We start from the raw sequence: 288,358 nt of genomic DNA on the forward strand, positions 1-288,358 counted from the left end.
TAATATGTTGCTTAGAAAAAGTGTGGAAACGCGTTTGATGTGTATCTTTGTACCACATATAGTAAACCAAAATGAGACCATAATTTTTACCTATTTTTTAAAAAAGCAAGTAAGTGCATATATATATGGTTAATGGTACAATATATATAGGCTATATATATATATATATATATATATATATATATATATATATATATATATATGTATATATAATATTATAAATATTTATAACAGAACGTTTGTGAATAGCTGCTGTAATTCTACTTAATTCACCTTTATATGTCAGTGTTTTCCAATCCATCGTTAGGTGTAATATTAGCCTAAAACACTGCTCGGTTGATCACTATTTACAATGAGTTTGGAGAAACAGTGAATGGGGTCAACAGGAGGGAGGAGAGAGAATGGAAACAATGAAAGGGAGGAGATGAATGGAAAACTGAACTTGCTGCATGCTGTAATCCGACTAAGCAGGCGTTTCTAATGGCCCTCTCAGTGTAAGACATTTACCGCCTCGAAATCCCCCTCACAATATATCATTCTAAATAAATCCCTCTGCACCACTCCCCAACACACACACACACTGTGCTGTGCCAGTGCTTGATAAATGGCGGTGTGTAAACTGAGGTGATGTTAATTGAATCCGCAAGAGTTATTCATGCTGAGAGAAGCATTTTCAGCGGTTTGACTGGAATTTTCACGGTCAAATACATTTCTGTACAATTAAGCCAGTTCATTAGTATTAACAGCACAGCCATCTGCTTCTCCCAACAGAGGAAACTCCTCTATATGAATTAGCTATAAGGGGAAAATATGTCATGATAATGAGATCTAAATATAGGTTCAGTCTAATTAGATACTAGTGATAATTTCTTGCACATTTTTGGCCTTTTGGACAATGCAACTTTACATTGGGCAATAACTGGTGATCCAGCACAGTACCAAAATTGTTTATGGTACAAAATTATAATTTGTAATTTGTTATTATATATATATATACATCAAATAGTATATATTAATATTATACAATATTATATATAATAATATTACTAATTTTAATGTTGTCACAGTTGACCTTTTCTACTTAGGCTAGCTATAGTTTCTAAGCAATTTTATGCCATAATACTGTTTGAAGATGCTTTTGATAACAACAACAAACATAGGGTGCTTTTTATCATTCATTTTAAAAGTTAATAAGCTTATTTATTAACTCTGCATGACTATAATTGCACTTTCTTTTTTTGTGTGTTTTTGTGCGGATCGATTTTTGGATTGAAAACCATTGGGTGTGACGAATGGCGCGGAATGAAATCCGCTCAATACAACACCAGATATCTTCTGCTTTGGGTGTGTATCTGTAAAACATACTATAAAGAAGTGTGGTGGTCTTCACTATTTAAGATTACTTTCAATAAGACATCAAATATAAACACAATTACAGAGTTTTAGAAAGACTTATGCTGTGTATTCAGCTGAAAGAAAGAGGGAAATAACAGGTGAGATGTGTCTTGACGGAAGGTGCTGTCAAAAGCTGAATGTCCATTCCTTACACCGACCACACCCAACTCTACAGCAAGAGAACAATGAACAAAAGCATGGGATGGTCTTCAAAAAATCAAACAAAGATTTTTATCTTCATTCAAATTTTTTCATCTGGTCCATATTAAAATAATTGTGATGTGTCAAAGAGATCTCTCTCTCTCTCTCTCTCTCTCTCTCTCTCTCTCTCTCTCTCTCTCTCTCTCTCTCTCTCTCTCGGGCTGGTCCAGAAGATGTCCCTCCCCCATCCCATGACTGATGTCTTCGCCACCTTTCATGACCCGAGTAATGGATGGGGTGATTACAAAAGCATGTACCCTGCCCCCCAAAAGAAAAGCGATGAGAAATATCCTGCTTTCCTCTAGAGTCGCTCAGTGTACGCACATCATGAGTTGTTGGCCTGCATTGGTGCAACTGTAAAATATGAGTTTAATAAAATAGACATTGGAGCACTGGGGCTCCGTTCTGTCACACATCATATCTTGATTCATTGATAAGTCAGTGATGTGAAATTGTGGGAGCCAGTTGCTCATCCCGCAGGGGCAACCTTGCGTTTCGTGTAGTGTTGATAGAGAACGCCACAAAATATAATTTTAGAGCAAAATTGTGCCTGCTCTTAAACTTGTTTGTAGCTTGTTTCCTGGTTTCCATTGAATTATGAAAACATTATTTCGGAACTTTCAAATGTTTTCAACATTTCTGAAATGCTGAAAAGAGTGAATAACATAATGAGAATGTATAAAAAAACACACACTTCCGTTCTAAGAATTTTCAAATATCCAAGGGGGAAAAAACCCATTCGGTTTCACTTTATTTTGATCTATAAGTAATGTTGCACCTACATGTTGCATAGTTACTCATAGTCAGTAGAATGTCTTTTGGAGGACCATCACAATAAAGAGTTATCAGATATTAAGCAGACAGTGAGTGTACTAATAGTCTAATGAGAGTTAGTTGACATGTAGTTGCAAAGTTACTTATAGTCAACAGAATGTTCAAAAGGGACCATCAAAATTACCAAACATACTTAAAACGTTAAAAAATGGATGTTTAGAATGTTCATAGAAGTTTCATTCACATAATGGAAATGGAAAACGTACTTAGAATAAAATATTGTTGTTGTTTTGTTTGATTTACCATAATGCATCAAGAGATGTATGCAGGCTAGGCTTGCTGCTCGATAATTTAACTCATTCAGAATGAACTAATTTGTTTCCGAAACTCACGGCTTTGAGGAAAGCTTATAAATTAACAAAAACTGTGTTCCGTGTATGATTCATAGATGAAAGTATACAGAAGCCACAACTTGAAAATGATTTCATAATCAAGAAGCACTAGTCATTACACCCCATGTAAACACACACTTTGGCAAGTCAACATGTCTCAGAGAGATTATAATTTCCTTGGTAGGTACAAAATGCATCAAATCACATTGTGAAATGAAACACACTTGATTATAAATTCAAGTCCGTGAACCTCCTTCATAAATGTAGCACTGGATGTCGTGCAGCGACCATCAATCTCCTACTCTGCTGCTGAAGGTCATGAAATTTTAAACACCAAAAGTTGGTGATGTCCATCTGGATATGAGCAATAAAGCAGCCGCGCGGTGCCAAAGCCACTGTACCAGGAGCCCAGTGACGGATGAAGGCAAGAACGCTTTCAGTGGCGTCAAAATGAGAAAGCATTCATCCGTTTCATGACTAATGCCTGTGAATTTTCCCGCAGATCTTTCAGACACATGTATAACATCTTCTTTGGGGTACAGTTTGGTTTGGGTTAGAGGATAAATGGTGGGATTTTCCTGTAGTGACTTGAAAAAGAGCTAACAGTTGGATCCATTATAGCCTACAGTATCTCATATCAAGCTAAGAGTCAGCATACCCTGTGCATCATTACAGTTGGTGCTTTTATAAGCCTATGCATAATTATGTACACTAATATCATAGTCATGGACAGAAATATCTTCTCAGGCTCTATCTATTCTGTTCTCTACCTTTCTCTATCTCCCTCCCACACACACACACAAACAAAAAAAACATAAGCCTGCACATTTTCTTTCTCTTTCTCAGTCTGTGCCGTAACCACACACACTCAAACAAATGGGACAGCTTGAGTTATGGCCTCTATATCTTGAAATGGCCATTCAGTTCTGGACAAACACCTGATGGCAGCTTTAGATGGGTCTATTTATTTTCCCATTACAGGAAAGCCAGACAATATGCCTTTTGTACTAGGGATTTTTATATCCCATACATGTACTTGCATGAGAACCTTACTGACTGTCTGGGTGTGTGTGTCTCATGACAGCTTGTTAACTTTGTCCTGTGCATTTAAATTGTGTTTGTTTTGCGTCGCTGTGTTAGAGGAGTCTTTAAAAGAGTATAATGAAAACACACACTCTCTGTTAAGTCTATAAAATGAAACATCTGTAGTAAGTGAATACTGCATTCTGCAACTGCTTTCCTGGATTTACAATTCATAGTCTAAATATAAAAAAGCGAGGAGTCTAGAGGAGCTCCAAAAACGAATAGGATAATAGCACCACCTAGTGGTTAAATCAGCTTTAATGCTATTGGCAATCATTGAAATTGAATACCAGTTTACTATTAATACTCTCAGAAAAAAAGGAAAAAAAATGGCACAAAAGCTGTCACCGGGATGGAAAAGCTGTCACCATTTTCAAACGTTTCTACATTTAGTAGTGTACAATTTAAATAATATTATGTACACTTTAGTACATTTAAGGTACCAATATGCACCCTTTAGGGGCAAATAAGGTACATAGGTGTACCTTTTGAAGGCACCGCCCCAGTAACAGCTTTTCTTACCTTTTTTTCTGAGAGTGCACACTTAAAAAAATAAATAAAAAAAACATCACATTGCATGCGAATGGCATCCAGTTATCATTTTGAAAATCAAACTGAACTTTTCAGGACTGTAAAATAAAGTGCTGTTTTTCTTGTAGTGTAGTCTTTTGTGCTTTTTGGCTAACATAGGTCTTTATTCCATGCATTGAAAAAAATTGCATATTCCAGAAATAACTTATGATTTGTGTGCTTAAATGCTTGTGCTTTATCAACCTGCATGTAGCCCAAGACTGGTTGCCCACTGAAGCTAAGCAGGGTTGAGCCTGGATGGGAGACCTCCTGGGAAAACTAGGTTGCTGCTGGAAGAGGTGTTAGTGGGACCAGCAGGGGGCGCTCATCCTGTGTTCTGTGTGGGTTCTAACGCCCCAGTATAGTGATGGGGACACTATACTGTCAAAGAGCACCGTCTTTCGGATGAGACGTTAAACCGAGTTCATGACTCTCTGTGGTCATACAAAATCCCATAAATTTGCCCATTGGCCTCTGTCCATCATCATGGCCTCCAAATCATCCCGTATACAGTATATATAGGCTACTGACTGGCTTCATCACTCCGTCTCCTCTATAAATGATCCTCGAACATGTTGAATGTGAGAATCTAGACTCTGCATTTTTCACAGCTGTGAGATGTAACTTTAGCTTGTCCTTTGTGTGCTTTACATAATAGACAGAAGCTGCACAAATCACAATGAATGTCCCCCGCTGCATGAATCAGGTATTCAGACAATATTACAAAATACATTGTTTTATCAGGTCAGAATAAACTAATGGATGAGGAAGGCATGGAACGTTACAATTCATTCTTTCTTGGAATGCTGGATTCATTGATAAAATGTTGCTTTAAAATGCTTTCAGTATATCAAGAGAAGTCAGTAAGGAACAGATGACTTTTTAGTAATTAGCAAGCAGCCAATTTTGTGTAATAATAGAAATGTATTCTTTAAATAGAATATGTTATTACACACAACTATCGCAGAGGATCTTGATTAAGGCCTTTGGCACTTGGGTGTGTGGCCCAGTAACCTCTAATTCACAAGGAAGGTTTAGTCTGCTTTGACTATGAATTACCCTGCCATTGCTCTATAGTGCCACCCCTCCCTCCCACACACACACACACACACACACACACACACACACACACACACACACAGTAACTGAGTCAACACTTTAGTCTGGCTGTATATTTATATGTCTGTGGGATGTTCGCAACCCCACCCTGCATTTGAGAAATTCCACCACTTCCAAGATCAGTCCCAAGTGCACAGAGCCTAATGCCAAGCGCCCTGCTTCTCTCAGCATGAACTGAACAGTGCAGGAGTTTTCAAGCCCCAAATATGATCATCCTTGTGAGGGACCCCCAAGCTAAAATTTAAAGGGCATCTATTTTACATATATATATAAACACGTGAAAAAGGTAATAGCAATATGTCTTCCATATTAGGCTATTTGGAAAATATTTAGTTTCTATTAAGCTTAACTTTATTACATTGTTTTTCTACTCATTAATGTAGCCTATTGTTAGATTTATTATTTAATTACTTAATCAATTTTTTTTATTATTTATTTATTTTTAGACTGTTTACTGTTTTTCTTTCAGATTTTACACGGACCCCCTTGCACCCCCTCAGGGTCCCCGGACCCCAGTTTGAAAAATACTGACATAGTACATACTACATTTGATGTTATGATTCAATTCGATCAATGTTCATTTCAGTAGGCTATTTGATAATAATGTAACCATTATATAACATAAAAATTAAGGAAAAAAATCTTGGCTAACTTTCATTTTCTAGTTATAATTACCACCAATCCAAAAAAGAACAATGGCACTTTTAGAAATAAAGAAAGTATTTTATTATTTCATTAGTCTCATTTATTTATTTTTTTAGGGCAACTTTAGGAAGTTGCTTTTTAAGGCAACTTCTGTTATAATTTTTATATTTATATATATTTATAAAAATTATATTTATAGAGTTTGTTCCTAAAAATAAATAAAAAGCACAAGCACACGCACGCCGCAGTGGGCGGGGTCACGTAATGACATCACATGACAGGCTTATCAAATTACTGTAGTTCATTCTCTTACTTCCGTGTTCTTTCACTACTACCTTCAACCAACCGGCCGACGCAAGAGAACGAGAATGTCTCATCAAACCGGCATCCAAGGTAAAATCCTTTACGTTCCTTTATCGTCGATTCAAATAAGTCGGACGGAGTTTATTACATCGCTGTAATGCACGTTTCTTTATTTGGCGATTGTCTGTAAACAGAATAACCTGTTGTGGACGTTGCTGAGACTGATTTGCCTTATAGTTTTATTGGGAGCTAGCAGTAAACAAACCAGAGACAGACAGTGAATCTGTGTCAAGTGTACTCTGCCTTTTGCTGTTCTAATATGGGCATGCAAATAAACTCCGATTGGTCTTTCACTATCAGTGTGTAGTCGGACTGGAGTTGAGGATTGTGCAGTCATAAGGAAGACAGCAGGTTTCAAAGGTCCAGCTGTAATAACCGTGTCACCTCTATCCAAAGCTGTTGCCAGGCATTATGCAATGGACATCTGTTTAAGTTATATTGATTGAGCTTTTACTGCAGTGGCGTTGTGTTACCATGACAACACATTACTATGAATCAATGCATTTATGCTAATGGTTTAATTAAAGATCACTTTGCATGATAATATTGTGATTTCTGCAAAGAATTTCAAAGAACGTACTCCAGGAATGGACAACAGTCTCCTAAAACTGCCCCTAACAATGCCTCTTTAGATTTCTCGCTTTAGTTCATCAGCCAAATTTCAATTCCGTTATCCAGAGATGGTCAGCTTTGTTTCGGATCAGAATAAATGGATTCATTGTGTCCTGTTCTTTCTCACCCTGTGCTTTCTCTTCTCAGCTACCGGGGAAGTGAAAGAAATCTTTGCAAAGGCACGGAATGGAGAATATCGGCTCATCAAAGTAGTGATTGAAAATGGTGAGATAACAGTTTTACTTAATTTGACACATCAGATCAGATGTGCAAACATTTATTGAAACCTTTTTTTTTTTTTATTAACCCTTTTCACTTGCATTTTCAATTGGACATGACAGAAACATTAAAAAAAGCTTTAAATTTAGAACCTTACGATGTTTTAATTTTTTACAAAGTTTTCTGAAAAATAAAATTACATCATTATTCTTTTATTTTCAGCAAACATTCTTTTACATTCACAAATCAAGACTAAAGGCCCATTCACACCAAGAACAATCACTATAAAGATAACTAGATTAGCGTGCTGAAGTTTTGTCGTCTCCTGCTTTAAATGCTCAAGCTCTTTAAAGTCGAGTGGATTCTGATTGGCTGTCGATGTTTTTATCATTCATCAACTGAAAAAAAAAAAATGTTGTGAAAATGATTTTTATAATTTTTTATGATACCGGTATATCTTCATTGTTGATTATCGGCCTTGGTGTGAACAGGCCTTTACTCAATAAAAAACATAATTTATTTATGAGAACACAAAACAAGAAACTTTGAAAAAGGTTTTCAAATTCCTTTACCTGCCCAAATCATGTTCACTTTGTTTTATTGTTGTTTTTTTGTTCTTTACCTCACATTCTCTGAGCTGTTGAATAATGCTCTGTACTTTTTGTTTTGCATTTGACTGAACTAAATAGAAGATTTAAATAGGAAAAAAAGGATGTATGTCCATGACCAAAGAATCATATCACACTTTCCTTTCCTCCATTGTCTTCCTGTAGAGAAGTTAGTTCTTGGCGGAAGTAAACGGGCTGCCAAGAAATGGGACCAGGAATGGGACAGCTATGTTCTTCCACTCCTGGAGGACGACATGCCCTCGTACCTTCTCTACAGGTTGGATTCCACCAACAACCAGGGTTACGAGTGGATCTTTCTGGCCTGGTCTCCGGATCACTCTCCAGTGAGTTTGTTCGCATGATGTCGTCGTCTTTCAGCTCATATGAGGCCAAAGGAAAGCATGAGATGACATCACTCAGTGCTTTTTAATCCATCCACTCCATATATAGTATCTCTGGTTTAAAGCTCTTTAAAGAAATATCCCAGTTAAGCCTGTCCATATTAAAACAGCCTATTTTATAGTACTATGTGGATATGATCATCAAGGATATTGTACCATTGTTATAACAAAAGAGTATGTGTAAAGTGAATGTGGATATCTATGGAGATCCACTAGTACTGTGATCGTTTACACAGTGAAAATATCAGTTATGCTCATATAATGGAGTCTTTGCATTGAAGCAAAATATCACAGTACACACACACACACACACACACATGCATATATATGTATATATATATATATGTATATATAAATATATATATGTATGTATATGTATGTATGTATATGTATATATGTATATATATATATATATATATATATATGTATATGTGTGTGTATATATATATATATGTGTATATACATACACATACACATTTGGTTTTATGGAAAGCATGGGCCATAGGGTGACCTGCTACAAATTTGCCATTCTAATTTTTTCCCTCAATGTTAAACAGAGAGAGACTGAAACGGTCAGAGTCTCAATCGCACCCAAATAAGTCTTTCATGCTGATCGTGAGCAAGATAAAATTGCTCAAACTGCTCTTCTATTACAAAACAACTTTAAGGTTGACCTGGAAACAGAACTAATATTAATATTATTAATTTGTTATTATTATAATTGTATTTAGCATTCTTATTACATGTTGTCATTTATTATTATGATTTACTTATTTATTTTCTTCATGTATTGCTTTTTTATATTGTTGTTATATATGTTTCCTTGGTTTTAAAAGTTCTTGGTTACAGATGCATGTTGGCCTGTTAAAATACATTTATCTGATCCGAAAAAAAAATCAGAAACCTATTTTGAAAACAATGTTTTCTTTCAGGTCCGACAAAAGATGTTGTATGCTGCTACGAGGGCCACGCTGAAAAAAGAGTTTGGTGGTGGCCACATTAAAGAGGAGATTTTTGGCACAGTGAAGGTATGACATATATCAGCTGCCATTTTATTCAAATTCTCTCATGAACGAATCTCAGCCGTTGGTTTCACGACTAACGCGTCTCTTTCTGGCCAGGATGATATCTCTCTAAACGGCTACAGGAAGTACCTCACCTCGCAGGCGGCGCCTCTGCCTCTGACTGCAGCAGAGGAGGAACTGAGGCAAATCAAACTCAGTGAGGTAATGCTGACATCAGTGTAAACACAGCGTGGGTGTACACCTTAGTCAGGCCCTGCTGAGGTTTTATTAAAATAATGTGAAAACCACATCAGTCCAACCGTCTGCCTCAGGCATTTTGTATCCAGTAACTTCATGACCTGAGGTAAAACACTGTTTCGTTACATTTTGCACAAAATCGTCTCTGTTAACTGAGGCTGCTCTTTTAGAAGCCATTAGACCAGAATGGTTCAGTGCACTACACTGCATTGTGAACTAAAGAGTTTTTTTTTTTTTTTTTTTTTTTTTTGTCAGATTGGTAGTTTGTTTGCTTAGCAATATGCATGTTGTAGATCTGATATATTTGTATATATATGTTGTAATGCAGTTTGTTGTTTGATCTATTTACAACATCATGTCAAAGCCTAGTGTATTAACATGATTTGTGGAAAAGAGTCTGCTAAAAACATAAATGTAATATCTGACCTCAAACATACGCTGACTAAAAATAGAGAAGCTCAGTCCCATGCACTCTCTCTCATTTAAACCAGCTTCTGGAACCAATTGCTAAGGATGCTGCTGGCAGCGCATACAAACTCCCATAAACCATAAAAGGATATGCTCTGACTCTTAAACGCCTCATTGGCTGTTGCAAAATGACAGGCAGATTAATGAACCAATCAAAAGGCTCCTTGAACTCCCTTTGAGCAGCAGCTGCGGGAGGAAGATAATACTACACTAATCTACATGTATAAGAGGAGAGGAAAGCAGCTTTGTGATGTTTTATTTTTATTAATTTGTTGAAAGAGAGATTTTATTGAGTAGATGGGTGGATGAAACGCTGGTCCCAATCCTAGATGAAAGGAGGCAGAGAAGCAAAGCAGGAGGTTAATTCAGTGGGGGAAACACAGAATGTGGCGTGCAGTGTTGACATGTCCATTTTTATTGTGTATATAATATAAATATATTTATTATTATTATTTATTTTTTGTGACCTTCAAAAGTTTGGGATCATGACGTTTTTATTTTTACTGTTTTTGAAAGAATTCTCTTATGCACACCACACCAAGGGTGCATTTATTTGATCAGAGAGTAAAAACGACAATATTACCATTTAAAATAAATGTTTTCTATTTGAATATATTTTAAAATGTTATTTTTATTCTTTTGATGGCAAAGCTGAATTTTAAGCAACCATTACTCCAGTCTTCAGTGTCACATGATCCTTCAGAAATCATTCTAATAATTTCAAGTTTATTTATTTGTCATATATACAAATGTCAAAGACAATTTGTACAGTGAAATGCATTTGGTTGAGGCTCAGGCATTCAACAGTAGTGCATATACCATTCAGTACAATTTTGAGAAAGAAAAAAGTAAGTAGTTATTTATAGTAAAGTATATAAATATGCCAAACAACTTGTATGTTTACTTAGTATATTAAATAATAAAGTGTGTAGTATGTGCAGTGTTTTAAAGTGCAAAAAGCTCTTTGTAAAGGAAAGGTTTGTGTGTTAAAGGTATGCACTGCAAGAACCTGTAGTAGACAGTAGAAGAATAAACTACACCATGAATTGTAGAGCTGGTTCCTAACTAATCATTTAACAATCATTGTGACTGTTTTGGTTATTACAGGCCAGTGCATACACATTGTTAAGGCTATATGTGTGTTTTCAGTTACAGACAGACGTCCATGTTGACACAAAGCAGCAGACTCTTCAGGGAGTGGCGTTCCCTATGCAGAGAGAAGCTATTCAGGCTCTGGAGCAGTTCAGGGAGAAAAGGATTAACTACGTTCAACTGGTACTTCAGGCCTTTTTTCTCTCCACCACTCCCAGCAGCTCTGTACAATAGCATCTTATCTCTCTTTTGAACCCTTTGTTCTATATATTGCACTTAAAGAAATAACACCTGTGCATAATGGCCTGAACTTGTTGACCGACTGGTTGGGCTGACTCTTAGTCACACAACCCCCAACATGTGACAGAATTGAAATACATGTTGTTGAGTAACTATTCAATGATATTTATTGATCATGTCCATCCCATTAACAGGAAATAGATTTTCCTAAAGAATCCATCAAGTTGTCCAGCACGGCTCCTACGGATCTGAAAGATCTGCCTAAAAGGATCCCAAATGATGCGGCTAGATATCATTTTTTCCTCTACAAACACTCTCATGAAGGAGACTACCTCGAATCCACAGGTAATCAATTGTTTATAGATGAAACAATTATGTATAAATACTTTATATAGAATGTGTATATATATATATATATAACATTTTTCTTTGTCTCTTATGCTTAGTGAGGCTTCATTTATTTGATCAAAAATACAGTAAAAACTGTAATATTGTTATAATTTAAAATGTTTTCTGTTTTAGTATGTTTTGAAATGTAATTTATTCCTGAGAAGGTAAAGCTCTTCTGAATTTTGTCATAAAGGATTGTCTCAAGGCTTAGCTTTGTTTCCTACAAATATAATTTTCTTAACAAAATTCCTTATATAATTGTTTAATTTTTCTGTTAAAATCCTTGATGCAAAATACATTTCTGTCAAAATTAACACTGCATGAGATATCGAGATTTGTTTTTAGAGAATGTATCACTGATATGGATGCATTTTGTCTTTCTGCACTTTTTCCCCCTTATTGTCAAGTGTGAACAAGTTAAAAACAAGTGTTTTTATGCTTTTTTTCTTGTGTTTGTGTTTCCAGTGTTCATGTACTCTATGCCTGGTTATAAATGCAGCATCAAAGAGAGAATGCTGTATTCAAGCTGCAAAAACCCTCTCATAGACACAGTGGAGAAAAACTTGGGCATTGAAATTGCAAAAAAGGTATTATATGCTCGCCTAACCATTTTTACTGCAGTATTAAGTATATTACAGCATAAATTCCTGGAAGCATGAATATGCTTTCAGAATCAGACTATTTACAATAATGTTAATGTTATAGTTTCTAATTCTTCATCCTTTCAGCTGGAAATTGAAAACGGTGATGAACTAACCAGTGATTTCCTGTACGAAGAGGTCCATCCCAAGCAGCATGCGCACAAGCAAGCTTTTGCCAAACCCAAGGGGCCAACCGGGAAGAGGGGGGTCCGTCGAATCACGCGGCCGCCGGGGGACGGTGGCGATGACGATTAAACCTCTTCCTATTCCGAGATTGACAGTGGTACATTCCGCTTAGTCTAATGAATCCCCGTCCTGAAGTAAATTTCCATTTTTCCATTGACTCATCTAGACCACAGCCCTATAGACTGATCTATGCACAAAGTAAAACACTAAGCCTGTGAAATTACATTTTGTAGCTTGCAATATGATACGCTATGTCGAAGAACACAGATTGAGGTACACGAGAATGTATTTTACGAAGCTTCACTTGCATTCAAGGATGCCGTCTGTGATGTTCCTGGTAATAGTTGTAACACTATTATGCTGTTTACTTGCATATTAGCCAAGATTATGATGTAGAGTGCAATACTGTTGAAATAGATACTCCATTTAGTGCTTGTTTTCCAGAAATAGATATTGATTTTTGAGGAAAACCCTTTTTGAAGAAAATTTTTAAGAAAAAAACGTTGAGATGGTTTCCCATAAACGGATATCTAATCTAGTCCAGGTATATATTGCACGCCAATGGTAGCTTTCCAGTAGAAATACAGTTTTAGCTGAGGAGTAGCGTTAATATTTGTCCAGGAAATTGGCTTTGGAGATTAGGCAAGATTTATGTTTGGAAAACAAGCCCAGAAAATTAAACAGTCCACAGCCGTGAATCTTGCTCCAAGTGGTTGTCTGGTCAGGAAGGTCAGAAGTTCAGATCTGTTGAATGAGGCCATAAGCATTATTTATTAACTTTCTGATTGATTAGGTTGAAAAATTTCTTAAAGAGCGACCAAATAAATCACTTGACAAGCTCATCAGTATTCTGACAGCCACTGAACCTTGTAGCGAGAAGGTAGGGATGATTTCAATGAAGGATTTGCCAAGAATAATGTGCTGAAAATGTTCCAATACCTTTTTAAATATGTATTAATTCTTAAAAATTGGTCTTGTGCTTTTTTTTTTTTTTAACGTAGGATTGTTTAATTATAGAGATATGATTATAGTAGAATCAGTCATAACACAAATCTGAAAAAGCTATTAGCTATTTTTCTTCTAGTGAAGACTAAACCTGCAGAGATACTATTTTTCTAAGCCTGTACAGCTGTTTGTCCAGATGGTGTCGTTGTCTAACATCTTGAACTGAGTGTCCATGGTTTCAGGGGTTTATGGCCATCCTGTCTGTCTGAACGAATGTTTACGTGTCAACTAATGGTCAACTTCCATTTCATGCCATTTGCAACCACACTAATGTATACAGTGCATGGAGTTCAGTTCGCTTGAGATGCTGTTGAAACCACTCATAAGGGAAGGGACTGTAAGTTCCATAACCTCTGGGACGATCCATTGGCTGATTAACAACAGGCAAACCACTATTAACATTTTTCCTGTGTAAGGGTATTATGAAGTTTGGAACCGAATCATTGTAGAGTCTTAAATGTCTTTTTCTATGCATTGTATAAGAAAGAAGAGAGATAAAAATAAAAAAAGATTTGAAGATATACATTTGGAGTCATCTATCTATCTATCTATCTATCTAGATATCGCATGAATAGTGCATGTTTATTTTGTTTCAATTTAATTTTAGTTTAGTTTAATACATGCTATTTAATGTCTGGTTATTATGATGATTTAATGTGACATCCTTCACAAATTTTGTAATCAGTACATTAGATAGCAAAAGGATAGAAAGTGTTTAATAAAAGAAATATATATATACCTGTATATGCCAGTAAAATATATTATATATATATATATATATATATATATATATATATATATATATATATATATATATATATATATATATATTCCTCATTTAAAGGGATAGTTCACCCAGAAAATGACAACTCTGTCATCATTTACTCACTTTCCAAGAATTTCTTTCTTCTATTGAACACAAAAGAAGATAGTTTTAATAATATGGGTAACCAAACAGTTGATGGGCCCTAGACTTCTGTAGAATGTCTTTTCTATGCATGAAGATATACATTTGGAGTTATCTATCTATCTATCTATCTATCTATCTATCTATCTATCTATCTATCTATCTATCTATCTATCTATCTATCTATCTATCTATCTATCTATCTATATTTCATGATATCGCATGAATAGTGCATGTTTATTTTGTTTCAATTTAATTTTAATTTAATACATGCAATGGAAGACAATTGGGGCCAGAAACTGTTAGGTTACTGACATTCTTCAAATATCTTCTTTTGTGTTCCGCAGAAGAAAGAAATGTATACAGGTTTGGAAGGTAAGTGATCTATCCCTTTAAGATGCTTGCAATTTTGCTTCTGTGGCTTTAAGAGCGGTACCACGTGCTGCGGAAGTAATCAACTGTTACAACAATAGCACGCGGTGAGTGAACGCACTATTTTTGCATGTATTTTTTATTCTTTAATGACGTAACAGTTTTTAACGCACGAGCCTTTGTAACAGTGATACGACCTTTTCTTATGTAATAATTGTAATGTTAACACGATTAAATCCTCTTTTCATTTCATTATATCTTTACATATGTTTACAAGTTAATACATATCTAACATGATAATAAAATGATTTGGTGAATTAATCGCTAAGTGTGCTTTTGTTTAGGACTCAAGAATGGAGAGGGACACACTCTCCTGTTTTATATCAGACCATGAAGGTTTCTATGGGACTATAAAAAACTCACCCCAAGACTTTGTGGTTATTGAGGTGAACACACATGGACAACTTGTTAACAGTCCTAATGTTCAGGAAGAACACACAAAACAACCTCAACAAAGTCAAGCTAATAAAAGGGGTGATACATTAAAACCATCTAAACCAGATGACACTGACATTTTAAATCAGGATTGCTTTGATCTGAATCTAATCCTGGGTCCAGCTATGAACGAAGAGTTGGAACATTTCACTAACAAAATGAGAGCAAATCCAAATGAAATTTGTGACCAAGAAAAGGTGGAACTGTCTTTGGGTACTTATCCTGATAAGCACCTGAGAGCTGTTGTTCACAGAGCAGTAAGATACAACTTCCCCTTCCTTCAGACTTTAACCAACCAATCAGAGATTCGGGTCAGAGAGGACCCAGACTTCAAGGAGCTCGCCAGTTTAGCCTCTGAAGGAGAAGCTGAGGAGTTCTTCAGGTTCATCGATGCCAAAGTACCCGGCTCTGTGTTCACCTTCCTGCCCGATGATAGCAAGGAGCACCGAACTTCAGTTCATCATTTTGTTAGCAGACGGTTTGGAAAGCTTGTGGAAACCAAGAGCTTCACCGACCAGCAGAAGACTTCCATTACAGTGAGACTAAGGGAGAGAAGTAAACAACCCAAGAAGAGAACAATAGCAGACTGTCAAGAGGAGGAGGTGACATTATACACAGGTGAGTGGAGAAGACACATTACTTGTCATCATTTATAACTGATCCTCTGTGGAAATCAGCCTTAAATGCAAGTCTTCATTTCCCCTCAGCTTTCACGCTGCGGAAGGAGAACTTGGAGACTTTGGAGGCCATCAGCTACATGGCTGCAGTACTTGGAGTGCTTCCGTCCGATTTTACCTACGCAGGAATCAAAGACAAGCGAGCCATCACCTACCAGACCATGGTGGTGAAAAAAATCTCTCCAGAGCGGTAAACAGCCCATTGGTCAATTAGTCCAGTCTTTTCCCATTGGTTTTTCAATTTTCTTGAACATAATTAAAAATTGAGTCAGTGGAAATGTCTTGACCATGTTCTGAACCCCAGAGGTTTTCAAACTGAGGTCTTGGGATACCCAGGCTAGGGTATCTGCAGAAAATTTTAAAGAATACAACATTTTTGGGCTGATATTAACTTTAGATATTAATGAAACATGTAACGGTGATTTTAATATTCACATGTAACAGTGATTTTTTATTTGTTACCATTACACTATTTTGCTTTCTAAAACAAATTAATGCAAATTAATTTTCTGAAATAAATGCAGTTTTATTCTCTCTTATTCAAACAACAAGAAAAAAAATCTTAATAAAATTAAATATTCTAAAATAAACTGCATTTTATAAGAAAAAGGTCAGAGAAAAATTAAAAGATTTGAAGATACCTTTAACTTTGTTCATTTTTTGGGGTTCTGTAATTATCACAATGACCTTGATTTTAATTGGAATATATATATATATATATATATATATATATATATATATATATATATCCCTCAGATATATTGTATATTTAGTTTTACTTCACTAACAGTATAAAAACCATTTACTTTTAAATTAATAAAACTGAAATGTTTACATTTTTATAATTTCAAAAAATTTTATCACATAGTTTATAAAATTTTTAAATATAAATATAGACATTTCCTTGTCATCTAAAAGTTTGAAAAGCCCTGTTTTACTTCACTCCATTTGTAGAGAAATATATAAAAAAAATCTATTGGCAGGTTGCTGGACAAAGTCTCAGAGTTTGAGCGGAGAGGAATGCAGATCTCTCATGTCCGTCCTGTGTCTGAACCCCTTAAGCTTGGCAGACTCCAGGGAAATCACTTTGATCTTGTCATAAGAGACCTGAAGCCTCATGGGAAACATGGACTTGCAGAGCTGCATCAGCTTGTGAAAGAGGCAGTGGAAAATGTGAAGGTAATTATGTGCATGTTCACCAGCATTTAATGAATCATTAAAATGGACAAACACAACAATTAAACTTTTTTTTTTTTTTTTTTTACAGAACAGAGGCTTTGTGAATAATTACGGTCCCCAGAGGTTTGGAAGTGGATCGTGTGTCCAAGCAGACCAAATAGGACTTGCGCTCTTGAAGGAGAAAATAGTACCACTTCATGCCATTTATTTCCATTTAATGTCTATATTTGGTGCACCGTCTTTTGTTTGAAAGCACTAAAACAGTTTGTGTTTTGAGCAGGAGGCTTCTGTTAAGCTGTTCTTCACCCCAGAGGATGGTGATGACCTCCAGAACAAGGCGAAACGTCATTTCCTTCTCACAGGTCTGTGCTGGGATTTCTCTGACTTTTCACACAGCTTTGTGAAAGTTCACCCAAAATTTTTAATTCGGTCATTATTTGCTGATCCATCGTTTCGTTCCAAACCCGTTTGACGTACTAGTCTTTCTATAGATAAATAGTAAACGTTGCTTTATAGAATTCAGTTCCTGTGCATCCAAGAACAACTAGCCGTTTCCTTACATCTCTTTCTTCAGGGAATGCCAAGGAGAGCTTGGCACTCATGCCAGCTTACAAAGCAAGAGAGCGGCTTATGCTCCGTGCGCTCCACCGCTACGGCAGCGGGCAGGAGGGTTGCATACGCGGCTGGCTCAGTTTACCCCACAGCATGAGGGTCTTCTACCTCCACTCTTACTGTAGCAGAGTGTGGAACGAAGCAGCCAAATACCGACTACAAAAACTGGGCTTAAAGACTGTCCATGGAGATCTGGTTTGGGCTAGATGTGAAACGGGACTTAAAAGCACCACAGAGGAACTGAACGCTCCACAGGTTAGGAAATATGCATGTATAATATATATACTAGTTATTTAATCATAAATGTATATTTTTTTACATAATTTGTAAAAGAGAGATATCATATTATATATATATATTATTATTATTTGTGGTCACATCAACAACATAGGTCCATGTTGTGACCTCCGAGGAGGAGAAGGATGACGTTTTCTCATTAGACCAGGTACTATGTTCAAATGTCTCTTTTTCTCTTGCTGTCTGCTAACCCTTACCCGTCAGTTTCTTATGTTTCTGCTGGTTTTCTTCAAGGTGATTCTTCCGATGCCAGGAAATAGTGTCAAGTACCCAGAAAACCTGCTGGGCCAATGGTATCAGGACAGATTGTCTCAGGATGGCTTGGGGTCATGCCGTTTTAGAGTGACTCCTCTTAAACTCAACGTCCCGGGGTGTTATCGCCCCCTGCTCGCAAAGCCCCAGAACATCACATATAGCTTGCGGACTGCGGAGGAGCCAAGTCTGTCACTAACCTTTGACCTGGATGCGTCCTGCTACGCTACTGTGTGTCTCGGAGAGATTATGAAGCATAATCTTTCATAGTTCGTTCAATAAGGGTTATTAAAAGATGTTTACAGTCTAAATAATGTGGATCTTTGGTAATGTAAAATATGAGGGGCTGTTGAGAAAGCATTTGTGCTCTCAGAGGGATTAACCACTTACAAGAAAAGAAGAGGAACATCTGGATAACAAACCATTCCATAACTATGGTGTCTGGAAGAAAAACATTTGCCTTTCATTAAAACCAACAGATAAACATCGATTCAAAGTATTCCTGTGGTCTGTATCATGTGCCTTAGGGATTTTAAAGTATGTACTGCGCCAATGCCATCGATGAGGAGGCTCTGAGTCATCTATCTGGAACTCTGGATGGATCTTGAAGTTTACATGCAAAGATTTAATAAAAATCTTATTGACAGTTCTCATAATTTTTTCGTCATGCTTTCAGTACTTGAATATTTCGGCATTTAAACAAATGAGTGACATCTGACATACTTATGTTGACATACTTCTTATGTATAATATTTTCTCGCATCAAAAACGACACGCATACTTTTTCAACTAGCAAAAGTCTCTCACATTGACAAACAACTGATCATCAGCTCCCTCTTGTGGTCAATAAGTTATAAAAGTAAATGAAACTACAAACCCGAGGTGACGAGTCGAAAGTGAGAGGACTAACATTTAAATTTCATGTTTTACAACAAATCTATGATCTTGCCAGGGTCTCGACAAACAGAGCAACATGGATCTAGTGGTTTCGTTCAATGATCCAGATCAGCTCTCAGTGACAAACTCACAATGTAAACACATAAAATGCATCCTTTTTTATCTTCTTAAAATTACTTCTATACAGATAAAACAATGAAGTTCATCATAAATGGACACAGATAAGAAAGTATGTGGCTCACTGGCTAATCATTTGTCCATCATATGTGGAGTTCTTGGTTCAAATGCCACAATGATAACATTTTCATCATGTACCACAAAGCTCTCAAGAAAAAACATCCAAAACATCCTTCAACAGATCAGATTCAGTGACTCAAGCGATAAAGCATCACCTTTTAATAATGCAGTCCTGAGTTTGAATCCTACTATTGCTGACATTAATAGTTAATTAATGCTGTAACTAAAATGAAAATCATCCAAGCTTAACCAACTCAAACATCACAAAGTCTAGCTCAGTGGCCAATCACTTACCGATTATAAGTGGGAGTTCTTGGTTCAAATTTCACAATTGTTAAAATTGTTCCCTCATATACCACAAAGCTAAAAACATATTTTTAGCTTGTCAGATTCAGTGGCTTAAGCAATAATACACTGCCTTTTAATACTGAAGTCCTGAGTTTGTATCTCACTATTTGAGTTTGAATGCTGTAGCTAGACTGAAAATCAACCAAATTGAACCAACTCAAACACCACAACGTCTGTGGCTCAGTGGCTAATGCATGGTGGTCTTTGTTGAAATCCCACAATTACTGAAGCTATTCACCACAGAAAACAAACCCTCAATAAAACACCAATCAGCTTCTCAGACTCAGTGGCTCAGGAGATAAAGCGTTGAGTCTAGAGTTCGAATCTCACTTTTGCTCATGTTAAACTGTATATCCAACAAAAGTCTCTAAACACCTTATCACATTGTGAAGGCCATGATGGTGCAGTGGTTAAACACATCACTTGCAAATAAAGTGGCAATTAAGAATGGGTTCAAACCTCTCATTTGAATGTTTTGTTCGATCATATAACACAGAGCTCTCAATAAAACCCGTCAAAAACATTTATCCTCTTGAGAGACTCAGTGGCTCAAGAAATAAATTGTTGCATTTTAATCGTAGAGACCTCTGTTCAAATCCCACTATTACCTGTGTTATTGTATATTCAATAAAGTGCACCATACAACAAATATCTATCAAAGCCACGATGGTGCAGTGGTTAAACACACATCACTTGCAAATAAAGTTGGGTTCAAAACTCGCACCTGATTACATTTTTCCATCATATAACACAAAACTGGTTGGAATAAAACCAGTCCAAACACACCATCAACATGTTGTGATCCTGGAGTCCTGAGTTCAAATCCTGCTATTGCTTATGTTAAAGACCATGTATTGCATTATTTCCAATCCAGTAGATTATTACCTACAGTAACACAACAACAACAACAACAGCGTCACAACGTTTGACTGTTTTTCTTTGTTTATGGGTTGAAATATGTGCTGTTAAGTGACATTATGAGTCTGTCAATGAGCTGTCATCTGCAGAATGTGTAGTTTTTATTAAAACAAACTGCACATGTTGTGGCTTTGACTGTTATCAATGTCAAGCGTCATGTTGTCAATCATCTGAAGCTGAGGACAGAATGAACCTGAAGCTCGATTACGCCGCCTAGTGGAGCGGGTGGAAAACTGCGCTTCAGTTTCTATCTGACGAGTCGTATTTTAGTGCCAACAGACTCAAAAATGATTCGGATTCAGATTGACTATATTCCAAAACGTCGCACATACTTTGACAAATTCATACTAAAGCAAAAGTCTCTTTTTATTTGGTTAAATGTTTGATGGCCGGTGACAAACAGCTGATCATCAGCTCCCTCTTGTGGTCAATAAGTTTATCCGCTTTAATAAATGAAACTACAAACCCGAGGTGGCGATCGAGTCGCAGGTGAGAGGGCTCACATTTACATTTAACATGTTTTACAACAAATCTATGGTTTTGTCAGGGTCTCGACCAACAGAGCAACACTGATCTAGTAGTTTCGTTAAATTATTCATATCAGCTCTCAGCTGATGTGGCAAGACAGATGTTGTGTTGAACTCAGTTGCAAACACATAAAATACGGGACAAAAGATCATACACAATTCTTTTACTTTGCTTGTATATTGTTTATTTGTTGTTTGTTCACAATTAGACAATGACTTTGTGTCGTTTTGGTTGCAGATTCGTGCAGCACTTATAGTCAATCTTGGCTGGATCTTCGTCTGTGTCTGTCACGTGATGAGGAGCACGTGAGTCTCTGGATCTCTGGACGCTCGTGAGGTTATGAATGGAGGAGTGAGACTCTGGCTTTTACAGGCGTACAAATACTGATTTTACACTGATTATACATTTATAGTAAAGCTTGATTCATTTTTTGGATAAATTATTATTATGATAAAACAGCTGACCATATAATGTGTCTAATGGCAGCTTTTTACTGTGTAATATAACAGACACATTGCCCTGTGTTTCTCTGCCCTCAGACAGACTCCAGCATCTCTACAAGTGTTTGGAGAATCATGGATGGAGAACAGGCACGTGCATGTGTTCATGTACCCCACCTTGTGGACAATAAGTGCATCTGCATTAATATATGAAAACAGCATGAAGAGGAAAGAGATTTTAAAAAGTATCTAGTCCTGCTCCTGATGAGCCACTTTCCTGAGTTTAGCTCCAACCCTGATTAAAAACAGCTTTAGCAGCTGATCAAGATCATTAGGATTATTAGAAACTTGCAGGCGGGTGTTGGACTGATTTATTTTTCACAAAACATGACACAAGTCATCTGTTACTTATGTTAACGATAAGTATGTGTTATCAGTTTTAGTTTAATGGAAACATGGTTTTAAATCCCTCGATATATGAAGTTCAGACTCTGTGGATCAGGAGACGAAATATTGTGTTTTAATAATGGAGTCCTGAGATCAAATCCAACTATTGCTGACAATAAATTGTTGTTTTAATTAATGCTGTAGGTAAACTAAAACACAACCAAACTGAATCAAATCATACATCACAAATGCCGTGGCTCAGTGGCTAATCGTTTGTCTTTCATACAGTTCTTGGTTTAAATCCCACAATTGCTAATATTTTCATCATAGAAAACAAAGCCCTCAATAAAACTCAGTCCAAAAGAGCTAAAAACTTCTGGGACTCAGTGGCTCTAGAAATAAATGGTTACACTTTAATCTTAGATTACCTATGTTAAATTGTATATCCAACAAAGTTCACCAAACAACAGATGATATTGTGAAGGCTATGATGGTGCAGTGGTTAAACACACATCACTGGCAGATAAAGTGGCATGAGTTCAAATCTCACAATTGAAGAACTTTTTCCATCATATAACACAAAGCTCTCAATAAACCCAGTCCAAACACACCATCAACTCACAGGTTTCAGTGGCTCGAGATACAAAGTGTTGTGTTGTGATCCTGGAGTCCTGAGTTCAAATCCTGCTATTGCTTATGTTAAAGACCATGTATTGCATTATATCCAATAAAGCGGCTCAAACGGCAGCTCTCAGTGTGAAAGCCATGGTGGTGTAGTGGCTAAACACACGTTACTGGAAGACAAGGTTGTGGCAGAGTCATGGGTTCAAACCCCATAACTCAGTGTGTTAGATGTGTCATTTAACTGGTTTATTGTAAAATCCCAGCTCACATAACAGGGGAATAGTCAAATATAAGTTCCTTCACATGTTCAGACAAGAGATCTGTGGCTCACAGGTAAGAGCGCTGCCTCACGGTTTCAGAGGTTGCTGGTTCAAGTCCAGCCAGATCTCTGCAATATGAATGAATGCTGTGGTGTGAGTGAGAAGGTGTGGGGGATCATGGTGTCCCCCCCTGAGCTCCCGCACAATGTCCAGCAGGGGTTATGCTTTTGACTGGAAAAAATGAAAATGGCTATAAAAAAAAATTCAGCCACCATCCCTTCCCCACCTACTTAGGTTACCATCATTTGCTTTCCAAAGGACTGGCCCTTCAAAAAGAAAATGATGGTAACCTACACATTTACACACCAACACGTCAGAAGCATTACCTGTGCCTGAGCTGATGTCCGTCATACAGTGAATGTCTGTCCAAACGTCCCAGAGCTCTGCTTCTGTTGACTGGATGTAACGGTCCAAACATTCCTTCTGTAAGGAAAGACATCAATAAAAATACACATTACTCCATTTTCTACATTTAAAAAATGAGACTGTGAAACTTAGTCTCAAGCCTAGTTATTAGCTGTAAGTGGAATACAGTACAGGCCAAAAGTTTGGAAACATTACTATTTGTAATGTTTTTGAAAGAAGTTTCTTCTGCTCATCAAGCCTGCATTTATTTGATCAAAAATACAGAAATTTTTTTTAATATTGTGATATATTATTACAATTTAAAATAATTAAATTCAGTTTATTATACTTTAAATTATCATTTATGTCTGTGATGCAAAGCTGAATTTTCAGCATCATTACTCCAGTCTATCACATGATCCTTTAGAAATCATTCTAATATTCTGATTTATTATGAGTGTTGGAAACAGTTCTGCTGCCTAATATATTTGATGAATAAAAGGTTAAAAAGAACTGCATTTATTCAAAATAAAAAAAAAAAAAATTCTAATAATATAAATCTTCTTTACTATCACTTTTTATCAATTTAACACATCCTTGCTGAATAAAAGTATTGATTTATTTCAAAAAAGAAAGAAATAAAAATCACTGACCCCAAATTACTGACCAGTAGTGTATATTGTTGTTACAAAAGATTTCTATTTTTAAAACATTTGCTTCTTTTTTTTATTTTTATTTTTACTTTTTTTTCATCAAAGTATCCTAAAAAAGTGTCACAGGTTATTAAAAAATATTAAGCAGCAGAACTGTTTCCAACTTTGATAATGAATTATCATATTAGAATGATTTCTAAAGGATCATGTGATAGACTGGAGTAATGATCCTGAAAATTCAGCTTTGCATCACAGAAATAAATGATAATTTAAAGTATAATAAATTGAAAAACAATTATTTTAAATTGTAATAATATATCACAATATTACTTTTTTTTTTCTGTATGTTTGATCAAATAATTGCAGGCTTGATGAGCAGAAGAAACTTCTTTCAAAAACATTACAAATAGTAATGTTTCCAAACTTTTGGCCTGTACTGTACATTGAAAGCCTAAATCTGTACAGTGTGAAATATATATTACAGAGTATATTATACTTCAGTAATGCTGTATCTATAATAATCTTTGGGTTCAAGTAAAATTAAGATGAGACTTTCCTTCACAATAAACAAGAGGAATCCTAAAAGGCGGGTTTCCTGCACATGGTTTTAGCCTGTCTTGGACTGTATTTTTCATTAGAAGCAAAACACTGCATCTCTACAAAACCATGAAGCAGCAGGAACATCAGAGCTTCACACACACTGACTCTATGAACAAGCATCAATCCAGTATATCATTACCTACAGTAACACAACAACAACAACAGAGACAAAAAACACGATTTCCTATCATTCCACTTTATAATATAAATATCAGATGGCGATTCATTCAAAGATTATAAATGAAACGCAACAACAATCTATTCATTTGTTCTTCTGAAGGTCTGACAGGGAGTTCAGCAACAGAGCAGAATGTAAACAAAGTCTAAATTACCAGACAGAGGAGCAGAATTCAAAATCAATACACACCTAAATAATGACCTAAATACAATAAATAAGGGCTGCTAGATGTGTCCTAATGATGTTACAAGAGAAAAACAATGTAAGTGAAGGAGACTTACAGGCTCAGTCGTGTGACATCCTTGATTCCTGCTCTTTATCACAACGTTTGACTGTTTTTCTTTGTTTATGGGTTGAAATATGTGCTGTTAAGTGACATTATGAGTCTGTCACTGAGCTGTCATCTGCAGAATGTGTAGCCTTATTAAAACAAACTGCACATGGTGTGGCTTTGACTGTTATCAATGTCAAGCGTCATGTTGTCAATCATCTGAAGCTGAGGACAGAATGAACCTGAAGCTCGATTACGCCGCCTAGTGGAGCGGGTGGAAAACTGCGCTTCAGTTTCTATCTGACGAGTCGTATTTTAGTGCCAACAGACTCAAAAATGATTCGGATTCAGATTGACTATATTCCAAGACGTCACACATACTTTTACATATTCATACTAAAGCAAAAGTCTCTTTTTATTTGGTTAAATAAATGTTTGATGGCCGGTGACAAACAGATGATCATCAGCTCCCTCTTGTGGTCAATAAGTTTATCCGCTTTAATAAATGAAACTACAAACCCGAGGTGACGAGTCGCAGGTGAGAGGGCTCACGTTTACATTTATCATGTTTTACAACAAATCTATGGTTTTGTCAGGGTCTCGACCAACAGAGCAACACTGATCTAGTAGTTTCGTTAAATTATTCATATCAGCTCTCAGCTGATGTGGTAAGACATATGTTGTGTTGAATTCAGTGGCAAACACATAAAATACGGGACAAAAGATGTTACAAAATTATTTTACCTTGCTTGTATATTGTTTATTTGTTATGTTTGTTCACAATTAGACAATGACTTTGTGTCGTTTTGGTTGCAGATTCGTGCAGCACTTATAGTCAATCTTGGCTGGATCTTCGTCTGTGTCTGTCACGTGATGAGGAGCACGTGAGTCTCTGGATCTCTGGACGCTCGTGAGGTTATGAATGGAGGAGTGAGACTCTGGCTTTTACAGGCGTACAAATACTGATTTTACACTGATTATACATTTATAGTAAAGCTTGATTCATTTTTTGGATAAATTATTATTATGATAAAACAGCTGACCATATAAATGTGTCTAATGGCAGCTTTTTACTGCGTAATATAACAGACACATTGCCCTGTGTTTCTCTGCCTTCAGACAGACTCCAGCATCTCTACAAGTGTTTGGAGAATCATGGATGGAGAACAGGCACGTGCATGTGTTCATGTACCCCACCTTGTGGACAATAAGTGCATCTGCATTAATATATGAAAACAGCATGAAGAGGAAAGAGATTTTAAAAAGTATCTAGTCCTGCTCCTGATGAGCCACTTTCCTGAGTTTAGCTCCAACCCTGATTAAAAACAGCTTTAGCAGCTGATCAAGATCATTAGGATTATTAGAAACTTGCAGGCGGGTGTTGGACTGATTTATTTTTCACAGAACCTGACACAAGTCATCTGTTACTTATGTTAACGATAAGTGTATGTGTTATCAGTTTTAGTTTAATGGAAACATGGTTTTAAATCCCTCGATATATGAAGTTCAGACTCTGTGGATCAGGAGACGAAATATTGTGTTTTAATAATGGAGTCCTGAGATCAAATCCAACTATTGCTGACAATAAATTGTTGTTTTAATTAATGCTGTAGGTAAACTAAAACACAACCAAACTGAATCAAATCATACATCACAAATGCCGTGGCTCAGTCGCTAATCGTTTGTCTTTCATACAGTTCTTGGTTTAAATCCCACAATTGCTAATATTTTCATCATAGAAAACAAAGCCCTCAATAAAACTCAGTCCAAAAGAGCTAAAAACTTCTGGGACTCAGTGGCTCTAGAAATAAATGGTTGCACTTTAATCTTAGATTACCTATGTTAAATTGTATATTCAACAAAGTTCACCAAACAACAGATGATATTGTGAAGGCTATGATGGTGCAGTGATTAAACACACGTCACTGGCAGATAACGTGGCATGAGTTCAAATCTCACAATTGAAGAACTTTTTCCATCATATAACACAAAGCTCTCAATAAACCCAGTCCAAACACACCATCAACTCACAGGTTTCAGTGGCTCAAGATACAAAGTGTTGTGTTGTGATCCTGGAGTCCTGAGTTCAAATCCTGCTATTGCTTATGTTAAAGACCATGTATTGCATTATATCCAATAAAGCGGCTCAAACGGCAGCACTCAGTGTGAAAGCCATGGTGGTGTAGTGGCTAAACACACGTTACTGGAAGACAAGGTTGTGACAGAGTCATGGGTTCAAACCTCATAGCTCAGTGTGTTAAATGTGTCATTTAACTGGTTTATTGTAAAATCCCAGCTCACATAACAGGGGAATAGTCAAATATAAGTTCCTTCACATGTTCAGACAAGAGATCTGTGGCTCACAGGTAAGAGCGCTGCCTCACGGTTTCAGAGGTTGCTGGTTTGAGTCCAGCCAGATCTCCGCGATATGAATGAATGCTGTGGTGTGAGTGAGAAGGTGTGGGGGATCATGGTGTCCCCCCCTGAGCTCCCGCACAATGTCCAGCAGGGGTTATGCTTTTGACTGGAAAAAATGAAAATGGCTATAAAAAAAATTCAGCCACCATCCCTTCCCCACCTACTTAGGTTACCATCATTTGCTTTCCAAAGGACTGGCCCTTCAAAAAGAAAATGATGGTAACCTACACATTTACACACCAACACGTCAGAAGCATTACCTGTGCCTGAGCTGATGTCCGTCATACAGTGAATGTCTGTCCAAACGTCCCAGAGCTCTGCTTCTGTTGACTGGATGTAACGGTCCAAACATTCCTTCTGTAAGGAAAGACATCAATAAAAATAGACATTACTCCATTTTCTACATTTAAAAAATGAGACTGTGAAACTTAGTCTCAAGCCTAGTTATTAGCTGTAAGTGGAATACAGTACAGGCCAAAAGTTTGGAAACATTACTATTTGTAATGTTTTTGAAAGAAGTTTCTTCTGCTCATCAAGCCTGCATTTATTTGATCAAAAATACAGAAAAAAAATGTAATATTGTGATATATTATTACAATTTAAAATAATTAAATTCAGTTTATTATACTTTAAATTATCATTTATTTCTGTGATGCAAAGCTGAATTTTCAGCATCATTACTCCAGTCTATCACATGATCCTTTAGAAATCATTCTAATATTCTGATTTATTATGAGTGTTGGAAACAGTTCTGCTGCCTAATATATTTGATGAATAAAAGGTTAAAAAGAACTGCATTTATTCAAAATAAAAAAAAATATTTTCTAATAATATAAATCTTCTTTACTATCACTTTTTATCAATTTAACACATCCTTGCTGAATAAAAGTATTGATTTATTTCAAAAAAAGAAAAAAAAAAAATTACTGACCCCAAATTACTGACCAGTAGTGTATATTGTTGTTACAAAATATTTCTATTTTTAAAACATTTGCTTCTTTTTTTTATTTTTACTTTTTACTTTTTTTTCATCAAAGTATCCTAAAAAAGTGTCACAGGTTATTAAAAAATATTAAGCAGCAGAACTGTTTCCAACTTTGATAATGAATTATCATATTAGAATGATTTCTAAAGGATCATGTGATAGACTGGAGTAATGATCCTGAAAATTCAGCTTTGCATCACAGAAATAAATGATAATTTAAAGTATAATAAATTGAAAAACAATTATTTTAAATTGTAATAATATATCACAATATTACTTTTTTTTTTCTGTATGTTTGATCAAAAAAATGCAGGCTTGATGAGCAGAAGAAACTTCTTTCAAAAACATTACAAATAGTAATGTTTCCAAACTTTTGGCCTGTACTGTACATTGAGAGCCTAAATCTGTACAGTGTGAAATATATATTACAGAGTATATTATACTTCAGTAATGCTGTATCTATAATAATCTTTGGGTTCAAGTAAAATTAAGATGAGACTTTCCTTCACAATAAACAAGAGGAATCCTAAAAGGCGGGTTTCCTGCACATGGTTTTAGCCTGTCTTGGACTGTATTTTTGATGCTTTTCATTAGAAGCAAAACACTGCATCTCTACAAAACCATGAAGCAGCAGGAACACCAGAGCTTCACACACACTGACTCTATGAACAAGCATCAATCCAGTAGATCATTACCTACAGTAACACTACAACAACAACAGAGACAAAAAACATTATTATTATTATTCCACTTTATAATATAAATATCAGATGGCGATTCATTCAAAGATTATAAATGAAACGCAACAACAATCTATTCATTTGTTCTTCTGAAGGTCTGACAGGGAGTTCAGCAACAGAGCAGAATGTAAACAAAGTCTAAATTACCAGACAGAGGAGCAGAATTCAGAATCAATACACACCTAAATAATGACCTAAATACAATAAATAAGGGCTGCTAGATGTGTGCTAATGATGTTACAAGAGAAAAACAATGTAAGTGAAGGAGACTTACAGGCTCAGTCGTGTGACATCCTTGATTCCTGCTCTTTATCACAACGTTTGACTGTTTTTCTTAGTTTATGGGTTGAAATATGTGCTGTTAAGTGACATTATGAGTCTGTCACTGAGCTGTCATCTGCAGAATGTGTAGCCTTATTAAAACAAACTGCACATGGTGTGGCTTTGACTGTTATCAATGTCAAGCGTCATGTTGTCAATCATCTGAAGCTGAGGACAGAATGAACCTGAAGCTCGATTACGCCGCCTAGTGGAGCGGGTGGGAAACTGCGCTTCAGTTTCTATCTGACGAGTCGTATTTTAGTGCCAACAGACTCAAAAATGATTCGGATTCAGATTGACTATATTCCAAAACGTCGCACATACATTTACATATTCATACTAAAGCAAAAGTCTCTTTTTATTTGGTTAAATAAATGTTTGATGGCCGGTGACAAACAGCTGATCATCAGCTCCCTCTTGTGGTCAATAAGTTTATCCGCTTTAATAAATGAAACTACAAACCCGAGGTGACGAGTCGCAGGTGAGAGGGCTCACGTTTACATTTATCATGTTTTACAACAAATCTATGGTTTTGTCAGGGTCTCGACCAACAGAGCAACACTGATCTAGTAGTTTCGTTAAATTATTCATATCAGCTCTCAGCTGATGTGGTAAGACAGATGTTGTGTTGAATTCAGTGGCAAACACATAAAATACGGGACAAAAGATGTTACACAATTATTTTACTTTGCTTGTATATTGTTTATTTGTTATGTTTGTTCACAATTAGACAATGACTTTGTGTCGTTTTGGTTGCAGATTCGTGCAGCACTTATAGTCAATCTTGGATGGATCTTCGTCTGTGTCTGTCACGTGATGAGGAGCACGTGAGTCTCTGGATCTCTGGACGCTCGTGAGGTTATGAATGGAGGAGTGAGACTCTGGCTTTTACAGGCGTACAAATACTGATTTTACACTGATTATACATTTATAGTAAAGCTTGATTCATTTTTTGGATAAATTATTATTATGATAAAACAGCTGACCACATTAATGTGTCTAATGGCAGCTTTTTAATGCTTAATATAACAGACACATTGCCCTGTGTTTCTCTGCCCTCAGACAGACTCCAGCATCTCTACAAGTGTTTGGAGAATCATGGATGGAGAACAGGCACGTGCATGTGTTCATGTACCCCACCTTGTGGACAATAAGTGCATCTGCATTAATATATGAAAACAGCATGAAGAGGAAAGAGATTTTAAAAAGTATCTAGTCCTGCTCCTGATGAGCCACTTTCCTGAGTTTAGCTCCAACCCTGATTAAAAACAGCTTTAGCAGCTGATCAAGATCATTAGGATTATTAGAAACTTGCAGGCGGGTGTTGGACTGATTTATTTTTCACAGAACCTGACACAAGTCATGTGTTACTTATGTTAACGATAAGTGTATGTGTTATCAGTTTTAGTTTAATGGAAACATGGTTTTAAATCCCTCGATATATGAAGTTCAGACTCTGTGGATCAGGAGATGAAACATTGTGTTTTAATAATGGAGTCCTGAGATCAAATCCAACTATTGCTGACAATAAATTGTTGTTTTAATTAATGCTGTAGGTAAACTAAAACACAACCAAACTGAATCAAATCATACATCACAAATGCCGTGGCTCAGTCGCTAATCGTTTGTCTTTCATACAGTTCTTGGTTTAAATCCCACAATTGCTAATATTTTCATCATAGAAAACAAAGCCCTCAATAAAACTCAGTCCAAAAGAGCTAAAAACTTCTGGGACTCAGTGGCTCTAGAAATAAATGGTTGCACTTTAATCTTAGATTACCTATGTTAAATTGTATATCCAACAAAGTTCACCAAACAACAGATGATATTGTGAAGGCTATGATGGTGCAGTGATTAAACACACGTCACTTGCACTCACTCACGTGGCATGAGTTCAAATCTCACAATTGAAGAACTTTTTCCATCATATAACACAAAGCTCTCAATAAACCCAGTCCAAACACACCATCAACTCACAGGTTTCAGTGGCTCAAGATACAAAGTGTTGTGTTGTGATCCTGGAGTCCTGAGTTCAAATCCTGCTATTGCTTATGTTAAAGACCATGTATTGCATTATATCCAATAAAGCGGCTCAAACGGCAGCACTCAGTGTGAAAGCCATGGTGGTGTAGTGGCTAAACACACGTTACTGGAAGACAAGGTTGTGGCAGAGTCATGGGTTCAAACCCCATAACTCAGTGTGTTAGATGTGTCATTTAACTGGTTTATTGTAAAATCCCAGCTCACATAACAGGGGAATAGTCAAATATAAGTTCCTTCACATGTTCAGACAAGAGATCTGTGGCTCACAGGTAAGAGCGCTGCCTCACGGTTTCAGAGGTTGCTGGTTCAAGTCCAGCCAGATCTCTGCGATATGAATGAATGCTGTGGTGTGAGTGAGAAGGTGTGGGGGATCATGGTGTCCCCCCCTGAGCTCCCGCACAATGTCCAGCAGGGGTTATGCTTTTGACTGGAAAAAATGAAAATGGCTATAAAAAAAAATTCACCCGCCATCCCTTCCCCACCTACTTAGGTTACCATCATTTGCTTTCCAAAGGACTGGCCCTTCAAAAAGAAAATGATGGTAACCTACACATTTACACACCAACACATAAGAAGCATTACCTGTGCCTGAGCTGATGTCCGTCATACAGTGAATGTCTGTCCAAACGTCCCAGAGCTCTGCTTCTGTTGACTGGATGTAACGGTCCAAACATTCCTTCTGTAAGGAAAGACATCAATAAAAATAGACATTACTCCATTTTCTACATTTAAAAAATGAGACTGTGAAACTTAGTCTCAAGCCTAGTTATTAGCTGTAAGTGGAATACAGTACAGGCCAAAAGTTTGGAAACATTACTATTTGTAATGTTTTTGAAAGAAGTTTATTCTGCTCATCAAGCCTGCATTTATTTGATCAAAAATACAGAAAAAAAATTTAATATTGTGATATATTATTACAATTTAAAATAATTAAATTCAGTTTATTATACTTTAAATTATCATTTATTTCTGTGATGCAAAGCTGAATTTTCAGCATCATTACTCCAGTCTATCACATGATCCTTTAGAAATCATTCTAATATTCTGATTTATTATGAGTGTTGGAAACAGTTCTGCTGCCTAATATATTTGATGAATAAAAGGTTAAAAAGAACTGAATTTATTCAAAATAAAAAAAAATATTTTCTAATAATATAAATCTTCTTTACTATCACTTTTTATCAATTTAACACATCCTTGCTGAATAAAAGTATTGATTTATTTCAAAAAAAGAAAGAAAAAAAATTACTGACCCCAAATTACTGACCAGTAGTGTATATTGTTGTTACAAAATATTTCTATTTTTAAAACATTTGCTTCTTTTTTTTATTTTTACTTTTTACTTTTTTTTCATCAAAGTATCCTAAAAAAGTGTCACAGGTTATGAAAAAATATTAAGCAGCAGAACTGTTTCCAACTTTGATAATGAATTATCATATTAGAATGATTTCTAAAAGATCATGTGATAGACTGGAGTAATGATCCTGAAAATTCAGCTTTGCATCACAGAAATAAATGATAATTTAAAGTATAATAAATTGAAAAACAATTATTTTAAATTGTAATAATATATCACAATATTACTTTTTTTTCTGCATGTTTGATCAAATAATTGCAGGCTTGATGAACAGAAGAAACTTTTTTCAAAAACATTACAAATAGTAATGTTTCCAAACTTTTGGCCTGTACTGTACATTGAAAGCCTAAATCTGTACAGTGTGAAATATATATTACAGAGTATATTATACTTCAGTAATGCTGTATCTATAATAATCTTTGGGTTCAAGTAAAATTAAGATGAGACTTTCCTTCACAATAAACAAGAGGAATCCTAAAAGGCGGGTTTCCTGCACATGGTTTTAGCCTGTCTTGGACTGTATTTTTGATGCTTTTCATTAGAAGCAAAACACTGCATCTCTACAAAACCATGAAGCAGCAGGAACACCAGAGCTTCACACACACTGACTCTATGAACAAGCATCAATCCAGTACCTCATTACCTACAGTAACACTACAACAACAACAGAGACAAAAAACACGATTTCCTATTATTCCACTTTATAATATAAATATCAGATGGCGATTCATTCAAAGATTATAAATGAAACGCAACAACAATCTATTCATTTGTTCTTCTGAAGGTCTGACAGGGAGTTCAGCAACAGAGCAGAATGTAAACAAAGTCTAAATTACCAGACAGAGGAGCAGAATTCAGAATCAATACACACCTAAATAATGACCTAAATACAATAAATAAGGGCTGCTAGATGTGTGCTAATGATGTTACAAGAGAAAAACAATGTAAGTGAAGGAGACTTACAGGCTCAGTCGTGTGACATCCTTGATTCCTGCTCTTTATCACAACGTTTGACTGTTTTTCTTTGTTTATGGGTTGAAATATGTGCTGTTAAGTGACATTATGAGTCTGTCACTGAGCTGTCATCTGCAGAATGTGTAGCCTTATTAAAACAAACTGCACATGGTGTGGCTTTGACTGTTATCAATGTCAAGCGTCATGTTGTCAATCATCTGAAGCTGAGGACAGAATGAACCTGAAGCTCGATTACGCCGCCTAGTGGAGCGGGTGGGAAACTGCGCTTCAGTTTCTATCTGACGAGTCGTATTTTAGTGCCAACAGACTCAAAAATGATTCGGATTCAGATTGACTATATTCCAAAACGTCGCACATACTTTTACATATTCATACTAAAGCAAAAGTCTCTTTTTATTTGGTTAAATAAATGTTTGATGGCCGGTGACAAACAGATGATCATCAGCTCCCTCTTGTGGTCAATAAGTTTATCCGCTTTAATAAATGAAACTACAAACCCGAGGTGACGAGTCGCAGGTGAGAGGGCTCACGTTTACATTTATCATGTTTTACAACAAATCTATGGTTTTGTCAGGGTCTCGACCAACAGAGCAACACTGATCTAGTAGTTTCGTTAAATTATTCATATCAGCTCTCAGCCGATGTGGCAAGACATATGTTGTGTTGAATTCAGTGGCAAACACATAAAATACGGGACAAAAGATGTTACACAATTATTTTACCTTGCTTGTATATTGTTTATTTGTTATGTTTGTTCACAATTAGACAATGACTTTGTGTCGTTTTGGTTGCAGATTCGTGCAGCACTTATAGTCAATCTTGGCTGGATCTTCGTCTGTGTCTGTCACGTGATGAGGAGCACGTGAGTCTCTGGATCTCTGGACGCTCGTGAGGTTATGAATGGAGGAGTGAGACTCTGGCTTTTACAGGCGTACAAATACTGATTTTACACTGATTATACATTTATAGTAAAGCTTGATTCATTTTTTGGATAAATTATTATTATGATAAAACAGCTGACGATATTAATGTGTCTAATGGCAGCTTTTTACTGCTTAATATAACAGACACATTGCCCTGTGTTTCTCTGCCCTCAGACAGACTCCAGCATCTCTACAAGTGTTTGGAGAATCATGGATGGAGAACAGGCACGTGCATGTGTTCATGTACCCCACCTTGTGGACAATAAGTGTATCTGCATTAATATATGAAAACAGCATGAAGAGGAAAGAGATTTTAAAAAGTATCTAATCCTGCTCCTGATGAGCCACTTTCCTGAGTTTAGCTCCAACCCTGATTAAAAACAGCTTTAGCAGCTGATCAAGATCATTAGGATTATTAGAAACTTGCAGGCGGGTGTTGGACTGATTTATTTTTCACAAAACATGACACAAGTCATGTGTTACTTATGTTAACGATAAGTGTATGTGTTATCAGTTTTAGTTTAATGGAAACATGGTTTTAAATCCCTCGATATATGAAGTTCAGACTCTGTGGATCAGGAGACGAAATATTGTGTTTTAATAATGGAGTCCTGAGATCAAATCCAACTATTGCTGACAATAAATTGTTGTTTTAATTAATGCTGTAGGTAAACTAAAACACAACCAAACTGAATCAAATCATACATCACAAATGCCGTGGCTCAGTCGCTAATCGTTTGTCTTTCATACAGTTCTTGGTTTAAATCCCACAATTGCTAATATTTTCATCATAGAAAACAAAGCCCTCAATAAAACTCAGTCCAAAAGAGCTAAAAACTTCTGGGACTCAGTGGCTCTAGAAATAAATGGTTACACTTTAATCTTAGATTACCTATGTTAAATTGTATATCCAACAAAGTTCACCAAACAACAGATGATATTGTGAAGGCTATGATGGTGCAGTGGTTAAACACACGTCACTTGCAGATAACGTGGCATGAGTTCAAATCTCACAATTGAAGAACTTTTTCCATCATATAACACAAAGCTCTCAATAAACCCAGTCCAAACACACCATCAACTCACAGGTTTCAGTGGCTCAAGATACAAAGTGTTGTGTTGTGATCCTGGAGTCCTGAGTTCAAATCCTGCTATTGCTTATGTTAAAGACCATGTATTGCATTATATCCAATAAAGCGGCTCAAACGGCAGCACTCAGTGTGAAAGCCATGGTGGTGTAGTGGCTAAACACACGTTACTGGAAGACAAGGTTGTGGCAGAGTCATGGGTTCAAACCCCATAACTCAGTGTGTTAGATGTGTCATTTAACTGGTTTATTGTAAAATCCCAGCTCACATAACAGGGGAATAGTCAAATATAAGTTCCTTCACATGTTCAGACAAGAGATCTGTGGCTCACAGGTAAGAGCGCTGCCTCACGGTTTCAGAGGTTGCTGGTTTGAGTCCAGCCAGATCTCCGCGATATGAATGAATGCTGTGGTGTGAGTGAGAAGGTGTGGGGGATCATGGTGTCCCCCCCTGAGCTCCCGCACAATGTCCAGCAGGGGTTATGCTTTTGACTGGAAAAAATGAAAATGGCTATAAAAAAAAATTCAGCCACCGTCCCTTCCCCACCTACTTAGGTTACCATCATTTGCTTTCCAAAGGACTGGCCCTTCAAAAAGAAAATGATGGTAACCTACACATTTACACACCAACACATAAGAAGCATTACCTGTGCCTGAGCTGATGTCCGTCATACAGTGAATGTCTGTCCAAACGTCCCAGAGCTCTGCTTCTGTTGACTGGATGTAACGGTCCAAACATTCCTTCTGTAAGGAAAGACATCAATAAAAATACACATTACTCCATTTTCTACATTTAAAAAATGAGACTGTGAAACTTAGTCTCAAGCCTAGTTATTAGCTGTAAGTGGAATACAGTACAGGCCAAAAGTTTGGAAACATTACTATTTGTAATGTTTTTGAAAGAAGTTTCTTCTGCTCATCAAGCCTGCATTTATTTGATCAAAAATACAGAATTTTTTTTTAATATTGTGATATATTATTACAATTTAAAATAATTAAATTCAGTTTATTATACTTTAAATTATCATTTATTTCTGTGATGCAAAGCTGAATTTTCAGCATCATTACTCCAGTCTATCACATGATCCTTTAGAAATCATTCTAATATTCTGATTTATTATGAGTGTTGGAAACAGTTCTGCTGCCTAATATTTTTGATGAATAAAAGGTTAAAAAGAACTGCATTTATTCAAAATAAAAAAAAATATTTTCTAATAATATAAATCTTCTTTACTATCACTTTTTATCAATTTAACACATCCTTGCTGAATAAAAGTATTGATTTATTTCAAAAAAAGAAAGAAAAAAAATTACTGACCCCAAATTACTGACCAGTAGTGTATATTGTTGTTACAAAATATTTCTATTTTTAAAACATTTGCTTCTTTTTTTTATTTTTACTTTTTACTTTTTTTTCATCAAAGTATCCTAAAAAAGTGTCACAGGTTATTAAAAAATATTAAGCAGCAGAACTGTTTCCAACTTTGATAATGAATTATCATATTAGAATGATTTCTAAAAGATCATGTGATAGACTGGAGTAATGATCCTGAAAATTCAGCTTTGCATCACAGAAATAAATGATAATTTAAAGTATAATAAATTGAAAAACAATTATTTCAAATTGTAATAATATATCACAATATTACTTTTTTTTCTGCATGTTTGATCAAATAATTGCAGGCTTGATGAACAGAAGAAACTTCTTTCAAAAACATTACAAATAGTAATGTTTCCAAACTTTTGGCCTGTACTGTACATTGAAAGCCTAAATCTGTACAGTGTGAAATATATATTACAGAGTATATTATACTTCAGTAATGCTGTATCTATAATAATCTTTGGGTTCAAGTAAAATTAAGATGAGACTTTCCTTCACAATAAACAAGAGGAATCCTAAAAGGCGGGTTTCCTGCACATGGTTTTAGCCTGTCTTGGACTGTATTTTTCATTAGAAGCAAAACACTGCATCTCTACAAAACCATGAAGCAGCAGGAACATCAGAGCTTCACACACACTGACTCTATGAACAAGCATCAATCCAGTAGATCATTACCTACAGTAACACTACAACAACAACAGAGACAAAAAACACGATTTCCTATTATTCCACTTTATAATATAAATATCAGATGGCGATTCATTCAAAGATTATAAATGAAACGCAACAACAATCTATTCATTTGTTCTTCTGAAGGTCTGACAGGGAGTTCAGCAACAGAGCAGAATGTAAACAAAGTCTAAATTACCAGACAGAGGAGCAGAATTCAGAATCAATACACACCTAAATAATGACCTAAATACAATAAATAAGGGCTGCTAGATGTGTGCTAATGATGTTACAAGAGAAAAACAATGTAAGTGAAGGAGACTTACAGGCTCAGTCGTGTGACATCCTTGATTCCTGCTCTTTATCACAACGTTTGACTGTTTTTCTTAGTTTATGGGTTGAAATATGTGCTGTTAAGTGACATTATGAGTCTGTCACTGAGCTGTCATCTGCAGAATGTGTAGCCTTATTAAAACAAACTGCACATGGTGTGGCTTTGACTGTTATCAATGTCAAGCGTCATGTTGTCAATCATCTGAAGCTGAGGACAGAATGAACCTGAAGCTCGATTACGCCGCCTAGTGGAGCGGGTGGAAAACTGCGCTTCAGTTTCTATCTGACGAGTCGTATTTTAGTGCCAACAAACTCAAAAATGATTCGGATTCAGATTGACTATATTCCAAGACGTCACACATACTTTTACATATTCATACTAAAGCAAAAGTCTCTTTTTATTTGGTTAAATAAATGTTTGATGGCCGGTGACAAACAGATGATCATCAGCTCCCTCTTGTGGTCAATAAGTTTATCCGCTTTAATAAATGAAACTACAAACCCGAGGTGACGAGTCGCAGGTGAGAGGGCTCACGTTTACATTTATCATGTTTTACAACAAATCTATGGTTTTGTCAGGGTCTCGACCAACAGAGCAACACTGATCTAGTAGTTTCGTTAAATTATTCATATCAGCTCTCAGCCGATGTGGTAAGACAGATGTTGTGTTGAATTCAGTGGCAAACACATAAAATACGGGACAAAAGATGTTACAAAATTATTTTACCTTGCTTGTATATTGTTTATTTGTTATGTTTGTTCACAATTAGACAATGACTTTGTGTCGTTTTGGTTGCAGATTCGTGCAGCACTTATAGTCAATCTTGGCTGGATCTTCGTCTGTGTCTGTCACGTGATGAGGAGCACGTGAGTCTCTGGATCTCTGGACGCTCGTGAGGTTATGAATGGAGGAGTGAGACTCTGGCTTTTACAGGCATACAAATACTGATTTTACACTGATTATACATTTATAGTAAAGCTTGATTCATTTTTTGGATAAATTATTATTATGATAAAACAGCTGACGATATTAATGTGTCTAATGGCAGCTTTTTACTGCGTAATATAACAGACACATTGCCCTGTGTTTCTCTGCCCTCAGACAGACTCCAGCATCTCTACAAGTGTTTGGAGAATCATGGATGGAGAACAGGCACGTGCATGTGTTCATGTACCCCACCTTGTGGACAATAAGTGTATCTGCATTAATATATGAAAACAGCATGAAGAGGAAAGAGATTTTAAAAAGTATCTAGTCCTGCTCCTGATGAGCCACTTTCCTGAGTTTAGCTCCAACCCTGATTAAAAACAGCTTTAGCAGCTGATCAAGATCATTAGGATTATTAGAAACTTGCAGGCGGGTGTTGGACTGATTTATTTTTCACAGAACCTGACACAAGTCATGTGTTACTTATGTTAACGATAAGTGTATGTGTTATCAGTTTTAGTTTAATGGAAACATGGTTTTAAATCCCTCGATATATGAAGTTCAGACTCTGTGGATCAGGAGACGAAATATTGTGTTTTAATAATGGAGTCCTGAGATCAAATCCAACTATTGCTGACAATAAATTGTTGTTTTAATTAATGCTGTAGGTAAACTAAAACACAACCAAACTGAATCAAATCATACATCACAAATGCCGTGGCTCAGTGGCTAATCGTTTGTCTTTCATACAGTTCTTGGTTTAAATCCCACAATTGCTAATATTTTCATCATAGAAAACAAAGCCCTCAATAAAACTCAGTCCAAAAGAGCTAAAAACTTCTGGGACTCAGTGGCTCTAGAAATAAATGGTTGCACTTTAATCTTAGATTACCTATGTTAAATTGTATATCCAACAAAGTTCACCAAACAACAGATGATATTGTGAAGGCTATGATGGTGCAGTGATTAAACACACGTCACTTGCAGATAACGTGGCATGAGTTCAAATCTCACAATTGAAGAACTTTTTCCATCATATAACACAAAGCTCTCAATAAACCCAGTCCAAACACACCATCAACTCACAGGTTTCAGTGGCTCAAGATACAAAGTGTTGTGTTGTGATCCTGGAGTCCTGAGTTCAAATCCTGCTATTGCTTATGTTAAAGACCATGTATTGCATTATATCCAATAAAGCGGCTCAAACGGCAGCACTCAGTGTGAAAGCCATGGTGGTGTAGTGGCTAAACACACGTTACTGGAAGACAAGGTTGTGGCAGAGTCATGGGTTCAAACCCCATAACTCAGTGTCTAAGATGTGTCATTTAACTGGTTTATTGTAAAATCGAATTGAATAGTCAAATATAAGTTCCTTCACATGTTCAGACACGAGATCTGTGGCTCACAGGTAAGAGCGCTGCCTCACGGTTTCAGAGGTTGCTGGTTCAAGTCCAGCCAGATCTCTGCAATATGAATGAATGCTGTGGTGTGAGTGAGAAGGTGTGGGGGATCATGGATCATGATTCCCCCCTGAGCTCCCGCACGATGTCCAGCAGGGGTTATGCTTTTGGCTGGAAAAAAATGAAAATGGGTATAAAAAAAAAAAACCGCCACCTACTTAGGTTACCATCATTTGCTTTCCAAAGGACTGGCCCTTCAAAAAGAAAATGATGGTAACCTACACATTTACACACCAACACGTAAGAAGCATTACCTGTGCCTGAGCTGATGTCCGTCATACAGTGAATGTCTGTCCAAACGTCCCAGAGCTCTGCTTCTGTTGACTGGATGTAACGGTCCAAACATTCCTTCTGTAAGGAAAGACATCATTACTCTATATTCTACATCTAAAAAATTAGACTGTGAAACTGGACCACAAGGACCTCACTCAACCATTTGTTTGTTTGTTTTAAGGAAAAAGCAAATGCACACATTTTGACAAATAATAATAATAATAAAAACCCTTAATATCATGATTTTCTGATTTAAATCAGAAATTAAATGTGTCTAACAACTTATAAACCTCAACAGAAGAAAAAGCACACACTTTGAAAAAATACATGTATTAAAATTTTAAATTGTCTAAAAATGTATAAATGTCTACTGGCATATTTACACTCGAAAGCACCGAGGTCTCTATAGAGAGCCTAAGTCCCTCCCCTCCGCTTCCGGCTCATGGGACCTTACTTCGGAAAAAATGCACGTCACAAGATCCGTTGCTCGTATGTGTGCAGTCTGGTACAAAACACTCAGGCATGAGGGCGTAACGTTACGATTATAACGTAAGACTATAGAAAAAATGACAGACGTTAGCTTCAGTAAAGTTAGCTTCATTCATTGAGAGAAAAGGTATGACGTCACACATGCGCCTTTTGGGTTTGTAGTCTCTGTAATAGGGCTTGGGCGTCGTGACGTCATACTTGGCGTGGCGGCCATGTTGATGGCCTCGCGAATGTAAACCAAGTGGCAACATTCTAATCTGAAAAATGAAGCCTACCCGGAAGTGCGAAAAACTGCAATACATCGAAAATCCGCTAGAGGGAGGTCCCAAAAGGGAGCAAATGTCCATAAACCCCATGTTAAAATGTCCGTTTTCACAGCATAAATTCATGTTTTTATAGGTTGGTCCCATGGACTTTTATTGTATTTTTCGATAGCTTCCGAGTGCCTGACAACTGTGAGGGGGGTGAATTTTTTTCTAACTCGTTGGTTTAGATCGTATTTAGATATAAAATGTATGACAAATAAGGGCGTGGTTAACTTTGATTGACAGCTTGATTGACAGCTTAGGCTGCGCCAAGGAGAATGACAACATAAGAAGCGCCATTTTTTAACACAGTTGAAATATAATACTACTGTTTCTGTATCATGAAATGTAGTTTTAAGAGTTTTTCAGGCGAGAATGTAGTTGTTTAAAGCTCAAATCTGTGGTTTATTTAAAGATTTATTAAAATTTTATCCAGTTGTGAGATCCAGCGATGACCGGGCGCTCGGCGCTCATGTACCCCGCCTGGTACAGCCTTTCCTCGGCTAGTCGTTCTGACGTTTGCCGCTGACTCTGGCGTCTCTGTCGTGGTTAAACATGAGATATAATTCGTCTTGTCTATATCTAATGGGCGATTTTTGGTCTCGTGAATCTATAATTTGTTTCCTGGGCAATCGTTTTGGCTGAGGGGAAGTTTCATAACTTTATAAGCTATTTAACTTTACCGCTGTATGGTTAGACTAGAGCGCTGACTTTGTATGTTTGACTGAATTGTTTGCTTTATTTGTATAGCTTCTTATACCTTTTACTTATACTTTTATAATGGCTAATATTGATAAAAACTGAAATTTAACAAAAAGAGACTGGGTTGAGTTTTGTCATTTTAAATTTTAATACAACGAAGATGATCTGTAATGTTGTTTACTGCAAAATCTGTTGTTTAGTACAAATGCACATATTGCCTGGACCATATTAAAATGTTTAATATTTTTATATTATATTTAAAACGAAAAGAGGCAGGTTTGTGTTTTATATTTTGTTTTTTTATAAATAGGCAAACGTTATGTGCAGTGATTGTGAATATAATCAATACGCGTTGCCTGAACCACATTTGTGTGGCTATAATGTTTAAGATTTCTTTAAATTAAAACGAAAAGAGTTATGGTGTTTTATAACATATTTCGTTGCCTAAAATATACACAGAGATAACCAGAGTAGCAGAGCGAGCTGAGTGACGCGCGCTGCGTCAGAAGGTGCGCGGGGTTAGGATTTCCCAAGATATTCCAAGATGGCGCCGCCCATACCCCCCATAAACGGCTTCAAAACCGTTCTTCAGAAAGTCTATGGGTGACGTCACAGACGCTTTGTCCATATTTTTTACAGTCTATGATGTAAACATACAGCAAGTCGAACGAGGAGAAGCAGAGTTGGGAGAAAGAAAAGAAAGAAAAAAGATATTAAAGTCCCGAAAAGGATGTGGAATTTACGGGGATACGTTAAATAGGGAAGCCAGGGACCAGTAACGTTATGTGGACGAAATCGGCAAAAAACTAACCCTCCCGTTTTTTTCCGGGTTTCTCGCGTATTTGAGCTCTTTTCCCCGCTGTCTTCCCGTTTTAGTATTTTCCTATAAAATATCCCGAAAAATTAAAATTTCAACATTCATCTTTCTGTTGCTATCCCTCTGCTGACAGCAAAAATTCGTACTACAAAACTGCAGCATTAACTAAGCGAGTTGTGAAGCTGTCTAACGTGACTTTGCTTACAGATTGGCGTGAAATCGTGCTCTCACAACAACCACGCTGTTATCTTAAAAAGGTCAATATCACGCTAAGGTTGCCTTCAAGTAAGCAAAACGATGCTTTGAAAGCATCTGTTTCGCTGGAAGGGCAAGGGGATAGCAACAGGACAACAGTACAGAGACTGACAGGTCCGATGGAAGGGCTAACATTAATGTTATGAGATTAAGTTATTAAAATACGGGATATTTTACAGGAAAATTTGTCCACATACTGGTCCCTGGTTTCCCTATTTAACGTATCCCGGTAAATTCCACATCCTTTTCGGGATTTTAACATCTTTTTTCTATCTTTTCTTTCTCCCAACTCTGCTTCTCCTCGTTCGACTTGCTGTATGTTTACATTCGCGAGGCCATCAAAATGGCCGCCACGCTAAGTATGACGTCACGACGCCCAAGCCCTATTACGTATTTTCACAGTCTTATACCTCAACAGTTTTACATCAAACTGCGACTTTCTTGACTTTAAAATGTATCTTTTAAATTGACAAACATCATATGTGTAATTCAGGGCACAATTCAAACGAGATCAAAATATTTGTTGTCTCGCGCCATTGACTACCATACAATATTTTTCCGAAGTAAGGTCCCATGGTGGTCAACCGGAAGGGGAGGGACTTAGGCTCTCTATATTTAACGGCTCTGGGGTGCGTTTCCCGAAAGCATCGTTGGCCAACTATGGTCGCAAGTTCATCGCAATGTCCATTGAACTCTATTGGTAACGACGGAACTTGCGACCATAGTTGGCCAACGATGCTTTCGGGAAACGCACCCCTGACTGTGTCTAGTGGTCGTCTATAAATCACAAACTTTTCTGTCACGCGATTGGCTGCTGCAGTAAGCGAACGAACACGCGCAAAACAATCGGTTGAAATAAAGATTAAAAAATTACCAATTTTGTGAGTAGTTGTGAGTATTTTGGAGTAAATAATAAAGCAATTTACTTCGGGGTACAAATAGTAATATATCAAATATATCTGTCTTCATTCTCTTTCACGTTGATAACAAAAACATTGGAAATATACAGCCTATGTTTTATTCCTCATTTATTTCACTTGAGACCACCCCAGATCATACTCACTGGGAAAGTAAGTTAGGGTTATAAATGTGCCATAAAGAAGCAGGAGAACATCAGAGAAAAGCTTCCCACAACACTAACTCTATAAACAAACTATTACCTACAGTAATAGGTACAGTAATAGTGCCTATACAGTAATAGGCACTACAACATCAGCAGATAATAAGCGCTATTGTGTATTATTTTAGGAATTGTTTCCTGAATTTCACATTTGTAAGGTAATGCAACCCTAGTGACTTTATAAGTAACAGTGACTTACAAGTCTCGCAGTGTGTCACGGTTGTTTTAGCAGATGGGCTGGAACATGTGCTGTTTAGTGACATTGTGAGTCTGTCATCAGCAAGATCTTAACTTCTATAACTTTAAAACAATCCTAATGGGCTGTTGCGACTGTTTATCAGGGGCACGTTCAAGTTCAAAACGTTGTGCAACGATTTGTCGGGGCTGAACGCAGCCCAGGTGTCATGTTGTTGTTGACAAGGATCCAAAGATGTCATGCTGAACGTGAAGCTCGCTTACGCCCCTAGATGAGCGGAAGGCAAACTGCACAGTTTCTACCAGACTAAATTAATTATCAGGTCACTGACTGAGTTCCAAAAAGTCTAAAAATAATTAAGATTTTTACCAGGTCATACTGACAGGAACATTAGCTCCTGACTGTGGTAGCCTACTCAATGCCGCAGATCTAGCTTTTTGGATGACAGTAGGCGTGCTTCTTGTTTTTGACCACTAGGTGGCAGAAAAGCTTAGAGAAATTAATCCAAATTCAGCAGACCTACATTTTTATTGAAAGCATCAATGGTTGTGAGATGGTAAAACTGCACTTGGGGTAGGGTTTAAAATCATATTGCATATAAAAAACGATAAAAATGATTAAAAAGAAATCTGCTAAAACAAAATGTTCTTTTACTGGTGATTTTGGTCAGACCAGGTTTGCATAATGCAATACCTACCAGTGCTCACAGATCTGTGGTCTGTGGGTTTTTGACTTGTAGACGGAAGTTTATAAAAACACAGGATCTCATTCATAAGTAACGTAAACAGCCTCATGGCCTCTAACCCCATTTTAAACAAGTGCTCTCTCTTTTTGAATCTTTCAGTTTAAATCTGATGTCTTTCCTCCTTTATCTTTGTTAGTCATCTCCTCAATACACCAAGAATCAAAGTAGGCCTCAGTATTAATTTTAACTATCTTTAAATAGCATCAAACCTCAAAGGACAGAATAAAAGGACTGATTAAGGGACTGGGTCATAATGTTCCTTTCCCTAAATTATTGCATTTTGGCATCCCGGCTTTTACCACATCCAGAAAATGTTTCATGTAGTTTTCACAAGAATTTAGTTGTTGACATTGAGACCCCAGTGTCCTCTTCTCTTCTCTAGCTTTATGAGATTTGCAAAGCTTGGCTGAAAATGAGCAGATGAATCTCAAAAAGAAATGTCTGGGTCATATTTCACCCTAAAATCAAAAGAACAAATAAATTATATTTTGTATTAAAAAAAAATCATTCTGTACATACTCAATGATGCCATCCATTTACACACACACACACATATATATATATATATATATATATATATATTCAATCAAAATAATAAATGCTGTTCATTTGAACCTTTTATTCATCATATAAGTGACTTTTCTTATTATATTTTTTCTTTTGATGTTGGGGTGAAATATGACCCAGATGTTTACTCTCAGTTTTCATGAGATTCACTCCTACATCCCAGTGTCCTAAATTTTCTCCGTGATGGCATGAACGTGGTACACAAATCCGTTCAGTGTCACTCCGCAGGGAAAACATATTGATCTGTGGAAACCACTAGCTAAATTATCAACAAACTGACAGGCAACGGAGATCGAGAGCAATTGTTGGAGGGAATGTTTCCAATGTTTTAACATTTCAGAGAGGGATTCGGCCAACTGAAATAAACACACAATCAATTCAGCTCACGAGCTCCCCCCTTCATTTCATTACCAGTCTCATGATGCTATTTTCATGTATCATCTACAATCGTAACATAATGTTTGGCGTATGAAAATGCCAAGGTGCTTTCCAATGGGAATTTTCACTGAATGGGTTTGAAATTAAAAGCTCTTGTAAAAACTATTGTGTGCTCTGGTATGATGAGTTATTTGGTTGCCATGGTGAGAGAAAGCTCGTTATTTTTAATGGCTCTATGCTGAGCAGCGCTGCAGAGCCTTAAGCAATGGCACTGACAAACTGCCAACCTCAGCAAACGCTCTGTGTGGGACATGTTTAAAGGGTGAAAGCGCCATACACACACACACACACATACCTGGAAATGCTGGCACACAGAGATCACCTCCAGCTGTCTGTCCTCTTGAGGAGGTGGCCTGTAATAAAACATTAACCACCTTCAGTCCACAGAGCAGATCACTTGAAATTCTGTATTTAACTAAAATTGATTGTATAAGATCTTGTCATTTAGGCAGGAGGACAGAAGGAACAGCTGGGATGGAGACTTGTAACAGAATCAGGGAATAATAAATGTCTCTCATCTCAACTCTATTACCATCAGTCCTCAGCAGGAGACACGTCCATCCATCACTGCCAATGAAAGACGGCTAGAAAGGCTTGCAGTCTTCACTTCTCCATTTTTTTACTCTCTTCCTTATCTTACTGTGATTTTGCAAAGTACGATGTGTTCCTGGATCAGCATCCCAACTAACAAAAATATGTTCTAAGAACGTTTAGCTAAAGTTAAGTTATGAAAATGTTATTTCTGAATGTTCTTTTTCTTTTCTTCTTGGTTGTGTGAATGTTAGCGAAAACATAAAGGGAATGTATCGAAGACCATGGGAACTTTATTTTTTAATCTTCTCTGAGCCATCTGGAAAAAGTAGTACGTAGTAACGTTTAAAAAACCACAACACAAAAACGTTCCATGAATGATGTGTACATAAACGTGTTTGTGCTAATGTTTTGATAACATTATTAAAGAACAGATAACTTTGAACAAACATTCTATTAACATTACTGGATGAATGTTTGTTCATAACTTTGAGAGAACCTTGCCAGAATGTTGGCCAAAGTTCTGAGAACGTTCCCAGTTAGCTGGGATTGTTGATACTGGCACAACATTCTTTTGAACCAATCAGATTATAGCTACATAAAAGCTGACAAAGTGCCATAAATGCAAAGTAAAAGCAGTCAATTTGATTTTGCACTATATTATAAGTTTTCTGGAGTCATACGATAGCTTTGTGGGAGGAACAGATCAGGCAGGGTTAGGCAATTTGTTCCAGAAATATTTTTTGTTATGCTGGTTGAAAGTCTCTTCACATCCCGATAGCAATCACTAATTAAGTGGTCTAAATGTATTTATATGTATATATATATACAGTGAGGAAAATAAGTATTTGAACACCCTGCTATTTTGCAAGTTCTCCCACTTGGAAATCATGGAGGGGTCTGAAATTGTCATCGTAGGTGCATGTCCACTGTGAGAGACATAATCTAAAAAAAAGAAAATCCAGAAATCACAATATATGATTTTTTTAACTATTTATTTGTATGATACAGCTGCAAATAAGTATTTGAACACTTATCTATCAGCTAGAATTCTGATCCTCAAAGACCTGTTAGTCTGCCTTTAAAATGTCCACCTCCACTCCATTTATCATCCTAAATTAGATGCACCTGTTTGAGGTCGTTAGCTGCATAAAGACACCTGTCCACCCCATACAATCAGTAAGAATCCAACTACTAACATGGCCAAGACCAAAGAGCTGTCCAAAGACACTAGAGACAAAATTGTACACCTCCACAAGGCTGGAAAGGGCTACGGGGAAATTGCCAAGCAGCTTGGTGAAAAAAGGTCCACTGTTGGAGCAATCATTAGAAAATGAAAGAAGCTAAACATGACTGTCAATCTCCCTCGGACTGGGGCTCCATGCAAGATCTCACCTCGTGGGGTCTCAATGATCCTAAGAAAGGTGAGAAATCAGCCCAGAACTACACAGGAGGAGCTGGACAATGACCTGAAAAGAGCTGGGACCACCGTTTCCAAGGTTACTGTTGGTAATACACTAAGACGTCATGGTTTGAAATCATGCATGGCACGGAAGGTTCCCCTGCTTAAACCAGCACATGTCAAGGCCCCTCTTAAGTTTGCCAATGGCCATTCATGGGAGAAAGTCATGTGGTCAGATGAGACCAAAATAGAACTTTTTGGTCATAATTCCACTAAACGTGTTTGGAGGAAGAAGAATGATGAGTACCACCCCAAGAACACCATCCCTACTGTGAAGCATGGGGGTGGTAGCATCATGCTTTGGGGGTGTTTTTCTGCACATGGGACAGGGCGACTGCACTGTATTAAGGAGAGGATGACCGGGGCCATGTATTGCGAGATTTTGGGGAACAACCTCCTTCCCTCAGTTAGAGCATTGAAGATGGGTCGAGGATGGGTCTTCCAACATGACAATGACCCGAAGCACACAGCCAGGATAACCAAGGAGTGGCTCTGCAAGAAGCATATCAAGGTTCTGGCGTGGCCTAGCCAGTCTCCAGACCTAAACCCAATAGAGAATCTTTGGAGGGAGCTCAAACTCCATGTTTCTCAGCGACAGCCCAGAAACCTGACTGATCTAGAGAAGATCTGTGTGGAGGAGTGGGCCAGAATCCCTCCTGCAGTGTGTGCAAACCTGGTGAAAAACTACAGGAAACATTTGACCTCTGTAATTGCAAACAAAGGCTACTGTACCAAATATTAACATTGATTTTCTCAGGTGTTCAAATACTTATTTGCAGCTGTATCGTACAAATAAATAGTTAAAAAATCATACATTGTGATTTCTGGATTTTTTTTTTAGATTATGTCTCTCACAGTGGACATGCACCTACGATGACAATTTCAGACCCCTCCATGATTTCTAAGTGGGAGAACTTGCAAAATAGCAGGGTGTCCAAATACTTATTTTCCTCACTGTATATATATATCATCTGTGGAAGGCATAGTACCATAAAATGTTTGTCCAATCATTGCATTCAGTCTAAATGCAATGGTATGATGTCCTACCTGCCTGTCAGCGTATGTAGGCTATTTTCATACCAACGCACACCCGCTCGCAATAAGTGCACATGACCGCACATTTCACATCATCAGTGCGTTTCATGCTATGCAGAGTTAGATAGTCAGTCACCGAGCACCGCAATCAAAACAGCAGCCGTCTTTTACAGTTCCTCCTGAATCAAAACAACGAGCTTATGCTGCGTTCACGCCATTACTGTAATTTGGAAGAGATGGAAACCCGTGACGTTATATTCGTGGTGGTTCGTGACTCGAATTTATGCATTTCAATGGCAACACTTTGCAAACTCTGCTGTGTGCGTTCATGTGTTTTAGAGGAGGCGTGGCTTTGGAGATGCTCTGAAGGGAGGATGGGATATCATGCTTTCAAAAACTAGTTTGCTATTGCTAGCCACTCCGAAAATTGCCTACCCTACCTTTAAGTCTTTATGCCTAGCAATGATGTAGGGAAAATAAAGCTGATTCACGCTCAGGCCTGTCAGCACTATGCTGCACTACACACCAGCCTTATACTGAAGCATAAAATCATGCTCATAACGCAGGCCTAATTCTGTGCACATATGCTGTTTCAATGAAACCAGGAACACAGGACAAACACGCCGCCTTATTGCTCATGCTCCACTTCACTGGAAAAGTGGGCAGAAAACGTACTAAACAAACTAGTCTTAGTTTGCTTTTAAATATTACAGTTCCATCTTAAATCTTAACTTTGAAAGAAGGGAGGAAAAACTGAATATGGTTACTTCATTAAGCTAGAATTCACATGAATTTTCTCAGAAAAATAGCATTCTGGATAGTTTTAACATGTTGTTACTTACTGGTTCAAATCAAAAGAGCCCACCCAATTTAGCATTTAAATCCTTCAATGTAACCCTTATGAAAAGAAAATATATTTCCCTATATTTAAGTGAACAGGATATTTTCCAGTTTCAACAGGACAAAAAAAATGTAAGTCTGATCACTTAGAAAAATAACAGCACACCTTTTGCCAATAGCTGCACGATTTAAGGAGTCATTGATGTCCATAAAGCAAATGCTAAAGGTGCAGTCACATTTCTTTCCATTTCAACAGAAATCCAGCTGACAGAGTTTTGCGTTATAGGCAGAATTATGCGCCCACGCAGTTTCCACAAAAGTTGGTTACGCAAAGTCACAGTGTTGACAAACAGAAAGCTGGATGGTTTGACAGTGACTTCTGTATGAGCTGTGGTTCATACATCACTACAATATTGACAATGGACAAGTCTGACAGCAAAATTTCACCGAAAATTCACCAATGTGACCACACCTTAGCCCAACAGTGATAGTGATGTTTGTCTTAGCAAGCATGACTAATAACATTTAAAAAGGGGGTTGAAACAAAGCAAACATAATTCATCATTGAAAAAATGCAAAGCAGACAGTTACTCGACAAATATCTTACCAGTTATTAAAATGCACTGGTTGAGTTGACTCGCTGACAGCTGCAAGATAAGAGCACAATGTTGCACTGGTTATCTCTCAAGTGTTCATATCACATTCTCGGCCACAGAGATTCAAGATTTTGGGACAAAAGAAGACAGAGAGAGCAAGTAAATGCATATCTGGGCCACACATGAAGAAAGGTTACACTACAGATGTACCGGCTGATAAGCTCTGTCCTTTCTGTGACTGGGCCCTCTTACCGCTAAAGAGACACTCATCTAGCGCTATTGTTGAGCCGCCATCAGCTTTACGCTAAAGTTTTGCTCTGTGCGGCTGCGGTCAACGTACATCCATCGTCCTTTTGTTGTGGCCTTTCTGAGCAGCTAAAGATTACTGTTACCAATATCCTTCGGGATCATCCTAAATATTTTTGTCTCTCCAGGTCAACGTCGTCCTTATGAAAATAACTCTTTCAAAAGAAATCGGGCTTTGTGTTAACTAGCGCCATGAACGCCGCACATGACGATTAAAGAGCTAAAGGTGAAGTCTCCGTTTGATGTGGGGAGACAGAGACAATGATACTCATTATCACTGGCGCTGCAAATGTCTCCACCTCTGGATTGGATCAGGTGCTAACAGGTTGACATGAGGGTAATATCTAGCTCGTCTGGGGTAATTGAAGAGCAGCCATATAGACCAGATTTATAGGCTACATTTTATGGCCAGATGATAACTTTCTCTCGTCTGCTGCGCTGTGGAACTGTTAGGCTTGGCTTTTTGCCTTAAATTAAAGGAGGTTTGGAAGAACGGGAATAAAAATACAACTCTAAAGCACTGACATCCAATCCTGATCTGTGAGGTCTTATGAGGTCAATGCCAAAAATTGTGTCCCATGATAAGAACTCATATGCCAGAACTTTCATTTTAATGCTTTTTACTGAGAACTGACAATGATAAACATTAGAAAAGCTTTGCAATCCTTTTTGGTAGAGAGACAGAGAGACAGAGAGAGAGAGAGAGAGAGAGAGAGAGAGAGAGAGACCCAACATTTTATTCCACTTGGGAATATACACTCTAAAACAATCTTGGGTTGTTTCAACCCATGACAAACCCAACCATTGGGTTTAAAAATGTAAACCAACAGTTGGGTTTGCCCATATTTGACCCAAACATGGGTTGAAACAAACCAGCATTTTTTAGAGTGTATAGACCTTATGCACCAGAGAAACAAGCGCGCAGCCATCTTTAGAATATTGTCTTTGAACTTCCGGTTTAGAGGTCGCTCTGTATCGTTGTCGAAGAGTAATTAGCTGGTGAAATAGATTTACTTATTGTGGAGTTAACGGAAGTTATCACGAGCATTGTAATGTTTAAAAAAGATGTCTGAAAACTTCCCCATGTTACAATACCCCCAATCTTCTGTTTTTCACTAATGGAACAATTGTAGACAAAGCGATCTAAGGAAATGTACAATGACAAATATTTTTCTTTAAAAAATAAAATCACTTCAGTCCTGTAATAAAAAGCAGTCTAATTTTAGTGTCTGCAGCGGTCGAACAGTGAAACGAAGCGTTCCATTTCACTTGAATGATTATCTCCATCTCTGTATCTCTTGGTTTGCAGCCATGGCAACCGTCCGAACAGACAAAAAAATTAATTACCATCTACAAGTACATTTAACTAAAGATGTCATTGAATCTCGACTTAGGCCCTCGCACAGCACGGCTCTTAGCAGAGATTGTTATCTACTGGGATGTGGATGGACCTCAAAATGCTTATTGAGCTGTTTTACTGGGGGAAATCCTTCAAACTAATGTAAACGCTGACAGACATGGACAGAGCGTTGTGGTCCTTCCACATTACTGACTATTGACATGCAGTACTGCAGTACTTTAAGCACAAATGAAATAACATCTGAAGAGATGGGGAGATGAGTGTCTACTTTAGCCAACATTTATGTTCTGGTTTTACATTCTCTATAGTTTATACACTATCAAAAATTTAACAAAATGTACCATGGTAGTATTATTCATTATCATTAGTGTGATTTCACTTCATAGCAATATACTAATTTGCATAACTGGCCAATATTAAGGATTTTTTTTTTTTATATATATATTTTGGTATCGTTCGACATTGGATATTTACATTTGTGCATGCTCATTTCCCACATTTTTTATTATTTAATGATTAATTAGAGGAATAGTTCACCCAAAAATGAAAATTCTGTCATAATTTTTTGAAATTATGTCAAAAGTTGTTCCAAACCTGTATGAATTTCTTTCTTCTGCTGAGCACAAAAGAAGATATTTTGAAGAATATGGGTAACCAAACAGTTGGCGAGCCCCGTTGACTTCTATAGTATGGAAAAATAATACTTTGGAAGTCAATGGGGTCCATAAACTGTTTGGTTATGTTGTGATGTGTAAATACATTTTTGTGTTTAGACAAAATACTATTGTTGGCTTATTGGTATCTGCAAGAATTTTAATATTGGTGCATCCCTAATCTTTTTTTTTTTTTTTTTTTTGTAAATTTACAGTCAGCTGATCATTATTGCAAAATAAAAATCTTCAGGGTCATACAAAACGATATGTTTTTTTTTGTGATATTGACTGACTGTTCATTATCTCTTACATGTATAGTGCTGTGAAATGTACTAATATTACAGAAAGGCTAAAAGTGACATACACAAGTGTTGTTTGTGTGACTGTGACTAAATACACTCTCACCTTCTGGGCTTTTGTCTTTTTGTCATGTTATCTAATGCGTCCATCTTTGACATGCAGCACAGCCCAACACACAAACAACAGTGTGACCATTATCTGCATTAAGCCAGTACAGCAGGCATTAGTTCAATACAAAGCCTTACACCCTATATCTGGCCTGGATCAATGCATTGACTCTTTATGCACTCAGAAAAGCAGAGAGGCTGAGAGCGGATCAAACGGCCCACATTCCCACGCCGTCACTTGGGGCGTCCTGCAGGAGAGCACGGGGTCCTGTCGCACGTGCATCTGCTCACACGCCCAGCCGACACAATCAGCCTGTGATCTCATGACCACGAGACGTGTTTGAAGCAGTGCCGCCGGAGCTCACAAAACGATGAGATCTCTGTGAGAAAAGGTTGGAATGGGTCCCTGAGGAGAACAGCTGAGGAAGGGGAATGCTTTGTACAAGATACTGAGATACAGTGATACACTTCAACAAGTGTATGACAGGGTTTTATCCACATAAGGGATATGTTTGTTTGATTTTAAATACACAGAAGCCATCATTTTGAGTATTTATGGGTGTTGCTGACATTTCTATAGACTGTCAAACTCTAAAAAGGACCAAAAAAGCACTGTAAAGCATTGGATACATCTTTTCTATGATTAGCATGATTTAATTTTAGAATTGAAATTTATTTTTACATTTTTGGGGGCATAAAGTAAAAAATGTTAGGGTGATGTCATAATGAAGAAAAAAAGCCTTGTTAAAACAATGAAAATTACCATATTAAGCTGTCTAGTACACTGTAAAAATGATATTTCAAAGTTCTCAAAAACTAAAAAAGTTCTAAAAAAGTATATTTTACAAGCAAATACTATTTTTTTGTAATTATTTGTGAAATTACTAGCAATATCTGAATGAAAATTGTTTCAAAGTAAATCCTACACCAATATATTTCAGTGTATTAAATAAAAATGACAACAATAATAATATTTTAAAAGCAAAACTAGTATTTTAACAAAACAGCTTCACAAATATTTTTAATGACTTTATGACAAGACAAGGTTACAGGTTGTAAAATGTGAAGCAGCTCCAACCCGATCTCACGGCAATTCATACAAATTTTATGAGGTGGCTAATTCGTATGAATTCATACGAGTTGCCAAATTCGTATGAATTTGTACGAATGACCTACCTCTGACCCCGCCCCAAAACCTACCCATCACGTGGGTTAGACAAATCGTACGAATTAGCCACAATTTAATCACTCGTACGAAATTGTAGAAATTGGTTGTGAGATAGCATTGGCTCCTCTAAAGTCTACTGCTGACAAAAAAAAAAAAAATTGAGATTTAAAACAAATAAAATAATTCAAACTGACCTTCTCTGCGATGGCAACTTTACTTCCATGAAAATCTTTTGTGCACCATAGAAGAAAGAAAGTCTTACGGGTTTGGAACGACATGAGGGTGAGTTAATGATAACAATGTTCATTTTTGGGTGAAATATTAGGTTGAAGGGCAAATACAAAATACAAAAAATGTACACGAAATTATGTATGAATGAATAAATTAATGTAATGTAATGTGAGAGAATAAAACCATATCAAGCTGTAGCGCATCACACAATTTCCTGCAAACAAACAGAGCATTGAAAACTAAGTGCTTCAATGCAACATTCTCATAAAAGCTCTCCACAAGCTAATGAGTTTGTCCCTCTTGTTTATTATCTGTGGCTGGACTGAAGTTTGAATGCATTACACTAAAGAGGCAAAACCCACAATTAAAGCCATGGCTTTCCAATCCGTTTACGAACCACAAGACACCAGGTGAAGAACAGCATATGCATCAAAGAAAGACTAGATCCAAAATAGAATTAGATCACAGTTCATCCAGCAATTGAGTCCGGAGTCCCATGTTTAATTCAGCTCAGAAAGATTAGATGTTGACTGCAGTAGATTAAACGCATGTGGGTAAATGATTTTTGATGACTGCCATTAAGAAGTACATAGGGGGTGATTAAAAAACGCTTACATGAGTTACGTAAGGTTAACTTTTATGGGGGAGAAAAAAAAACTTTTTTCAACTAAAATTGAAACAATGTGAAACCCCCAGGCCTGTCATGGTGGGCTTGTGTATTAACATCACAGCGACTCAAACTCAGCTCAAGTGCCTTAAAACTGCTAAAACAATGAGCCGGATTGTGCCTGCCACTAGCAGATTTTGTGAAATGTGCCTAAATTAACATGTGATAGTGATTTAATGCTCAACACTTTCCCTTGTAGTGTGTGTGAATGGAGTGGTGGACTTACACAAAAGCAGATTCATGGATCAGTCATTAGCACACCATTATGGTTGCTTTTATGGGGGCTGTCAGCCAAACCCCATTATGAGCTGAAGTGAAAGGAGGAATGAATGTAAGAGGATGAACTCTTTTTCTGTTAGTCCAGAAATATCTGCATGTTAACAGCATAATCTGAAATTATTTATGTCATATTGTCACAAAAATACAGTGGGGTCCAAAAGTCTGAAAGTTCACTGAAAAAAATAAAAATAAGATTGTAAAACAAAAAGTTATGAGGTGATATATATCTATATATATAAATATATATTAAATATGTATTTCCTCATTAAAAAGTTTTCCTCTAAGGCAATGATTTAATGCTTTTGAATTACATTGTAGTGCAGCTGGACTGAAGTTCGGACTGAATACTCAACTCATTGTCTTAAATTTTAGAAGAATTTAAAGTGGGTTTGGGGAGTTGTTCATGGGCAACAATAGTTTAAGAAATTGCTGTTTTATTGCATATTGCATTTGTGTGGTTACCCTCATTTAAATCTGTAGAGGCAAAAGTGTAGTGCTGGGTTGTCAAGCATTCATGGACTGTGTTGAAATCCTGAATTGAAGTCAATAGATTCTAGCTGTATAGCAAAGAGTCTGGCATCATAACATAATTTAATTTGTGATCTATCTTACGGATGTCTTTTTATGTTTTGTAGTACAAATACATTTAATTCACATGATCTCTATGTGAATGAGTTCACAAACAGAGTTGATTCAAAGCACTAAGTATCAATGTAACTAGCGATGAAAAAAATTAAGTGCTTGAATCAAAAACTGTAAAAAGCGTAACACTCGCCTTATTGTCTTTAATTGTGCAAAATGGGTTTTTGGATGGAGTTCATGAGCAACTGCAGTCTTAGAATTTGCTGTATTATTGTATGTTGCGTTTGTGTGGTTACCCTCATGTACCTTTGTAGTGCCAAAAGTGTAGTGCTGGGTTAACCAGTTTACCTGTACTGATTGAGTGTTTGTTCTCAATTTGATGATGTTAATATAAGATTCTCACTAAAAGAATCTGACGTCACAATAAACTTAAAATCATATTTATTCACAATTAGTTTTTATGGGATGTTTTACATAAACAACTGTGTAAAAACTACATAATCTCATTGTGAATTGTTATAGTATTCATTTTATACCTTTACTTTTGTAGTGCATTGTTGATTATAAAGCGAAGTCGTTGAATTGTGTAGGCATTGTTACAATGGTGGTGTTAAACTAACATTTACAGCTCTACGTTTTAGCATAGTGTGAGGAATGATGGGAGAAAGCTTTTTGGAGCTTGAAAAAGTGAGAACTAAAGAAGTGAATATACTTCGGGAATATATTGTATTGTAGTTACCATGCAGCATGCCTTTCAGCAGGCTCAGAAAAGACTAAGTTCGGACTGAATACTCACCTTATTGTCTTAAATTTTGTAAAGTTGGTTTGGGGAGTTGTTCACAGCCAACAGTAGCCTAGTCTTATAATTTGCTGTTATTGCATATTGCTTTTGTGTGGTTACCCTCATTTAAACCTGTAGTACCAAAAGTGTAGTGATGGGTTGCCAGCTGTAACTACAATGCTTTTAGCTTGAATACATTCCATACTGGTGATGTCCACAAAAGTGATCAAATCAATGCCAAATAAATCTGACATAATGCATTTACTATCATGAGCACTCATGATTGGTTTTGTATGGAATGAACTGTTATAGGGCAGAAGGACTTATACTCTGCAGGACAGTGGCTCTCCAGGACCGACGTTGCCTAGGGGAGACCGGGGACAGTTGCAACACTTTTTGCATTTCTCTCTACTCAGAGACTATTTGGACTAGACCAACTAAATTTGTATATATTAAACTTGCATCTGTCTGCTAATTACCCATACCATTTAAAAAGTATTATATATGACATATTGTTCACAGTATTTATTTGAATGGAAGAAGTCAGATGTTGCAACACAATCCAGGGACGGTTGCAACACGTTAATAATACTTTAAATTTTATTAATTAACTTAAGCTTTTTGTCTCAATGAGCATAGAATTCTGAAAATATTAACTGTTTTAGGCCTACTATAATATTATAGTATTATTTATTTCAATAATATTATTGTAGCCTATAATTTATTTATTTAGTCATATTTATCAAATAACAGTTATTGAGTTTTGTTTGTTTATGTGTAGAACATAGATTTAGTGTGCAGGTGTTACAGATGCTATTCAGTCCCTCCATATTTCAGTGTCAGACAGGAAGAATTGAGCAATTTGCAATGTAACAAACTTTTATTAAACATGCAATTTATAACTTGTTGCAACCGTCCCCAACCCTATCAGCCATGACAGAACATCATACGCCTGCTAGACACACTGACTTTGACACATGCTAACCATGTCACTTTGAAGTCAACAAAACAATAATTCAAACTAAGTAAGTTTTGATTAATTCATACAAAATGTCAGGACAGTATGACAAAAAATATATCTCATGAAAAAATTTACTTTCATACCTCCAAAACAAGTTTTGTTCAATAAATGCAGCAGCAGATGTTGAATATGTCTACTGTCTTCTTAGTGGGGGGAGGGTCTAACTGTGCATGTACAGTATGAGTGTCATCACTCTAGCTTGTTTCTGATTGGAGAAAAATGACATGTTGCAACCATCCCCATGTTGCAACTGTCCCCAGTCTCCCCTACTCCTGTTCTGGGGTAACAAAACTAGTAAAGTCACATCTCCATAATACATTATAATATATATTTTGGGGTTTATTGCAAATAGCATCTTTTTAAAACACATCGGTAAACCTTGTTCTCCCTGCAAGGTGATAATTCAAATATAAGTACTAAAAACAAAAACTAATTATATGAGAAACAGCTTTTCAAAATTCTGAATCAACTGAATTAAATTGCTTCCCTCTTTTGAAAGTGCTTAAGTATTTGTTTTTAGTACTTATATTTGAATTATCACCTTGCACCTACACACACTGGTGACAAGTATCATTAAATATGAAGTGTATGCATCGTGTTTTGTGTAGGCTATCTAATGAGAGGACTTGGCCAATCAGGCTAATTATAGACAATTGACTACTCTAGATTATTTTCACTATACAAACCTGTTCCCCATTAAAACTCATCAGTTAAAGCCATGTTAGACTGGTTCATTTTCAAGAGATCAATGCTCTCTAGCAGCGGACCATCGAAATATTGAAAAAGCATGATGTAACAGCCTTGTTTGCTATTACACATGACTGCTCCAGTTTGATACTAGCTTGAAACATGATTCAGAAAAAAATGTAAAACTTCATGTGTTATTTCGAAAGCACCCAGTGTCCGTGAAAAACTTCTGTTTTAAGCATATCGTTGTCGTGTCAACGTACCCTAAATTTTAAAACTGACACGAGATCAGTTTTGAAAAATGTATTGGACACGCTTCATGTGTTCACTTTAAGGTCTACACCCCCTAGTTGCAAACTATAAAAATGATAAAACGTTTTAAAACAGTATGGCGTAACAAAGCATCATTTGCTGAAATCACAAGTTTGATGCACACTCTCAAACACTGGGTCGAAACAAAACAATTGTAAAGTTTTTTTTAAAGCTTCATGAAACAGTGTTTTGAAAGTGCCCATGACCTAAGATTTGGATGGTGCTGCCATTGAATCAAAAGTACATAAAAATTAAAAAATTTCTTTGTGTTAGATTTAAAAAAAACATTGCAAAATAGAAGCATTTTCACAACTGGTCTCAGACATTTTGGACCCACTGCACATCCTCCACTACATGAGCCAATAAACTTTCCTTTACCATTGCAAGTACCTATATTCTCAGAAGGTCTAGCCAAACATCCCGGATGACTTCACAATTCCACTCTTTGCAACATCACTGCCACATATCAGCGAGAGGAGGAAGCACATGCCACAACAGCAAAGCAGTCTGTCCACTGCAGAGCCAAATGATAATGGCAGCATGTTTCTTATTTCAGGCCTCTCAGAACACGCGGCTACATCTGTGATCAGAGCTCCACTCACACGATTCGCTTTGGCTCCAGGCATCCATTCTGGGTCAGACGTAAATCGAGGGTCAGTTATTTAGAGATGCAATAAAGAGGATCTGTCTTTAATTAAACATACCCATCAAAGCTTTGAGGTCGAGTACCTGGGTTTTGTTCCCAGAATGTAGTCTGGCATGTTTCTGTGTATTTATTATTTCAGTTAGCTTCCCAGACACTGCACTGACCTCCAGCCACACAGTTTTCAATGTCTCAAATAGATCCAAGTATAGACTAATTAATTATAGAGTGGTTGGTCACTTGGCATTGGGAGGCGAAAGCTGCTTCCGATCCCTGTGGCGATATCTTATTTTTATCTCTTGCAGACAAAAGGAAGAAAAGATGGTGCTATTCTTTCTGTGGATCTGTAACAGTCTGAACTGAGGCTGAGGCCTGTTTCATTTAATAGAGACACAAAATGACATCTTGCCTGCAGTGTGCAAAAATGTATATGTGGGCATGACAACTCGTACTCATCTTTCTATTAACACAATATCCTTCGTGAGATTACATTAGTTGTCTGTAAACTGAATATTCTATATACAATCTCTAAAGAATATTAACTCAAAAAAGGCGACTACATGACTAACTTTTGTTGTATTTAATGAAATTCGGTAGTGGATTTCTGGTTCTGCAGCATGCTTTGCATGGGACTGGGTTGGGAGAATAAATGTTGAAATGAAGTGTTATTTTATGTTATTTCCATGAAAATTAGAAAAGGAGGAGAGTCTTTTAATTGTCTGTATGTGAGGATTTAGAGCTTTCTGTTACATTAGTTTATGGGGGTCGCCATTGTGCTTAAGAGTTGTGCTTAGATCGAGGATGGTATGAAGCCTATGAAACGTAAGTTTGTGGTATAAGTAGTATATTAGAATATTATTGTATAATACTGCAAATTAAACTTTTTTTTAAAGAATAAATTGGTTTGATAAATTCTGTTTTGAAGTAAAACATGCAGTTGATCTATGAGTCATCAAATATGAGCTGTATGTATAATATGTGTTGTTGTTTTTTATTTAAAATTAAAATGTTTTGTGTGTGTTTGGGAAGACTTGGTAAATCAGGCCAGTGAAACAATTAACTATCACTCTCTGTTTTCCCATTATACACACTTGTTTGTCATTAAAACTGAACTTAGATTGTCCTGAGATCAGTAAAAAAACAAAACAAAAAATATATGTTAATTAGACTGTTTCATTGATGCATCAGATCAAAGCCCCCTGGTGGCAAACCAATCAAATTAAAACAAGAAACAATATATCTATTATTAATAAATAAAACAATTAATCGGTAAAATATTTAATTATTTATTGAATCAAATATGCACATTCAGATTTAAAAATATGTTCTACATGTTAGTTATTTTCACACTCGGAAAACTGTGAGCTTTTTTGATAACTAATCATATTCTTTTTAGGTTTTGATGAATATTAAATAGATTTCATGACACTCTTTGAGATGTGTGATGTTATACATCAGCATTATCTATTAATATTTCCAGTATGCTTTGCATGGGAACTAATAAGAAGAAATTGTTTTTAAATTATTTTGTGTTTTTGAGAAAGATTGGAAAAGGAGGCGACTTGTTAGGGATTAATGTTCATTTATGTGAGTATTTAAAAGTAGGCTATTATTATTATTATTTTCCTGTCAGCATTTTGCTAAAGAGTTGTGCTTAGGTTGCGGATGAAGCTTGTTATACGTGTTATGTATATTCTAACATAGAAACATTATTAACAATTGAATCAAGTTAAGCTAGTTTTTATTTTTTTTACTTTTTGTTAATTGGGTCCTGTCTGCTGAGTCTTCCCTTGAAATGCATTAAGGGGTCATTCTCAAACACAACACCTATCGGAAACTATCAGCTATTCAGAAACTTTCAGCTTTGCATGCAAACGCCAGATATGATCAATGCCAATTAAAGCAGATAAGGTGATGTGTCTGTCCTAAAGGAACCGAATGGCATTAACTGGCTCCATTACATGTCTGTACAGCATAAGCCACTCACTTTAATGCATCTATTTGCATAATGTGCTTCAAATTCCCCTGTGTGGGTGTCTGTCTTATCTGCTCTAACCTTGTAAAAGGTTGTCAGCTCTTTGAACATGCTTACACCCAACAAAGGCATTCATGCATTTGAATTAATTTAACTTTAATTTAGCTGACTAGAAAGATTGATGCAAACATGTACCTACAGATACAGCATATAAAGCATACGTATGACAGGCAGATGCCCATAATGAGCTCAAGTGGAGTATACTAAGGTTGTAACATATTCCTTATAGCATATGGATTCATATCTACAGCAAATAGATAAAAACGGACAGACAGACAAAGATGTTGATTATAATTGAAGAAAAAAAGATAAAATAGACAAGACTTTACAAAAATATATTTATATAGGAAATGCTTTATTATACAGCATAATATAAATGTTGATATTTTTGTATTTTAAAAGTTAAAGTAAATTTGGTGAAAATATTATTTCATATATAAATGAATGGTTTCAATAATGAATTTCCTCATAAATATATTAAATGCATTTATTCATAACACCTATTTATTTAGAAAAAAACGATACAACATACATCAATATTTAAATGAAAAATGTCTTTATCCATTTATGTATGTTTAATATATATATATATATATATATATATATATATATATATAGATATTATATTATATACTTATACTACTTATATCATTATATAATATATATATATATATATACAGTGAGGAAAATAAGTATTTGAACACCCTGCTATTTTGCAAGTTCTCCCACTTAGAAATCATGGAGGGGTCTGAAATTGTCATCGTAGGTGCATGTCCACTGTGAGAGACATAATCTAAAAAAAAAATCCAGAAATCACAATATATGATTTTTTAACTATTTATTTGTATGATACAGCTGCAAATAAGTATTTGAACACCTGTCTGTCAGCTAGAATTCTGACCCTCAAAGACCTGTTAGTCTGCCTTTAAAATGTCCACCTCCACTCCATTTATTATCCAAAATTAGATGCACCTGTTTGAGGTTGTTAGCTGCATAAAGACACCTGTCCACCCCATACAATCAGTAAGAATCCAACTACTAACATGGCCAAGACCAAAGAGCTGTCCAAAGACACTAGAGACAAAATTGTACACCTCCACAAGGCTGGAAAGGGCTACGGGGAAATTGCCAAGCAGCTTGGTGAAAAAAGGTCCACTGTTGGAGCAATCATTAGAAAATGGAAGAAGCTAAACATGACTGTCAGTCTCCCTTGGACTGGGGCTCTATGCAAGATCTCACCTCGTGGGGTCTCAATGATCCTAAGAAAGGTGAGAAATCAGCCCAGAACTACACGGGAGGAGCTGGTCAATGACCTGAAAAGAGCTGGGACCACCGTTTCAAAGGTTACTGTTGGTAATACACTAAGACGTCATGGTTTGAAATCATGCATGGCACGGAAGGTTCCCCTGCTTAAACCAGCACATGTCAAGGCCCGTCTTAAGTTTGCCAATGACCATTTGGATGATCCAGAGGAGTCATGGGAGAAAGTCATGTTGTCAGATGAGACCAAAATAGAACTTTTTGGTCATAATTCCACTAAACGTGTTTGGAGGAAGAAGAATGATGAGTACCATCCCAAGAACACCAACCCTACTATGAAGCATGGGGGTGGTAGCATCATGCTTTGGGGGTGTTTTTCTGCACATGGGACAGGGCGACTGCACTGTATTAAGGAGAGGATGACCAGGGCCATGTATTGCGAGATTTTGGGGAACAACCTCCTTCCCTCAGTTAGAGCATTGAAGATGTGTCGAGGCTGGGTCTTCCAACATGACAATGACCCGAAGCACACAGCCAGGATAACCAAGGAGTGGCTCTGTAAGAAGCATATCAAGGTTCTGGCGTGGCGTCAGGCCTAAACCCAATAGAGAATCTTTGGAGGGAGCTCAAACTCCGTGTTTCTCAGCAACAGCCCAGAAACCTGACTGATCTAGAGAAGATCTGTGTGGAGGAGTGGGCCAAAATCCCTCCTGCAGTGTGTGCAAACCTGGTGAAAAACTACAGGAAACGTTTGACCTCTGTAATTGCAAACAAAGGCTACTGTACCAAATATTAACATTGATTTTCTCAGGTGTTCAAATACTTATTTGCAGCTGTATCATACAAATAAATAGTTAAAAAATCATACATTGTGATTTCTGGATTTTATTTTTTAGATTATGTCTCTCACAGTGGACATGCACCTACGATGACAATTTCAGACCCCTCCATGATTTCCAAGTGGGAGAACTTGCAAAATAGCAGGGTGTTCAAATACTTATTTTCCTCACTGTATATATATATATATATATACATATATATATATATATATATATATATATTATTCAAACTTCTAAAAGTTTTTCTATATGTTCCTAATTAAACATCAATTTGGAATCTGACTTAGCTTTTTGTTTGCAACAACCTACTTAAAATTGATGGCTGAAATATGACTAATAATCACATTCCTTTTCAGCCAAGATGAATATTACATAGATTTGTGACCCGATGCTCCTGGAAGGTTGCAAAGCTTCATCAGTATCTTGTAATTAATATTCATGAGGTAAAAATTGCCATAATAACTGCAGGCGATGCATTTAAACACTAGATTTCACTCAATTCAGCATATATCCAGAGTTTTTATAAATATGTGTGCTGTACTGTTTGTGGATCTGAGTGCTTAATAAGAATGACTAGCCAAAAAAAAGAAGGGGAAATTAAGCCACAAATTAAGCCACAAATGCAAGAAGTGTTCTTGATGCGTCCTATCACAGAACAGAAAAAAAATCTACATCTTTAAAGTACAAGGAGCTGAAACCTGAAAGCAGCACCATTTCACTTTGCCTTCACTTTTTATGAGCCAGCAATTAACATCAGTGAAATACAAGTCAATTAGGGGTGAAGCATGACAATCTACAGTAGCTTAAAAGACTTCTACATATATGTTTTAAGTCTAAGCACTATGTCCATTGCAAAAGAAACCCATGTGTTTTGTATTAACAATCAAAGTATATGCAAGAAAAAGCACCATTATGTTCAATTTGTTTGCCAATTTCTACAGTTTCTGAGGCAAAACCAAACATCAGAATGGAAAACCTGAGCAGGTCAGACCTCTAAGAGGCCCTGTGCTTATAGTCATCCTGTAAGTCTCGCCCTTGACCCAGCGGAGCAAGGGATTGTGGGTAGGGCACTTTTGTTAAGGATGCCCCCCTGCGGATTTGCAAATGGCTGACAGAAGGAGATTGATTGATTGCAGTGGGAAGTTAATCTGTCCCAGGACCAGTTAAGCACAGGGCTTCCCAGCACACCGGGGCGGCTCTGAATCAAGAGGACCATCTCCAGATTGCAGGGCCACATCGGTGTAATTGGAGGCTGACCTTTCTGTGTGTCCTACTCAGTAATAATCAATACCGTCCCCTGCCTATAGGAAATATGAGATGATGAATTCATTATAAATTAACTTCCTTTTGTGGATTAGTCAGACAGAAGAGGGAAACATTTTAGAGGATGAATCTTAGGGGATTTGAAAGGACACTTCCTATTAAAGAGTAAAAATCAACCGGTGTTGTCAACATGGGGCTATTATGTTTATTAAACTGAATTATTTGCAAATGTTCTTGTTCTCTAAACTTACCTTCTCAGGCTCGGATGGATGATTAACTTCCAAGGGCCTTGTTTGGAGAAAGGGGAAAGTTTTGTGGCTTTTAGACCAGATCACCAAATGCTAAAAAAACACCTTAAAACAATTCACTTTTACTAAATAAACAATTACAATCTGCCTTATCTAGAAAAACCGACCAAAATTATTGATGACTCACATTGCACTACAGATTTTCCTACATTTAAATGTCCCTGCCGCTAATACCACCTGCAACTGACTAGCAATTAGCACATTATGGCTCATCGATGTGTGTAACTAAAGCCTATTGGCTATTGTTTCACCATTCAATAGGCCCATGTCCAACCAAAACTTCCTGTTTCAGGTGGAATTATCATGGTTTGCAGTGAACTATTTGGTTCATAGCAAAAAAAAATTACCAATGAGCAACATCAGTTGTTCAGTTGTCCTTGTGGATAGTGATCCGGCGTGCTGTGCAGTTGTGTTTTGGGCGACCTGAGTTCGAATCCCTATATGGTCCTTACTCCTATATGGTCACTTCCTGTCAAATATCAATGTTAATGGCTTCAAACAGTTCATAATTGAAAAATGACTTCTAGTTCGTTTGAGTTTAATGTGAGACCAAATATTCACTATAGGGTTCAAATCTGCTCTCAAGCCACTTTATTGGTTTTCTTAGCAATTTGGACAGGAACATTGTCTTGTTGAAAAATAACATCAGATCATTCCTCTTAAATTTTCATTTGTGGGAAGCAAGCCATTCTGCAATATTCTCCTGTACTCCAAAGCATTAAATGACTTTTCACAGTGAAGTAGCTCACTATTACCAGCAGCCAAAAAGCCTCCCCACACAATGACACCTCTTCCTCCATGCTTCACTGTGGTAGAGATGCATTTATTATTATATTTCTCAGCAGATTTTAAAAGACACCGCCCTGGAGCATCACCATGCAACTCGTGTTTCATTGTGATTCATCAGTCCACACACAACTTCCAATATTTTACCAAATCTTTCTTAATGCTAGTTAATACAGCTGCTCATTGTTTGTTCATGTTAGTTCAAAGTGCACTGTTAACAAATATGACTTTTGGTTTAAAAAATGTAGGCCTATTAAATGTTGAGAATAAAATTAAGTAAAATTAATAAATGCAGTAGAAGTTTTGTTCATTGTCATGTTAAATAATGCAGTTAACAAATGGAACCTTATTGTAAAGTGTTACTGGTTTTACTGTAATGTACATTTTAAATCATTATATTTTAATAGCCTTTCTATTTAATTCAAAGGGAAAACAAGTTGTTTTTTTCTTTCCCCAGCTTAATGTCAGGGGTCTTTAGGGTTTTGATTTTGCCGTTTTGATTTTGCTGTTTACGATCAAAAGCAAGGTGGTCATTACCTTGCTTTTGATCGTAAACAGCAAAATCATCCCTATAGGAAAAACACCAGGAAAAAAAATACTCTGCTTGTCAAGTAATTTCAGGGTCTTTAATGGAATTTGAGTGACTGCTCTGTTTTATTTACGTATGTCATTTGTTTGGCATCCTTGGACTCTATTGTGATATGAGCCAGTGATTTCATGCAGTCTCTCTGTCATTCCCTCTTCACTAAAACTATTCTCCATGGATAGGCTGAAAATCCCCCCTCATGTCATCAATCATGTTGTCTGTTCAGCTGCCAGACGTGAGGGCCATGAGCACTCAGATCTTTATCTCTATTAGAGGCTCTTCTCTCTTTGCCCAAATGTTTTCTCTCCTTCACTGAGCACCATGCGCGCAGCGGCCCTGTTTACTCTGCTTTATTCGCCCTCTTCAGACAAATCTCCCTAAACGAAGCGGAACGCAAACTCAGCGGAGGTCCTGTCACCCGATGTTGGATAAGATGGATCAGTCTCCTGTCCTATCTGCTCATCTTGGGTGGATGTTCCCTGCTGTGCTGTGGGCTTCTGAAGGCCGGGGTGTATTTTCTGGAGGGGGTCGGTTCAGATATTCCATATCAGTGCTGTCAAAACACTTTGGCAGCTGCTTCCCACACTAAAGCCGAAACCTCATCGAACTCATAAATCACATGAGCCGTGACACAGGTCTGTGGGACGCTGAAGGCCAATTTTCAGTTCAGTACAAGGAGTTTCTTTTCCTTTGACATAAATCTCAGTTCATTCTTCTGTGACAGACATCTTACAGAATATCTTTACGCTGTTTTTTTCTCTCTGTGCTATAAGTCCAACTCAGCCTCCCTCAGCCGTTTATCCGGTAGGTCCAAAAATGTTCCAGCATACTGTCGTAAATTTCAAGGGGCAAAACTAATGTTTTATTCAGAAGGAAGAGCATGCGTTGCAGGTGCTCATAAATTTCTCATGATTTATCCAGATAGTGGAAAGTGTTTATTAAAGTCAGGAAATGATCTGCTTATTCATGACCAGATAGTTTTATTTCCTTCTAGCTCTAATACTGAATGTAATCTGTGCATTTTCAAGAAGTGAAGTTTATGTTTGTGGATTATAAAGCTGAGGTTGCACTATGGAAGTAATGACTGTCAAAAATTCGTGTTCACATAATCCCACAAGTCATAATGATAACTGCATATACACAGCTGCTTACCTCATTCCTTATGACTATTATTTGGGCATACTTCCATCCCAACTCCCCATTCATCATCTTTTTTTTAAGTTTAATTTCCTCCCAGCCTTAATGGTATTAATGATTAGAATATGTTTTTAAGAGCTAAAGATTGTTTATGCATTATTAAGTTGATCTTGAAATGCATCTAAAAGCATGCTGATTACTTGCTACACACAAAAGCACTCACATTTCCTCCATTCTTGAATTAACTCGGTGCATATTAAAGTAATAGCAAAAATGATATGATTGAACTGTGTCTAGGCCTCAATGATTTGTGATGATTCAGCTGGCAGCGGTGTTTGTCCCGGTTTACTTCTGCATGAACTCAGATCAGGGCAAATAGATGATTAAATTACATGATTACTAAATGGAAAGTCTAAATACTTATAAATATCATCTAAGCTGCATCTCTTCAAACCCAACTATACGTTGCTCCCATTCTACTGCACTGAGCATTCACTGCAAACAATTTTCATCCTTGTTCCTGATCTTAAATTAGTCCCAGTCACTGATTTCCCATGTCAGGATAACCTCTTGAATTTGCATTAAGCTAATGCACGCACCTCATCTGACACTCTTGGCTCCAGAGCTCTTGCCACACAGGTCTAAGCTTTTTATGTCTGTCTGTTTGGACAAGAGGTGGATGACGGCGTCTGAAGTCTGCCAGTGTGTCCCAGTTCTTCTTTAGCTCTGCTGCCCTCACGGTTCAGCTCCTCAGGTCAACAAAATATTGTAGCCTGCAGGCTGTACGACAACGTCCCAAGAAATAAAGATTGCATATCTTGTAGATGTTAAAACCGTTTGCCGGAGCCAAGCTCAGTCAGAAATAAAAGATCCAAGTTTCTCTTCCTGTCTGATATTATCTGTGGTCTATATCCTTAAACTGATGGCTCCTCTGAAGTGGCTTTTCCAGCATTAGCTTGCTGTAAAGCCTGGCCAAACGCATTTAGTCATGGTTCATAAATGAGATTTGTCAGGTGATATGTCCGCTGAAGAGGTGTTTTGTTGAAGTAGAAAAAAGCTTCCATCAACGGAGACATCTTATGTTGAAGTAACTGCATTTTGGTTGCACAAGACAAATCTCAACAGATTACGAGTCAAAAATTGCCTATAAAGATACTTTTATAAAAGTCGATCACCTGACACCTCACAATTTGCACACTGGATTTAACGCATGATTTACATGATTATACCAAAAGTCATTTACATGTATGCCTAGCCATTTACAATCTGGTCTGTAAATGTCGTTTCTTGAAAGGGTAATTGCATTTCCTGCAATCTAAGTTGGAGCCGGTCCGTATAGAACCTGTTTTCCAGTCCAGTCATGCACAAGGTTATATCTGCAAACATGAGAGGCCCAGGATATGCTTTTCCTTGACCTACACAAAGGTTAAAATCTGTTAAAATCTGAGGATCCGCAGTGATGAAGGACCACATTTGGACGCCGTCTCTCCAGACTAATTCCAGGGTTAACAGGCTGTAAATTGCATTGCCAAGACAACTATGGTGGTGGCGTCCACTCAGTTTCACATTCCATTCCAAGAATGCCAAACAGTCGAGCAGACTTGAGATGAGGATCACAAGATGACCTCAGAAACAAGGCCAGGGCCTCTGGGCTAAGTCCAAGTAGATTTTACTAGAAGAGTATCCTTAGCAAATATCCAAGCCTCAACCATTATATATATATATATATAAAAAAAAATAAAAAAAATAAACCAACCATATTAATTAGTCAAATTGGACATCTCATTCAAACAAATGAATTCATGTGACATTATAAATCGTGAAGTTTGCTCTCCAGTTCCATGATAATGTACATAAAAGCATAGCAAGCACCTACTACCCCTGAACCACAGAAAATATCAAAGTTTATTTTCCCTTCTGTCTGAAGAGTGCTCTGCATCTTAAAACAATTACAGATCCGAGACATTTCCAGAAAGATGTGTCACAGAGCAAAGGAAACAACCAAGTGGCAAGTGCTATTGACAGTGTAACCAGCCTGGAAACAATCCCAAAATACAAATCTATAAAAATAACACAAAGCAGAAACGTTCCATACTCTTGTGATCAGACAGTGCACTTCATTTCACTTGAGGTACTGCAGAGAGATGTATGCTTACTCATATTTCAAGGTGACTAATGATGGTGCATATTTCTGTGACAGAAAAAAAAATGATCTTGGAAAAAAAAAAAATTCACCGGGTAAAACAAGGTGGCGTTACTTGGAAGTTGTCCTACACTGCGTCCCAAACAGATGCAACGAGATAAGTTTCAAGCACAAGCAATTTGTTCACAGAGGATGAAAATGTTGCAGGATGTGGTAAAATCACAGCCAATCAGGACAGTGAGAGTGATTTCTCTTGGTTTGAGGGCTTTCTCACACCCACAGTGCACTTCACAGCAGAAACAATTAAAGCTAAAAACACAACCTTGTTTTGCAGTCTGATCTGTGTAAAAAAAAAAAAAAAAAAAAAACCTTAACATCCAATTTTTTTCTAAGCTTGTTTACATTTCATATTTACATATTTATGTATTTAGCAGATGCTTTTATCAAGTAACATTGCATACATCACAACATACATATACATTGTATTAGTTAATATAGTCCCTGGGAAATAAACCCATGGCCTTGACGTTGTTTAAGGTGGGATTACGTGACAAGAAACAGAAACCAAGTGACCGACAAAATGTAATGCCTTTTGCAATGTAAAACTAAGTACTAGAATGTTAGAGTGAGATTTTTAGCCAATCATAAACTGAACCGTGCTTATGTCATGAAATACTCATGAGCTTTGTACAGTTGTAGGAAAAATCACGTTTAGTTCCAGACCAGTGGTGATGGAAAACATGTTAACTGGAGTAAAGATAAGTTTTTGCTTTAGGGTATGTTTACATGACAACAACGTACTAAAAACAGAAACGTTCCTTTGTTTTTTTCGCATTACAAACAACAATTTTGTCAAAATGATCCCCGTTCACACAGATCACAAAAATGATTAAAAACAATGTATTATGCATGCCAGGCCGGTAGTTTTTGTTTTCCATGCATTGTCAGGTCACCAAAACATCGCTGTCGTGTAAATGAACGGCCAAAATGCATAAAAAGATTTCTGTTTGTAGTTGAAAGCGGTGTTGTGTAAACGGCCCTGTAGTTTCTATTTAAAACAGCCAGAGAAAATGTGGTATCCCAGCTAATATGGAAAATTCTCAGTACTTTCATAATGTTCTGGCAAGGTTCTCTCACAGTTATGAACAAATGTTCTTCCAATAAGGTTAATAGAACGTTCGTTCAAAGTTTTCTGGTCTTTAATAACGTTTAAAATGTTGCCACAAAAACATTATTTATACAGCGTTCATTTTAATTGGACGTTAATATAATGTTTTTGAAATGTTACTAATTGTTTCAGAACGTTCAGAGAATATTCAAAAGTAACGTTCCCATAATGTTTACAAAATTATACAATTGAATGTTCCCTTAACATTCACATAACCCAATTAAATGTTTTAATTTGATTCGAACTTTCAAGTGTTTACACATGACATCTTACGAATGGCTCACTTATAGTTGTCACTGCACATTAAACGGAGTAAAAAGGATTTTAACATTGAAAAATTACACACTTCACCTTTAACTCTGAGTTGGAATAAAGTTTTTGTAATGTCTCTTTGCAGCTTAACTGCATGTAACAAAGGTAAGAGGTTATCAGGCATCCTGGTCCATATTTTCTCTGAAATAATTTTAGCTGTCTGGCTGCATGACCTGCCTGAGCAAATCTCTAATGGTGACGACAAGTTTGAAAAAGATTTGGGTCCCTCTCATTTCCTGAACGATCATTCGCATCATGACCACAGAAACCAGAAACATGGAGCGTGATGAAAAAAGACAAATGCACGAGTGCCTTTCCTTGGGCCCCTTTCAAAGCCATGCCAAACTGTCCACCCCTCCCCAAAGAGCGCTGAGTTACTGCCCTGCAGTCCTCTTAAAGCGATTTTCCCCTAAATGTCGAAGAACAGCTCACAAAAGCGTAGATCTGCCAGCAATACTCCTCCCTGACACTAGTTTTATTAGAAACATCTGGAGGCATCGTTACAAGATAGAGAACCACTCAAATACATGCAAAGAGAGAGAGAAAGAGCAAAGGAGTGGATAAATTAGTTTGCAAGAGAAAGTAAGAATTTAAAGTAGCTTGAGAGAGCTACAGAACAACAGTTCTTCTTCATAATGGTGTGGTTGATCAAGGGGGAAATGGCAGCCGTTGAGATAACAACAGTCCCATCCCGAGGCTAATAAGATCTTATTAGAGTTCTTAACTGTCCTGGCCGACTCCACAGATGGATTCTATTAGGCTCATCTTTACACCATCATCATGCAGGTCCTCATCATAATAGCTGAACAAACACGAAGACTCTCATGGAGTTACTCTTAACAACTGGGAATACTTGAATAAAAAAGACATAGGGAGAAAGGATGGGTTGCATTAGGTGCTGTATGAGTGGCTAGACGAGTAATAAAGCCATATCATCCTTTCACGCTAGCACAGTGCAAATAGCTAAGGAAATGAGGGATGATGGCTAATGTCACCCCATTCCCTACTTTCATTTGTACATGTGTGTGGAGAAAAAAAGGAAAGGTTACTGCAAGTATGTTATGGGGTGGTCATACACTTGATAAGGTTTATGCAAATATAATATAAATACACACAATTAAATAACATTTTTATATTATTCATAATTTATATTTTTATTAGATTTTATGAATAAAACAGCTCGTAAACATACCTTCTCACTAGAAAAAAACCTGTCAAACATTAAAGTATTAAGCAATAATTAAAGAGATTTTTCCTTATATCACTTTTTGGCATAAAGGTTCTTTAAAACCCCACTGAATATATTATTTTTTTCCTAAGAGTGAGCACAATTAAATAATATTGTCAAACTTTCCTTTCCTTTATATTATATTATATTATATTGAATAAGACTCTTGCAGACTCTTTTGTCTTGTTATTTTATAGCTAGCATTTTATGTAGGCCTATCCTAAATACAGAAAAGTAAATAAATTAATATAATATAAACTAATAAAATAAAATAATTTTGAATCTATTATAAATTGGTTTTGTTATTTATTATTCATCAAAACCAGAAGCTGTGTGACATTATACCCCTTTGCTCACATTCGTTGTGGGCCTATAAGTAATTTTGTATGCTTGAAGTCTAATATGACTGCACCTTTAAAAAAGAGTATAGGGCAGAGAGAGAGAGAGAGAGTGGGAGATGGAAAATACATTATCATGCATTGTAACAGCATTTTCTCCAGCTAACATTGTGTGGAATGTGCACAGAGGCCTGATAAGCCCTGTATGGAGGTTTGGGCATGCTGGGAAAACGGCCGAGGGCTTTGAACAAACCTGGCTTACTGCGTCCCCGCTCTCACTCTGCCCAAAAACCCCAGAGTGAAGGGAATTTAGCTGATTGTAAAAATTACATTCACACCACTTTCTACTTTATTGCATTTGTGCATTACACAATTTTACATCTAGTAACCTTGATGTAGCAGCGGAGAATTAAATGGCCTATAAATCCAGGCGTTCCGTGCAAACTGGTGGAGACTCTTTTACAATAACATTCTCATTATGTACTGATGAATAGTTATACTGAACACATTACAGTCTGGAACGTGTGTTTTAAGTATGTGACTTATGACTCAGAGAGACACTGACGGTCACTGTGTTGGGAAGGTTAGCAAACAGCAATTTGTGAGAACATGAAGATGTAGGAAGAAACACATGGTTCTTGTTCAGAGAGAGAGAGAGAGAGAGAGAGAGAGAGAGAGAGAGAGAGAGAGAGGCAGGCATTCCATTCTGCATTTGTTTTTTGCAATGGATAATCTGACTATCATTTATTATATTTCAGCATAAGGGTGTTATAGGGGCTTCTTGTTCTGTGAAACTTTTCAAACACTTTTCAGACTACTTTCTTTGATTTTTCCACCAACAATGTTTAAAAAATGTCTGACTCCTTTGTCTTGCTAAGGCTAATTCTTAGATACAATTTTATGTATCCCAAATATGGATATTAAATAACTTTTTTGACATTTATTTACACAATTTTTTTAAATTACAACTGGTTAAAGAATTATGAAATGTTAATTTATGTTGTGCACAGGCACAGCTAATGTCTGTATGTGCATTACATTAATGTAATCTGACAAAGTCCTTTACTCTCTACCCATAGGCCTTTGCCTGTAATGAGTCATTGCAGAGATGTGCAGTCTGCTGCTATGAGAGGTGGAATCTCTGTCCAATGAGATAATAGTATGTGGGCTACAGATAGACAGATAGAGGACACGTGTGATGTCTTCAGCCAAAGTTCCCATATCTCACATGGCTGTAGGTAACCCAGAGGTCACAGATTATACTCTATCAGCAGGACCAGAAGGAATCTCTGACTTTTTTGGCACATTTTCTGCACTGATTTTTTTTGTGTGGAATAGCTGTTGAATTTAACGGAATGGATTTTAACATGGTAAAAGTGTTAGTATACACATTTATCGGTAGACAGAATCATAATCAAATTAGCCAAAATATAAAAAAAACAACCACAAAATCTGTAGAAATGTAAATAACTGAGTAAAAAAAAAAGTGTTATCCCTGCTCTCCTCTATTTATTTAGACGTCTTTTCCATTCTGTTGTATCCCTTTACCACGACCACCACTTTTGTGTGGATTTTACAAAAACACTGGTTGATAATCTGCTGTGTTAGACATTCTGTTTCCAGCCTATAAACATTTGTTGCCACAAAGAAATGGCATATGAGGACATGGCATAGATTTTGAGTGACTCTGACAGACCAAATGAACAACAGACCCCGTTTAGAAATTAAACACAAATAAACACAGTAAAATAAACAGTAAGATGTTGTGTCATTTTTGCTGATGTCTACACAGTGAGATGTATTATTAACTACATGGCTATATATAGAAAAAACATTTGGAATATAGATTTTGTTGTTGTTGTTGTAAACATAAAATAGATACAATCTGAAGATATTTTAGCATACAAAATAATCTAAAACCTAAATAACTCTCACTACCACAGATCAGGATTCTACAATCAGATCTGTCATCCTGGACTTTTGATGCATACCACCCTTGATCACAGGTCAGTGATCATTTTATAAAGAAATGAAAACCACATGTGTACAATCTTCTTCAGTCCACATCCTTGTTTATAGGTAGACCTGCCAAACTGGGTGGCCTGAAGCTCCTGATATAAGACCTGACCTGCCTTCAGCCTCGGGGCTTAACGTTTGTTATAGGCTGCACTGCCAGGGGTCACAACCTCCCATGTCACGCTCTAATTATGATTGTCACATTGATGAGCCAAAGATGGACATGTAAATAGTTTGTGAGCAAACATTTATTTTCCGTTGATAGTAGGGGATGAATGCCGTCTCATGTGTCCTAGTGAAAAGTAAGCCAATAAAAAAAAAAGCACATTTTACCATGTTTGCCATTTGACCAAACCCATTCACACCAAGAACGATATAAAGATACTATAGCGATAACTAGCATCCACACCAGCGAACGATATATTCTGTTTATTCTAAGAGCGCACTACAGTTTTGTCGTCTGCCGCTTTAAATGCTCAAGCTCTCTAAAGCAGGATGGATTCTGATTGGCTGTCAATGTTTTATCGTTCATCAGCTGGAAAAAAATTGCTCTGAAAGTGATTCCAACGATATATTTTCTCTGTACATTATCATTATAGTTATGCTGTGGACTCTGCTATTCTTTTGCATTTAGAACAATTTTTACAACTATATATTTATCGTTATAGTTATTGGATGTAACTTGGATGTATCACCTTGGTGTGAGCGGGCCTTTACTCCTAAAATCAGAAAAAAAAGCTTTTAAAAAACCTATAGCTCTCTGCGTACATGAAAAACTTACAGCAACACATACATACAAACACCCCCAGATTCATTCTTTAGTGTCATGCACACCATGTCAGGAAAAGAATTAGTCTCTTCCCCTCCTTTCATTCAAGGCCATCTATGATCCCATTGGGAGACTGTTTCATATTGGGCAGTTCAGCCTTTGGTTTTATAGTCAAAGCTCGTAAAACACGAGCAGAGGGGAACGGGGAGTGACTGTCTGCCACACTTACATCAAATATGCTGCGCTCGGCTGAAGAGGTTCAGCGCTCTGAGAAAACACTGAATGAAGTGCAATGAAGTGCAAGCCTATGTTGTTGCACGTAAATCAGAGACGGAGACGGGTCGAGGCCATTTTTATTTCTCTGTGAAAGATTTATACAGTTAAACAAAGAGAGACAAAGAACCTACAGTCTTTGTTCAGCTGAGAAAGAAAAAAATAATGATAGAATATACTTAGTGTTGCTTGATAATGCAAGCCTCACTAACTAATGCTCAAACTTGAGATTAAGCAATCAGACATAAAATGGACTATAAAATTAAAATAACATTGTGCAGACAAAAAATACCATAGCCATTTCTGGACTTGAAGGTGGGCTCTTTTGACTTGAGCCACCAACTACTCAGAATACACTAGCAACCGCATAGCAACTATCCACAATAACCCAGCATCATGGAGGCATGTTGGGCATGTTACGATTATTAGTGCACTGCATAGCAAAAAGCTGCCACTATTTAAATTTTAAACATGCATGTACCAATTTTGAACAAAGCTTTCAGGAAGTTCTGAAGTTCATAATCTCTAAATGCGAGGTCACATTTACAGTTGTTCAGTGAATTTTTTGCAGGCACAATCGAGTAATTTATATAGTAATCCACACAATCAGGAATTTTGTGTGAGTGGGAAAGATATCCCCATGCAGATTTTGCAATGGGTTCAAGACCAACAAAAAGTTGCTTGGTTTGAAATTGAGTTCATACATTGCTACACTGTTGACAACAGACTCAAAAATGTTGCTGAAAATTCATTAATGTGACCACACCTCAAGTTTGTAAATGCAAAAAGGATATAGAAAAAACCTGTCAGCTAATGTATAAAAAGGGGATCATTGCAGGTCTGTAGTTTCCTTAATTTTTTAACGGTGCAAAAAGCCCTATTCTGCATGTCTACACTTTATGCCTACTTACTTTTTGTTTTTACATGTTTGATCATTATATTGTTCTCTTCCATGAGCAGAAAGTCATGGAAAGGCATGAAGGCTATTAATCTGTGTTTGTGTAGTCTTGGCAAAGTCCCCCACACTCCCAATCATCCCTGTTCCAAGAATAAAACAGCACAAAGCAAAATGAGTTCAATTCATTTTTCACTTGTATCTGATTCAAAGAGCAGCTGTTCATAAATATGTCTGCATTCTCTAGGGCTTGGAGGAAAACGGGGCTTTTTTTTTTTTTTTTGAAGCACACTCATTGTTATGTTAGTTTTAGTTCCTCCACCAACTATAGGGGTTTGTGAGTGTTTTTACTGCTAGAAAAAAATATGTGTGTTTAATCTATGTATCATTTTCCAAAGCCCCTGCAAGACTGCTAAATGCAGAAGCGTCTTTGAAGACTATTTGGCATGAGTAGCCAAATGCATGTCTTACAAACACAAGCACCCTCGGCCCATTAATCAGTCAGATTAATCTCCGAGAAAACAAAGGAAGAGACTACTTAACCCTTTCCAACAGAGGTTGTGTCAGAAAACAGACGTTGCAAGGTTATAGGATTCATCAGATCATATATCATCAATCCATGCATTCATCCATTTCATACTAACCTTTTCTTTTCAAGGGCTTCATTCTTTCTAGGTTCCTCTTGCGCATCACTGGAGTTCCTGTCAATCATCTTAGAAACACTTGTTCCCCTTTAGGCTTGGATGGATTAGGGTTAGGGTCATCTCTGATAATCTTGCCTATAAACACAAGACGGTTAACAAAGACTCAGACCAATAAATATGTGTCCTCATCAGTATAATTATTTTACCATTAAAATGCACAATAATGGCACAATTTTAAAGTGAATCAGATTAGACAATAGCAGCTTTTATTCGTCTTGAGCCAATGAAACAAATTATCTTTATGTAAATCCTTATGTATTTGTGTTTAAAAGAGCTGCTTAATATAATTCAATCCAAAACAAAGCATTACTCTCAACCAATGAAATGTTAAAACCTTGTCAGTGAGATCAGGGGCATTCTGGGTTGAAAGGTTAATGCATGCATGCTACTCACCAATGACTAGCTGGGGCAAAATCTGTTGTCACGGTAAATAGTGCTGTCTATTTGTTGTTCAGACAGGTGCATGTGAAATCCATATCCCAAAACAACTGGGGGGCATCAGTGAAAGACAATCCTGAAAGAGAGGAATAGAGAAGAAAGTGAATGTCCACAACATGAAAACACTGAATCAAACATGCCTAAAGGTTAAGGCCCGACCTTTGTTCACAAATAACTTCTCAGTAGGAAATGTGCATGATTCATTTTAGGGTTAAAGAGAGCTCTGGGGGCTACATGAAAAATGTGATGTTGTAAAACACAGACTTACAGATCTTGACAAGAGTGGGCTGCACTGCAGGTGTCTGCCAAGGGACATACAGTAAAGTGCCCGCACACACGGAATGTAAGAGTCATAGAAAGTTCACGAGTATATATGAAATCCCCTATGCTAAATATATATGAAGTCTGAATGATATACAGGGTCAAAAAGTCTGAGACCAAATGCTGCTATTTTGCATCCAATTTAAACCTGGAAAGAATATGTAATATTAATATTAATATTAATTAATATTAATATTAATATTAATAATATTTAGACTACTGAAACACTTTGGTTGGGATATGGTCCAGAAGAAACATGATAACCATCCTAGAATGATCAAGGGCCTTTGTGTCAAAAAAAAGAAAGAAAAAAAAAACGACAGAAAGAGAAAAGTAGATTAAGGCTCTTGTGACCATATAAAAACCTCTTGTGTTAGTTTTTATTTCATGTTCAGTAACTTCAGTATTCTGTGTTGTGCTTGTGGTAAGTTATTCATTAATTGGCATGTGCACGCACAACATTCAGCCCCCCATACTGGGGGTCTGACCTAACTCCAGCTGTGAATCAATGTAGCAAGTGAGAGAGGTTCAATAATGCCCCATCATGGTGGTTTCAATGCCGTATTGATCTGTAATGCCACAGATGCTCTGCAGTGAGAGTTTGAGCCTCACGTCTTGTATGCCACGAAACTCACTGCCTTTGCAATATTCTTTTGAAATGAATGTGTAAAATCATCCAAACATGTTTAATAATGATTGAAGGAATAGGCCAAAAAAAACAAAACATTCTGTCATCATCTACTCACTATCATGTCATTCCCAACCCGTATGACTTTCTTTCTTATGAAGCTCCAAAAAGCAGAACAAGCACCATAAAACCATCATAAACATTTGTTCATAACATCTGTATGCTCCAAGAAATATGACAGCTTTGTCTAAGAAATTTTAAGTCTTGAAAATCTTGGCTGGCAGCTGTGGTCACCATTCACTTTCATTGTATGAAAATAAAAATTGGACATTTTTCCTTAAATTTCTCCTTTTGCAGAAGAAAGAAAGTCATTCCATTTTACAAGACATGAGGGTAAGTATATAAAGACAGAATTTGATTTTTTGGGTGAATTATCGCTTTAACTTTCCCAGGCTCGTCTCACCAATAAATGACACATTTTAATTGAGACAATAAAATTGCAATGTTGACCTAAAAACATAGCAAGACCCATTCCTGTATACATTAAATAACTTTATATACTGTAAATAATGGGGCTGTAAATGCCGATTTAATCCTTCAACATCATAAATTACACTTTCACATAAAACTGCACATAATAGCTGACCCCTATTAGGGCATATAACATATTTGCATTGACTATACATCACAGCAGGGGGTTAAATACAGCTCTATGCCCTATTTTAGAGCAGTACAGCCCTGGCACATGACTAATCTAGCAAATGAGGTTAATTGCAGCCATTGTTTAATGATGCTCTGGTCTCGTTATTGTATTATTTGTGAATCTAATTTGACAGGTCGATCCCAAAGCAGGAAAATAACTTTTCCAACCCCAATCCCAAACACATATACAAACAGACACACAGGGTTCTGTTGAGGACAAGTTGACACCAAATCTCTTTGTGAACCAATGGTTCGTTAGTAACAGCTGCAGTGTTTTTATACGGGCCTGAGGGCTGCATTATCCATGAACCAAAGTGTAAACAAATGACCAGGGCTTGGGAGGGGGAGCCTGGATCTTCCCTGGGGCTGTGCCAATATATGGAGCACAGAAGAACAATACTTGCAATATGCAATAATGTTTAGGCTGGTTTAGACTATTTAATTAATTTTGGTATATTCAGGGTATTCATTAAAAGCAGAGAAGGCACCAGATTAATCATTTATAGGTGTAAACTCCAAATTTAGGGTGACGAGTGCCCCTTAAAAATGTCAATAATAATTTATTCATTTGAAAATAAAAAATGTAATTGAATGCATGAATGGGAATGCATTAATTGAATAAATGTTTACTTTATGTTAAGACTTACAATATAAGTCTTTAAATTTTATATATATATATATATATATATATATATATATATATATATATATATATATATATATATATATATTAAATAATATAAATCACTTTATAAATTGACATATAAATATATTATAAATTAATATTTTAAAATGTAACAATAAAAGTATACATTAATAAATAATGTTTTAAGTGCAATAGGCTATATATTAAAAAGAAGTTTAAAAACGTATTATAAAAAAATACATCAATATATTATTGAAAATCTAGCTTGACAGCCATGGTCACCATTCACTTCCTCTGGACATTAAATTTCTCCTTTTGTGCAAAAAAGAAAATCATAAAATTTCACAAGACATGAGGGAGAGTAGACGATCAAAGAACAATTAGCTGGCAAATGTTTTTTTAAAGGTTTGCACTTAAAATTATATATTACTGTATTGTCTTTAAATACATTTTATAACTACTTTAAATATATTCGCACTTAAAAATTATTTTAAAAAGCATTTAAAGTTTTTTCATCCATTTTATCCATTTGCCAGATGCTTTTCTTTATCCAAACTAATTATTCATCAGAAGTAATTCACATTGCAACACCCTTCTAATTATTACATGAAATTAAAACTTTCATGTAATTACGACTCAACGTATTTTGCTCTTTTTTGACTTATTTAACTATACACATGGACAAAACAACCAGGGCTGTGTTTCCAAAAGCATCGTGAGCTAAGTTGATCGTAGAGACCATTGGTGGCAATTTGTCTACGATCTACTTAGGCTTACAATGCTTTTGGGAAATGCAGCCCAGGTCTCCTACATGTGAAATGTGATTAAAGTCTTAAATTCAATCATTTTAAATGGTTTAAGCTAAAGAGCTACACTAAAGGGTTAAAGATGCAGACTTGTGATACTACCGTCCCTGTGGTCACACATTTGGTTATTTGGCCATGATGTGGCCACTGAGCGGCCAAAAATGAGCCTAATAGATGATGTATGTTGGTCTGTCAGATGGAAAGGCGCCTTGTTGGCAATGTTCATCCATCATGATGCCCAGCCATCCATTTAGCCTCTGACACTACACCAACCAAACAGCCTAATCCAATTGCTCACGCTAAAGGGACAAGTTTAGGGTGATAGGGTGACTTTTCCTAAGGGGGAACGGTGGCTCTCTTTTGACTCTAAAAATATGAATGTATTTTGTTTAGAATTGTAAAAATGTAGTCCATGAATGTGAAAATGATAATGAATGGCAATGATCTTTTAAATAGAATGTGTGTCTGAAATTCATTCTTTTAATGTTTTCCTTCAGATAACTGTAAGCAGACTTGCAGGTTTGTGCTTAAACATTGTGTCTCTCAAATCAATGTGTGGGTGTGTATAATGATTTGTCCACCTTCTTAATGATGAAGTCAGACCCCATTAGTCTACCGAACGCCTCAGTCTCCTCAGCCACTGGGGTGTCGCCACTGTTTCCCTCCGGGACTGACGACCTCTGACTTTAGCAGAGTAAAGGTTGTCTCCGTGGGGAACCCTGCAGCTTTGGGGGCATGTTCCTGCAGAGAGAAGAAAGAAGCATGTAAACACACAGTTGGAGATATCCAGAAAACACTCAAATGAGACAGTGAGAGTGTTCGTACCAGTCAAGAGCCAATCCCACCCAATCCACATTCAACTCATTGATGTATGTCTGACTGAACTGTTTTGTTTTACGATTAATCTCTTATGAACTATTGCATGATTATATCTTAAACATCAATTTTACTTTCATAGCTGTGAACAAATGAACAAATTGGTGCTCAATAACCATTTCTTATTTTATTATCAATTCTGAAAACAGTTGGGCTCCCTAATATTTTTATATCTTTGTGGAAACCGTGATACTTTTTTGGGGATTTTTTTTTTCATTTATGTTCATTTAAAAAGACAAATAAGACTTGTATGCACTGTTAAGTGTTAGTATGTAAAGCTGAAACAAGATGGCTGGTGACAAACAATGTTAGCTTCACTCCCAAAAAAAAAAAAAAAATGGGAGTTTTATTGATTTCATATTTGCCACTCCCTTTTCATCATCCAACACAAGCGTTTTTAGAGCTCGGAGTGTTTTGTCGAAACCTTATTAATTTCAGTAATAAGTAACAAGTGATTAATGTTGTATTCCTTAGCTGTCAAGCTAAGTGCAGAAAAACACATACAGTGCTGTTATATATGGCAGCCATGATGAAGACTTTCACTTCAAACTGGTAGGAGCGGTCTGGAGGCCCGAGATCTGTTTATGCTTTGTTTAAAACCCTCTCTCACATTTGTTCAGCTGGGTTGCTTTTCTTGGCATTAAACCATGAGGGCCCAGTACCGCAAAATCCAAATCCCCCTCAACCAGGTCCTCTCTTGGCTCCATTGACAGTCTGCACCTTGCCAAGTAGAGATGAGGAAATATATATATATATATATATATATATATATATATATATATATACAATGTAAAAAACACATTATAGGTCTAACTTTAGCATTAGGAAATTTTATCCATGCATATTTGTTCTGCTCCAGTTCGTAACAACCTCTGATGCTGTTGAAACCCCCATAATGCATTGCAACATCAGGGGAGTCCATGAGCCCACGGCACGTTTTTTGTGGTTACTTGTGGGATTATTATTCCCTGTGGAATGTGTATCTCTTTGTTTCAAGGGCATCTACTTTGTGATTCATGGAATGAAGGGGTGTGTTGGACATGACTGTAGTCATTAAGTCTAAGTAAACAATGACTCTGTAAGTACGTTGAAAATAAGGGCTCTTCTGTTCATATGATAAGAGGATGTTGATGGAAAGGTAATGCGAAGCATGTTGACGACCGATCTTTGTGGGTCTTGGCTCTTCTGCCGTGGCTTTCTCTTTTATTCTTTGTCACTCCCTTTGTTATTTTCCTTATCGTTGTAAAATACAATATTTGTAACACACCACACTGAAGGATCATGTGACACTGTAGACTGGAGTAATGGCTGCTGAAAATACAGCTTTGTTTCACAGTAATTTTAAATATATAAAAATATTTCACAATATTATTGTTATGGCGATTGATTCAAAAACAGCTCATGATATCCAGATTATTTCCAAATGTCACACGTCAGGTTTGTTGGTGGCGCCATTTCAGATAAAGTGCCGGCATGAATTGAATGTGAAAGGCGCCAGAGGTCTCACCTATTCTCATGGCTGCTAGTCCATTTGGCGTGACCCAGACTGGCTGGGGTTTTTTCATAAGGGCATCATGACAGATGATTAGTGAGGACACATGAAGTCAGAGATTGTGGTATGAGAGAACGTGGTGTCCTGGATAGCAGAGGGTAGGTGTCAAAATGTTTATCCATACCATGGAGAGAACATATGACAAAGCTATATACCACTCTATCCTCAAAGCTCCCAAACAGCGTATTATTAACTCCACACGTCATTTTGAAAGGACTGCTGCAAATCACTTCATTTCTTCATGGAGCCTTGAATAAATCATCTAGTTCATCAATCCAAACCAGATGAGCTCTGAAGAGGCAGATGAGTCTTTAAATCAGGCCAATATGAAGTGACATTCTGCATTCTGTGTCAGGGCTGAATCAGACATTAGACATGCCCAGAGTCAAGTCTGACACTTTAAGCCTGACAGTAGCACTCAGAGCAGGTCAAGCAGATCAACACAGTACACAAAATGAGCTCACAGTGAATTCCATTGTGAGTCACTGCATGTCATTTTAATTTGGCACATTGCTCCTTAGATTTCAAATATAACTTCAGAATATATTTAGTAATCAGCATGATCTTTTTGCTTTGGTTCATTAAGAAGTAAAATTAAAACAAAATTAAACATTATATATAGGTTATTCTTTTCTCCTTTGATCATGTCTTAGAGCATCAAGTGAGTCTGGATTGCCAATAGTGCCCCTCAAGAAAGAATGAAAGAAAAAGCAAGCAAGTAAATAAATAAATTTCTCATTAAACAAAACTATCAACATCTGAACCCCTTGGGAGCTGCATTTTTTTTCCACTGTGTAATTTGGTCATTTGTTTATTGTTTGTTTGTGTGTGTGTGTGTGTGTGTGTTCAAATAACAGGAAAGGAAGAAAAATTGTCTCTAGGGCTTCGTTCCAGGTGCATCTGGTATTTTGTACAGCTTGGCATCCAGACTGAGGTTGCTAATGGATCGATATGAATTACAGAAGGAAGATTCCTAGACAACATGTAATCAAGTTCTAAAACAAGTTTCTTATGCCCATTGTAAATTCTCACTGTCCTGAATGCAAAAAAAACAAAAGCACTTTTCCATTACTTTTGTGTCAATAAAAAGCAACTTAAGAAAACGAGTCACATTGAATTTCATGACACCAATTTGCTATGGTTTTTAAAGCTAGCTTCACATTTCAGCACATAATATCTGAAAATCAGACAGGAGCTTCTTTGCATTTCTTCGCCTGAGATACATAAATACAAACGGTTTGCTGTTTTTCCTCATAGAATCCCAGTCACCGAAATCAAGATTGCTGAGAGTGAGGAGAACGATTAACATTTCCGAGGTGTATCTATAATGATTTTACAGTGTGCGCCTATCCTCCGGAATAGTTTGTGTGCAGAGCATAGTACTGAAGGAGCAGAGATTACATTCTACACACGTTCAGCTGTTTTCGCTGGCACAGGTCTGTGTTTACATAGTTGTGAGAATGGTGAGAGATGCCGTGCTCCGTTGTGGAAATCCACTGTGCTTGTGGAAACTGAAAAGCCGTCTACCTCAGCCCTGAGGTGACAAGCCACTTCCAAACTGGTTAACAAAGTTTAAAAGCCAAAGCTTTTAAACACAGATGTGCCTTTGGAATTTTCTCTGTAAAGTAACTGTCATTTCAGTGTGGTTTGATTCCACTTAATCTGTGAGATCAGACCGTTAAACATGACAAGTGCCTTGTCTGGAGAATATGATTGATATAAGCAGGAAATATGTCATAGATATTCATAGTGCTGAGTTAAGTTGAGAATCTACTTGTGTGTTTGTAAGTTGGCACTAGGAAGCCATCTGTCAGGCCAAATATGGCAATGAGAATGTATACTGGATTGGAGAAAGTGGGGAGGAGAAGGTCCTCTGTGATTAATTAGAGATCCTGATGGCAAGGACAGGTGCAGTCTGGAGAGAAAGAGAGAGAAAGACTGGTGAACAGTCCTTTGGGAACAAAACACTCTAACACACACAACATTCTATCTGAGCACTTAGAAAGGGCACCTCGCTTTAAGCACCAACACTTTTAGATACACAGACACTCGTTTATCATAATGCCATCATGTTTTGCCCTGCTATTCTCAGCTAAAGGTAAATGATCACACTGGGGAAGAATATATGTGTCTGTTACTATCTGTCTGTCACTGTCTGTCTGTCTATCTATCTATCTATCTAGCTATCTATCTAGCTATCTATCTAGCTATCTATCTTTGTGTTGTGCCAACATTCAAAATGTGTTTAGACAAGGAATATTTGGAAATTTTGGAATATATGGTTAAATTTGTCAACCCAGCACATTAAAGCATTTATTTGAAGGAAAATGTAATTATTCTGTAATCAATAATGATTGAGTGCTCATTTGTTTGTGTGTAACTCATGAGTGAGAAGAGCAGAGGTGTGCTGCTCATTATTTAGAACAGTGGCCCTTAAAACTGAATGTCACACTAATGTGTGTTTCTAAATGTCTCTGGCCTGCAGTGTTGGGGAACATGCATTACAACTTACAATTAATGTGAGTTATGTAATTAGATTACTTTTTTCAAGTAACTAGTAAAGAAACTTCTTTTAATTTTACAAAATATCTGAGTTACTTTTTCAAATAAGTAATGCAAGTTACTTTGTTTTCCTATTTATTGACTGACACCTCTACTGTCCACATGTGGAGAGAAATCGTGAATGAGGTGCAAAGGCAACGTGTGTGCTGTGTAAACATGATGGTTATTGTAGTTCTAGACTAGACGTGCCCAATCCTGTTCCTGCCGATCGACTGTCCAGCACAGTTCATCTCCAACCCTAATCAAACACACCTGCCTTTAATTTTCAAGTGATCCTGAAGACCTTAATTGGTTGCTTCAGGTGTGTTTGATTAGGGTTGGAGATGAACTGTGCAGGACAGTCGATCGGCAGGAGCAGGATTGGGCACCCCTGTTCTAGACGAACTGTGAGCATTTTTTGACTATTGTTCAAGTAAAAGATTTCCTGTATCATAAATCGATTAACTTTTTCTTAAAAACAATGAAAAACGTAATTCCTCTAAGTTTAAAAAAAGGTCACTCTACAAAAATTTGGAACAACCATAAAACAAAATTTCCTGCTTATGAGTAGCACTTCCTAAAACTTTCTGCAACTGTTTAGAATTTTCTAGAAATGTTTTTTCTAGAACAGTCCAAATCTTGGTATAAATATATATATATATATATATATATAGTGTTGAACTTTCTTCTCCAGCGTCCTATTCTTCTGCAATTGAGAATGGCAGCACAGCTGATATGTTTAGTTGAGCTACGCTATTTACTATACGGGTGTGAATTTGCATTTCCTTTTGCATTTGCACTTTTGGTGTGATGTAAAGGGCCTTTACATTTGCCAAAAACAGAACTTTGAATGGAAACATATAACGCAAAACCAACGTAATGCATTACTTGCCATAAAAAGTAACTAAGTAATGCAATATTGTAACTCTTTAAAAAGTAACATTCCCCAACACTGATGGCCTGGCTACACTTCAGCCAACAGTCACAGTGATGAGCATGCACTTAAGTTCCTACAGGTTTGTTCAGTGTCAGTTCTTGTTTGCGTGTGTGGCAGGGAGAAAATCAGAGAGATGACACAGAAAGACAGATAAGGATAAGTGCACGTCTGAACAGATGAATGAGCACAGATAAAGATCAACTTCTACAGAGAATTGTGTACTCTAGTTTGGAATGGAAGATGGAGAATAAAATGAAAAATGAAAATGGATGGAGAAATCTTGGAAAGAGGGCCAAACAGAAGACGAGAACAAAGAGAAAAGGAGAGAGGTTGTGTAAATGATTTAGAGAGAATAGGAAGTCCAAAAGTGACAGTGAAAGTTTTCATTCTGAATTTACTTGATGGATTTGGCCTGAATGTATTTAAAGCTGCAGTCTTTACAAAAAAGATTTACAAAATGTAGCCTATATAATAAGCGAGTATCATCATAAATCCATTTTCCAAACTGTGTTTTGGTCTTTTCATCACTACAGTACACCTATAATAAGTGTTTATATCCGGATTCCGGACTATTTTAGATGGGTCGTTCCACTGCGGAGTAGCCCAGTACATACGTGACTCATCATAGACATAAACAGAGAGAAGTAGCTCCGGCTACAATGTTCTTCCACAAGACTCATGCAGTTCTGTTTATTAACCGGTAGAGAGCCAAAAGTAGTGGACTGTAGCTTTAAGAAAAAAATGGCTTTTGTCTCACAGATAAGACCAGATTTTGGTTTCTCTACAATTTAAAATAACTGTTTTCTATTTGGATATATTTTAAAATGTAATTTATTCATGGCAAAGTTGAATTTTCAGCAGCCATACCTCCAGTCTTCAGAGTCACATGATCCTTCAGAAATCATTATAATATGCTGATTTGGTGCTCAAGAAACATTTATATTAATCAACAATTAATATTGTTGAAAACTGTTTTTGCTGCTTAATATTTTTGTGGAAATCCTCCACTACTATTCAAAAGTTTGGGGTACATATATTCTTTTTTTTAAAGAAATTAATATTCAGTTTGAAATTCAGAAAATTTTGTTATAACATGATAATGACAAGGATACCAGATATCGCCATCTTTAGATATCAGAGATAGTGCTTTATCCAACAAACTCACAAAATTTTAGTTTAAGAAAAGGCAAAGAGAAATGAGATCAGCTTGAATCTGGAGAAATGTGGTGGGTAAGGAGTAAAAAAAGAAAGAAAAGAATGATAGATGTGTGGTGGAAAAAAAAGAAGAGAAAAGATAAAGTGCCCAAATTCCACAGAAAGACAGACATACTGAGTGAAAAAGATTAAGAAATGATTATCATACAGTTACAATGAGGGATAGACCAAAACAGAGTGAAAGAGACAGAAACCTCTATGACTGGATCTGCTTTAGGAACATGGAGAAAGGGCTGGTCTCAGCAAGGCACCATGTAGAGTGTTTTCCGTTTTCCCTGAACAGCCATTTCTCAAAGCCTCTCCTAGAGGTGAGGACAGAGGCCGTCTGGCACATGCTCAACAGATGTCTCTTCAGAAACTGTCTTTTAACTACAGGGACAAAACTATGTGTATTCCCAGCCTGGACACTCCAAAGCTAAGAGTAATTACCCTAGAAAACCAACCAATGGATGAAAGATTAATTTCAGACATAGTTAGAAATGATAAAAAAAAATCAGATGCATGCATCATTGCTTTATGTTTTGAGAGTCTGTTTTATTTTAACTGTCATCCGAAGTTGAACTATTTGTATAACCCTGATTTACTTTGAAATTTGTGTTCATTGCTCCAGGCTTGAATTATTGGGTTCATGCACAATGGCAATCTTTCTTACAGTAGGATCTATGATTAAGCCTTGTAATGAATTCATTTTTACCGGCTGAACTATAAAACACAGGGTTTAACGTCAGGCTCAGACATGTGTGCGTGAATGTGGACTCTGCTGTGTCGTCACACATCCTTAAAGGGACAGTTCACCACAAAATTAAATTTATTATCATTTATTCACCCATACATCACCTTCTAACTCAAAAGAGCTTCTGCAGAATGTACAAACTGGAAAGAAAAGGTAGTTACAACAATGTTTCGTAATGTAAAATATATTTTCAAGACGGAAAACAAGATGTCTAGGGGTTAATTAACCAAAAAAGTGTAACATAACATATGGTGCTGCAAATGCAATTGACCTCAAACGAGCCATGACGGAAAATTCCAGAGAGACCAAAGAAACAAACAAACTCCAAACACACTAATTAAACAATTATCTTTTTAACCTATCAAAATGGTCCAAACTGGCACAATGGGGTGAGGAAATAAACGTTGTAACTAAATGAGAAAGAAAGAAAGAAAGAAAGAAAGAAAGAAAGAAAGAAAGAAAGAAAGAAAGAAAGAAAGAAAGAAAGAAAGAAAGAAAGAAAGAAAGAAAGAAAGAAAGAAAGAAAGAAAGAAAGAAAGACCATGTGAATGTCAATTAACTTTTTCTCTTCTAGATCCTCTGGTTGCGGGTGGTCACAGGTAGAGGAGGAGGATAAAGGTTCAGGGTTTCACGGCTGCAAGTTTCACACCAAAAGCAAAGCCCTCCCTTAAGAGTGTCCTGTGACCGCTGGGTCAGGAGAGGGGCAGAAACTCAAACCCAGAGAGACTGAATGGGGAGAGCTAGACTTCCTCCTGATCTTCACCTCAGCCTGGTGCAGACAGCCTATAGAGGCGCTCACAGTCTCACAGGCCGGCTTATCTCAGAAACATGAGAGAAGCCGTTTGTCAGGGGAGCGGGGTGCGATCCTCCCAAAATCTGCTTTGGATTTTGGTTACAGTCTTTGGTTCATTTTAGCTCTGAGTACTTGCAGAGGCTTCATATAATTGAAGTGTGCTTTACATGGTCTGAAGACAGTCACGGTTTTGTTTGTTTGTTTGTTTTTTCTTCTAAATTCACCAGTATAATAAAACTAAATTGTAATCGAAATTTTATATGAAGGATTTTTGAAGCACTAATGGTCAAGCATTTGAGAACAAGAAAAAATGGTTAATGAGGTCTGGGTTACTGGGACTTTGTAGTGTTTAATCTCCACATTCAAATACCAAAAAAAATTGTTGGCTGAGCTCTTCAAATGCTTAGTTGTCAGAGCATCACAAAAACAAAAGTACGAAACAAAACAAATTAACAAGGTTGCTTGTTAAAGTCTCAAAAAAGTTATCTTCATAGCATCTGCAGATTAAAAAAAAAAGTTTTAGGCTGTTAATAAGGCTGAGAGAATCTCAGTTTGGTGTTCAACATCTCAGTTTCTCTCCTACATTTCCCTCTCCGCATTTGCATTCCCCCATTCCCTCCTTCCTATCCCCTGACTCGTTGGCCTCTGCTTTGCCCTTGGCTCTCTTATACGACTGTGACATTCCACAGGACAACCTGGAGCTCTGTGACGCCCTTCACTTCCTCCCTGCCAAGATGGGAAAACAACCTTCACTCCAAGAAGCCTTTGGGCTCTGCGTCCAAAACGAGAAAATCAAGATCAACCTACACATGCTGCAGATTAGAAGCTATTCACAGAAATATGAAGAATTTACTGAGGCAAAACAAAGGTTTTAAACTCAAAGTTTAGAGGTTTTAAAATAAAACAACTGTCCGAAAAATTTTGAAAAGCGCATGATCAAATGAACAAGTAGTCAGATGAGATTAATTTGAGACAGACTTTGGGGTGGTGTGGTGTCTTCTTCCATTTTTCCCTTATTTTCACTGTTTGTCTCAGTTTTCCTCAGTAAACATCAATCCAAAAAATGAGACCCTGCCCTATACCCCCATCCTATCAAACCACACTATTTTACTACCCAAGGCCAAGCAGGAAACAATTTAGATATTTGCTTGGTCCTGTCCACAACCACCCACAATTTGTTTTACATTCCAATCAATGATCTAGCACAGTTCCGGTTAGTCTTCCAAGTATCAGTCATAGTCTCACCCTGGGTTTTGTTTGTTTAGGCGGTTTCATAAGTACTGAACTGAAATCCATTGGGTTAATATTGGTTTAAAGAGTGTCAAGAGAGATAATGATGTTAATGAGAGATCTGGCATTAACAGCGAGCTAGAGTTGATGCTATGGTTTTAGTCAACAGGATGATGAACTGTAAAGAAGTGAAGCAGAGCCAGTGACAGCAAAGAACACAAATCAGGTGTAAAACCGTACTTGTCGAACTGCCAAGTATTTCACTATCCCTCACTAATGAAAGACTGGAAACAATGTGTGACCAAGCGTTAGAGCCCCACAACTCTGAAACAAACATCTCCAAGCAGCACTTGGCCTCGGAGTTAACTGGAAATGAAAACTCAATTTGCACTCATTATATGGAAAACTCCACAGCAGTTCAGTTGTACTCAACTGGAACCAGAGAAACAGAGAAAAACACACAACTTTCAAGCCTGGTCCTGCACACTGACTTTTGCAACCCTATAGATCATCATAATGACGCTGATTGTTTAAACATGCAGTTTTCTCAAAAAATAATTTTAGAGGTAAAGTGGAAAATAGATGATATTTTTTATGATATTGTAATATGCTGATTTGGTGTTCAAGAAACATTTCTTATTAAACGATTGTGCTGCTTAATATAAACAATATAACCAAAATGTATGCTCATAAAATAATTTGTAATGGGGAAAAAATTTATTGAAGTAAAATGCCGGAAGCATTTTACACTAGTGGTCTTTCTGAACCCATTGTATGTTTTTATCTTTGTCTTAATATTTGACGGTGAAACCTTAAACAAAAAAGAAAAGAAAGCAGCAAACTGCTCTAGTTATAAAAGTTCCCTCTGCACTGTAAAAAATGATTTTATGTCAAAGTAAATAAAACAGGAAAAATCATGTATCTTTTGCTAAGAATAATTTTGTAAAAATGAAAACTTTAGTATATTAAGTAAATCCTAATTATATACTAATTTTTTACTTGTAAATATTAGACATCCAACAGACAAGTGAAATTGACTTCTGACTCTCTGGCATATTTACATGCATTAATTAAGTACTTGAAGCAAATTTTAAAAAATCAAGTAAAATTTAGTCCTTGAAGAAAGGAATCTGCGCATGCGCAGAAAGAAGAAAACACGCGATGATTGAGGGATTTCGAATCTCCACTCCAACGGCTCTCGACAGGTAAGCAACAGTAAAAAACTGCATTATATTACGGATTTATAATGATTTTTTGATTAATTCAACGATTGTCTTGTCATCACTTCATGCTATACATTTGAAAAGTTTAGTGTTCTTAAGTTTAGAGACATGCTCCAGAAAAAAGTTAAGGGAGAGGCAGAGGCAGAAAGCACCCTGTTTATTTTCTTTATTTTACAAAAGCACAATGTTTTATTTCGATTGAAAGTGGAAAAAGTAGACATTTAACAGTTTATTTTTTCATATTTCTTAAGTCTGTAATCTTTATGACCAAAAATGACGGAGTATAAGTCTAATTTGCTGCTACGCGCGGGCGCTTTTGCCGACTCAAGAGAGTTAATGACGAGTTAACTTTGTAGACGTTAGCCATATTTTTTTTCTCAGTTTTAAACTTTACGTTTTACACGATTTATCAGTAATTACGCCTAAAAACCATGAATATGTCACTTAAATCATGATCTTTTTGTTTAATATTTATTTTGTGTGCAATTTTCTTTATAGATGACAAATATTGGCCACGAATTAACAATAGGCCTAAGTGAGAAGGTTCTCGTTCCCTCATCGTGCACAATATAATTCATTTCCTCATTCATTTGCTAAATCGTGCATAGCCTACTATCTATTAAATGGTCCCTGCTTTTACTAAATCGTAACCACGTTGTAAATGACAATAATTCATACTCCCAAATTCCTAATTCGTAGCCTTGATATCTGCTGTGTGTCACATGTTAGCATTAATGTGTGTAAATTGACTATGAGAGTAAGGTCATGCAGGATGTTTTTAATGATTTGGTTTAAATGAAATGAATAATGTGAATGCAAATTAATTAACTTTTAATTTAAAAGTATTAGCTGTTTACTGATTATTGTTTTTTTCTCTCTCTCTTTTCTTAATTTCAGGATATTTCTCAAATGCATTCAGCCCTTTGTGCCTCCGTTGCTGTAAACCGGTTGAGAGGGACAAAGAGAGAGACCGAACACACTGAATTGTTATTATTGTCATTATAGGTTTCTGTATATGCTTATTTCTTAATAAATTACTCTTAACTGCACATTGTCACAGTATTATTTTGTCACATTATAAGAGTAACATTTAATTTAATTTAAAATAATTAGCAGCACTGCATAAAACAAGTAAAATGTATTTAAAATATCAAGTGGTTTTACTTAATTATATTAACTATATCAGATTTGTAAGTAAAAATTACTCAATATAATTTAACAGGCCAAGTTATATGTACTTATTCACTTTGTGAATTTTACTCGGCTTAGTTAAGTAGATTTACTTAATTTCCATCAATGTGAAATTTACTTGAAAAAAATTTGTGCAAAAACTTGCCTTATAAAAATTGAGTAAATTCTACTTATTGTTTTTCTCAGTGTGTTAAACAGACTGTCCAATTACAACAAAGATAATCTGACCTAATTGAGGAAAGTTTGCAAAGCCTTGGCTTGGTTTTTAGTCCTTGACATTAAGTCCCCTGAAATCATCTGCATCCGGACCTCAAAAGAGCAGCTGACTTCAGTATGTGCAGCAAACTTCCGTTCTGTCAATTATGTCCAGAGAAAAACGCTAATTAAAGCCTCTCTAATAGGGCATAGAAGGGACCAGATTGACTTTATGTGATGGGTAGACCAGGCGGTGAAGTATTTAAGTGTGCTTGACCTGTTTTGAAAGTAAGTCTGGATCCTGCACCAAGAGTCTAATTAAGGTTAGATTGGAAGTGAACTCAGTAGGAATGAACTGAAGCATCAAGACTCCTAAAAGGGATTAAGGAGGAACAAGAATACAATGACTTTCCTTCACAGGTCTGACAAAAATAACAAATGGCAGGAGCAGTCGAGTCCATGTATGTGTGTGTGTGTGTGTGTTTTTCAAGACCCCTAAACATATTTGGCACACAACTCATCCTGTACCAGAAACAACAGTGCAAAATTTCAAATCGGATTTTCACATGGTGGATGGTAAAATGAGAAAAATAATCCAATGTCTAGCAACCACCCAGAACACCCTAGCAAGTTCATATGCAAACACACAGTGTCAGAAAATGTCAAAATATAGATATTTCACAGCCACATGAGTGAAATTAATTACACAAAAGAGAACATCACATTAAACATTTGTTTGGAATAGAAAGTAGGACATTTCAGCTGACTCAGACTGCGTATAGAGCAATGTGTTTTGCCCAGAGTAATAAGAGACCCTCTCTGCACATCAACAGGCTCTTTGTTTTGGTCAAAGGGCAGAGTTTAAGTGTGTGGGGTACACAGAAAGCAGGGTGCATAACTAGTGCTGGTCTGACTTATGAGTTAACACCCCCTCCCACCCCCTTAATGAAACATTAATGACTACTAGCCATGCATTCTTGCCAGGGGCTGAACATGCAGGGAAGAAATGAAAAGAATCCATTGGGTTTAGTTTTACAGAGACATGAGTCATCTGAAAAGTCTATAAACCTACTGACCCTCTCACATGCAACAAAATGGATTACTGGGTCACAACCCAAACCTCAGACTATCGATTCGACAACAGCGTGAAGGAGTGATTTCCCCCAAATCATCACGCATATAACGTATAACTCATGTGCTACATGATATGTCATGGCTATTTGAGTAGATCTGTTTCTGAAATTCTAACACTCTTAATGTAATTAGATCACTTGCTACTTTTGGCAGGGTCAGATTCTTCATTAGATTGATTAAGTGTGGCACATGTGTAGTTTCACTGGCTTTGAAGCCATCTTAAACCACCTTTGAAGCAACAAGGACACAGAAATCGATGTCATGTCAGTTCAGAAAGCAACCCCTGACCTGCAGCATTTAGAAAACAACATATCTGTGATTTGATCTGTCCTGATGTTGGGTTTGACAGTGTTCTACTACTAAGGGTCAATGATGTGACACTCGTTTTGTCTTCTCTATTAGTATATTCATAAATACATTAAAAAACAATTAATTTGCATATACACGCAGCATGTTTTTAAATTATGATTTAAAAGTATTCTAATTAATCAAAAATGTCAGGGTGATATAATTGTCTTAATATCATCATGAAGAAAAAGGCCTCATTAAACCTCTAGTAATTGAGCATGAAATGTTATGTTTTGTTCTTAAAAATGAATATTTTAGCAAAACTGCTTCACAACTTATTAAACTTTTGTCTGCCAAATCAAAGTCATGTTTAAGAAGTCATTAGTTTCCCACTAAGATGCAGGGGGAAAAAAACAAAACAAAACAAAACAAGAAATGATATAATATAATATAATATAATATAATATAATATAATATAATATAATATAATATAATATAATATAATATAATATAATATAATATAATAATAGATGGTCAAGGGCAATAAGACTCAAGAAATATCAGATAATTTGACCTTTTCATAAAAAAGCAAGGTTAGTTCAGGATGTAAATGTCATGTGGCGTTACTTTATGAATGAATAATTCATGATATTTGCAACAAAAAAACTATTTACCTTCATAAAATGTATTTATTTTATATATTTAAATCCATTTACTGTATATATTTATATAGTACACTACTTAAAGGTATAGTTCACCCAAATATGAAAATTTTGTCATCATTTACTCTCATGTTGTTCCAAACCTGTATGAGTTTCTTTCTTCTGTTAAACACAAAAGAAGATACAGTATTTTAAAGAATGTCAGTAACCAGACAGTTGACAGCAGCCACTGACTTCCATAATATTCAATTTAATTTGGGGGGGAACCCTACTTTTGAAAAAAAGTGTAATTTATTGTATTTATTTATTTTACCTTTTTTCTTAATTGTTAATTACACCACATTACATTTTTAGAGTTATTAAAAAAATATAAAAAAATCTTGAAAATGAAAATAAAAGTTTTTCGAAATCAACATGAATTAAAAGAGAACATATTGGCACATGTTTTAAACTAGACTTTTCTTGGACAATCTTATATGGCACTGAGCCACACACATCTGCGTTCGTGAAGCACAAAATGGCAGTTAGGGACAAACTGACCCCTCACTCTTAGTCAGATGTGTGCTCTGCCGAGTTAATCTGCACTTCCTTTCGCTCCCAGCATGTGTATAGTCTTACCTTTTATGCCCCACTGTAAATAGGATTAGTGTTTCAGTTGTCTGTGGGATACATAAAGGCCTAAAGCGCTGTCAGGGGTCCTTGTCTATGAAGAGCAGGTGGAGAGAGGAAAAAGAGATAGGGAGAGAAAACGATCTTCAAGCTGACTCTACGTTTCCAATTATGGGAGGTGTGCACAGTATGTGTGTCAGTGTGCAGAGTTAAGATGAATAGGGGAGATAAGCCTCTGAGATTAAAATGTATGGTAGAAAGGGGTTTCTGTTGTCATTGTGTATGTGTGTTGGGGGCAGCCCTGTGAATTAGGTCAGGGGCCCAGGCCGTCTGCTGTCAAGAGCTGCGGAGCCGGTTCTGTCAAGGTGTCAGAAAAGTGATGTTTCTGTACTCTAAAGCTGTAAAGTGAACGTCTCAGCGCAAACACACACAGTAACAAGGTACTGATGGACAGGACAGACGAGACTGTTAGCTGAAGAAACTCAGCTGGGGTAGCATTAACCTGTCAACATTCCAGTTAATGCATTGAACTAATTGCACTTTGAGTCAGGAATTATTGATGTGCAATAACTATTTGATTGATATGAATCAAAGATCTGTCACTTATTTTAAATCTTCAATCAAACACGGTATAGGGTGGAGGGTAAGTGCCCTTGAGCGAGCCACTTCACTTCGGGGAGCCTCAAGAGTGCAGTAAATCTCTCTCCCTGCCTCCCTATTTTTCTCAGACATTCACAGTGCCAAAGAACTGGGGTGTTTTTTGCCCTGAAAATATGGTGCTTCAAGACTTGTCGCATCAGGTTTGATGCCAATGACATGAAGTGTTATTGGTTCACGCATGTCTTGTCATTGAAATCAGTACTGGTGCGGTGCGTGTTGACATTTGAATATACACAGGTGCACATGATATTTGAGAGCTACTGATGCTTTTTGTTTGTGGACTATTGTCATTTTTGGGGGAAATGCAACAGACAAAATGTTGCTTTCTCGATAAATAAATATGGAATAACAATACAAAACATCAAGAACTGTATCACTGCACAAATCTTAAAGTAAAGTGAACCTATAGGGAATTTTTAAAGCAAAATAAATGTTTAATTCCAGCTCTTACTCTATTTATAGTATAAAATATTCTTGTCATTTTTCTTAAAATACATAAAATTAGGTGTTGCTACTGTTAAAAACTAAAGTGTATTGTATAAATGGACTTTAGAAACAACTATTAAAATATTGTCAAAGAGATTTTTATTTATGATCATTTATGGATGTAGCCTATTTATAGTACAAATAAAGCATATTTTAGTGTCCCTAGAACATAATTAGATTATATGTGAACGGGTTAAGATTCGGATTTCGCCTATATATCGCACCAATCAAAGCGCATTCATTCGTCCGATGATGTTTAATTTATTTTGGACCCCACAGTAAGAGAGAGGAGAAGCAAGAATGTGAGTGTGTGGAAGGATTGGTTGGGCCGCGCGTCTCAGCCAATCAGCGCAGAGTATCGCTCATGTCATTTCAGCGCACTGAACACACTGGCTCTTTAACTGACTGCATACTGCATGTTTACTCATCGCAGCTGGGATTCAAACTCGCTTTCTGCGTCTCCACTATGCTGACCCGTTGGTTTGCGCTATTTGGATACTGAACAGCTCCACGTCCTCTACAAAGACCACTGTTTACTTTCTGTCATCTGGACTCGAGCAAATGACACCAGTTGTGAATATTTTCTAACAGCAACGGAATAAATCAGCACATTTCGTCCCCGTAAGTATGCTTGTGCATTCTGTATGCCCTTAAAATAGGTTGATTTGTTTTGTTTAAAATGTTACGGGGTCGTAAATATCGATTTCTAGTATTATAACGTGCAAAAACACGGAAAAATCAGAAACAATCTTTTTTCAGATGCGTATGCTAGGGAATAAATGGGAACTAATGCGTGAACTAATAGCTATACGAACTTTGTGTGCGCGTGTGGGTCAGTGAAAAATAAAAAGATAATGATGAAAATGCTAAATATTTAAGTTAGGTTCTTCAAAAATGTAATCGTTTTATTCATGATGGTTTTAAAGAAGCGTTATTTAAAAATAACAATTTGACATTTTCACACAATTACGGGGATCTAAAGTGGCCCGCTCTGTTTTATGTATTTTCCCCACACTAATACAAATAGGCTCTCTGCATGTTGGTTTTACACTGACCTGACTTTGTTTTTAAAGTATTAATATTGTCTGGCAAACCAAAGTTGCTTCACTTTTAAATAAATAAATAAATAAATAATAGGCACAAAAAAAAAAAAAAAAAATCATTTTCATTCAGAATTCAGAAATTGAAAACATTTTTGTATGCATGATATTTAAAAATATGTAGCCTATTTATTTGTATTGCCTAACAAAATAAATGTAAGGTTAGAGAGAAAATATGAGCCACTGACCCATGGTCGCTTTAAAAACGCCCGTCTGACTGAATGAACACAAATAAATCTGGATGTAACGTTAACGTTAATTGCAATTATGTGATAAGGAACTCATGGACGTGTGTAACATAACTTAAACTGTAGTAACACAGCACTTTACCTACCAACTAGTGCGTAAAGACGCTCGGTGGGTTACAGCATATGGATGTCTATAGTGTGAAGCCCTGCGTGTCTCCAGATGTGTGTGTACACACACTCAGCTGTTCCTTGTCACTCAGGTCACTACCGGCATTAAAGTGTCTCTCTTTCCTGTCAATCAGGGTGCCGTTTGTCTCCTGACCTGTAGCTCACGAATCCATGACCCAGAGACTCACCTTTTCCATAATAAAAAGAAAAGAATGCTGTTAGTTGTTAAATACTAGCCGTTGGGGACCATTTCCATATAAGGCAAAAGAGACTTTACCTTCGCGGTTCTCTGTTGAAAGATTTGTTTGAGCGCGAATTTGCCTGAATGACGCACATAGTTTTACTACACCTTTCGTAAGAGCATTATTTTGATAAAATATACTCTTAAACCCCATAATATCCGTCTGTATCTTATTTTTTTGAACGTGAGCGAGTTTGCTGTAACGTTAGGCCTACATTAGGTGTTGGTGTGGTGTCCCCTAGCGGTTGCTCTGCTTGTGCAGATTTGGCCTGAGTGACGATGTCCTAGTGTCCGTTGTTCAAAAACCGTTGCTCAGCAACAGTTACGAAGAAAAAACATTATTTACAACATTTATTGGCTAACTTATTAAAACAAAATTATCAATTTCATAAACCTAGTGCACCCCAGATATATTTTATCCTATAGGAATGTTTAACCCGAAAATAAAAACTCATTTAGGCTAATCACCCTCATGCTGCATGGTGTGTGAGTGATAGGCAGAATGACAGCATTGCATCAACGAAAATTAATGATGAAAGTACATTTTTGTCACATGTAAAAATCTCTTCTTTTTTTTTTTAAACTGTCATAACAGTTGTATAACTCACATAACAGTGAGTAAAATGCCAGAATTAGGTCTTTTTAAAGCAGTGCCTGGTATTTTAAAAGAGACTCCATCTGGGAGTGAATGACAAACCAGTTAAACTAGACCCCTGGGGCTTCTCAGGTGACTTAAATGGAAGTGGCAGATTTCCAAATGTGGCACCGAACAGGGATCTGAGTTTGTTATGTAAAGACTCGGTTAATTGATGAACCATTACGACCACATGTGAAGCTCGGATTCAGCTGACGGTACTAGAGTGTGATGTAGTGTGTCCTCATGGGTTGGTCTAAATATCTCTCAGATGTGTTTGAAGTTGTTGTCAAAACGAGTACAAGAAATCAGGATTGTATTGAGAAAAAGCCATAAACAATTTAGACAGTGAGTGGATATGTGAATTTCCATGTGGTTAAAGATAGGAAAATCCTGTAAATGTTTGTAAAATTGCATGTTTTGGAAATAAACAAAACAAAAGCAGCATTATTTAAACTTTTAAAGTTTGGGTTAGTTAAGCTAGAGCCGTGTTTGGAATTTATATGATAAATAAATTTGTCTAGTATGTGAAATAGAGGGATATTTGTGTGAGAACAAGTCTGTGTGTGTGAGTGTAGCTACTAGAACGACAGAAGGAATGATTCTAACCCCAGATCCCAGCCCACAGGATATGCTCTGAGGAGTGCTTGTATATGTATCTGTGTTGATTTACTAGCGGTGAGCAGAGGAGGTTCACAGTGCCCTGTTTATGCTGGGAGGCCCTGACGTGTGCTCACCTATGCAAATCACCCCACACCTCAAACACATTTGGCAGCTTTCTATCTCTTCTGTTGCCCGGCCTGTGAATGCTGCCAAGCATGGAGAGGGGGACAGAGACAAGCTTCTCTTTAGTTGAGCTGAAAGAGTCAAACAGTCAGGTCCTGATACAGGCCAGCTGGTATTTAAACTAGCAACTTTAGACAACAGATATTTCCTCAGATAGCAACGAGAACAACATCCCAGTGAAGCCAAATAGTCTAAAGCAATGCAAGTCAATGCTAGTAGCTGTTTGATTTAATATATATGATGCGATTTTGGTCTTTGGTGCCAGCTTAATCATATCGACAGTAAACAAAGAGAGTGGGAAATTATTAGCAAATCACGCAAGCCAAATTTAAACTTGGATCACCCATAAGCACCACAGCTCAAAAAGTAGGAGGACATGGTGCTCATTGCCAAGTCATGACTCTGACATAATTGTTTTCTATTATATATATATATATATACTACCGATCAAAAGTTTGGGGTCAGTCAAGGTTTTTCTTTTTCTTTCTTTTTTAAGAAAAAAAAAAAAAATCAACATTAAATCAATCAAAGGTGAAATAATTATTTTGTAACAATGTACAAGTCTACTCTGATTCAAGTCAATTCTTTCCATTCGTCAAAGAATCCTGAAAAAAATGCATTGTGGTTTCCACAAAAACAGCAGCACAACTGTTTTCAGCATTGATGTTTCTTGAGCAGCAAATCAGCATATTAATGATTTCTGAAGGATAAGTAATGGCTTCTCACATTTTAAAATATATTAAAACAATTATTTTAAATTGCAATAATATTTCACAATATTAGTTTTTACTGTATTTTTGATCAAATAAATGCCACCTTAAAAAAATTAAAAAACTATTTTATTTTATAAAACTACCGACCCCAAACTATTGAACAGTAGTGTTGCAAACAGCACAAACCCTATTGTAAGCTACGGAAAGTTGATCAAATGTGAGCGCATAAAAACTGAGAAAATGGAAATTACCCGCCATGACTGACAGCTTGTAGGTCAATGCACTTGTCTGGCTCACTGTGGGAGATGCTTGAGTTGTTTCTAATTATTCGGTGCCTGAAAATGAAACACAAATGTCTGGCCTTGGCTCACTCATGAAACCACATCATATTCACGGGTTCTTCATGTATCACATCCACGTGTTGGGGAACAGCGGGTCTATATTAAAACGTCAAATCGGCACAATCCAACTTGAAGGAATACACAAGGGAAGAGACAAAAATTGGGCTATGAGTATGAGGTAAGAACAAGTCAATCTTTTGCAAAGCCAATAGATAAGTGTAATTTATTTGATCATTTTTCTTCCTTCTTGTTTAGTTTTTTGTAAATGCAAGTGAGAGCAAGTTGATTTGGCACCGCAGTAATTACCCACAACAAGCCGTATCAGAGCAGGAGATTAAAGGCAGGTAATGATTTGGCTCAGTCAGACAGACGGTTGCCGGCAGTTGCCTTATAATCAGAGTGTGAGGATGAGACAAGGTAAACATGTACGGCAGACGATCAGCAGCCAGCCGCTTCTGACAGCATGGAGATAAGGGCATCTCAACTGCTGAGGAGATGATCCTGACAGCTGAAAGGCGGCATGTTGCCTGAATTACAGTTGTTTGGATTGAGAAGTAGCATAGATCAATGCTTCCGCCGGCATGATAACCGATTTGCGTTGTGATTAAATATACATTTACATCACAACTACAAGAGCAGTTCTGTGTGATATTTCAAATGCAGATTTCGTGGTGTGTGCGCAAATGGATTTCCCGCTTAATTCCTCCTCTGATTACTCTCATGTGAATGGTCACATTTCCAGGCCTTAAAAAGCCAATGCTGATTCAATCAGGACATGCCTTTTTAAGTACATGTAAACTTCTTTTTTTTTACCTTTCCTTCTCTCTCATGCACATTTGATGTCTCTTGATCTCAGAATATTCTTCCTTACTAAAATAAAATAGGTGAAATATTCTATCAGAGCCATGGCTATGTGCTCCGATACATTCAGCCATGGTGTAAACATGGGTGACATGAATTCAAATTTGACTGCAACATTTGCCATTACTGTCCATCCTATCATTTCATATTGCATAGTGTTCTGAATGCAAAAACAAATCATTAAAACCATTATCTAATAAGTGGAAGCAATTTTGAGCAATTGGAAAAATCAAGGAATTTCATTGGTCAAAAGGTGTAGAGAAACAAAGAGTGTATGAACAACTTACTTAATATGCAGCGACGCCTATAAGTATTTGAACATCAAAAACAAAAGATAAACATTTCAACGTTGAGATACTGTAATGGCTTTTTCCGCATAGCGTGGGATGGAAGACATGCTCATAAATTTTCTGTGGTTTACTAATGAATGCTTGGGGCTTTCCAGCACACTGCAACCAAACAGAGATTTTATTGTGTGCTTGTTTGGCTAGTAAAGGTATGGGGGTTTAATAGCTAGCATAAGTAACAAGTTGTAAAGAATCATCCTGTGTGCTATGAATGAACCCCGGAAACCAGACCGTTTGCTTTTCTATGAAAAGAAAAACGTCAGGACAAGATTCATTATCTAAACACATTCAGCTGTGAAATGCAACATGCAAAGGCTTGTTTTGGAGTCTCATCCTTTCTGCTTCATGGTTTTCATGCCATGAAGCTGCTGAAATTCACACTGTAACTTATGTGTGCGCATGTGTGCTGTTTACTTCTCTGAGAAACCCAGAATACCCCAAAGGGCCACTGACATCTGTTTGGAGACAGAGGGCTTTACCTTTCAATAACACTTGTTGCTCCTCAGAGAGACTTGATGAAGACCATTATGCATTGTACTCCCATGAACCATATCTTCAATGCCTAATGAGCTTAAATGTATTTCTCTCTCTCTCTCTCTGCATATTCATTTAAACAGATCTCACAACATATCATAAATAAGATGACGATATACAGACCAAAGTAGAACAAATTATGATATCAGTGTCTTTGCAGCACCAAAGATGTGGCGTATCTCTTTACAATAACTACATGCCCACAAAAAAGATTAGGCTATGGAGGAAGTAAAGCTTCAGCCCAGGTTTAAGGAACAGAATAGCATTATTTTGTCAGAGGGGCCCCTGACACAGACAGGCATTATGTGAGGATTACTATATCATCCTATGGTGTTGAATTACATATCATCACTGCCACCCCAATGCGGCACTATTCTAACAGGTATAAATAGCCTTGCAGTGAAAGTAAAGTACAGTCTTGTTGGTCAAAAAGTAGGGTTGGTGATTAGCACCAGGCTTGTCATGTTACTACCAGTTGATGGATTATGTGAAACAGACTGGATTGTATAACAGCGTATGTGTGTTTTTAGCCCAAACAATCAACCTGCCCTGGGGGTCTAGTGTCATCACGGTTGCATTCTCCCCTATTCGGTTTTCTGGCTTGCATTTCCCTGCTGAGAGAGGAGTAATTACCTTCCAAATGGGGATGATGCAAGATAACATTCACAGTTGCACAATTTATCATCAGGATGACTTAGGTCTGTGTTTGGCACTCTCAAAGTGGTGTGTAGGTGGCCTCCGCTACGTCCCCATATCGCTTTCTAACACTTGACCAAATGTGCCAAAAATAGCAGAATAGCTAACTTCAGCAGATGAACATAATGGATACTCTTGGTTCAATTTAAGATTTTAGGACCACAAATGCCATTTGAGATTTAACGTCATGATACAACTGAAGTAGTGACAGATCTTTTCCTCCGTACACTCTTAAAATAAAGGTTGTTTACTGGCATCTATGGTTCCATGAAGAACCTTTAACATTTATCGAAACTTTCCATTCCACAAAAGTCTCTTTATAGGTGGAAAAGGGTTCTTTAGACTTTCAAAATACTAAGGTCTATCTACTATCTATAAGATACTACTATCTTCTATATGGCATCACGCTGAGAAATTAGATGGAGGCGGATCGAAATGTAAGCTTGCAGTAAATTGTAAGAAAAAGGCAGGTTTTAAGCCGACAACATGATTGGAGAAGTCCTGCATATATCACCAGAGAAAAGTCTGTCAGCTCACCAACATCAAGTTATGACATTTTGATAAAAAATTTGAAGCCAACTTTAAGCCATTCTGTGTGACAAATGGCATAATGTAAACTAAAATAAAATGCTACACAGTCAAAGTATACGGCAAAAGCTATGCATTTGTTTAAAAATTATGACTTAATTCAAAGTCAGTTCACTCGGCAGCCATCTTGGAAATGCCCCTACTTCCAGTTATGCAAGTACAGCTCTTATCTATTCGAGTAAAGACCAACATTTTTAAAACTGTTTGTATTTAATAACTCATTTCAAATCTGCACAAAACTTGCAAAAATTAGCATTTTTCAGGTTTGTCAAACTAACACACATTCAAACGTAAACAGACATTGGCTCCTTTAATTGTGAGGTCGGACCATTCTATTAAAAATTTGGCTGTTATTATAACTGTAAAACAAGACCACAGCTGAGCGTTGCGATTTGTGAAAGTAATACTATTTTGTAGTATAGATGACTAGCCAAAAGATCGAGTGACTGAAGTGATCATTAAAACTCATTAACAAAAGTTGTTTACTTAGAGGCAGAGCCTGCAAATCTCCCAACATTAGCTAGATTTGCTTCGCTGTTTTTGTTACAGCCACATGAGTGTAAACTGACGTAAGACTGTGAGGTTCGTCAACCACATTAAGTCAATGATCTCTTCATCAGCACCTGGTTAAACGGCATGCCAGGATCCTGAGCCAGGAAAAACAGACTAATGAACTAGCAAAACATATCAGGCTCATTGCTTCAACATGTTGCAGTGTATCCTCGCTAATAAAAACAAATCGCACGGACTTGTACCTCTCCTTGTGATTCCTGTCTGTTGTGCTTCCTCTGTGTGTCGACCTGGGAGTAAATTCTCTTTAATAATCGCAGTCAGCAGCATTAGGAGCAGATGTTCTGTGTTCGTTTGGTATGAGGCAAATGATTGTAATTAGGAGATGTAGAGGTAAGGGGCCGTTGCGCTCAGTGGAAACCCGGTCGAGTTTGAGGAGGGTTGTAGTTGGGCTGGGTGGTCTTCAGCTCTCTACATGAGGCCCTCAAGACATTTTTTAGACCACCTCTAATTATACATGATTTTGTGGTTTCAGGACTTTAAAAATGTCTTCTCATTACTAGTAATGAATGCACATATGTACAACATATTATACATTTACAAATTAAAAATTGCTGGCTGTCAGACACAAGCCCTGGTGGCCATTGCACGCACGCCTTCTATGCAGTCGATTTGATTTGGTCTTATATTTCTTTCACACTTGCACATGTCATTTCTCAATCGCATTCCCATCAAAATCTCCCTGTGTGAACCTTACACTGTAAAAAAATATTTGATCAATAATTTATGACCTTTTTACATTGCTTTAACTCGTTAAAATAAGTTAATGAGTTATTCAAGATTCAACAGATTTTTAAGTCAGTTTAATATAATTTAAGTTGAAATGACAAACAACCAAGTTGATTGTACTTAAAAATGTATGGCAGCAACTTTTTTTTAACAGTCCAGACTGATATCTCAATCCATATGGTGTCATGAGGCAAAAAATCTTTATAATCTTAAAAATAAGCTAAATTATCTTTATGCAAAAAATATTATATAACTTCAAAGCAAACTGTTTTTTTTTATTAAATGAGACCTGGGTATTATTGTAGCAAACAATAAAACAAAATTGATGGTTTTGTGCATGCCTTTTATGTCATTGTTGAACTTATGTGTATATCTTCTGCAGGTAAGCCCACCTGTGTCTGGAGAGGTTAGCGTGACCTCTCCTTTTTTAAAGTGGAATGTATCAGTTAACAATATCAAATTAGGCAGGCAGGATAGGGCGCAGAGGCCAGTAATAAAACAAGGTCCATTATGAACTAAATGCATGCACACACGCAGCTGGATCCCTGTAGATGAGAAGACACGCTCTGCATATATCATCATTACTATAATCTTCTCCACATTATACTGTATACTTTTATAATGCAGTCACACCTAAATGCAATTACAGTATTTTAAAGTCTTAATTACAGTATTTTACAGTCAACAAAGGTTCAGGTCAGGATTTCCAAACTGAATGGACATGTTCATTCATCCACAAGAGGACACAATCTATCTTTTTAGCCCAGAGGACTCGTTCTTTTCAGTCTAGTGCAATACATATAATTTATGTGGCAATCATCTTGAATAATGTTGTTTTTACTGTACTACGGCATGAGAACTATCAATACTGGCTTATGTAACAATACGCTATAAATCCCCATGGGATTAGCATAGGAAGGCAATGTTTTTTTTTATTCTGAGACCTTTATGTACTTGTTAATTGTTTGAAATGGTGGCTGATTTCTAAAGGTTTTAAATGAGCTTGTGTGAAGTCCTTTAAAAAAAAAAAAGCTCTTTATCACACAATGTGTCTCTACACATTATAGCGTGTCTGTAATGCCGGCTAATCTGACCTTCTTTTCACTTAAAATCTATTCAGGAACACGACTGACGCCTTTTTATTAGGCTTCACAACCTCGTGAAGGTGTCTTGCAAATATTTATTGCCGTGCTATAAAGTTTTGGCACACATAAGTTTGCCGTTTTCTTTTATGGCCCTATATCTCACACCAGCTTGTGTCTTTTTACTCTTCCGTGACTCTGAATATTAACAGAGCAGTGAGAAAAGCACTTGCTAAAGCATTGCTGATGGATGCGAGTCTTTGACTGGCAGCAATGGTGAGACTTTAATCACTTTAAGCAGACTTCAATGTCTGTAAAGCAGTTTAAAGGTGTGAATCAAGTCAATTCAAATTCAGACTTCAGGAGTCAGTTCAGTGTGCTAAATGTGAATGGGCTGATAATGGGTGTGAATTAGGACTTTGTGATTGGAGGGAAAGTAAATGCTTGTTGATCTGCACTGTGTAGAAAATGGCGAGGACAGCCATTGGAGATATCAATGAACGTTTGAAATGGAGATGCTTAGGATTAAGTTTTGTGACTATGTTTTACGGATTATCTGAGATAATTTTTTGCTGATTCTTTTGTAAATGATTTTAACCTGCCTTACTGCCAGGTTTTTGCAATGTTTTAGACCACCTAAATAGCACATAAGTTTGTCAAGGAAGTGAATGTATACCTATCTAGTTTCAACGTGCACAGAGACGGAGCGCAGAAATGACCTGAATGTGGTTTTAAATACCTATGCCATAGTTGAACTGATACGAGATACCATTGGAAGGCATAAAAACTTTCCACATTTTCATACTAAAAATCTTTTTATTAATTCAAATCTTTTTTAAATAATATTGGAATTATGGAAAATCTTGGTAAAAAAAATTGGTAACACTTTACTTAAAGCCTTTATATACTGCTTTATAAAACGATTTTTAATGCATTAATTATGCCTTATAATGCACTGTATGGCCTCATGAATAATTGTAACAACAGTTATAATATATTATTATTCTTATCTAATCATTGAACACACCTTTAGAACGTGTAATGAACTGAAACAGATGACAAAAACAATTTCAGAAACAGCAAATATTATAATGCATTTTAACTTTGGTTTATGTAACTTAACTTTATGAAAAGATACAATGCATATTAACATACATTATGAATACCTTTATAATGCATTATACATAAGGGCTTTAAGTAAAGTGCTACCAAAAGGGTATACAAGCTAAAATAATAATCCCTAAATCATTGTTGAAAAAACGAATAATATAAAAATGTATATTTTTGGCTGAAGTCGAACTTTCTTATTTGTTGCTCACATCTTTTCTCCTTTACTTTCTTTCAGCAATTTAGCGCACAAACCATGCGTAACCAGGCCACTTGCATAATGAATATTAATGACAGTATGTGATGTTCACCCTAAATGTTTAAAAACAGATGTTAGTAAGTGTTCATCCCATTGCTAAATTAACCATTTGGCAGAGGCATCTGCTTGATCTTAAAATCATCATTTTACACAACTGACTACATTTCTGTTCGTCATAATGCAAGTACATGGCAAAAATGCTCAGACAGGGAAAATATGTCAGAGCGAGTCTGAGTCAATTCTCAGCTTTGCCCTGAAAGAGCATTCGATGCGTCATCGCTTCCTCCTTCGTAATCTTCAGTGTTACTAAAATTACAATGACTGATCTAAAGTGGCATTCGAGAGACTGACTGCAGTTGTCAGGTGTAAACTGTCCTACATCAGAGACACTCTGATGTGTTGTCCTGACAGTGTGAATTAAAACAAAGACGCCGTGAGACACTCTGATTCGGTCGTTATCAAATCAATAGTGCAATCACCATCCTACAGAGGCAGCGATAAAAATAAATAAATAAGAAAAAACAGGTTATCAAAAATGAATGATCAAAGCCTGAATGCAGAGAAAAGAGATTATTGTTTAATCCAAAAACCCTAGCTTGGCATTCAACACTTTATTTTTACACAAACATGACCTTATGTGCTTACAAATGTTGGTTTTTGCAGTAATTGGAGCAGCTGCGTGTGAGCAATTGTGCCATGTTCCATTAGTTTGATGCCTTGTCATTAACATGGGAAGGAAAGAGCGAATCTAAAGACTTGGAGAGATGAGCAGAGGGAGCAGGGTGTGTGCGGGGGTCATGGGTCACTGAAAAAAAGTGTCATTAGTTAGGTAGCACTGACATGTGAATGCAGCAGGGCAGCATCCATTCTTAAACACTTGTCAATTGGTGTGGCAATGAGGTGAAATATGCGTTATCGCTTATAATGGCTTGCCAGGGGATGGTCGGGCCATTTTACAATAGGAAGAGGAGGATGTGAACATCGTGTTTCGCAAGTAGCTTCCCTTTCCTTTAAGATAGCACAGAGGTAACTGTGCAGGGTTTTGGGGTAATAGACAGCAACTTAAGCTTTCTAAGGAAGCAGGAAGGGTTGTGCTCTCCCATCCTTCACATACACTACAAACACATTGAAGAACCTGCTCCAGGAAATGATGGGAACATTGTCTGCTAATTGCGGTTTCTTTCTGTCTACATCTGGACAAACAGTTGCAGTAATGTGTCATTTCTTTAGATAAACAAGGTTATTACCCAGTTCTTCACCCGGTTTTATATTTCGCTTTTGCTAAGAATCGCCATGGCATTTTCTGCCATTTCAGTGGTGTTCCTGATAAACATCTTAAGCAGGGAAAAGGGTTTCTAACAAAGGTTATCTTGATAGGTAAGTGGTTCTTCATAGTTTTTGCCAAAAACCAAAGAGGAATCCATCTTGGTTTGTTTGTTCTCTCATTGCTATCTTATCTTGCTGTCTAAAACGACCTCTCACATTTGGAAGATGCTCAAGTTCTTCACGGTGACTTGAAATTTAACTGGGATGATTTGGCAATTGTTCAGCAATTTCACACAGGCTTAATGTGGCATTTCAACTGGATCTTGATGAAGTAGCTATGACCAAACAAAGATGCATGTGAAGATGGTCCAGCTTTTGTGTTTTGCAAGCAAAAACAGCACATTTATCACAAGATGCTTAGCCACAGTGGCATCTTGGAGCTTATGCTGCAATCCTTAAAATGGTTAGATGTTAGCATTATGAGAATAAATACAACCCTAAAACTTATTGATTATACTTGTTAACCATTATTCTTAAAGCTTCTTGAGAGAAGACGACTTCTCAGTGGTTTTTCCTTTGTGAGATTCCAGATTTGGAAAGGAATCAACACAATAAGGTCATTGTATTCAACTGAAGTGTGGAGGTGAGAGATGGCCATTGGGGCCATAGTCACTGTCAACACACTGAGCTCAGTCTGAAGGAATGAAGAGGAGGGGGATATTGAGCTTATGGAAATGCCTTGGAACTTGTGAGAAGTGACTCACAAGTAGGGTTGGGAACCAACCCGCATTACCGTTTATGTCTAATATGAGAACAAATGATTCTGAATTGATTCTTTTTAGTGAATTAACTAAATACAGAGCAACCAGTGCAGTCTGATTCCCTAAAGAATAACCCTGAGTCAGTTCTTTTTAGTGAATCAAACACAAATAACTGCAAAAACTAAATGTAAAAACGTAGTTACATTTAGATTATTGGTTTTGTCAGTATTAATAAAATTATTATGAATTTATTAAAAAAAAATACTAAAAGAACAGTTAAGGAGCCAGAATTGGTCACACTAAAATTGAAATTATTTGATCATTTACTCATCCTCATGTCATTCCAAACCTTTATGACTTACTTTCTTCTGCAGAACACAAAAAAATTAGAATTTGAAAAATGTTGTTGTAAGTAAATGGGGTCTAATGTTGTGTTGGACCCAGTGACTTTCATTGTAAGTAGGCCTACAAAAATATTCTTCAAAATATCTTCTTTTGTGTTCTACAGAAGAAAGATAGCCATTCAGGTTTGGAACGATGTGAGGATGAACGCCTCAATTCTGGACACAAATGCATAAATTATTGTAACAAATGCTTACTTGAAATGCAGGTAATGTTATATGATTCATTATACCATTCCAATTTCTGATTCTGTGAGGTTAACATATTTCCTGAGCACACTCCATTCTTCCTTGACATGCCAAATGTAGCTAAAATAACAGGAACTCTTGGCCATTGGTGGAAAACAACAAGCACTTGATGCAACATTCAATGCCAAATGAACTCCTCCAGGATGTACTTGACTTTGAATGCTTAGGGACTAAACAAATGGCTCTGTGGATTGAAGAGAGTTTGTTGTGGGATGTGGACAGCTCTCTTACAGCAGGAATGTGGATGAAGGTTGTTTGGGGTGGGGGTGGATTTCAGTTTGAAGTATAGGGGGAGGGCTTAAATGTGAAGGGGGCTGTCCCGGGGCTGGCTCTGACTACAAGGAGACATGCTACTTGGCACACACATCGATACATTCATTTCAGCGTTTTGAGAAACACAGGACACAACTGAATTCTCACCGACTATCTAAGCTACAAATTTTCAGGGGAATTTAGATGGAATTTACCTGGTAGACATGCTTGTTGGACTGTTCCTCTGCAACTTGCACTAACTGGAGGCTTTTCCTGAGTGCTGCAGGATGCATTACACACAGGTAAGATGCTTCTCGAAATGCAATCAAGTCTAAACTAGTCTCATACTGTAAATATGAAACTCTAGACTTTGCAGTACATACAGTCACACAATAAGACTGATTGGGTGAGAAGTATTTGATGACAGACAGAAAGCAGCAGTTAAAATAACATGTTATGATCATATGCAGTTTTGGCATAAAAAATGGTAAAAAAATGGGATGTGAAAGAGGATGACAAGTGCACTTGGAATATATCAGGCCCCATTTACATCTGATGTTAAGATTAATTTTGGTGGACAGCTCTGAGATTCAATAATTCATAGGTAGCTAGTCGGAACTGTAAAATTCAGGGAAATTTGGGATGATTTTTTTACATTATCAAAATGCAGTTACCCTTTTTAATACTGCAGATTAATTTCCATTTTCTTTGAACTTTGCTGAATTTATGGGAAAGGAAAGTCTAACAGTCAATGGCATTGTACAGTCATTGTACACTGTACATCATTGCCATTGACTGTTTGACTCTGAAGAAGACGCATGGGCGTCGAAACGTTAGTCGTTTTGCACCAATAAAAATCACTTAAAACGTGTGTGCTCCGGTCCTGCTCCTTGGTCCTAGCTAGACCTTGGGTCTCCTCTTTTGGTTACATGCAGGTATAATTGAGCTACAGTGGTTTTTAGCTTGGTGGCCAAGAATACATGAAGCAATAAATATAAAACAATATTTGAAAGATTAAATGCATGTTGCACATCATCAATTTTATATCCCAGACCTGACAACAGAGGCACTGTGAAGCCCAGGCTTGTTGAATCTTAGCCTCAGGTGGAATGGTTGTAATCCAAACCTCAGTTAATCCTGACACCAGTCTTTGTTTATTTTATAAGTGTTTCATATTTGACACGGTAAAACCCGGTCAGCGCTCACTCCCCTGTCTGAGGTGCCCGTCAGATCAGTGGCGTACATCTGGAGTGTGTTTATATTTCTCTACCGTTGTGACTTTTTAAAAATGACCTCTCTTCAAATGTACTTTCCTCCTATGCATGTTTCTTTGAAAACAGGGCAGGGTAGAAAGTTCTGTTTTTGTTTTTGCCACAAAGACACACATTGTGTCGGTGCCAGAGAGTGACAAGGTGTAACGTGAGTGCTTGTGTATGTTGGCCCTGGAAGCCACAGCAGGCATTTCCTACACTGCAAGAATTTTTTTAAGAAAGCTGGCAGAGAAAGTTCCAAGGGTTTGATGTAGGCTATATAAATTTAATCACACACAAACACAAATATATAATCATAAAATCCTAGTCTACTCTTTTACTCATTGCTTAGTTTGAAGGAGCCATATATAGTGCTGCATGGCCGTATCTGATCGTTCATTCCCATTCAGGTGTGGTAATTGTGGTGAAAGGTTACTGGACACTATTGTGAGAAGTTAATTTGCATTTGACTGGGGTCATAGAAGGTGAGCTGGATTGTGATTGAGGCAATCCAAATTACATTTCCCATTGAGAGAACAGGGAAAAGTGTTATCTGTAAGATACCCCTATCGATGCATCTTCGTATTGCAAATCTATTATCTTTGCTTCGTATCGTATAAATATGCAGAATAACAGGTAACTTACAACATGCACAAGATCAGAAACCATCTAAACTTATAAAACTTACTGGACAATGAAGACCTAAGATAAAACATTCATAATCTATCACATAATGGGCTAAGGGTACATAGGACTTTCCCGGTGACTCGGGGCAAACTGAGAGGGGGATCATCAAACTCCAACCTCAACCCAAACAAGGGCGTTCACACACTATACGGACTCATTTGCAATTCAAAACATTTGAAGTAGGAGTGTTCTTTTCAACACCTAGGGACCAAAGGCATTTTATCTGACAGAAAATACTCTGAAGTGCTTAAGCATCAAGATAAAGAAGGCCTGGAGAAAGAGCCACGAGTGTTTAATCCTGCTTCATGTACACATTGACATCTTATCTGCAAGCTTAAGTCTTGGCCTGAAAGGCAATACTCTGACATTTCAAAGCACAACATCCCCATCGTTTTAAATATCTGGCAACTCTGAAGGCCCAGATAGATAAAGGAAACCCCACAATGGGTAGCAGCACTGGAAGTCGCTCACCATCTTGATTTTAAGATGTTCTGAGAACATTCTTCCACAAAGGATAATGCATATTTCATAAAACAGATTCAGCTGTAAACTTTGGGTATAACCCAATTTAATCTTTAAAAACTAATACCTATTTTTATTATCTGAACAGTGCCCCCATCTGATGAGTCTTGAAACTACATCAGGGATCTGGCCCATTACTCGGGCACCGGACATGAACTCAAGGGGAGCCAAAGTGGCACTTGGGTTTCAGAGGAGTTCAACCTCTGATGACGACTCTGGATGCGCTTTGGAGGAGTACACATGGGTTCCTCCTGGACTACGACCAGAGCAGGTAAACCTTGAGCCTCATATCTCCTTATTTGTGTAGATTTCTCATCAAAGTTGAGGGCAGGCAGCCATAACAAGTAAAAAGCATATCACATTGTTTATAATTCTAATTATCTGCAGACATCCAGTCAGGAAGAAACGGTCTCTCCCTTTCTGACTCTACAGAAAGGGTCTTTAAATCAGATTCTCAGCCAATTTAGGCTTTTGATATAAAACCAGCCAGTCAAGCTATTGAAGTTTGATGGCTGCCTTCACACTTGGGTATGAGATTTTCAAGAGGATCTGAGCTTGTACGTGAGGTTTAGGCAGTGCATTCATCCTCAGTGTTTCATCTATCCTGAGACAAAGCAACACATGACCTTGCAGGGAGCCAACAGCTCTTAATGAATCTATTCTTTGACATGTGCAAAGTCTGGCAAGCTTTCTAAGTGGAAACTGGACACTCTCAACCTTGATATTGTGCACACATGCAACCTACAGTATATCTGACTGACAGCGTGTTGATGGGCAGCACAAAGCCAGCTGAAAGTAGCCGAAATTTTTTAAAGGGCAGAGAACTGACGTGAGTACTAGGAAAATTAGGGAGAGAAAATATTTACATGTTGAAAAGTCAAGCATTTTCCTTAGAAAAGAAATGGCATGTTGAGGAACAAGAATATGTGGTAATTGGTTTGAATCTTCCCTGCGGTGCACAAACTGTTGCAGGCATTTAATTTCCCCAAAGAAAGGAGTCTCTTAATGACAAAGTGAAGTCATTAATGGCCAAATGCTTAAACAAACTACTGAGATGATCTGGCATTAAAAGTAATAGCCTTGTTTTCAAAATTACATTTTAGTCATTGTTATTCCAAGTTAACTACTGAATTAGATCAAGTTACCATACAGAACTTTATTGTAAAGTCTTTCCATTTTAAACATATTTCCACTCTCAAAGGTATGCTCCTCAGTGTGTTGGTTCAAGCACCAGTCCCAACAAAACAGCCATTTAGATAACCTACTTTCTTGCCCTGCTGTATGCAGTAAGCAAACAGAACTGAGCCTGTACCGAGGGGCTAGCTGGCACTTTCCTGACACAAGGCAATACACAAATACACACAGAACCAACGAGGGTGGAGGTAGGACTAGAGTGAAAGAAGGTCTGCAGTGAAGTTGAATGTGTTTTTCTAACACCCACCTTCTCCTCGTTTTTCAAAACGTAAAGTGGGAGGCCTGACATCCTCATGAAAGCTCTTCCCCCAGTTCTGTGAAAGGCACTGCAATGAGCTTAAAAAAAAAAAAAGTAACTTGAAGGCAAAAACATTCCTGAGAATTTAGGGCAATTTGTATGACAGCTCTCCATATCAAATCCCACTCATATCCCATATAGACCCAACCCCACAGTTACAGAAATAACAATCTGCCTTCATCTAGATAGTAACACTTAAACACAAGGAACATTCCAGCAGACGTACTGCCCCATAAATATTCTTCAGGGTCGCCACTGACAGACACCACTGTTTAAACGCTTTATCCCAGTCAATGATATACCCACTTCCCCCTTGTTGGGGGAGACAATCGGGAGAAGCCTGTATGACAGGTTGAATGATGTAGCACCAATTGAGGCTGGTGTCTCATTTCAGCTTTCAGCTGTTGAAAGCAAACCCTAATCCTCTCACTCTCTGTGTGCCTTCTTTCCCCATCAGGTTCAGATCTACTTTTCTTGCCTGCCAGAGGAGAAGGTGCCATATGTCAACAGTCCTGGAGAAAAACACAGGATCAGACAACTACTCTATCAGCTGCCACCACATGACAATGAGGTATGAGGGAAAAAAGAGAACAATGAAAGTGACAGAGAAGACATTTATGCTGCTAGAATACACAACAGCTTTACTAGAGGACTTTATGATCTTGCAGATAAATGTTCATACAAATCCTTTTCGAGTTTGCATATAAAGATGTTTTAGTGGTATGCATCACAGAGAGACATCTTTCTCCTTTACACTAGCAGCAATAAAATGTTTTATGGTGCTTGCTGTAAGACCTGGAACTGTTTACTTTAGCAAATTCCTGGCATGACTGTGGGTTACAGATCTAAAAAGCTCTTCACGTGTGGCATCATTGTTTACCCCCCTGCAGGGCCCAACAGAGCAAATTATTTGTCTTTTGTCATTTTGTATGAGTTCCACAAGTCTGTTGTAAACTCTTTGATTTGTGTACTTTTCAACTTAGCCCCAGAAAAGTGGGAAAATCGAAACAACTTTGGCTTCAAGCCTTTGATAAAACTTACTGCAGCTATTCATCTGTTCTTCATTTAGGCACACAAACATTTTTTTTTTTATACCTTTGCTTCAACACAGATCCGATACTGCCAGTCCCTCAGTGATGAGGAGAGACGAGAACTCCACATGTTCAGCATTCAGAGGAAAAAAGAGGCACTCGGGAGGGGAACCCCAAAACTGCTTCCCAGAGCCCTGCAGCACATTTGTGAGCATGTATGTATAAATATTCCTGCTCTTTTTCCCACAAAGTTAAAGGTAGTGCACAAAAGAGGCCACATTCAAACTCCTAAAGGTCATTTGATTAACTGCCACACTTGGAAGATCTGTAGTTGTTTCTGTGACCATTAATTCTGGCCATATCAAGTTTACTTTGATGGTTTCTGCTTCATGCTACATTCCCTTGGAAGCAATGTTGACTTGTCATGGCAAATCAGACAACTTGGAATCATGCAAATGGTCCAATTATGGCCTAAAGGCAACCAAAGCACAGAGAAAATTCATGGAAAAGATTAAGTATTACAACACACAGTCTTTGGCCGAAGACCATCTCCTTCAGGGGCTGGAGTTAGCACATGAGAGCCAGTGCAGAGGGTTGTTTCCTGTTGAGAAGACTATAAACACAAACCAAAAAAGTCTAGCATCATAATACCTCAGAAAAACAGATGTATTCCTTCACCACAAATTGCCACACACGACATTGCAGAGCAGTGCTAATCTCGGGTCTCTGGTTTCCGTTGCCGAAAAAATTTGCGGGACACTCAACACCCCTGTTTCCAAGGCCAACGGCCATGTAGTAATAATGGGAAGCAGCTGTGAAATTAATACTTTGGCAAAAGTACTTATAAAAAGACTCATGATCATGCATTTGGCCATGCTCAGTTGGTCTTTAGAGGACCATTTCAACAGATATGGGGGTCCATTTTAATTAAAACTTAAAGTCTTATAAAGAAAGAAATATGAAGAGTAAGATCCAATACAATGTAAGATGACTTTGTATGACTAAAGCAGTCATATGTCAGCCCTTGATTCTCATAAAATCTTACTTTGAATTGCAGTGCAAAGAGAACATCAAGGGTGGAGAGATGGCAGTGTTTGCTTCACGAGCAGGCCCCAGCCTGTGCTGGCACCCAGCATGCTTTACTTGCTCCACCTGTCATGAACTTATGGTAGACCTAATCTATTTCTACCACAATGGCAAAATCTACTGTGGTAGACATCATGCAGAGCTTCTGAAGCCACGGTGTTCAGCTTGTGATGAGGTGAGGATATAAATCCTTTTCTAAAGAGCCAATACACAAAGAAAGAATTGGCCAAGAAGAATTTCAAAATTGTTCTCTCTTCACAGATAATCTTTGCTGATGAGTGTACTGAAGCTGAGGGACGTCACTGGCACATGAAACATTTCTCTTGCTTTGAGTGCGAGACTATTTTAGGAGGACAGAGATACATCATGAAGGATGGCCGACCTTTCTGTTGTGGATGCTTTGAGTCCCTGTATGCAGAGTACTGCGAGGCCTGTGGGGAGAATATTGGTGAGTTACCTCCGTAAGAACTGAACTTGTATGGCAGGAATGTCCATACCTGCACCTGGAGGGCCACTTTCTTGCAGAGTTTAGCTCCAATCCAGTCTAACATACCTGCTAGAACAGGGGTTTTCAAACTATGGGTTGCAACCCATTTGTGGGACGCAGAGTGGGAAAAGGTGGGTTGTGCAAAGTCACTTGGCTAAATTTACACTTCAGTGAATGAGTGACACACACACACACACACACACACACTCACTGTGCTGTGTTCTGCATGAGACTGCATGAGACACATGGAAATTCAAATGTCACGAAAGGCCCATTTCTTGCGTCCTTTTGAGGTCTGAGGTGTGAAAGACCAGTGCTGCAACGTTACATGACACTTTAAGGGCTCCCTGTAGTTTTCTGCCAAAATAAAAGCTTGATGGTTTAGTCAATGTCTGTAAATGAAGAAATTAAAATGTAAATTTTAGTATTGAAACATTACAGTTTTACTATAAAATACAATTATTTTTATTAAATACTTGATTTCTGTATTTAGTACAGTACTACAATACAGTACTATTGGAGCACCCCATTTTTTTTTCATTTCTTTTGCCATGTCGGTGTAAATCAGTTGAGGCAGCAGACTGAAACTACTCAGTTATTCTTCTCATTATTTCAACATAGGCATAGGCTGCTATTTTTATGGGTTATTATAATTTTTGATAATGTACCATAAGTCTTTTATCCCTCCGGTGAGTTTTGAGATGGATTATACTTGAATAGGTGAGTCCTGGAATAGAAACATTTGGGAACCCCTGTGCTAGAAAGTATCGAGTAATTCTGAAGACCTTGATTAGCCGGTTCAAGTTTGTTTAATTAGAGTTGGAGCAAACCTCTGCAGGAAGATAGCCCTCCAGGTGCAGGATTGGACACCTATGTTGTATGTTTATCTGGTTGAAACAGTACTGCATTTCTCACTTTTATAAATTTTCTTTTATTCAGGTGTCGACCATGCTCAAATGACATATGAGGGTGTACACTGGCATGCTACTGACAAATGCTTCTGTTGTGCCCAATGCAAAACTTCCCTGCTGGGCTGTCCCTTCCTTCCAAAAGAGGGCCGGATCTACTGCTCTAAGGACTGTAGCCTAGGTGAGGATGTCCATGCTTCTGACTCTTCAGATTCAGCCTTTCAGTCCGCCAGATCACGGGAATCTAGGCGTAGCATACGCATGGGCAAGAGTAGTCGCCCTACAGAGCAGTGCCAGCAGACAAAACTCTATTCCGCAACAGATTGCAGGACCTCTAGTTTCTGTGGTGACAACACAGAGACTATGTGTAATCAGTTGGAGAGAATCAACTTGGCAGAGGACAACTACTGGAGAGACCGGGATGAACAGGAAGCCCCTGAGGACTCTGTGGAAGATTGGGCTGAGCATGAGGACTATATGACTCAGCTGCTCCTGAAATTTGGAGACCGTGGTGTCATCCACATGGAGGACACCAGGTCAGCTGAGCCATGGATGACGAAAGACTCTGAGACCAACAGGACCAAACCAGAGATGAAGATCAGCGGCCACAATTTGTCAAGTAAGAAGCACCACACCGATATGTATTGGGCCCAGTCTCAGGATGGACTTGGAGACTCTGCCTATGGTAGTCACCCTGGCCCAGCTAGTGCTAGAAAGATTCAAGAGCTGGAGATGGATCAGGGAGCAGTGCCTGGATTCTGGTCTGAGCCTAGGCAATGGTATGAAGACTCACTGGAGTGCATTACAAGTGAACTCCGGAAGGCAGAACACAACATTGGAGATTCTATGGATTCTCTAGCTCTCTCAAATATTACAGGTAGGAACATCTTCAAACAGTCTCTATCAGAGTCATGCATTTCTTGTCCCTTCTTAAATGAATCAATTACTCATATCTTTAATTTCTCAGGAGCTTCAGTGGATGGAGAGAGAGAAGACAGACCGACGATCTACTCCCTCCAAAACATGAAAGAGCAGGAGAGAGAGATGGAAGAGTGTGATAACATTAGTAACATGGGCACACTTAACTCCTCAATGCTCCACAGAAGTGCTAATTCATTGAGGAGTTTAAACTCTGAGCTGGACCGTGATGAGACACTGGAACAAGGAGGGAGAGAAGACAGGGAAGAAGAGGACAGAATTCCACCTTATTTTGGAGAGGAACTACCCTCTCCTCTGCATCTTCCAGTGCTGAGAAGGACCAAGTCTCAATCTCAGACCCAATCCAGACCTCAGCAAGTGAAGTTCTCTGATGATGTTATGGATAGAGGATATTATGGCGGACTAGGCTTAAGGCAACCACCAATGAGTGAGAGGACCCACAGACGGACCTACCACATGGAGGAGGAAACACAGAGACGTCCTGCTAACAGACATCATCACAAACGCAGACAGGGCCGGAAAACACGTTCAGAAAATGCCTTGCACCTGCCTTCCAAAAATCGGGGTAAATTGCATGTTGTGCCTCAGGTAATTGGCTCAAGCATACCAGAACCCAGGAATGGTATTCTTCTAAATCACTCGGCACACAGTCAGCACCCTTATCATCAAACCACATCAGACTTTGCACAGCAGGGCATGGTGAGAAAAGACCACTTCCAAGACTTTTGCGATGATGATGATGATGATGACGACTGGTGTTCGACATGCTCCTCTTCATCTTCAGAGTCTGAGGAGGAGGGGTTCTTTCTTGGCCAGCCAATTCCTAAGCCCCGATCCCAAAGCTTTCATTATTATACAGAGGACTATCCAACTCGCGTGACTGCTTTAACACCTCCTTTTGAATCACGGACCAAACTGAAAAAGAAAGGTCACAAGGGCAAAAACTGCATAATTTCTTAGACTTGAGACTTAAAGCATGCCTATTGTTGCCGCTGGAACATAAACATGACTGATCCTAAAGAAGCTGGACAACAAAACTTTTTTTCTTGCGTTTTAAGTTGTCTTTACAGTTGCAGAGTGTCAGTTGTGTTGCTGGTATATGAACAATGAAAGCAACATGTAATATTTCCTTGTACATTGTATAGCAAAAGCATTATTCCCAAAAGCAAAATTACTGGGTAGCATGTAGACTAACTGAATAATTATTTAATAGTGCACGCAATGTATATTTGTTAAATTAAGATTGGAATACTGATATTTTTATATCCAAATGTTAAATGATTAATTACAATTCCCGGCCTCAGAATTTTTTTTTATTTTATGATTATTAATGAACAAAATTGAGGTCTGCCATTTTTTTGACCAGGGGTTTGCAAATGCAAAATATATATGCACTATTCAAGTTTGATGGTCTCATTACATTACTCTGCAGGTGTAATAACTGCACCCTTAAACATTTCTCTGTCCACAATTTGCTTATGCGCTTAAACAGTGTTGGGGTAATCTTCCCTCTACTATGTACATTTCACCACAGGTAACCATAATATCCCTTTTTAACATTAAGATGTCAATAAAATAATTCAAGAGAGATTTAATACATTCCCTTGCAACTTGATTTTTTTTCTCCATTTATTCACTGACTGCTTGAGAAAACTACAAAATATATTTGATTACTAAACACAGCGACTTTATTTAATTGCAAACATGAGATCACAAATAGGGTGTATTAAATCAAAAGGAAAAACATGCATTATAGTAACTTCAAGACAAGTTCTTTAATACTATACAAAGAAAAACTACACAAATACTTGTGTTGGGCTTCATAATATAGTGGCTGGAAATCTTGATTTTGAAATAAAATGAAAATGCATTATTTTCAGCTGCACAGCTTAACCGTACTACAGATAGCAGCAATTAACTGAACCCAAAGAGATTACTCACCATAATTCATTCATCAACATTTAATCATTGCTCCGTAAGAATTTAAGCGATTTAATTGGCAACAACATGGAACCCTTTCAATTTATACATACTTGATTAGGACAACCAGCATTATCTTGTAAATCTCCTCAATGGGTTAGTAAACCTTAGCTTCTGCAATAAATAAGGAACAGAGCAAACCCTCTTCTGGCATTCATTTCCTTGTGTTTGCAATCTATTTTCTTTTTTATTACTCCTTAATGTTGAAAGGTTACAAAGAGATTATACAATCTATCATCAACAGGACTGCATAAATGAAAAATATAAAGAGATTTTCCTTGCCCCGGGAAGATTTCTTTTAGGGGGACACATAAGTCATAAAAACAATGAAGGACTCTTGTGTAGGTTCAGAGATAAACAACAAAACTGCTGGTCAAGTAAAATGGGGCCATCTTAGACAGCAGGTTCAGGCTGTCGTACCACCTCATCGAGTTCAGCAATGAAGTGTTGCAAGTCCGCAAGGCATCGCTCACGGATCTCAACCAGGTTCTCTTTTAGTGGGTTCTGCAGGTGCTTCTCTAAGGTGGGTTCCTTGGACACAAGCATCTTCACCACCATGCCAAACGTCTCACAGTCCTGGCGATAGACCTATACAACACACAGCCCAATGTTTGAAATTATAATGCCGCCAAAATGTCCAACAGGATGATTTAAGAAAATGTATGCATCTGCTTTAAAATGAGTATTGTGTGCATTCAAATGTTAATGGGAAATCCCAAATCACCACATTACAGTATATGTTCATGTCTAGCCACTTACAAAAACTACAACTCAAAAAATGAGAAGGAACTTAAAAGAAAAGGTATTGTAAAGAAAGTTGAGTAATTTTAATTCCATTTGGCTTTCTAACCAACACAGAAACACATGCCTTGATATGCTCAGACAATTTCTTGAAAATAAAAATTAATCCTGGAGCTCAAGAATATGATTTTTTCACTGGCTTGCCCAGGTATCATACTTGTATTTTTCTTGGCAAATGCATTGTGTGGACAATCAGAGCATGGTCTCAAGAACCATCAAACTTTTAATCTAACTTTTTCTGTTCACAGAAGTCATGAGGATAGAGCGTGGTTTTGTTGTGTATGTGGGAGAACGTTCTGTCTTTCTGATCTGCCATCCAGACGATAGTACAAAGCCCCAAACCAAAACTCTCAGAGCTCAGTTATGTTTACTGTGGTTGGATAATCAAACACTTCTGGACATCAAAGCAATGCTTCAGACCCAGGGGAGTCTGCATAACCTCTGCAATTACCTTCACTTACACACAGCCCTTAGGACATGTAACTTATAGCTGAAGATCATATCTTGAAATTTACTCTACAATTTACATCAGGAGACCGATATAAAATCAGACTGTCATGAATTTACGATGGTACAGAGCAACACAATACACCCAACTGAACTAAAAGAAACTGAAACTGGTTAAAGATCTCAACATAGCTTCTTTTGACATGGCCCCAACATTACATAACCAGACAACAACATCTGGAAGTACTTAAAATATAACAGGAACTAAAAAATTGGGCATAATAATAATGTTAAAATAAATAAAGACAATTCATATCCTCAGTGATTCCCACTACCTGCCCCCACAAGCTCTAGGTCTGGAAAGAAATGTGCCCACCCAACTAATTGTGCTGACTAATAATTTTAGCAGTGAGCTCCTCATTAGCTTTCACATGGGCTCTTTCCCATGGCTGAGTCAGGTACTAGTAAAATGAGATCACCTGGTTCCAGGAATCACAGAGGCCCACACACAAAGCCCACAAAGTTCTTGTGTGAGAACTGCCTCTAATAGTCATTTAGTCAAATAGGTTCAATGAGAAGACTCTAATAGTCAATTAGAACATTCCAGAATAGAATGGATAAATTATGTAGAAAGGAAGTTCTCTGTAACCCGAGGCTGCGCATTATGAGAGACTGCAGTTACAGTCAATCTGTGTGACTGTTTAAACCGCATTAACGCTCAGCCAATAAACCTTATAGCCTACAATGCAAGAAGCACAGCTCACATAGAAGTCAAACCAAACCACGCAGCATTCTGTTGGTCCATGTGGTGAATTTGTGTGAAAAACTTGAACAAGAAATCCGTGCGGGGACATGTTTCACCCTTACATAAAATTTGCGATCGCGTAAACTCCTATTAAAATGACAGGATTTCACCAGCGGAATTTCAGAAAGGAAAGGTAAATATGACCACACCTTTAGCCTCTATGATTTTCGAGTCCTTACAATCTATGGGATTTATATTAGCCAGACTGTTTGGACCAATAATAGAACAAGTAGTGTTTCCACAAAACACACGATTTGAGGTATGCCTGCAGTACAAATTGTGCTAATACTTTAATAGTTTGTTTAAATCTGTAACCAAATATGAGTAACAGGTCCTGGACCTGCAAATGGAAACACAAGATAAAGTCAGTATACAAGCTTACCATGAATACATTTTTTTAAAAGAAAAGACCGACAACTACATGTGTGGCCTAATGCAATTCACAATGCCATCCGAGTACAGAATAAAAGACTTCTAGGCTCAGAATAAACCACCACTAAACTCAGTAAGTAAGGATGTTGGCCGAGGTTAACAGAAAGTTTCGAAAGACCACTATTTTTTAAAGTGAATGCTACTTCTGCTGCTTTAGAACAATTAAAATAAACATTTTAACAGCATCAGTTGTGATTCATGAATCTAATTTTAGGAAAAAAATATCTGAACACCTATTGCTGTGTCCTATTATGAGTTGCTTTATAACCTTGAACATACAAAGCCACAAGAACCATGCTAAGATTAAATAATTCATAACAATGCCAAGAATGCTGGGAAGCGATTTCCTGGTGCATGCTCTACTTCCATACACTTCCTATGAACCCCACCTCTGTTACCCAATCAAACAGGAAGGCTGAACGGGACCTCGCGAGTGTGTGTGTGTTCTTGGTCAGCCTTTCATGTGTCATTTTTGTACTGTGGGAGGCTGATTCCTGATTCCGGGTAAAGATAGCAGAGAATTATTCAGGAAGGGTGGGAGAGACAAGGAGGGAAAAGTGGGAAAGTATCTATACACTAATAACTTTCAGAGTGGTTCACTGAAAGTTCACTTATAGTTTAGTAAGACCAAAGCTGATTTTATTATATAAAAAGTATTACATTTTGGTGCATGGTATTTCAATATATTCAGCTGTTCGCCCAGCATTATAGACTAAATATATGAAGGCTACAGCTAACATCAGTTAAATGCAATGAAATTCTCCAATGGAATCGTTTCTGTCATCAAATTTATTGTACATACATTAGAATAGAGATGCCCTCAAAACTGGCAAACATGCACTAAAACCCAGTTTTTTTGTTTTTTTAAGAAATTGATGAGCAAAAAGAGGTATACTCTAATGTCTGTGTTCAGTATAGCAAAAAACATGTAAGGGGATGGTCTTTAGAGCTAACTGTGTATCAGTCTATTATTTTATTTGATCTGACATTTTCAGATCAGACACATCAAACGCGATTAAAGAACGAAGGAATCAAACATCCCTTATGGACCTCAAAAGCTAAGCTTCAGACCCAGATTAAGCCTCACCGTGGACTGCAGAACTATCACAACAAAGATGCCCTACTTACAGTTCTTTAGCAGCAAGGAATTCAGTCTTGTTAGAATTCACATGGGCTCATTTGTAAAATAAACCTCTTGCTGGTCATAACAAAACATTCTAGATTCCTCTTTGAGCATGACTTGAACTGAACTTGTGTGAAGAATACGCTCACTTTCATGAAGAAACGTAACTAGTAAATAAAAAGGCAATAATATTGATTACAATAGAGAGAGAAAAACTAAGGAATAGTTTTTTCCATAAATTAAACTTCTTTCATCATTTACTCACCCTCATGTTGTTTCAAAACTATATGGCTATTTCTTTGGTGCCAATTTTAGCTGTATATGGCAGTCTCATTGATCAATATAATAACGTTGCACTACTTTGCTCTTTATCTAAATATGTAAAACAGAACACGCGAGAGAGACCCAGCATGCGAGAGAGCGAGTGAATAAACGGTTTCAGTTTCAATCAACGGTTACAGTTTCCGCACTGTGCCGAACTGCCTGCACAAACACCGGGACGCACACTGTTATAGTCTGGTTATAGTCAGGTATAGTCAGTGACAGCAGCTTTACGTCACTGTTCGTTCCAAGTTTATCGCGACAGGCTCCATTTCGTCTAAAATGTCTTGTTTTCCACACAAAGCCATCGTACGGTTTCAGAAGACATTGAATCTAGAGCATAAGTCATACAGACCACTTGTATGATGCATTTGAAGCTTGAAATTTTTAGACCCTGCTCAATAGTATTGCATGGAAAAGATTAACTGGCACATTTTTAAAGATTTCTCCTTTTGTGTCCCACAGACCTTTATATGTATATTGTTCAAGTGTATATAAAAAGCATGCTGTATAGAGCATGCAAGCTAAATGTTTGTTAAAAAAAGGTAAAGTAAAGAGTGTAGAGATGGCTAGACCAGATTGAAGGAGAAGCTAAACATCTGGTGGACACTTAAACAGAAACACACACACTTTGTGAAATAACAGGCTTTGGCCTGAAAGGCATCCACACACTGTCACTAAAGTATGTGTGTTCAGGGCAAATCAAAACACACTTCAACATCAATTGAAGGACAGAAAAAAAAAAAAAAAAAAATCCTGAACAAATTACAGAAATGTAGAAAAATCATGCGGAAAAATATGCTTAAGTGATAGTTTGAGAATACAAAGAGCTATTCAATTTCAAACACAAAAATAGACTGATTCAAAGGGCCTCCTGTGAATTAAGAGGAAACCTTGACCATGCATACACAAATCAGATGTGTTTTCTGTATGTAAATAACCCAATAAGCTCAAGGTTGGATCAAAAGCAGTTAAAATCTTGCAGCGTCAGCACCTAGGCTGGTGCTCAATAGGAGGGCTGGCTCACCGCTCCTGGGGGATCCCATCTCTCATTTAATAGGGCCAGTAAAGAGGAAGAGGAGAGAGCAGGAACTTAATTATGATCATTTTGAAGCTGAGACAGTGGGTGTTTTACCCTTGTATCTCCTTAGTAGATGCAGTGACCAAAAAGGAGTGGAGAAAAGAAAATGCATGCAAACGTATTTTTAATTAGGTTATGATGCTGTTGAACAGAATAAATTCTGTAACTTCTATGTAATTAATCTCTCAATCCATTAAAGCATTAATTCACCTAAAAATGTAAATAGCTGAACTTTTTGTTTAACTCTGGTAGTCCTATTAATACAGCATCCTAAACAGGAGGCATTAAAACAAAAATGACAACACACTCTTGCCAACTATTTTAGATACTCTCAGACCCACGGAAATAAAAGATTAAAAGCAACTGGAGCGTTTCTCAAACCTTCTCAATTTCCCGAGCCTTGGCAGCAATAGCTTGAGCTCGTCGCTCCTGAAAGTCGTCCATGACGGATGAGGCTTCATCCACAGTGGCCTGAACTTCATCTGTGGGCCCTTCCACCGATGGCATTTCCTCCTGCAGTTCACAGAACCAGGCATTGTTAAAGCTAGAATAATCCAGAAACATGTTCAGCATAAAACTGCTATAAAGATGTTGGAAATCATCATTCAGGAAAGTAGGAAAGAAAGATGCCTTTTCCCCAGACAGAAAACAGGCAAAGCAAACATCACTGTGTGACAGGATGGAAACAAGTTGGCTCTATTTAGATCTACGTCTTGGACCTGAAAATACTTTTTGTCTCAGAAAATGCATCGTTTCATACCAATTAACCAAACTTAAACCAATAACAATAATTTGTTCTAATTGGGGGAGGAATATAAATTTGAGAAAAGAACTCCAAAAGGCATTACAAACAAATATGAGCCCACCACAGCGAACTACATGCACTTCATTTGTTCTTTGTTCTTCAAAAAATGAATCCCCAAAACAAGTGTGTTTGTTGAACTTAAGAGACCGCCTATCGGGCCCAGTTTACACTGGCAAATTCTTTTCATCTAAGGCACAAGGTTATGGCTTATGCCCCATGAACAGAGCTATGGAAGATGATCAAAGGCTCAAGGACTGAGACGTCCACTAACTAGAAACAACTTTCATCTGCACATGGTTCAGAGGTGAAACTAAGTGATCAAACAAAAGAAACACACACACAGGTTCTTTAGTAGGGCATTTCATGTTGCTTTGGTTCACATATCACAAAATTATTCTGGATAAATCTATTGGAGATGTTCAGATGTATTCACCCATGTTTAGGTGCAACCTCCCACTTCAGTTGCTTATATATATAGGACCATTAGGGATTTTTGTTGTTGCTAGCTACTAAGACGACCTACTTAAATTTATGAAAATATTTTTTAAAAGCATTTTGTCCACTATTTGGGTGACAGAGATGATATATTATAGTTGTAACAGATATACACACAATTATCTGTAATTAAACCATTAAAAAAAAAAGCTTCTTAAGGAAAGCAGTTCTGTCCCATGTCTTGTGAATCAGTAAAATAACTCAACTTGCATTACAGATAAAACTCCAAAAATCACAGAGATTCAAATTAAATTTAAATCATTTTGTGAAAAAACAAACATTAGCAAAAATATTTTTGCATGATTGTTCTCTGATTCAGTTGATCTAAACGCACAAAAAAAAGGGAAAAAGAGGAGAGTACATGAGAAATAAAGTTAAACAAATTTATTTTAGGCTCTCAGAGCTCCCTAGAGTATGTCCAGAGTGCTCTGAGCCTCCGATAAGATCTTGTGATAAAGGCGAGAGTTGAGCTAATGGATTTCACCCTCTTTTTTTAGCCTTGCTGCGGTCTGGGTGGCCCCATGATATCCACAAACTCTCCTTCAGCGACCCGCCGTGTTTTGTGTCAGAACCGTGCTTACAGTCTGAATAAACACGACACGGACCACTTGCCTTTCATGCGCCAAACAGGACCCTTTAAAACCCATCATATGAGGAGAGAGAGAGAGAGAGAGAGAGAGAGAGAGAGAGAGAGAGAGAGAGAGAGAGAGAGAGAGCGAGAGAGAGAGAGAGAGAGAGAGAGAGAGCGAGAGAGAAGCACAAGCAAACAGCTTGGAGTCACTGGTGGAAATTCAAAGAAGATTTGTGGGGTTTTTTGCCATCAGCTGAAATGGCTAGCATGTCACACTTATTATTATTTTTGCGGATGAAAGGGAGTGTTCTGGTAAGCACATCTGTTTGGGAGCTGTGTGTGTGCGCAACTCACCTTAGTGACTGATACGGAGCTATGGGGCGAACCGTCTCGTGATGCACTCACGGAGGGGACGGGGGGCCTTTCCTTGTCTGTAGAAGATGAAAGACTGGGATCAGAACGTAAGAAACAAAGCATCTGTTGCAGGACGCAAGCCAACAATGCAGCTATAGTTTGGACTTGGATCAACATCCCCCAGAAAGCCATGGAAAATGGCCTTGCTTGACTCATTTGGTGCAGTAAACGTTTTCGCATGCTGGAACGGATCCTGCTCGCTTTCCGAATATCCAGCTGGCATGCAGAACCAGGTGGTTCCCTCACTGCTGATCAGGGCTCTTCCCTGCAGGCAAACCACAGCCAGGTGCCTGCAGTGTCACCCCGTGACCCTCTCCGTGTGAGCTGTGGGCTCAACACCTACGGATTCGTTCGGAAAGAGACGGAGTGCTCGCCAAATTGATTCGGAGCGGAGAGGAGTCTATGACTAGAAGTTATGTTTAGATTTAAACAGATTTAAGATTCAAATCTAAACCTCCTTGTGATGTACATGGCATGCTATCAAACATCTGGCAAAGAAAAGTAAAAAGGGAACGGATAAAAGCTAGAAAAGAATGGAAGGTTTAGCAATCAGACACTGGAACACACGCCTGTAGACTTTTTACGATCCCCAGCCAAAGGAAGTGAGAGGAAAGCAGACAAACAAAACGAGGCTCTACGATGGTGCGATTAGCAACGCTTTCTCTCATGTTACTGTGACTGCAGGCTGACCTTTAACTTATAAAGCAAAGCGAAACAAAATCTCATTGTGTGTGAGCCATAAGCTTTCTTTATCAGGATTCAAGAGGAGTCTGACCTTTTTCTTTTTCACAAATTAATTTATTCAGCAAGGATGCATTAAATTGGTCAAAATTAAAGATGTTTATAATGTTTCAAAAGATTTATAAAAAAATAAAAAAATGCATTTTTGCTTTTGAACTTTTTGTCAAAAAAATCCTGAAAATAAAGTGTCTCGCAGTTTCCACAAAAATATCAGGCAGCACAACTATTTTCAACACAGTTCATGTGACCCTGAAGACAGGAGAAATGACTGCTGAAAACTCAGCTTTTCCATCATAGGAATTACTTACATTTTCAAATAGTTTTAAATAACTGTTCTGTTTGAATTGCAATAATATTTCACATGATTACTGCTTTACTGTTACTCTTCACTAAGAGACATCTTTCAAAAACCAACCCCAAACCTTTCAATGGCCTCTCGTATTAATTTATTTATTTGGCACTCTTATTGATAGCTTAAAATTAAGCAACATATTTAAAACTTTGTGACTAACAGGTGATAGAATTGTGCTGCATTCTGCAGGCTCAAATTCAGGTGGGACTTTTGATGCATAATAAATATGACTGGATCATCTGGATCACCCTTAAGCACACTGTTTTACTCACCCGGTCCTCTGCCTAGCCCAATCGGCTCCTCGTATCCTGAAACAAAAGAAAACATTTTTGTACATCATAAAAAATTTTTTTTTTTAAATACCAGCACTGTAATTTTTAGTGACCAACAATTCAGGTGTTTTTCATGCATTTCTTTCATCAGTAATAGAGGTTAGATCATACAGTGTCATGCAAATCCTGCTCCATCTTTTTAGAACAGCATAATCTAGAGACTCTCTTTTGGAGTATGTCAACCAAACCATGTGCATCCAATATTGGCTGCTCAAAGCGTCTCTCTGGAGCTTATTACTGAGGATCTCATTATAGTAACATAGAACAGGGAAACAAACACAGATGGGAGTCTTTATTAGGACAGCTTGAGTGACATCATCGGTGATCTGAGGTCTGCAGTGGACACTTGGGTACAGTCATGTCCAAGCATGTCTATTTTCAAACACAACGACTCAAATCAAACCTGTCTAGGAAGCATTTAGGATGTTTATCTAGTTTATATGAGGAATAAAGCATCCAGGCAAAGTCCTTTCACTCTACAGCTTGGCATATTAAAATGGCACGCAAATGAAGCGTGCAAATTAGTCAAGAAAGCCTTTAAATTAATCAACAGGCTTTCCCACGTCTCAAAAAGTTAATGACAGTTCAAATACTACACTGCAAGCTGTGCACTGACTCTTTGTATCATCTACAGTCTGTGTGTGGGAGATCCCACCAATGAGATTTCTACAATGAAATGACGAAAGGCTTGGAATACTGTCAATACATGTGATGAGAAACAGTTGCTGAAAATTCAGCTTTGACATCACAGTAAAAAATTACATTTAAATATTGTAAATTATAGTAAAATATAGAAATAGTTCTATTCAAATTTAGGAATATTTTACTATTTTAGCTGTATTTTAAACAAATAAATGCAGTGTTGGTGAGCATAAAAGACTTCTTTTAAAAAAAACTCACCAACCCCAAACTTGTGTGTATGTAATATAAAATCAAAATCAAAGAAACACTAAGAAGTGACTAATCATGTAACTGACTGAAGATGTTTCATACTTTTCCCTTGCTGGGGCAAGATAGGGTGCGCTTTGCCCCGCTCTGGTGAGTAGCTGCGGCTGCTTATGCTGGACCCCGACCGACTGTGAGGGGAAGGGGGGACGTCCCGCCGGGCTGGAGAGCGTTCACGTACTGGCGGGAAGGGTGCCTTTCGTCTCAAGCTGTCCCGCTCCTCCCTGTAACAGAGCACAAACACATTCAAGTTTTAAGTATGTGTTTCCTAGTAGAACAATATGGTGCGTTTTACATAACATGTCTGAATACAAACCCCCGGTCCAGATTCATAATGGCCTGCATGAGATTGTCGTCTCCTGCATCGGGGGCTATTGCAGGCAGAGACCTGGGCTGAGGGTAAGAACCCTGGACTCGAGCGTTTGGGGGAGGACCAGCGCGATTACTCGGTCTGAACAGGGAAAGGAAAAAGAAGACAAATATTTGCATTCACATTATGGATAAGAAATATTAGCATAATATATTCTCAATAAACAGTTAAATAGATACTAAACCAAAACTTTTTCTTTTTTTTAATCAAAGTATGTGTGGTTTAAGTAGTTGCTTACTGTCCTCTGACAGGTTAAGGAGGAGGTTAAAGTGGGCACAGTCATTTAATCTTGTTTATATGAACCATGCCCTGTAGGGTCATGCACTGAGTGTACTGAGAAGAACTGGTGTGACTGGGATGGTCATTTCAGATGTCTAAATAAATGTTTTTGACCTGTAAAATGTCATATCTAACACTTATGACTTTCTAACTTCAGCGGAACACAAAAGAAGATATTTTAAAGAATGTTTCAATCGTTTTTATCCATATTATGAATGGCAATGGGGTCCAAAACAACACTTGAACTCACTTTCATTCTATGTTGAATGATTTCTAAGGGTCACTGAATATTCAGAAAATCAGGGTCAATTATGATTTAGTAATGTCCATAAAGACTTATTTGAAACCTATTAGTTATGCAGGGCACCCCTGGTCCTGATACAGAGGAGATTCTCTTAAACTAGTCTCCACACTGGGCTCTGCCTCATTTAAGACTTTACCTCTATGTGTAAGACCATGCCAGAGGCTTCACATCCTGCTTGTAAATTGCAACTCAATATAAACTGCACAAAGAGGAGGGCAAAATGAGGCTTGTAAAAAGTTGCAGTGCTGCCTAACAGAGCAGCACCGCAGCTCTGCCGAGTTCACCCGCAACCAAGACATTCATTAACACACATCTGTTCTAGCGGCAGTAAAACCCCCTTCAGTTTACTCTGCTCCCCCTCGACTCGGTTTCCTTGCTAAGGCCCTCCGGTCGCGCAGGCCGATTACGTGCCACTTATATGGCCTGCCGCGCAGGAGAGCGGGACGTAAAAGAATCACAGGCACCTGGTCCGAGTGACCCTGGCCTGAACCCCAGCCAGGTTCCTCTCTCACAAACACACACGACAATGTGTCCGCACACAGTGACCTCGCAAAACTTTAATGACCCTCACATCTGTTTGAAGTGCAGGTGACCCTGTCTGCCCTGGACTAACAGAGCAAATTACCACATGTCTGTCTTTACTGCCAATATGAAGCCAGGATATTAGCCCAAGCCAAAAAAAAGGTTAACCTCTCACTCCAAATCGCAAGCCATCACAATAGATTAAAGCACTGAAAAGGTCAAAACAAGTACTTTAAAGCACGTCTGACATCCAAGATTATACGAATTAGCAGGACAATGCTTTATATGGCCGTATAAAGAACATTTATTTAAAACGGAATCTTTAAAAATGTCTGATTTTAATATAAAGAGAGGCTTAGACAAGCATGCTTTACTGACTAAATACAAAAGCGCCACCAAGTGGTAAGACTGGGTTTTGTCCAAATATTCTTTTTGGTATTATTTTAAAGAACTTATTTTTTATAAATAATTAAATATACACAGAATTAAATATGTGTGTGAGTGTGTGTGTTTAAAATGAATGAAATAATTAATTGCATGTATATTTATTTATAGAATAAATATACTAATATATATATATGTGTGTGTGTGTGTGTGTGTACAAATTATAGAAAATGTATCATTGTCAGCATGCTCAAAGTTTAGCCAGTGTCCTCATTTGTCAAATGTCTCTGAAGAAATTTAAACCCTATGCAAGTGTTTTGTGTTTCTACTTTTAACAAAAATACTGTATTGTTGTACAGACTCTGAAATTGACCAATTAAGAAAACCATGATGTCACCATTTAAAAGTTTTGCTGACGCTCTCTTTTAGAAGTGGTGGACCAACACGAGGTTCATTTGGCTGCCCTCCATCCCTGCTGTGAACAGTTGCGATTCATTACTGGAAAGAGTCAGATTGAAGGGGTGGTTGAATATGATTTCACTTTTCTAACTTTATTTAGTGTGTAATGTTGCTGTTTGAGCATACACAACATCTGCAAAGTTACAATGCTCAAAGTTCAAAGCAAATTAAGATATTTTCTTTTAAAGAAACTGCTTTTTAAGGACTACAACAAATGGCTGATAAGGACTCCACGACATTCCTCCCGGGTTAGTGACATCACTAATCCTAAAATTTACATAAACCACGCCCCCGGGAATGCGATTTATAGATTATCAAGACAGAATATGCTAATCAATGACTAGAAGATAACTACACATAAGCAACATAAATTTACCAACTAACCATTCAGAAATGTTGTCTACATGTTGTCACTTCTTCTTGAGTCTCTCCATCTTTCTGACTTCGGTTTGAACATAAAAGGCTAAAGGTTTTTGAAATTTCCAGTGCATGTCTGTGTGAGGTAAAAGGACACAAGCTGTTGAAGCTCCGCCCCCTGTGCCGCAAGCAGCAGCTGTGTTTTTGCTCACCCTCAAAAAGTGACAAATTTAACATGCTATATAAAAATATCTGTGGGGTATTTGAGCTAAAACTTCACATACACACTCATTACACATTAAAGACTTATTTTATCTTGTGAAAAGGGCATTATACCACCCCTTTAAGACATATACGGAATACCACTGGGATGCTGGGTGACTGTCTGTGGGTATTTCCAAGGGAGCTGAGCCAAAAAACAAAAACAAACAGAGAATGTAGGACAACTCAGAGTTTGATTTATGCTCTGTATTAAGAAACTTCACTTTGAGTGAGAGAAGAAGGGAAGCCAAGAAAGAAAGTATAAAAACAAGCTGGAGGGAACACAGCATGTTTCCAAGAGGAACAGGTCTGCCATCTGCTGGGGAAATTAAATTAGTTTGAATGAACATCCCTCCCTACCCTTGACCCCGTTTACACTCCGTATTAAGATCCACTAAATAAGAGTGTAAAGAGGATTCAAAATGTTTTTTAAGGTCACTCAAACCACATTTGGAGGTTAACTTCCGCAATCTCTAATCTGAATATATGGCAAGAGAGAGTATTTCCTCAATTTCCAAAGAGCAAAAAGAAATAAAAGAAGTCTTAGTTTATTCAAAATAAGCCCATCATATAATACATATTTTCCTTTGTGGCAAGCTGTACTCGTGAAATACCTAAAGTCCATTTGGCGACCACCATGAGGTTCCTCTCTTGGCCCTCTGTAGTACTGGAAGTCTTCCTGCTGAAATGCAAAACACAATGATATGATGAAAATGCAAGACACACAATTGTAAAGTGTTTTCCATATCTGATCTTTTAATTTTACATATCTTTTTCTTTTTATTGAACTGATTGATAACATTACAAAGAGTCATCTCAGGACAATCAAATAGCAATAAAATGAATATTCCTAATATTAATATTCCTACAACACAAAAGACACTAGTAAAAATACATAAGAAAGTAAAAAATACATAAAAAATGAATCCATACCTGATCTTTGATGCTTACCCTTCGACCAGGTGGCCCACCCCTGTGGTCATTTGGAAATGAGTGATGGCTGTCTCCATGGTAACCTCTCTGATCATCTCCATGGTAGTTGCGAGGGGCACCGTTTGGGTAAAACCGTGGGGCATCGTATTCAAAACCACCACGGCCATAGTCCTCGTCCGGCCGCCCAAAGGGAGGTCTCCTATCTCCTTGAGCTCCTCTTGGAAATGGACCCTGGAACGTCAAAAGAGCTCAAGCAAGGCTGTTTCTTTCACAGCATGATCCAAATGTCTGATCATGGCCAAAACAATTATGACAAATAAGTATTTACCGCTCTGTCTGGAGGAAACCGGTCCTCGTAAATATCTCTAATATTTCGATCTCTCCTAAAAGCCACTGAGGTACAAACAAACAGACACAGATGACAAATTAACATTATTTAAACCACTGTAACAATATGGAACTTACACATGAGTTATCTAAAAATTTTATTACATCAAAGTTAAATTATTTTAAACTGTATCAAATTAAAACAAAAGAACAGGCATTTATGACAACCAGAAAACCAATAAATAACTTTAAAAACTGCATAATACTGACAAATATTTTATATTTATTAATATAATCATTTTAAATAATTGTTTTATTATATTTTAATCAAACTTTAAAAAACATATTCCTCTAAATAACTTACTTTTAGTTTCTGGATGGAAAGTCGATGTCTTCAGTTGTATGACGATTATCTAGTAACAAATGAGACAGAAATATATAATAATAACCATTTTTCTGGTCTGTTCCATGCTGTTGGAATGACCTGCCCAACTCAACCAGAGCGATATATATATATATATAACATATTTTTCGGCAACACTTGGTCCATTAATACTAACACTTTATCTTATATTCTATATCTATTATCTTTATATATGGGAAGGGTCATAGCACTTGCATATTGTTGTCATATTGTTAGTTTAACTGCTTCTATTGTTCTCATTTGTAAGTCACTTTGGATAAAAGCGTCTGCTAAATGAATAAATGTAAATTTAACTATTAAGTATTACTAATAAATATATAGAGTTTTGCCTAACAGAAAATAGAAAACATGCACACACAAAAAAAAAAAAATAGCATTCACACTGACTTATTCACGTAACATAACAACACGTAGAAAATACACATTTTTAGTTTAAAAATAAAATATTAAAGGCTAGATGGCGTTGTTGGCGCACAACCCCTTTTTTCATGAATGTATTTTACAATGCAGCAGGGCCCCGAGTTCATTATTGTTTTTGCAAAACAGTTGCTATTTGATTTTGACCACAAATCGTTACTGGTTTAATTCCGCTAAAATATACATTTCCTGACGTAAGAGAACGTTGCTATGCAACAAAAAACAACGATATGATGTTGATGCGCTGCGCATTGACAAGCTAATCGGGCTGAAATGCTGTATTGACCAATCAGTAGACCTAAAACTAAACTTTTTATGATTTAATTTAAATAATAGCGTATAATATTGTATTATATTATCATCTGCTTTCAACATTGTGATTATTAGATCGATAAGTAAAAATGCTTAGTGTAATCGAAACCTATATGTTTGTATCACAGAAAGCACGCGCTCATCCGAACCTGTCTTTATAGCTCAACTGCGTTGACCTGTTTATTTGTGCTACAATTCACAGTCAACGAGGAATCAACTCCAATTTATAATAATTTGTGTTTTTACCCAAATGCACGTATCTCCAGCAAACAAACTCTTATTTATAATAAACTCATTTAAATCAGACTCTGCAATACCGTTTTTCACCAGTACATACAACACATGCATAACCCCAAAACAAGCGTTTACATACCGTTCACGTGCTTTGCTTGACATATCTCCTGTCAGTTTACCATTTTTGTAATCTTTCGTAGTCAAAAAACTTTTATGAAATAATAATTTTGAGACCAAACGTGGCGAAACACTCAGCCCGTTGACAAACAAAACTCCACAGCCACAATCAAAAACACGTTTCCGGATCCAGACCAAATATTTTTTCAAAATAATGACTGACAATCTTTAAAAAATAACTGCTAAATTAAAATTGATGCTATTGTTCACTATATATTTATTTTAATGTCGTTTAATGAGTCCTGTTGATTTATATTTGTAGAAATACATTTTGTGAATTTGTTTTCCGAGAGAGACTGCTATGTTGTGACAGCGGTGTCCTTTTTTAACTTCCGGGTCACGCTGAGCTGCTGATATTTTGAATTGGATTATACGCTGGTTAAATATCTACATTTTAGACAAATTAGACATGACAAACGCAGTTATTTTCATCATCGTTAATATGCTTTAAGTAAGATTCTCGTGGTTAAGTAAGTCTGAAATGTGTTTTATTAAATTGCCCGTAAGCTATTTTAGTACCATATTTTGCTTTATGTGTATATGCATGTTGTGATAAATGTTATTTGTTCCTTTTTAGATATCAGAGATAAAGATGAGTGGTGGTTTAGCGCCCAGCAAAAGCACTGTTTATGTGTCGAACATCCCATTCTCCTTGACAAACAACGATTTGCACAAGGTAACGTTACCCTGTTGCATGTTACAATTATGTTGACAATAAGTGGACCCATTAATTATATAGGGGAGAGTGGGGTAATATAAATAATTATATTTCAGCTGAAATTAGAATAAAGCATCTATATCATATAGGGACAAAGAAATAGGACTTGGGGATAAGCTGTCTCATGTCAAAATGTTCCCTCATTGAGTTCTCAAAGCTTCTCTAACATATCATGTTGTGGGAAATCTATTATCATATTCTTGGGGTTCTTATCAGTGCTCTGTCTAAAGAAGAAATCCTGCTTGATGTTTTTCAACAAGACCAGTAATTTCCTGCACTCGGATGCAAAGCTCACTATCACTAGTATTAGTTGAGCAAATGACACATCTTACCTTGAAGCATCTGACACACTTCACTGTTTATGTTGGGCACTCTCTAAATATATGATTAAATATATGATTAAGTTTCTTAGAATAAGGGATATCTACTCCCCCCCCCCCCCTATATTACATTATTTTACTACAAAATTTTTAATTTTTAAAGCATTTAATTTATAAATATCATTTACTTACTTTTTGCAATTTCCCCACAGCTATGCTCGAAATATGGCAAGGTTGTCAAGTAAGTTTCCTTTGGTCTGCAATGAAGAGATTGTTATACTCATTTCACTATATCAAAGTATATCTTGATCATAGTTGCAATGTCATTTTCTGAAGGGTGACTGTTGTCAAAGATAAGCAGACACGGATGAGTAAGGGAGTGGCGTTTGTGCTGTTCCTAGACAGAGAGACTGCTCATAATTGTGCCCGCTCGCTAAACAACAAACAGGTATGCTGTTTTAACATAACATTAAGACTTAGTAAGTGTTTGATTAAAAAAAAAACCACATGGAGCCAAAGTGCTTGATTGCTCTTTCAGTTGTTTGGGAGAACGGTGAAGGCCAGCATCGCCATTGACAATGGGAGAGCTACAGAATTCATCAGAAAGAGAAACTACACAGACAAATCCAAGTGTTATGAATGTGGGGTAGGTTTTCTGATCCATTAATATTGTTGACGTGTTGGTTGTGTTGTATTTATCATAGATAGATATCATAGAACTTCCTATATGAACAATTTCACCTGTTTACTAATATGGTTTTAGTGAAGTCTTGTACAATTTAAACTTTATGGATGGAGAAAAGTTTTTGAGATTCTCACTGTTTTGTCATGTCATTTGTCTCTGCTAGGAAGAAGGGCACTTGAGTTACGCCTGTCCCAAAAATTTACTTGGAGAGAGAGAACCTCCACCTAAAAAAGAAAAGAAAAAGAAGAAAAAGGTTCAGCAGCCTGAGGAGGTGTAAGTACTTCCTAGTGGAATTAATCATTTAAACTAGTCCCTAGTATGTACTCAATGCAATTAATATTTTATATGTAATTAATTTAAAATAATATAAGAGAAAATAAATATGTTGTTTTTGTCCTTTTAGAGAACCAGAGGACAGTGAGGAAGAAGGAGAGGATCCAGCATTGGACAGTTTAAGTCAGGCAATTGCTTTCCAGGTCAGTGAATATTATATAAACTATGGTTCAGTCTTCATACATTAATATTCCCAGTAAAAATGGGCTCAAAGAGAAATCTAACTTTTTGCCTGTCATCATCAGCAAGCACACGTTGAGGAGGAGGAGAAGAGAAAGAAGCAGGTCACAGAGGATGCGTCTCACGCATCTACATCAGATGACACCCACAAGCCCAGGATCAAAAAGAGCACCTACTTCAGTGATGAGGAGGAGCTCAGTGACTGATTCATACTTTTATGTGCTCAATACAGACTGCCTCTTCTCAACTGCTTTTAAGTCACATACTGATCTAAATTTCTAATTTTGTCAAACTATATGTTGTCATAAAAGGCAGAGAAAACTTCTACGTATCTTGATCTGAGATGTTGGTTGTGATTTTATGCTCCTCATTCAGATGATTACACATCTAAATATTTGGTATATAGTATTGTGATTGTTTTTTTATCTTGTAAATATAGTTTAGTTTTGTGCATTTCACATATACATTATTATTTTTGTTCCAGGAAGCATGGAAAATAAACCATTTTAAAATAACTTTCTGTCTGCTCTCAGCTGTCATTTGAAAGCTTTTGAATGCATTTTATTCACACACTGATATAATTCAAACACACTGGTCTTGATAACCAATAATATTTCATATTATTATCAAGGTTTAAAATAAGTGTCTGCATTCTCAGTAAGAAAGACCTCAAACATCAAAAATAGCAGTTTGCATTAATTGCATGATATTACTACATATCATTAGCAGATGTAAGTTTGTGAAATTTCCACACATTTCATGAATATACATAGCCTGGAAATCCAGACCTAAATCTAAAAGATTAATGGTCTGGCGTCGACTAATAAAAATCGTCCAGGGGTGCGTTTCCCGAAAGCATCGTTAGCCAACTATGGTCGCAAGTTCCCTCGTTACCAATAGAGTTCAATGGACATTGCGATGAACTTGCGACCATAGTTGGCCAACGATGCTTTCGGGAAACGCACCCCAGCTCGAGGGGTGGCACCAAGTATGCATTTGAAAATCTCACTGCACGCAATTGGATAACACTATGACCAATCACAACAAGTTATCGCTTAGCTACCTGCGGAGCTAACTGGTAGATTAGACTCTTACCGTATCCGGTCGGCAAAACAGCAAAAACGCCCTTCTTGCAGAGGAACGATTCGAGCGCCGTCTTCTGTTCCTCTTTTAGAGAAAAAGTCTAAATCTTTCATTGTAGCGGCCAAAGCCATTTCAAACAAATGGTGTTCATCCATAGCCATCTTGCAATGTTTACTAATGACTTCGACGTTGCAGCGCTGTCATCATCTCGCCTCTGACCCGCCTATATCAGATAACCCAATGTGATTGGTGCAGCTCAGATAGAGGGGCATATTTAATGAGCATCATTACTAGACACCAGAGTAACTCGCTGAGCAAATTCAACTTGTGCTCTCGCGAGAACTCTGGATTACCAGGGTAGAATATACATACAAAAAAAGTGGAATTGAATACGTCTAAAGATTAAAATCATACAACAAATCATAATTTAAATGAACGATTGAACTGACATTGTTCATTTTAGTAAAAATTACTGAGTACATTTGATTTGTCAGTCTCAAGTTCAACCAATCAACCCAGTTATCAAAGTTATTGTAAGGAGAAAAAAAAATCATGCTAATATTCTTTTGGGAATGGAAAAATGGGAAAACATTTGGCTGCAAACTTGCTAGTCCTTATAGCCTAATTTAGGCTGAAATTGCAACCATCAACCATGTTTTTGTATTCTTTGTTTGTTTAGGTTTAATTTATTTTATAAACAGTCTATTTCCTTTTGATATTTGTTGTTAGAAAATAGCAAAACACAAATCAAGGTTTTAAGCTGCATTTAGACCCATATTTTGGTAACATCATTGGAAAACAATAGAAAAACAAAATGGCTAATTTAAAAAGTTTTCACTGACCATTTGCTAAAACAGAAAAACACTTGACTTTTTCGAGTTTAGGCACTGTTTTGTACCCTATTCGTGGGAAGTGCCAGGAACGAATGACTTTAATTTAAGAGGGGTGCAGTAAAACCCACGACCCTACTTTTGAGAAAATAAATCGACGCTGGATTGGTCGAGCACAGTCACGTGACCACCGCTGCGCTGGAGTTTTTCTACGACAGCTGGGAGCCGCGCGAGAGAGAGAGGACAGAGCGCGAGAGGCGGCTGTGCCTGCACGCTTCGCACAAAGTTTCTGCAGCATGGGAGACAAGAGGAGTCCGACGAGGTAAAAACAAACAGAAAGAAACTCCCACAGCCGTGGCTTCAAGACAATCGAGGCCATCTCAGGACTCGAAACAGACCATTAGGCAGCGCGCGTGAATGAGAAAGACGCAACAGAGTGGCCACCATGGCGGACTGCCTGTTTTATCAACCTAAAGTGTCATTTCATTAAAGAACGCGTCGCTTGCGCAGGCCTCCCGCTGACTTTTTGCATGGATAAAATCACATATGTGTTACGGAGCTTTCTACAGTCCGAGATGTGATGTTCTTTCTGTTTGTTTTGCTTTTTGAAGGCCGAAACGGCAAGCGAAGCCCTCCTCTGACGACGGCTACTGGGACTGCAGCGTGTGTACATTCAAGAACAGCGCCGAAGCGTTCAAATGCATGATGTGCGATGTCAGGAAGGGAACGTCAACGCGGTGAGTGCCACACGATATCTCTGAATGCTAACAATTCTCAAATCTAATGAGCTGCCTAACTGGACGTAATATGTGGACTTTATTCGGTAGCCAGAATAGCAGTCCTGATACCCAGCTCACTATGTTTTGAGACTCAGCCATTAGCCGTGTGTGTGTGTGTGTATTAATAATTACACAGTTAATACAATGTTTATAACCTCAGGACCAAATGTGAGCAATCAGTGTCACATTACTAAACAGCTCCTTATCCTTATCAATTTAGGCTATTTCAGAAGTAATTGGGGTGTATTTCAGTTAATTTGTAATTCTAGACAAGTACATTGGCAAGTCATGACACAACCTATATAAGCAAATAATTGTGTTGTTCTTTTGGCAGTTTAAACAACTTTGGGATTCACCAATCCTACCGTTAGTATCTACTCATGTCGTAAAATTGGAAGATTAATACTTGTATCATTCATTGTTTCCAAGCATCTTGATGTAATGATGTGTTTGGTAAAGACCAGTTGAAAGCGTGTTAGTGATTTGGAAGGATGAAAAGAGACTGCCTATTGCAATATGTGTAATACAGCATTTTTAGTGAAGAGGAACAAATTCAGCAGGACAAGCAATTAACTTTCAAAGAATTAATGCTTGGGTAAAGCAGTTCCTAAATGTGCGGTCAAATTTACTTTTGTTCAGAGAATTTTCATGGTCGAAATCAATGCATGTCAAATCATTTCCCAACACAGATTTCGCAACTGGTTCAAGTTGGTAATGGGAATTTGCAGCGTTGACTAACAGAAAGCTGGCTGCTTTGAAAGTGACTTATTGTGTGAGCTATGCTTTATATGTTGCAACGCTATTGCCGATAGACAGTGGACCTTTTTTGCCCATGAAATGTCACCGAAAATGCATTGGTGCTGCTGATTGTTGCTTTCAGCTCTGACAATTTCACTGAAATTTTGCAAATGTGTCTACTGTCTAGGGCTGGACCAAACAATATCTTTTTTTCAGTCGATTAATCTACCGATTAATCTACCGATTAATCGAATAGTCTAACGGTTATTTTTTTCCCTCCTGGTTAATCTATTGATTTTTTTTTTTTTTTTTTTGAATAGTTGATTAATCCTTAAGTTAATTTACGTACTTGGGTGTTTACTATGGCTGTGTTCACAGTCACTTTTGGGGGATTTACAGCAGGAGATTAAAGTAGCTGCTTGAATTTGTTCATTCAGCTGTATGATCAAACAACCGCATTCAACTATCCAAAGCGACAGTGTCAAACATTGCGGTGTCCATAAAACCGTGAGGTTTTACCACGATCGACAGCGCGTAATTAAATAAATAAGTCAAATTGAGGCACGAGTTTAAATAACCAACAACAGCGTTGTATGCTTTGTAACCTGTCGCAGCCACGGCAGCTCGTAAAAAGCAGAATGCTGTATTATCTAGTGCGGTGTAAAATTTCATCATAGTAGTCCAAATACTAACGCTGCCGTCTCGTCGTTTTGAGGTAAGAGAGCGCCGGGAGGTTTTTTCTTTTTAGATGCTTTTGCAAGTTGTGCTGCCTTGGTTTGAAATGTCTAAAACATTTCCACACTTTAGATCAGGCTCCATTTTTGTAATAACTGCTGATTCTCTGCATGTTTTCCGGGACCCGCCATCATTGGGGAACACAAACAGTGCGAGGAATCAACGCATTATCAACTAATTTACGTAATCGATTACGTCGAAGTGTCTTTCCAGCCCTAAATGTGATTGCACCTTAGGACGATATTACAGTGACTGTATATGGAGGAAAACAAGAGTACAAAGTCAAATAAAATCAGAGATTTTAATTAGTTGTAGAGAATGAGGGGTCCAATCATACGCAGTAGGCCTACGTGTTTTTTTCGGAGAATCTACAGTCGGTATCAGCCGATGCTCTGCTTTTATCGGCCTCACAGATAGCATCTATCCTGTGGCAGAGATCCAGGAGAGAGCGCTAATGACCTCATCAAAGAAGACATTTAATGGGCTCGTATTTTCTCACCTTCATCTTATCCGTCATAAAAATCCTGTTTTGGAACAGCCAGCGACTGAGTCGGCAGTCAGTTATTTCCCTTATGTCATTAAGATGAGATCAGGTCAGGAAGTAAAGCATTCCTCATCTGCGTTTCGGAACATAAACGCACACTAAAAGCAGATGATGATGATGATGATGACAGACCTCAGCTCTCAACAACAGCACCAGATAATGATCATCTTTCTTTAGGGAGATTGTTTATAAAGCTTTAATTATCTTTCAAGTTTCAGATCCCATTACCACTGCTGAATTAAAGTATTACAGCAGTTATTTGAAGCCAACAAATGTTCATTTTCACTGCAAAAGTGTGTGTGGGAGGGCGGAGGATTTTTATGTGGGGGTGGGGTGCTGTCACTCGTCCAGGCCACCGCAGCAGCTGGCGTCCAGACGGCCTGAACTCATTTGCATTCAACGGCTTAATCAAGAATGCTGTCATCAGAGGAGGCATCATCACATCAGGATGCGCGCGCACACACACACACACACACACACGCGGACACTCATACCCATAAATAAACCCATGATTGCACATCTGCCCTGTTATAATGCCTCGGAGACGGCCACAAATGATGGGTTTTAATGATGATGTCCTCTTGATTGTGTGATACTCACAGGCCATTAATTTACGAAGAATGGAGAGCTTGACACACCGCGTGTTCACTTTTCTCCAGTAAATCTGCTGTTATGCTGCATTTGGAAAGCAATTGTATACGTAAACGTAAAGCCCATGCATTGATTTTGATTGCTGCTTTTTGCTTCATCTTTCCAAGCAACCGTCAAATGTGAATGACAACAGGGTGTTTGTATAAATTGCGGTTGTGTGCAGCGAGCGGATTGCAGATTAATGTTTTATAAGGGCACGATTTAGCTGAGTCTGACTGATGTGTGGTAAATGATACAAGGGTTAATTTAGAGCATGTTTGCTTATCAGATATTTCATTTGGGTCAGAAGACATGTTTTTCAAAATGTAATAACCTGAGGGTGAAAAAATTGACAAGTTTAATTTTAAGGTGAATTATCACTTTAAAATCACGCAATACAAGCCTCTGAGTGAATGTTTTTTTAATGTTGCTTCAACACTGTCTGTATTTGCTCTTGTTCGAAGAGTGGTTTGTTTACCTAGTTTGTTACCTTGTGCTGACAGACTGACTTCAAGCCATTCCCTCATTGACTCACAGAACCTGCCGGCAAACCTGTAATTTCAGTGTACCGACAACTCTTTGTCCCCCGGCAAAAGTATTCACTCTGCAGTATTATACCATTCAATTACCACAAATAGAGAGAATGTCCCCTCTAGACCGAACGCTTTTTTTCTTTTTACTTGACCTCTCGCGATGACAGATTGAGCAAAAGAATGCTGTATTTTGTTGTGTTTCACATTGGAGCTCTATTTGACTTGACATTAATGTACATTTGTGCTGTCACAACAAATTTAAGGCAGTCGATTATAATTTGTTGACATAACCTGTGCGCTCTATAGGGGTATCACTTAGAGAACTGGACCGACCAATCATCCCTTATGACTGTCAGTGTCGGTGAGGTGATGACAAACAGGATTTCGAATGCGAATGATTACTGAGGAAAGCATGAATTTAACCATCATATTTTGCAGTCATAGTCATGTTTTTTTAATGCTCAATGATGCAAAAAAAAAGCAGAAATGTGAAATATCAACTAGTAAGTGGATCTTAAGGAAGCTATGTATAATTAGGCTGTAATTTTAATATTTTAATTTTAATTATATTTCAGAAAAAAATATTTTTATATGTATAAGACAGGAGGCATTATATTAGTCAGTTGCTACAGTGTGCCATTTGAAGGAGTTGAGCAGCATGTGAAATCCTCTCTAATTGCATGTGTGCAGAAACCCAGAGTGCTACACTGCGAGTTCTCGTCTCTTTGCCCAAAAAGGCAAAACTAATGCAGTCTGAGAAAGCGTTCCCAGCATGCCAATGCCAAATAAACCAAAAGCCACATAAAACATCCTCATTATTCAGTAATTACAATAGCCTGTTATCATTTATTAGAGAAATTTTGCATATGTTTTGCAAAAGCACATGCCCATACAGTCTCAAACGGGTTGACCTCATTTCGATTCTGACAGTTATGAGCCTTTGATGAAAGGAGAGAAAGCTGGATCCCAAAGCGAGGGAGAAGCAATGTGGAACTGCAGTGTGGGATTTTGAAAAGCAGCTAAAAGAAAACGCAAATGCTTGGAAAGAACAGCCGAAAACGGAGTGTGGAGAGGTGGGACAGTGGGAGGCAGTGGGCCATCTGTCAAACGGGGCTTGGCAGTGGAGCGAAGGAAGGAGCAGTATGGAGACTGCATGTTCACACAGTGTAGCGCATTAATCATGGTGTCCCCTCCCATCGCTCAAGCCCATGAGTACACAAGCCTCCCCAGTACAGTCATTACACCATAATACAAACATGCAGATATGAACACATCTGAGAGTCTCTTGACTCAGAGGAGAGAACGCAGCCCTTGTGTCCTCCTTAAATTAACACAGTAATGTGGGAAAAATGTTTTTGTTTGTGCACTATTGTAAGAAAAGACATCTTTGCAGACACATTTGGTTACTGTGCTTACATAATAGCTCACATTGACATAATATATATGAAAAAAATTCAAATGAATCAATTCATTTACTAATGAAACTGACTTATGTATGAGATGCCAAGTTATATTGTGAGAGCCTCAGCATTCAGTGACGTTTTGCTATGAATACACAATATATTGGTACCATATCAGTTAGCTTTTCTTTTTTTACATTTTTAAATATTGGATATACGCTCGGCCAAAAATAAAAGTCGCTGTTTGGATTTAAATAGCCGAATGCTTAAGAGTCTATGATTGGATGGTTATTGCAGTGATTATGTTTCTAGCATGTTATGTGTTTGGCAACAGCTCTTCTAACCCTAATTGATGGAGTGTGTAGCTTTTTATTTCTCAAACAACCGTGTAGGAAGACACATCATGGCCATATTCCAGGATGACAATGTCAAGATTCATCAGGCTCAGATTGTGAAAGATTGGTTGGGAGGGAGCATGAAGAATTATTTTTACACATGAATTGGCACCTCTGAGTCCAGACCTTAAATCCATTGAAAGTCTATGGGATGTGCTGGATTTCTGTACCTGACCCGAATCACTTCTTACCCAAAACTGACATGCATAATTTTTTTTCAAAAGAAAAACCCGACCCGAGACAGACCTGATAAAATTAGACCCGAGTCTGACACGACGGCATTTATTTTCGAACCCGACTGGCCCCGAACGTACTCGGCATTGCACATCCTGCAGCCCCACGGTCAGTCAGGAACAATCCCGGTGTCCTGCTGACTGATTTGGCCACTGTTCCATTACTTTAATTTATTTACTTATTTATTATTATTAATTTATATTATTGCCTTGCCCGATGGATACATGTTATTTCTGAGTTCGGCTTTCAATTGTGACCAGTGGATTGGAAAAATAAACGTGATGGCTCGATAAAAATTAAATCGATAGTCTAATAAATCATGGATTCGCTGGTGTCTGCAACACCATTTACCTCATGTCGGGCAAAAGGCTCTGCACACAAAAAAGAAAAGCCCTGCATGACCATGCAGCGTAATGACTTGAGTGGCTTTTCCTGGTGGATCTCATAGCTATAAGATGGATTTCTGTGTGCGAGGTAACAAATGTTTGTTCCTTTTCTACGTGTGTTTCTCAAAAATGCACTTAACATGAACGTGCAAGTACGCGTTGAAGTGCTGAAATGTCAAATCAACTATCAACTTTAATTAAACTATAATCACTGGCTACCGGAAATGGCCGTACGCAAGTCGAGTTCTGGCAGAAGAGTGACCTATGACGTAGGAGTAGCGTAAGCTTAGGTGAGAGTCGAGAGCCTCTCGTGGTTCAAACTAATAGGGCTAGGCAACAAACTCAATCACATCTTTTCTTATATTGAAATCTTTTGACATTTCTCTTAAAAAGATTATTGCTTTAGACTTCTAATTCATGACCGGTGTTTTGTTTTGCTCTATCCTCTGCACTTCCACGCTCGTAAATACATCATGTGTCGGGTCTTAGATCACACTTCCGCTGGAACTAGACTCACAGAAGTGGAATTAGGCCGTTACCGGAAGCCAGAGATTATAGTTTATAAACAAGGGTGCGCATGCGTAGTAAAACTATGCACACCAGAAAATGTGGAGGGAAGCGCTTTTGAGTACCAACATTTTTGGGGACAGGGACACGTTTACTTACTGGAGTAGGATTTTTCTCCATCTCTGGTAAGATAGCAATCATGATGATAAGTGTGTTCATTAATTATTAGTGGTGCAACGAATCGCAGTTGATCCGTGATCCATACGGACCAGGCCCCATGGTTCGACAGGCATGTGATGCGTGGATTAACTGCTAAGTTTAACCATCATAGAGTGATGATTGGACGTGTTTTGTCTTGCCAATTTACACATTCGAACAATTTTAAATGCAGAAGAAGAGGTGAAAATAGGGACTCGCGTGCTGTTATCACAGCCGCAAAAACCCAAATGCTCGCACAGAGAGAGCGAAAGGCGCATTTCAGACAGCACTCTTACCATCAAATTGATTCCTCTTTGTTTAATTGCGCTTAATCGGACACATACACACAAGATTGTCAAAATACCCGTCTCGGCAAGTATTCTCACGATTAGTGAACCGTTGAGAAAGAAACCGGATGTGTCTCAGTCTATTTGGTCCGTTCATTCATTCGGTCTTAAAGTGACAGCAGCCTGCTGTTGTCTGTCATAAATGTTAATCAAATAAAAAAACATCATCTACCATGTTCGAGAGAAAGGTAGATCAGAGCAGTCAGGAGGAAAGTGATGACGACGGCTTGTAGGGTAAGTGTGCCGCGTAAAGTCTTGAATACCAAGCAGCATATCCAGGTGCTCCCTTGAGAACCAGAAAAGAAGTTTTGTGCACCCCGGTTTATAAAGTTATGAATATAGATATTTTTCTTACAAAAACGCTTCGCTTTAGAAGGCCTTTATTAACACCCTTGAGCCGTATGGATTACTTTTATCATGGATGGATGTGCTTTTTTGGGCTTTAAAGGATAATTCCGGTATTTAACACTTTGAGTCTATTTTGTAGTTTGTTTTGGATGAACAAGAGTGGTGGACAAAGAAATTTTGACACTGGTTCCTGTCTCGACTTTTTGACTATTTTAGAATTGCCCATGACCGCTTTAGAATGGGAGTCTATGGCCATGCACAAACATGTCCTTAAAACAACCCTTAACGTTCGTTTTCAAAACTGTGCAACTCACCGAGTGGTTAGCGGTGTTCGCTGATGTTCCAAAACAAGTAGCGTAGCGAAATACAGTTTCTGTCGTGTTTTATTTGGCATTTTGTAAAATCCCGTTGATTTCCGTTGGAGGACTCATTGCTCGTTGATATTACAGCGCTACCGGAAACGGAAAGGGGGCTGTTTACATTTGGTTGTAGTCTTTTAGGTCTTTTCGCTCGGTTCTCTGTCTCTCAGAAGACTAGCGTGAGCAGAGCCACGGAAGTTCCGGAAGAGCGGAAGTTTATACGCGGTTGTGAGGTATCTGCAAAAATAGTTCCACTATAGAAAAATAAACGGATTGAAATCATACATTGCACCGATATATTTGTTTTTAATCATCAACGAACACCACTAACCACTGGGTGAGTTGCACAGTTTTGAAAACGAACGTTAAGGGTTGTTTTAAGGACATGTTTGTGCATGGCCATAGACTCCCATTCTAAAGCGGTCATGGGCAATTCTAAAATAGTCAAAAAGTCGAGACAGGAACCATTGTCAACATTTCTTTGTCCACCACTCTTGTTCATCCAAAACAAACTACAAACTAGACTCAAAGTGTTAAATACCGGAATTATCCTTTAAAATCTAAGGGACCATTGACTCCCATTATAAAGCTTAGAAGAGCCAGTTTTTTTTTTATATAACTCCAAGTGTGGAAGAGTCATATACACCTAGGATGGCTTGAGGGTGAGTAAATTATGGGATAATTATTATTTTTAGGTGAACTAACCCTTTAATACCAAGTGTAAATGGGGCCTTTGACTAAGTTATTTTATTATGTCCATTTTATTTATTTAAAAAGTAGCCATGTAATAAGCAGGATTATATAAAGTCAGTGAGTCATTATTGCAAAAATAAACCCAGTATTGACCAAATAGTTTGGATTATATAAAAGCGTAGTTGCAACTTGTATGCGTGAGACGAAGAGTGACTAATGACTGAGATTTTGAATTTCACAAAATCTCTCAATCGCTCATAACAAACATTCAGAAATAAGCAGGATCAGTAATGTTAAGGCCGAATTAATCTTGTCTGGCATGGAAGAAATGCATCACAAAGCGATCGATTGATTTACTCTGAATGGCACGTCTAACAGTGCTGAGTGTGACGGGTGTGACAAATCCACAGCAAGCAGCCAGGTCTTGACATGCAGCGAGGTAACAACAATAATAATGTCCATTTTCACTTGCTTTGGGCTCGGGATCAATGCTAATGACCAGTTCTTGGCTGCTCCGCTTTAAAGCTCTAGATGTCCTAATTTCACAATGTGTGACTTAATTAGCTATTCCCAAAGCACTCGGGGGTTATGGATGAAAGCGTAAACATTGCACCAGTGCACAGATACTGAGAAGCTGTTTTTAAAATCACTGTGTGTGTGCTGGCAAAGCAGACAGCAACTATGCTGGCCTTCATACTGCTCTGTTGTAGTCTGTTTTTGGTGTAACAGCTGTTGTTCTTGACATTAGAGCAACAGTCGTTCTAAACACCACGCTACTGAGGGGACTTGACCCCGAGCTCTGATCTGAGATCAGTATGGGTAGTTCAGCTCATAGGGCCAGATATAATCTGTAATTGCCACAGCGGTCGGGTCGTTAACTGGGGTGCAACAACTGATGCGTTAAAATAAGAGAAAGACAGTATCCTACAAACAGACCTCAGTAGAACAAGGGCTGTTCTAGCAGTGGCCAATTGGTCATTTACATCCATTGGTTCAATCAAGAGCTGGTGTTTTAAATAGATTTTTATGAGAACTATTATTATAGAATTGTTCATTTTTTTTTCTCTCTTCAGTGTGGTTTAGTTTTTCTTAGTCTATCATTCATGCCAAAGTGGATGTTAATTTGTATAATTTAAAATGTAATTTTCTCAGCACAATCTAGTGTAATTGCAATCTAGTTCAATTTTATTTTCATTTAATAATATACCATGTGTCTAAAAAATTTATAAAATGTTATAGCATTTTTATTATTATTTAAGGTTCATGTTTAGGCATGGAAAGCTAGTATATTAGGGATATATTCGCTTGTATTGTACCAGGGTTTCTGTTTCCCTGCTGTATAAAGGAAAACCAATGAGTGAAATTGTGTCTGTTTCTCAACTACTGAGAAAACACATTCTTCTCCGATTACTCTTATGTAGGCAAGATTTCTCAACTGGCTACAACACTTGCTTGTTTTAACTTGTTTCCCCCCCCCCCACATAGTCCTTTTCATTTGGCCCTAGTGAGCTTGTTATCCCGATTTGAGAAATCTCACTTTCTCGCCTCTCACACTTTCTTATTTTTTTCCCCCTCACAGGAAACCTCGTCCTGTTCCCCAGCTGGTAGCCCAGCAAGTCACACAGCAGTTTGCTTCACCCACACAGCCTAAAAAAGAGAAAAAGGAAAAGACTGAGAAGGACAAGAATGAGAGAGCACCGACACTGAAAAAGAACAGCCACAAGAAAATGAGGTGAAACATTGCAATACTGTGTTTATGAATTTACTAAGTAGTTCCTACTCCCCAAACTAATTAACTAGTTGTTTATTTTGCATTTTACGTAGCACACCTCACACTGTGGAAAATGTATAATGGTTGTTCTCCATTTCAATATAAAATATTTTACCTTCCACAATGTACTGAGAATTATAGAACACTTTTCTCCCTTTAGTGACTGAGGTTTTACACACAAAAAATTCAAATAAAAAGAAATGCACCAGATCAGCATATTAGAATTATTTCTGATGGATTATGTGACACTGAAGACTGAAGTAATGATGGTAGTATTTCACCATATCGCTGTTTTACTCCATTTTAAAAAAGGACTGTATTTTTACTTAATGTTAGTATGCATTTAAAATATGTTAGGGTTAGTTCCTTATTAAAATACAGAGCTTTGTTCAAATATACGTTTATGTATGCCAAGTAAGTCTTCAAATCAATGATTCTGATGTCATGATTAATCTCTTAGCTCATTAGTTTGGTTCATTGCCTCCCTAAGTCTTTTTTAATTGCCTATGGATGAGAAAATGCCTGCAAAACCAAGGCCGCTGGTCTTTACATAGTGTTTTATTCAATACAGACTGTTTTAAAGCAGCTTCACGTTAATAAACGGGTAAATAAGTGTTAATTTAGCAAAATTCATAAGCTCCACAGAAGACCGTAGTGTCAGAATGTTTAATGTTAATTCAGTTCAGTTCAATAACGGTGTCAATGTTGCAAAGTTCATCAATTGTAAACATTCAATTCATCTAATAAAGCAGCTCTACAGAAGGCAATAGTGTCATTATATTTAGCTCAAGTGAAGTCAAGACTAGCAAATCTGATTTGTTCTTTATTGCTCTCTATCCTGCAGGCCCAGGTTAAAAAATGTGGACCGGAGCAGCGCACAGCATCTGGAAGTGACAGTGGGAGATCTGACGGTTATCATAACAGACTTTAAGGAGAAAACTAAGCCCTCCTCCAGCTCGTCTTCCAGCGCGACATCTGGAGACCACCACAGCCAGAGCGGATCCAACTCAGACAACACAGAGAAGGGGATCTCCAGATCCTCGTCCCCGCGAGGGGAGGTTTCCTCACTCAACGGAGAGTCTCACTAGGAACCCGTGGAGTATGAACATTACTTCCAGTCTCCTGCACCTAATATATCCATTTTAAACGAACAGACACAGGAGTGCGCTTATGTATGTCAAGACTTAACGAGACACAGACTTAACCCAGCAATATAAGCCATCTCTCTCTACTACCACAGTTATGGGATCTGGAACATAGGATTTCACCATGATATTCTTGTCCTGATTTGTTACAATGCCTAGTAGGTCAGCTCGAGATAAACTGTAGAGTTTGTAAGCAAATTTGAATTTGATGACATTTAGACAGTTTAATTAACATGGTGGTATTATTAATTTAGATAAGTGTTGTTGTCTGTTTGGATGTGGACATTGACACCCGTTCATGTTCTCTTCACTATAGTTTCGTAAACCATTTTTTAAAACCACAGTCTGTAATTGTTGCAACAGCACACATTACATCCTGGGAATTGACCCTGGGGCTTAAAAACATGTTGATTCAACTAGAACGTTGTAGTAAACATACTTGCTTTTACATTAATGACAGTTGCAGCAGTTGCGTATTGAAACTTTAATATACTTTCAATGCATTACGGGGTGAGTGTTAAGCCCTCAATGAATAACTGTGATCGAAACAGTACTTCCTTTTTCAATTGTTTGTTGCACCTGCTGGTACTTTTGTACAGTTTTGCGAAAACCCCATCAAACGCAGAAATTCATTGTTTATTTGTTCTTGTTCATGCCGTTTTATTTGACACTTGTCATGGTAGATTGCATCACATTTGTGTGGCTAGTTGTTCTACCAGCGCTGTTTTGTGTTAGATTGTCTTTATATAATTCTGTTAATTCCATGAGAAACATAAAAAATTGACAAAAAAAAAAAAGACAAATGAATTTGTAAGATGTTAAACCCCTACTTTATGATGAATGGTGGTATATAAATATATTGCAGTATAGGAAATATCTCTTAATAAAATTTAAGATTTAGACTCCTGTCGTCAGCAAACAGATTTATTTCTAGGGCAAACAAAGAGTGATTATCAAATTTGTTTTGTTTTTTGTGTGTGGTGAAATGTCTTCATTTCTTTGTGAAATGCACATGACATGCATGGGTGATATTCAAAGTGTTGTGGTTTTTACCTCACCATGAGGAGTGATGCAATATGTGACATACAGGTTCAGTCAGAGTCAATGTAGAGCATTGTTGCTTGACAGCTAATAGCAGTGTCTTAACTCAACTCAACGATCCATTTCTTAATAGACATTGCCTTATACAGCAGGACACGTTTAATTATTTTTATCTGACTGAAGTACAGAGCAGAAAGCCTGTTTTGCTGGTAGACAAATCCAGTTCCTCTGTGCTACCCCTTAGGGAATATTGAATATTCATGATGTTGTGACATTTTAGTCTACATGTACTATTGTTACGCTTGACATTTATTCCTCTATAATTAAAAATATATATATTTTAAATGTACAACTACAAATGTAGTTACTAACCATTATTACACAAGTCATGCTTTTAATTTTACTAGTAAGTTCGGTGCTAAGAATTAAAAAAAAAATTTTTTTAATGACTAATCATAATGGCTATTAATTTCACTTAAAAGAAAAATCCTACTTGTAAGATTAAAATGCATGTTGTAACAATTGCTATTATTAATAATCATTTAAAATCAGTGTCACATAATTCTGTAAAATTCAACTACAGAAAATAGCAATAATAATGGAACAAATACAGTTGAAATAAAAATAGAAGTTCGTAGTTAAAATACTTATAACTTTGCTTGTAAATTGAGGAATCAGTCTTGAAGGGTTTGTTGTAGTGTTAGGGGTCTTTCTCACGCCACTTGTATGTGGGGGATGGTGGTGGTCGTTAATGATAGGAAGCTTGCCTTATTTGTGCGAATCGGTTCTCTTGAAGTTCATTTCAAAGAACCGATACAGTTGTTCTTTAGGAAATGACGTCATTACGTGGTCTCAGACAGCCTGGCAAACATTTGCTCTAAAACGTTTTTTTGTTAAAGTTTAATTATAATTTGATGTATCCAACTTAAGTTTGTTGCAGCCATGATTTAGCTCATAACTATTAATTTAGAATCTTTTATGTTTTGCATGTTTTTTTTTAACAAAGTGCTATTTATTTAAAAAGCTGTTTATAAAAAAGTCATTTTTATTAAACTGTCAATAACGATTTTTTTTACACATATTTCTAGAACGATTTATTCGTAACATTTCTGATATTTGGCTACTCCCCTAAATATTTTATGTTCTATGAATCAGTGAATCCGATTCTTGGAAAAGATCCGACTCAAATTAACGATTCGTTTCGTTCACGAAACGGACATCGCTAGTGGTCATTAGTGGGGCGAGTACACACTCAGTGTACTCTTTTTAAGTGAAAACTGCCCTTTCCCTTTAGAATGCGTGGATATATTCGTACATTTAGTCTGTGCATAGTTATCGCTCTTCTATCGTTTCTATTTTTGTTCAGTAAACATGATGCTGAGAGTTTTTTAAAGCAAGTTAGGTCGCCGCTGGAACCGTCCGTCGCAAAGAACTTAAACGGAGTAAAATCAAAACAACGACCCACTGCGACCAGATCACACAGACTCGGGTAATCAGATTTGTTTCGTTCCTTTTATTCAGATAATGTATCTTTAACAAGCGGAATTCGCGTAAATAACATTTCAAAGGTGTGTTTGTCTTTTTTTCAAAATAATGTTTGAACTCAATTTTAGAAAGTTGCACTGAAAATACTATCCCAAAAATCGAAATGTGACATTCAGTTTGAGTTTATGCCGTTTCATCTGGATTCTACATACGAGGCCAGAAATACAGGGAACGTTTCACCACTACTGAAATCCACTTGAAAGGGAAACGATGCACATGTCAACAGCCTGTGAAATTCCACACTGACTTGAGACACTCTTTATGATGGAAGCTGTACCTGTACTGATTCATTGCCAAGAGAGAGTGCTGGCATGTCGAGAGCATTGAGATGTGGTACTTGGGCATTGATGCAACATAACGAACAGCCAAATCACGCCCCTCTCACGCACACCTGTGTTTCAGGTGATAGGCTGAGCTTACAGGCAAATGGGGCATGAATTTGTGCAATTAATTTCACCTAATTCTGAACAAAATTGTAAATAAATAAATAAAAAACAGCAGACAGAATACTGTACCCTCCACTTAACTAATAAATGACAAAGAATGAATCAATGTAACATACAGTTGCACTATTGGCATTCCACTAATATGGGACATTATTGTATGCCATGTTTTCTTTTTTGTTGTAAGACCAGTTAGATATGTTTAATAAACTATTATAACAAAGTTTAAATGTAAATATATTCTTATCATATTATATTTTCATTTTTAAAACATTTTGTCATTAGAAAATGATTGCAAATTATTAGGAAATAACATTTAAAATTTAGATAAGCACCATTAAGCAGCTCCTTTCTCTGACCGTTTGTGGTCTTGTTTACTCATCCATCCCTTTATCAGCCCATCTATGTTTTTTTTTTTTTTCTTTGTTGCGAGACCAAGTAATTACGTTTAATAAACTATTATAACAAAGGTAGTTTTAAACATCAAGTATCTTTTTTATTGCTTTATCTTTTTTCATTTTTGAAAACATTTTGTCCATTTGATTTATTTAATGTTTATTGCAAAAAAAAGCTGAATTAGAAATTTATTGCAAATTATTAGGAAATAAAAAAAATAAGTTATGTTCTCATCCATCCTTTTATCAGCCTATCTATGTTTTTTTTCTTTGCCGTGAGACCTATTAAAAACATTTACTAAACTATTATTAAGTTATTTTTAAACATAAAATATCTTTATCACATTATCATTTTTATTTTATTTTAATGTTTATAGCAAAATAAATAAATAATGAAATTAGAAAATTATTGCATGTTATTAGAAAATACAAGCAACTTTTAAAATTTGTTTCCAACCATTTCTAAATAAGAACCTCTTATTGGTTCACAGACCATTTGTTGGAAAAGAAGTTGTGATCTTGTTTATTTATTCATCCATACTTTTATACTTTATGGGTTGAGTATAAAGCTAAAACTGACTGTCCATTTTCAGAGATGTTGCACACAAGGTGACTTCACCTGGACAGCGAGAGGCGTTGATGCAGCTGGCTGTGGTGGCTTGTGGAGAGAGACACAGGGAAGCTGTCAACATGCTGAAGACCACAGCCATGCTCAGCAGTCGAGACTTGAGATTTCACATCTTTGCAGAAGAGCAGTTACACACCAACATAAAAGCAGCGGTTAGTATGAGCCAATTATCGTTTCTGACATATATGCATGCGCGTCTATATTGTTGCACAACGGGCACATCTCTCCAGTGTTAAAGGGGATGTGAGTCATTTTAGGTGAACTTTTTTCCCCTGTATATCCCAAGAGTGCAAACTTTATGCACTTTAATCTGCTAGACTAGAGAACCATTGAGAAACTGTTGAGATAAAAGATTTACTCCATTTTCCTCTTGCACAGCTGGACTCCTGGCCCGCTTACATCCGAGTGAAATTCAGCTATGTTGTTCACCCCATTTCATTTCCCCATGAGAACCATGAAGAGTGGAGTCAGCTTTTCAAGCCATGTGCATCACAGAGACTCTTCTTACCGGTGAGAATTACTGCAGGATTGGTTACTGAAACAGCATGTTTAGTTTCAAATATTTTAAGCAAAAGCTGATTTTTTTTTTGTCATTTATGATCATTTACAGATACACTATGTAACTTTTGACCCTCTAGCGGTTAAAAAACAAAACTGCATGCATTTTGCGGAAGAACATTGTTTTGGTTGTGCTTTGGATCTGGGTGACTGTGCGGATGAATATGGTTATCCTACTGCTCATAAAACATTCACTTCTAGGCTTAAAAGACCAGTTTAGATGGAAAGGATCTCAAGCTGACTAGCTGAAGACATTACTGTAGACGTGGTACTACCTTGAAAATAAATTTCAGCACAGTGCTACAACAACCATAATGTAATGACCCTTCATAATATATAATGGTTAGAGAGCTACATATGGCAATTTATCTGTTCAATAAAATACATTACTAACCTGTTGAGTAGTAAAAATGACATCTCACTTTTACAACATTTCGAGATTTAGGTGATCCATGTCTCGCTCGTTGTGACAACTAACCTATACCACTCCCATACCCTTCCTCGCATCAAAGTAGCCTGAGCAACTTTTCTCTATTTATAGTCGAGACACACACGGGCAAGTGACGTATGTACACAATTTCCCATGAAAACCATCCCAACAGTCTAAATTATAAACACTTATAATTGGCTTACCATAGTGAATCAGGGTAAGACAAAAACAAGTTTGGAAAAAGGATTGATGATTTATTGATTTAAATACTATTTAAAATTCGTTAATCTTGAACAAAAAAAGTTTAGAATGACAGTGACTACACCTAACAATGCTGTGCTCCTTTCCTTCTATAAGAAAAAAATCATAAAATATGCATTAATCTTTTTCTGAAGTGGTGGTCTCTTTTTTTTCTGAGAACAGAACTTTTTTTTTTATACTCAAAAACATTGCAGTTTGACAAACTATTTGCAATTTCTTTCTATTCTCTACAGATGATTCTGAGGGAGGTGGACTCCTTACTCTATGTGGACACCGATGTCCTCTTCCTGCAGCCTGTAGAGTTGATCTGGGACATGTTGGCGCTCTTTAACTCCACTCAGTTAGTAGCTATGGCACCAGAGCACGAGGAGCCACGGATTGCCTGGTACAGTCGCTTCTCCCGGCATCCGTATTATGGAAGAACTGGCATCAACTCTGGTGTCATGCTGATGAATTTGACCCGGATGCGAAGGACACTTTTCAAGGTGAGCTATTCCTATTCATCTCAATAGCAGGAACACATGCTGAACTTCATGACCTGGGTGACGCCATCTTTGCTTCATAGGCGAACCAATCATGTGAGCTGGAAATGTCATGTGACATTTTATATTACTATATTAAAACTCCTGGCAGCAAACGGGGAAAAAATATTTACAATATAATTCAAAATGATATAATTATTAATATAACAATATAAAATACAGATAAAATAATAAAAATCAATATAAAGATACGTATTTTAAGTTTGGGGTCAGTAAGCTATTTAAAAATATTTTTGAAAGAATTCTCTTGTGCTCACCCAGGCTGCATTTATTTGATAAATTTTTTTGTGTGGTAAAAACAGGAATATTGTGAAAAAATTATTACAGTTTAGTAACAGTTTCTATTTGAATATATTTTAAAATGTAATTTATTCATGTGATGGCAAAGCTGAATTTTCAGCATCACTACTCCCGTCTTCAGTGTCACATGATCATTCAGAAATCATTCTAATATGATGATTTGGTGCTCAAGAAACATTTCATTTTATTATCAGTGTTGAAAACAGTTGTGCTGCTTAATATTTTAGTGAAAACCATGATACATTCTTTTCAGGACACTGAATAGAAAGTTCATCAAAGGAAATTTTTTATTTTTTATAGAAACACTTTTGTAACATTATAAGCCCAGGTTTTACAGAAGCCTAGTCCCAGACTAAAATGCATGTTTGCTGTTTCAGTTAATGCTCTTAAATTCCTCTTAAAATATGTCAGTGCCATTGTTTTGTCTCAAGATGCACACCAGTAATGATTTCTTCTAAAGCATGTTTATTAAAGCTACTTAAATGTCCTAATTAAACTAAGGTCTAATCCTGGCTTAATCTAAGCCCTGTCTATGAAACCGGGGCCTTAAAGGGATATATATATATATGTATGTATATGTATATATATATTGTAATTCCATTTTAGTCCAGAAGAGGACGCCAACTGTCTCTTTTTTTCTTGGCCTTTAGATAGAGATACTTAACTCTTTTTTTTCTTTATGGACAGAATGACATGACCTCTGTTGGTCTGCACTGGGACGAGCTTCTCATGCCTTTATTGCAGAAATACAAGCTTAACATTACCTGGGGTGATCAAGACCTGATTAATATCATCTTCCATTACAATCCAGGTAAGCCTATCTGGATTTCTTCTATTTCTTGTATCTTTATTACCTTTCAAGTCTCTGTAACAGATGTGTGTTCACCCAGAGATGGTATTTACCTTCCCCTGCCACTGGAACTATCGTCCTGACCATTGTATCTACGGCAGCAACTGCATCCCGGCTGAAGAAGAGGGTGTTGTCATTTTGCACGGCAACAGAGGAGTGTTTCACAGCGACAAACAGCCTGCCTTCAAGGCTGTGTATGATGCTTTCAAACATGTGAGTTACTGTATTATTTTAGAGGAGTTTAACAGTAACGGAAGTTTCTGAACCTTATGTTGAGTTCCAACCAACGTGTCTTTCCAAAGCTAATGAATCACTCTTTACTTTTTCTGGCAGTACACATTTGGAGAGGATCTCGTAAAATCATTCTTGTTGCCGCTGGAAGTGACGCTGAATGAAACCACACACACATACTGTGGGAAAGTTAGTTATTTCTTTACCAGAGGACTTGGAAAGTATGTAAAGAGGATCCAGAGAAGGACTCCACCTGGTGGCTGAGATGTGATACTGTCACTGTAGCTGAATAACGACAGAAATGTATTCTGGGAGACTGGATAAGAACGTCACCACCTTTCCAGTCGTATCTGTGCAATGTTAGTGGTGAACATTCAGTTCGAAACCTTGAAGCTGATGTAGGACGTGCTGAATGATGAAATGTGCATTTAAACCTTTCAAATTGCCATTGTCATTTCACTTTTTTATCCTGGTTAAAGGGACAGTCAACAAAAAAGGGGAGATTGACATCATTTATTCACCTAAATGTCATTCCAAACTTCCTTTCCAGGAACAAATAAGGCGAATTGACGTTCCTCACAATGTATGACTTCTGAAGACTTTATAGTCAAAAACTCATTACTTTTATGATTGTTTATTAGTGCTTTTGGATGTGCTGTTCCTTTATGAGTGTTATTGAATGTACTGAAAGATGTAAAAGCATTAATTGGAAAATACTTGAAAATGTAAATATTTATTTTACATAATGTTCATGAAATAAAACTATATATGTCATTAATCAGATTTAGACTTTTTCACTATCAATATCATTCTCCACTGAAGAATTACATAAGTAAGGATATATTTAATTTTTAAATATATGCTGAAGTGGACAGTTCATAAGATTTTGCATTTATAATGTGATGTATTTCTGAGTGAAAGCATATTCATGAAAAATAAAAAAGTGTAGGAAAAAAATCGACTGGATCTTAATGAAGGGCACTTTTTTCATATGGAGACTAAATATAATATACTATCAAAATTGTAAATGTTTTGGATATTTTTATTTAAATACAACTTTTCTCCACCAGGGTGCAGCATTGATTCAGGTTTTTACAAACACAGATAGTGTCTTGGAATGATTACAGTGGCTTTGTTCTGTGATAACATCACACAGCAATAAATACTGAACAACTTCCTAACAATAACCTTATAACAGCTTGATACAGACTTTTTCAAGTGAACATTTGAGGGAATTTAAAAACACACCTCAAGATAAATTCTTGGAGTATAAGAAAGGAGGAAATAACCCCCGGGAAAATCTATAATGGGATCATGGATTAAAATATCATTACTTGGCAAACCTTAAAGCAGTAGATGTCAATGACACAGGAAGACCTGATTCATTTCTAATCCAGAAGTAGTCCTGCATAAAGACCATTTGAAGCATCAGCAACCTGTGCTTGAAGGTCGAGGTGACTTCACAGACTAACAGGACACAATGAGACATAGTTACATCTCATGGATCAATGTAGCAACAAATAAACCATGTCTGGACCACCTGAGGCACAAGAGCTGATTTACAAGGATGTTCAGGTCAAAGGCTAGACTTGATACAGCAATAATGAGGGTCTGTCGGTGGTCTTCCTCTTGTACAGTATATGACAACCTGGATGATGGTACTATGAGTCTATTTTCCAACATTTAAAAGAGAAAATGAATGAGGATTTATCTGCATCAAGTTTCAATTCACCTCTTGCATGAAAATAAACAATATTACAGCTAGGCCTCACTGGGAGATAAAGTTTGGAGACTTTTAAAAGGAAAATATTACCAGTCTACCAGTATTCATTCATTTAGATTTTTACTTCTTCATTTAATATTTTTTTATACTTACCCATGTTTTATTAGTTAAAGTTGACAAGTTTTTTTTTTTTTTTTTTATCAACTAATGTTAACAAAGATTAAAAATACTGTAATAATTGTGTTGCCCATTGATAGTTAATGTTAGTTAATGCACTAACTAACTTTAACTAATAGGACCTTATTGTAAAGCATTTTCATTATATATATATATTAAAAATACTTTAATATGTGAGTTATTATTACAAATGATGCAACCCAGTTGATTTATTGAATAGCCTAAACAAACTCCATTTATAGGTGTCTCCTTTCATAGTGTGGCATTATACTATTTACATCCATGTTCACTCTTAATCGCTTCAGTTCAGGGGCAGGAGAGGTATAGAGGCTAAAACAATTAAAATTGTTGGTCTATTGTCTCATCTGTGTGTCCTCCATCAAACACTGCCTGTCTGAATCAGACCCTCGTTTACAATGGATCCTCTATCTTTGCTTTCCTTTCCATCGTTTCTCCCTTGGACAATATTTACCTCGAGTGGCAACAAATAGATGTTTTTTTTTTCTGCTCAACAGAAAAGCAGCCTCTGGTTTGGTGAAAGACACTTTATCTCTCGCTCCTATTTCCCCCCAGTGAGTTTTTCAATTAGGTAATTACAGCCATGTGAAAGGAGACTCGGCAGAGAGCCCCGCTGCTTTGTGGGAGCACCTGTCCCCCACAGACGCCAATTACCTGGCACGTGAACCATCTCCATTGTGTGGCCGCTCGGAGGGGTCCGAGTCTGCGGGACGTGCAAACCAGCCAATACGGCATCTAATCAATGAGCAAGCGGGCACAGAGAAAGACAAATAAACGAACAGGTTGCTTTTCTCACTTGCCTATGCATTTGTATTCAAATTGGAAAGCCACAATCACACAGTGAGTGAAGCTTGGAAACACATTTCATGACTGATATCAACATTATGCTATGAATTTATCACAATATTTGCTATAGGCTAAACATTGTTTTGGTGTCATAGTCTTAAAGAAACAGTTTAATGAAATGAAAACATTTACTTACACTAAAGTCATCCCAAACCTGTATGTATTTCTTCCTGTATGAATATATATATATATGAATATATATACATATACATACACACATACACACATACACACATACATACACATACACATACACATACACATACACATACACATACACACACATACACACACACACATACACACACACACACACACACACACACACACACATACACACACACACACACACATACACACACACACATACACATACACACATACACATACACACACACACATACACACATACACATACACACATACATACATACATATACACATACATATATATATTCAAGTCTATATTTCTAAAGAAATCACACTTTTAAAGTTAGGCTACATCAGTTGTTGAAGGGGTGAATTAAACTTTTTTATGTTGTTGTAATTTTAATGATTATTTCATCTTATTTTAAATCATTCTCGGTCATCTTGAGGTTTGAGGCCCTTTTGAAAGTTTGCTGTGGCCCCTTGGTTGAGAATCACTGAACTAAAATATCAAATTTCTGATTTGCCAAAGTGTTCATGTAAATGCATTTGGTTCTCAAGCATTTATTGGAAGCAAACAGGCAGAACTACAAAAATATGTGGGATGTGAAATCATTACACTTGTGTCTCATTAATAGTATTATTCATACAACAATGACAAGAAATTAATTTGAATGGGTTTCCCAAAAGGTCTGTCCCATTTACTTGCTCTCGGGAAACACAGCCCAGATCAGTACAGTACAGTACAAACCCCCTTTAAATCTCACCAACAGACCAGCCTGACAAGGTTTGAAGACCAGCAAACCTTTTAGAGGAGAGTTTGACTGAATAACTTCAGAAGCATTAATAAAGTCATTTAAAAATCGAGAAGGAACTGAAATATCTGTCCATATATCTATTAATCCATCCATCCATATAAATTTGGAGTGGAATTGTTATCTAGAGTCATAAATAGTCAGGAGATTTTATTTTTTATTATTTGATAAACATCAGCATTTACATTTTTCAGTGAAAAATCATTATAGGTTGACCACTGAACATTTACTTCTTCCAAAAATAAAAAATCTTATTAACTAGCAGAAAGCCTTTAAAATTAATAATAATAATAATAATAATAATAATAAAAGGACTAAATGAGAGTGGACAATCACCAATCAGTGGAAGAAATTACCAACAATCAACAGGAAACAAGATAAAATAAAAGACGAGACAAATCAACCTGCATCTCTTACAGTGGAAAACAACTTTAAACAAAACGAAAAATACAAAATATATGATTAAGCAGTTTCCTGCAATATGTCTCAAATGTCAGTATTCATCACCCTGCTACTGAATTAATGTATGTGCTTATGGTGACCTGAATAAAGATCTTCTCTCTTATTGTATCTCGAGCAAGAGATGTCTCCCAAGTGAGCCAATTTACGCTGGAGTCCACTTCACTGTGTGCCGTATCGATTCAGTCTGAACTCTTTTTCCTGATAAAGAAAGCCAATGAGCTGGATGCAGATGTCTGCGGGATGAGATGCAAGGAAATCTCATTCAGGAAATGAAAGCGAAACTCAACCTGTGGGCTTCAAAGTGGCAAAACATGTCAGTCAGCTGTCCTTGCCCAAAAGGCAGTTCAAAGCATTTTTTAGGTGGATGTCAATGAAGAGAAGCATGTGTGTGATTACAGTCTGCAACAAACCCATCATCATGTATATGTTACACTAATGGAAATTATTTTTTGTTGAAAAAAAAACAAAAACAGGACCATTCCTTCAGGATGCCATAGTCATGGGTGCTGTGGCTGGTACCTGAGCAGAGGAAAATACCAAGGACATCTTCAGGGAGACGGATACACTTTGATCCGAGTTAGAGCTGAGAGACACTAGGTCTGACAGGTTATATAACTTTCGCTTTTGTGACTTAGTTCGTGACTGACTGCATGTTGGGGCTGGGAGAATGGAAGAAGAAAAGGGAGGAAAATCCAAATCAAGATTAGAAGTCAAATATTTAATTCAAACTAAACATATAAATGGGTAATGAACGGACACAAATGTGATGTTCATGTCCTTGCTAAGTTAAAGTAAATCAGAAAGGATATTTTTTGGTACATGATTTACATTGAGTATAATACTCTCAGAAAAATGGTACACAAGCTGTCACTGGGGCAGTACCCTTTCAGAAGTACATTTTTGTACCTTATTTACCCCTCAAGGATGCATATTAGTACCGATATGTATAATAACCTAAAATGCATATTAGTACCTAAATGGTGCATATTAGTACCTTATTGTTGGGTGTTGCCAAAGTAACAGCTGTTGTATCATTTTTCTGAGAGTGAAGCATATCACACCGCAGGACCCTGCTATCACTTTCCCAAACATCAAACTACCAAATGGTTTTCAAACCATTAAACCTTGAATGCACTTTGGTAAAAGCAACATCATTTAAACTCGGTAAAGCGAATGGTGTTATGAACACAAAGTCTAATCATGTCTGATTTCAGCTGTGGATCCATGTGAGTGATGGGGAGGTAACGAAAGTGCTGTGCTTGCCAAAACGGTGAGCAGTTGTGTGATTCATAGGATCATTTAAAAAAAAAAAAAAAGAAAAACACTGCAAAATGTGCACGTGCTCTCAGAGACTCGGACCCTTTCCATCTTCACGTTAGGCAAAGGTAATTAAACTGTCACGTTTGCATTGCAAAAAATGCAGGACTCACCACATTCCCCTAACGTCGAGGAATATCTGTCATTGGTGGATGACTTCTAAATGGTCCATTTCCTTATCTGAACCTTTGATTTGTGCGAAGACCCGTGTCAATAAAGCCCTCCTCCACATCGCCTCTGATGTCGTCTCAAAATGAACATCTCCAATTAGACACAAGCAATCATTCATTTGATGGCTTACCATTTACGTTCATTGTTGCAATATGTGCGAATGTGTGTGAGTTAATTCGTTGTACCTTGAGGGAAATCTAACCCTTAATCACTGCATGAGAATAATTACGCCTCCTTTGTGTTTATGCTGATAAACTCATCATAATTTGGCACTGGCAACTACAGCTTCATCAAATTTTAGACAAGACAGATTAAAAACAGATAAAACCACAACCTGAATCATAAAATAAAAAAAGGTACGCACGAAGAATAATGAATTGTCATTCAAAACACTTGAGTTAGCGGTTAGCGCTAGCTTAGCTTTGTATTTAGATCTTTTTTTCCTCAATGCGATTGACTCAAGCACACAAACAATAACATGAGACTTTGAGGGGCTTTCTGTATAGGCCTTTGTTTCCGTACTACGCGCTACTATGCCGTCTCCCCACTCATTAAATTATACATGAATAGGAAACAATTGAGCCATAATTGATAGGCCTCTCCGTTCATTCTCCTCACAGACACTCTTTATCAGCCACGTAGTGACAAAAATCACAAAGGCTGTCTTCTCCGCCACCTTTTCAGTTCATTCAGACTTGGACTGGTACCATTGTTCTGGCCTGGGCCTGATAAGGCACTGATAATGTTAACCGGTTATCACATTTGCAGAAAAGAGGGCAAAATAAAAGACCCAAGACAGCCGGCGAATTAGCGACTTTGATGAATCGTCGGTTTGAACACGAGAGATTAGCATACTGATTGGACTGATTATTTGTAATTGCGGTTGGAAGTGAAAGCGGGCCGCACCGGATCGTGCTGGTTTCTGTTCCAACCAGCTGAAATCATGAGCTTTGTAATGATGTTGAATTAATCTTTCTTATCCTCCTCGCCGGGTTAATATTATTGCAAATCAGGGGTTTTATTTGAAAAATTGAATTGGGGAAACGGCAACAGACGTTTTTTTTTTTGAGTACACACTTCACAGGCTTCTGCGAGGTGAACACATGGCAGAGTCTTAAGGGGCAGACGAGATGCACGATAAGGGAAATCTACGTGGATTTGTGCAAGTGCTTTCACCTGAGGAAGAGCAAGTGTCCTTCAAAGCCATCTGTTAGCATTTGCAGCAGCTAATTAATTTGTCCTTCACCGGATGTGTCGGTACAGCCAGGAGAATACAGATCCTGACAGATGCTGAACACTAGACAGTCCTGATGCCCGGGAGATTCTATGCACCGTCTAGAGGATATTGAGACACGGAGCAAGATTAATCAATCATGATAGTGCATGAAGTTGTTTTGACGAAAGAGACACTCAAGCTGAGGTAAAGCTGGGCCTTCAGCATTGGGTACATTTGCATAATATTACATTTCTTACACAGCTGACTAGTAGCAATCATTTCTTTGTAAGTTCAAGATGATTGATGTTTGGTATTGATGCCCCCATCATCTCAGATACCACTAGAGAATCTGGCCAAGAACATTATCATACATTACTTTCTTTAAACAAGCTCTGCCTGCAGTACAAACCAGTGTAGATTGCTTCCCAGAATCCATCTATAAACCCTTCCATCTCCAGTACTTCAAAAAGACCACGGCAGATAACACTAGAGACAATGGAAAGAGGAAAAATAATGTCTGCTGTTCAACACTGCAAGTTGTTGGAAGAGTTCCTAGTCTCAATGGAATTTAGCAGCAATTCGTTTGTAAGGAGCGATTCTGAAACGCCTACATTTTCATATTAGTGCTAACATCTAATATATATTTAATCAATCAAATTAATCAAATATGTTAATTATGGGTGATATTTATTGTGCAACAGTTAGGTCCTCAAATGCACAGACTCACCCAGGAATGAAACAAATGGCAGAATTCAGAATAGCATAGGCCTACTATTTATATTTTAGTAAATTACTATTTACAGAAATAGTAAAAGTAGCCTATACTATTTCGAATTCAGCCATTGTCTTCATAAGTGAGTCACTGATTCATTCATTCACCAAAGCCTGAAATCATTACTTAATCATCTCATTTTAATAGAAAAGCTGGGACAAAAACGAACCATAATATAATAATAACAACAACAACTATAGGAAATATAACTATAGAATAGTCAAATATAACTTTACAAGCATATTTATAATATAACAATATAAATTGTTCATAAAGATTGACGTTTCTAATGCTGCGCATACATAAATACTTTTACTCTTTTTACTGTAAAATAAAAGTTTCAGCATATCTCCAAACAACGAAAAACCTGCATGAAACCGCTTACATGAACACTTTCGAATAAGAAGAACAGGCTGAATTATTAAATTCAAAGAGAAATCGTTAGAAAATTAGAGGTGAAAACTCACTGGAGTCAAAGCATAATTCTGTTTTGGTGGAATATCATCACATTAAGAATAAGGAACATATGGTTCACAAGACCCCTGCAAGTCTCTACCCAATATTTATGCAAACGCACACACATACACTAGTTCTCAATCTCTGTATGTAGGTCTTGCTATATTTGCCCAGTTTTGCTTTCCACAGCAATTTTTCTGAATAATTACTCCCTTTCGAGTTATGAGCAATACTCGCAGCAAGCTCACTGGTTCTTAGAAAGAAACACTCAGTGTATTGAGGTCAAAGAAAGCCTGGAGATTAGATCTATGCAGATACATGATTACATTTTGCATTTATAATAGCTGAAACGAGACTTACACAAATGGATAAAAAGTGTGGAAGGACCTACATCCCCAGGCCTGGAATTGGAATTTGGAATTGAGTGAACAGCTGTTCTCAAAAGACATTTACTCTAATGAACGGTACATCATCATTATTGCAGTGCACTACAGGCTGTTGTTGCATGTAGGCAGTTAAAGTGAGAAAAAAAAAACCCTCTTCTAATTTACTCTAATAGGAAGTTAAAATGTTGAATACAATAACAGTCTACGCCTCAACCATTAGTTCAACCAGTTTAAAAGGCACCTTCTTTTATTTCTGACAGCCTGAGGTCATGAAACATAAAAATGATTACGACGTTAAACAATCTCTGCTTACATGCTTTTAATGCATTATCTAATAATAAAATGAGCAACTGAATAGAGTCATCATCTTGCCTTAAGCCAGTAATGAACCAACATCTTGCTGGAACAAAATGCAGGTATCAATTATGAAGCTCATTTACTAGCATGACTGACATTATCAGATTCTCAGTTGATAAGAAACAAATTATACGGCACATAGAAACACAGTCACTCTATAAGCTAGATAAAGAGATGAACAGTTTATAAAATATAGGTTTAATTGTGGAAAAATACCTGTTTATCACAGATTGTCAAATGGTAGGGGATTGTAGTATGATCCACTAAAACAACCAGATTTTCCAGAAAACGTACCTATATACAAACTATGTATGATGGAAGATCTGCCGCTCCTCGAATACATATTTTTTTTATCCATTTATAGTCCCATGATGGAGCAGGTGGCCACTATAGGTGCAAAAACACACATGAGTCTTAGTGTGCCCTAAATCCTTCTCTTTTCACTGGGTTTTGCTTCCCTTTTTGCAGCCATTTTGCAATTATAACCAACAAGGTCAAGTACCACATGTGTAGCTTATTACATGAACTATGGCTATGATTAGAGCATTCTGGGAAATGGAGTGTTTTTCCACTATGGCCCATAAAATAAAAGGTAATTTAGTAAAAATAAAGAAATACATAGGCTATAGATTAATTACAAAATTTTGTAGAAGAAATTTCAAACATTTATTCGTATTCATATCATCAAATGTGTCTGGAAATACCCCATGTGTGTATGATAACATTTATAATAGCGTTAACATGATAACGTTAAAAAATATAGAAACTACATTTAACCCATAAATGTGTACCTCGGATCTTTAGTGTTCCAGGACATCATTCACTACCCTCCTCCTCATATATTTTTTTTTTTAAGTTAGACATCAACCTTCTTAGTATTCCTCAGTCAATTCATTATAAACAATATAATGAGAAAATAAAATATATAAAACAGCCTGTTTTCCCATTATTATTATTTTTTAAATTACATAGGGTCGCTAATGACCCTAAGTGTGTAACAGTGTAAGTATACTTCTTCTGATCAACAATAGTTGAATCTTTGATGACTGAATACGTGCAGTTCACCTTTATTCCACAAGGTGGCAATGTCAGATACACAAATGATGAAGTGATGTTTCACTCATAGTTACCGCAGGCAGAAAACAAAAGAATAGGCAGTATCATCAGCAAAACTTGAAATGGCTCAGCGATTTATTTCAAAGTACTGAACGCAATCAAATATTGTGTCACTGTCACTTGATGGTGGATCTGGCGAAGAAGCTGTCAGTGATCAAAATATTGATTTTAAAGATGTTGAAATTGATAGTTTTGAGAATATGTTTGAGATTGTGAATATGAGACTGGGAAATTACCTCTGACGAGGACAGTGATGATGGTATAAAACATCTGCTCAAACTGAAACCTTCCAAGCTCCAAAAGGTAACAAAATATGCTTTATTTTATTCTTCTGTAATTGTAACTCTAATTTCAGGAGAGTTTTATATTATCGCAATGGGTAGAGTTCCATCTGTGTAAATTTAGTTCTGGGTCGCTAAAGACCCGAATATGTAATAATGATTGGTGAAACATTAATGCATTTTAGGGTTAAAACAGTCATATGTTTTTTTTTTTCTACTTGAAATAGAACTCTAATTGTACTTCCTTAAAGTTGATTCAAAATTCTACATGTTTGTGATTCATTCAATTTAACTGGAATATAAAAGGCATTGTTAATTCAATAAATCCTGTTTTAATATGTGACATGGGACCCTCTCGACTGCCCATTAGCTTGCATTTAATGGAGCCTCTTTTATTTTTTAATTAAAATAAAAGCTTCTCCAAGACATATATGTACTGATCTCATCTTCACTCCTAACACAAGAAGTTACTCAAGAACACTCCACTTAGCACAACAGTCTGGAGCCAAAGTAATGTGGCGCCAAAGTAGGCCTATGTTCAATACATTGGATCCAATGCAACAAGTCTCATTTGCTGACCTGCTTGCATCGACTGACTTTTGGTTATGAATCCAATCACAAACAGAACTTTCATTGAGTTTAATTAGCTGAATCAATACCTCCATGTAGGACTGTTCATCTTTCTGTCAGATAATCTGATTAGTCGGCACATAGAGCGGCTGGGCGTTTACTTATACACTCACATCCTTTCCTCAAATGAATCTTTTATTGATCACAGAAGTGCATGTCTGACTCTTGCATTATGCATCCTGCAGTTTGTGCACTTTTGGAGTGATTTAACACTTCATTTATTGTAGGAAAAAAGTGTCATATTTCAATTAAATTCCTTCTAGTTCAGAAAAAAATAGCATAAGGGTTAATATTTTCAGTGCTCTGCTAAAATGTTGATTGCATATCAAACAATGAGATAAAATAAGTCAATAACCTGCCACAATGTGAAATTGTAAGGAAACATCAGTCTCCTTTCAGCAATAAAAGTCTGGCGATCACACTTCTGTATCCTGTAAAGTCTGAATCAGCCAGTTCAATCTTCTTGAGTGGATCTCTTAATTTATTTTCATTCGCTCTTCATTTTTTCATGGCTTCAAAGGGATTTCAAAAGGATTTCTATGAGAGGGGCGCCATCTGCGCTCCTCAGTCGGAACAGGAGTGGGCACTCAGACCTCACACCTCCATAAAGTTGGAGAGAGAAAAAAGGGGAAGACCAGCCATTTTGTTTATAAAATGAGTCTCACTTACTGCACCAAAAACACTCTGAAGAAAGGAAACTCCATATGGCTGATTGGCACATGCCATTTCATGCTTATTAGATCCAGCACTCAGAATATTGGGGAGTGAAGCTGAACAATGTGCACCGCAATAGCAAGTGCAATTATTTAAATCAGTCCTCTTTTAAATCAATATCAAAATTTGATGTGTATAAATGCATAAAGTATACATTTTAGCATATAGTTATAAACATTTTTATATACGTTTGTCAATGGCTGCGTCCGAAAGCTTAAAAATCCAATGTTAAAATCCAAAAATGTCCGAATCCAATGTTAGTTTCACTTCCTGTCTCTTGAGATACCTTTATATGATCGATTTTTGAAGGCAGCATAGATGTATCCTTCGCTGCCTTTGATATCCCACAATCCTGTGCTTTCCATTCTATGACAGTTGAGCTAAAAAATAAAGATGGCGTCTGAAAGTTGCATTTGGTGGTCAGTTTGTATGTAAATGTGTCAACGTTTTCCACTTTTCATTTAATTTCTAACGAGAAATTACTATTGTAGTCATTAAAAATTTGCTTAGTTATCACCAAAGCTCACGCTATTTTGTTGTAGATCATTAGACTGCCTCAAAAATCAGTCCAAAATCAGTTTCTGTGCGCAAACGCTTCATGTTAAATGGTTCAACAGTGTAAGAGTTTTTAAAAATACAAATTTAGTCCATTTAGTCTCTCAATATGAGCTCATAAAGCAGCATGCATAATAATTATAATTAATTATCAAAATGGTGTTTAGATGGAGTACAGCATGTCACACCACAGGACGTCAACTACCCAAATGCATTCATCTACAGTAACTAAATACCTGGATGTGTACTTTTATCAGATTTGAGTTCATAAAAAAGATCATTTGAGTTCCTATTTGTAGGATAAGCAACAGATAGAAACACGTTCCTGTGTTGCCATCCTTTCCGGGGTTTTGAGCAAATCTTTTTAAGGCCTGGCGAGCTACAAAAGAGTCAGACAACAATGAGAGGATCTATGAGGCGTGCCAAGAAAACCTCTCACCTGTGCTGGATCAATACAGCTGAACTGAGCAGCTTTTTAAGGGAAGAAACCTGAACATCTTCAGTAAAGGAAGGGAGAAATTATCTTTTGTCATAAAACATTACTGTTTCCTTTCTGAACCAGAATCCATCCATCTGCCAAATTTCTGCAAAACACGACCTATTCTAAACAAAAGAACAATAATGATGCAGCGGCATTGATCCACAATACCAAAATCGCATTAGTTCTCATTAATGTCAGTGTGTTACTCCAGATTTCCACTCTGGATAATTGCTTGAAATGGCATTTGAAATACAACAAAATCGAGGTAAGAATACGTTGAATGTTGCATTATTTTGAAGAGAATAAAAAGAAGACAAAATGAGACTGATAAGTGTGTCTCTGCGTGTGTGTTTGTGAGCGGCTGGCATGCTGTCAGCTCAGCTAATTATTACTGTGCGTCTCCTCCTGTGTGCTCACGTTTTTGACTGCCAAAACTTGCTGTGCTAAAAACTGCACCTTAACAAACCAATGAGAGCTGAGGGGCGGGAGGGGGTTGATTGCACCTGCTGAGATCTGAGCGTGGAGGCTGAATGGATTTTCAATGGGCCTTGCACTACATGCAAAGTTATAAATGAATGCCACTGCATTACAACTGGCATAAAATTTGACTTTCCTCAACTGTGTCACTGGACATGCAGTCACTGTCCTTCATGTTGCTAAAATCCCCAACTCTCATTGACAACGAATAACTTCAGGTCATTTCTCTGCTGCCTACGCTTTAGGACCCTTTATGTGTGACACAAAGTCACCAAACCTGCCAAGATCTACAGCTGTCCTCATCTATTTTCTCTCTGTCTCCTGTCTATACAAATGATCTATTCTAACGCATTCTCTTGCCTGCAGAAAATTATTCCTTTTGTTCTCAGTGTTTTCCTGAATGTGAAACATGAATCCGTAATGCCGCGTGGAGGATTAGAGTCGCTGCAGTGCTCGGGAAGAGCACTGCCTTAGTTTCAGGTTGACTCCATCTCCATGCACAAACAGATGCTTACTGTGGGATTAACACCCGTTGTTCAATGAATCTCAACATGAGCACTGATATCTCACAGTGTAAGCCTTCAATTATGCCAGACACTGTTTTTGTCTGTTTCAGGACTCAAATGTGGTAGTTTCAGAACAGAAGTCTCACAGTGAGATGCACAAGAAAACAGTTGCTGTCCAAATTAAATCATGTAACATTATTGTAGTATAACATTGTAGTATTATTTTCGTTTTAGGTTTCTGCTTTGACCTGAATTCGCCTATCAGCTTTTCACCTCTTATTTCTTACAAACTCAGGTTTTCTGTGTTTGACAGCTTGTTAAGAAATGCCAGAAAATAAATGTTCTAGCCTTTGTGTCCATCATAACCAAAGTCAGATGTCCATAATAGAAAAGACACACTACTGTTCTCCTCCCACCCCGTCAACTCTCTGTTCTTTTGTCTGTTCATCTGCCCTCGTTTTTTTGGATTCACCCCATTATTTCTGTCATGCTCTCTCATGTCTCTGCTTTCCCAACGGGCTTAGAGAGCTCTGAGAGCTGGAGCTTCAAAAAGCATGCAAAAGGATGTTGCAGAGGGGGAAAAAACTATCAAATACTGCTGAGTTCAGCTCAAGTTCACCAAAAAAGAGGAAAGTGACACTATACACCTCAGAAAAGAAAAATCATTAGACAATATCAGGAGAGAAGTTGTGTCAGGTAAGTTACACAGTGTATTCAGTCTGTCTAGACTCAACAATTCATGTTCTGGCTGTCATTATTTTCTAACTGTATGCTGTTTTTTGCTTTTTTTCAGTGGTTATTTCAGTTTTTTCAAACAATATCTACATAAAAGTATATATTTATTACATGGCTCCCTGAAATACTTGAATCTGATTGGTCAGTTACAGCGTTCAGTTCAATATTCTCTGTTGTCCGCATGATATACACCCCTGTTCCCCCGAGGGTATGCAAGAATAAATGATAACAGAATGTTTCAGTTTTTGGTGCACTGTTATTTTAAAGTATAGATAAAGCTCTTCTGCTAAGTGAAGTGTGAACATCACAGAAACTGACAGCAGTGCTCTCCATTATTCTTTGTAGTAAAGTAGAGAGAGAGAGAGAGAGAGAGAGAGAGAGAGAGAGAGAGAGAGAGAGAGAGAGAGAGAGGAGAAAAAAAGGCACTTGCTTTGATATCCTTTCTCCCGTTTCACAAGTCTCCGCTCTGTCGGTCATAATGAGCATTTATGAATAAATAAATGTGAAAGAGAACCATAACGAGGTAAACGTCTGGCACACATACATAATACAGCATTCTTTCGCCATATTCAGTCTGAGAGAACATCTTTCCACATCAGGGCCATAACGCAAGATGAGAGCAATTTCTGTTGCTGGTAATTAGGGAAAATGTCATAACGTGAGAGTTCAGCTTATAGGCAGAAGTTTGAAAACATCAAGATGGGAACAACATGGGAAGAAACTAATGATTAAACAACTAAGGGATGATTGAGATGATTCATGATGAGAAGATGGATCCACACCTCTACATGCTGAAATATTCAAGAGCTCCCATGGCATGATTTTTGTTGGCACCCCTGATTTATCAGTAACACAAAAGAGCCTTCTATCAACTGCATCACACAGGTGGTTATGGATACATTCTTACAATTAGAATACTGTAAATGTTTACTCAAATTAAGGAGACTGACCCCAATAGTACAATTAGGATGTGTTCAAAAGGGTCTCAGTTCTAGTGACTCAATGCAGCTAAGATTTTTGGCACCCGTTCATTAAACTTATGGTAGTTATCACTTTGAAACAGAGGCAGACAGGTCTTTACATGCAGCACACATTCACACCAAAGATGAAAAACATTAGACTTCAAAAAGCCTCTAACCTCCCTCACACACAAACCATCCTATAACAGCCTCAGGCAGCTTTCATCCATTCAGAACAATCTGCGTAAAAATAATCTACACATATTACATTTCATTTAGATTATAGTTTTTAGAGCATTTGTTGCCATACTACAAAATAAGTAAAAATTTGTCTGGTCTAAATATCCTTAAAACAATACATATCCTTGAGGAGCAAAGTTGCATAAGATATGTTTTCAGATAGTATATTTGCCACAACTGGAAAATAAAGTCATTTAAACTAATTGTGTATATAAGTAAACTTCATAATATCTTATTTAATTTTTCTTTTTTTATATATATATATTTTTAACAGCAAAAATACTAAGAACATGATCTTTTTTTTGCAGTGCAGTGTTTGAAGGGCTGATGGCAAGATAACCATTTATATATTCATGCAAAGAATTACATATATTTATAATCAAACAGATCTGATTTTAATGGTACTGTCTGACAGGATGTCAGTTTAACAATGACAGGTGTGGTATTTGGGAGAGATGCGAACCGGACAAATGCCAATTTTGTCTGACTCTAATGATATAATCACAGTTTATCTCAGAAATGCGGTTCTTGATCTCGAGCTTAATTAGGTCAAGCCGTCAATCAAGAAAAGTAATCAATCAAAGCCGAAAGTTACAAATATCTTTGTATGCTGAACAAAACTAGAAAATCTGGAAACCATTATTTGAGAATAAAGGATAACAAAAATGTTTAACTTATATAACAATAATTTATTATCCTTTGTTACCCCATGTAGCACACCTAGAACACGTAGACCTGGCAACAAAGATGTCTTACACATCAAAAAAAGACTAAAAACATGACAGCAAGATTACTCAGGGTGTCTCTTCACAAACTGTGGTAGAAAAATGAGCCTCTATACAAGGCACAATGAGAGTGGTAGAAACTCCATGTTTAGCGCTTGACTGAGATACAGACTGGGTCATTTGGCATTATAAAGATGGAATAAAATAACTTATTAGACTCAAAAATATAAATAATGTTCATACAGAGCAGTACAAAATTTTTACGTATTGTATACAATACCATTAAAATGGTAACATCGTGTGGTATGTCAAACAACTCTTGTAAACCCATTAATCGGCAAAGAAGACCTTTACCCATGAAGATCTTGTTAAGAACAGTTACAGATATTTACATTTCAGATTTAAAAGATGTAATGGCAGCAAAAGCCGAAATTCAAGTACTGTATTTTATATCGCATGAAAACTTGCCATTTATAAAATACAAATGCATGAAAACACTACATTAAATGACAATGTAGTGTGTAAAATCCTAATAAAACTATTTTTATACATTCTAGTATGAAAACACAGCGAGGTCTGTAACGGTAGTGTCAACGTGTCAGTGTATCAAAAGAGTTTTTGAACATTCACATTTCTTGAAGTCTTGAGTTTAGTTGAAATGAGTTTTCACAAAACATGAAAAATATCTGCATCTTCACCTTTATAAAATGGCTACTTGGAATGAGGCAAGTACATAGGGTCGAGACCGCCTGTGGTCACGCTCTTCACTAAACTGTGGTGACTGAAAGGAAGGCGTTGTGAACTTTGGTGCCCTCAGGTGCTCGTGCTCCATGGCTCATGAGCTCTTGAATGGTCATCCAATTGTCAAGGATCTTCTTGTTTCGTTTCTTCAGCATCTTCTTATGGCTGAGCTCCAGAATGCTGACTTCCCCACTTGCCGTCCCCATGGTCTCCCTGAGGCACTCAAGCCGGCTCCTCTGCATGAACTCCCGCCTGCGTCGCTGTTCTCTTGCCCGCGCTAGCTGCTGCTTGCGTTCTTCTTTGCTCCAGTACCGCCCCATCTTCAGCTCGCTGACTGCGTCGTCATCTGTAGTCATCCCACCGCTGCGCTCCTCCCGGATCCGCAAGGCTCGTTCACGTAGGATACGGTCTCGTGCGGGCCGACGTGCCACATACCTGGTTCCGTCTGCTCGCACTTTAACTTTCCATTCAATTCGGCCAGGTTGTGAGGGTCCAGGCCGTCCACGGAGGCTGAGGAGGCTAAGCTGGCTCTGGGAGTATTCCAGAGAGGAAGAGGAATGTTGTTGTAGGAGCTGTAGGTAACTCTGGTAATGGCGTGTGCTGGGAGGCTGGGTTGATGTGGTGGTGCTGTGGTAGGGCGAATGGTAGTGCCGAGCGGTTGCAACCCTATTACGGTTTCTTTCTTTCTCACAGCGCTCGTCATCAGCAGGAAGCGCTGGGTCTGACTCCGAGGGGTTGCTGGGGCTTTGTTCCAAGCTGCTGGAGAAGGCCTGGCTGGGTCCTTGTGAACCGGGACTGGTGATGGGGGTCTGTAAGGGTGGTGTGGAGCTGGTGTATGTATGGCCACGACTGTAAGAAGGGCTACTTTGGCTGGGTAAAGACAAAATGGGACTACTGTAGGGACTCTGCAGGTGTTGGGTACTCCGCAGGTTCCTCTGATTAGTCAGGTGGACTCGACGCTGTAGCGAGTGGTCGGGAGATCCTTCTGTTCCCAGTGGAGTTGAGCGGGAACTTTCGGCTGTATTGTAGGCACTAGAGCTGTCTTTATCTCTGAGCTTCTCACTTTGAAGTCTCTCAGGATGCTCGTTAATATCTGCAAGCTTGCCACGGCGCAGTCGACTTTCCTTATCCGTTCGGGGCGAGTCGTGCTTGCTCCTGCGCAACTGGTGGGCTTTCATGATGCTCTGGCACTCAAGTTCAATGCTGCGCAGCTCTTCGTTGAGCATGTGCAGCTCCCGTGCCACTCCACTTCCACCCTGCTCCGTCAGGCTGCACTCGATAGTACTACTTCGCCTGTAGACCAACCCGCATTCTCCACCATTACGGATCTGGCACTTTAGCTCCAGGAGTTGCTGGAAATGGTCACATTCCACCCCATCCTCCTGACCCTTCTCCTGCCTGGCTAAGCTAACGGTGTCCATAGGAACCAAATGCGAGCCCGCTTCCCACCTGTCTCGAAGTTGTTTTTGAGTCTGTGTTTGGGGATGAGAGAGAAATTCATATTCAGAACTCTCCTCAAAGCTGCATTTCACACCACTGTCCTTCTCCAGAATGGAAGAGGAACATGTTGCTGTATCTGTACTTGCAGAGGCTTCCTCGTGTCTTTTTGACTGGAAAACATGAACAGATACAACCCCTTAATGCCTGTCAGAACATAAAGACTTGGTGCTAAGGAACTTTTGGCAAGTATGGTCATACTTACCCACTTTGCTTCCTTTTTCTGTTCTTCTAAAATCTCCATCTTCAGCTCCTCTAGAAAATCATGATGGTCCTCATCAAGCCAGCTTCCATCCATCTAAGAGAGACAAACCCAACAGGGTTAACCAGTTCTGGACCAACCATTTGGCTGGTTACCACGACTCAGTTAGTGTCAGCTAGTAGATGCCATAGCTACACTATTTGGCTGCAAAACGCATCTTTCTCCTTTGACAGTCATTCAAAATATTTTTCACTGTTTTCTGCCTTTGACATCACAACTGGGTATACTGTAGTCACTATTGAAGGGTTTAACCATCAGCCAATCAACATTTTACTGATATCATTTCACATGGTTTTAGAGAACATGGCATTTATGGCTCAGGTGATTGGCTCAAAATAAATAAATAAATAAATAAAGCCACACAAATAAAACTGTGGTTTTAAAGTGGGTTAAGATTAGCAACTATGTCCACTAGTCTCACCTGTCCTTCAGGTCTGGTGACGAGTAACACTATGGATCTGGAATTTTCATTTGAAAGGAGAGCGACAGCTTCTTCCCTGTTCTGTACATCATGACCATTTATCTGGAAGAAACATGGACACAGAGAGACAATTACATACACACAAAGATAATGACAGAGTGTCAGGAATTTCACACTAGAAGCACACTTCATCAGTGACAGAAGTGCAGCAAAATTGCATTTCCTCATACACACCAAAACTAGGCTCCCTTCGTGAGATAACCTTCAGTCAATTATGCATTTACTGGGGGAGAGACTATGAATCGATTACTAAGACTGTCGACTGGGCTGCAGTAGCCACAGCATTTATAAAAAGCATTGTGGCGGTACACGCCCAGACACACAATTAAGCAGCCTCTGACAGGTGCCGTTCATCTTTTCTTCTATAGAGTAATGGCACTGTCAAAAGAAGATAATAGGGGTGGAGAGAGTGAGACAGACGTGCACTGAACCATTGTATTCATCTCTCTCAATGTTACATCCACAGATGCCTTGCGTCCTTTGTATCTCGTTCTTTCTTTATCTTCTTTTGCTCATAAATTCTCCAAACCCCTAACCCTACTGACTCTGCTGAATGTCACACCAGCTTGGTCTACATTCTGCAAAAGCAGATCCAGTCAAAACTGCTATTTAAGAGAAATTTATCATGATGATCCAGTGGCTGACTTCGTTTGTTCAAGATTTGTAGAGACACACACACACACACACACACACACACACACACACACACACACACACACACAAATATCTACAGTGGGAAGTCTCAGACCAGTAGTGAAAATCCATTATATTATATTATATTATATTATATTATATTATATTATATTATATTATATTATATTATATTATATTATGTTACATTACATTACATTACATTACATTACATTATATTATATTATATTATATTATATTATATTATATTATATTATATTATATTATATTATATTATATTATATTTATTATAAGTAAGTAAAGAAAAATCTAATTCAGTGTGTTTTTGGACCCACTGTATCTACCAAATAAAAAATCAAAAACATCATCTAGATTCATGGGATGGTTGTTAGCGTGAATGAGCATGTGTATAGGTGTATAACAAGATTAAATGTATCCCACCTGTAAAATTCTGTCTCCCTCTCTGATGCGTCCATCCCTTGCAGCTATGCTGTTCAGTTCAACCTATCAACAGTACAATAAACATGGCATCAATATGTAAATTGTCATAATTCATCTCAACACACCAGCAATAATTCCATGACTTGTCACAAAAAGAATTCATTATTGTAACAGATTAATTTGCATATCTGTTCTATAATGAGAAAAATCTATTCCTTTTAGACTATTTACAAAAGAAGGCAACATAATGCCCCCATATGATACTGTATATAAGGATTGGAAGTGAATACTGAACAGAATATATAAAGGATGTGGAAATATTTTTCTTTTTCCCCTCATTTTTACAAGATTTCTGATTAAAACAACCATATTCTTTATGCATTATAAGAATTTACATAAGAACGAGGCTGAAAACATCATTGCTGTACATTATACGCATAAATGCATTTTAAATTAGCATAACTTACTTCCACAGACATGTATTAATAGAACATTTCTGTAGGTTGTTTATAATACATTTTCTGGAGATGATACGAAAAAGAGAAGCAGTTCCCTCCTGTTTGATGTCAGGTGCTCCACATTTACATATCCCTGAGCAAGAAATGGTGTAAGAACAGGCAATATCTGTACAACAAGTAGAATTCTCCCTGTTGAAATGCAGTCCCTGTTTTCAGCCTTTGTTTTACGTGTGTCAAGGTGGTGAGAGTAAAAAAAGTGCCATTTTACACTCCACAGGAGACAAGAGGGGTGCCATTTCTTACTAATTAAAATCAGCAATTAAAACACTGAAAAAAAGAACTGTCTGTATGCAGAATAATTTTCCAAACTTGACTTGATCTCTTCATGCTTGACTCAGTCCTGGTAGACTTTCGTCTGCCATTTGAACTTTGGAAAACAGGAAAATTTTCCATATTAAACACTTTTAATTTCAGTGAAGGAATACAGTGATGTGGAACAATGAGAATGGATCAAACTCAGCTTTTATCTTTTAATTACTTTTCACAAAATTTAAATTGATGTTAAAAAGGGTTTGGTCCAGTTAATTTGATTGCCTGCATCAAATTTGATGCTTAGTACCACATCTTACAGGTGACTTCAACAGAGATCACCAAATTAACATAATAACATTTGTTCTAAAAGCATTATTCGGTTCATTTTCAGTATAGATCTTTGTCTGTTAAATTGAACTGGTGCATAAAAATCCACAAAATAGAGTCTGAATAGTCTATAAAGTCAAAAATTTTCCTTTGCAACACTTGTTTTGTCTGTGAAAGGAGATGATTAACCTTCAGAAAAGGTTGAACTTCAACAACATTACCTATTATACTGTCCAGTTTTACAACCCAGACACTAAACCTTTTGGAAACATATAAGTAAATTTAAAACCCCCGATTTGTGTGATTTTTTTTTTCCAGAAATAAACTTTAAAAGTAAATGTGTAAAATAAAAATAAAATAAAAAAGTACCCACCTGACCAACGAAAATGGCTGTATCTTCTTCATCATCAGTACGATAACAGAGAGTCAGGCCCAGTTTTTCCTGGCTGTTCATTCGACAGAGCTCAACCTCCTGTAACAAACACACAAAACACATACACACACACACACACACACGTTAGGTTTCGTTATCTTTGTGGGGACTCTCCAAAGACATAATGATTTTTATACAGTACAAACTGTATTTTCTATCCCCTAAACCTACCCATCACAGAAACCTTTTTGCATGTTTACATTTTTTAATTAGATTTTAAATCAACCACTATCCTTTTGGGGACATTTGGTCCTCACAATGTACGTTAAACAAGTACAAAGCTCAGACTATTAACTTTATGCTGATTTTCCATGCAGATATTTTCTTATGAAAGCAACTAGAAAATAGCTCAGCTCAGTACATTTCTCTTCAGTTCAGTTTATTACTTAAAAGATAAAAGCCACCTATAGCTTCTAAACTCCAGCACGAATAGCATTGTTTTAGAGTAGTAAAGTCATCTTAAATGTTTGGCTTCGCATTAAAATGAAACAATGACCAGTTCCTTTGGCTACAAATGTGTCCTACAAAAGGCCACCGTGAAATATGATATAATCAAGCAGGCCGAGGGGGTTATATGTCAAGACTGAAGCCTGGTGCAAGTGACAGCGCTGTATTCGAGAGACATTCACCTGTCAAAGCAGAGCTGTTAGCCACAGCTCAACATACCACTGACACCGGTCTCAGTTCAGTCAAGCAAAACGGCTCATTTATCGGTCGACGCTCCTGACTGAGCACTAGCATCATACATCAAAAACTCCACCCTCCACATTAACCAGATTTACCACTCCATCTAGGGTTTTCCCTTTTCTTCCACAACCATATACAATGAACTGTCAAGTGTTCATATTTGGCAAATCATTTCTAAAAATGCGATACCAGCATGCTCACGTCTGTGGTGTGATATAAAAAGGCTAACTCTTTCTCATATTTCAGCTGAATCTGGGTTACTGTCAGTCCGCACAATGGATGCAATTCATCACCAGAAGCTTTAATACAGCTTCATATTGATCTGCTCTATAAGCTCAGTGATACTTCATATTTTCTCCAAGTCTATTGTTCAGACCACATGCTCATCAGAAAGGATCAACCGACGTGCCGAGCAAAATAATCCACACAATCTCCCTTAAACTAGTGCGGCAAGCGACGGAACTGGAAAATCATAGTGATAATTTAACAGATCATAGTAGTAATCTAGGATTTGTTCCGTATTCAGGGAGCTAAAGCGGTTAGTTTCCTCTTGGCCCTGATATGAAAAATTTGCTTGTGATTGACAGAAGTTATCTTGCATGGAAGGGGTTCATCCAGACATTTATCACTGCTTATGCATACTTCACATGGCAACTTTAGCACTGTGCAATTTTGATTTTCCAAGAAGGAAATTCGCCTACAGATGTGGGATATTTATCATAGATACATCCCAAAATCTCACTCTTTTAGAAACATCTGGTGACAAGCTGTTTTTGTACCTTCAAACACTCATAATAATATTAATGATTCATTAACACACATGCATTTGTTTTCCAAAATGAGCAAGCGACCCAGTAGGAAAGAACATTAATGTCACTAAAATAAAACTAATTACACCTCAGTGGAGTGTAATGCCCCTGTTTATTAGCCAAAGGAAAAATGGCATCGTTTGAAAGCTCTCCGGCTGTAACATGCTACTTTAACTCATTAATAGTGAAGGAATCTGCCTTTTTGAAACTGTTATTTTTAAAGTTTCACAATTAAATGAACCCAATACATCATTTGATAATATAACTCTTTTAATTCAGATTCTTTTATTGATAAAAAGGTAACACTAATGCTACTATAGCTTCATTTGTTAACATTAGATAATTAACTACATTAGTTAACATGAACTAACTTGAACAATACATAGATACAGCATTTATTAATCTTAATTAATGTTGATCTCAACATTTACTAATACATTTTTAGATCAAAAGTTGTATCTGTCAACAGTACTTAATTCAGTGTAAACTAACAAGATTTTTTTTAAATTAACTAACATTAAAAAAGTGCTTTTACAAGTGATTAACAAATGCTCTAAGAATATCTTGCTCATTGTTAGTTTATAATGGATTAACTGATGTTAACAAATGAGACTTTAATGTAAAGTGTTACTGATAAAATAATAGTACCTCATTTTTGGATAAAATGAATAATAGTAAATTATGTGAAGCATGCAATATTGAATATTTGTCAAAATGTAAAACTATTTTTTTTGTGTGTGTGTGTGTGCATTGTATCAACATGCATTAATGTATAATGTAGTGATGTATTTATTCATGCCATCATTGACCATTTGTCATCGGGTCACCCAAGATGAATGTTAACACCAGGTGTATATTACCATATAGCCTATATATATATATATAAAGCATTTTTCTTTCACTTACCTCACACTCAAATTCAACTGCCCTGTCCACCTCTGCCTGAGTGCTGGCCACATATTCTGGACAATCATAATATTCATGCTCCATAGTCTGAATGGAATGACAACTAGAGGAAGACAGAACAAGAGAAATGAACTTTATACTAGGCTAAGATTTATTTCTGCAATTTTATTTGCAGAACTACAGACCGACCCGTTACACTTCTAAGAAGATAACAGAATTTGTTTGTAGTCAGGGGAAGCATGTAATTACAAACAATACTCATTAATCTGTTAACACATCATGCTGGGGTACAATTGCAAATGCACTGTTCCAAGATCCTAAGCAATCTGTGCAAAGCACATACACACACAAATGAGCTGAATCTTTGATTTTGCTGAGTTGTAGCCAGACAAACAGATTAGCAGCATAAATAAACCCAAAGCAAAGCACATGCACATAAGGAGCCAAATAATCAGATGTGGCCTATCATCCCCAGACACAAGTCTTATTGGACAAACTCAAGCAGTTGAAAAGCCGTAAAAGGGCATTAAACACCAAGAGAAACCTCTGTGCCAGCACGTTTGATATTTTAGCACTCCATTAGGTTTTAATCACCCTGTATACTACTCATTACAGGAAATGGATAAGGGAAGCCACTACAATAATTACACATAGGCCCTGGCATGACTTTTATGACAGCAGTGGGGGATATTTTGTGGGGGGGATGAGGGGGGAGGGGGTTATGGCTGTTGCCTGGTGATGAAGAAATATTTGATAATAACATGTGCTGATGTTAGTATGCATGGTCATCTGGTTAAGAAAGCATATTGAGGTAACATTTGTCAATTTTCTTTGATAAAAAATAACTCTGAAGTAAATAAATAAATAAATAATGTGTGTGTATATATTTATATATATATATATAAATTCATAATATAATTTCTTGTAGTAATGACATACTATAAATAGTACAATTAACTTTACAGGAAGAGGATTAGGTCTGAATCTAAATGTAATTAACAGTGTTGGCAGCATAATGTACCTGTCCGACAGCAGGAATGGGCAGATGTCTGGCACAGGTGGGGTAGTGGGTCTCATCTTAGCCAGAGCCATGATGTGCTCAAAGGTGATGTCCGTCTGAGTACACACGTCCACAACACACACTTCCTGTAGGCTGTTCTGGTTCTGGCCGGAGGGTCCCCGCCTCAGCACCTGCACCACAGTGGGTTCCTTTCGCATGGCCTCCACCGTTCCCTCATGTCCAGACTTGGAAAATTCACGTCCATTCACCTAAAGAGAAGAGAAAACCACAAATCGCAATAGATTTATTCACTATTCCAAACCATTTTTAAAAAATTGTTATATTAGCTCCAGATTCTTAAATGAGCTTGTGAATGTAGCTCTGATATATGGATTTCATAAGTGACCAAACAGTCTGCGTAATCACAGTGACATCTGATATGTTGCACCTGACACCTGTCAAAGCCGCCCCATCAGAATTCACTCACCCGCATCAGCAGGTTCACTGCCAGACCAATTAAATGAGCTTGTTATAAGCTCAAAATACTCAGCCTTTCAACCATTTATTTTAGACAGAATCATACCCAAGGGAACACACAAACCCCTTTACCTTTATGCTGTAGGTCTGCGATATAAATGACACGTCAATACCCTACATGCCGCTGCTGAAAAATATTTTTGTGATTAGTCTTCCATGTGTGAACTTACTTTACTGGTCCACAAACCCAACAAAAATCAATGAAAACTTAGAAATCAGTCAAAGTGTGTCAGAATGAGGCCAGAAAGAGAAGTGATAAACCAGATAAAAGATATATCAAATGTATTTAAACTTAGTGAACAGAGGGATATCAAACCAAATAGCCTTAGTATTTTGCAATGCAATGCAATAAGATTTGAACTTACAGGTCAACATATTTGGGGCTCATCAGCTAATAAAAAAAAAATAGGTCACATTGTCCACAGTGAGAGTGCAAGTGCACATGATTTATTTTAGACTGAGCAGTTTTCCTTAAGCACATAGGTTCCTGTGAGGCAGAACAAGTAACTAGTCTAATTATACAGAGCTTCCTTAAGATTCCTTATCCTCATTTCTCATTGCTCGTGGGTGCCAACAACAAAGAGTGGCCTTTAGACCTTTTTCATCTCTTCTTTTGTTTTAGGGGAGCGCATAGCATTTGGCACCTCAGGCTGTCAGGTAAAACTGCTGTTGAACGAGCACAACATTCGACACATGACAGGAACCTTTGCTCTCAGACATTCATCAAGTCACACTTGCATCCTGCACTGTTCCTTATGGGAAGACTGAAGAGCAAGTTGGATCTCACCAGATGGGCCAATTAATCGTGGTAATAGGGAACAGTCCAACAGTGCAAACTCAACAGGTGTGATCCTCAACTCTGAGAATGATACTTGTGTCTGGTTAAAGTTAAATGTATTTAGGCACAACCAAAAGTCTGGTGAAGAAATAAAGGAAACCAAAACATTACACCAACAAAATAATACACCAAATGAGATACCAATACCACTGAGATATCACTCTTAAGATACATAACGAAGTTACTGAAATTACTGGACTTTAAACATAAATTAAACCGAAAATAAGCATGCCAATGTTGGTTTTCAAGGCTGGCTACTTCTTTTATTAAGATAACAGTTGTTACTTCCAAAGAAAGTGGTATAGAATCAGGCATAGTCAATGAATAGCCACCAGAGTAGAAACAGCCAATTGATTTCTATATCTTGTCTAAAAGATCAGCAGGTGAAGAAACTCTGAAGTTCATGTTGGTGAACGTAGATCCACAGCGATATTAATTTAAAGGTCATTACCGTCAATGAAACGTGGCCGTCGCACACCAACAAAGCTTCACCAACCCACCTCCACATTCCTCCTCAATACATGACTCTGAAAAGGTCAGGTGCCAACTGCGTTTGATAACAAGGTCTGGAGCTGGAATGTCACCTCAGTCACCTCAGACCTGTCATATTGATTTCAGACTTATAATACCAGCTCTGCCTCAAGAGGACCATGTAGTACATCTGAATGCTGAAGTGGAGGACAGAATCACAGCCAACATCAGTGGTGGAGGGTAAAATGTGTGTGTTTATTGTCAGAGCTGTCATATTTGGGTCAGTTCTCGTCAGGTGACACATATCTAGAGGCTTGTTTATTTTCTCCCAACTGAACGATTTTGCACAGGTGAGATAAGCACAAAGAAGTGATAAGACTGCATGTGTGTGTGTGTGTATGCGCGCGTGTGTATGTGTGTGTTTAACACATGTGGCATGTGAGATAAGAATTGGATGAGAACCTCTTGGCCATACAACCAAACAGTGGAAAATGCAACAGCTACAGGCACATGCACACACAAACAGCATTACGTCAACCCAAAATGTGCCAACGGTTGTTTGGCAAACTGACTGTGGTAACAAAGCATCGAAATAACAATAAAAGCCCAATGAAAAACGCTAGACTACAGTCTTTTATATGGCACATTTGTAAGGGAGTCACACTATGAGTTTCTTAACACCGTGAATCCTAAAGGAATAAAAGAATGAGAGCATAATATAGTGAAATCCCACCTGGGAAGTGTCAAGTAATCAGAAAAGATTCTTCAGGGTATTATGTGTGAGCAAAAACACAATATCTGACTCACGCTCCCATTCACAACCCCAAAAGCTTCTTATCTTCGTATTGAGCACATGGCGAAACACCCAGTCACCCATCTATTCACTGCAGGTGCTCAATGACAATGCCACAGAGAAGTCTAATTGAAAAAGAAGACTTTCTCATTATTAGAACTTATCATTTCTATCAAATATCCGAATTTAGCATATTGCTTTAGAGCTCAGACTCTCTCTTTCTCTACACAGCTGCAGGAGGCTATAAAACGCCCGTCGTCGACAACCATCATCTCGCTTTAACTGTGGAAAAGAAACCACATAGACTCTGTCACAGTCTGTTATTATTCAAATTCATTTTCTTCCTTAGATTTACTCAGAGACTGATAACTAACTCACCATGTCGTTAACTATTCAGATATTCAAAAAGAGACTATTAACTATTTGCATATGCTATTTTCCATGTCGTCTCTGCACTGATTAATCAATGTGGCAAGAAATTAATGAGAGGCAATTAGTACCCTGACGAAACGCATGACTGAGTGAGAGATCAGTAGAAAAAAAGTGCAAAGACTTTCTGTATAAGTGAAATTTGGTGCAAATTACTGTTGATGTGTGGCAGCAAAAAGGGAGTTTTGTCTCATTACAAGTATAATCCAAGCATACTAAATAGACTGTAAACAAACAACAAATTGAGCATATCAGTCATGATAATAACTAGGGGTAATTAATTAAAATCACTACAGCTACGCCACATACCCACATTATTCACCATTATGAACTTAGTGTGAAAATTATTAATTTGATAAACCTTAACTCTTTCCCTGCCATTGATGGAATATTTTTTTTTTTTTTTTTTTTTGTCATTTATGACAATGCTTGGCGAAATATTCCGGCAATCCATGTTTTCACAGTCATATGGTAGGGGCGCTATTACGCATCTTCTTTTTCTTTTTTTAATGAAACTTACCCACATTCAAGTGTTGATAAAATAAAAAAAATGAATGAAGCTTTTAGGGAAACCAGTTTGAAAACAACTACTTTTGCAATTCCTTTGGTGATGCTATTACAACCTAACACCACTACAAACTTAACCGTTAATTATTCTTAACCTAATTATACTATATAAATAAGATGCACCTGCAAGCACAGCCCCTCCCCCACTTTGTCATTTTTCAACATACATCACATATGCACAGTATTCCCACATCAGTATCTGTGATTACACAGTATCACCATAGAGATTCAACCATCTCTGCTGCCATTGCTTATGCATGTGCTTTTGTGTTAAATTAAAATTCCTCTTTAGGGACAAAGAATTACTCCTCAAAGAGGTTTTCAGCAGCAATATGCCACTGACATCAGGCAGTGGGAGTTTGACTACACAACACAACGATGACAGAGTTCACCCTGCAGGGAAATGTCTACCTTTCGCAACATAATTAAATTCTCCATTAGCAACAACCTTGGGTTGATCCTCCAAGCTAAATAAATGCATCTCATTCTTCTCTATTTTCAGGTACAAAAATAAATAATGCATTTGAAATAACAGGCACATATATCACAGAGAGCTGTGTGTATGTGTAACTAATGAGTCCTTCAGCAGAACCCAGCCATGGATGACATGGGTTATGACAAACTGTGTCAACAAAATGCTTATTTAGCCTCAGTACATCAATACAATAACCTGATGCAAGCACTCTCCATAAGCACAATCATACTGCATGCTGTCATGGACTACATCATGTGTACTGAATCTAGATGTAGGGAATTGTTTTTCCATTACTTGTCAACATGAGTGTGAATAAATGAAATGTTCTCAGATTGAGAACAGATTTTTGACAGGGTTGTGTCTCTTTGTCCACATGTTGCCTGCACAATTTCCAGGCCTTAAACCTAAGTGCCGCAACATGTCCGGGCTTGTTGCTCTTCCATGGTCACTTATATATTCTTTGCACTTGAAATTGGTTTCCCAAAAACTCCCCCCATCTGCCATTGGTCAGAAAAACAGATAGTCCCGCCCCAAACTCATGCCATTGGTGGAGCCGATGGTTTCTATATTGAGCTGGTCAGGATGTTCAAAAAAAATTAGAACCACATACTATCATGCTACTCTTTTTACCATCTTTCTATAGCAGAAATAGTATGAGTAGTACGAAGGTATGTGGTTCCAAATTCAGCAAATGTTTTGATAGGAGAAAGCATTTTCACACTGAAAAAAATGCACACTTTAGCTTTAAATACCAGCCTTCAAAATCACTGATCCTTATTGAAGCAAAAAAACTGGACCAAGGCCTGAATTTAGCTATTGGTTTTGCTGTGCAGTCGAGTTCACTTCAAGGTCCACCAATAAATGTCAGGGCGAAAATGCTGTGGAACAAGCCAACATTAATCATAACCACCACGAAAATAACACAAGGCTATGCAATACAACAATACAAGCAAGAGTGACCTAAGGTTCAGGAATAAACTTGCCCTTTTTTTTGTACATGCTGACTCTCACTTGACCTAATGCTGAAAATTTTGATTGTTCCTGAAAGGCAATGAACCTGGTGTCTTGGCCTTAAAATGTTTGAGAAATCAGTCAAGCGAGCCAAGGAGAGTTATGGGTACTGCAGTCAGGCTGAGAGAGAGCAAGAGAGACAGATCTGAGGGTGATTTGTGGTTTCAGTGGGTATGCTTCATTATTTTATCTGATTTCGCAGGCAGGAGTGTCCCACCATGCCTTACTAATGACTTTAATGAAGGACTCTGCTCTTGAGAGATACCAGCTCTGTTCCAAAGCCTATGAGCTACTTCACTACATAGTTAGCATAATAAAAAAGGCATGAGACCTCATAAGCGACAGATTTGGAAATCTCTAGGCAACTCAATATGTCAAACAAATGAACGAACATTTGATTTCAATAGTTTCATGTCAGCTTGTTGCTGGATAAAATAATAAGTTTGTAATTACTAAAAAACTATTTTTAGTTCATTTCAGTATTGAAATACATTTTTGACCTTCCTCTGGCTTCATCAACAATCTTGATTTTCATCAAAATGCAATGCATTCTGTGGTTGCCTTCAAGGATGATCACACTATACTTTTCATTCCATTAACTTCCATTCATACGTATACGAATGCAGGAGACAGGAAACTATGGAAGCTTGTTTCCGCCACAGAATAAAACATTTTAAAAGATAATTGCGACTTTTTATTTCACAATTGCGACTTTATATCACGCAATTCTGACTTTATAACACGCAATTGCGACTTTATATCATGCAATTCTGACTTTATATCTCCCAATTGCGTATTATAAAGTCAGAATTACGAGATATAAAGTCAGAATTGCGTGAAATAAAGTCGCAATTGCGTGTTATAAAGTCAGAATTGCGAGATATAAAGTCAGAATTGCATGATATAAAGTCGCAATTGCGAGATAAAAAGTCAGAATTCTGACTTTATAACACGCAATTGCGACTTTATTTCACGCAATTCTGACTTTATATCTTGCAATTCTGAGAAATGAAGTCAGAATTGCGAGATGTAAACTCGCAATTGTGAGATAAAAAGTCGCAATTATCTTTTAAAATGTTTTATTCTGTGGCGGAAACAAGCTTCCATAGGAAACACAGTTCAAGCGAATACTTTTGCATTTCGCTGTGTTTCAAAGTTCAAGTTTGGTGAACTCTGACCTGCAAATTTGTATCATGTGAAGAAGTCTGACCAACAAAAGATTATTACGCCACAGTGTGACCTTTTAGCTGAATTAAAATAATGCAAACTTTAAATCTGCAGGATTGCAGTGTTGCAGTAGTAGATTGCATATGTTTAAATTGTTTATGTTAAATCAACATTGATTGCTTTTTTATTTTTTTTTAAATGTGACCGTTGCAGTGTCCGTAGAAATTTTATGTGCTCAAAGTCTAGTGTTATGATTTTAAAATGAAAACTTTTCTTCTCAGCTCCTAACACGGGGATCAAGTTGGATAATGTCCTCTGAGTGAAAACTGTAGTAGTGTTCTAGTAGAGACAAACAGTCTAAATAGTGCCTTGTCTTCTACGGTGAACTTCATGTGTCTCCCTCTCAGACTGACTCTAATAGACGTGGTGCGTCCAGTGCCAGAGGCTTATTGTCTGTTACTTCCTCCTACACACATTAGACACAGATTAACCTTACATCTGCCATCATTACAGGCAGGAACATCACAAACAATAGCGATTTGAATAGATAAACACACACACACACACACACACACACACACACACACACACACACACACACACACACACACACACACACACACACACACACACACACACACTTTGTTCCAGGGAATATTTCTAAATTAAATCAAGGCAGGGATACAGTAACTGCTTTCTAATCTGATGTATGTGAGTTCAAGAGGAGGTCAGAGCCTTTACCACAGCAAGTATTCAACAATTCATAAAGTTAATTTCTGAATTCTTAAGTTAATATACTAAATAACCTGAGTGTGGCCTAGCGCATCAATATGACAGAAAGGCTTCTGTCGCTGTACTTTTCGCCTATAAAAGCACAATTGTTGTTGCACACTTGCGTGCCATCTCTTAACGAAAACATACTAATCAAAGTCCCTCCATCCACATGATTATGTGTGAATCTTTTGTCCTGCATCCCACGTTTGTGGATCCAAAGCCTGATGAATGCGTCTGGCAGTTGCGCGTGGGTTGGCACGGGTCTTCATGCTCTGCGTGTAGTTAATGCACCACTACAGGTGTGGCACATGGCGCCCGCCACCACACGGCCAAAACCGACATCTGCTCCCCATCAAATCTGAAGCCGAATATAAAAAGATGAATCCAATAACCAGATATTTTAATGTGAAAACCTGCACCTTCTGAGTAAAACCAGGTACATTGTGCGAGTAGTTTAATGTGTGAACGAAATATGTCAAACTTTTAATGAGCTACCAGCCATGAGATTTTTTTTTCTCTTCCTTACTATGTGTGTAATTCCCGGGATCTTCATGCCAATTAGCATTGTTTCTCAAGTGTGGAGTTGGATTCGGCTCTCAAGGGAAGAATGGGAAAAAATAATGCACGCCTTCACACCTGAACAGTCTTCAAGAGCACATCAGATGTGTGTGAATGGACATCCAAACACGCACGCTTGCTTGAAGATTGTCTCTGACGCACACAGCCACATAATGCACATCACACTGAGATGTTTTGCAGTGCAATTTAGCTCTATTCAGCCTTTCGACAGTCAGTCAGCTCCTGCTTTCACAGTTGCTCAACGGATGACTTGGAGTATGAATTAGGCGTAATTGGCTAATCAGAATATGGAAGAATTTGAATGAGTAGATAAAAAGACTCAATATTTTTCTTAGGATAATGCAAGGATAAGGGTGACTCATTTGAATCCATTCATTATTCATCAATGTAGACTTATTCAATTATTATATTATATTAATTATATTATATTATATTATATTACATTATATTATATTATAATTTATTATATTATATTATATTATATGTTGAATAGTCACACTTTTGACTCCTCTAATTATTTCTAATGTAGATTTATTTTGTCAATTTATTAGATTTATTCTAAATAAATACAGCAAAAAAAGTTTATTTGAAATAAATAAATGTTTGACTCCATTCAATATTTATCGATGTATATTTACTAATATAATATAATATAATAACAAATAAATCGCTTTTTAAACATTCATGGAGTTCAAAGAAATGATTCTCATTTAAGACAGTTTAAAACTGGGTTTGAAACCAACATACTTGCTTGAATAAACAATAATAATTCAATAAGCTCATAACCCTAATATCCTTAATATATAGCCCCTGTGACAAATAGACCCAATCTTTTCTATATGCTTTAATAGGCCAATGCTGCATATGAAAGCGCACAATAGGACATAAAAATGCAAATTTCCAAGAAACGATCTGCTTTAAGACTTGAACCCTACTGATGTTACAGAGAGCAGATCTGGTTACTGAGCGGAGACACCACGGCTTGCCCCACAGATGGGCCGCTTGATACTTAATACGCAAACGGACGGCGCAAGAGACCTCCGAGAGCTGCTAATGACTTTTCAAGCACACTAGAAACCCAACTCAGGTTTGATAGTGTCACAGTATTGAATGAACATACAGAACCTGTCCAAGACGTGCAAGACCCGAGTGACAAGCAATGACAAGGGGAATCAAGGACATATAAGATTTTATAATATGACAAATTTTACGAGGTGGCTAATTCATACGAATTCATACGACCTCACTCGAATTTGTACGATTTTTGAATACCGTACATATTTTAGGAGTTGCCCTATTCGTATGAATTTGTACGAATGACCTACCCCTGACCCCGCCTCTAAACCTACCCATCACTGGGGTTTAGCCACCTTTTACAGATAGTGCTGGATCTACTCGATTTACACAATTACATACCAGTCCAACACATTACAACCAAACACAGATATTAATGATTGGGTGGGACTTGTAGAAAATAAACAAACACATTTTTCACACTCTTATTGGTTTAGAATTGTCATTTTTGATATGTAGCCTATCTGATGGTCTTGAACATTTCCACTTCAATGTCATTTCCACTACAAACTTTGCATCGTCTCTGATAACGTAATCAAACATTGAGATTAGCATAATTTAGGTTAGTAAATGCTGTAGAATTAGGCTATTGTTCATGGTTAGTTCATGTTAACTAATGTAAACAAATGAAACCTTATTGTAAAGTGTTACCAGTTAAATTTCAAGTTTTACTGTGGAAAAGGGTGAAATCTCAACCTCTCAGACATACAAGTTTGTAGTTAAAGAAACCCCTGACTACAAGTTCAACACTTGCACTCATAAGGAATGTTTGACTGATATCAGCTTATCATTGTTGTTGAATAAAGGTTGTCGTGGTGTGCTTGTGTCAGACTCAGAGGAAATGACCTGGGCCAGTTTGTGTCTCACACTGACAGACTGTTACTCACACAGGGGGCCGGGGCCAGCCAAGAGGAACAGACAGGAGCAGTGACCTCCCTGTATGTGTGTGTGTGTGTGTGTGTGTGTGTGTGAGAGACTGATGAAAGGTGAAATGTGTCCAATCCTGTATGCTACTGCCAGATGTAAGACAGCATGTCTGCAATGACAAGGTCTCTCTCCATTCTTCATCTCCATATAACAGTCCATTCAAGTGTACTAACAGTGTGAAGTTGACTCTGATAAACATTGCAATTCAATATCCCATAATTCCTCAGCCTTCTGCTCACTGTTTTCTCACATAAAATGTCTCACCTTTGGAAGAACAAAAGAGAGACAGAAAGTGAGTTGGGGGAGGGGTATCATCCCTCATTTCACGTGCCGTACAGAAACAAAACGCCCCTGAGATCTATTTCTGTGCTTTAACCTTGCACACACAGATGCTTCATTAGCCTATTTGATCCTTACCAAGTAACTGTGATACTGGGCTGAGCTGCAATGCTCACAGATTGTTTTAATATTGCAGATACATCACACATAACCCATAAATTAACTGAATTTGACTGAAGAGCTCTTGAACTGTAATTCTCCACGATACACTGGCAGCTGCACAACAAACATGGTATTTCCTCCCTGGGTCCTCGGCCAGATGGGATATTAAGAATTGTCATCTAGAAATGTACCTACTAATTGTATGTTAATTACAAATGGATCAATCCACAATCCTCCAGTGCACTATAAACCTGCTATATAGACCCAATCAATATAGAACAAATCAACGCAAAACAACCTAATTTAAAGTCAATGTGTATTGCCATTTGAAACCCATTTTAATAGCTAGATGTATTTAAGATTGAAATCTAATATTAAGCATGGAAACACATTTTTTGGTTGGTTTTATCCATAAGAAATCAATTGTTATCTACCTTGTCTAAATAGCTTGATAATGTGGCACTAAAAACAAAAATATACAAGTGAATTAAAGCATCACAACATTGTTGTGAAAAAAAAAGGAAAAAAAAAGTTTTATGCTAGATCCATCACACTTGTGTTTTTTTCGTGTAGCACCCATGTGTGACGGAGGTGTAATCAGTCCCTTTTGACTTGGCAAGTGGGCCGACTCAAAGAGGACTACATGATGAAGTAAAGACAAAACTCCATAACTTCTTATAATTACCAATCAGCTCTGAAGCCCAGCACTAATTACACACCAGTGTGTCTAGGGCAGACAAGCAGGTCATCTCCTCTGCGGTTCCAGACAAAGAACTTTTATTATCTCTTCTGCTGAAATTAGACTATGATTGTTTTAAGATTGAAAGAGAGGCCAGGATCAGTTTAAGGATATAAAACGACAAGTTTGGGACAAAGGAATATGATGATCACGTATTTTTTTATGCATCATCATCATTTTTAGCTTGTTTGGACTTCATAGTTTTAAAATGGAATTAGCAAATGAGTCAATCTGTTCTGAAAGAGAAAAATGATGCTACAGTAAACGCAAATAATAAAATGCTCCTAAATGCAACCAAAAAGTGCAACCAAAAAATAAAGTTTTGAGTTAAACCCTATGCAATAAATATCCTCCAGAATGGCTGATGCAAGGTAGATTTTAGCAAAGCAAGCTCGGCCACAGGTGGTGTATAGATATATACATATATATATATATAGGAAAAATTGAGAGGAGAAAGAGGGGCAGATAGTAAAGACCTTCAATCAGAGAGTCTGGCTGGTCGAGTGGGTTTGCTATACGTATGTAAAGGTCAAGCCTGCACTTTTTAAAATGAAATAACACAAAAAAGAAAAGGTCACCTCATCATTTCACTTGAGACAGTCATAAAGGAAGCAGATCAGACAAAAGTGTAAAATCTCATGAAACTCAATCCACTGAGCGGTAGAGACAGTAACAGCAATAACAATGACTCTGTTGGGACTTCTTTTTACAGTCAATGCTATACAACTTATAAAAATCCATAGAAATGAGTGCAACCTTACACCAATATATTAAAATTGTGTTCGATACCAATGTCGAGAAGCGATAAATAGACAATATTAACATTCTATGCTATCTATATTGAGTAAATTAATAATGTAGCACTAAAGCTACAAGTGAATTTAGGCATCATAACATTATAATGAAAAATAAATATACATTTTTTGGTATGCTGCAGATTACCTTTAACAGTGTTAATATATAATCAGTGTTTTAAAGATTAACTTGAATGTTAGATTATGACAAAGGTAATCTAAATGTAAAAATAGAGGAAATGAGCATGTACAATTAATTATCCAATATCAACCCATACAAACAAGAATAATTAAAAACAAAATATCAGAATTTCTGCCAATAACTAATATGGTACCGAAATGTGATGCATCTCTAACAAAAGTGACTAATTTCATTAAATGTATTCAACAAATATGTAATTAACTAGGGATGCACAGTTATGAAAATTTTGTCCGATGTCAATAACCGATAATTCTTTATATTTGAAAGCCAACAACCGATATATTGGCTGATAAATCAAAATTTTTATGAGAGCCTGATTACAAAAACAAAAGTTTCACCATTAAATGTCCCAAGCACACAATTAGTTAGCCTATATGACAGACTTGCGCTGCACATGTTGCACTGTAATTTCCTTTTTGAAGTGATTTCAATCATATTTCAAGCCATTCAAAACCATCATGGTGAACAGTACGCATCTGAAGTGTCTCAGCTGAAGGAAATAATTTTTTATCGGCTTTAATATATCGGCCAAATTTTCTTATTGTGCCGATAACGACAAAAATTAACATATATTGGCTGATACCGATATGGTGGCCGATATATAGTGCATCCCTATAATGAACTATCATACATCATGTCTGCTTTTGAAATTTGAGATTACCTTGTATATATTCACATGAAGTGTAAAAAAAGGTATGCAGTAAACCATACACACATCAGTAGGTAATATGGTGCATCTGGTAAGGAAGATCAGTGGCTGTGTAAATGACATGAGACAGAGGTTTAGATGAGGTCATCTGCTCTCTTTCCAGATCAGGATGAAAATATGAACTCCGCATCTGTTATTTCACTAAGGCAGAAAATCACCTGGACCACTAAGAGCGTAAAGTCTATTTTTAGCCATAATTATGCAATCATTCCATGCATGCTAGAGCCAAAAAGAATGATATGGGTTTTAAATGGGATTTCCATGATATGCACACACACATCCACACACGCTTCGCCTGGGCTGGAGTTGGCAGGGTCTGGTGATATGATCACCCCAGGGCCTGTACTATCTGACAGGCTTATCATCCAACACGCTCACAAGATCAATCAAAACTACATGTTTCTCTGTCTTTGCCTTCTTTCGCTCCACACCCATCGCGTTTCATCAGCAAGGAGCATCATTCAGAGAAAGGCTCCGGGACAGGAAGATGGATGAGAGTGTTCTGAGAGAGAGACAGAGGACGTGGCCCAACAGTGACGATGCCAATAAGAGAGACCTCGGTTCAGGCAGGAGTGTGAAGCATCCTTACACACATACACACTCGAAACTCAATCTAACACTCTTCACAAAAGCCAGTTCCTTTTGGCAAGTCTCTCTAAAGGTTGTCCTCCATCTGGAGACCCATTAAACTTGAAGTCTGTGATACACTGACTGCCCAATTCACTCGCACAGATCCATATGGCTGTTAGCGCTCTCGGGACCGACATTTCATCTGACCCTCGATGGCCAGGGGGTGCAGAGGTAAACTTGTGCCAGCTTTTTCCATGTAAATTAAAAATCTAATTTTAATTTAATCGAGAGTTTGGAACAGATTTTTTAGAACAAGGTGAATTACAAATAATTCTCAATTTGGCCCATGCAAATTAAAGCTGAGGATGTGATTTCTTCTTGTAAATATTTTCTGTTTTTTATTATATCTCTGAATCTGGATCTATAGATGCTAAAAATGAATGTCTGAGTGAGAGTGAGTGAGTGAGTGAGTGAGTGAGTGAGTGAGTGGGAGGTGAAATCTCTCAGTCTCCTCCCATGCTGATCCACAGACTGGAAATTACACAGAGCATCTGTCCCCTTACGGGCTCCTGACCATGGCCGTAAAATGCACTGCTCCCATGAGCATCAGCACTTCAGCTGAGTTTAGAGTTTTAGAGATTACTGAGGAAATAAATACATTACCATCCAGTTTTGATTTTAATAGTTGACTGACTCTTGTACCTTGCGAATTTAGCCCAGCAGTAGATCAATTCTTAGCATGAGAACAAAATCTTTAAGTAAAATCAAATTTACCATTTGTTAACCACATTAAGTTTATTGCACTTTTTTGACTATTTTGGATTTAATGCTGATGAAGAAAATGCTGAAACTCTGAAAACTCATTAAATTGAGTAAGACCATTTATAGTGTTATATAATAAAATAGTTTAAAATATATTAATTTATTTACAAAAGAAATTACTGCTACGCTGTAAAAAAAAAAAATCTGTTAAATTTACGGTAAAAAACTGGCAGCTGTGTTTGCCAGAAATTTACTGTAAAAAATATGGTAGCAACATTTTAAGTTTTACAGTCTTAACTTAAATTTACAGTATTTTTATTTTTTTTCATTATCTGATTTAATGTTAATTTACTAATGTCTGTTTTGTTCTATTGTAATACACTAACAACCACCAATCTCAGTGGTGAAGAGAGGGTTAGGCTAACCCTAACCCACATAATGAATCAAAGCTCATCACAAGCAGCTTTTCCACAAGTTGAGAAAGTTAATTAAAAAAAAATTCAGTAAACATTAATTTAACAACATTAAATGTAACATAAAACAAAGAAAAACTATGAAGAAACATAGTTATTTCAACAAAAATATACAAAATGTGAAGTGTCACGCAGGGAATTGTGGGAATATCAATTTACGTTTTTTCACTGTAAATTATACAATGACTTGTTCTTTTTCACTTCCAAAAACGGTAAATTGTATGGTAGTAGACTGTAAAATGACATTAAATCTACGGTTAGATCTATCACAGTTATTCACCGTATATAGTACAGAAACTTCCTGTTAACCAATTAACAGTTTTTTACTGTAACAGTCTTTTACCGTTAAATCCAAGGATTCACATAATTTCTTTCCATCCTTTACTGTTAATGTTTACAGTTTGTTCAATAAAGACATGAAAGACTAATTTTACAGCCATTTTATGCAGAAATCCATGTAAAATCAAGGGTTCAAAACATCCACCATAATGTAACCTATACCTAACTGTCTCATGGGTATTTGCAGTCTTGTTTTTTACAGCACTGCAGAAAATAACACTTTTTCCCCCCTCAAAAGCTGTCATTTTGAAAGGTTACCTGATATAATTCAGTGTTTACCTCCCCCACAAATCATGTCATCTATAATACGACTTTAAATGACATCACATTTTACATCATGATGGATAAACAGCAGCCAATCACAGAGATTTTGCCAGTCAGATCTGCCAGCCAATTTAAGGTGAAATAGCTCAGATCTTACAATCCAAAACCTGATCTTGCTGATGGAACACAAACACACAGCTAAGTCCTCTGAGACTGAGAGTAAGAAAGAGCGAGGGAGAGAGAGTACGGGAAGTCATTGTAATGTGGCTAACAAAGAAAGAAGAATACATTTCCATGGTGAGCCCGTTGAGGGGCGAACACTCACACTAAACTCATAAATCTCACAGACCACCGGGGCTAAAAAGGCTGTGCTGCCAAGAATAGTGTCAAAATTGTCAAGGGGCGTGAAATTGCAGTGTAGGCGTGTGTTTGTGTTTATTCATGTCCGCTTGTTGTTGTGACTTCAAGAGTAACACGGTGCAACATCTTCTTTGATTTCTTCTTGCGAACATAAAAGCTCAAAAATTTAAATTGCTGAATACCAGAAAAGGAAACATCTGAGGCAACACTTCCTTGACACACTTTCTTTTCAGCTTGGGAATTTACTCCACGGAGAGTAGATCCAGATTTCCTCTTCCTTTCAACCTTCCTTAGTACCTTCATCCTTCCTGGAGACATTGCACTATTTCTTTCTCTTCCCTTTCTGGTTTTCTTCTATCGAGAGTTGCATTCGGCTGCTAAAACACCAAAGGGACCAACATGTGACATATAAAAAGTCATCTCATGTCAAGAAAAAAAGCAAACCGTAACCCGCCAGACACATTCACACAATGTCTAGGGTATCAAATGTCTTGGGTGTCAAAGCGGCAGCACGCCGCTGGAAAAACGATGCCAGCCCCTCTTACTCTATAGTGCCACAAAATAGCAAGCGTGTGATTCGCAATCATAGGCAGTACCTCACTGTTGACAAGTCACTCTAAACACAAGCCCACTGTTTTGAACCAGTAGAGATCAAACTTCGTTAACCTCAGTTCAGCCACCGACAGGGATAATCTCCCAGATTGGCATCCACACAGACAAAAGCCACGTTTTTAACATCTAATTAGGGACCAAAGACATTTTGTACAACAGCTTAATGAGGCTGCGATAAGAGTATCACGAAAATATTATTTTGCACGCTTTGTGCTCGGGAAGGTGCAGGGACTCTGACCTCCTGTGCAGCACTGGAACATGGGTAATTCTCAACTCAGAGAGGAGCGGAGCCAGGGGTTGAGCCAGTCTCAGACTAGCTTCAACCTTGAACATTAGTGATGATGGACGTTTTTCCATTGTAGCATTGAACATTGTGCTATTGTGCAATCTGTTGTGGAGGTCCAATGGGTGTTTGGAAATATAGTGATATTATTCAGTGATATTATAAGCTACATAAATATGATATATCATGATAAATGTTCCTTCTGCAACTATTTGAAATGGTCTTTATTCAATTCTGGAAATCGGACCTTATCCAGGCTTGTTCCTTCTTGCAGCTCTCACTTGCTACATACCGTAAAGACAAGTTTCACCAGTGTGTGCAATCCCAAATTCTCATCCTCCTACCTGCGAGCATCTTGTACAACAGTTGGACCCAAATTAACAAGAATACTAGCACAGTTGTGAAGGGTGTCTGCTGCAAAACTTGCTTTGATCCCTGACAAATGCTTCCAGGTAAGTCCCCAATGCAGTTGGGGATTCACCACACAACAAAGAGTTCTCCTAAAGAACTCTTCCCACAAGACTGTACAGATCTATAAAATTGGACAACTACTAGAATCAAACTAAATGTCTTAGAAGACACTTCTCAAAACGGAGAGGTTGAAGACTCATGGGCAAGCATTCCAACATGTAGCTTTGGGCAACCAGAGTTTGAATCCCAACTTGTTGTCCTTTCCATTCCCGCCCACCTCATTCTCTTCCACTTCGCTTTCTATCCACTCCCTGATTGTTGTTATCAAATTAGGGCAAAAAGGCCAATAATAAATCTTTAAAACACAACAAATTTTTCCCCATCCAATACTTGTAGGGGTACTTGTAGTGTCGTGTCCCGTGAAACAACTGGTCCTACATGTTATTCTCAAGTTACTTTGGATAAACGAGTCTAAATGAATAATGTAAAGGATCCATTCTGAATCAGAATGAGTTGCAGAGAAAAGATTGTGAAGAAAAGTCTAGAGAAGGTGAAAACTTGTGTTTTAACCCATGGAAATCCCATCTGATCTTATAACTCAACTTCACAAGGGTCTCAGGATATTCCAGAGTAGGTTAAACAAGTCGACTTACCTGGGCAATCTCGTAAAGCAGCTTGTAGTGCTCCTCTCTCTTCTGCAGCGTGCACAGGTTACAGCCCATCTCGCCGTCGCGGGTCCCCCAACAGATCTCTGGCAGTAGTGCACGCAAACAGGCACCCTGGGGATTTCCCTCAAATGTTGAGTAACGTCTTTCATCAGTGGGTACCTTTCACCCGTTCTTCTTTGTGTAAAAATCACGCATTGACCAGGCTGCCTGATGTAGCAGAATTCCTTTTGAATGACTGTGTGTGTGCATGCATCGTACCCCCTCGATCTCCTTGTGTCTCTCTCATCCACACTAGCTGACTAGCAGTCATCCACACACGCTGTACTAAACCCCTCTTCATAGAGACACACCCCCCTTATCTCTCTCTCTCTCTCTCTCTCTCTCTCTCTCTCTCTCTCTCTCTCAGTGCACATGACTACACATACTCTAGCTCATGAATAATAATGAGTATCTGTTGGATATTCATTAAAAGATGATGTAGAAGGTGCTGTGACTGTGTTAACTGGGTATTTATCACAAGGCATTAAATAAGGTAGTAATGACCACCAACTTAACAACTACAAATACATCTCACATTCAGGTAACCCTAATTTATTTATTGATTGATTGATTGATGTTGTTTTTTTCACAGTCATTAGAGAGTATGCAGTTTTTCAAGAATAGGGATCTGACTTGTGAATGGAGAATAAATACTTTCTGTTTTCAATATTTTCAGTCAAGTGTGAATTATTGTTGTCTAAAGGGATTTCAACTATTATGTGAACACTGTGTCCAATCAATGATGCAATATTGCAATAACAGAAAAAAGTATGTCCTTTATGTAAATCAGAGTTTTAACCAGCTGCGATTGGTGACTTGGTTTTTATGTCTGCAATGTAGGTCAGCCTTGCCGACTGAAAAATATCATTGGTCTATAAGTGTGTATTAATCATTTAATATCTTCTTGGCTGTGACTGTTTCGCTTTGTGTACCAGATTTGGCCACCTTTTATCTGCCTGCAACCTTCGGCTGCAATTTGCCTCCCTAGTGGTAGTTGTAATGAACTTTCAATGTGTTCATGAATCACGTTGGAAAACAAAGCAAAACGACAGAAAGCAAAACAACCATCCATTTAAAAAAAGTATCAGGACTTGCTCAAGTCGGATCCGAAAATCGTATATCCCACAGAATAGTTTGTCATAAGCATTAAAATGGTGCTAGACAAACTGGTTGGGTCACTCTGTCATCAATTGCGGTACTATACGGTTATCCGGACCACATGTGATGACCTACCCCAACCCCGCCCCTAAACCTACCCGTCACTGGGGTTACGACCAACCAAGAGCGGTTGTGGTCAGGTGTGGTCCAGATAACCGTATAGTACCTCAATTGCATTATAATTGACAATATTTTGGCCATCAGCCACCCTGCTCTCAATATCAATACTGAAATTTTAAACTATAGTATCGGTTGACCACTGTATACATGAAGCCACATATCCTGGACAGGGGCAAGAAATCAACTGAAAAACCCTCATTGGATGACCACTATTCTGAATATTGCAGGGGGACATCTGCAACTCATACTCTATGGTGATTATGGTCCTGCTGTATTTACCCACACGTGTCAGTGGTTGATAAATTAGATGAATGTTGAAAGACAATGGTCCAGTAAATATGCAAAAGAAACGGTAAGAGACACAGACCTCTATTGATTGTCCTCAAATTAGTTTCCAGATTCACAGAGAGAGTAAAAGAGAGACACGCTGTGATAACAGTATACCATAGAGGCAGTTGTCCACTGGCTGCGAGACTGCTCTCTTGGGAAGCAATAATCCGATTTGCAGAGCTTTAATTTCACTCAGTGGGTTTGGAAAGAATCTGAGCCAATTTAGCCCAAACAGGAGTTTCTCTCTTCCAAATACTCCCTCAACAATCCTCCACAACGTGTGCCAGGAGATACTGAATTCTGGAAGGTGCTTACTAACTCCATTTCCCTCCTTTCATGTTAACTCTTTCCTCGCCATTGACAGAATTTTCCATCATTTATGAGACAACATTTCCCCCGCCATTGACGTAATTTTATGGCTTTCCGGCTTTTACACATCTTCTGAAAGAGAATAGAATCTCCGGATCAAAACAGGCAAAAAAGAAACAGAAACAAGTGATAAAAGCATTGCTTATGCACAATGTAGTCTTTTAAAAAAATAAAAAATTAAACACAATTTTCTCAGCTTATTGTTCAAAATGTTGCTTTTTAATGAAACTTACCCACATTCAAGTTTCGCTAAAAAAAAATGCATGAAGTTAGAATAAAAGTTTTTTTAAAGCAGCAGCATATTCTTTTGATATATTGCATGTTCAAATATTCATGCAACAAAATATTCTGGGGGCCATGTACGTTCTGTTCAAAAATGCTGGTGCTGGCTGACTGGCAACTTCTGAAAACGCTGGAGAGGAAAGTGTTTAAGAGGCTCCAAACAGCCTATAATCAGAGATGGTTGATCAAGACATTAAAAAATTAAGATTTAAAAATAAAATAAATAAATAATCACAACAATTACTAATAATAACAGCAACAAAAAAACTATACTACTATAATATTGTTTGAAAGGTAAAAGCTATAAAACAAACCATGTTTACTCAATCACAAAACATCACCTACTACTGGTAATGAATCAATAACTAAACAGAACCATTAACCATCAAAGGGTTTCTTTGCCATTTAATCCCATTCCATTTCATTCAATGCCATTCTATTCTATCCCTTTCCACTCTAATTCAAAGTTCTAATCCATATTCACCAAGGAGGGAAAGGTCATCTGCAGGGATCAGAAGGCACTGTAGCAGATAACATCAGCTGGTGACAACACGGGTCACTGAAGATGACCCCAAAAGGTGACATCATCAGGGATAAAAGTGCCTAGAGATGCTACAAAAAGGTGACCGCACGTATCAATTGGGTGTCTGAAAGCCCTGAAACTGCTTAATAGTATGTCTGAGTTAGCAAAAACAGCTAAAGCAATGCCCGTCAATTGGTTAAGATTAGCATTCATACCTCTACTCTCGTTTTATCTGCGCTTAAGACAGCAGGGGTGCGTGATCTTTCATGTATACCGTTCAGGCACCTTGAGAACTGCACTTCTGTTCTTTTGCAAGCAAGGGCAGGGGAAGATGTGAAACACCCTTCAGTGTCATTCACAGTTAAGACGAGTCATCAGTTTAGAGATACAAAATCCAGCAGACATCACCATCTGGGCCTCTGATACCTTCGAGCATGATACAAGTGGTTCATAAAAGTCCCATGTGTTAAAATTATAAATAAATGAAGTTAATTATGGTCTAGAGCCATTAATCATGTAACAAATATCTACTGGATGGTCTTTACCTATTATTAGGGATCATTATGAAGACAATACTGCATTACGTAATTGATATATATTATTTAAGGGCTATTTGAGACCCTCAAGTGTTGACGTATGTGAACACCTTTAGATGACCGTTCACACAGTACATTTACTGGAAAACACAGACTAAAATGATGCACCCTGAGCAGGTGGTGTTTGAATGGAGATATCAGCATGACTGAGGGCTAATGTGCCGTGTATCTCAATGCCCAAAAAACATCAATTATTTAAACCTATGAATCATTAATTGGAGCAAAAACACCAGTATAGCTGTTGTTAGAGCCCAGGTTGAGGGGAAGAAACGTGAAAACACTCCAAATAGAGATGCTTCAAAGAGCGATGTTGAAAATGCATGACTACTTTAGGCAGCAAGAGTTTTGGATGAATACAAAAAATAAATAAAAAAAATCACAGAACTCAAGACTATCTGTTACAACAATATGCAATATAAACTTATGAAATATTAATACAATAGGCTACCAAAGATGGGATTCAAGATCTACTGTAATTTAAAACTAGACCAGCCAGATGTTTGTATTGTAGTGGTCTCAGACTTTTAGATCCAATGCATATTATCTAGTGTTCAATTTGTCAATTTTTACATAAACATTATGATAGACAAGCAATTCCCGCACACTATCGTAACTTGCAAAGAAGTAATATTTATTCACACAACGTTTCGGTCACACGACCTTCATCAGGAGACTCCTGATGAAGGTCGTGTGACCGAAACGTTGTGTGAATAAATATTACTTCTTTGCAAGTTACGATAGTGTGCGGGAATTGCTTGTCTATTGAAACGATCCACCTGGTCTTATTATCCTACGCACCTATTACCTGCAGGTGTGCGATGGAGCTTGTTTACATAAACATTATGAAAAAATGTAAATTATATATAAATGTTTTATATAGTTTATGTTTAGCTGGTCTCTGATTTAAATTCAGTGAGTTATAGTTTAGTTATAGCTTGCACTTGCTAAATGACACAAAGCCATTTAGCAAGTGCTTAGTTTAGTGATTAGATTAGGTAAAGTCAATTTTCTACCTCACAATAAAAAAGAGATCATGAATCGTGTCTGTGTGCTAAAAATGTAATTAATTCAGTTTATACAAAAGCATAGACAAATACTTGGACTTTCTGAATAGTGGTTTAAAAGTTTTAAACAGCAAGGCCAACCAGAGTATTGCAATCCAGCCACAGTTGGAGCAAAAAAATAAAACTGATTTCAGATGTGCCCTACGGCCCCCCACCCACCCACCCATAGGTGCAAAAGGACCCCAGGTCCTGTTATATGTTCTGATACAGGTCGGACAGACAGATTGCAACTCATCTGCATCACACAGCTGAGTCTCACTTTACGCTGTGGTCAGAATGACCGTCCCATTCCCACACACATTCAGACATAACCTGCCCTCACGGACCGCCCCAGCAGTGGCCCTAGGGCACGATAACCCACCAACATAAACACACACACACGCTGCTGGAGCCCTATTCCATCTCTGATGCTTTAACTCAATAGACCACTCCTCATAAAATCATTATGGGGCTTCCCTGGTGCCCCCTCCGGCTTCCACTCTCAGGTGGTCAGATTGGAAACAGCAGTGGAGGGCCCCTTTACAGCCAAACAGCATCTGTGCCAAACGTGAGATGCCTGCCATTAAGAACTGAAATAAACTGCTCGCCATGGCCGAGATTGCTATTCGGTTTCATTTCAACAGCAGGGCTACCGTAAACTAATGCCGTCCTGTGTCTGGCTCCATCCTTTTCTCTCTAGCCGTCTCTTTAAACTCATCTCTGTCTCCCTCTCCTGATTAGTTGAACGTCCGCTTGGTGTCAGGTTGCTCATGGCCAGCTGCCTGCTGTTGCTTGCACGTTTGCTCCACATTTATTGTCTTAAATTAGCTACTTCACACTCCCTACGCAGAGTGATTGTGAATCAATCTCACGAAAAACATGTTCTGGTCATATTTCAACCAAAAAGAAAAAAATATATAATATAATAGGCTATAATAGGCTATAATATAATTGGCTGTAATAGGCAATAATATAATAGGCTTTAATATAATATAATATAATATAATATAATATAATATAATATAATATAATATAATATAATATAATATAATATAATATAATATATGAAACAACAACAATTATAATTATTATTACATTTTATTACATTATTTACAATTGTATATTATATTATAGCCTATTATATTATCGCCTATTATATTGTAGTAGTATTTAATAACAATATTTTGTTATAATTTTTTTATATTATTTAATATTATATATTAAAAGTAGGCCTATTTATATTTATATATTATAATACGGTTTAATAATAATAATAATATTAGAATTATTATTACAATTTTAATATAGAATATGAGGCCTTTTTTAACCTACTATTACGATTATTTCTGCACTGTGCCATTATTTTAAAAGACAACTACAAATATTTTCTCAGTTAAATCTTATTACTGTATCTTTACTGGATGTTTTACTCATAATTTTGTTTGTCATTCTCATTTCTTTATATTTTGGGGATAAATATGTAATAAATGCAAATTAATCATTTATGTTATGAAATTATAACTAATATTAAAAATTAATATTACATTTAGAGTTGGTCTATAGCTTTATGAAATATAAAAAATAACACAAGTCTATGGTATATCATCATTTTGATAGTCAAGCAAACATATGTCTACACCAGCTGTTCCCCAATAATGCCATAGCTTATAACTTGATTACTGTTGTTCATGATAGATCAAATGATGGGCTGAAGCTACAACTCAAGTAAACAAACAGGACAGTGTTTCTCTCTCTTTCCTAATCTTCCTCTCAACTCTTTCTTCCATCTGTGTGTCCAGCGCAGTGAATCTGATATTTATCAGAGGTGTGGTTAAAAGCCAAAACAGCCTAATCTAAGCCTACCCAACAGAGAGAGCTGAAGACTTGGGGTCAGATTTGTCACACTCCAGCAAGCCCCTCTCTGGGTTTAAAGGAGATATTCAGATATTCACATGTACTTCCGTTTAGTTCCAGCTGGTCGTGATCTCCTCTTCTTCCTCACTGGCCGGGTGGTGCGCGTCTGTTCCTGCGATAAGACGACACTTCCATTGTCTCTTCCTTCCTCCCTGGACACTCTTTTATCCACAACTCAGCCGTACAAGCTCAAACACATAAGCTTTCCCCCTAAAAGCTAAACTTTATCACACCGAGGATTTACATACAAAAGAGGCCTTTATGTTGAAGGTAAGCAGAAGGCGACAATATGCACAGTCAGCAGGGGCTTGAAGTGGCGTGTGGCATCTCTTCTGAGAGAAAGTAAAACAGTAGGAGGTGCATTAAGCTGGATGTGGTGGATTTTAAGAGCTCAGGTCTGGTCAGGAGCTGTAGTGCTCACTAAATGCATTTGAAACTCTTTCTCTGGGACCAGCCAGCTAGCAGGGGACCAATCAATACTCCACATAACAGTCTGGATGGAACAAGGGCTTCGGATCCTGTGGATCTGGCTAAAACAGATCTATACGTCCAATCTAAACAAATCCAAACACACAGCTCTATACTATCAGACGGCCCATTGCTGCAGTAAACAGCCCAATAAAACTTTTACTGGCCTTGTTCCCCAGGGCGAAGTAGCATCTAAATGATACAATGACCTATCTGACACATTTGTGATCCAATTTTACAGCCATCATGGGCCACAGTAATTGTTGAGGAGCATGTAACATGGTTATGGTTAGCACTCCTCCTTGTAGGGTCAATACAAAGCTAGTTTTGACCTTTCATGCAACCATTTAGTTTTACACTTTTTTACACATGAATCAAATAAAAATATGTTGAAGTGCATCCCATTAGCACTAGATTGTTCAGAATTAAAATCTCCATGTTCAAAAATATTAGAATAAAAAAAAAAAATAGCTATTGATTATATATGTCTAAAATAAATAAATAAATAAATACATTTTTATATAAATAAATAAATGTATAATATAGATGCTAGTACCAGGCTGGACCTCAGCACTTCAGATTCTTCACAGAATGGATTTAACAAGGTGCTGGAACATTCCTCAGAGATTTTGGTCCATATTGACATGAGTGCATCACGCAGTTGCTGCGGATTTGTCGGCTGCACATCCATGATGCTAATCTCCCGTTCCACCACATCCCAAAGGTGCTCTATGAGATTGAGATTTGGTGACTGAGGAGGCCGTTTGAGTTTAGTGAAATCATTGTCATGTTCAAGGAACCAGTTTGAGATGATTTGAGCTTTGTGACATGGCGCGTCATCCTGCTGGAAGTAGCCATCAGAAGATAGGAACACTGTGGTCATAAAGGAATAGACAACAATACTCAGGTAGGCTTGAACAATGCTCAATTGATACAAAGGGTCCCAGAGTGTGCCAAGAAAATGTCCTTGTGTCAAGAAAATGTTTCGCTGCCTATTGCACAAAAAGCCCATGGTTAAAAATATGAAAATAAAATATATATTCAATATAAGACAGAAAGAAAGAAAGAAAGAAGTTTAAAAAACTAGCCATACGGCTGTGACATTGAATAAAGCTTGACCTGAGGGTTGAGCTCACGCCCTTCTTCAATATGCTAATAGTATGGTGTGGGACACTATCAGCTTACAGGCCCATCTACAGCCTCACTGAACACACACACACACACACACACACTTAACCTTATGGAACGCACACAAAATCATTCAATAAAACTAGACACTTCTGCAGAGAAAGAACCTATTGAAATGTTTTTGTGCTGCAAACAATGGCAGCAAAAGGAAAGAGCCGAAGGGGAAAGCGAATGTGGCCCTGGGGAATTATTCCTCATTTAAAGATAACCACATAAAAGCCCCAGACTCAAAATGTGAGTAAAAAAAATGAAAAAACATCATTTAAAAACAGTAATATTACAGGACTTGAAAAAGGAGAGCTTAATATTTTAAAGCTACGGAAAGATGCTAATGCTTTTCGGGAGAATCTCTTAACATTAAAAATTACAACCTTCTTCGGATATCAAATATTACAACTCAACAGATTTTTGAGAATCAACCATGTCTTCTCCAATAACCATGAACTTTACAACTGAGATTCGCAAATACTATGATGGGTAAAGTGCGACAGTAAACATTTTATTGGAAAAGCAACAAACGCACCATAAAACAAAACATCTTTATTACCAGTTCAAAAGCCCTCAACCTGAACGAATGTGAAGTTTTGCTAAGAACCTTGTAAAATAAACAGAATTCCTCAAGCAATGGCCTACCTAGAAAACCCATCTCCAAAGTTGAAAATCGATATTTGAGAAGGGCCTAGCAAAGATGCTTGCATGGAAATCCACTTGATGGAGTGCAGGCTGTTATGATTTTTCTTTCTCTCTCCCTCTTCAAAATTGTTCCCCCAGCCTTGTTGCGGTTGTCATAGCAACCCTGCTGTATGACGGAGTTGGTGACAGAGAGGTGGAGAGGTGAGATTTATCTCAGAAATGGGTTTTGGAGCTGCAACGGTGCTCCTCGCTTTCCTGCGAGTGCTGCGTAAAGCATGAATACGTTTATTTAAAACAGGCCTGACAGATGACATATGCTTATATGGCCACATCTTCACATGCGATGGATGGACGGAGCACTTGATGAAAGGAATAGCTTTTATCCTTCTAAAAGCATGTATAGAGGTTGACTGATCCAGAGACAGCAGAATAAAGGCTGTAAGTGACAGTTGTTTTATCTCTGAGGTAGTGATTGCTCCTCGTTTTATCGTCGTCGAGACAGATGTCATTGTGCATTTGCCATCAGCAACAATCCCCTTAACAGTGAGTGTGCTGTGCATCTGCTCTTGTTATACTTTCCATATAATACTTCACATTCACAGAAAAAATTGTTCACCATCAAAAGAAAACTATCATGTCCAATGACTTTTATATCTTTTAACTACACTTATTTTAAATACATACACACACACACACACACACACACACACACACACACACACACACACACACACACACACACACACACACACACACACACACACACACACACACACACACACACACACACACACACACACACGTACATTCACATGCACATACATGCATACATCCATGCACACATCCATACTGTACATACACACACACACATACATATTTTAATCACATAGGGATTCAGTGCTTTGAATCCCATCAACAGCCATGAATCATCCGGGTTTTACACGGTATTGGCTTCAGAGCAGGAGAATCAAAGTTGTGAAATGACCCCAAATGGTCTGCCAATCTCTTCATATTAAGGCCCGTTCACACCAAGGTCGATCACTATAACGATAACAATAAAAATATAGTTTTCAAAATGGTTCGAAATTTTAAAGAATACTAGAGTCCACACCACAGCTATAACAATAATGGCACAGAGGAACAATATCACTGGAATCACTTTCAGGTGTGGACCATTTCACAATGGTGTGGATGCTATCCTTAAAGTTATCTTTAGTTATCGTCCTTGGTGTGAACGGTCCTTCAGTCTTATGTATATCTATTCTTTTGTCTAGTTCATTTTGCAGCTTATTGATTCCAAAAACCACCTAATTAGACATGAAGAAGCCCTCTGATCCTCTTTGAAGCACTTCCAAGCAGACATGACCCCGATAACACATAGAAAGTGTGAGAAAATCTTGCTTAATAGTTTAAATAACATTTTTACCACTACTGGCTGCCTCTGAATCACTTATGACCTATCGAGTTGATGTTTAACCACCTATTCACTCACTATATTCAAGGCTCTTACTCTAAAGACCTTCAGAAGAGTTACAGATGGCAAGCAATTACCCTGGAGGACAATAAGGCATGAAACCTCACAAAAGCTGTCACTGTAAAAGCAGGTATAGACTTTGTGTTATCACACGGCTCAGTGCAGACACATATCACAGAACTCTAGTTCAACAGACATTTGATCTTAAGAACCGTGCCCATTCATGCACAGCATACCGCAAACCATTCTGTAACTGATAAAGTAAATGCAGTATAGGGCGGCTTAGTGGTATTTTGCCTAAAGGACGCAATCCTTTATCTTCAAATACCTTCAGCGACATATTTTCAGAAAGATAATACTAAATGACAGTGCAACTCCATTTCATCAATTACTCTCACCATAGGCTCATTTGACTCAGTCTGCTGCCTTATGAGAGCATTAGAAGCCTTCCTATTCTTTGTGTCTAATTAAAACCTGATTTATAACATAGCTGGAGACCTCACAGACCATAAGTCCCAGGGTCAGGGGCGGTCAGTGAGACGCCCATCAACCAGGAAGTGAATACCTCACTGATCTGGGAATGACAGATGTAATGGAACAAAGAATTGTGGGATCAGGTGCTTCGGCCTGAACTGTACATGGGATTTTGTGCACCTGCAGCCCACCCCCTCGATTTGGTCCCAGAACAGCCATTTGCTCATTGGCCTGTTACGTCCAATAGCAGCTGCAGTAATTGGCTATTTCAGGGCCGTGAAGGTTGAGCTAGCAAGGGGAGACAGGCCAAGCTAGCCAGATGTCAGTAACAAACACAGCCCTCATTTATCAATTACCACAACCAACATGTGAGTGACATAATCACAGTCTGGCCATGTGTCACCAAGAATATCTTACATATTTCCTGTTGAACATGTTTTTGTTTTTTGCAGATATAAAGATTAAGCATGAGAATTGTAAGTAACTATATACTTAAATATATACTAAACAATAAGATACTAAACAATAAAATCAATAATAAATCAATAAATAAATTAAATTATATGGGTATTCGATATTATATATTTTTTCCCTGTGTTTTTCCTGTTTTTCTCTCATATCATAATTCAGACTGTAAGAGTTGTTCTTATATTTTACATTTTGAAAATCTTTTTTCTTTTCTTTTTTTTTCTTCAGATTTTAAAAAATGTAATAAAAAAAAATGGGGGGAAATTACATAAAACAATTTCCACATTTTAAATGTAAAAAAATAAAATAAAGAAAAAGTTAATATGGACAATTTAAAACTGAAATCTGAATGAAAATTACTTTATCCCATTTCTGGCCTGGTTTTGGCATTGCTTCTTGTCTGCTTGAGTAGTTTGTCTCAGCTGACCGCTTCAACACAGCACAAGCTGTCGTACATGATAAAATATTCCTGATTTCCAAAAGGCACTGGGCTTTTAAATTTAATTTTCAGCTTTGGTGATAATGCCTCCATTTGTGTGCATGTGTGTGTCGGGGTGTCTGTTATCGAAGGTCGCTATCACTATAGTCCTGCTGCTGGTCAGATGATCAACTTTTATGACTACTCACAGAGTACCAATATTACTAAGAGATGGAAGGAAAACACCATCTCAGAGTCTCCTAATTAAAATATTAGACTCTCAAGAATAAGGGTCTCCAGTGATGTCAAACATATATAGCCGCTTTAATAAGCAAGATTGTGATTATGGCAAATGGCAGAGCCCTGCTTTATTCTTTCTCTCATTAAAGATGATAATTGCACCACACATCAAATAAAAACAGGCAGGAGGGTATAAGGGCCTAAGCATGTTTAATATTGTCACTTTTTTCCGGTGCAATTTTAACTTGACACATTTGCTAACAGCATAGCAGCATCCATTACGGAAGGCTTGATAAATTACGTTGGTCCGAATTGCAGTGGCAGAATAAATTTCAATTACTCCATTATCTAAAATTGGATTTCTCTGAAACCCACAAATACACACGGACACATGTATCCACCCCCCGAGCGCACATAAAAAGCACAGGTACAAAAAAATAAAATAAAAAAAAATCACTGAAAGGTCACCCAGAATCAAGACTTTGATGTGGTCAACAAAGTTGGTCAAAATCAAACGATTTGTATAAAGCATTAGCATCTCGCAATTCTTTGAAGATGGGCAAGTGTCTTTGGACCACCGCCTGTGCTGTGTTTGATTGTGAAAACTGCTGGTCTCTCTATAATTTGGGGTTATTTCCCAACAAGCATTGTCCACTGATTATCTGCTGGAAAAGCAGTGGATCTCTCGGGATAAATCAATTGCTAAAAATACAGACTACCAAAAAGAACAAAAGTACATAGTGGATTTACAATAAGGATAACAGGTTTTGTTTTGAAAAACTTATCAATGGCTGGGAAGCGTTGTGCCATATAAATGACGGAAAATCTCCAATGGTTAACAGCCACTCTACATCTACTTGGAGCATTCATGAGAAGAAAAGATGAAGATGAGAAGAAGCTAAGCCAGATTTGTGAACAAACTCAGTTGAACCAGAGACTTTGCCCCCAAATAAGGGGAAAACACTTGAAATCTGATCTGACAGATTTCTAAGGCACAAAAAAGACAGACAGATAGATAGATCTTTAACTGAAAACGAGATACACAACAAACTCACAATAATGAAGCTGGATGTGCACAAGGTGAACCCAAGAATCAGTAACAATTGATCTTGGACCGAAAGCCATTGCTTTTCAATACAGCTCCTCCAAGATGGTTAGTCTGACTGCTAATCTTCACTAAAAATCTGTCTGGATTGCCTCCTGAGAACAGACAACAAACTTGCAACTAATGGTGTATCTCCTGAATGAAGTACAGCTTTAACCACAAAAACATTAACAATTAGGCTAAGGTTAAGGATAGACGGATGGGAAATCTATTCACATGCCTGAGACCACACTGAGCCTAAAGTCCTACAATAACATAAAATGGGAAGGAAACAGCAGTGCAGCTAATGTAATCAGATAATTAGCATAATTAGCATTGATAACAATAACTAGAATTGCCAAAACCAATACCAATTCATTCATGGAACAGAATCCGACGGCAAATAGTTCAGCTGTCGAAATCCGTTCCCCCACCCCAATGATGAGAGATGTTGATGGAGCGGCTTAAAATATGCTTATTCTATTATGTGTGTGGATGGACGTTAACTTGCATCAGTTTAAAAAATTTATTTTTTGCCTTTTATTATGAACTCGGGTCGATAGGACAGTATAGTATCAAGAAAGTTTGACAACCCGGGACTTGAACTCGGATAGCAATAAGCTGAAAAATAATCAATATCAGTGCAGAGTGCACTGACCACTAGGCTATTGGGTCTAGTAATTAGATGCAATGTGATAAATATTAGAACCTGAGTGTGTAAGAAACATAGGGGGAACAGAATCCGACGGCAAATAGTTCAGCTGTCGAAATCCGTTCCCCCGCCCCAATGAAGAGAGATGTTGATGTATCGGCTTAAAATATGCTTATTCTATTATGTGTGTGGATGGAGCTTAAACAGCATCAATTTGAGAAATATTAGAACCTCAGTGTGTCAGAAATATGGGGGGAACAGAATCCGACAGCAAAAAAACAGCTGTCGGAATCCGTTCCCCCACTCCCATTATGAGAGGTGTTGATGTAATGGCTTAAAAAATGCTGATTCTATTTTGTGTGTGGATGGAGCTTAGCTTGCATCAGTTTAAAGATTTTTTTTTTTTTGCCTTTTATTATGAACTCGGGTCAATAGGACAGTATAGTATCAAGAAAGTTTGACAACCCGGCACTTGAACTCGGGTAGCAATAAGCTGAAAAACAATGAATATCAGTGCAGAGTGCACTGACCACTAGGCTATTGGGTCTAGCAATTAGATGCAATGTGATAAATATTAGAACCTGATTGTGTAAGAAACATAGGGGGAACAGAATCCGACGGCAAATAGTTCAGCTGTCGAAATCCGTTCCCCCACCCCAGTGATGAGAGATGTTGATGTATCGGCTTAAAATATGCTTATTCTATTCTGAGAAATATTAGAACCTCAGTGTGTCAGAAATATGGGGGGAACAGAATCCGACAGCAAAAAAACAGTTGTCGGAATCCGTTCCCCCACTCCCATTATGAGAAGTGTTGATGTAATGGCTTAAAAAATGCTGATTCTATTTGGTGTGTGGATGGAGCTTAACTTGCATTAGTTTAAAGCATTTTTTTTTTTGCCTTTTATTATGATAGGACAGTATAGTATCAAGGAAATTCGACGACCCGGGACTTGAACTCGGGTCGCCCAAAGCTAAAAAAAAACCATTGTCAGCTCACTGACCACTAGGCAATTGAGGCTTGTAATTTATTACAATTTGATAAATATTAGAACCTGATTGTGTAAGAAACATAGGGGGAACAGAATCCGACGGCAAATAGTTCAGCTGTCGAAATCCGTTCCCCCACCCCAATGAAGAGAGATGTTGATGTATCGGCTTAAAATATGCTTATTCTATTCTGTGTGTGGATGGAGCTTAAACAGCATCAATTTGAGAAATATTAGAACCTCAGTGTGTCAGAAATATGGGGGGAACAAAATCCGACGGCAAACAAAACAGCTGTCGGAATCCGTTCCCCCACTCCCATTATGAGAGGTGTAATGGCTTAAAAATGCTGATTCTATTTTGTGTGTGGATGGAGCTTAACTTGCATCAGTTTAAAGAATTTTTTTTTGCCTTTTATTATGATAGGACAATATAGTATCAAGAAAGTCTGACAACCCGGGACTTGAACTCGGATAGCAATAAGCTGAAAAACATTGAACGTCACTGCAGAGTGCACTGACCACTAGGCTATTGGGTCTAATAATTAGAAGCTATGTGATTTTGTTCCCAAGTGTGTGTTTCAGCGGTTCGGCCTGATCCACACATGGTTCAGCTTTCTCCATCCACAAGGGTCTTTCTGGACCCCAGTGACTGCAGGCAGATCAAGTTTGGGGCTGCCAGGCCCCCGGGGGCCAAACGGCAAAGCGTCCCACGTACAACTTAACCCATTGATTTTCATAGGTGTTCTGTGGACATTGGGCAACAAGTGTTTTTTTTGTGTGTGTAGACGTTCCCCTCTCTGTATGTTGTCGGGGGCCGTCTGATGCAGCTTTCTATGAAGTTTCGGGCCCCTAGAACCTCCAGGGGCCGAACGAGGTCCAGTGACACGTGCAACTTATTCAATGCGATTTCATAGGTACTTCGTGGACAGTGGTCCGATTCCCCAAAATTGACACATACGTCCCGTCACGGGCCCCTGTGAAGTTTGAACTGAATAAGTTGCACGTGGGCGGCCGGAAATACAGGGGTCGAAAGATCGCAGCGACTCCAAATTTGGCATTGTGGTAGTCGAGGGGCCCCCGGTTCTAGATCCTGGATTGTGTTTTTTTGCAGTGCAAAATTCTCCTCACTTTGGTTCACTTTGACCATATGTCTGTCTATGTGTGCAAGAGGGCCACCATTAATTGGACCATGTGCTCCGTGAAGGGTGGACAGAAAGGTCCGATCGGCCTGAAATTGACGTATGCGTCCCGTCACAGGCCCCTGGGACGGGTTCTAGAGTTCCTTGTCCCTTTGACCTTTTTTCGCGCTAATTGGCCACCAACAGCCCTATAGAATAAGTTACACGTGGGACGTCAAATAAACAGGGGCCAAAAGGGGTCAGAAGGTCGCAGCGACCCCAAATTTGACACGGTGGTAGTCCAGGTGGTAGACCAGGGGCCCCCGGTTCTAGATCCTAGATTTCGTGGTTCTAGATCGGTTCTAAGTATGTGTTTCAGCAAAACAACTTGACGGAAAGGCCTGATCGGCCCGAAACTGACACAGGCGTCTCGTCACGGGCCCCGGGGACGGGTTCTAGAGTTCCGTGTCTCTTTGACCTTTTTTCACGCTAACTGGCCACCACCAGCCTAGTAGAATAAGTTGCACGTGGGACGTCAAATAAACAGTCGCCAAAAGGGGTCCAAAGGTCGCAGCGACCCCAAATTCGACACGGTGGTAGTCCAGGGGCCCCCAGTTCTAGATCCTAGGTCGCAGGGTTCTAGATCGGTTCCAAGTGTGTCTTCAGTTTGACTTTTCAAGAGGGTATGTCAGTCTATGAGTTCACTATGAGTGCAAGTGGCCTGTGAGAGAAACTTGAACAAGGGTTGCATAAAAATTAGCCCTGAGTTCTAGAGACTCATCCTCCTGATATGTCGTTCGGGGGCCTGAGGACTACCGGCACACAGTTTGGGGCCCGTGGGACCCCCGGGGGCCGAACAGGGGCCCCTGACACGTGCAACTTATCCCATTCATTTTCATAGGTGTCTCATGGACGGTGTGACAGAAAGGTCCGATCGGCCCGAAACTGACATATGTGTCCCGTCACGGGCCCCTGGGACGGGTTCTAGAGTTCCGTGTCCCTCTGACCTTTTTTCGCGCTAATTGGCCACCAACAGCCCAATGGAATAAGTTGCATGTGGGACGTCAAATAAACAGGGACCAAAAGGGGTCAAAAGGTCGCAGCGACCCCAAATTCGACACGGTGGTAGTCCAGGGGCCCCTGGTTCTAGATCCTGGATTTCGTGGTTCTAGATCGGTTCTAAGTATGTGTTTCAGCAAAACGGTTTGAAAGAAACGCCCGATCGTCCCGAAACTGACACATCTGTTGTCTTACAGGAAGTACCCACCTGTAACTTATTCAACAGGGTTCCTGTAAGCTGTCTGTGGACATGTCATTTTAAGGCTAATTATGCATAATTATGAACTGTAAAGTACACCAACATGTTTGATTAATGATGTTGATGTTGTGATTAAGGCAATAAAGAGGTCCCATCAAATAAGTTACAGGTGGGCCCTTCCTGTGCCCATCTGTAACTTATTTGACAGGGTCCCTGTAGGCTGTCCATGGACATTACATTAAAAGGTCATATTTCATAACTACAGTGGTTTTATGTGGTGAAACCTACTGTACACCACACAGGGGACACAACACAACACACTGATGTACATTACAGCCATAATTTGCATAAAATTGAACTGTCCACAGACAGCCTATACGGGACCCGTCGGATAAGTTATAGGTGGGATGCTGTTTCTGACTTAGAAATTTTCAGCGGGTGAATCCCATTCATGATTTGGGGATTTCACACAATGTGGTGAAGTCCCACCTGTAACTTATTTGACAGGGTCCCTGTAAGCACTCCATGGACATGTCATTTTAAGGCTAATAATGCATAATTCTGAACTGTAAAGTACCCCAACATGTTTGATTGTCTTCCCTGTGCACTTTACTGCATGTTTTAAGCAATACATTTTTATAATTATGAATTATGACCTATTAATGCATTGACCAAGGAGAGCTTATAGGGACCCTGTCAAATAAGTTACAGGTGGGCCCTTCCTGTGCCCACCTGTAACTTATTTGACAGGGTCCCTGTAAGCTGTCCATGGACATGCCATTTTAAGTCTAATGATGCATAGTTCTGCTGATGGGACACATAGGCCATTCGTGGTCACACAGGAGGTCAGGGGCATAATTAGGCTGTTTGTGGTCAGTGTGCAGGGCCATGGGCTGTCACTTAGATTTACCATGGACGAACAGGCCGTTCGTGGTCACATAGGCGGTCAGGGGGACGAATAGGCTGTCCGTGGTCAGTGTGCAGGGCCACAGGCTGTCACTTAGATTGGCCGTGGACGAACAGGCTGTTCGTGGTCACATAGGCGGTTAGGGGGACGAATAGGCTGTTTGTGGTCAGTGGGTGGGGCACCGGGCTGTCACTTAGATTGGCCGTGGACGAACAGGCTGTTCGGGGTCACATAGGCGGTTAGGGGGCCGAATAGGCTGTTTGTGGTCAGTGGGCGGGGCACCGGGCTGTCACTTAGATTGGCCGTGGACAAACAGGCCGTTCGTGGTCACATAGATGGTTAGGGGGACGAATAGGCTGTTCGTGTCAGGGGCGTGGTCAGGGGGGCGGTCACGGGCGGTCAGGGGGACGAACGGGCACTTCGTGGTCACACAGGCGGTTAGAGGGACTAATAGGCCGTTCGTGTCAGTGGGCGTGGTCAGGGGGCATTCACGGGCGGTCAGTGGGACGAACGGGCGCTTCGTGGTCGGTGGGGGTGGTCAGGGAATTTCGTGAAAAGGCGGTCAGGGGGAGGCACGTGCGCTCCGTGGACACCCGGCTGCAACCTGTTCGGCGCGCGTCAAAACGATTGCAGGTGGTCGGTGGGTCTCCCCCCTGTGGCCGCTGCCCAGATTGCGAGTGAGGGGGCCGAAATTCGGCGGGCTCCTGTGGGGCCACTGAGGCCCCTGGGCCCGAGGCGACGCCTCTGGCCTGCTCCGCCAGGCCTCCCCTTGGGCCTGGCGCGGTCGGCCGGGCCCCGAAAAATCATCTAGGGGGCGTCGCGCAGCGGTCCACTTACCTCCTACCACGGAGTGCCTAGCAGGCTGTTCGCGGACCCCTTCCCTTATGTGGCGGCCTAAAGAGAGGTGTTGATGTAATGGCTTAAAAAATGCTGATTCTATTTTGTGTGTGGATGGAGCTAAACTTGCATCAGTTTAAAGCATTTTTTTTTTTGCCTTTTATTATGATAGGACAGTATAGTATCAAGAAAATTTGACGACCCGGGACTTGAACTCGGGTCGCCCAAAGCTAAAAAAAAACATTGTCAGGTCACTGACCACTAGGCAATTGAGGCTTGTAATTTATTACAATTTGATAAATATTAGAACCTGAGTGTGTAAGAAACATAGGGGGAACAGAATCCGACGGCAAACAGTTCAGCTGTCGAAATCCGTTCCCCCACCCTAATGATGAGAGATGTTGATGTATCGGCTTAAAATATGCTTATTCTATTCTGTGTGTGGATGGTGCTTAAACAGCATCAATTTGAGAAATATTAGAACCTCAGTGTGTCAGAAATATGAGGGGAACAGAATCCGACGGCAAAAAAAACAGTTGTCGGAATCCGTTCCCCCACTCCCATTATGAGAGGTGTTGATGTAATGGCTTAGAAAATGCTGATTCTATTTTGTGTGTGGATGGAGCTTAACTTGCATCAGTTTAAATATTTTTTTTTGTGCCTTTTATCATGATAGGACAGTATAGTATCAAGAAAGTTTGAATCCGGGACTTGAACTCGGGTAGCAATAAGCTGAAAAACAATGAATATCAGTGCAGAGAGCACTGACCACTAGGCTATTGGGTCTAGTAATTAGAAGCAATGTGATAAATATTAGAACCTGATTGTGTAAGAAACATAGGGGGAACAGAATCCGACGGCAAATAGTTCAGCTGTCGAAATCCGTTCCCCCACCCCAATGATGAGAGATGTTGATGTATCGGCTTAAAATATGCTTATTCTATTATGTGTGTGGATGGAGCTTAAACAGCATCAATTTGAGAAATATTAGAACCTCAGTGTGTTAGAAATATGGGGGGAACAGAATCCGACGGCAAAAAAACCCAGCTGTCGGAATCCGTTCCCCCACTCCCATTATGAGATCTTAACTTGCATCAGTTTAAAGATTTTTTTTTTTTTTGCCTTTTATTATGATAGGACAGTATAGTATCAAGAATTTGATGTGGCTTATTTGATGTGGCAGTAGTCTATTTTACAGTAAAAACTATAATCCATCCAAAACTAGTCAACGAAATGTTGTCTTTCATATTTCGTCTGTAACATATCGTTTTTATGATATATTAGGGTATATAAACGTTAATTTGCAGTGTAATAAGTTGCTTATACAAAGACATTTTATTTGAACATATTTTTACTCATCTCAGTCTAGCAATATAGTTTGGTAAAAGCTGTTCATTCATTCACAAACAGAAACGCTATTTAAATTTAAACAGTGTTTTTGTGGTTTACATACACTATTCCACATCGCTATTAGAACAAAGCACTTAAGAATGAAGCACTTACTATTCAATCCTCAGCTGGATCCGTTGTTTCTCGAAATGAAAATAAACCAGCACTTCTGAGGTAAATTTTCCAGGATTATTATTACGATACAGCGTCGCAACGTAAAGTACACTAATCTGATTAAACTTGGTGTATTTTATCGAGTTGATGTGGGCGTTCACGGGTTTGCATGTATTGCCCGCGCGCTCTCCGTGGGCGTGGTCACATTAGCAGATAATGAGCTGTAATGAGCTGTACTGAGAATGATTGACATCTCTCTCTTTTCATACAGATTACATAAACAGAGAATATTATTTTAGTTTTGAATTAGATAATTTAAAAGCAGACAATTAAATGATTATAAAGATATATAGCTCATGCCTGGGTGAATAGTATGCACTGAGTTTTGTTTAAGTTTAGAGATGTGCTTTTAGAGAACAGTTTATTTTTTCATATTTCTTAAGTCAGTATGACTGTAAATGACGGAGTATATTAAGTCTATTTTGCTGCTATGTGAAAAAAATTGAGCAAAACGCGCTGGCGCGTTTGCCGACCCCACAGGGTTAAAGGGCCTATATGCAACTTTTTCCCCAAAATAAACGTAACAATAGCCTTTTTATTTGACCATGTATGACTCAAACATCTCCTGATGAGCATACTGACACCTTGTCAGCTCACAGTGGGTGCACCTATAAGCCTGTATCCTATTTTTCCTATTTTCTGTCGGGTCGGATTTTTCGCGCGCTGTCTGCGGATGTGACGTCAAGCGCGTTCATGTTAAACGTTTCAGATCACTCTGCCACCACCGCTAGTCAGCAAACAAACTTAGTTTCTCAAACAATATATGTATTTGACTGTTCTTACCTCTGTAAACATAATGTAGACTTCTTTGCAGCGGATGACTTGTGAAGTGTGCACGTACGAGAGCGAGCAGAAAGGAAGAGCAGTTCCGTTTTTTGGCCACAGGTGTCAGTCGCGAGTTTAAATTTCAGAAAAAAGCATATAGCCCCTTTAAGGCAAGTCACTGTACAAGCAAAACCTTCTCTTTTTTTTTACACTGGTCAATTTTGAGTTTTTGCTTCAATAACATCTTACAAACTCCACCTCTTCCAAAATACAAGTAGGCTACTTGTGGGTAATATTAAACTAAAGCCATGCGTGGGTATAATACCACAAATAGTGAACCATACTGGCACCTCTGACATTCTATGTTCAACATAGCCTGCTGTGATTCGGGATGCACCAATTCTTATCTGGTATATATAGTACAGATGCATGTTAGGATACTGACTTAAACATTTAAGCTGTTGATGTGATGCAGACAAACTTATGACTATTTAGAATTGGTTTACTGCAGAAGCAGCCATCAAATAAAACATAAAATGCACTGAAATTATGGAAGGCAATATGACCTTTCATTCCTCTAGAGATATTTACTGTAATTGAGTGTTATGTTGCCTAAGCCATGAGACATCTGGTTTCATTAAACACACTGAGGCACTCAGCAATATCATTTCATACAAAGCAAACACAATTTCGCCAAGAAAGTGGAGTGTTTACGATGATTAAAGGTGGATAAATGTGAGCAATTCTAATGAGAATAAGTTACTGAGGAAAAACTGATGATTCACCTAAAAATGGTATTTTGACATTGTCATGGTCAGGGCTTCGGAATGCCATAGGTGGGATGGACCAGATGTTGATCGTCCTCTCTGGAACAGATTTAGCTTCACCCCTAAATCCCAACAGGGTTACTCTTGGGCCAGAGGTCATTGGACAATCCACACACAAAATCTGCCCATATTCAAATAGAGGTATGAGGCTTGTGTGATGGGATAGATGGAATGGGACTTAGGCATCTGTTACCTGATATATCTTTTAAAACAAGACCCGATAGCTATAAAACATGTATTTACATGCAATAAAGCTTTTTATTAACAGGCTCCTACCACATCCAAAGCTGAACCTTATGAATAAAATCAATTACATTATACACACACTCTATTACGAACAGTCCAATATATCTCCAACGACACACAAATAGGCATTATATTAAAGTGCGGGCACTGTAATGCATCATTGTCTGACATAATTAGCCTGACATGGACCTTGTGACCTCTACACAATGCTCTCAAATACCATGAGGTCACCAGCACCTGGTGTGTCCTAGTGAAACGGTAATAAGTAAAAAATATTAAATATTAAAAATATTAATACAACAAGCTCCAGTTGTACTATTTACATCCAACATAAATTAACAATGCTTTGATACTTGTGTGAGTTTAAGAGTTGTGTAAAGCTAATTGCTAACACTGGTCCTTCTCACAAATCCCTGCCAAAGCCATAGGAGCAAACACCATAAGCATATCTAGCAAAACGACCCAGAGGTGTGGGGCAGCTGAGGGAATATATATATATATATTCCCTCAGCTGCCCCACACCTCTGGGTCGTTTTGTATATATATATATACAGTATATATATAATAAAAACTATGTGTTATCATTTCAGTTATTAACACTTGACTGAATGACTCTTGAAATAGAAGAACTTTACACAATCTCATAAGTGTGTTTATATGAGATTATAAAACATAATTGCTATAGCCACCATCTAAAATAATACTGAAAGCTTTATATTGTCATAAAAATAGTTATGGCAGAGATTTAGAGATATAACAAACATTATTTTTGAAGTTTAGAGGGGTGATAATTGTCCAGCTGATGCAGCCAGATACGTTTTAACCTGATTTATATATCGAATAAACCCGGACATCTATATGGTGTATAGCGTTTGCACTTTATAGAGTCAAGGCCCGCGTTTAATGGAAAGTGCTCAGCTCACGTCCATGCTCTCGCTCTCATTTTCTCTGAGTGATTAAGCTCAATTAACTCATCTCATTAAGGTTAATGATCTACTCCACCATTCTCCATTTCAAGCTCTTGGGTGGAGGGGCAGCATAGACTGAAGTTGACATCCGTTATCTTCCAGTGAAAAGGGAACAAATCATTTTCTCTCAAATGACTTCTGTATTGTTTTCCTATAATTATAGAATGTGCTTTAATTATTTGATTCTGCTGTCTCCATTTCTCCTTTATTGCAGAAACATTGGTGGAATGTTGTGTTTTCTTCAGCGGTGGCCATTTCAGTCAATGTAGCTTTTAAAAACCCAACGCTCATTTATAGGCTATGTTTGGTACAGCAAAATTTGCACACCCAGTATAGAAGTATAGTACTTGTGCTATTTTTGCAGTACGTTTCCAGGGCACAATATGTAAATTTTCAGTATGCACAGAATGAAGGATAAGCTACTATATTTGGCACAAGGTGCAGTAATCCTACAGAATTAGAAAAGTGCAATGCGTTTGACTTGACCTTCCATTTCCAGTGTAAGGAATGAACCTGAAATGATTATTACATCTCCTTGACCCATTATTTGATTAGAATGACAAATATGAAGCCATTATATATAGGCCTATAGGGCTGATAAATGAATGAAGAATAAAGAAATTAAGACAGTAAAATAAAATCATTATTATTATATATTAACTTTTCCATTTTACAGTGAAATTATACAATAATAATAATGTTATTTCTTATAAATATTATTATTATAGTCATTATAGTTTGTCTATATTATATCATATTATATTATATAATATTATACTATATAATATTATATTTACACATTGTGCAGCCTTACTAACAAGTGCAGCAAACCTGGAGCTGGAAAAAAGAAAGAAAAAACCTTTTAAATCGCAATCAATTTCCCCCCAAAATCATGCAGTCCTAGTCTATACTAAATAGTACACAGTAGCACTTCACTAATATTCCTTTCCGAACATAGCATTGCCCTTAGCAGAATCCACATATCCCAGCATGCACTTACATATTCATCTCTATTCTACTGAGGATCCTGAGCTGGAAAAATCACCTATACAACCATGAATACTTGAGAAGAATATCTAATGCTTTCTGCAGCCAGTGGCTAAAAATAAATGTTACAGATTGCAAAAAACATGAGTTATTAAGGAGCAGATTAGATTACTGTGCTTTCAAGGACATCGTTATTCTTCCCACAAGCAGAGCAGGTGTTTCTAAAATGCACCCTGCCTCAGATGCAGGGAGATTTGGGAGTTTTCTTCCTCTTCGTAGTGAAAAATGTGAGAATATTTCATTAATTGCAGGCAGGTCCACTGGGAAAACGACATTTTAACGCTCATAGGGCATTATGCCTCAACAGGGCATAATGATGTAGTAGAGGGCAAGTCCTTTCTGTAGTAACCTGTGAGGACGTGAGGTTGCGTATAACACACAGAAGAACCTATAATGACAGACATGAGCTGGAAAAGGCTCACAGTGTTTTATTAGCTAATCCTGAACAACATTCATCCTCATCTTGTCCCCAAGGTACCATCTTTCCACAGGGGTTGATTTCCTGCTATTTTTGTGTTCTGTTTGAACCGAGGACATCCTTCATAAAGCTTCGCATTATCTCTGGAGACTCCTCTGGAGCTGTCAGTGAAAAATACACACTTTGTTGCCAGACAAAAGAGTGTTTCAGAGAGCATTTTTTCTCTCTGCTGGGGAGACAGTGAAATGGCGAGGAGATTGTTACCTCCAGCACTGTCATGCTCACTAAAAAGAAAGAACGAGAAAGCGAAGAGAAAGAGAAAGGAAGAGAATGAGATTTCTGGGGGGGCAATATGCCCCCTGAATGTGAAACAATAGCTCAGTTCAACTGATACTGCACAATATCAGGGGTTCGATCCCCGAGTTAAGGCTTGAAGCCCTCAGAGAAAGTCAAAACAAAAGGCTGGATCTTAAAAGTACATGCAGAAGCATCTATTTATCTTTCAGCTTGGTTTTCTAACATTTCAGTAACCACAAAAGTTAGTCTGGGCTCATTTTCATCTGCAGGTAAATAGACACTTTAAGTGCGAAGGTAACCATAGCAACTGCAGACTCGAGCACTTATGTTAGGATCATTATCAGATAGTTCATTGACAAAACATAAATACTGTCATTCCTTATTGTATTATTAATGGATTTATAGATTTACATATCACTCAGTGGTAGTGTTTTGTTTAGAAAAGTTGTGTCCACAATTATACACTATGCACTTATACTATACACTAGGTATATTTTGGATTTTTTTTTTGCATGAACACACACTACTCACACTTTTAATACTACAAAATGGCATTTAATAGTGCATAAGCATTATACATCTAAAATCTTTAGGTTTGGTTAATATGTGCTAACTAATTTGTGCCTTGAAAACTTTCCTTTCAGGAAGTAATTCTATAATTTGTTAAATGTTAAATGTTAGAAATCTTATTAGCACTTAAAATGGAGGAAACTCGCTACACATACAAATAGCATTTCACATATGAGCAGCAGACTCAACTGACTCCAATACAATTTGATATTAGCAGGTTGCTAAGCTAACAACACAATACTTAAAGGCACAATATGTAACTTTTTTGCTTTAAAATTAGCAAAAATCACTATATCTATGTTACATATTTTTTTTAGTTGTGTACTTACATTATCCCGACTGTTTCCAACAACTTTCAAACCAGGAGAAATTTTAATTTAATTTTTAGACACGGCACGTTTCTTTATTTCCGTTTTGTCACAGTCAATGGCGTCATATCCGCGTTGTCCCTGGTTTCCGCCTATGGTTTCCGCTCGTACTGCCATGGTAACCAGAGCTATGAGCAGAGCCCTCTGATTAACCAAAGCGACAGACGCAGACAACTGTGGAGTTCGCAATGTCTATCTGCACGCTGTTGTTGTTTCGTTCAAACATTACGGACCATGGCAAGCAGACTTTGGATAAAAAAGGAGAACTAAAACGAGAATCAATATCAGCGCGGTGTTTTCGAGATGCCTAGAGCTCCCATAGACAGTATATAAACGAGAGCTCCACGTCCGAGACTTCGACTGCTCCTACATGTACTTTATTAAACAGGTGAGCACATTTACATAAAACTAATCAATGTTATATAGTTCAACAATGATAAAATGTTAGAATATGATCTGTATGTTATTCTAATGTTGATCTAGCTTACTGCTAGTCTCATACAGACAAACTAACACATACATTTCAACACATTTAAATGCAGTTTAGTGTGCTAGTGTAGACTAATGTTAGACCAATGAAACAGCGCTGCGTTACCTCACAAGTTTAATTTGTCTAATAAACTGACCTGTGAGTTGTAATTCTGCACTTGCTTGTAGTTCGGTAGAATGAAATGTCCATATTCCTTTTATATCCGCGGGACTCGCGTCGCGTGTGGAGCTGATAGCTGTCTCTTAGCAATCCTGAACTGCTTCATATCACAGTCATGATAAAAGCATCGATGTATTCAGTCATCCATAAACATTATTAGATCGGTCGGCTTGACGTTGACGACAAGATCCATAATTCTTAGCATGTGTTGCGTCATCAAACTACACCTTTGTTATTGTAAAGAGGTTAGCGACCCCTAGTGGAGAAAAATTCCATACTGTGGCTTTAAGCATAGATACACACTGCTCACAAAAACATCAGGTAAAATAATCCTTTTTATGAATTAAATTTCTCACATCCTCCGCCTTCGATGAAAACATTTCAATGAGGATATTTTAAAATGCATTTTGGGATTATATAAATCTGCCTTAGCATGTTGCTAAGCTAACAAAGCAATGTTTTAATGAGCATAAACATAGGCTACAGCTCATATTAAGTGAAATACTATTTCACTCCAAATTTCAATGGAATATAAGTGGATTTATAAATATTTAAGTATTCAATGGATTTATGAAAGAAATCTCCCACATCTCCCACTCTCCTTCATGGATGAAAATTTTCAACAATCTCATTCACAATGCATTCTGGGATCTCCTAATCTGCAAAGGACACATTCACCAAAATGAAGAAATTTACAAGGCAGCATAAATAACTGAATATATTCCTTCATTTTCAAAAACCTATGTGACAGAAGAGCCTGTGATGCCTAAAATGCTAATTTACCTTCGATCTGAAAAGGTCTGGTTGATTAGGAACAAAGTTCTAATTGCAAAATCTGCTAATCGTAAGGCTTTAATCGTCTAATCTACCACATAACCTAATTTAAGCGACTCCAGACGGAGCGAGCAACTGGCGTAAAAGCTCTTAACCATTAGTAACAGAATGGACAAACAATACTGTTTTAATTGAATTTACATGCTTCAGAGTCACATCACATTCTCCTAATCGAACCCCAGCCAGTCTTCGCCTTCAGAGCGTCTGCTTGTAAGAGACAGACAGCAAAGTCGAGACTAGAGCTAATTATACATCCCTGTATGAGGAATTCCTGCAGAATCAGGTGGGGGAGCATCTTCGCAGATGATTAATTAGGCACTAGTGTGTGTGTGTGTGTGTGTGTGTGTGTGTGTGTGCGTGTGTGGATGAAATGGAAACTGATAAGATTCAAATCAAAGTCTGGATCTCAATGACTGTAAAAGCAGATATGCTCATACATATACTGCCTTTAGGTGTCTTGTCTTCAAACAAAGCATACCACAGACATGACACACCCAGTATCGTTATAAGGGGCTGATGGGATTGCAGAACGGTGAAGGTGGTTCTCACCACAGTGCCGCTTATTAGTGCAGTCCACTATGTGGGTACATTTTAATGTCTTCTCCACAGCAGATGAGGTTCAATAAAGGCTACATGGCCATTAAAAATGCATTAATCTCAATTAGGTGATGAGTTTGGTGATTTCCCACAGAATATCCATTATCCACTCAATTCACATCAATGGATACTTACACACATGCCTCACAGGTGTTCTGCGTGTGTGTTTTGGTGGGACAAGGTCTTCTCACATTAACTGATACATGTGTGAAAGCAATTAGCTAAACAAAGACTAAATAAATACAGTGATGGTTTAAGTTGCAATGTAACTGAACCAGCATTAGAGCTTTTATTTGTCCTTGTTACACATGTTATATGTACTTACTATAGTAATGCAAGTAAATTATGCATAATTACATTCAATAAACCATAAACCAAACCCTAACTCTATAGTAAGTACATGCTGTTAATTATTGCTCAGTACTTAAATATGAAATTACACAGTAACAAAGACACCTTAAAATAAAGTGTAACCGAGTTTTTCTTCCATATTGTGACGTACATTCTAGAGCAACAGATTATCAAAAAAGAAAAAAAAATGTAGGGTGGGGACTTTGAATTGGTTGTTGATTGGATGGAGGCAGGATGGCTGAATTTGAGTTGGCCGTAAATTGTAAGAAATCGAAGGGGTTTAAGCCGACTAAGGCCTGGTTTCACAGACAGGGCTTATAGGATTAGTTCAATTGGGACATTTAAGTAGCTTTTATAAACATTACTAAGAGAAAATCATTACTGGAGTGCAGCTTGAGACAAAACAATGGCACTGACATATTTTAAGATATGACAGTGCAAGTTTCTTTCAGTTAAAACAGCTCAAACATGCATTTTAGTCTGGGACTATAGCTTAGGCTAAGCCTTGTCTGTGAAACCGGGGGTAAAGGTTTGAAAAAGTCTGGCATACGTCATCAAAATCTGTCTTTCACCGGAAGATCAAGTTGATAAAAAAAAGGTACTAAGTAAAACATGCATGGATGAATCAATCACAATAAGATCAATTAGTAGCATAATAGAAAACAGAGTGAATTTCATGCCAACTTTACAACAATTCTAGGTTCACTTATTTCCATGCCCACGGAAGTTAAACTCATTTGACCGCATCTGTTACAGAAAGACTTAATTTTTTTCATCTACATTTATTATTCAACAATGTGAATACACCTCTTATATAATAGCCATGATTTTCATTTCTGAACTTTGATATTTACGTTATGACCATAGAATGAATGACCCCTGAAGAACCTCATTACTATTCCAAAGTCTTTTAAAATATCAGATAAATTGACCTGACATGGAAGGTTAGTTCAGGTTCTAAAATGTCATATGCGACAACCACCCTGAATGATTTTGTTTTACTATTTGAGGGAGGAGTTCATGGAAACCAACAGCATACACTGTAGCTTAACTTGTTATAAACCCATATAACTCCAAAGCACTACATAATGCATGACTATCACTGTAACACACACTTCAGCTCATCTGGTGCGCAGTGATGAACACGAGCGACATCTCCACCGTTGATCTGTCTCCCTCACAAGCTGCTCTCAGATTGTCAGACCTGTCATTTTGCTTCCTGTCACTGTAGGCGAGTGATGACAGTTCCTGTGCCTTGAGTTTACAGTACACCCCCCTCTCGCCTCTCTTTCTCTGTGATGGAGGGGCTTTTAATAAGGTAAAATACTGCTGTAGAGAAGACTGCAGGAATTATCTGACAGGAAATGCTCACTTCGAACACACAGTTTTGAAATTTTAGACAAATTCAAGCTCAGTAATTCCAACAGGGTGAGAGAAAAAAAAATGATTCCATCCAAACCTCTCCAAGGAATAGCTCACCCAAAAGGTTTTTTGTCTTCATGAAAGCACGAATTAAGGGGAAAATGCCTAAATAATTTCTAGTTATACCTTAATACATTTATTGTGCCAAGCTGCTCATACAAATACATATCTGAGCCTTCTGGAATCAAAAACTGCCCACAGAATACAAAACAGACAGATTCACTTTAATGCTCCTAAGTCTATTCCCTGTCTTCACAGTCTGTATCCATCCTCAAAACTAATTCAAGGGTTGGATTTTTGAGAACATCATTCTGTTCCCAGCATGACATGAACAGACCTGCACTGTGTTAGACCGGCCTCAGAGATGCATCTGTCTGAACACACACATGCACACACGGCATCAGACAGATTGAGAGAGTGAGAGTGTTGGTGAGAGGTTACTAGATAAGAGGACAGTGACTCTCAACAATGACATACTGCACTCTTTCATTGTCTCTCTCTCTTTGTCTCTCATATTCACCCTTTCCACTGAAATGCTTATGTTGATGCTCATATTAAGCCCAGTACATGAAAAAAGATGATTTAGCCCAGTATTAAACTTATTATAATTATGTTCAAATGTTTAAAGTATATTACTATATATACTGTATGTGTATACCATTGTTATAATGAATAAATATGACAAATAAATATGAATCAGTTCCTAATAATTATTATTTTTTTATTACTTTTTTCCAGATGAATCAACCAAATGCCTCAGACAATACTGGTTGACATTTTGAGGGTAGAAGGTTTAAGAGACCGACGCAGAACCAGTTTTTCCTGGCTCACAACCACCTTTCTTCATGGAAATGGGACTGAGACAAATTGGTTTTTCACAGCACTATGTTTGTGGGAAAAGGGTAAAACATAAACATGAATTGAGGCTATCTTTGTCCATAACTATCACTAGCAAGTCAAAATGAAATAAATTAAAACCAAATGCCATTTTGATGTGCCTTAACAGAGTATTAACTCAATCAAGTACAGCCGGTTATCTGTGCTTGGCTGTTGATGCTTTAGGCTGGATATAATCAGTGGTTCAGAACTCATTTCAGAATTCTGGGTAATCCTTAATTACGCTGGGAGATGATGGTGTTGATTGCCATCCGCCTTGCCAAGCTTCGTGCAGGAGTGGAAAATTGTGATTTGGAAGGAAGAGCCAATGGAGGTAAAGGGTCTCGCAGCAGGCGAATACGGGCAAAGTGCTGACAAGCCAGAGAAAAGATTTGAAAAGCAATATCAGACTGAGCACACAAAAAAAACTCAATATTTTCTCTAAAGGAGGTGAGCTTCAATTGTGGGCCGTAAAATGCAATCGATCACCCCTGTAGAGTCACTAGTTAAATGAATTTATACAACACATTTGGTTCTCCGAAGGCTTCATTTTCAGATCTGCCTGTTCGTTGCATTATGGGTGAGAAATGCTGTTAGATGATCCTAAAAAAGATGTCACGAACAAGCAGATCAGCATGGGATATGTTGAAGTCGAGGCACAGAGGAACACGTAGCGCTTCTTTACTGTGCAAACAATCCAATAAAAACGTCGGCACAACCAGCAATTACGTACATATATGACACCCCCTGCCAAACCAATAAAACTACAGGGGGTTTGACAAGCGCCGTAACGCTTTGGTGTGTATTATGAATGACAATCCGCATCAAACCGGCCCAGGAGGGTTGTATAAGTCATATATGTCCTCACCGAGACCCCGCTGAACCCTGAGATTCAGCGGCCCACTTCTCGAAAAATGCTTGCCGCTGCACCGCAGGCCCTGCCACACACATACAGTGATTTATGATCGTCTGTCAGAGCTAATAAGGCCTATTTTACATGCTCCCGACCAAGCAAAAGGAGAGCCAGACTCATCCACCAGTGCCCCCATTCTGCCTTTCTGCCACAATGACGTTCCTAAATAACAGACATTGCGATTGCTGATGAAACATTGAACGTATGGAGCACAGATTCACACTTGATCTGCATAAAATGCATCTGTAGGCAGACACAGAACTATCTGGAAGAGAAAAGGCAGACATGCTTTAAATCTCAACTCTTGAGTCTTCCTGGTTTGTGACATCTTTATAACTTATATATCTTTATTGAAGTGTTTTGCTAAAACTGGTGTTTTTGTATAATGGTAAGTTAGAGTTCATGGAATCTCACTAACTTTGAATTTTGTTCAGTGCAAGAAACTCAATCAAAAGTCTCAATATAATCTCAATGCTGTCTTGAAGAAACAACTGAGATATTAACAAGATACATGCACCCAGCCAACACAATCAATTCATATCAATTCACATCCACACAACTTACAGAACTTGCATTCTCTGGTAATGCACAAACACTATATCTTACACATAGGCATTATATTCAAAAACTTCCACAACCAAAACAACAAAACCTGAATGATAAGACAGGATTAAACTAAACACACATATCCATCATCACACCACGTCAAGATGGCCACGTGTGGTGTTGGAGGAGTTGTGTAAATCTGTGCTCTGTATGTCACTGCCAGTGCTGCTTCATTATGAGGCCTAATGATTAAGTTTAATTAGTGGTTTATGAAGCAAGATTTGTATGGACTATGAAGTGTTTACAGGCCTACACACACATGCTCATATGCACACAAAAACTAATCTATCTCTGTAATGCAGATTAACTATTCTATACAAACTATTACAATAATCTCCACAAATATAGGCAAAATATGGCCCATTTTGAAGTACATTTCATATTTACACAATTAGACGGGCTAGTAAGCATGTTTTATCATTCTAGACATTATAATACAATTTGCATAAATAATTTGAATAAAATACCTACAGTAAAACATGGAAAAGGATTCATTGTTCTGGCTCTATTGGTCTACTGGTTATGTTATGCTGACATCTACTGGATGAATCCGAGCATCAAGGCAGTGAGCCTTTTGTTAAATGGCGGTACATTACTATAAAATGAAAACATTGCAATGTTTCAACATTTAACAGGTGTAAATAAAACCTTTTTCCCCAAAAGAATGTGAGATGAACAGAAAAAAAACTCACTCATTTCGCTTCCAATGTTGAGTTGCTTTTAAGGACTTAAAAGATGTGATTGTTTGTCGAGTTTCAGTACATTATATAGAACGAGAAGGTAATCACACGTGAAGCACGCTGTGTTCAGGCGTCCTCGCAGATGTAGCCTACCACTAATGGCCAGTAGAGGACGTTTATTAAATTAATTTAGACTGCTTATGGATTTATAAATAAATTGAAGCCTGTTGTTAACATTACCTTAAGATACTAAATACGTTTTTGTACAAAATAAATTACACGCATTCATTCCCAAACGTGAATAATTAAGAACGATCTTGCTAACAAGTTAGCAAGTTAAATAAGGACTAAATACACAAGGATGTTTATGTGCTTGAAGAATCACTGTTCAGTTCAGTTAGGCTAGTCCTTAAATAGCAATTTGCAATAAATTGGTTTGGTGTTTTAATGAACGAATAAACTTGAGACATTTGAAGTGTTTAAAACTAAATACCTTAATTGCTAATTGTTACATAGATAGGCCTAATTTATCAGACATGTAGCCTATACACAGTTCTCACAACAAAAGATGTGTGTCTCTGATTTAAAAAACGTGCCACTAAGAGTAACTATGGTGTTTAGGCAAAAAGAATATAAGCATATCAGCATGATTCAATCATTCTTTGTTTTCAGATAGAAACTTTAATGGTATGATTTTAACAGGGTTATGAACTTATGAAATATGGTAGTTTCAATCACATTTATGAGATGAAAACTTGTAGGAAGACAAAAGAAAAGCAATTTGTTTAATGTTTTCAATGTTTACTGATATACAGATGAAAATTGCAGTGTATTAGCAAAATAGTAGCTACTAAGAAAGTCACTTTAAAATCAAACAGTGACAAATGCAGTGCATCTGCTGACATTGAAACAAATGACCAACAAAACATGTTCTGTAATAAATATGTCTTATGAATAACTGATGGAAAGTCATCAAAAAATTACCATATCCTGATACTATATATTTATTTTACAACATCATTTCATTAGTTGATTGTGGGCATTTTGTAAGGCAAATCAAGAGGGTAAATACAAACAGTTTTTTATATTTTACACTCCCAAACAAACTTTATCTTCACCATGAAAAACATCCCTGTAAGGAAATGCACTCAGACTACATTAGGATTGTTTTTCAGAAGCTGATTTTGTTGTCTTGTTGTTTGCCTACAGGCCTAAATTCATCCAGCCCAGAGCCAGCAGCAAGACAGAGGCAACACTGAAAGATTCAGCACCCAGAGTTGCTTTACCTGAACACAATACAAAACAATAATAAGAAAGACAAGTATAACGGTTAGATCTGTGGAACAGTGTCAGTCTGAAAATACTGAAAAGGATAAAGACTACATGAGAGGGATTTCCGATCTTGAAGTGAAATATACTGTTGAACTTTTTGCCATCATCAACATTGGGGTAGGAAAATGATGAATGAGGTGGATCTTTTTTTTTTTTTTTATCATCCTTATTGATTAGTGAAAGGAAGTATTCACCTTGTACTCTGATCTGTGATATGGGTCCATCACCTCCCTCACAGCGGGCTCGGACCTCTATGACATAATCGCCGGTCTCTGGCATGGGAAAGTCGATGTAGTGCCTGCCTGTGGTGTAAAGCTTCCCATAACGCTCTCCTTCCTTTCGGAACAAAATCTAAAAGAAAGATACAAATGGTTACAATATTTCTAAAGTATCAATACACACAACAAAATCAGTGAAAATTAAATCAAATAAAAAAATATAAATGGTAAATTGAAATAAGAGTATTAAAATAAGGTTCTAGTAAAATAAAATAAAATACATTCAAATAAGGTTCCAGGAATAAAATAGAACAAAATAAAAAATAGTATAAAGGATGAATTAAAATAAAGGTTTTAAAATAAGGTTCTAGTAATAAAATAAAACAAACATTAAGATTAACAAGACATTAATGAATGTGTCAACAGAATACTATGTAAAATATAACCGACTCACCTTGTAACCCTCCACATAGGACTCATTCCAGTAGTTATAGATGTGATCCCAATACAGATAGAGCCATTTGCGTGTAAAGCTGACATATTTGTATACTCTCAAATTACGACTTGGAGCTGGAAAGACAATACACATATTATCAGTACATTTAAGCTCTCGTTTCAAATGTAAGGCCTGTATAAACCCATGGGCAAGTGATGTGAAGTGCAAATCTCTTACGGGGTCTCCTGGTGAACATTTCACAATGCTCGCTGGGCGGTCCGAGCCCGGCTCCGTTGAACGCTCGTACCTCTATAAGGTAATGAGAGTCAGGCCGCATGTTCTCCAGGCGCGTTTGGTTGATCATTCTATGCACAATGACTCTTGAGGCAGCAGCCTCATTATCATCGTACTTTCTCCAGTAACGAATCTAGACACCAAATTAAGAGACATGAGGATCAAAACTTCATGATTATTTTCTATTATTCCACTTAGGACTCACCTGGTATCCGTCGACCCACTTTGGCGGTGCCTGGTAGACTGGTAACCACCAGACCAAAGCCTCTGTAGAGGTGACCTGGCGGGCGTAGACGTCTAATGGAGCTTCAGTCGGTGCTGAGAGAGATATTACATGTGTTAAAGGTGCTTGATGTTTTGAGTGGTGTATAAAGACCTTACAAAAAGAACCGTTATGTTTTTATTACCTTAGAATGAGCCATTTCTATCTACATAAACCACGGGTCCCCTTACACATTAAGTCGGCATTTTGCGCCGCCATGTTTCTACAGTAGCCCTAAACGGACAAACTTCTCTACAGAGCGAGTTGCTTGACTGGCTACTCTCTGCTGTCTCAGACGACGACATGTTTGTCCTGTTTTGGGCACCGTAGCTTATTCGAAAGGGTGGGGTGAGCCCAACCCCTCGGTTGTGAATCGCTAGATGCCGCTAAAATCTACACACTGCACCTTTAAAGCAAGGATACTTCAACTAATTTATGAGCAAATAAGGGACGGATACCATCAAACCTACTCACCTAGGCGTGGCGAGAAGACCACTGCTATAAGACTTGGGGGTCCTTCTCCTTTGCTGTTGAAGGTGCTCACTTTGACCTGTATCTCTGTGTCTGGGGTCATGCTCTCTTTGTAGACGTAGCGTCTCGTCTCAGGATCCTCCATGATTGACCATTTCCACTCTTTATCCTCATGCGGCTTGAACGCCACAGCGTAGCCAAATTTTTTACCGAAGAAGAACTGAGGTTTCACAGGCTGCAATGGAATCAAGGACATGAGGGACACATCAGAAATTTGCCACTGAACACTAATCAACATATATAGCATAAATACTGCAGCATATGAACACGTACAGTCCAGGTCACGATTAGCTCTCCGGTTATTCCCACCTGACCAATGACGTCAGAAGGAGCTACTGTAGGTACTGAGATAAGAGAAAGCCTGGGTGAGTCTATGTGCCTCACAGAACTGATTTTACTAAAAAAATTATATATCTATGTTATATTAAATTTGATTATTTTATGAAGTATTTTTAAAATAAATTATTGCAGATCAATTTTTATTAAATATTGAAAGCTGTATTCTTTCTAAATAATCTCACCGGCATCCCATGTCTTGATTTTAATGGACGGACGGCTGTTTTCCCCAGCTCCAAATTCATTGATGGCATAAACACGGAATTCATATTGCATCCAGGGGTAAAGGTCAACAATGGTTGCTGACTCTGCAGATCCATTCAAAAACACAGGAGCTGGGAAAACAACATTTGTTCACTCTTTAGAACATGATCACAAGAGCAAAACACACTAAGATCACATTAAGAATGCATTACGGTCTTCACAAGATCTTCTCAAATGTGACAGAAAAAGTCAAATCGAATGAACTATATTCTAATACAAAAAACTTCCATTCTGCATTGTTTTACTGTTTTCTAAGAAAATTAGCCGGAAATGTTTAAGATATGCGTTTTGTCTCCCTTTAGTGGACTCACAAGTGGATGCAGTTTTCCAGTCCTCTGGATCCAGGGCGTAAAAGTCTCGTGTTTGTACAACATGCTGGATGAGGGGACTGCCGTGGTCTGATCCCAGACACCATCGCAGTTTTACTGACGTGACTCCAATCTCTTCCACACGGATGCCACCCGGAGGACCAGGCAAACCTGAAGCGAAAACGGTCGATATTCACGACAGTGTCATGATGGTCTATTTGATGTAAATAATAATGCAATAATACAAACAGTTAGTTGTTAAACAGATAAACATCACCTCATTGTTTTTAGAGGCCATATTTTATTATTTTACAAAGTCTTGATTTTGTTTTTGGGGACTACTAGAATAGTTTTTCATGCTTGAATGTTTTTTCACATATTTTACATTATTGCAGCTCACTTCATGTTCTGCCAGTAATGCTCTGTTCAGTTCCTGTCTCTACGAAGCCCCTCCTTCTGAAAAGTGCAATGTGCTCTGATTGGTCGGCTGGATCAGTGTGTTGTGATTGGTCAAATGCTTCAAGGGTGTTTTCACGCCCTTACCATATTAACACTGGATTTGGGGTGTAAAAAACAACATCTCTTGGACATGGCGACAACACACTCAACCATGCCTCACTCCTTTTATTGTGCAAACCTTGGGCGGGAATTATTTAAATGAGGAATATTGTGACACGTACATTCCCGGAAGAAACCTCAAGACTACAAATCGAGGTGTTTCAGGGAGTTTAGAAACAGTGCACACATAATATAGAGAATAACTCCCTTTGGAATTGTAACTTTGCAGACCTTTTCATGCTCAAACAGCAACATCACACACTAAAGAAAGTTGAAAATGTAGAAAAGAATAATAGGTCCTCTTTAACATTTATCTTCAAGTTTTTAATCATATGCACATATCATAAGCTAGGACACACACAGTTGAAATCACAAACCTTTGACAAAAACTTCAGCTTCTGCGGTGGCGTTGTCCACTATAGTCTGAGCTGTGCAGATATAGTGTCCTGCATGCCTCACCTGAATATTCTTGATCAGCAGGTCTCCACTCTGCTCATGACCCTGCAAAAACACACACAAACAATGAATGTCCTCCTGTATTTCCCATCAACAGAACTGGGATTCTTGCCTCTACTCACCATGAGCTGCTCGTAGTGTTCGAAGTCTCTGTAGAAGTTGATGACGTAGGAATCGACAGTCCAGATGAAGGTGATGTCCAGGCTGGGGTCATATGATGCAGAGCACTGGAGAACTATACTGTCACCAACAACTGCCTCAGTGTCTGATGGAGCCTCAGTAATCTTGGTGGCCTCTGAGAAAATTAAATAGACGCAAATGCATACACCTCATATTAACTGAGAGGCTACATGGAATATCGATAAAAGTGAAAAACATAAAAGGAATATTTACAAAAGTGACCAGTCACAAAATCCTATGATAAATACTAATAGATTTACATACATTTTAACCTAAAGTAAATAAAATGCATCAACTATCTAAATGCACTTTTCAGCCCATAATAATTATATTTATAAGATAATCTAAATTAATTTCAGCAAATTATGTTCAAATTCTAACGTTGATTAATTAATTATGATAAAATAAATAAATAAATAAATAAAACATATCAAAATAATAAAATAAAATAAAATAAAATAAAATAAAATAAAATAAAAATTAGTGTAGGTGAGGAGATTTGAATTTTGTCTGACCGGTGATAGTGAGGGTCCCTGTGCTGTTGGATTTGCCACGGTCATTCTCTGCGTAACAGGTGTACGAGCCCTCATCACTTTTTGTTGCGTTCAGAATCTCCAGACTTCCATCATCCCAAATTAACATCCTGAAAAATAAGGATGAAAAGAGATGATGATGATGATAACTGTGGCTAAGCTTCTATCATCACCACAACACTATGATTTACCTGTAAGTAAATGCATGTATTTAACATGGACTGACTAACCTTGAAGAGTTGGTCAGTAACTCTGAGCCTCGTTTCCAGATGAACTTGGGTTTTGGAGCAGCACGGGGGTTGCACTCTATGACCACACGTCCATTTTCAGCCCCTAGCAGAACCTTCTTCACTGGATTATAAATGAATGTTGGTGCACAGGCTGTGAAGAGACCATTGGAGACACTCAACCTTCAAAAATAGTTATGTGCCTTTTTTAAATACACCTTCAGAAAAGTGCAGCTCTTTCTATTTTTCTATGTAAACTACTACTTCAGAAGCACGACAGTAAAGAAGTATTTAAAAGCTTACAGACGACGCGAAGCTCTGCGCTGGCATAGATGGTCCCCCATTCATTCTCAGCAATGCACTGATACATGCCTGAATCCTCAAACGTGAGGCTGGAGAACTTCAGCTCCCCTTTGCCGTACTGGAGATCAGAAAAAATGTAGCAGAACACACAGGATTACCTGACATAAAACATACTGAACAACTCGAAGTTCTCATATGGGTTTTCCACAGCAAATAAAACAGGGTATTAACCGAATAGCCATCCTTCAGCCAGCGTATCCATGGTTGGGGCTTCCCCACGGCAACACATCTGAGAGTGAGCTCACTACCAACATCTTTCTCTGTGTCATTGATGTGCTCAGCCCACTCTGGAGCACCTGAGGAAACAATATAATATAATTAGTTCTGTCAAATTGATTAAAAATCGATTAATCACAATTAATCGCATCTAACATATATATATATATATATATATATATATATATATATATATATATATATATATATATATATATACATATACATACATACGCACACACACAAACACACACGTATATATATTTTTTTATTTATATATATATAAATATATAGTTATATGTTTACAAACTTTTGTTAGATGCGATTTTTTATTTTGACAGCACTTTATAATATAATATAATATAAAATAATATATTATAATATTAGTTCTGTCAAATCGATTAATCACGATTAATCGCATCTATACTACATATATGTAATATATATATATATATACTATATATATATATATATATATATACTGTATATATATACACACACACACACACACATATATAAGTTTGTTAGATGGGATTAATCGCGATTAATCGTTTTGACAGCACTTTACAATATAATATAATATTATTGGTTTTGTCAAATTGATTAATTGCATCTAATATATATATATACGTGTGTGTATATATACACATACACATACATATACACACTTTTGTTAGATGCAATTAATCGCGATTAATTGAATATTATAATATAATATAATTAAATGCTTTCTGTAGTTGTATAAAAGACATGTTTATCCACCAAATACATAAAACAGAACTAAACCAGAGTCTGTTGAATTTTGAGTTTGTGTTACCCTCCACATAGAGCCACTGTCGATACCAGTCCATTCCCTTAACGTTGAGCGTCTCACACTCGTAGCTGCCCTCGTCCTCGTACTGAACATTAAGCAGGTGCAGTAAAGCTCCGTTCATGCTGACCTCATAGTTGGGCGGGAGATCAGCGTCTAACTTCCTCCAACGGATATGTGGGAGAGGACTGAAAGGTAGAGCGAAGAACAAATCTAATGCTATTGTGCGAGTAACAATGCTTCATTAACAAAAAAATACTATGGTATTACAATGTTTTTAGGACATGTGCCATGATTATATAATGATATTCTTTGAAATACTGTTAATACTATGGTGTATTCCTTCAGAACCATTGTAATGTAATATGAAAGTACCATGGTATCACCGTTCAGACTATATGAACAGCATCCGCATTTGCTGACTCACTTTCCAAGGGCAAAGCACTCCAGAGTGATGTTCTGTGCCACCAAAGCATAAGTCTTGGGAAATTTCACACGGATATCAGCCGGATATCGCTTCACCTCCTCTGTATAAAGGGCAGAGATGAAAAGCTAGGTCATAATTGACCTTTAGAAACAACAGTGCTCTCAGTAAGGCAGTTATGAGTAAAATTTTGGTATTGTGGGTAATGAGAAAGCACTCACTCTCTATTTGTGGAATCAGAGGAATCGGCATGCTGAAAACACTCTTGCCGATGGTGGGACTTGAAACAAAACAAGAATAATTCCCGACGTCTGATGCCTCGACTTTAGCGATGTACAGATTCCCAGTGGTCTGAGACACGAAACGCCTCTGGTCTGGGAGGATGAAGTTGGGGAAGTCGTTATAGATCCAGCGGAACATCACCTCACCTGGGAGACAAACAAAACAATTGACAGAAATGAGATTTGAGTTGCTGGAAGGCAAGTGTACATGAATCATCTTTTTTAGCACATATTTTTTACTATGTATGATTGTTAGGCAACTATGGAAGCTTGTTTCCTCCATGGAGTAAAAATAAAGTCCAGAACTGTGGTATAAAAAGTCACAATTACCTTTTTTTGTTTTATTCCATAATAGAAAAAAAGCTTTCATAAGTAAAAGTTATTCTAAAAACCAAATATTTTAGTTAGACTTACTCACTTTTTTTCAATAAATGAATATACAATTATTTACATTTATTTTAATGATTACTTATTTCATTTTAAATGTAGTTTTTAATTGTATTTAAAATTGTGTACAAAACCTTGCAACATAAATTCCATTAAATGTTAGCATAGATTCACAAATGTTTTTTTGTTGTTGTTTTTTTACTGTATCATGGTGGTTGTATAAATCTACTAGGGAACTGCTAAGAAGGGATCTGTATGTGATCAGGTCTTACTTGGATATCGAGAGGGAGGAGAACACAGCAGGACGGCCCCCTGTCCCTCTTTAACATTCACCGGCTCTCTCTCATCTGTAGGGAACTGGTTCAGGTCTGCGGCCCGAAAAATAAAAATAAATGAACTGAGGAGAGGATCTGACAAAAGAGACATCTGGTAACAGTTCACAGCCTTTACAAACATAACAAGTCCTGTCCGTCACACACATCCAAATTTGACGGAGGCCTCTTTGCTGATGACGGTGCCGTAGACGTTCTTGGCCACGCACACATATTTCCCAGCATGCTTGCTCTTTTCTGGGTTGGTGATGAGCAGGTTTCCTCCCACCAGGCTGAAGTGCTCATCGGGCTGTTCCATTAGTTTAATTTCCCAGTTGTTTAACCACCATCTGTGAAACACAGGCTTTCATTAATGAGCTTTTTCTCAAAAGATTCTTCTTGCAAGTGATAAACACCTCTCTGCAATAGGAATTTTCCCATAAAGACAGAGATCATGACAAACAAAGCTCGGGATCAGGAAAGAAAACATTACTTGATGATGGCCGGTGGGTTGGCCCGCACTCTGCAATTCATGGAGATTTTGTTCTCTGGTGAATCCTCTGCGTACACGGTGTCTAGAGGCTCCTCCTCAAATATAGGGCCAAAGCCTGTGGCCTCCTCTGATGGACACGACATGAGCCAGCATTATACTCAATCTACAAAAACCTAACCTAAACCTAACTAACAATAATTGTAAGTGAAAGTTAAAGACTTACTGTCAAAAATTCTGGGTTCAAATATCCTGGGTTTAATTGCAGCTGGAGTGGGAAGAGAACAAATCAAAATGATTTTAATTCGACTTCATTTACCTGGACAGCAAGGGAGACTAGATATCATTTTTACAGGTAATTCATTTTGTACAAATTCAGGTGAATCACACAAACATACACACATAATTTATCATTTGGTATGTTTATTAAGCGGTTTTCTTCATGGGGATTATTGACTGCATCAACTGCATTTTGCATAGAGTACATAAAAAAAACCTTTTACATAAAGTTCATTCTCATGACTACGGATGGACTAATCCTAACCGAAACTCTATAAGAAAACTTTTTTTTTTAGATTTTCAGAGATAAGAATACAATCCAATACCAATCTTGTTTGATGTCATTTTCTACTTTTGAAGACATTCCTATAAATACATTTGGATAAATTATTGAGATAATTCCGTTGCTAAAATTTAGCCAAGTGAACACACACAAACACACACTCAGTTCCTCACCGGCCATTGAGAAGAAGTAAGAGAGAACACACAGAAACATGGTTGGGGCCACCATCTTGTCAATCTGACAGTTTAAAACCAGGCCTGAGAAAGAGAAAGAGAAAAAGAGAGAGTGTGTGAGGAGGGTGAAGTGCTGTGTAGATGTCTTGCTCTGATGTAGCAGGCTATAGTTGTGTCCAAAATGGAAATATAAGCAATTTATCACAGCCTACCAACACAACAATGAATCAGCAAACTGCCTCATCTATTTCACATGCACATAAGCGCATATAAACACATGAAGCAAAAGTAAGTCTGAGTCTTAGTATACACACATATTGTAATGCAGTTCTAAGAATTATAATGCAATCTCCTTGATAACGCATGCAAGCATCTCTTTATCTGATGTTGCTGCACTTTTACACTAACCCTTGCACAAGGTTAGAAAGGACATTTTTTTCTGCCTTGTAAGACGTGTCCATTCATTATGCATCTCAAGAACCGGCAACTCTCACGCACATGCAGTTTCATCCTTGAGCATGTACTTGTCTGTCTGTATGCTTGGCCATCCAGCTCTCAAAAGACTGTCCTTGTAGCAAGTTATGCACATGCTGTCTACTTCTATCCATGGTATTTTCACCAATCTCTTCTAATCTCATTGCATCCTCTGATCTGCTGTCTGCTCTTGTCCTGCACACTGGGATTTAGGTCACTGCATGCATGCCTGTAAGCTCATTCTAAGGGAGTGGCAGTAAAAATCTAGCAGCTGCCTGATTCCAAAATATCTTTAAACACAATTAAATAATTTACATTTGAATTTAACAGAGCAATAAAAATCATGCCTGACGTCATTGCCCCTTCCCTCACTATTTTTCGCAAAACTATTATGCAGTGAATTGTGAATGAATGATAATGCCAACGTATTATTAAATGCATATTCAAGCCCTAATAAATCTAATAACTGCGTCATGGATGATAACCATAGACAGTAACTGATGATAACTATTTAGCGCCGCCTTCCGACATAACACTGTCACAATCTATCTTTATTGTTACCAGGAAACCGAGGACTAACTTCTGTCCCGTTTAAACTTTACACAAGTAAATATCATGTAATTAACTCGCATCACAGCTTGTTTCAGCAGAACAATTAGAAAATGTATCAGTGTTTTAACACATTATTTCACATTAATTTGTATGAATCCACACCTTTCATTTATTAATTTTGTTTGTATTCATTTGTAATTTTATTGTAATATTTAGACTATTCTTATTTTATTATGTATTTTGTTTATTTATTTTATGTAATTTTAATGTTAAACGGATGACATCAACCGGACTCATCCACCCTGTTCTTCTGCATTGCGGTATTCCAAAACTGCGCGGAACACCTCCATCCATACTTTAGCATGCAGAATAAACTCCTGAACTCCTGTCACAGACAGATCATATTTTCACCAGAATTCCCTACAATATCATTATATCAGCAGCAAACTTACCGGAAGAATGTGTTAAATCCTTCGTCAAACCCAGAGCTGGATCAGAACCACCGCATCGTCCCGCAGTCCAGCGGGGAGACAGACAGACACATGGCCCGCGCGCGCCAGCCTGCTATTGGATGAGAGCGGAAACTGCGCATGCCAGGACTGATGCTCTCGGAGTCCATGTGCTGCTGCAGTGGGTCTCAAACTGATGGTCAAGGTGATTTTAAGGCATTTGCGAATGATTCAGAATGTATATGGATTCAGAATGTGTATGGACTAAGATATTTGGTGATTTAAGATAATGAGAGGCTTATCCACACACATCTGTTCAAATCCACTGGATTAAATTCTTACACACAGGGGGAGGGAGAGAAATTGATTTTTGCTGTTTATATGGAGTAACATCAATGCAGGGAGGAACGTTATGCCACTATATATATATATATATATATATATATATGTACATACATATATGTATACACACACACACACACACACACACACACACACACACACACACACACACACACACACAGTATTTATATAAATTCAAATCCAAGAGAATCAATCGAATCGGATAAAGAGGCCAAAAGGCTTGAGGCTATTTTACTCTCCAGGGCAGACACATAAAACCTGAATGTGTAGCCTACTGTAACATTTAGGGGACAGTGGGGTAAGTTGAGCTACTTTTTGCTTAAGTGGTCCTACTTACTAATGTACCTACTTATATATTGTTCCTAACAGGATTTTCTGCTATATTGTTTGGCCATAGAAACATGACATTTTTTCTCAGTCAATAAGAGAATTGAACTTGCCCCACCTTAGAGGTAACTGCAGGTGGTAAGTTGGGTCATTGGAGGTCAATTTTCATTTTAAATAAAAATATGAACACAAATTAGCTTATACAAAAATGCATTATCCACATTTTGATGCACAATATTAACAGTAAAAAGAAAAATAATATATATATAACATATAGTTAATACATTAATAATAAAACAGCCTTGAGAAAGTTTAATATTATTTAAATCAAAAGAAAAAAAAAGTTTAAAAAAAAGTAAAGAATGTTTACAAAAAAATGTAATGCATTAATATTAAAACAGCCATGAGAAAGTTTAATATTATTTAAATCAAAAGAAACAAAATGTTTTTTTAACAAAAGTAAAGAATGTTTACAAAAAAAAAATGTTTTTTTTTTCTTATTTGTGAAGTCACTGTGAATAAATGTTCTTTGATTAAGATAATTATTGTGTACAAGGAATAAAATCAAAAACAGACAGATGGTAGTGAAATCCGGAAACCAACATTTATTTTAATTCTTTTATATACAAAATATTTTTTTGTTTGTTTTGCGATTATATTATAGAGTAAACCATTTTCACAGCCTTTCATGCTTTAATTTCATGTAGCTTTAACATTAACCAGAATATTATTTCACACACTACGTTTCATCCGTCTTTGCCCCCTCCGACAAAAACGCATCAAAAGATTCTGCACCCACAGCAGTGCAATCCGGCCTCCTTCTTTGGGGATGCGTCCATTTCTTCTCTTATTTTTCCTCCAGAAAAATGTCATAAGCTAGCTGGCCAAATAGAAAAGAAAACAACAGTGCCATTAAAAGAATAAGAGCTGATACGTGTGTGTGAATTCAGGTGGAACACTGTGCGGTTTACTGCAGTGCTATACCTTACAGTACGTACAGTATACTCAATCATCGGTTGATCCCTGTTTTTCTCACTCATGGGGTTCAGGAAATGGGGGTGTTGTCACTTTTCAGCTGGGTTCCTTTCTTCACCCAAAGTGACTTACAGTACATACATTGCTGGGACAGTCCCTCTAGAGCATCCTGGGATTTTGCGTGAAGGGCGTGATAGGATATCATTTTGGCTGGATATTTACAAAGCAAATGTCATATCTATACATTAAAAAGCAGACAATTCCGAAACTAAAAAACTTGATGCAAGTTATGACAAGCTACAGTAAATCATGAAAATCTAGGGCCTTGCCAAAAAACAGAGGCTCGCCCCATATATACAGTGCACAGACATTCACAGCCATCACACACACACTCAAACGCACACATGTACATATGCATGCCCGCATAAACCGCACATACTCCAGCCATATTTGACGGCAGCACCACTGCCGACCGTGTGTTCAGTGAAGCCCTGATTTCACTACACCCGACAGCTTGTAATACTCCATAACATGCAATAACATGGTTTAAAAAACAGTTACATGTGAGAATGTGTATATTTCTGCCTACTGGTGTCGCATATGTTGAGATTTTTCCAAGGACAGGCTACTGTAAATACCACAGTCGGATGTTTCCATCGCCTCTATGAGTTGCCATCAATGTGTCAGATCTGACCAATCAACAGCAGTTCACTCATTACAGAAAAGTGGCAGTATTTTTAGCTGTCAGTAAGGGGATTGAGATGCCCCTCACCCCAATTTGAGGTGATTTCTGTGGCAGCTGAGTATGTGGACATCATTTCCTGAAGTCTTGCGGTCTTCAGTCAGCCCTGGACTTCGGTATCCCTTGCAGTAGTGATATAAAAGGACTCAAAGCGATGAGAGGGACTCGTTTTTTGATTATAGAATAATGTTTTCTACCAAGGCACTAAGGAACCGTGCTGAGGGGCCTTCGTTGCATCCCTTACTGTAAAACCACACCGAGGGCGGCGTGAATTCTGGCGCCCAACGCGGGGCTACGGGTGGCTACATGGCTGACTGGGGGGCTTTCCTTCACAAAAACCGTCCTGGGTGAAGTGAACCTTGACTTAAAGTCGGTCACTGACTTTTCTTCAGGGATAAAACATCGAAAGAGGTTCGCCGTGAATAAATATAAGGGTGCAAAATGAACCACAAAAGAACTGAAAAAGGACAAAACCACGTCTGCGTGCTTGTGTGTCAAAAACATGCTGCCTCATCCCTGATAACCAGTTTTTCAATTCTGTGATTTTTTCGTTTATTCGAAACTTCTGTCTGCCAAAAAGACGCCTAAGAACAGCTTTTACACGTATTACATACTTCACAACAATGCCCACAAAGACATTGATGCCTGAAATGTGCATTATACCGATTTTAACACTGACGACAGAACGCAACAGGCATTAGCTGTGAAGCAAAAGTGGTATCAATACAGTCAGACGAGGTTCACTGTCTCCACAAAGCTGGCTAAAGGTGCGGTCACATTAGCGAAATTTTGGCGAAATTTCACATGCAAAAAGGTCCATTGAATATTGTTAATATGTGGCATGTGGCGAAATCTTTCTCCCTTATGCAAAATTCCCAAATTCCCAGTGAAATGAATGTTTTCACCTGTGAAAATTCAGTGAACAACAGTAAATGTGACCACACCTTAATGCTAATTCGCAGAAGGCATGATGTCAATAACTGATTCCATGCGTGTCCAAGGTACAAGATGGTGTGATATAATGCCATCCGACAGTAAATAGGGCCATGTTAATAAAATAGTTTCTTATATATGTCAATTTATATATTCCTATACACATATATTAATATATATGTATGCTTGCAATAAGATAATATGCTTATTACGTCTTAAAGTCATGTGATGTTCACTCTGACCAATCGCGGTGAAGCTAGGACTGGCCCTCTGCTTGCATTTTGCATAATTTCTCACTGTCTTACATCAGGGGAGTTTGTTTTATTTCTTTTTCTGTGTGATGTCAAGGGGGTCACAGTGCAATAGAGAATGTTCTCCATAAGATGGTGTGACAAGGGGGAGGGGCGTTGGATGGGTCAAAGGTCATGAGGCGTATCCAGGTAGTCACACAAAGGAGTTCATGGCATTGACCGGGGAAGGAGCCTCCGAACTCTCGTTGCCCTCCGCCGTGTCTTTTTCCTTCTTCCCGCTGTACTGTCCGATGAATGAGCCGTCCTCGTTGAACTGGCCGTCTCCTCCCTCGCCGTAATCTACCAGGCTGTCGTCACTGTCGTCCTTCTTGACCGTGCCATTGGATGGGGTCCGGCTGCCCTTCAGGGGCTTGTGATCCTCCGTATCACTGATGCAAAGAGCAGAGACAAGGGGGAGGGGAGGATATTACAAACAGCACAATTTAAAACTAGATATTGGAGATTGTCCATTTCCAACATGCTGTTTTAGTGCAGGTATTTACACGACAGTCCATAAATGCGTCTCTCCTACATCCGGGAGGTAGTAGATGGTAATAACTGGTCAAAACGTGCATTTGAAAGGGTAAGTTAGGGCACATTCATCATAATGCATAAACCACTTCTCTCAAAACAGAAAAAAAAAAGAAAAAAAAAGAAAAGAAAATGACCACTGAGGATTTCTAAACAAATGCAGCAAAATAATGATATAAATGAAGTAAAATCACAATAAGCAATCAAAAATACAAATAACTATGCACTTTTTTTTTCAGACACGGTTGGAACTAAAGGTTGGATTTGGCTTGTCCATGAGATTTACAGCTATTCGTTTAATGATCTACTGTAACTAAGAGATGAATAATGGTGGAATTTATGCATGCAAAATTTGCAAAGCCCCTCTTACCTTTCTAAAGACCTGAACTCCCCCCAATATCAAAACACACAAGAGGAACAAATGAGACAGACTGACATGTTTGACAATGAGGTTATTACTTTGCAATAAAGACAAACGTATGCAGTGACATTATACACAACAAATGATGGACTTCATGAACAGGACATGGAATGTTAATACAAAGACAAAAAACAAACATGACTGATGACTTCAATTGCAATTCTGATTTGGCATGTTCAGAAGCTGATGATTTAAGGGTCCATTATATATAATTTAAATATTTAATATTTATTCATTAACATTTAATATATAATATTTATTTCAAATATTTGAATTTATGTCCTGAATTAGCTACTGTAAGCTGAGACCAATTCATCAGTCAGTTCCAATCATATCTACTGCATTGCAACAGCAATATGACAATATGACCAGACATATTACTAGAAATTCACACAAATCCAAAATAATAAATTAAAAAGAATAATAAATATCAATGACAATACATATTAATGATGACACAAAACAAAATCACAGCAATAAATCCAGCATTAATGTAAATCAGGAAGGCAATTGATTTGACATTTAAAATGTGTTAAATAAATAAAAATGTAAAATGAAGAATGTAAAATCATTGTATACAGTCATATAGTACACAGCTTTGGTTAAGGATTGTTATAACGTATAAAACGGGTCGCTCCTGCTTTCCTCAAGCTGTTTGTGGAGGGGCCACAGATGTTTGCATTCATCTCAGAGGAATGAAAAAATTACATTCTGAATCCCTGAGCAAGAGAAGTAAGTTTGCTTTCAATGAGTCGTGAAACCACAACAAAATCACCAGTGCAATTTTAACATTTAGTTCTTATGATTTCTGTCTAGTGATATAAATAACTGCAGTAGTTCTCCTCACCTATACTCCCCAAATGTCCCATCATCCTCTTTCATGGGCTGGATCTCTGGGTCTTGATGGGCATCTTCTTTTTCTTTCACTATGTGATTGGAAAATCAACAAGTTTGCATGGCATTAAAGTTTGGATTTTCATTCAAAATAGTTCACGTGGTCAAAGCCACAAATTTGCTTATTTGTCAGTAGAATCTTGTCACGTATTAGTGGCCTTAGGATTTTTTACCACATGGATGCGCTTAAATATCTCGCATCAATTTTGTACATTCACATACCCGGATATTTGCCTCCTTTGTTCCTCTTTATGAAGCAAACGATGAGGAGCACCAGGATCAGTAAAGCAATGGCACACATCAGCCCGATAAACCAGCCCTGCGTGGCAATGTCAACCTGCTTGCTGGTCATGGCTGTACATGCACACACAAAAGAGACAGGAAGCAATTCTCAGTTTTCTTTCATTTGAAATGTTATGGTTAATGTATCGCTCAAATGTCACCCCCCCCCAAAAAAGAAATTTAAATTGTGTCATCAACAGTAAAACAGAAATGAACATGGGTTGAACATCTAAATCACGGCAACAAAATCAAAAGTCTCATTTGTATGACGCTGACAAGAAATGAACACCATGGATATGAGGAAGTGCACTGTGCATTTAAAATCCTCTGAAGACCTCTGTAGGATGTAAAAAAAAAAAAAAAGAGGAAGAAAGGAAAGAAAGAATGAAGGAAGGAAGCAAAGATGGACAATTCTGGCATGCATCTACATTTCCAAAAACCTGCCTGGACTCCAAGCATGTCTAATTTGTTAATATTCCAAACCAAAACTACAGCTGATGTCTGGAACTGAGACTGGGCGGGGCTTCATGGGTGAGTGACAGGTGAGGTGGATTCTGGCGATCTACAGACATGCTCTCCTCACCTGGAACTGTAATCACCAGAACCTCTGTACTGTGGACCGTTGCGTCTGAGTGGTCTTTGGCTACCAACCGAACCCTATAAGGCATCCCCGGCTTTAGTCCTCTAATCTGATATGTCCGAGTGCCATTTACAAACTCTGTTTTCCAGGGTTCATTACCTGGAGAGAAGGACCGACGGCAGGGGAGAGATTATTGCAAAACCAATTACTCCAAAAAAAGTGTATTTAATGAATTGAATGCTACAGTAGAATTTGTTCTTTAAAGGAATTGTTCAAAATCATGTTCTGTCATCATTTACTCACCCTCAAGTTGTTCCAAACCTGTATGAATTTCTTTCTTCTGCTGAACACAAAAGAAGATATTTTGAAGAATATGGGTAACCAAACAGTTGATGGACCTCACTGACTTCCATAGTATAGAAAATATTACTATGGAAGTCAATAGGGCTCATCAACTGCTTGGTTTCAGCAGAAGAAAGAAATTCATACAGGTTTGGAACAACTTGAGGGTGAGTAAATGATGACAGAATTTTAATTTTTGGGTCAACTACTCTAAGTCACTTGTAATTATAATCAGAAAAACAGAAAAAAAATCGTTCTTTATTATTTATTTATTTTTATGTATTTAAGTTGTTTTAAAGCATAATAAAATGTTGAGTTAATAAAAGTACAGGAATCTATCAAAACAATGTTTATTCTGATATTACACAATAAATAGTAGAAAATAACTTGATCTATGAACTTTGACTATGAATTATACTGCACAAAGGCTATATAGAGACGCACTGCAGTAGTGAAATTTTAAGGAGGAAAGTCTTACTGTTAGCAACAACATATTCCACATAAACATTCCTATCCGGCAAAGAGTTTTCCCAGCTTATTACAGCATGGCCCTCCTCCACCGAGGAGTTCACGCTCCCAAACATCCGAGCAGCAGGTGGCACTGATCAAACAAGGAAAAGTACAATTGATGTAAGAATTTAGAGAAGTTGCCACAAAAATCCTATATATTTCGATGTCTTGCGGCCCCAAAAAAAGTGTGTGGACTTAATATAGAAGGTAGTCCTGATCAAATCTTTAGCATAATTTGCTTATATGCCACTAGTTTTGATATTTGATATCTAATACAATAAAATTCACATTTTAAGTGTTCTTTTTGGGGCTACTAGACATAATTTTTTTCAATTACTCGCACAATCGTTCAAAAGTTTGGGGTTGGTGAGATTTTTTATTTTGTTTTTGAAAGATGTCAAAAATACAGTAAAACAGTAATGTTGTGAAATATGATTACAATTTAAAATAACTTTTCCATATTAATGTTTTAATAAATGCCACTTTTGAATAAATAAGCTGCAGACCCCAAACTTTTGAATCTACACTAGTTAAAGGGATAACTGTCATCACTTTCCTTTTTATTATAGATCATGAGTGAAACTGTATCCGACACCTTGTGAGGTATTAAACAGCATATTGTCAACAGTTTCCTGTTCAACACAGTATCATACAAGCATAACAATCGAGGAACGAGAGAAGGTGACGGGACAGGAGTGTTTGTACCCTTGTGAAACGGGGACTGCAATGATTGAGTGACATAGGGGGTTGGTGGTGGAGAAGGGGGGGCTGATCCTGGAAGAATACAGAGAATAGTGAAACACACAACATGACACAAAACATTAGAGAGAGAGAAAACAAGGCAGCGAAAGAGAAATGCAGATCTGAGTTAACAGCATGCAGGAACGTGCAGTTTACTGGTGCAATGAGAGCTGCAGAGAGGACCCTGAGATCAAGGCAGCCAGATTTGGGTTTGTCTCATCATCATACGTTCAAACATTACTCTATACTGAAAAACATCTAAAGTCCTTGTCTAAACTAATTAAAGGGATAGTTCAGCCCAAAATGAAACTTCTGGCATTTTTTCCTCAGCCTTTGATTTTAAAATGATTTTCTATTATGAAAATTATCGCACCTTTTCCACAATAACCACAGCTGTTAACCTCCAAAAATGACAATAAAGTAGACCATATGACTTGTGTGCAATAGTTAGTCTTCTGAAGTGATACGATACTGTAGATTTGCTGTGACGAAAGGACCCAAATTTAAGTCAGTATTCACTGATAATCATCCCATAAAGTGAGTTGTTAACAACCGAGTCAATAAGATGATTCAGTTCAATTTATGAATCATTTCAATTCATGAACTAATCATTTAGTCCAATTTGTGAACTTCAACATCACTGAAAAGAAGTGACTCAGAAGAACGATTCATTCACTGATCCGGTTCTCGAGTTCACCGGACTCACTGACTGATACAGTCACAACAGTTCACTGGGTGGAAAGATGAGTGAATAACAATTTAAATGTTTTTTTTTTTTGGAGCTTAACAGACTTGGTCACAATTCTGTACAACTGTTGTCATATGGAAAAGAGCTTCATGGAGATTCATCAAAAATGATCCTTTTGTGTTCCACAAACAGGTGTTCAAGTATTAAAGCTACAGCATTTATTTTTGAGTGAACTATTCCTTTAACAACAGATGTTCTAGCTAAGCCCTAATGAAAGCAGTGGGATGGAATTTGCATTTCTTGGTAACATGACTCTCCAGGACATATGGAGCAGGCCAGGTCAGGTGTAAAGCTTTTTGGCCTGAGGAAGTTCATGCATATGTATCTATCTCCTTTCAGTGCTACAGTGGCTTTCTAGTCTCATAGCTGATGCTTGACCAGCATGCATTCTCATCAGCCCGATACTGGTGTTACCTTTACCCGCCTTTACTGCGGGATGCCGAATTAACGCTTAAAAGAAAAGAGAGAGATAGAGACAAAAGAAGACAAAAGTAGAGTGGATGTAAGTAGTGGCCACCTGACGACCAATCATTTAAAAATAGAATGTTTCCAAAAGTGTAAATCACAAAATATGATGCCGTTGAAAGGTTCATTTTTATTCAATTCAAACAAACCCAAAAACAAAGAAGATTTACCAGTAATCATGGAACCCAAAAGGCCAGAGCACCATAACACATTTAAGGCAACGATCTAAAGCAACTTTAGTTTCACAGAACAAAATAGAACACAAATTGGAGAATTTTATATATAAAATTGTATATATTAAAAATGTGTTTAATGTTTAATCAGTTTAATAAATTAAACTTAATCCGCATTTTGTCTTCTTTTCCAGCGGTAATCTAAATATTTTTCGAACAAAACAGATATTGGCATAAGATATTGGAAGTAAGAATTAAGTTTGTTTTTCTTACCAAAGAGGCTAAAAAATTAATACAAAAAATATATATTTAGCAAAGCTGTATGCTTAAAATAAGGCAAAAAATACTGATAAAGAACATGATCACAGACTAAAGTTAATAGCATTTAAATAAGTGGCTAATATTGCCTTGCAAACAAACAAATAAATAAATAAGGCTAGGTGTTAAGTTTGTGTATTAAATCTATTCATACCCAACCCTAAAAGCACTGAAAGTATTAACACTGTAGTCATGGAACATGGAATGACATCAAGATCACTCAGATTCAGGAATCTGAGGACTGGATTCCTCAGTTGAAACAAACCTTTGTATAAGTTTTATTCTCCTTGCAATTTATACGAAGCCCCCGATGAGAATAAAATACTGCATCTGGATCCTTGCATCGAATGCTGAAAATATTATATTGTAAATCAGTCACAAAGCTAGTCCTCACCTTCGTCCATGATTGTGACAGCCTCTTCTGTGACGGTGGGGCCAGAGCCCTTGACAGTCATGGCATTCAGATAGAACTTGTAGCGCGTGCTGTACTTGAGGTTGTCCAGAGTGATGCTGGTCTCGTTTGCTAGGAGAAGCAGCTCTTTGAGAGGCCCAAGTTCATCAGTCGTATTGACTACAAGCAGAGAGTTAAAACAGAAAAGGTGAAAAGTATAAGCAATCTTTATCTTTTCATCAATCAGCAACAGATTCCCATCCAACATGCTGTGGTTTTAGACCTACTAGACTGGTATTTGAGCAAGTATCCAGTCAGGTGGCCGTTATCTTCCAGAGGTGGTGCCCATTCCACAAACAGTGAGTCCAGGTTCAGATTTTGGACTTTTAAATGTTTAGGAGGCCCAGGAACTAAAAAAACCACAATTTATATAATTTAAAATCATTTAAATGACAATAAAATTCCATACTTTGACAAATGAGTCCATATAGTATAAGAGTAAAAGTAAGTACACACTACTGTACCTCCCTCTGGTGTTTCAAATTGCTGATCGGCGCTGGTGGGTCCGTCTCCTTTCCCATTGAAGGCTCTAATGTTGAGGGCGTACTGGCTGTAGGGATTAAGGCCGGGCAGACGACCCTCTGTCTCGTCCCCGTTGAAGATGAGCACCTGTGGCCTTTCATGCTCAAAGTCTTGCTTATGTAAGCTTCTCATCTTCCAATAACTCACCTACAAAATGTACGACACGTTAGACTGTTTGCAGCTCAAATGTCAACATATTTAGGTAGATGACCATAACTGGTATAGAATATTTAACGTAAATGCATTTTAATTGTTCAGTAAGTACCTTATATCCCTTCAGTCGACCTTGGACTGTTGAAAGAGGAACAGCGTCCCAGCGAACTTCAGCAACTGTCCCATTATGAATTGAAACTTGTATATTCTCTGGGGCCACAGTTGGTGCTGAGATGACAAAATACATGCTGTACATAAAAATATTGAATGTGTTTTTTTTTATTAAAATTTGGAATGGAACTACTCCTCAGTAATCAACATTTTTCAGACTCTGTGTCCACCACCTCTGATGTAAACTTTCAGTGATTTTGTCGCAGTGCAATATATAATATAATATAATATAATATAATATAATATAATATAATATAATATAATATAATATAATATAATATAATATAATATAATATAATATAATATAAATCAAATAAATGCCAAGTTTGGGCATGAAACTCTAGATGGCGCAGACTGATAGGTCCTTAACTCATTTGATAGCGATTGCATCGTCATCTACATAGCACAGCCAGTAGTGTTGCCATTAAGGGTCTGCAGCTCGCTTTCAGAAACCCTCCACCTTCCCCAGCTCCACCTATATAGATCTGCTACAGTGGTTATTTCATGTATGTTACATGTGCAGCAGCAGCATGTCTTACATGCTCACAGCAATGTCTGTGAATGTATTGGCAGTAGTAAGTCTCGGTACTTGCTCTGCAGCAGTGTAGCAGATCTATTCTGCCAAGACCAAATACAGTAACATTGCCATATCCATTACCATTACCATGCCAATCTCTCCGAGAGTTGTCATGATAGAACATTATATATTCACATTTTGTGAATAGAAATGTTATATAAAATAATGTGTCATTACATATTATATAATAATATATTACATAATAATTAAAACAATATGAATGGAAATAAATTTGAGTGCTTTCTGCAGCTCACTCACAGTCCTCTCCTGAGTATCCAAGCATCACCTCTGGTCTGGGGCCAGACCCGTAGTCATTGACCGCCTGTACAGTGACTTCATAGAGTGCAAAAGTGGGCGTTCCTGTCACCATGTATTGCGAGACATTGGCCAGATCAATTGACGTCCAGCGATCCGCATCTTTCATACTCCAGCTAACCTTGTATTTTAGGCCTGGACCGTTCGACTCCAGCCCAGTCAGCTCCTGCTCACCAGACATTAAAAAGAAAAACAGGTTTATCAAATGCTTTGACATTTCATCATCTATTCAACTACATCTTTAATAGTGTCCAAATACTTTTAGGAGTCACTATAAAACTAGAAACTATATAAAAAAAGATAAATTAGTAGGTACTGTATTGAATCAAATCACATCAAAAGAGTTTTACCGTCCAAGTTATTGTCATACTGTCGGGTGACGTTCCAATGACTTGAACGTCTGATGGATTCCTGTCAGGGTCTGTGAGGATCATAATCAGACTTTGAGCCATACAAATATAGGGAAGTTTAAATATTTTAAAGCAATCTACTTCCTAATAAGGTCACTCACGTGCAGGGTTGGTCCGGTACTGGCTGGACGGCACGCTGGGCTCACTCAGATCTACGCTATTGAGTGCCAGAACCCTGAAAGAGTAATAAACATATGGGGACAGATCCAGTTTGGCTGTGGTGCTGGTTCCAGAAACGCTGGTCATATTGTGCCATACTCCAGGCTCGTGGAGCGAATCTTCATATTGGATCAGGAACACTGAGGTAACCAGGGAAAAATGGATCAGAAGCTGTTGGTGTAATATGTGCATCTCTATTTGATTTGACACAAGGAATCAAACAAAGTTCAGTTTTTAACTCACATTCAATAGGGCTATTGTGATCATCACCAGGGGTCCATGTAAGCCGAACACTGCGCTCTCCCTGGTCCGTCAGCTCCAGGTCTGTGGGCCGGTCCGGTTTCTCTGAAAAAACAGATATTATGAGACACAAAACTCGATCCAGCGGAAGTGCACCAGACATTACAAACATGCAACACAAGCCAAAATAAAATGACAAAAAATGACCACAAAACTTAAAAAAATTCCAGTCTGAAATCTCACATTCTGTTAAAGGCATGATTACAAGGCACAGCCAAACAGATCTCATGAGAAAACAAAACTATTTTACATTTTGGCAAATTCATAAGAATTTGTAAGATTTGAGTCGTACGAAATATATCTAAGCATGAAGGTCCACCCCTAAACCAAACCCTCAGTGGGACACAGTGGGAATTCAGCACTAATTTGTGAAAATATAAAATAGTCATGAGTTTGTAGGTAAAGCTGAAACCATGCAGGTCTTTATTTTAAGTTTGAGTGTGCCTCATTTGTAAACAAGATGAAAATTGTCTTTAACAGTTTATTTATTAATGGGCAAAATCAACAAAACACATTCATAAGCACATATTAGGGAGATGAAGAGGGATAAACAAACAAACCAAAAAAATAAATATATATATACAAATGTGTAAAATGGGTTTGGGACCTGTTTGGGAACTTAAAGAAGTGAGCTTTACCCAGTACTAAAGTTGGTGTTGGTGTGGCCTCTGACAAGGAAAGCAGTTTTGAGGAAGTCAAAATTTAATTATACAGAAAAAATACAATTTCAACTCTTCAACAGCACCCATATAATCAAAAGGAAGCCAAATTGTATATTGTACAGTTTTGTGATGTATAAACTGAGCGTACCGACAACTGTGAGTGTGGCTCTGGCTGAATCTTGGTCCAAGGTGGTGTTTCTGATGCAGGTGTAGGTGCCCTCATCCTCCTCTGTCACGCCATTTATAGTCAGACTATCAGAGCCCACCTCAAATCTACACACATGCACACCTGTTAGTCAAAAACTAGGAGATACATGCCACCTTTCAAAAGCATTTAAACACACCTTTCAGAACTTTTAAGGTTTTCACTTTTCTCAAACTAAATTATGCTTTACATTATAGGTACATTATATTATCATGTCAATAAGGGCCAAAATCTCAGAGGAATGTTTCCAGCATCTTTTTAAATAGGTGGTTCTGAAGGCAAAATGGGGTCCGACCAAGGTGTGCTAGCAAGGTGTACCAAATAAACTGACCAGAAAGTGTATACTGTTAATGCTATAGAAACTGAAGTGGCAATAAAAATATATAATAATAAAATATAAAAAATGAATCTCCCTTGCTCTTATCATGTGCAGCGCTTAAGATGCTGAGCTCGGCTTTATATGGTGCTTATATTAAACAACATTTGCAGCACTGATTGCAGGTCATACCGAGAATCGTCAGGAAGCTCTTCGTTGTCTTTGAGCCATATCATGGAGGGGAAGAGAGTGGGGTCATGTTTGACCTTACACTCAAACACAACCCTGCTGTTTCTTTGGACCACTTTATACCCAGGCTGTCTGAGGATCTGTGTAGGCTCTGTGGAAAGAGAGAAACAACATTTCCCATCTTACTACTTCCTTTAGTCTAGTCTATTATTCCTTCCTTCATTCAACATATTACAGATACGCTGATTTAAGCTGGACAAATTCAATTTAGCTTTCACTCACCTTTCACTTCCAGGTAAATGTGATTCTCTTTGTTTCCAAGATTGTTAGAGGCCATGCAAGTGTATTTGCCGCTGTTTAGTGACTGAGCCACACTGATCTCTAAGGTACCGTTTTTATGAATGGTGTACGAGTCGCTATCCAGTATGCTTTGACTGTCTTTAAACCTGGGGATCACAGACACATAATCAGCATGCAGCATTAACTCACAGTAAACACTTTTCTGGACATTAAAGACAAGCCTAAAAAGAATGAAAATGAATGCTAAAAAAAAATAAAAAAACTCACCATGTGATCTTTGGGAGGGGCGAGCCAAACGAAGCACAGTCTAATAGAGCCCTTCTGTTAGTGATGACTGAGTACACATGATTTGGAGGAGTCAGCACCCTTGGAGGTTCAGCTGAAACATAATAGAATATATTCAACAAAACATTTGAAAAATATAGAATAGAATAGAATAGAATAGAATATAGAATAGAACAGAATAGAATAGAACTAACCCAGGACACTGACAAAGGCATTGGCCAGCAGGTAACCATACTCATTGGAGGCGTTGCACTGGTAAACAGCACTTGAGCCTGTCTGAACATCACTGAGGATGATTTCGTCATCTTTGATTTTCCGACTGGGGTCCTTATGTGAGTCTATCAAGAAATAACATCATAATTTATAATCATAGTAAAACTATAATCAAGCCATTCTTTTCAAGAAAGCTATGCTACAAGCTACTAACAAGTAGTTAACTAAGTAGCTAACTACATCTGAAGGGAGAAATACCCTTTTGTCTGTATATTAGATTATTTAATTTATTATTTAATCAGAGCAATATTTTCCATTGGTACAAAAACAATAGAAGGAATTAGGGTGAAAGCATCAAACTTCAACAGATATGATACAAATGAAAAATTTAATTAAAAACGTATGTAAGCGATAGGGGTGAAAAGCAGCATTAAACAAAATATTATGCTAAGAAAAGAATGCGCAACCGATGAACTTGACCCTGTTATGCGCAGGTTCAGTTTTATTAAATGAGTTTATTTACATGTACAGTACTGTACGAACAAAATGATTAACTACAATAAATCAGAACTTTTTACATATCAATATAAATTTTGTTAAACATTGAAAATAGTAGCTAGATACTGAAAAAGATAACATTTTTTGACAAAAGCTCACAGAAAGTGGTTATGTGAGTGGGTGACATACTTTCAATGGGAATTCCGTTGACAGACCATGTGACCTTGGGTTGAGGGTTGCCACCCACCCGGCAGGTGAGCATTCCGTTTTCTTTCGGGGCCAGGATGAGGTTCTGAGGGGCACTGATCCAAAAAGGAGCCGCTGTGGCGATGGAAGGAGAGAGTTCAAAATCAAATTGACAAAATTTTAAAGTTTTAATTTAGAATGTTTTTTTCCTGTGCCACACATTAGAATTAGTCAAACATATGTTGCAAAACAAATAGTAACAAATATTTTTGGATATTTGGCAAACCAGGGGTTATTATCTGAACAACAGGAAACACAAAGGGTCTTTTAAATCAGCCATGAATGGTTCAGGATGGTGTCCAGGAGTCAGTGAATGATGTGACTAAACAGGATTTTTAAGATGTGACAGATGAAAAGACGTCCTGTGACAGACCTCTGACCACTACAGTGATGGTGTGATGGTTGCTCCCCAGGCGATTCTTGGCTAAACAGCGATAATCTCCCCCATCCGCTTCTGTCACCTCAGTTATTTTCAGAGTTTTCTGGAAACTGTGAAATGAAAAACGGCTGCTTGGCAGCTCCCCGACCCCCTTAGTCCAGGAGATTTCTGGTGTTGGACTGAAAAACACAAAAATACTCAAAAACTTTTGAACTGTAAGTCACATTTAAGCAAAACCTTTAATACAATCTGACCTCAATCAGAATAACAACTACTAGCTACTCTTCGACCCAAGATATACCCATTTATCCACTTCCTGTTACTTACAGGCCATCAGCGAGGCATTCCAGCTCCAGCGTGTCTCCTTTCAGGACCATGGCGGTACTGTGCGCTCCTGGTGGGTGCATGAAAGTGGGCGCTCTCTCCCCAGATGGAGTGTCTAGAACAGGGATTGGTCACAATCAGAAAGACAAGTCTTGTAACCAGCCAGTTATTACCCAGGACTTATGTGAGGGGAAAAGATTCTATATTGGTATGTAAAACCACACATAAACAAGCCAGATAAAAGGTGTACAAATAGCATATTGCTGATCAAATTTGATGCAATATAATGAAAAAGTTTGAAAATACTCTTATTTTGATAATCCGATAAGTTCCCTGAAAGCCTTGTGACTTAATCGCCCTGATGTCTTTGATCAAGTGAACCTCATATTGGAATGGCAAGAATTTTATCCTTCCATTGCTTCTTTTGGATGGACATGCATGGCCTTTAAAAGAGAATGGAAGGATCCAAATGAAAATATAATAGGAATGAACAATGTTTTTGTGAGATATTTTACAGAACTTTATACAGTGTTGTATAGAATGTACTATGCAACACTGATACATTTATTCAGTTCGATTCAAAGAAAGGAGAAAGTTTAGTGAACAACTGACCAGTAGGAGATACTGCAGACACTGCCTAAATGTTAATTAGACAATTAAAAACAAAGAAAAAGGACTGATTACCATTCATATACAGTCATCTTGGAAATTTTTGTTGCAATAAACAATGCAAAATTGTTTCAAATTTCCAATCATTCCCATGATAGTCAACTCCTGTAGTGTTGGCTTCAGTCCTTTTGTCAGTTAAATCTGACTAAATCAGTTTTCATTAAAAAAGATGAAATGAAATGAATATTAATGCCAAGTGCGGTACAGAGCGAGACCTTCATAGAGATTAGGTTGTTTGAGGTCAGGGTTGGGATTCTACAGAAGTGGGTTATATTTCTGGTTATAAGTGATATATTAGGTAATGAGCTATTCCTGGTTAGGCAGAAACACAAGTGATGGGAGGGATGAAGGCTGGGTTCACTTGGAGAAGTTCTGCTAGCACTCACCACCCCAAAAATCTGAGCCATTCAAAAAAGCTGCCAACACAGTGTCATTCATAGCTTCAACTGGAATACAACAGAAAATTATGAGCATGCAATGTTTTGACATTTACGGGTCTGGAAAAAGCAGTAAAAAACTGCGGAGGCATTTAAAAATCAAATTCTAAAAATAAAATAAAATATCAAGGAATTATCTTCACTTCAGGTTTTTTTTTATGGCAGTAGATGTGACTAATTTGACAAATGAATTGGCACATTATATAATAATTAAATATTTATTTAATAAATAAATATTTACAGCCTAATAATAACAACAGAAATGTGATTCTGTATATACAGTATGTAAAATCTGATTCTGTATATATTGTGCAGGCTTAATTCAACATAAAAAGGCAGTGTTGCTTCTATTACAAAACCTGATTTACATTGTTTGGAAGAGAAATCGGTGACAAAAAACACTTACTGTCCAGCACGTTGACTGTGATAGGCTGTTTCTGTTGGATAGTCTGAGTGTGTGGGAAGCGGGCATAGCAGATGTAGTCGTTTCTGGAGTCTTCCATGAGCACATTGGAGAAATATAGGTCTCCGTTTAAAGCCTGGGACACGCGACTGTTTTGGGGAAGTCTTTGGAAATCTGACAAAACGGAGTAGACAAATGTTGTCTGTATTTGATTTTTGGCCTTTTGCCACCCTTATCAAGTAGTATGAGAGCAGATAGAAGCATTTAAAGTAATTTTAAACACCATTTGCCAATAAAACAAGGACCATGAAAAAACAATGAGCTAAACCTCCGAAACAGAGCAACGAATTTACATACTTGGGTTGCCATGTAAAGTATATGAAAACATAACCAAATGACATTTCAGTGGCTGCTTACACTAGGATGTGCTAGACAGCCGTGTGTGGTGTGTTATTGTCATAAAAGCATGTGAATATACTGTAGGTGATATTGTCTTACTGTTATCCATCCAGAAGATGATTGGAGGAGGCAGGCCAGCTGGGGGTCTGCACTGCAGTACTAAAGACATTCCCCTCTGTACAATGATTGGTTCATTTTTCTCTTTTGACCACAAGGGGGACCCTATGAAACAGAATTGGAGGCTCAATTAAACAAAAGCTGACAGGAGACGACTGAAAAATATTTTAAAAAAGCATTCATGTGTCAATTTGATCAGTGCCTGTCTTACTTGACTGACGGATGACGATGTTATTGGACACGGCAGAGCCATGCTCGTTGCGGGCGATGCACTGATACACGCCCTCGTACGCCTCGGCCTTCTCTCCGCTGATGTCAATGACCAGAGTGCCTGAGCTGGGCTTCATAATAACTTTTGAATCCTTTTCCACATCGAAATGAGTGCCGTTGCGTGTCCATGAAAAGCTAGAGTGAAAACAGAAAATCCATTAGGAGAGCATGCACACAATGACTTTACAATCAATATTTTTATTTATAACAACATTAATCGTTCCTCACTTGTCAATCAAAGTTGTTTGCGTAAAGGAACAGTCACCCAAAAAGTTTCCACCCTCACACACCCGTTCAGATCTTTATTATAATTTTCTTTTTTACGTGAAACATAAAAAGAGATATTTAGCTGAATGTCCAAGCTGCCTTTTTCCATACAAAAAACTTGACAGTGATTTACATTGTCAAGCTCCAGGAAAAAAGGATAAATAAAGCATTATAAAAGAGGTCTATATGACCTTTGTGCAATATTTCAAGTTTCCTAAAGCCATAAGATAGCTTTGTGTGAAAGAGTCCAAAATGTAAGCTGTTATTCACTGATAATTGCAAATAAACCAGTTATATTTCAGTCTGTTCTTCGCATTAAGCTACTGTATGACTTCAAAAAACTTGCATTTTAGCACACAAAGTCACTGAAAGATAATTTTATGATGCTTTTGTATCCTTTAAGGTGTTTGGCAGTGTAAATCATCATCTGCTTTTGGCTGTATGGAAAAGAGCAGCTTGGACTTTCAGCCTAATACTTCCTTAAAATAAATTAAATAACAAATAACTAAATGATGACAAAATATCCACCATTTAAAGACCTGCATAATGTTTAAAGAAGAGTTTAGTAGGTGTTAAGCATCAGGCATCAGTCCACAGCAGCGGAATCTGCAGTAGCGGTAACCATGGTGATTCAAAGTGACACCCACCTGGGATGAGGCTTTCCTTTCGCTTCACAGTGGATAATGATGTTCTCCCGAGGGTCGATGATGTAATCCTTGGGGGACTGATGAGTTATTGTGGGAGGCTGAGGCACTGAAGCACAGAAACCAGTGTGAAGACAAGCATCTCTATTTCCCACACACACAACACACACACACCTTGACACAAACCAGCACAGATGCACCACCTTTGCAGAAACTGATTCTGCAAGAAAATATCTAAAAATATAAATGTGCCCAGCTTTAGTTTATCAATGTAACAGAACCCAGAGAGACAAACAACCAAAGAGCATGCAGCATGCAACACAAACTCTCATGAAAGTTCTTGTTGGCATGGCAGATCATAGCTACATTTTACATATAGCTTTATAGTTGGATTATTTAATGTTTAATAAAAAATACAAGTTAGTATGCATGTCAAAATCATAAACACTTCAAGCGGAAGAAAGCAAAAGACATTTACAGTAGATCTAATTCACAACAAATTTCACAGCAAATGTGCCCAGACTTACATCCCTCCAGAACTTTAGCTTTTTTGTCCAAATGAATCAGGAAATACATAAGCAGAAAGTAAAAGAGTTCAAATTAGTGTAAGAGAAGAAGAGAGAAGAGAAGATCAAACAAAATTATGTTCCCTCAGAGAAACTTCCGGAGGTGTGTTGGGCACTCATTACCCATCATGCAACGTTCATGCCATTTCATTCTCCTAATGCAGTTTGGATGGAAGCTGATTGTTTGTCGATGATTCATTGGCTTTACCACCCTGATTAGAGTGGTTCATGCATTAAAGACTCCAAAGACCGAAAAATGAGGAACGTTCTGTACTGAACAATATGATGGAGTTGAATTCTGTAACGATAAACTACTTCATCATTAAAAAGATGCTTCACTCTTTACCTATGCAATCTTTTGTAACATGTCTTCATTGTCACTTTTGATCATTTTAATGCATCTTTGCTGAAAAAAAAGCAACAAAATCGTACTGACCCCAAACTTTTGAACGGCAATGTATCTTATGCATTCATGTAGTTGATATCACAGCAACAGAGTGATAGAAATAAAAAGATGGAGGGAGAAAGAGTGACCAATGTTCTCTAAAAGTCCTTGTATATTCTGCTTACACAGTAGTGATGCTGACTTTACACACTGTCAGTATGTTAACGTGAAATGCATCTCTAGAGAGCAGCAGCTGAGAAAAGAGAAACACTGCGAGGACTCACAGTGACACACTCAACTGCATTTCCATGTTTATAATGAGGGGTATTTTACTTTTTTTAGTGTGCTTGAATGAATCTGGATTGAAAATCTTTAAAGGGGTCATGACATGGATTTATTTATTATTATTTTAATATGTTCCTTGAGGTTCACTTATAATTTTTTGGCACACAAAAACAAATGTATATGCAAAAAAAAAGAAAAAAAAAAGGATTTCATTCTGACCCTCTGTCTGAAGTTTTTAGTGGTCAGCTCTTAAGGGCTTGTCAGTAGACAGCCACGGTTGTGATTGGCTAATGTCATTGCATAGGAAACTGTATCAACGCCCACTCGCTATTGTACGTGTGTAAGTGTTTTGAAAATATTATGCATATAAAACCATAATTTACAGACAAAGCTTTATGAAATCGCATTTCGTTATACAGCGGCTGTCAGATACAACAAAGCTAACCGCTTCATCTGTCAAAAAAAGTTTATTTGCGAACTCTCCAACATTACACTGTACCTCGTTTATAAAATAAAATGCTCCGAACAAACATACGATCTGGGACGCCATTAAAATAAACCATCCACTTGTTTCTGATGTTGCGATCCTTCTGAAGTCTGTACAGAGAAGCAAAAGAGCTATTTAAACTGGACATGTTTGGCGAATGTTCTTTCACTCTTCCATTTGTCCTGTTGTCGACAGTTTCAAGTGCATGGAGTATGTCAGAAACTGAATGCACATATGTATACTGTATCCAGTGTTGACAGCGTCAGTGATTATAATGAGTTTGATTTGTTTTTGACGTGATGCAGTGCTCACATACAGTGTGGGCAAATGTCAGCTGTTAAGCAACTGAATGCAAGTGTCTATGATTCCATGATGTATAACTATTCGTCAATGTCTTGCTCTGGAGGGAATCATATGCAAATGCATTTGCCCATATGACATCACAAATCTCACCATATTCAAACGAGCTGTTTTTGTAGCTATACTTTGTTTATAATGAGGAGGACGTTTTAAGCTATGAAACTTGCAGGATCTCCTTTAATTTTATTTCTAATCTTGTCTAAAAATGTCTAAAAAGATCCATGACAGAAGATCTTCATGTCAATCGCACATCTCGACTTAGTGAACTCATTTTAAAATAGGTTAGGCAGCTTTTTTGTGCACTGCTGTCAAATTAAATCTATATTAGTGGGAATTATTACATTTTATTGCATCACATCAGATTCAGTTTTGGTCACTGCGCAATACTCACGATCTAGAGGCACTTCTAATCCAGTGGTCATGTGACCCAGCAGCAGCAGTAGCATAACAGCTCCTTCACAGAGCATGCAACTCCTCTTCCTATCCATGGCAAGGGTGCGTTACATGAAAATCCTTCCCCTCCAGGTCAAAGCAACTGGGCCTTGTGATTTGCACTCAATGTGACCATTCAAACACACAGTATAGGGGCATCCAAGACTAGCCAGCGACTCTGAAAGAGAAAATATATATAAAAACAATGACCTAAAAGCACAAACAGATGGCAAGATCTTTATTAGGAAATCCGTGCTGGAGACGGACAGCTCGCGTGGGCTCTGATCGTCCTGACATACACAGAGACATGTGAGGGCACTCAGCTGGAAGAGACTGGGACGCTGTGATGGCAGCACACCCTCAGCACTGGCATATGGATGTCAATACACATGGCTGAAGCACAAAATTACACAGCCTGCTGTCTGGTACCTCAGAGGTGGGTAAAGAGACCCCAGCCCCCCCCCAGAAATACCTTTCCTGCTCCAGAAATCCTTTTGTTTTATCGTTCTGCTTTCTGCATGCACTGAATAGAAATTTATGAAGCACATTTTTTCAGATGGTTAAAAGTAGAATGTGGTCTAAAAGAACAATGCTCTTTAGAAAACAAAACAAAACCAAAAATAAAATAAATAAATGTGTGGATAGGAAAATAAAAAATTACATTTACAATCAATTGATTGAGACACTTACTAGCTATACCATCAATTATGTGTTTCCCAACCTTTTAATGTGACATAAACGTGTACACACATGTAAAACACATCATGATTATGGTGGATGAGTGACTGCAATGTTTTTGCGATATTAACCCAAAGTAAAAAGTTGAGTATAATGTGTCAGAAAAGTGAACTAGCATTGGTTGATCCTGCCGGTAGGTAGAGAGAGTGCTATATGAGTGATTCTGCTGTGTAGCAGGCTGTGTCAGGGAAATGGGCTCTGCTTTGCATAATTCATGAGCTCAGAAACCTTGATGGAGTCACACAGCAAGAGAGAGAGAGAGAGAGAGAGAGAGAGAGAGAGAGAGAGAGAGAGAGAGAGAGAGAGAGAAGAGAAACAGCGCATGATTCTGTAGAGCAAAAAATGTATCTCAAGGTGAAGGTTTCAGACATTCAAGACAGAGACAGGTTCTCCTAGATATCACATGCACCGTGAACATCATTTGTGCCGGAATCTATCTATCTATATCACATTTCTCTGTGATTCAGGACTGGTTACCTAGATACACTTGTGGTGATAAATTTACAATAGAGGCCAGTTGCTTGGACACGGATTCAAATATGGTTTAAAAATGAAATGCTCTTCAGGTTAAGACAAGTCTTTAGGAGACCCTGATTTAACAGTCTCATTTAGGCTAGTGACATTAGAAAAAAATATATAGATAGGAAAATAAAAAATATTAACTTTATTAATTTATAGTAATTCATGATCTAAAAGGCCTACAAAAACTCTTTAAAGATGCCATATGAGAAATCTAATTTTATTTACAAATCTATTGTTATTTATTGTTATCAAGTGTGGTGGGTCATGACCCAATACAGAACAAAAAAGTGTGGATAGGAAAGTATTTAAAAATGCAACCAGTGCTCACTGAATACAGTCAAAGTGAATAAAGAAACTCAAAGGCCTTTAGCGCTTTTTTTGGCTGAAGAAAAAGGCAAGACTCCTTAGATTTAGCACATTTTCAGTATTTCAGACAATGTGCACAGCATGTCTGATGGCTGCTATGGTGACAGTATGTGCTCAAGCGCCCTTTGGAAAATCTGAACCGGTCAATTGCAGTGGAGAGAGTGACAGTGACAATGTCTTAAATGGAAACTGTCAATCACATTTCCTGTTGCCACGCAATCAGCTTGACCTTTAGCTATTCTCAAACATAAGAATCGGTGAAAAAAAACTAGTAAGCAATGTCATCTGTGCCTTTTAAAATGAGAGTATTATACCGTTTATACCATGTATTAAGATGCGTTTTGGTTGATCGGATCACAAATAGTAGACCACACCGAACGCAGTCAGTGCATGTTAGAAATCAGGAATAGTGAGAAAACATTGTGCTTGGTACGTTTTTCGTCTTCAAAACAAACTTGAGTCTTCAGCCGACAAAGTTTAAATCCCGCCTGGCTAGTGCGCTACCCATAATGTTTTTGTGGTTGCTCGAATGCATTCGACCACATGAGCGTTTATACTATGAAAGCAGTCCGATCATTTTCGACTACTTCTGGAAGCGGTCGAAAGTGGACAAGCTCAACTCAGACCAATATGATTAGTGAGACTTCATGAAAAGTGAAAGTGTGAAGTTATTCAACATCGCAGACCCCATTTACACCTGTATTTTGCGTCGTCCACTTGTGATCTGATCGACCAAGTGCATCTTCATACCAACCGTAAACAGGGCCATGGAGACAAAGTCTAGATTCATGTCTGTGTTGTCATATGGTAGAGATGTGCAGTCATGTATAGTCTGTCTGAATTACAAATTTGCATAGCACAAACAACATAGTTTCTAATCGTTAAATGTTCAACACTTTTTCTCTGGCAATAATTCATGATTTATGTATGAATGAATTAGCCAACAGATGTTCCCGAATTCAGGCTATTAACATTCTGGTCAAATGAACTGAATCAAGACAAGCTAATGAAAAATTCCCTTACATCTCTTCATTTTTACATATATTTTCCTTATAGCTCTCAGAATTTTTTTAAAGATTGGAAAATTTCATGAGATAGACTGCAGCATATTAATAGTTTTTAATTGTTTTAAATGGTGGCTTGTAGCCCTGGCCCTTTGGCATAAGTATAGGCTACTTTAAAATAGCTCAGAGGGATGCTTTGGGTAACATTGGGTCTCACAAAACAGAAGAAAAAAAAACTGATTTAGATACTGTGCTGACTCATTCATCTCATGACAGAATCAATAGAGATGGAGGAGAGATACAGCACAGGACATCTGATCTAATCACTCTCTGATTGGCTGGATGAAGGACTAAAGGCACAGGCATCTGTCCTAAATGATGGATCTCAATCTAGGGCAGCAGGGCTTCTGAGGCCCCTTTTCTGGATCAACTTGGCTAATGGCTTCTTTATTGGACGAAGACCACCCTGGATGGGCAAAAAAGATAAACAAACTAAAGGGAATATGTGTCATATGCTTTAAAAAACCAGAGTCAATCTTTTTATCAACAATTTTCCATAAATGTCTAAATAAATATCTAAATATTTTATATTTAGAGCCATTCACATAACTTGAGTTATGCAAATTCACTTTCAGCAAGATAAATTTTGCCACAGGCTTTTCCAAAACCAGTCTATTTTAGTATTCATCTCAGCATAATCCCAGCATAAATTAAGAAGAATATATGCAAATGAATGTCATCATTTACATATGAATGGCCTTCTACTGTAAAAAAGTGAACAGAGACCATACCGTACAGTCAAAAGGACTTCATTCATACGGGTTTGTTTTGACCACATCCTACTGCTGCCTTTTGTGGGTTTGGCTCACTTGTTGTTTGTGTTGACATGTGGTTATTCTCTTTCACAAGGAGGGCGATCAGAAGTCATTGTTGTCAAACTGTCTTTTTCGTATTTGAGTTGGTTTCTAGCTATTTAAACTACATTTTAAACAAACCTTTTGGTCCGTTACCATACCATAGTAAATAATGTTTGCTTTTGAAATGTCTAGTACAAAGTCAGAATACTGTAATTACATGAGTCCCTTTAATGAAACTTTCATCTATCCCGTGTACAAGGCCACAGAAGTGTGAGAACCATAGACAGAATGTTCATCTCATGTTGGGGAGGGTCCTTCAGACTGTGTGTACTGAGAAGGGCTGGCTATTACCATGACAATGAGACACAAAATGATTAGTGAAACTTATTCAACATTGCAGACATCCTGCACATCTTATAGCCCAATCCACACAAATACCATAAACCCCCTCAAATGTATATATATATTTAACAGTAATATTATTTTATGACCCCAAAAAGCCTAAAGAAGCACTTTAGAAGACAAAATTAAAATTTGTCAGATTAATTATTTCTTTAGCTTTAGAAATATAAAAACTGGATGGACTGACGTAAACACTCAAAGTCAATGGTTCATCAAAGCAAAACAAAACAACTAAACAACAAAGCAAAGCACATAATGAAAAAAAGAGAAAATACTATATAATATATAATGTTAGCTTTCTTATAATAGTCACTTGAGTTTATCAAATTAACAATTCCTCTTTACTTATAAACAATTTCGGTAATGTGTTGGGTGGTTGGGTCGCAACTTAAAGTGTAACTTTGCCGATTTTCAACCCTCTTTGTATTGGTAAAATGTCGGTAGTATATGTAAATGAACAATGTTTACTTGTTACCTGGACTGAGAAATTCACGTTTATTGGTCAACGAAAGTCTTGTAGTTTGTTTCCGTGAAAACTACAAATTACACTTTCGCATTTTTGAATCCCCGCCCACAGACAGTCAGATTGACAGAGGGTTAAATAACAAAACTGTTATTGTAAGGGTAGGTTTATCACTATTGTACTTTGTCTACTTTTTAAGCAGCATTATGGTAAACATGGAAGACTATGGCAAAAGCTTTCTTACCTGTACACGGCAGTGTTTTGCTTCATGCTGAACTGACAGAACGGCAGTTTCTTTCAGTTTTCCCCTCAGTTTGGCCTAAAACACGGTGTTCGTAGTCATCCACTTTGAAATGTTAAAACAGAGGTTTTTCAGATTTTCCATTGCAGCGTTCTCTCCATATTTACGATTCTTTGCATCCTTTAGCCTCTGCCTACAACACGCTGGATCCTTCAATGGAAGCCGAAAGTAATTCACTCCCGCTGAACATTTACTTTATGAATTCTTGCAACCGGAAACAAAACACATCGACACTATTATGACTAAAAGTTTCTTAAGAAGTATTTCCTACTAAAGCAAGGCAGTATTTGACTCTGGTCAAGCATATCCATAGCAAACTGGCGGGGGTGGCCTTGGACGGCAACATGCCCAGTGCATTATGGGTGCTGAAGTTTTCCTACAGCCTTTTTTTTTTTTCTAGTCAGGTAGCACAGAATTTCCTAAATGTTTTTGACTTTCTACTGCATAGGCAGCCAAGTTTTTTGAAAGCCCATTTTGCCAGTGGTGAAGTACCCCTTTAAAACTTTTCAGAACTCAAAACAGAAACCTCAACTATCTGACCTCAGGAAAAACATAAAATTGTATAATGTTTTTTCAAATCACCCTTTTAAAAGCAATTTAATTGGCAAGGTTAAGTACTGTATTTGTAAGCTCTCTCTTTTCATAGTTCACAGCCATCCGGAGAATGCACTCTCAGAAAGAGTACATGGGAAACTTATTTCCTCTGATAGTACAAGTTCTTCTCAACAGCTCCTTCATTCTGAAGAAGACCTGAGTCAAGAGACCGAACCGGGCTGCTAATTTAACGATCACTCCGTGTCCACGGCAACACACTTATTACACACACATGCCTATTAAAAGACACACAAAACGCAGCCAAACCCATCCATCTTTTTAATGTAAATCCAAGGAGAGGACACTACTGAGAGAAGCCCTCTCAACAGCTCTCCTCTGTCATTGGAGACTGAAAAGAATGAACCGCTCTTTACTTTAGCACAGGATGCCTTCAGGCCAAACGAGAGGGGACATGATTAAATGTCTCTTTTCACACCAAAGTCTGAAGCCCTTAAAGAGGGAATTAGATAAAACAGTGGAAAAACAGAAGATACAGCAGCTTTATGCTAAAATCTTTTGCCGTTTTCAAAGGGTTAACGTTTGTTTACCAGCTCATGTGTGTTCTCTAAACAATAATAATGCTGTTTTGTTTTGCATTTTAATTCATAAAGTACCTCTGGGTCAATCAAATCCCTGTTTACTCAAACAGTTTATGGAAAATATTGCTTTGACTTATTTGCAAGAGCACAAATGAAGAGGAATCAATGAGTCAAGAAAATTGATTGTCTGAACAAACTGAGCTGGTTTCACAGCATGCATTTCATTTCAGATGTTAACACTGTATGACACAACAAACAAATTTGTCTTTTAAAAGTCATAATTAGCCGTCAGCCGCACAGTAGGCTATAAGCTCACAAACATTTAACTTTTATTGAACTGCTCCGTTGGCAGTTTGTCTGCCATTACCTTGTTGCTATGTTCAAAAACCAACAAATGACGGTTTCGGAAGCAATACAATGCTAAACCACAGCGCAGCATTGTTTTAGTAGTTCACTGCCAGGGTTTAGCATAGCGTTACTATCTAAATAAATGAGCTAACTTCATTTAACAGTGGTGGTGTGAAGTTATCCACAGCTAAAGGGTCACTTGTTCTTGCAGTGTCAGCAGAACGATAGAGCTTTCTTTCTCTCCTGAGCTTTGGGAAGTTGCTGATTGTCAGCAAGCTCCTGTCTGGCAACTCACAAACTGCATTGTTGCTTTATGCTGTTTATAGTTCAGTTAGGCTGAAAATACAGTATGACCCAAACCACTCTGAGCAGAACTATTCACTTCAAATATAAAAGAACACACTCTAAAATAACAATGGAAAAACTTGGGAAAATCTATGTAGATCTCAGATGTAAAGGTGCATGGGTTTCACATTGCTTTTAACTCATACTTGTGATGTGTTACAGAGTAAAAGAAATAAAAAAGTTGGCTTTAAGTCATATTAATCATTTTGCATAACATGTAAGCAGTTCTCACATTTTGAAGCAATTTCACTCATAATTGTGATGTTTCAGAGTAAAATAATTAAAATTGCTGATAACAGATTTTTAAGTAGGATTCACAATGCATTTACAGTACAAAACCACATCTACTAGACCAAGGGCCACTTCAATCAAAATCACAGGATTTCATGTGGGAAATATAGTCTAGTAATAAATGCTTCCTGTGAGGGCCTGTTTTTCAAGTTTCTCCTACAGGTAAACACAAATCACTTGCATTGTTATCACAAAGCTCAGGATAATGTGGAGCACACAACGTCTAAAATTACCTAACTAGAGTTAAATTACACGCCTAGGTTACAAAAAAAAAAATCCCAAAAAAAACAAACAATAATGTTAAAAAGAATGTCAGACTAAAATATACTGAAGACAAGAGTCCTTCTTTGTCAATCCTTCAGAAACTACTACAAAGCATTATTTAATAAACAGCCGGGAATGTCCAGAAATGACTCAATGGTTCCTGAACGCTGTGAATCATAACTTCAGTCTACTGACTTCATTTCTGCAGTGCTTTTCCCTGAGCATATATGTAACAGGGGGACGTTATGTTTTATTCAACACTGATTGTAAAGGAGATCTCAAATGTCCCACAATCTGTTGATCAGACTATATAATCTGCCTCAGTGTTGTTCTCTTGTATAAAATCTATACTATCTTTCCATCAGTGACGAAACACTGAGATGGTGGGTCGAGCATTTCATAAAAGACCTCTTCTAAGAGAGGCCACAATACTGTAAACCAGACTTATTTGTATTCTGGAAAAACACAATGAGTGTGAGGGGCATCTCAATGACCAGACATGATGACTCTAGACAGATGACAGAGGTCAAAGCGGTGAAAGAAGCATTTCTATAGTTCCAGCATGGTCTGAATGTGAATTATTGTTGCTATGGTGGTTCATATTTAGAAGTTAATTTTATAAAATTAATATACTTTAAAAATAAGTTACCAAAATAGTATATTTTCTGTCTTTGTTTAAAATACATCACACCCAGGGGTGCACATAACTGGTACACATGCGTGGTAAAAATAAACAATGCGCAGCAGAAAACGTGGAGGGAGCGCTTTTGAGCACCAACATTTTTGGGGACAGGGACACATTTACTAACTACACTGTAAAAAATCCAACTTATGTTTTGTATGACAAACTCAGTTTTTAAAGTTTATTCAACTATTTAACATAAAAAAGTTGAGAAAAGTTGAGATAACTCAAACACCTAAGTTGAGAAAACTCAAAAATGTCCTGCAGCTGGTTGCCTTAAACTTGTAAGTTTTCTCAACTTTTTTTTTTTTACAGTGTAGAGTAAGATTTTTCTCCATCTCTGGTAAGATAGCATTCATGATGATAAGTGTGTTCATAATTAGGGGTGCAACGGATCGCGTTTACTTGCACTTGAACGGACACATACACACAAAAATATGTCAAAATACCCGTCTCTGCAAGAATTCTGAAAAGTTGAGAAAGAAAATGGTCAGTATATTCGTATGTATAATAGTAAATATTATATATATTTACTATTCTATTTCAGAATACAGGAGGAAAGGACAGAGAACAAGTCGTTATTAATTCATTTGTTTTAAGTACGAATTTAAAAATGTGTTACCAATATAGAACCAATTCTATACTTTATTTTTGAATAATACATTTATTATTAAAATTCATCCTTTATTTCATTCATTCATTCATTCACTATTCTATTTCTACGCTATGTTCTATGATATCTCTTTTCACAGTTTATTTTAGAGAATACAGGAGGAAAGGATGGGTTGGCACACTGCTCTCTCTGTTCCATCTGTTCGGCGCTCAGATAAACTGTGGTCATCTGTCCACATGCTGTATGTGGGTGAACAGGAGCTTTTACAGTATGTGCCGATATCACTGCCATTACACAGTTCAAAATGTGCTATGATGTAATACTTGTCATGTCATCTAATTCTTTATATATATATATATATATATATATATATATGGCCGGATATATATTATAAACTGGCCGGAATTTTGAGATCGCAATAGACGTGAAGGACTATAATGCGATAAGAGATCACTCAAGTACTGGGGAACTAAACCATTTAGTGCTTTGTAAGTAATCAGCAATATTTTAAAATTTATATGATGTTTAATAGGGAGCCAATGCAGTGTTGACAGAACTGGGATAATATGGTCTGGTAATAACTCTAGCTGCTGCGTTTTGGACCAGCTGTAGTTTGTTTATTAAGCATGCAGGGCAACCACCCATAATAGCATTACACTGTTCTAGCCTTGATGTCATGAACACATGAACTAATTGTTCCGCATTTGTCATTGAGAGCATTTGACGTAATTTAGATATATTTTTAAGATGGAAAAATGCGGTTTTACGTGACTTTCAAATGAAAGATTGGTATCAAACACACAGGTTCCTAACTGACGACGAAGACTTGACAGAGCAGCCATCAAGTGTTAGACAGTATTCTAGGTTATTACATGAGGAAGTTTTTTGTCCAATAATTAGAATCTCTGTTTTTTTCAGAATTAAGTAGTAAGAAATTACTAGTCATCAAGTTTTTTATATCTGCTATGCATTCCGTTAATTTTGTGAATTGGTAAGTTTCGTCAGGGCGTGAAGAAATATAGAGCTGAGTATCATCAGCATTACAGTGAAAACTAATGCCATGTTTCCTAATGATATCTGTACAGAGTGAACAGCAACAGTCCTAGTACTGAGCCTTGTGGTACTCCATACTGAACTTTTGATCGATAAGACATCTCTTCATTTACTGCTACAAACTAATAACGGTCAGATAAGTATGATTTAAACCATGCTGATGCACTATCCTCCTTTAGGTAGTTATTTACTGAAAATCTCACTTGCTAGCCATGGTCACCATTCACTTTAATGGAAAAGAGCAGCATGCACATTCTGCTTTTGTGTTCCAATGAAGAAAGTACTGTAAGTCATTCAGGTTTCACATGACTTGAGGGTGCGTAAATGACAGAATTTTCATTTTTGGTGAGTCAGAGTGAAGAATCACCATGCAAATATATCATAAAATATGTCTCAGTCCACACAAACAAACAAAAAAATGTTGACAGCATTATACGTCATAAAAACAACTGCCCAGCAGCATCATGCTCATGCACATGGCACAAGATCACTGTCTATCTCTATCTGCTCTTTTCTACAAAACACAGCTGAGCTCTAGAGAACACGTCTGTATATCCGCTCTAACGGGGCCAGACGCTCCCAGTAATGTCTAAGCACAGCAGGGATCGTCATTAGGGAAAGATCACGTTCAAGTTCATTCATTTCAAGAAAAAACACAGTTTTAATCATAGTATCAGTGTCTGGAGCATGTAAAATGCTCCATGTATTCAACCAATCGCATGTAACTCCTTTGAACCACTATCAACTGCATTCCTAGCAAGAAGTCAAGCACTGTGTGTTTTTAATACATTAGTCATGGCAGGAATATGAAGGATTCTGGATAATTCCAACAGAACTCAATCAAAATATGGCATGTAAAAGTTTGCAATTTACACTGAGGTAAAGATGTGTTCATATTTGATCTACAGATTTGTCATCTACAGATTCTACAGAATTCTGCAGATTCATCATGTTTCACTGAATTTAATCAGATTAGATTATATAAGGCTTAACTGATCCATTGGCTTTTTTGGCGGAAGTGTCTCACATTGTTGCCTAACACTGCTGACAGCCAGGTTTGTGCCCTCAGAGGCCAAATCGAACACTTTGGATGACAGAGCAGCATATGCAGCTTCAGCACATTAATAGATCAGCACTTTCAAGTTTTTCCCTACAATGTGTACTATGTGTTTTTAGCTACTACCTTGCATCTGAATGTATTTATTATTTTGGTTTCAGATCCCTAAAAATGAAAGCTGAAAATAGTTCACACACACACAAAAAAAAAATGTTGCCCCAAATCGAATCCATTTGATTTATTTTCTTCTGTGGAATGCAGATTACAACAAACTGGCACTGACACAAAATGACCCGTAAACACCATAACAATATGATTAAAAGTAATCCATGGCTGTGTTAAAACGGAGGAACAGATCGAAATTCATGTTGACTTGGCATCCATGCTAGCTTGGCAAGAAGTGATGCCTGATTCATAAACAAATAGTTATTTTCAGATCTTTTCAATCAACTGATCCAGCTCAAATGCTCGTCTGAAAGATTTGTTCAAGAATTATTTGTTCAAATAACCTAATGATTTAGTTACAGTGGTTCAAGTTATCATACAGTATGAACTCAGAAATTAACTTTTATGATACATATATGATTTCTTTGGGTCCTTTTGAAGCTTTTGAAGAACCACTGCCCATTCTTGTTATTGAGGGAAAACCGTGGCCAACACATTCTTTATAACTTCTCATTTTGTGGATCAACATGATGACCGAATGTTAATTTTTGGGTGAACTATCCCTTTAAATAATGTTTTAGTGTAGAATAAAAAAATGTCCAAAGGTCAAGAACCCAACTGCACAAACAACAGAGTATGAGAGAGATCAGACACATTTCACAGCTTTCAATATGGTAAAAATCTGTCAGCACACAGCAGCGTAATCGGTCAAAATATGCTAATTTCTTTTTCTTTCAGTAACAGTTTTTAGTCGGTGAAGAGAGGAAGGATACATGTCATGAATCCAAACATATCAATTCTTAATCATTCTTTTTCATCTTTTTTCTTTTCATGTCTCTACTCTGTTCCTCTCTGTCTGGAAACAGCCACTGAATTACAAACAGTACATCAAAAAGTCAGTGAAAAATTAAATCCAGTGAGCCACATCTTACCCGTTTAGACTGTATGAAAGAGTGGATCCTCTCGTTCCGACCAGACGACAACAGCTCAGAATGGTGTGGACACTGTAAAAAACAAAACAAAAAGAACTCTGATATGACAAAGCAAATGACTGAGGAACGTGTCAAACGATTGAGGGACATTAAGACTAAAGGACAAAAGACTTTCTGGATCACAGATGCACCAAAAAGTGAATAAAACACACATACACAAAATGTGTTATTTCATGCCCCACTGGGATTTCTAAACATTATTGCTTCTGTGCAAACACAAAGCCATGCTGTAGATCAGCAGAAAGACTGACAGAGAGACCTGCTTTCATCGACACCCCCCTTAGCACCTCTACATCACACGTGCTGGTTCATAGTCGTGCATACATTAGAGTTCTCCCTCGAGACGCACGCATTCATTCCACATTACCAGAAACACGGCCGCTGACACAGCTTCCCCCCTCCGTCTTTTGATGGGAGACGGACCACAAAGACGCTGTGAGGGAGAGCTGCGTCGCTTTACTGCATTGTTTTCTACAATTTAAAGCAAACTGAGGAAACCTCCAGCCTCTGAAGCTGTCACACACAGCTGCTGTCTCACAGAGACCAGAAAGAGGGAGACTGAGAGAGAGAGAGAGAGAGAGAGAGAGAGGCAATAAAACAACAACAAAAAATTCACACTAACTACCTCCCACCTCTCAGAGCTGACCTGAGGTGTTGTCATGGAGACGGGCCGCATGCCGGCACGATAGGGAAAGATAGAGAGAGAGAGAGAGAGAGAGAGAGAGAGAGAGAGAGAGAGAGAGAGAGAGAGAGAGAGAGAGAGAAATGGAAGGGGTTCTGAGAGAATACAATATCTATCTAATGTTGAGAGACAGATATAAAAATGTATCATCATTATCTGCATTATCAAAAACCTAGATCTATCTATCTATCTATCTATCTATCTATCTATCTATCTATCTATCTATCTATCATCTTTTCTTTTTCATCCATCCATCCATTTTTTTTTCATCCATCCATCCATTTTTTTTTTCATCCATCCATCTATTTCTTTATTCAAACATCCATTTCTTTTTATCCACGCTTCAATTTATCCATTTCCCAAATTCCCATCCATTCATTTATCCATCCAACCATTTATCAATCATCCATTCCTTTTTTAATCCATACATCTATTCATTCATCCATCTACCATCCATAAATATCCAATTCTTGATTTATCCATCCATCTGTTTCTTTTTTCATCCATCCATTTATATTTTTCCTCCATTCATCCATCCGTTCAACCATTTATCCATCCATTTATTTTTTCTTCCATCCATCCATCCATCCATCCATCCATTTAACCATTTATCCATCCATTTTTTCATCAATTGATCCACTTGTTCAGACATTATACATCCATCCATTCATCCACACATTTAAATATTTTGTATACTGATAGTTAAATATCAATCTATCTATCTATCTATCTATCTATCTATCTATCTATATTAAACATACCACAGACAGGTGCCTCCCATCAGCTTTTAGTTGTACACCTACTGACATCAGCACACACAATGACTTCAGAATAAACAAATCAGCAGCACACAGACAAATCTGACTGGTTTTCACAGGAAAGGTGATACCAGGTGTGTACTGTGCAATGGACAAAATGCTGTTTGTTCTAATGACTATAGTCACAGAACCTGACTCAAAGAGGTGAAAGGAAATAGCTCACCCTGAAGGTATAACTTTGACCCACAGGGTGTGAGAAAATACCCTAATGAAAACTATAAAAACACACAATCAAATCACTGAGAACAAACCAAACAACAAACTAAAAAAGGGTTATTCTGGGTAAAAAAACAAAACAAAACATTTTTAACAGCCAGACCTTGATACTGCAGCGAGTCAACAGCAGTCCTTTCCTGGTAATGGTGTGTATCAAGTGTGTATCTCTCTAACCATTCTCTGTGGCTCGTGTAGCGTGTGTGGCCGGTGAACGCTCTGACATCTGCCTCACACACACACACACATGGCTGCTCGACTCTCCCTGGCATCCACCCCCATGTGCCTGCCTCCTAACTCGGTGAGATTAACACACCCCTTTGTCACCGTATAAAGGGGGTTAAAGCATTTCCTGGAGCAAACCGAAAGCATCCGTAGGGACTGAGGGATGGAGAGGGGGGAAAAAGAGAGGCAGAGACAGAAAGATATGGAGAAAAAGATATATAGTGCAGGTAAAGTGATATATGTACATTCAAAGAGGTCTCAATACACGTCAGGCGCATTTGGCAGGTCTGTTTGTTCTGTCAAGTGTTTGCTTGAACGTTTCCTTTAAAAGGAACAGAATCGCAGATGTGCTGAAGATACCAATTAACCCCTAATGGTGTGAAATGACTGTCAAATACAAAAGCTGTGCAGAGCTTCAACACTTAACCAACAAAAGCCTCGATCACTGACTGAGGAGCCTGTGGGGAAAGATTCAGCACTGATTTCAGATCAGCTTTTCTAAACTAACAGGAAACCAATCTCAATACTGGGATAAGATAAACACATTTAGACTTTATTGTCTACCATAAAAGTCAATGGCAGAGCTCAATGGCAACCAAGACATTCATCCTAATATAGCTAGACATGATTTTACAGCCCTCTGAGCACATGAAACAGTCTTCAATGTTGACATAATGACACATATAATGGTCATTTTAAAGGTTCAGAGCATTGGTTTACATTAAGTCAACATGATTCTCATTCGTTACCCATATACTTCTCCGTAATTTGACATATTTTCATGCAACGTAAGAGAAAGAGCAAAGAGCAAAATTGTGTGACGGGGCTTTATTTTTAGTTTTGATTAAATATTTTGAAGACTTTTTAGGCTTAAAATAGTGTGCACTGATAAATAGCTAGTGCACAATATATGACAAGGAAAATGTACTAAGAAAGTAAATTGGAGTCAAATTAATTTTGATATTAAATTAGTAGCAGTAAACCTTGCTGCGATGGTCAAATATCTCTTTGGACCATATTCTTCAAGCCAGTTTCAGAACAATATCTACTTTGTAACCCAAAATTAAACTAGACATCATATTCTGGGGTTAGCAAATGAAGATGAAAATAAAATTAACAATGCCTACAGATAACATCTGATCATCAATAAGAGTAAATCGCAGTACTGACGAAAAGCAACCACAGTAATAATAAGATTTTAAAAAATATATTATAATAATAATTATAATAAACAATTCTGCCAGCAAGGAATATAGTTCATTAGACTAACTGTAGGCTGATAGTGGTTGCCAAGCAACGTAGCAACTCAAATCAACTGATATGCAGTCACAAGTGTGTGCGTGTCTGTGTAGGCAATTAAATAAAGTTCATTCAATTCAATAACTGCATACAATATAGAAAAAAGTTTATTTTAAACTGAATTAATGTATTTTTAAAAATCAATGGCCCTGAAAAATTAAAAAAAAATGTAAACTGAAGTGACAAATACCAGTACATACCTGTACCTCTCTGTGTTGTATATTTTTTCTACCATTAACAATTATATCGCAATAACCTAAAGGTAAGCTATCCTATCCAATAATGAAGGGTCCATATTGCCAAACTGTGGCTTTTAGAGTATCAAATGAGTGAGGACATGTAGATACAGTCTAGAATAAATATGAACAGAGAGAAAAGCTCTGATTACTTTCCCCAGCTCTCAGCTTTAATTTACCCTGTCTGAGTGTTAACATCAGTCAGACTGGGGTCCCTCACACACACACACACACGGCCGAATAGACTGAGTGCTAGAGAGCTGCACAAAAGGGCATGGAGAGGCCTTTTCACACAGCAGATTTAGCACACACCAGCTGGGCTTTCAACACAGAGACGAGTCGCCACTGAACTCTGTCATTTCCACTTCAGCTCTGAGGACACAGTTATCCACACTAGCGGACAATACACGGACATAATTCCCACCAGACTCCCAACAGGACTAGAAAAGAAACAAAAGATCTGCTTTTCTTTTTAGCTTTTTAAGTTCATAATCCACTTGATCTTGTGTAGGGCCATATATTTTATTTTATAATACATTTTATATTTTACATTAAAATTTAAAAATATATATTTATATAATACTAATATATTACTGATTTTACTGTATTTTGGATTAAAAAAAAAAAAAAAAAAAAAAAAAATATATATATATATATATATATATTATTTATTTATTTATTATATATATATATATAAATACACACAAAAATACAGTACATTTTTTTACATTTATTCCTGTGATGGCAAAGCTGAGTTTTCAGCACCACAGTCTTCAGTGTCACATGATCCTTCAGAAATCATTCTAATATGCTGATTTGCTGTTTAAAAAAGTTTAAAACAGTTGTGTACAAAAAAAATCTGGATTCTTTGATGAACAGAAAGTTTATCTGAAATAGAAAGCATTACATTGGCATTATGAGGGAGACAGAGAAACAAAAGAGAGATGGAGGAAGTGAACTAGAACTGTTGGCATGATGCCCCCTGGAGAGGGGGGATCCACACAGTGCAATAATACAGTGTTATTTGATTTTTATGTTAATGTTGTGATTTGAGCAAAGGCCACATGCCAAGACAGAGATGGGACGGCAGTAGGGTTCCACTCACAGTCGTAAAATATATTGGAATCATCTATATGCAACAAAAGCAGTGGTGCAACATTTCATTTTAAAGATAGGCTACAGCAATTTCTGAGCAACTAGCATCATTAAACTGATTTGGGAAGAAATAAAGATTTTTCATCACACACACACACACAAAAAATTATTATATTAATTATTTCTTATTTCTATTTAATTTATTTTTATATTAATTTACACAAAATAGTATAGAGATTTCGCAATGGCTATTTATACATTTTTGGCCACAACATTACATTATTTTAGCACTTTTTCAAGCCAGATGTCTTCCGTTTTAACCGCTTATTCGGGTGAATGGTGTATGAAAGCTCTCTCAATTAATTTTACCCGCTGATGACTTATGTGCCTTCCATTTTATTGATCTGCCTGTTTATATAAAGGCCATAGTTCTCAATGAAACAGTCAATAAAACGTCATTCAGCCCTCTCTGATAAGGTCAGCATGCATTAGAAATATTTTCCACACAAAGTGCTCATTACCACGCTGATCTTTATTTGTTCTGTAACCTAGATAACCCTTTATAAAACATGCAATGAACAATGATGGCAGGAATCAGCTCTTATCTCAGAGCGGCCACATAACTCAGTCTCTTTTTCAAGCTCCCTTACAAGCCACGCCGATCACACAACATCATCTCCATGGAAACCCACCGCAGCAACGAGGGCCCAGCGACGGCGGGGCAACCACAGCGACCCCGACCCACCAGACATTAAGCCGGCACTCCGGAGAGAAACTAATCTTGTGCAACATACAATGAGCGAGCACGGAAAGAACAAACCAAAGCAAAGAAGCAGACACAGAGGGAGAGTCGGCCGAGAGAAAGCTAATGAGAAACGTATTCTTAGTACGTATTCTTTAAAAGAAAACACGACAAGCTGGTGGTAATAAAAAAAGAGAGCGGGAGGGATGGGGAACTACGGGGCCGCCGTATTTTACTCTGTGAGGAGCTATACATCTGATGGATGAGAGAGGAGAGGGTCAGGAAAGGCTTGTTTGATGGCTATTATTAGGCACACTAGAGGGAACAGATTTCCCCTTAAGCCAGTAACTCAGCTGATTGAGAAATCTCCTCATAGTAACTCCCTGAGGCTCGTGAATCACACCGGACACGCTCGCCCCGTGGGCTGCAGACTGAACAGTAGCAAAGTCAAGAAAAGATGTCAGCCGAGAGAAGAATTTGAACATATCCCTGTTCACTGAGCATCCAAAGTGACATTCTTGATTCGAATTTCTTGTTTTTTTGTCAGCCAATAGTAGAAATTATTCAGTGGTCAAAAAAGTGTTTGTAATGACCACTAATGTTTTTACTGATGTCCCTTATAGAATAAAATAAGCTATATAACAAAATTAATAAAATAATTGTATTAATAAAATAAAAATCACAACTAAAGTTTATATTTGAACCTTCTCTTTCAGTATACATGATAACCTAATACGATAAAATAATATAATATAAATAAATTATTTTATACTGTTGATTTACATACATTCAAATACATATATAATAAAAAAAAAGCAAAAACCTCATCTTAATGTCATTTTAACATTCAACAAGAAACATCCCAAGGATGTATTTCAGAAAAAAAAAAAACACTATAAATTTGCCTACACTTTCCAATTGAAAACACATACAGATGTACTTTCGGAAATCCAATTCACCATATTCCCACCTGATTTCAAACTGACCAGGCGCAAAACAGATCTTATACATTCCTATCCATCATGAAATAACTCTAAGTACCCTAATTCTGAAAATGTCATTGCATTTGTAATGTTTTAGCTCAGTCCTGCAGCGAAATTCCCAAGAAGAGATTTCTCAACTGACAATAAACATACCTTGACTCCACACTGTGAGAGTGTGGAGGTCCTGAATAATATGATTCACGCAGCAGAACCCCATTATTGCAGGATCACACATTCACACTGCTACCTGCCAGATAATTCAATAAAATGACAATGTTTCTTAGAAAAATGAGTTAAAACTGTGTGCTAAACACAAACAGACAAACACATTAAGGTCACAGCATAAGCACTATCAAAATAAACACCTCCATATAGGTTTGCATATAAAAAAACAATTTGAAACAGTCAGCTAGCCTATCTGGCCTCTTACCTGACAAAATGACAAAAGCGATTGTCCACAACAGAGCAAGGTTATTATAGTTGTGCATTTTTAAATTAGTTTTTATTTTAATATCATTTTCAAATTTCCAATAAATTTCGGTTTAGTTTTAGTTAGTTTCATTAATGGTTTTGTTTAGTTTAGTTTTTATTTTGTGAACACATTTCTATTTAGTTTTTATATATTTAGTTTCAGTTTCAGTTTTAGTAATTATAGTTTAGCAGAGTTAACAGAACATTTCCAGTTAAAGACATTTAATTTCAGCAAAGTTTAATGTCTGCAGTTTACATTTAACTCTTGTGAAAACCTCTCAATAATAAAAATTAAATAATTGTTTGAGGATGAACAAGGAACCAAACAAATGCAACTAAAAAGTAAAAATTATATAATAATATTAAAAATAAAATCTTGTTAAACGTGGTGTA

At 37.6% G+C, this 288,358-nt stretch overlaps 11 protein-coding genes and 1 long non-coding RNA gene across 35 annotated transcripts in view; 6 read left to right on the forward strand and 6 right to left on the reverse strand.

Moving 5' to 3' along the window:
* The first annotated feature begins 6,465 nt into the window (after positions 1-6,465).
* twf1b (twinfilin actin-binding protein 1b) lies at positions 6,466-14,187 on the forward strand. The gene is made up of 9 exons (XM_084111337.1): positions 6,466-6,572; positions 7,302-7,379; positions 8,147-8,325; positions 9,315-9,410; positions 9,504-9,608; positions 11,262-11,387; positions 11,639-11,789; positions 12,300-12,421; positions 12,563-14,187. The coding sequence occupies exons 1-9, from the start codon at positions 6,548-6,550 to the stop codon at positions 12,728-12,730; spliced, it is 1,050 nt and encodes a 349-aa protein (XP_083967463.1). The 5' UTR covers positions 6,466-6,547; the 3' UTR covers positions 12,731-14,187.
* Positions 14,188-15,007: 820 nt separating this feature from the next.
* On the forward strand, positions 15,008-19,106 carry pus7l (pseudouridine synthase 7 like). The gene is made up of 9 exons (XM_084113081.1): positions 15,008-15,052; positions 15,290-16,058; positions 16,148-16,307; positions 17,101-17,296; positions 17,385-17,483; positions 17,577-17,658; positions 17,871-18,163; positions 18,300-18,353; positions 18,440-19,106. The coding sequence occupies exons 2-9, from the start codon at positions 15,299-15,301 to the stop codon at positions 18,725-18,727; spliced, it is 1,932 nt and encodes a 643-aa protein (XP_083969207.1). The 5' UTR covers positions 15,008-15,052; positions 15,290-15,298; the 3' UTR covers positions 18,728-19,106.
* Positions 19,107-21,562: 2,456 nt separating this feature from the next.
* Positions 21,563-27,984, reverse strand: LOC311082341. The gene is made up of 4 exons (XR_014606109.1): positions 27,882-27,984; positions 27,568-27,727; positions 23,483-23,579; positions 21,563-23,327 (listed from the first exon to the last, which is right to left on the reverse strand). It is a non-coding gene; the product is annotated as an uncharacterized lncRNA (long non-coding RNA).
* Positions 27,985-32,298: 4,314 nt separating this feature from the next.
* Positions 32,299-100,079, reverse strand: LOC311081318 (uncharacterized protein). Of its 5 annotated transcripts, XM_084111827.1 has the most exons (9): positions 82,474-82,633; positions 78,745-78,865; positions 78,292-78,426; positions 51,206-51,245; positions 47,026-47,083; positions 41,078-41,174; positions 36,700-36,796; positions 36,385-36,544; positions 32,299-32,389 (listed from the first exon to the last, which is right to left on the reverse strand). In XM_084111827.1, exons 3-8 carry the CDS (start codon positions 78,335-78,337, stop codon positions 36,409-36,411), a joined length of 474 nt encoding a protein of 157 aa, XP_083967953.1. In that variant the 5' UTR covers positions 78,338-78,426; positions 78,745-78,865; positions 82,474-82,633; the 3' UTR covers positions 32,299-32,389; positions 36,385-36,408. The 5 variants fall into 5 exon arrangements, with proteins under 5 accessions (XP_083967953.1, XP_083967952.1, XP_083967954.1 ...); XM_084111826.1 differs by lacking the exon at positions 32,299-32,389 and having other exon boundaries at positions 34,764-36,544; XM_084111830.1 differs by lacking the exons at positions 32,299-32,389; positions 36,385-36,544; positions 36,700-36,796; positions 51,206-51,245 and adding exons at positions 39,942-40,934; positions 99,652-99,861; positions 99,951-100,079.
* Positions 98,609-122,091, forward strand: prickle1b (prickle homolog 1b). Of its 2 annotated transcripts, none has more exons than XM_084111819.1 (8): positions 98,609-98,838; positions 114,638-114,820; positions 116,499-116,612; positions 117,153-117,287; positions 118,130-118,333; positions 118,420-118,606; positions 119,585-120,430; positions 120,521-122,091. In XM_084111819.1, exons 2-8 carry the CDS (start codon positions 114,650-114,652, stop codon positions 121,450-121,452), a joined length of 2,589 nt encoding a protein of 862 aa, XP_083967945.1. In that variant the 5' UTR covers positions 98,609-98,838; positions 114,638-114,649; the 3' UTR covers positions 121,453-122,091. The 2 variants fall into 2 exon arrangements, with proteins under 2 accessions (XP_083967945.1, XP_083967944.1); XM_084111818.1 differs by lacking the exon at positions 98,609-98,838 and adding an exon at positions 111,996-112,392.
* A 66-nt stretch (positions 122,092-122,157) lies between these two features.
* pphln1 (periphilin 1) lies at positions 122,158-139,196 on the reverse strand. Of its 3 annotated transcripts, none has more exons than XM_084111822.1 (11): positions 139,128-139,196; positions 136,698-136,746; positions 136,335-136,399; positions 136,007-136,237; positions 135,688-135,755; positions 132,454-132,588; positions 132,186-132,361; positions 131,133-131,168; positions 129,708-129,784; positions 127,864-127,995; positions 122,158-123,060 (listed from the first exon to the last, which is right to left on the reverse strand). In XM_084111822.1, coding segments are annotated over exons 2-11 (1,116 nt in total). In that variant the 5' UTR covers positions 136,699-136,746; positions 139,128-139,196; the 3' UTR covers positions 122,158-122,865. The 3 variants fall into 3 exon arrangements, with proteins under 3 accessions (XP_083967948.1, XP_083967947.1, XP_083967949.1); XM_084111821.1 differs by lacking the exon at positions 139,128-139,196 and adding an exon at positions 137,860-138,230; XM_084111823.1 differs by lacking the exon at positions 139,128-139,196 and adding an exon at positions 137,860-138,033 and having other exon boundaries at positions 136,025-136,237.
* zcrb1 (zinc finger CCHC-type and RNA binding motif 1) lies at positions 138,227-140,648 on the forward strand. Its single transcript, XM_084111825.1, has 8 exons — positions 138,227-138,367; positions 138,475-138,573; positions 139,148-139,176; positions 139,272-139,383; positions 139,474-139,581; positions 139,784-139,893; positions 140,024-140,096; positions 140,199-140,648. The coding sequence occupies exons 2-8, from the start codon at positions 138,490-138,492 to the stop codon at positions 140,337-140,339; spliced, it is 657 nt and encodes a 218-aa protein (XP_083967951.1). The 5' UTR covers positions 138,227-138,367; positions 138,475-138,489; the 3' UTR covers positions 140,340-140,648.
* Positions 140,649-142,211: 1,563 nt separating this feature from the next.
* On the forward strand, positions 142,212-154,690 carry yaf2 (YY1 associated factor 2). Its single transcript, XM_084111506.1, has 4 exons — positions 142,212-142,368; positions 142,658-142,783; positions 152,452-152,604; positions 153,488-154,690. Exons 1-4 carry the CDS (start codon positions 142,343-142,345, stop codon positions 153,729-153,731), a joined length of 549 nt encoding a protein of 182 aa, XP_083967632.1. The 5' UTR covers positions 142,212-142,342; the 3' UTR covers positions 153,732-154,690.
* A 1,334-nt stretch (positions 154,691-156,024) lies between these two features.
* gxylt1b (glucoside xylosyltransferase 1b) lies at positions 156,025-161,790 on the forward strand. Its single transcript, XM_084111820.1, has 7 exons — positions 156,025-156,318; positions 157,806-157,992; positions 158,219-158,350; positions 159,323-159,574; positions 160,619-160,742; positions 160,822-160,994; positions 161,115-161,790. The coding sequence occupies exons 1-7, from the start codon at positions 156,125-156,127 to the stop codon at positions 161,274-161,276; spliced, it is 1,224 nt and encodes a 407-aa protein (XP_083967946.1). The 5' UTR covers positions 156,025-156,124; the 3' UTR covers positions 161,277-161,790.
* Positions 161,791-177,239: 15,449 nt separating this feature from the next.
* On the reverse strand, positions 177,240-203,894 carry pdzrn4 (PDZ domain containing ring finger 4). 2 transcript variants are annotated; one of them, XM_084110682.1, is made up of 8 exons: positions 203,554-203,894; positions 186,321-186,568; positions 185,300-185,402; positions 182,838-182,936; positions 181,368-181,430; positions 180,216-180,317; positions 179,738-179,830; positions 177,240-179,645 (listed from the first exon to the last, which is right to left on the reverse strand). In XM_084110682.1, the coding sequence occupies exons 1-8, from the start codon at positions 203,620-203,622 to the stop codon at positions 178,062-178,064; spliced, it is 2,361 nt and encodes a 786-aa protein (XP_083966808.1). In that variant the 5' UTR covers positions 203,623-203,894; the 3' UTR covers positions 177,240-178,061. The 2 variants fall into 2 exon arrangements, with proteins under 2 accessions (XP_083966808.1, XP_083966809.1); XM_084110683.1 differs by having other exon boundaries at positions 177,247-179,507; positions 203,554-203,767.
* Positions 203,895-236,917: 33,023 nt separating this feature from the next.
* On the reverse strand, positions 236,918-247,865 carry cntn1b (contactin 1b). Its single transcript, XM_084110666.1, has 24 exons — positions 247,578-247,865; positions 246,100-246,183; positions 245,591-245,632; positions 245,368-245,494; positions 245,043-245,224; positions 244,836-244,931; positions 244,117-244,323; positions 243,899-243,998; positions 243,478-243,659; positions 242,616-242,740; positions 242,385-242,502; positions 242,085-242,235; positions 241,837-241,964; positions 241,264-241,436; positions 241,063-241,186; positions 240,131-240,298; positions 239,741-239,890; positions 239,493-239,563; positions 239,163-239,394; positions 238,632-238,744; positions 238,370-238,559; positions 238,151-238,266; positions 237,673-237,829; positions 236,918-237,432 (listed from the first exon to the last, which is right to left on the reverse strand). The coding sequence occupies exons 2-24, from the start codon at positions 246,152-246,154 to the stop codon at positions 237,350-237,352; spliced, it is 3,090 nt and encodes a 1,029-aa protein (XP_083966792.1). The 5' UTR covers positions 246,155-246,183; positions 247,578-247,865; the 3' UTR covers positions 236,918-237,349.
* Positions 247,866-248,849: 984 nt separating this feature from the next.
* Positions 248,850-288,358, reverse strand: part of nrcama (neuronal cell adhesion molecule a) — a gene marked incomplete at its 3' end in the record, with an annotated part of 49,977 nt that continues 10,468 nt past the window's right edge. The window contains exons 1-32 of one of the 16 annotated variants that reach the window (XM_084111864.1): positions 283,021-283,104; positions 281,142-281,213; positions 269,565-269,783; positions 267,618-267,635; positions 267,094-267,199; positions 266,121-266,314; positions 265,892-266,014; positions 265,397-265,567; positions 263,888-263,999; positions 263,555-263,739; positions 263,125-263,256; positions 262,419-262,562; positions 262,207-262,318; positions 261,922-262,085; positions 261,643-261,790; positions 261,078-261,202; positions 260,906-260,935; positions 260,211-260,312; positions 259,910-260,107; positions 259,749-259,819; positions 259,342-259,564; positions 258,448-258,563; positions 258,125-258,329; positions 257,888-258,010; positions 257,604-257,780; positions 256,668-256,703; positions 255,470-255,538; positions 254,733-254,855; positions 253,916-254,071; positions 253,273-253,404; positions 253,004-253,082; positions 248,850-251,593 (exon numbers count right to left, since the gene is read on the reverse strand). In XM_084111864.1, coding sequence (XP_083967990.1) covers positions 251,359-251,593; positions 253,004-253,082; positions 253,273-253,404; positions 253,916-254,071; positions 254,733-254,855; positions 255,470-255,538; positions 256,668-256,703; positions 257,604-257,780; positions 257,888-258,010; positions 258,125-258,329; positions 258,448-258,563; positions 259,342-259,564; positions 259,749-259,819; positions 259,910-260,107; positions 260,211-260,312; positions 260,906-260,935; positions 261,078-261,202; positions 261,643-261,790; positions 261,922-262,085; positions 262,207-262,318; positions 262,419-262,562; positions 263,125-263,256; positions 263,555-263,739; positions 263,888-263,999; positions 265,397-265,567; positions 265,892-266,014; positions 266,121-266,314; positions 267,094-267,199; positions 267,618-267,635; positions 269,565-269,661 — 3,906 coding nt within the window. In that variant the 5' untranslated portion in view covers positions 269,662-269,783; positions 281,142-281,213; positions 283,021-283,104. Of the gene's footprint in view, positions 251,594-252,716; positions 252,876-252,999; positions 253,083-253,272; positions 253,405-253,915; positions 254,072-254,732; positions 254,856-255,140; positions 255,539-256,667; positions 256,704-257,603; positions 257,781-257,887; positions 258,011-258,124; positions 258,330-258,447; positions 258,564-259,341; positions 259,565-259,748; positions 259,820-259,909; positions 260,108-260,210; positions 260,313-260,905; positions 260,936-261,077; positions 261,203-261,642; positions 261,791-261,921; positions 262,086-262,206; positions 262,319-262,418; positions 262,563-263,124; positions 263,257-263,554; positions 263,740-263,887; positions 264,000-265,396; positions 265,568-265,891; positions 266,015-266,120; positions 266,315-267,093; positions 267,200-267,617; positions 267,636-269,564; positions 269,784-281,141; positions 281,214-283,020; positions 283,146-288,358 lie in introns of those variants that run through there. The other 15 variants (XM_084111856.1, XM_084111871.1, XM_084111865.1 and 12 more) reach the window with 15 other exon arrangements.

The sequence above is a fragment of the Abramis brama genome (assembly GCF_963993115.1).
Source record: "Abramis brama genome assembly, chromosome: 4".
Lineage (NCBI taxonomy): Eukaryota > Metazoa > Chordata > Actinopteri > Cypriniformes > Leuciscidae > Abramis > Abramis brama.

Excerpts from the sequence above, each read along its gene's own strand:
- twf1b (XM_084111337.1), top strand. The coding sequence starts at position 6,548 with ATGTCTCATCAAACCGGCATCCAAG. Across the intron at positions 7,380-8,146 it reads CAAAGTAGTGATTGAAAATG|AGAAGTTAGTTCTTGGCGGA; the intron begins GTGAGATAACAG and ends GTCTTCCTGTAG. Across the intron at positions 11,388-11,638 it reads GGATTAACTACGTTCAACTG|GAAATAGATTTTCCTAAAGA; the intron begins GTACTTCAGGCC and ends TCCCATTAACAG.
- pus7l (XM_084113081.1), top strand. The coding sequence starts at position 15,299 with ATGGAGAGGGACACACTCTCCTGTTTTATATCAGACCATGAAGGTTTC. Across the intron at positions 16,059-16,147 it reads GGAGGTGACATTATACACAG|CTTTCACGCTGCGGAAGGAG; the intron begins GTGAGTGGAGAA and ends ATTTCCCCTCAG. Across the intron at positions 17,659-17,870 it reads ACGTCATTTCCTTCTCACAG|GGAATGCCAAGGAGAGCTTG; the intron begins GTCTGTGCTGGG and ends CTCTTTCTTCAG.
- LOC311081318 (XM_084111827.1), bottom strand. The coding sequence starts at position 78,337 with ATGCGCAAGAGGAACCTAGAAAGAATGAAGCCCTTGAAAAGAAAAG. Across the intron at positions 51,246-78,291 it reads GAAGCCCTTGAAAAGAAAAG|CTGTCAGCGAGTCAACTCAA; the intron begins GTTAGTATGAAA and ends CTTATCTTGCAG. Across the intron at positions 47,084-51,205 it reads CCAGTGCATTTTAATAACTG|GCCACCTCCTCAAGAGGACA; the intron begins GTAAGATATTTG and ends GTTTTATTACAG.
- prickle1b (XM_084111818.1), top strand. Across the intron at positions 118,334-118,419 it reads GGTGTTCAGCTTGTGATGAG|ATAATCTTTGCTGATGAGTG; the intron begins GTGAGGATATAA and ends CTCTCTTCACAG. Across the intron at positions 120,431-120,520 it reads AGCTCTCTCAAATATTACAG|GAGCTTCAGTGGATGGAGAG; the intron begins GTAGGAACATCT and ends TTAATTTCTCAG.
- pphln1 (XM_084111822.1), bottom strand. Across the intron at positions 136,238-136,334 it reads GGTTTCCTCCAGACAGAGCG|GGTCCATTTCCAAGAGGAGC; the intron begins GTAAATACTTAT and ends TTGACGTTCCAG. Across the intron at positions 135,756-136,006 it reads GGGTAAGCATCAAAGATCAG|CAGGAAGACTTCCAGTACTA; the intron begins GTATGGATTCAT and ends TTTGCATTTCAG.
- zcrb1 (XM_084111825.1), top strand. The coding sequence starts at position 138,490 with ATGAGTGGTGGTTTAGCGCCCAGCAAAAGCACTGTTTATGTGTCGAAC. Across the intron at positions 138,574-139,147 it reads CAAACAACGATTTGCACAAG|CTATGCTCGAAATATGGCAA; the intron begins GTAACGTTACCC and ends ATTTCCCCACAG. Across the intron at positions 139,894-140,023 it reads GTTCAGCAGCCTGAGGAGGT|AGAACCAGAGGACAGTGAGG; the intron begins GTAAGTACTTCC and ends TTGTCCTTTTAG.
- yaf2 (XM_084111506.1), top strand. The coding sequence starts at position 142,343 with ATGGGAGACAAGAGGAGTCCGACGAG. Across the intron at positions 142,369-142,657 it reads GACAAGAGGAGTCCGACGAG|GCCGAAACGGCAAGCGAAGC; the intron begins GTAAAAACAAAC and ends TGCTTTTTGAAG. Across the intron at positions 152,605-153,487 it reads AACAGCCACAAGAAAATGAG|GCCCAGGTTAAAAAATGTGG; the intron begins GTGAAACATTGC and ends TCTATCCTGCAG.
- gxylt1b (XM_084111820.1), top strand. The coding sequence starts at position 156,125 with ATGCGTGGATATATTCGTACATTTAGTCTGTGCATAGTTATCGCTCTT. Across the intron at positions 156,319-157,805 it reads ACCAGATCACACAGACTCGG|AGATGTTGCACACAAGGTGA; the intron begins GTAATCAGATTT and ends GTCCATTTTCAG. Across the intron at positions 160,743-160,821 it reads CATCTTCCATTACAATCCAG|AGATGGTATTTACCTTCCCC; the intron begins GTAAGCCTATCT and ends GTGTTCACCCAG.
- pdzrn4 (XM_084110682.1), bottom strand. The coding sequence starts at position 203,622 with ATGGGCTGTAACCTGTGCACGCTGCAGAAGAGAGAGGAGCACTACAAG. Across the intron at positions 179,831-180,215 it reads TCACCAGACCTGAAGGACAG|ATGGATGGAAGCTGGCTTGA; the intron begins GTGAGACTAGTG and ends TGTCTCTCTTAG. Across the intron at positions 179,646-179,737 it reads AGAAAAAGGAAGCAAAGTGG|TCAAAAAGACACGAGGAAGC; the intron begins GTAAGTATGACC and ends CATGTTTTCCAG.
- cntn1b (XM_084110666.1), bottom strand. The coding sequence starts at position 246,154 with ATGGTGGCCCCAACCATGTTTCTGTGTGTTCTCTCTTACTTCTTCTCA. Across the intron at positions 245,633-246,099 it reads TTACTTCTTCTCAATGGCCG|CTGCAATTAAACCCAGGATA; the intron begins GTGAGGAACTGA and ends TTCCCACTCCAG. Across the intron at positions 243,999-244,116 it reads TCTGATTCCACAAATAGAGA|AGGAGGTGAAGCGATATCCG; the intron begins GTGAGTGCTTTC and ends CCCTTTATACAG.